General features: G+C 38.6%; 1 protein-coding gene and 1 pseudogene across 3 annotated transcripts; both read right to left on the bottom strand.

Annotated features, from left to right (window-relative positions):
- Window positions 1-57,715: 57,715 nt before the first annotated feature.
- NEDD4 (NEDD4 E3 ubiquitin protein ligase) lies at window positions 57,716-193,372 on the bottom strand. Of its 3 annotated transcripts, none has more exons than XM_042941944.1 (29): window positions 193,240-193,372; window positions 177,342-177,415; window positions 166,756-166,834; window positions 166,614-166,652; window positions 141,712-141,765; window positions 98,657-98,707; window positions 97,076-97,137; window positions 94,543-94,645; window positions 88,823-88,989; window positions 86,605-86,722; window positions 86,346-86,513; window positions 82,522-82,587; window positions 79,791-79,910; window positions 78,089-78,289; window positions 75,428-75,508; window positions 75,152-75,206; window positions 75,000-75,058; window positions 73,887-73,952; window positions 69,846-70,075; window positions 68,781-68,902; window positions 68,616-68,686; window positions 67,049-67,144; window positions 66,644-66,717; window positions 66,252-66,312; window positions 63,433-63,492; window positions 63,243-63,350; window positions 62,529-62,625; window positions 59,326-59,398; window positions 57,716-58,817 (listed from the first exon to the last, which is right to left on the bottom strand). In XM_042941944.1, exons 1-29 carry the CDS (start codon window positions 193,282-193,284, stop codon window positions 58,715-58,717), a joined length of 2,703 nt encoding a protein of 900 aa, XP_042797878.1. In that variant the 5' UTR covers window positions 193,285-193,372; the 3' UTR covers window positions 57,716-58,714. The 3 variants fall into 3 exon arrangements, with proteins under 3 accessions (XP_042797878.1, XP_042797879.1, XP_042797880.1); XM_042941945.1 differs by lacking the exon at window positions 193,240-193,372 and adding an exon at window positions 175,444-175,538 and having other exon boundaries at window positions 177,342-177,416; XM_042941946.1 differs by lacking the exons at window positions 141,712-141,765; window positions 166,614-166,652; window positions 166,756-166,834; window positions 177,342-177,415; window positions 193,240-193,372 and adding an exon at window positions 133,940-135,707.
- On the bottom strand, window positions 171,736-172,398 carry LOC122222005 (annotated as a pseudogene).
- Window positions 193,373-202,281: the final 8,909 nt, after the last annotated feature.

Below are 202,281 nucleotides of genomic sequence, written 5' to 3'. Positions count from 1 at the left end.
TCGAGGTCCGGCCATCCCCCGGGGCCCCTCTCCCGCCCGCTTGTTTAGGATTCGGGGAAAGAGGAGGCGGGTGGGGGGAGGGATGGTGTTGAGAGACGTGGAAAGGCCGGAGACTTTTCCCCTGATGGCCCCCTGCCCATCCCCCTCCTTCCCTCACACGCCGAGGCCCTGTGGAGGGAAAACTGACTATTCCCACTTCGGAGATTTGTTAGCTCGACTGGAGGCATCTCCGGGTGCTAAGCCCCATTTGGGGATGGCTTTTACCCTCCCTGCCCCCATCAGATGCAGCACTGGCTTAAAACATCTCCGAAGAGTACCCTGAAATGAATAATTAACCTTTTAGGGAGACGTTTTACTATCTGTATCTCAAGTTAGTCAAGTCCTTTAATTCATGAGAACGGTGAATACAAAAGGCCTGTCCTAAAAGTTGAGGCGAGATCAAGAGATTTCTAGATTCTCTGGGCTTGCCTTGGGGGACTAGGCTTTCCATAGACTACCTGGTTAGAAGTTAAACTGACCAGGAAAGACACAAATATTATTAATCTGTTCACATCTCTTAGAATTAAGAATAACAAGAGGAGTTAAAAGGTACATTTAAAAATGTAATCAGGTTGCTAAACATATGTGGATCATAGAGAGCATTTCCATGTGGATTAGCACTTGCTAATCCAAAATTAAATCTGTGGCACATGATGAGGGCACAGGCTAAAAGCTAACCTTAATGAAATCTGCAGACAGAAATTTAGCTTTTGTCACTAAGACACCAACACACTGCCTATAGCATGTTCCCCAAATCCTCCTTATGAAAAAAAAGGGGCGGGGGAGGATCAACAGTTTTAGAACATCTGCTGGGAGGGCAGCACTACCTTCCCCGGAAGCTTTCTATAATAAGGATCAGCCTGTTTAACAATTTTTAACCCGTGTAAAACAGTAATACCCTTGACTATACTGCCTCCAAAACCTAACTAATAGTTTAGATGAATTTAGAACTATTTCTAAGCATCAGAATAAAGGTTCATGGAAAGGGGAAAGTGTTTAGAGGTAATAAAATGAAATACTTGCAAGGATGTTTTAAATATCTGAAATTTACACAAATTTGCATGATACCTTAACTGTGTGTGGCTAAACTAAATTGTCTAATTGTGTGACATTCTTCCTCTTGACTCCCCCTTCTCCCAGTTTCCTTTCAATTGACCCCAAGTGCTCATATTTCCTGCATAAGAATTGCTAATAAGATGCTTTTATACTCTCTTTCTTGACTAAATCAGAAGTATAAAGGCTGGGGGTGGGGAGAGATAAGCTAAAAAGCAGGGGGAGAACTTTTTTAAAAAAAACTGCCACTTTGCCTTCCTTTTAACATTTTAATTGATCATAGAGGCCTTTGATTCTTATAGGATGGCTTTGCACCTTGAGTTGCATTGGAGAAGAACATAGCATTGCATCCACTATGAAATAAAATAATATATGTGACATGTGTAACACACACACACACACACACACACACACACAATGTAATGAGATTGAACAACCCTATGGAACTTTTCTGATATATTTACTGTCACGTGTTAGGTGGTAATAAACTTACTCTGATGATGTAATTATAGTATATTATGTAAAATTTGCAGAATACCCAAGGTCACTCATTAGTTAGTTGTAGCTGGGAGTCAGAATTCATGTGCTTTGATTTGTTTGTTGCCCTTTCTACTATATAATCCTTTCTGCCTTTAAACTTTTTTTTTCTTTTTATTTTCCTTTTCCTACTTTTTTTTTTGTTTTTTAACACCTATTTCTGTTGGCTTCAGAATTTATAGCATAATTCTTTAAATAACACAGTACATGTCTTCTCAGACAGGTACATTTTCCTTCCTGTATAACACTTGTCTTATGTCACGTACCAGGCTGCATATACTACTCAAGGGCTTCTTACAGAGTTCTCGAGTGCTCCACAGATTCCAGCACAGTACCTTGCATTGATGAAAAACATGCTTTTTGCTGTCTCGCAGACTAGAGTTCAAATTTCAGCATTACATAGACAAGTCATTTATTGTTTCAGATTTCATCTATTTAAGGGAAATAAGTATAATACCAATGGGCTGCTGTGATATAATCCATGGAAAGTAACTGTGCATAGCTCCAAAAATGATTGTAATTATTATTTAGTAAGTAAATATTCCCACTAGTGATCAATCTTTGTCCTTTCAAAGTGGGCTTAATTTTTGAATATTCAAGTTTTTAAGAGTCAAATCTGATTAATTTGTTTGGTGATTATACTGATGGTGACTCCAATGACTTCCTTCAAAAGTTCCTAAATTTGTCCCGAAAGAGATAGGAAGTGCCTTGGTATTTAATCTCCCAAAGTTTCCTGCTTGAAGGATAAATCTCGTTGAGATAAACAACTACCTTTTGCTCTCACATTCTGAAACAAGAACAATTATTCTCGGGCTGAAAAGAGTAGAGCCAAATATTTGAGAACTGAAACATGAGGGTAAGTCAAAAAAAAAAAAAAAAAAAAAAAAAAAAAAAAAAAAAAAAGGATTGGTGTTTCATTAAGTAAATTCAAGTCAGCTGGCCCAACTTTGGTGGTGGGGGAGAGGGGGGAATCACATAACTTTGCCCATCAAATTATGGAGTTATACCAAATGATCTTTAAACCCTCTGATATCTGCATATTTTCTGATTCCATGAAATCCTAGGACCATTTATGTATGTTTATGAAGCAGAGAGAATGAGAAAAGACAGCAAAAGTCTATAGTTGTTCAACTTTTAACAAATATTTATTGAGCTCCTACTATGTTGATTAGAAGACCAGGCCTGGGAGAAGGATCACATGCTATGATTGTCTCATGATTTCAGAAATCACTCAGTGATGATGAGCTTAATTTTTGCCATTAGAAACATTCTGAAATGGACTATTTTATTATTTTTAATGTTTATTTTTGAGAGAAAAAAAGAGAGTGTGAGTGGGGGAGGAGCTGAGAGAGGGAGACACAGAATCCGAAGCAGGCTCCAGTCTCCAAGCTGTCATCAGTCGGCACAGAACCCGACGCAGGGCCGGAACCCACGAACCGCAAGATCATGACCTTAGCCAAAGTTGGATGCTTAAGTGACTGAGCCACCCAGGTACCCCATGAAATGGACTATGTTAAAAGAGAGTGGTAACTATTTGTGGAATTATAAAATGGTATAGCTGCTATGGAAAATGGTATTGAGTTCCCTTAAAAAATTAAAAATAGAACTTATAATATGATCCAGGAATCCTACTTTCAGGGGTGTATCAAAAGAAGTGAAAATAGGATCTTGAGGAATTATTTGCACACCCACATTCATTGCAGCATTATTCACAATAGCCAAGCTGTGGCAGCAACCAAAATGTGCATCAACAGATAAACGGATAAAGAAAATGTGGTATATACATATATATGTGATGGAATATTTTTCAGCCCTAAAAAAGAAGTCCTGTCATATGCTACAACATGGATGAACCCTGAAGACATTATGCTAGGTGAAATAAGCCAATCATGAAAGGACAAATAATGCATGATTCCACTAATATGAGGTATATAAAATAAACAAACGGGGGTGTCTGGCTGGCTTAGTTAGTGGAGCATGTGAGGCTTGATCTCAGGGTCATGAGTTTGAACCCCACGTTGAGTATAGAGATTCCTAAAAGTAAATTTAAAAAAAAACTGTAAAGTAATCAAACTCATAGAAACAGAAAGAGGAATGATGGTTGCCAGGGGCTAGAGGAGGAGGAAATGGAGTTGTGGTTCAATAGGCATGAAGTTTCAGTTACATAAGATGAAAATGTTCTAGAAATCTGTTATACATATAGTTAACAGTATTTTACTTCTCACTTAAAATTGTTAAGAATAAATTTATATTATGTGGGTTTTTTTTTTTACGACAATAAAAAAATGAGGGTTGTAAATGCATAAGGGAGGCAGTGGTGGTGACAAGGCAGAAGCCCACATTTGCTAAGAATACATATATCAAGGTAGGTCAAGAAAAAAGGAAAAGTAAAACACATCTTGATTTCAACAAGATATCTGAGCACCCATATCTCATGATATTGGAAAAATACTAGTTGGATATTAAAAGGGATTATGCAAAATCACATTTGTTTGAAGATCTACTCATTCCCACTCAAGGGCTCCATGTTGTCAACTTTCTCCCAGAAATCTTTTAAAATCTGTCTCCACTCAGTATCTCCTGTTACTGGCCATGTTTTAGCTCTCAGTACCTCTCACCTGAGCCATTGCAGTAGAATGGGCTCTCAAAAGACTGCTCCTAACTCTTCCAATCTTTCCATGTTCCAATTCATTTGTATGGTGACTACCAGGTTAACTTGCCTGTGGTCAAGTTTTTCTTCTGATCAAAAAACTTTCACTGCCCCCTCATTGCCTGTAAAAACCACAGTGTTCATTAAATAACAAATGCCTTAATCCTAATGGCCCCCTGATCTGGCCTCAGCCTACCATTACAACTTTAGAGTCAATCTTTTCTTAAATGTATTCAACATTCAGGCCAAAGTGAAACTTCTGATGATTGCCTAATAGCACTTGAGTTGCCCTGACTATGAGCCTTTGCAGAACCTCTTCCCTGAACCTAAGTACTTTCTTTACCCTCACCCCCATCCTGTATTGAGAGCCTTCTAAATTTTATCTATATTTTCAGGCACAGCACAGATGTTATTTTGTCTTAAACCTTATGGTATTTTTGTGGCATGTAACTTATACATACTTAATCACTAACATTTTGAGGGGACAAATCATATCTGATTCATCTTTGTGTTCCTTAAAGTGAGAAAGACACTGACTTGCAGTTAAGAGGAACTGAATAGATATTTGTTCACTGAAGAAATAATACATTACTATACTGAAATATTGATTAAATAGATGGAAAGCAATTGAAAGAAAGTTCTTGGAGAGACTAGTGTAAAGTCCAGTATTTGGAAATGAACTTTCCTAGTCTACATTTACTATCATTGGCTTGGATTAAAATACAGAGGACATATTTATGTGAATTTGCATGTAAAACAATGCATAACCAATAAGTTGCTTGATAGAATGAAAAGTTTTCTATACTTCGTAGTTGTCTCACCTGGAAACTAAGAAAAGAGGTCTGGGGGACTCTTTGGTGAAGATTTGTTGCTAGTTATTAGTTACTGGAGCAGAAGAGTGGAAACAGGAGCCAGGAGTAACTCATAAGGCACCAGCACCGAAGTGGTCATTCCAGGGCAGGAAAGGGGAGGTGATCAAGGGTTTGTGACAAAAGAGAGCACAAGACATTTAGAACTGAATCCAAGAGCACCGGACATCCCCTTGGATATATACCAGCAATGAGAAAACTCTTAAAGGGACTGCTGAGGACTGACCATATTCATTCATTTAGCGAAGTACAGAGAATTCGGTGTGTTCTAGGCACTGATAGATGTCGCAGATAAGAAAAGTTACAAGAAAAGTATGTAGATACTGAATATTGTGATAAAGTGCAATATTTGGGATAATTTGAGAACAGAGTTTAAGAAATGTATACCCCTACAGGGAGATGAAATGGGAAGGGAGGGAGCATGCTACCGAGAAGTATGAAGGATCTCAGATTTTACTCTGCTAACAGGTTAGCCTGCTACCATGTTGTGAATACTGGTAAAAGACACAAAATACCTGTCAGAGATGAAGGACAGTTTATTACTCATGGCAATAGCAGTAGCCAAAGTACCAGCAATTTTGCATCAGTTCCCTAAGCCACAAACTCCACAGGGCTGTATAAAGAGGACCAAATGTCACCTGCATATACAGTAGGTTGTATTACAGAGGAATCCTAAACTTAAGAAACCCAAACCTCAGGACATCTGGGTGGCTTAGTCGGTTAAGTGTCTGACTATGGCTCAGATCATGATCTCATGGTCTGTGAGTTCCAGCCCCACAAAGGGCTCTCTGTTGTCAGCCCAGAGCCTGCTTGGGATCCTCTGTGCCCCTCGCTCTCTGCCCCTCCCCCAACTGGTTCTCTGTCTCTCAAAATAAATAAATAAACAAAAAAAAAAAAAGTAAAACTGTCTTCCAAGAAAATTTAAGTATATTAAAAAAAAAAAACAACAACCCCAAATCTTACAATGGGCAGTAAGCATGCCTCTCCTTTATCCCAGAGAGACACTCTGCCTTCCTCATCTATTTACTATACCAACATCCTTGAAGAGACAGGCCAGAACCAAGTGTAGGTGGTGTCTCTCTTGCAAGCTGTCCTCTCTTGTGCAGAAATGTGAGAGAACCATGAAGAATTTTCTCCCAACACATGCTTCACATAGGAGCTGATATCTGTGGTGAATGTTGAGGATGAGCAGAAGTTTTCTAGTTGGACTGGATTGTGGCTAGCCTTCCAGGGAGAAAAGTATGAATATGGCATTGAAGTATGCAAGTTTAAGATATATTCAGGAAACTATAGGTAGGTCTTTCAATTGCCACAGTGGTGAGTGGAGGGAAGAGAGGCAGGGCCATGTCCAAAGAGGCCTCATGCCATGCTAAGGAGCTTGAATTTGCAGGCCATGATTTCCCAAAGGCTGCCCTTTGGACAGTTGCCTGTAGTACACTCTTTGCTATCCACTCTGTGCCAGGCACTTTAACAATTTTATCTCACTCAATCTTCATAACTAGATAGGCTTGGTAATGCTATCCTCATTTTGCAGAAGAGCAGAGGCTCAGGGAGGTTAAGTAGCTTAGTCTGGTTCACACAGCATGTACATGACACAAGCATGATGCTCCCCCAAGTCTACTTGACTCAGATCCTCAGTCATAGAACTCTGAGTGTCCTGTGAAAAGTTGAAGAGAGAGAGAAGTGGTAGCAGAAGGTGGACAGATAGAACTATTAACAGATTCTACCAAGATAATTTTTTTTTTTTTTAAGTAGGCTCCACACCCAGTGCGGGCTTGAATTTATGACCCTGAGATCAAGACCTGAGCTGAGGTCAAGAGTTGGACTCCTAGCCAGCTGAGGCACCCAGATGCCCCACAAGATAATTTTTATTAGCCAGGAGTTGCTTCTATATTTCATATGTTCTGAAATGACACCGCTCACTGGTTCTTGCTGGCACACTTTCCATTCTCCTATCACTGTCTAAGACTACCACCTGTTTTTCTCCTTTGCATGGACCAGCAAACCACAGACAACTGGTAGAGCTGGGCTATGTATGGTGGGTGAGAAACATTTCTCTTGTTTTTTTAAACAGCATGGAACTTAACTGAGATAAACACAAACTCCTATTTTTTGGTTAGTTTAATTGCATTTGATGGACAGGAGTCAGAGTTGGGTATGAGGAACCTGATGTGCCTGCAGTTTGTGAGAAAAGACTTGCAGATATTGACCACGACTGAGCCAACAATGTGTATGGTTGCAATCATGCTAATGCAAACCTGTGATGTGTTCATACATGTATAGTGTCCATGACAAGGAAGGTGTAGTTTTACTATATGCCACTTTGTTCATATTACATGCATCTCTGAATATCACATTTTATTTTATATTATTTTATTTTTATTTTTTTAAATTTTTTTTTAACGTTTATTTATTTTTGAGACAGAGAGAGACAGAGCATGAACAGGGGAGGAGCAGAGAGAGAGAGGGAGACACAGAATCTGAAACAGGCTCCAGGCTCTCAGCACAGAGCCTGACGTGGGGCTCGAACTCACGGACCGTGAGATCATCACCTGATCCGAAGTCGGACGCTTAACCGACCAAGCCACCCAGGTGCCCCTGAATATCACATTTTAAAAGGCAAAGTGTGACACATAGGCAGAGAATAACCAAGAGTATGAAATGTTTGGAAGCCAAAATAATAATATTAGCAAAAAAGGAATAGCTAATCCCATTTTACAGAGGAGGACACAGACCTAGAGAGGTTAAGAAAGTTGCTCAGGGCCATACAACCAGTAAGTGATAAAGCAGAATTCAGATGTAGGTTAATTCAATCCATGCTTTATTGTTTCGTGTGTATTTGTTTCTTTAACCAACACCAAGAGTGATATATCATTGGATTCACACTTGTCTTTGATCCTGTTCAAAAGTCTATGGAGAATGGATTTAACACCAGCTGAATTTTTGTTTCAGGAGTTCTCCTGCAAAGCATCTAAGAAACAGCAAGCAAAATACATGCATGCATGAAAACATGGTGATGGGATGCCTACACATAACATTTGGTGTATAAAACTTAATTATTCCCTCCTCTTTACCAATGTGCTTGTATACAAGTTCTATTCCTACACCACTTGATACAACTGAAGGAGAGGAAAGAAAAAAATTAGGAAACTAGAAATTTGAGGATGCTGAAGAGGACTGCAGTGGAGATCTATAAAGCAAGAGCAATAGGGAGGGGTGGAAAAATGTTTAGACCAAAGAAATAAAAATTGTGGAATAAATTCACAACATGACTATGGGATTTAGAAATTCCCCACCTTTGGGGGGACGTCTGGGTGGCTCAGTCGGTGAAGTGTCCTACTTTGGCTCAGGTCATGATCTCACAGTTTGTGAGTTCGAGCCCCACATCGGGTTCTGTGCTGACAGCCTAGAGCTTGGAGCCTGTCTCTCCCTCTCTGTCACTCCCCTGCTCATGCTTTGTATTTCTCTCTCTCAAAAAAAATAAATAAAGATTAAAAAAAAATATAGCATGTTATCTTAAAAAATAAATAAATAAATAAAAAATAAATAAATAAAGATTAAAAAAAATTTAGAAATTCCCCACCTTCTACACTGCCCTGTTTCTGATCTCCTGACCATTGAAGAGGTGTCTGTTCTTATGCTCTGTTTGGTGGATGAGAAAAAGAAAAGAGGTGATGAGGGAGGGAACACTGTGTTCTAAGATATCGGCCCCAACACCTTCATGCTTCATTAGAGACACTCCAGGAGTCCAAAGGGACTTGAGCTCTCCATTTCTAGACACACCCATGCTAAGCTTTTATTTAGTTCATTCATAAATCTTTTATGACTGTCCTCAAGCAGCACACCATGCCTCAACACCTTTATATAGCACCTAGCAAAGTGCTTTGCACACAGTGGACCAGGGGGTCCCCACATTTTCAAAAGGAGGAATAAATTACTTTTCACTTTGTCTCCTGATGAGTGGAGCAGTGCCGATAATCTGCAGTCCATTGTTGGTATATATGTGATGGGGCTGATGTGGAAATAGGCAGAGTTCACAATTAGAAGCCTCTAAATTGTGTCCACCCAACTCCCAACTCATCTGGCCAGTATTTCAAGCCCCAGGTTTCAAGGAACACCAAGCTCTCTCCACTCCTTGCCATGGGAAATGTTGATAACACACACACAGAGATGTAGTGGCAATTTCTAGCCCATAATTCACTGAGTTATGTTTTATGAACCAATGATTTTTTTTAAGATTTTTTTTTTTTTTAAGTAAGCTCTACACCCAATATGGGGCTCGAACCCACAACCCTGAGATCAAGAGTCACATGCCCCACCGACTGAGCCAGCCAGGCACTCCTGAACCAATAATTTTCTTGATTAACTCCCGAAGGACCTCTGTAAGTTGGTAATTTAATGTTTCATTGAAAGTGCACTTTATATCAGTGGGAAACTTCAAGTCTGTCACTATATATTGGCTTGCTATTTCTCCTGCTCCTATTGTAAATAATAACATTAGTAGTATTTAGTAATTGCTGTTTACTGCCTACTGGGTGGTCATAGTTCACCATCTCTATCTAGGAGCTCATAAACCTATAGATACTTGACTAAGGCACATGTTTTCAGCTAACAGACATATATTTCTATTTCCCTAGTTTGTAAACTGTGTGGCTATCATTGCCAAGGGATACATACTATGAGAAGGTGATTAAAGGAGAATAGTTGTTGTTGTTTTTTTTTAATGTTTATTTATCTTTGAGAGACAGAAAGAGAGCACGAGCAGGGGAGGGGCAGAGCAAGAGGGAGACACAGAATCCGAAGCAAGCTCCAGGCTCCAAGCTGTCAGCACAGAGCCCGATGCGGGGCCGGAACTCACAAACCGTGAGATCATGACCTGAGCTGAAGCCGGACACTGGGCTGACTGAGCCACCCAGGTGCCCCAGGAGAATAGTTTTAATGATTATAATTATAGACATAGAATTATTTAAAAGTTGTATAAGATTTCCAGAGATTTTTGGATAACTGAAAAGTGTTTTTTAGATCTCTTGGCTTTTAGAGTTAGAGAATAAAAGGTAAATACATGGGGGGATATGTATAAACAAACAAGTAGATTATAATTATTTTGCTTTGACTAACATTTCTCAGAAAATTTATATTCTTCAAGCTCACATTTCTCATTAAGATAACTAAGACTGATGACTTAACAAGCTACTAGTTGCCCTCTATTTTTAAAAATACTGTCTATCGGGAGCTTAGTCGGTTAAGCAACCAAATTTGGCTCAGGTTATGATCTCCGGGCTCATGAGTTCAAACCCCTCATCAGGCTCTGATTCTCTGTCTCCCTCTCTCTCTCTGCTCCTCCCCTGCTCACTCTCTCTCTGTCTCAAAAATAAATAAACATTAAAAAATAACAAAATAAATAAAAATACTGTTTATCAATAAATATTCATTTTGTAACATAGAGCAATTTTCTTATGTAGCATTTTTGGTCATAACATAACTGTGAACAAAGACCTAGTAGTGTGATGTGCTTTCAGTTTCCAAAATGAAAATGTATGAGTATATATTTTGGGAGTGGTAGGTATGACTAACCACAGGTGCTGACAAAAGTTGATCTTCCTTAATTATGTATATTTTAAGAATTGGGAGAAACTTTAATTTTAAAGCTTAGTTCTTCAAGTTGCCCTTAGGTTTGATGTCCACTAAGAAATCATATTCCCATTTGTACCAGTCACATCCCTTTGATCACTGAATGGCAGCAGCTAAGGTGGGATGGTACCCTGGATACTTAACTTTCAGTTCAAAGCTCTTGCTCTAGTGAAGGAGTGTTGATTTCTTCTCAGACTTCACAGCAGTCCCTTTACAGCCTTTTTGAGTGCAAGGGATCCTTTTCTGAGTCCCATAGAGGTTATCACCTTAAATGTTGGGAAGGAGGAGGAGCAGCCCTCTCCCTTTCCTCTTCCTCCGCCTCTTCTTAAAGAATCTTACCCGGGTGGCTCAGTTGGTTAAGCCTCCAACTTCTGCTCAGGTCATGGTCTCGAGGTTTGTAAATTCAAGCCCTGCATCAGGCTCTGTGCTGACAGCTCAGAGCCTGGAGACTTCTTTGCATTCTGTGTCTCCCTCTCTCTCTGCCCCTCCCCCAGTCACCCTTTGTCTCTCTGTCTCTGTCTCTCTCTCTCAAAGATAAATAAACATTAAAAAACAAACAAATTTTACTTAGTGCAAGGGCATCCCAACTAAAAACTTGCTATGTGTTTTTCAAGGCTGCCCTATTTCCTAATAAGATGGAGGGAAACAGAAGAACAGGGACAAAGAGCTATGAGGCCTTCCCTGGCCACGCCATCTAAGAGAGGTGTCTGCCCCCCTCCCCCTGTCTTCTCAGTCTCCTTACCCAGTCCAGCATTATGGCATATATTTATTTGTGATTTATTTCCTATTTCTTCCACTGGAAGACTTTATCTGGTTTATAGCAAGTAGATGATTTTCTGGCATATAGTGGGCATTCAGTCTCTATTAAATGAATGAATTATTTTGGAGATAGAAACAATTCACATGTTGATAGTTTAATATTAATGTCAGGAGAATATTTTTGAATGTTAACTGTTTGAAATAAACTTTTTCTCTGAGTTGAAATTCTATTATGGCAATATAAGGGGCGGCTTGGTGGCTCAGTCAGTTAAGCGTCCTACTTCGGCTCAGATCATGATCTCACAGTTCGTGAGTTCAAGGCCCACATCAGGCTCTGTGCTCATAGTTTGGTCCTGGAGCCTGCTTCAAATTCTGTGTCTCCCTCTCTCTCTGCCTCTCCCCTGCTCATGCTCTGTCTCTCAAAAATAAATAAATGTTACAAAAATTTTTTTAAATGCTCTTTTTGGGGACACGTGGATGGCTCAGGCAGTTAAGCCTCTGACTCTTGATTTTGGCTCAGATCATGATCTCACAGTCATGGGATTGAGCCCCATTGAGCTCTGTGCTGAGCGTCGAGCCTGCTTAAGACTCCCTCCCTCCCTCTCCCTAAGGCTTCCCCTGCTTGAGTGTTCTCTCTCTCAAAATAAATAAACATTAAAAAAAAAAAAAAGACTAAACTATTTTTTTTAAATGCTCTTTTTGAGGAATTTCTTTCTAGAGTTATCTTAATCAATTTTGGTCTAACTGGGCAAACACATACTGTCTATTCAGGCACTCTGGTGGATTACTGGATGCTGAGAAATCAAGATGAAATTACACAGCCCCAACCCTCATGAAGCTCATATCATAACTGTGGAGACAGACATATAAACAAATGCTGATAAGGCTCTGTGATCCCTGCCCTAACAGCAGTATGTATTCTGTGCTGGAAGGACTTGGCTGGATAGGAACATGTTTAAGTGAGGGAAAAGACAATTCAAGATGGAATATAACTTAGGATGCCTGGGTGGCTCAGTCAGTTGAGGTGTCTGACTTTTTTTTTTTTAATGTTTATTTTTATTTTTGAGAGACAGAAAGAGCGTGAGCGAGGGAGGGCAGAGAGAGAGGGAGACATAGAATTTGAAGCAAGGTCCAGGCTCTGAGCTGTTGGCACAGACCCCGACACAGGGCTTGAACTCATGAACCTTGAGATCATGACCGGAACTGAAGTCAGACACTTAACAGATTGAACCACCCAGGCAACTGAGTGATTGATTTCAGCTTAGGGCATGATCTTAGGGTCCTGGGATTGAGCCTGGCCTTGGGGATCCATGCTGAGTGTGGAGCTTACTTAAGATTCTTCCTCCCTCTCCCTCTGCCCCCCACCCCACTTGCGCACTCTCCCTGGAAAAAAAAAAAAAGATAGGATATAATTTAAAATATTAATTTAAATGTTATTAAAGTAATACATGTTCATAGAGTAAAAAGTCATGATGCAAATGAGCAGTTCAGTGCATCTTGCCCCTCCTGGCCAGAGCCTCCCCCTCCCTACTCCATTCTAGGCTGGTGACTGTATCAGCCTGCTGCACAGCCGTTGTCCCGGGCCTCTCCTTCCCAGCTCTCCAGAGTTGGAGCCGTGTTTCCTGGATCCCATGTCATCTTCTTTCTTGCATGTTCCTTTATTTTGCTAAAGCATATCCTATAGTAGATTTCCAAGAAAGGGTGCTTGGGAGGTGTTATTTGAATCCTTGAATATCTGAAAATGCATGTTTCACTCTTTGTGCTTGATTGACAGTATGGCAAGATACAGAATTCTTGAATGAAAATCATCATCCTGAGGTGCCTGGCTGGCTCAGTCGGTAGAGCACACGACTGGATCTAGGGGTTCTGAGTTCAAGCCCCATGTTGGGTGTAGAGATTACTTAAAAATAAGATCTTTAAAAAAGTAAAGTCATCGCCCTTTAAAACTTTAAAGGCATCTACTGTCTTCTGGTATCATTTTGCATTGAGGAGGCCTATTAACTATTCTGACTTCTAATTCTTTGAGTGTGGGTTTCTTTTTTCCTTCCCCTGTGGATGTTTTTAGGATCTCTCTTTCTCAAAGGTGTTCTGAAATTTCATCATCATATGCCTTGATAAGGGTTATTTTTCATTCATCATTCTAACAAGCAGTGGGGTCTGAGTTGTAAATTTCTTGAGAGTAACAATTTTACTGACTTTTATTAGTGTGCAATAAAAGGGACAGAGGTAGAGGGAAGGAGAGAATTCCAAGCAGACTCCACACTCAGTGCACAGCCCGACATGGAGCTCAATTCCATGACCCTGAGATCATGACCTAAGCTGAAATCAAGAGTCAGATTCTTAACCAACTCAGCCACCCAGGCTCCCCAAATCTTTGTCAGATCTTAACAAAGGATTCTACAATAAGCTTCATCTATCTATCTATCTATCTATCTATCATTTTATGGATCTACCTATCTATATCATCTATTTTATAGAGGTGTATAAAATATATGTTAATTTATATATATTTTTATTTTATATATTTATTTATATTTTAATTTATACATTATATGGTGTTAATGTATATGATAGATATATATTATGTATAATCTTAGTATATAATGTTTCCTGCAGGTGTCTTGGATTTTATCTTATCTGGAAGTTATTTCTTATTTTAGCAACATGTGTCATCTGGAGAGGCCAGAAGTTTTCAAACCCACTAATTCTGGAGATCTTTTTGTTTAAAAGTCCTTTTTTTTTCTTTTCTTCTCCTCTCATGTTTTGCCTGAGGTAGCAAGAGGAAACTGGGTGGCCCCTTCAACACTCAGCCTAGAAATACTTTTAGCTAGATCACTTAGTTCATTAGATATATTTATTACTTTCCTGCTACTATAGGTACAGTGTTACTGAAATTTCTGCCATTATATAACAAGGATTACCTTTCCTCCAGGTCCCAGTAAAATTTTCCTAGCTTTCATTTAAGACCCCACTGTCTTCCTCCTCAGAGGCCACGAGGCTTCAATGGACAGTCTCTTTAGAGCCCTTTAGGCTTTTACTAATTCTCTCATTAAAGTCTTTCTAGTTTCTTCCCATGTGGTTCCAAATTTCTCTCATATTCTAAGTTTTTATTGTTAACAGTCCACTTTGGGGCATCAACTTCTTTACTGGTTACCTATCAATGCATAACATATTAACCCCAACTCAGTGTCCTAAAATAATAGTAGATGTGTTTTGTCTTTATAGTTTCTGTCAATTATTTTCTATGGCTGCTGTAACAAATTACCACATCGCAATGACCTAAAACAACACAGATTTATTATCTAATAGTTCTGTAGTTCTGAATTCTACAACAGGTCTGCCTGTACTAACACAAGGGTGTCTTGTTGGCAGGATTGTCTTTCTTGGTGGATGCTCTGGGGGAGAATCTGTTTTCTTGCACATTCCAGCTTCTAGAGGCCACCACATTCCTTCTCTCATGCCCCTTTCTCCATTTTTGAATCCAGCCTAGTGGTTGAATTCTCAAACACTGCTTCACTCCGACTTCTTCTGCCTTCCTCTTCCACATTGAAGGAGATGTGTGATTACAGTGGGCCCACATGGATAATACAGGATAATATCCCTTTTTTAAAGTCAGAACTTTAATTCCATCTTCTACCTTGATTCCCCTTTGCTATGTGATATGACATATTCACAGGTTCTGGGAATTGTGACATGGACATCTCGGAGAGGGGGTCATAATTCTATTACAGTGGCTTAGAAATTCTGGTGCATCTTAACTGAGGGTCTCTCATGAGGTTGCCGTCAAGATGTCAGCTGGTCTTGGTAGATGCGCTTCTCAGGTAACTCATCAAGTTGATGTTGGTTCTTGGTGAAAGGCCTCTGTTCCTCCCAACATGGGGCTCTCTTCTACTGCTTACAAATCCTCAAAACATGACTAATGACTTCCCCTAGAGTGAATGATCCAAGAAAGCAAAGCAGAAATGGCAATGTTTTATGAGCTAGCTCCAGAAGTCACACACCAATACTTCCATCATATCCTATACATGACACAGACTAACTCTGATACAATGTCAGAGGGACTATATAGGATGTGAATACCAGAAAGTGAGGCTAATTGGGTCCTGCCCCAGTATCATACTGGGGGCAGGCGACCACCCTGCCACACCCTTCATATGAAATCCTTTCTGACCATTCCACCATACTCCTGTGTGCTTTTTTTGCCCTCTTTGGACTCACACTACCCTTTATTTCACTCATTTGTTTACCGGTTAGTTCCACTTTCCCTCATTCTGCACTCATTGAAGTTCAGGGTTATGCTTTATTTGGTTCTGAATTCTACATCCGGAACAGTATGGTTGAATTAAATTTAGTTGAGGAAAGAAGGTCTGAGAACCAGAACTTGGAAGCAAACTCTGCTCTTATAAGGGAAACTTGCTGAATTTGGATGGTACCTTATTTGAATTTGAAGACTAGCCAGAGAGAATCTTGAGATAGTGAATCCCGTGAGTAATAAGACATCTTTACAGTAAATGTGAGGAACTGGAGGGCTGGAGACTAAGTATAAATTATTTTGATTGCTCTCTTGTCTTGAAAAAAAAAATAGAAACTTGATAACTATGCTGAAAACCTGCAGTCTTTTTTTTTTTAAGTTTATTTTTATTTTGAGAGAGAGCGGGTGGGGGAGAGGCAGAGAGAGAGGGAGAGAGAATCCTAAGCAGGCACCATGCTGTCAGTGTGATGCCCAACTCGGGCCTTGATCCCAGAAACTGTGAGGTCATGACCTGAGCCGAAATCAAGAGTTGGACATTCATCCAACTGAGCTACCCAGTTCCCCTCTGCCCCCACTGCTGCAGTCTTTTTACTTGTCTATTTGGACATGGAGATTTGTCACTTGACCGTGTGATGAGAATAATTAAGGATGGTTGTTTGCCTTATTTATGTCACCTATTCTTTCTCTCCAAGCATCTCTGTACACCAGAGAGACTATTGACAATTCCTACAAAGACAAGACCTATTTGAACCCCTAAAATTTAAGTTTCCAGTCATCCTGTGTTCTCTCATTAAATAGCAGCATGATCGTTTACACGGGCACACGCCGTGTTAGTTCTGTGAGCATCCATATGAAATGTACTCAGTTTTCCAAACTGTGTATTAATCTAGACTCTTTAGAGAATTTTGTGTTAGTGAAAATTATTGTAGCATCCTGTGTTGGTGAAAATGGTTTCAAACTAGACAGCCTAGAAGCCAAAGAGACTTTTGGTTAATATGAATTGAAAGGAAAGAATCTGCCAGTTTCTGGCCAAAAGGTGACCCCTGTAAAGACATATTTGTTAGTTGTGAGTGACAGAGGTTACAGAGCCAGCCAGGATCATTTCTAAAGTGTTAAGCTGACCTTAGGTAACAAGGTCAGGAGGTCAGTAGAGGTCAGGATTGGTTGAGGAGAACTCTTTGCCTTTTGTGGAGAGCTTTTAAAGGCTTCAGCTTTCTGTCCCTCCCTCTCTTCTTTCTGGCCTCTCCCTGCATGGCTGTTTTCTAAAAGCCAGCATGATTTGAAAACTGACCCACTGACTGACCTTTCCAGCCTAGAGGCACATGGACAACCAGATGCTGGGGTTCAAGCCTCTTTCTGTTTGACAGAGTAGCCAAAATGATGAAGACTGGGCATGGGGAATCTCCTACCCATCATGCTGTAAGAATTGTTTAGTGATGGTATGGTTTCCAGGTCTTGGCATTATTTCCCTTCAGCTTCTCTAAGATTTTATTTATTTATTTATTTATTTATTTATTTTTGAAAGAGACAGAGGCAGCATAAGCAGGGGAGGGGCAGAGAGAGAAAGAGACAGACAGACAGACAGAATCCCAAGTAGGCTTCACACTGTCAGCACAGAGCCCTTCACAGGGCTCAAACCCACAAACTGTGAGATCATGATCTGAGCCGAAATCAAGATTCAGATGCTTAACTGAGACACCCAAGCACCCCTATGATTGGAAGTTTAAATCAGTGCATTTGATGATCTTGAGCGAGTTGTTCAATCATTTTGGGACTCATTTTTTTCTCATCAACAAAATGAGAAAGTTGGACTGCAAGATATATTCTTGCTTCTTAATTTGTTAGTCTACATAGTTAAAATACCCATGTTTTTTTGTTTCTGATTAGTAAGGAATTAAAAACAGGCCATGTTCTGTTTTCTATAATATTTCTCCAGGAATGAAGGCACTAGATTGCTCTTGTTCTTGCAGACTATTCTCTATATATAATGGTTTGTATTCTGGAAAGTAGAGTAAAACATTTTGGGCAGCTATCTCAAGTACTAACTCTGCTTTCAGCCCTAAACTACTTAAGAACTTTAATATAAGCTTCTAAGACTTTGCACATGGTGGAACGTCTGGGTGGGTCAGTCAGTTAAGCATCCAACTTCAGCTCAGGTCATGATCTCATGTTTTCTGGGTTCAAGTCCCACTTTGGGCTCTCTGCTGTCACTGTAGAGTCTGGAGCCTGTTTCAGATTCTGTGTCTCCCTCTCTTTCTCTGCCCCTCCCCCACTAGTGCTCTGCCTCTCTCTCTCTTTCAAAAATAAAAATAAACATTAAAAAACTTTGCATATGGTGTATGTTCAGCATATGGTTGTATTGGTTTCTTTAGTTCTAACTTGTATATTACTTATGTAGTACTTGGGACAATGATTTCTTATTAAAGAGACATTGTCTTTTCCACTTCTGAACCTTTTAAAGCACATTTGGGCATACATCTTTTAAAGAGAGCAATCCAGTGATTTGTTCACCTATACCTTAACAGATTCAGGGACATCTCGTCTTCATTAATCTCTCTCCATCAATTTGAAAAGGAAATCAGCAAGGCCTCACCATGAATTCTCTCTACTTCTTCACTTCCTCTTTACCTTTCTTTGGAAAGTCTGCTGGAATATGGGTCTAACTTTTGAATATTTTCTAGGCTTCCAGCTACAGTGACCTCAGCTCCCTGAAACCACAGTTGGCTACAGCATCAGGGTGCCCCCAGATGAGGCTGCTTTTGGAAGTCCAGAGCCTCCCACCCCCCCCCCCCCAAAAAAAAAAAACTGCCACAACTCCCCTCCACCCCGCCAATTCCCATGGTGTTTGCCTGTTGAGGGCTCAGGCAGGGATTCGGGCAGGGCAGTTCTGGCTGCCAGATGCTCAACTAGTTCCTTCCGCCTCCATTTTAGGAGAAAATAACCAGGGGAAGAAGAGGAAATGATTGTGTTAATGATCATGGCCTCACAAAAATCTAGTGTACATGCTGGAGGAACAGAACATGGGAAGGAAAGGCCTTGAGCACCTGATTAAGAAATTTGGATTCACTTCTATCTGATTCAACAAACATTTATGAGTAAAATTCTGTAATGTGAGCAATGTGGATGCCTAAGACACATGAGAAGTATAAGATATGGATCCACCACTCAGTGGAAGAGTATATACATACTATATATATATACAGAACTTATGTACAACCACATAAAGACACAGACGCAACACTCACAGGAATAGAGGGAAGGAAGGGAGTCATTCTCATGGGAGGACTTCCGGAAGGCTTCATGTACGAGGTAGTTATTTAGCCTGGTCTTAAAAGAGTGGGTATAATTTAATGAACAGATTTTGCTGGGGGAGGTGCAGGTAGGGTAGAGGTCAGGGAGGATATTCCAGGGAGAAGGAAGAGAAAACAGCTTGAAATAAATCCCAGAGGAGGCAGCAAATGTCGAGAGGCATACAGGTAGGAATTAGTGAGTAGTTTCTTGAGCAATTAAATAGTAGTGTGAAATCATATTGAGGAAGAAAAATGTGAAATTATTATTACCGGAATGAGAGCAGGATGGAAATTTAAAGACAAGATCACTTAGGAGGTTTAAAACTATTTTTGTCAAGAAAAAATAATATATGTACATGGCAAAAACACTTTGGATCATATAGAATATGTTGGGGAAAAAAAATCTTAGTAGTTATTTAGACACTATTGGGATGAGGATAGAGGTTGGAGAAGAGAAGATAATCTCCTGCATGGGATAACACTTCTGATATTTGGGATTATTTAGGGATAAAGAAGATAATTTCCATAAAAAGCTTCCTACTATGACAAATCCCTAAATGATAGTTGCTATTATTGTTTAAAACTTTTTATGATGTTCATTGCTATTGTTATAGTTATAGGAAAAATGAAACTTGAAAGTGTTTGGCCCTGGGAAGAGAGGGAGGAAAGCATCAAACATGACCTTACAGATTTAGAGAATGCAGGTGTTGGCTCATTAGGAGTGAGGCTCAGATCTGGGACGTATAGTTCCCTATAGACCCTTCCCTTCGGGTTATGCTCTAAGTGTAACCAACTTCTTCAATAGTCAGAAATCACTATTGTTTCACTATCAACTTCCTACCCATCTCTTTCTAAGCCTGCACCCATGCCAACCCCTTCCTTATGACTTTCCCCTCCTGTCAGTCAGAATGCACCTCTGTGTACTTACAACATGTTGCTTGCACTTTGAATATGTACATATTCGCATGTCTGCCTACCCCACTGTCCTCTTGTGGGTACCTTGCGATTAATGGGTGCCAAAGAAGCATCTACTGAAATAAAATGTGGCTTGGGGCACCTGGGTGGCTCAGTGGGTTCAGCATCCAACTTCAACTCAGGTCATAATCTCACGGTGTGTGGGTTCTGGCTCCACATCAGGCTCTCTGCTGTCAGTGCAGAACCCGCTTCAGATCCACTGTCCCCCTTTCTCTGCCCCTCCCCCATGTGAGTGTGCTTTCTTAAAAATTAAACAAAACAAAACGTGTTTTTAAAAATGTGACACATCGTGAGTTTAAAGTTAACTATAGTTGAATTTTTAATATAGATAGTGGGGATAGCCTCAAACCCCAACTGTGTAAAAATAAAAGTAAATTTACATTTCTATAAGTCATTTTTCTTAGGGTCACACAAATTTATGGGGTCTCTCCTGCTTTCCCCTGGGACTAGGTATAATTCTTGGAGGACTCAAAGAACCATTTTGTTTTGAGTCTTCCATCTACACAGCTCATGGCTGAAGTGTCCCTCATGCCTTGATTCTGTCTTCTCTGTGCCCTTCAGGCTCAAAGGAGCTCATTCTACACCCTGGTGCTGTGTGGGGCCAGGCAGCTGCTCAGACCCTCTCTGGGCTGTGCTGCCTCTTGGGTCTACCAGAGGACCAGGACATGAGTGTCCTTTGCTCTCAGCTTCCGGACACCTATCTGCAGTGTCTGTTGTCATTTACCACTGCCACCCCCCAGGCCAATTTAAAAGAGGCAGACAGGTCAAAATCTATGCTTTTTCAGGAAGCTATCTGCTAATGATTTTTATCACTGCCTGCCTCCCCAAACTGGACTCGCCTTCTTCCAAAGCAGAAACTCTTCATCTTGGTTTAAGAGTGGGAAGACTTGCTCTGATGTCAAAAGTTTTCCCTACCCTTATTAAGGCACTGGATATGTTCTGGCCTAGCTGCCCTATTAAGGCAAGAGTGGAGGTTGTAACAGGAAATACTGGGGCAGGAGAATCTTTAATATTTCAACCACACAAGCATCTGGCAATGTGGGGCTCCTGGTAGAGAAAAGAGAACCAGCAACGTAGATCTGGGAATCAAAAACATACAGTGGTGATAATGGAAACTGAGAGTGAATCCGTTTTCTCCATGTGTGTTTTAAGGAGAAAAAGAGAAATCAATCAAGTCATTTTTTGAATTAAGCACTGTGCTAATTATCCCTAAGGGACAGACAGGAAGCTTGCAATTTACTTATAAGAAGCTTTTGCCATGTGGCCCCAGGGCCTCTCTGTAGCCTTTTCCCACCACTGCCTTCCTTGACCACAGGCTTCTCAGCCCCACCCTTTGCCAGTCTGTTCCCTGAGGCTGGAATGCCTGTGAGGCTCTCTCCCTTTTTCCCCCCGGGCCGTCAAACTCATCCTTAAATAAGATCAAATGTCTTCTCCTGAAAGTTTTCCTGATGCCTGCAGTAGGATTCTCCCGTAGCTTTCTCTCCAGACGAGTTATACCAGCAACCACTGATCTGGAGAATAGGTGAGGGCAGGGGACCGAGTCTATCCCCAGCAGCTAGCACAGTGCTTGGCACATGGTAGGTACTTAGTGAATATTTGTTGACTGGAGGAATTATATATACATTCAAAGGAATTACATATATATTCAAATGTATGTTATTTATTCAAAACAAGAAAGACGTTTGAACAGTTAACAATAGTAACAGTAAACATTTGTTGTATGTTCTAAATATGGTTCCAAGCCCTTTACCTTCAGTCTTGTTTAGTCCGAGCCACAGTCCTATGAAATAAGCACAACTTTTATTTCCTGAACCTGAGCCGAAATCAAGACCCTGTGATCAGTGACAAGATCACTTTCAGTTTGGAAAATCTGTGACATAAGTCAGGGGTGTGACTAAAATGCAGTGTGTGCCAGTGGTGGAAGTGACAAGAGCAGGGCTTGGGGTGGAGAAAGGTGTTCTGAAAGCCGATGCGGAGGGAAAGGCCCAACCAGGCTCACCTCCTTTCCCAGAAGTAGTCTGTGTCTTCCCTCCTCATGGAAGAAGTGGCTGAAATGCCCCCCTTTCCTCCACCACACACCTTCCACACAGTTCCTTCAGAAAGACACTTTCTGGAGTTTCTGTAGTCTCTTTGCCTTTTTAAAGACTGTACCACGTGCTACTCACTCGTACTGCCTGTCCCTGGCTACAGGATGGAAGCTGGGGACAATCTGCTAATAATGTGTTCTATTGATGCAGCCCTGGCCAGCCAGTCTTAGGGGCTGAGAGAGTGGTGGGGCCCCTCTGAGGGTGGCCGATGGCCAGAGCTAAGCAGGCTGTGGGGTGAAGAAATGGATCTCCATTTCCTTTTGTCCCCTCAGTGTCCACACATCCAGCCCATGAATCCTGCCCATTCTTCTTCCCACAAACCTTGTGTCTCTCTCCCCTCTTTCCCTCTACCTCTATCTAGTTTTTGTATTAAGTACTTGTTTGGCTTGGTACAGTCTCTCCTCTTTCCAGTTCATCTTATGCCAAGCCATCAGATTTATTATAATCACAAGTCTGGTCCCACACAGCAAGAGCCCCAGCCTTCAGACTGATCCTCTTCTTTGTCCTTCATGACAAGGAATACATTGTCATTTCCTCCTGTGTCCAGGGCCACCACCCCACCCCATCTGTATCTGTTGAAATCCTCTCAGACCTAGTTTGAATGTCAAGGGTTTTATAAAGCTTTCCCAAATATCCACAGTCACACTTAATTCTCCATGGCACATTTTGTTTGGTGCCTCTGCTTGAGCAGAAGATCACAACCAAACTTGAGTTTAGTATTATTTTTGTAAATCTGCTTCCAGCAGGTGATGAGTCCCATGAAAATAGGAATCCTATGTTTCATATTTCTCACAGAGGCTGGTGTACAATCTTCAGTGAGTGAGCACTGGGTAGCTATTGAATGTGTGAAAGAATGGAGACATGCACACAGGTAGAAAGCATGTGGAAACTAGAATATGTTCCATGGGGTTGAGCAACATGAGCCAACAATGGCTGCCTTAAGCTAATGATGGGAACATATAGTGCCAATTTTGCTGAGTCACTTGGGATGTGCCAGATGAAAGTAGTGACTTCTGTAGAGTTTTCTGCTCCTGAGCTTCCACTCTGGAACATTGTGTTTGTCTGTATCCTCCCACTCTTCAACTTTGTGAGGGAGGGGGTTGTCCTATGACCTCAGTTCTCTGGAGGATTTAAGAAGAGTTATCAATTCTCGGTTTGTTGAGCCTTTGTGTATGTGTGGATGGGAGTGATGACCTCCAAGTTCTTTACATATGGGACCAGAAACTGGAAGTCTCTGTGGGGTCTACTTTGGATTAAGAAAGAATCAGATGACTCTAGTGTGAGAAGAAGAGAACCCAGGGAGGCTCTGGGTACTTGTGAAGTGGAAGTTGTTCTCTCAAGAGTCCCTCCACGGTTATGATTTAGTGTCAACAACTTCTAGGCTCATCATCTCTCCCCTCCATACCTAACCTTCTAGGAAGGGACACTATGGGGAATTAGCCACCCCTGGATCAATCAGCTATGGCCAAGGTCACCGGGCCACTCCTCAGAGGAGTCTTTGTGAGCCTTACAGAATCACAAGAAGCATCTACCTCACAGTCAGAGATCCCTGTTTGAAAAGTTTGGCAGAAGAGAGAAGAGGGCAGAGGAAAGAACAAATTAGCCTCTGGAGGAAGCAAATGTTGGGTAAGAAGAGCTATTACTGTCCAATCCCGAAAAGTTGGAAAATTTGTTTTTAAAAAAATGTCACTGTTGTTGGATACCTGGGTGGCTCAGTTGGTTGAGTGTTTGACTCTCGATTTCAGCTCAGGTCATGATCTCATAGTTAGGGAGTTCAAGCCCCACATCAGGCTCTGTGCTGATAGCACAGAACCTGCTTGGGATTCTTTTCCTCCCTCTCTCCTTCTCTCTCTCTCTCTCTCTCAATAAATGAAAAACAAACAAACAAACAAACTTTAAAAAATGTTACTGTTACCCTTAGGACAGTATTCTAGAGACTGGAGAGGTGGAGGCTGGAGTGGCAAAAGCCTACATAACAAAGAAATAGATCTTAAACCTGCTGATTTGGATCATATATTTGAAGAATCAACTTTTTGGAAAGAGACAATAGGGTGACAGTTGGAAGGAGGCTATAAATTCCGAGGACTGTTCTCCTCATGTTGGTGGAAACAGGAGGATGTGATTGAAATTGAGTCCTCAGGATCGGGGGAGAGAGGTGGGGGTCAAGTAAGCAAAGGTGAGGATGGAGACGTGCAGTCTCAGGGGTGGGGCATGGTCATGCATGGCATGGAACATTGTGTTTGTCTGTATCCTCCCACTCTTACTGCAGTAGTGGCAGCTTCTGAAAGCAAATTTGCCCTTGGAAGGATTTTATGTATTTTTTTAGAGAGAGAGAGAGTGCATGCGAGCAGGGTAGAGGGGCAAAGGGAGAGACTGAGAGAGAAAATCTCCAGCATGAAGCCTGATGCGGGGCTCGAACCCATGAACCCTGAGATCATGACCTGAGCCAAAATTGAGAGTTGGCACTCAACTGACTTAGCCACCCAGATGCCCGAATCCTGGTGTGATTTTAAAGAGTAAAGAAGGAATCAGAGCCAGAGCTTAGGTGGCAGTTATGATGTGTGCAAATACAGGAAGGACATCCCTCTCCCTCTGAGACCACAGGGAAGACAGAGTTTAGCTGTAAAGGCAGGCAATATGGGCACAAGCAGGGTGGGGTGGAGCTGTGCACATCGCAGCAGCCTGACACTTTGATCAGTTACCTTATTTCTTTCAAGATGGATATTTTCCTGAATAAGTTTTCTAGGGCTGCTGTAACAACATTTCACAAACTGGCTGTCTGAAACAATAGAAATTTACTGTCCCACAGTCCAGGAGCCTAGAAGTCTGAATCCAGATGTTGGTAGACGGGTTCATTCCGAAGATGAGAAGGAAAACCTGTTCCAGGCCTCTCTCCCAGCTTCTGGTGGTTTGCTGACAGTCTTTGGTATCCCTGGCTTATAGATGCATCTCTCCAGTCTCTGTCTTCATCTTTGCATGGCCCATCTTCTTGTAAGGACACTAATCATATTGGATTAGGGGGCCATCCTAGTCTAGTGTGGCATCACCTTAATTAATTACATTTGCAGCTAGCCTATTTCCATATAAGGTCATATTCTGAGTTATGGGTTGTATTCTGAATCAATGTATTTATTTTTCATGGTGGTGGGGGACACATTCAACCAATAACAGCTCCCATGTTACAAATCAGCAGACTGAGGCTCAGGGAGGCTAAATGCATTGCCCATGGTCACCTAGCTAGTGAGTCAGAGTCAGGATTTGAACCATGTCTCTCTAACTCTAAGACTGAGAGAAAGAGAAGGTTAACAGCAGTCACCGTAGGGCACTGAGCTTGAGAAGTCACAGGAGGGTTATTGACAAAAGGCCAGGCTCAATCAAACTGGAGGACATAAAATTGTCTGGGTGGGTCTTCATAGTTGGATGTCAATTGATACATTGTACTAACTCACAATATTTATGCATGTTAGGATGGGAATGGTAGTATTAGAATTTGAGAAGCCCTGCTCCAGATTTCAAGGAAAAGCGTGTGAGTAAGTACTATTTCTAGAACAGAATGTCAGAAATAAAGTAATGACAATAGCAATAACTAATTCTCCCACAACTCTTTACAATGTATATAGGGTGTTCACCCAGTGCAGTACCTGTGGCCATCCTTAATTTACTGACAAGGGAAGTAAGGCACAGAAAAAGTAAATACATGGCTTACCTGGCACCTCCCAGCTGGTGTGGAGAGGAATGGCCAAGGTTCGATCGTGTTCTCTTTTCACTGAATCCTGTTGGCTATCTTGTCCACAGAGATGAGGGCTAAAGCAGTGAGAGAACTGGGAGACATGGCTAAGAGAGAGCATATCCTAGAGAAAAAAGAGAAGAAGGACAAAGCCATGGTTGACACAATCAAAGGAACAATGGATCACACAGGGCAGAATCACAGAATCAAGGGGAAAAGAGGGGGTGCTGAACAGCATCACATGCTTGGGGGAGATCAAGAGAATGAAGCTGGAGAAAATGTCATTGGATTTGGAAATAAGCAGTTCACTGGTAACCTCTTCAAGCTCTCAGGAAGGCAGTGAGAGGAAGCTGGGGTGCAGGGGTGGGGTAGAGGAAATGGAATGATGAGTGGCTCCATTTTTCATCCAGAAAGGTTGGCAGGGAAAGGGAAGAGAGAACAGGATCGTAGCTGGAGGGCACAGCAGGACCCAGCAAAGGTTTTTCCAAGGGGGAGGCAGGGGGACCTGTGCATGTCTGGAATACATCTGATTTCAAGGCTTGCCTCTGCTTCCAGATGTGCGACAGTCCATACAATAACATCTCCATCCGTCAGCTGAGCTGTAGTCCTGCTCTCACGAAGGCTTCCATGTTTACTAATGTATGCTGTTAATTTTGTCTGCCTCGTAGTGGACAGTATATTGCCTGGCACTTGTCAAAGGATTCCTTGCACTTGATTTATATCTACATTACCAATCGGCAGCATTGATTGCATAGTGACCAAGAGCTCAGTTTCTGAAGTGAGACAGACCTGGTGCTACTAGCTATGCAGCCTTGGGCCGGTTAATATCCCTTAACCTCCATTTCCTCATCTGGAAATCAGGGATCATATCTATCACAGAGTATTTTCAGTAGCATTAAATGAGCTAATCCATGCATTGTGCTTAACACAATGCCTGGAACATAAAAGCTCTATACATGCACGGCAACTATTAGTAGTCTTGGGTGAAGCAGTAAAAGCAATACTGCTACTGTCTTGTCCTTAAAATCAAAGTGGGGCATTTGTTTTTACTTTTTGCACCTCCACAGGGTACAGTGATTGCTCACAATCTCCTCTTACCCAGGATCTCCTTTAGATCAGAGACTGAGGGTGCTGAACTGGCTATACTCCACACCAGAACAGACCCCTCCCCCACTCATTCCTCTGCTATCAGGTCAGTCTGTGTGTGGGAAAAGAGATCTGAGTCCTTTTCAAACAGATCTGGGATGAAGGGGGGAGGGGAAGGAAAGAGGAGAGAAGTAAAGACACCAAATGAAACTCTTTGATCTAAAAAAAAATACCCTCCGACACACACACACACACACACACACACACACGAACACATTTGGTTTTTCTCTATCCATTCTGTGTCCAAAAACCTTCTTTTCTGAGGCCTCAGAGACAAAGAACATTACTGAGAGTATCTATTTTTATAGATATTAAAAACTGTAAAATCTAGATAAACCATCACAGCTCCTTCTTGGCCTATAAAATCATGAATGTATTAGGTGCTTGCGAGAATCACAGAATTATAAGAAACGTTTTTAACTTTTAGGAAACCTATCCATTTGGGGGAATGGATGGGGTGAGGGGTAGTGGGATGAAGAAAGGGCAGGCCTGCTGAATACCCGCAGGCCAGACTGCCCCAGAACCCAGACAAATATAAACAAATATCCATGCCCACTGTGACTTTCTTTCAAGTTTTCCCGGCTCTTCACAAATACCACTTCCCCTTTGATCAGAGTTTCTTCTGAAGACAAGGGGGAAAGATGGAACAAGGCTTCCTGCTGCTCTCACCCCATTTTATCTCATTGAGACCCACTGCTGATTAGGAGAAGGCCACTTGGCCAAGGAGCCCACACATCTCTGCTCCTGGAATGTGCTCGCTACAGTACTCTTGCTGTCATGGGAAGAGTGATTGCCTCTCCGGAGTGTGAAGATAAACAGATTTCTCTGTCTGCAAAGCCTGTTCCCAGCACCACCTACCCACCCCTGCTCTGGAAGGACGCTTGTGGCCATCCCCCTGCTTTAAAAACAACCCCAAACTATGACTGCTCGGCCCCTGGACTCTTTGTACAGTCACATATTATTGTCATCTCAGGGTCCCTGGGGAGCGGGTGTGCTTTGCACGGGCTGCTGCTATTTGTGAGGAGGCAATATCAAGTCAAACTCGTTCAAAAATAGGTGAGCAAACAAAAAAAGGGAGAAAGGAGTATTAACACGGTAGTTCTCTGATGTTACAAGTGCCACCTGAGAATTGCTGGTAGAATTTCTTTCTAGGGTCTTACACGGATGTTGCCAAAATTTCTCTGGGACTTCCTGTTCCTATTATTTTGCAGCTGTTTGGGGACCCAGGTCTTCATGGTGGCCACCTCATCCTCCACCAGAAAAGGAGACTTTCTGAAGCCCCAGTGCATCCTCTTTGTTCATTTGCTGTGATTCAGTAGCAGGTGGGGGTGGGAGTGGAGAGCGATTACTTCTGGAAGCAACTCAAATAGTCATGTACTACATACTTACAATAGTTCAGTGAAGATGTGACATGTGAGTATTCTCACCAGTGAATAATTGTGGGAGGTGGGAGTGAGCAGGGAGCAGTGTGGTTACAAGAAGCCGTGGGCCTGCTCTCAAAATATTTCTTCCTGTTCACTGCAAGAGCAATCGTCTTTGTTGTCAGGACGATGACAGTTACCTACTGGCATGATTTGCAAGCCCGGATTTAGCTTTTCAAAGTGAAGGCTCCCCCATAAATCGAAGGAGGAAACACTGTCTCCTAATGCATTCACACATGCAAATCTCACGTCTGGTGGTGGGACTGAAAGCTCGGAAAACACAGCCCTCGGGCCAGGTAGGAATTTTAAACCGATAACCTTCGCATAATAGCCAATTGGGTCAATAATCCCCCAGCAGCAGGTAACAAAGGCTGCTTGATGAGTTGCAGACAGAGCCCCCTGCCAGAGGCCCCTAATGGTCAGAAGTACATTCCCTGGTGTCTTCGTGCTTTTGTCCTAGAAAAACCTCTCCAGGCTCCATTGGTTCCCTTCTGGCGCCAGCTTTCCAGGCAGGTGAGGGAGGGAGGGAGGGAGCCCCAGAGAAGATGCTTCCCTCGCCTCTGGCTTCCCTCTCTTTCTGGCAGAAAAGCAGTGTGCAGAAGCCCAGGCAGAGGAGGAGGGGAAGGAGGTGAATCTGACTCCATCTTCTGCTTAGAGCTTGGGGGCTGAGTTGCTTGGCAATGGGCAAAAGCATGTCTCCAAAGATGGAAAATATTTAGTTCTCCCAACTTGGCTCCTCAGGGTAGGAAGGATAGTGAGTTTTGGGGGCTTGGGACCCCATTGCCTCGGGCCCCTAAGAAAGGAGCAGTTTTCCATCTGGTCTCATGCAAGAGAAGACAGGGCCCACCCCTAGCCAAAGATTAAGGTGTGAAAACTCAGCTCTGGACCTTTTGTGTGTGTGTGTTTGTGTGTGTGTGTGTGTGTGTGTGTGTGTGTGTGTGTCTCCTCCCTCTCTCATCAGTTCTTCCACACCCAGCACCCCAGCTTGTACTCATGCCCCAGGTCTCCGCTTGAATCCATCTCCTTTCTGAGGTCACTCTCTTCTCTTGCCCCTTCTTTAATCTCTTGATTCCTTCATATGCTCTGTCCGATTTGCAATGTTTGTATACTTGTCTCCCTCTAGACCTTAGGGCCTTTGAGGTCAGGATGATGTCTGTCCTGCTTGCCAGCTTTGCGTGTAGCAGCATCTCATAGTGTAGCAGCATCTCATAGAGTGCTGAATTAATGGAGAAATGAATAAATGCATCACGCCCAGGACATCTCCAAAGTGTTCCTTCCATTGTGCAAACATGTCTTCTTCCTCTTCAATCCACATTCAGAGAGGGTCTTCAAAGTGTTGGGTGCTCTTGTGGAGGACAAAGAAAACAGAGGCTAATGTGTACCACACATACTGTGTGCCTGGCGCTCTGCTGAACACTTTTCGTGTACTCATCTACACATCACAACTCTGTAAAGTAAGCGTAATCCTAACAATTCCCATTTCTCAGAAAAGGTAATTGAGGTTAGGTGGCTTGCCTGAGATCACACAGCTAGAAAGTGGCAGAGGGGGGATTAGGACCCTAGTTGTACTGTCTCATCATTCCCTAACAGCAAATGGGGGCCTCCTCCCTAAAGGTCATGTTCAGAGGTGGAAGGAGGCTCCAGTGTACATTACTAGATGAGCAAGGAAATTTTAGGTAAAACATACATACACATTTGCTTGGAAGAGCTGGTTCCTATCTCTTTTTTGAGTAGGCTGGCATAAGTCAGAATGGCAAATAGTTTGAGTAGCCCCTTTCAGAAATCCCTTTACATTGGACTTTATTTTTAAGAGAAAGGCAACATTCATGATAATTCACAATAAGGTGTAAAAAGCAAATGGCTTAATTTACCTTTCTAACTTGCAGAAAGGAGCTGTTGTACTAACAAATGGATGACTTTAGGAGTGACCATGCACTATCTGTGGTATGCTGATGGATGTGGACATTGCTCGCTGGGAGGGAGTGTGGAAGAAAGTAGAGGTGGGCAGAGGATGAGTGGAGGGTCTTAACAGCCAATGAGGTATAAATGCTCTGTTGAGTCTTAGGAAACCTTTGGAAGTTTTTGAACTAAAAAATGTCCATTCGCTTATTCATTCAATTGAACAAAATTGTAGCCACAGGTACTACCACGAAGAATAAGTCAATTCCTGGCCTGTGTACTCTCTTACACTGGTAGAGGAGACAAGTATATAAACAAATAACCACACACCAGCTGGACAAGTATGCTAACAGCTCTGCTCAAGCACAGAATGGAGGGCTCACTCTGTGGGAGAAGTGAGGGCTGGGCCTTCCAGGAAGGCTTCTTGGAGAAAGAGACATTGGAAGTAGGTCTTAAGAGATGAACAGATGTTCACTAGGTAGAGACTGAATTTTAAGTGTGAGAGTGGAAGAAGGTGGAGGACCACAAAAGGACATTTCAGGCAGAGGGAAAAGCATTATTAGCCAAGGCCCAGATGTAGAAAATAGCAAAGAATGCCAGTCTTTCGAGGTTTCGATACAACGTATTTTGGAGAAATAGAGGTAGAGAAATGGAAATAATGGCAATATAAAAAAGAAAGAAAAAGAAAAGAGGTCAGTAAAGCTGTTGGGAGCTGATGGTAAGGGCCTTGCCTGTCTGCACTGGAGTTTGAAGCTAATCCCAGCATTTCTCCCATTGCTTCCAAAGGAACACCAGTGCCCCTTGGGATGACAGTACACATTCCAGTTTGAAGGGGGCCTGTGGTCTGTCATCTAAAATGCTAATTTAAGGAATCCTTGGGTTTGACAAAGTTCATTTCATTTCACTTCCTGAATTTTCAGACTTTAATGTATTCTGAGAGTTTGTGGGTTTTGTTTGTTTGTTTTGTTTTAGCATGAAACACAATGTTTTGTTGTATAGGACACAAATATTTTTGTAAGATTTGGTAAGTCTTTGTGCTGTATTAGTCAGGGTTCTCCAGAGAAACAGGGCCAATAGGATTTGTGTGTGTACAAACACACAAATCAATCAATCAATCGATCTATTTATCCATCTAGAGATACTAATTGAACTTAAGGAATTGGCTTACACAATTGTGGGGGCTGCCAAGTCTGAAATTTGCAGAGCTAGCCAGCAGGTTGGAAATTCAGGCAGGAGTTAACGTTGAAGTCTTGAGTCTGTAGGCAGAATTCCTTCCTCTTCTGGGTACCTCAGTCTTTTTTCTTAGGGCCTTCAACTGATTGGATGAGGCTCATTCCCTAGGTAATGCTGAGCTAGACCATCCTCCACTATCTTCTTTCACATAGGTTCCTTTTCTCTAGGCTCAACATAGGCCCGATCAAGCTGAGGGGCAATAAAATCATGAGACAGCTTATGATTAGGTACCAGTTGCAAGTATAGAGAAAAGTTCCCTAACCACAGAAGACAGTGTGGTGATTGTGCAATGAGGGCAGGGAAGACTTCAGAAAGTAGGCTGGAAACCAAATTGGGCCTACTTAGTGAGAACTCTGCCCCATCAGATGCTTGGAATAACCATGGTGACTATTTCCAGAGTGACTGCTGGGTGCCAAGCACTGTGCCCAGCAGTTCACACATATCTTCTTCATGGTCCACGAGGGCAATGAACACAGCTCTTTTGTTCACTGCTGTATCCTTGATGTCTAGAATGGTTTCTTGCACATAGTGACTGCTCCATAAATGTCTAATAATACCTGAGAGGCAGACATTTTTATTTCTCTTTCATAGTGGAGGGATTTAGGGTGAGAAACAGAAAGCGACCTGCCAAAGCCACGATGGTAGATTCAGGACTCAGACCCAGGTTCTGCTGACCTGGGACTCTCACTCTTAACTATTCTACTGCATTGTAAAAATCTGGGCATTAAAGAGGGCAGTGCCCAATATCTACAGCTTGTACACTGGAATTAATGCTAGGACATACGTACTCTGTACTGTGGAAAATTAAATCGAATAATCGAAAGAGTTCAGGGTAATTCTTACCTTCTTCTGAAAACTACCCCTCAGCATGACCACATTGGGGATACTCAATCCCCTGGCCCCTTTTAGTGCTGTATCACACAGTGGGCATGTAGTTGCTACTCAATAATTATTTAAATATGTGTTTGTTCTTTCCATACTGCTCATTTTAATTGCATTTTTTGAATTGCTATTTAACTTTGTTGCTTATATCTACTTGTCCCACCTAGATTACAAGCTAGGTCTCTGCTGTCAGGGTTATTCTCTATCTTACCCCTCTACTGTACCCAGGCCAGGGCTGAGTACGTTGCGGGACTTTACTAGGTATAACATGAGTGGAAAATCTTGTTATAAAACTCTCCACAGGCAGTGTTTTCATAGTTACCCAAGGTCTCTTCTTTTCACAATTCTTTCAGTTGGTCCCTTTGTATGACCCTAGACTAGAGGCTGAGCAGGATCGGTGGGTGAGAAAAAGCCTGGTTCCTGCCCTCCAAGGGTACATAGCAGGTGCCACAGATGTGGTTATAAATACCTTAACTCAAAATAGAAAGAAAGAGATAGTTCCATTAGAGAAGCACAGATAAAGCTTAGTACAGAATGTTAGGGCAGGAAGAGATTGTTTCCAGCTGTTGAGATCAGGGAAGATGGCTTCCGGGATGTTCACTGTCTTATGCCACTCACCCCCATCAAAGAGAGGTGACCTCAGAAGACTTCAAAGGATACTGCTGACTGAGTGGATGACTAAGAACTGGAGAGCCAAGCCTGTCTGTGCCCCTTGGAGTACTTTTGCATTTACTATTTACTGCAAAGTGGAAGTCTGTTTTAAAGACTTGAGTTGGCTGGAGACAGCTCAGAGAGAAGAGGATGGAGCCACAACCCCTGGCTTTGGTAATCAAGTCAGAGGCAATTTGGGGAAGAGAAGTTTATCAAGAGGGGCGAGAGCAGAAGCTAGGCAGCAAGGGCATTGATCAGTTGGGAAAGTATAATGAGGAAATGGAGACATCCATGCATTTATTCAGCAAATATTTGAGTGCCAACTATATGCCAGGCACAAGGATAGATGCTGGGGATACAGAAATATGCAAAACACATGTCCCTACATTTCAGAACTAGCAGCCCGAGTCCTCTTCCTTCAAGAAGATTGGAGAAATGTTATATGTCAGTTATAACTCAATCTTTAAAAAAGGAAGACTGCAGGTGCCGTGAGAACTAAGAGGGTAGCACCAGCAAGTAGTTGAGGGAAGGTGTGTTTTGTTTTGTTGTTTGGTATAAAGGTGAGAGAGCCCCGGGTATGGTCTCAGGCAGAGGGGAGACAGAGATGAGGAGTTCAGAAACGCCATGGGGAGAGGGGTAACTAAGAAAGCGAAATCCTAGAGGGGATGTGTGAAATCATGCCAGCATTGTGCTAAGCACATCTTGGGAATGATCTCATTGGAGCCTCACGATAACCCTATTAGGCAGTCATTATTAGAGATGAGGAAGCTGATGTGCAAGGTCACATAGCAAGCAGGCTGAAACAGAGATGGGAAGCCAGGTTCAACTGCAAAAGCCAGGCTCTTGAGAACTTCACTGCTTTGAGGGGTTGTGGCCGAGAAGACATTTAACTGAATCTAAAACTTGCTTCAGGTGGTGGTCATTGCAATGTTTCCCAGTCCTCTGGTCAATGTTTCCCTGAGTCTTTTGCAGTTTTGAGCAGTCTAGCATGGGGAGGGTATCATCTCTCCCCACTTCAGGCTGCTCCAAGTCCATCTGCAATAATGTTCTGGTGTAGTCAGCTTGCTACCGTGGCTGACCACTCCTTCCTTGCCTCAGGCCCCCACTGCATCACTCTTGGGTGCTATTGGTATTTCCTTTAGCCTATCCCGGCACCCATTTTCCCAGCCCCCTCATTCAGTCTCTCTGTTTCCACTCAGCCCAGTGCAGGCTGTCCTAACTTAAAGCAGTGCTTAGCACACAGTAAGTGCTGTAGAAGTGATTGACAAGAAACATCCTTCACTTCTAAAGCAACCAGCTTACCTAGAATATCATAAAAGCACAGGGCTGTTCAGACAAACCTAGATTTCAACTTCCCTTCTAGCACATAGAAGCAGTATGACTCAGAACAGGTTACTCATTCTGTCTGAACCTGTTTCCTCATCTAAGGACTGGGATAGCACAACCTTCTTTATACACTGTGATGAGCATTAAGTGAGATAATTCATATCATGTGTTAAATGTCTCCCTCATAGTGTGTTTCTAATAAATGTTGGTTTATTCCCACTTCACATGCATTTTAATAAAGCACTACCCCACTCAAGAGCCTGTAGGGTTGATACCCTAATCCTTAATTCGACACTGTGGGAAAGGAAGAAAATAAGACATACAGCACCTTCCAGTTTGCCAGAAATCTGTCTGGGTTTGCTTTTCAAAATAGAAAACTCTACCTTTCATAAAGGCATTCATACACTGTAAGCATGACTTTAAAGCAAGCAAGAGAAAATAATTGCCTTTTGCAAGGACTGGGTGTGCTATTGATGACATTTTTAAAAAAACACTGCAGAATCTTCTAATGGAGTTCATTTGTTGATGGCGTCATGAGATGCCTGGTAAATTTTAGAGTAGATCTCATTAATTAGACCAGAAGAAAGCCATAACGTCAACAGGCAGGTTCTCTTTCCATAAGTAACAACAGATGAAACCGTGATAATGCTCTCACCCACATGCCACCTGCTCCCATTCTGCAGATGGTGCGGGGGCAAGAGCAGGAGGGAATGTTCTGGGATATACCACCCCCTGTCTTCCCAACCCAGTGAAACAACAATCCTCAATGACATCTACACAGCACTGTAGAACCATCATTCTGACATCCCACTGCTCATTCTACCTTTAAAACCTTGAGAGACCAAAAAGATGTGGTCACTTCTTTACAACGCACTTGGTTAGTAATGAAGAAAAATGACTTTATCTAACAAGATCTACACTGCCATCAGCGAGACTTGACTACGGTCTGTGATGTGATTTCTCTAGCAATCTAAAATAATCGGTTTAGCTCTAATAAAAGACACTAGTGAGGAAATTGTTCTTCCCGTACCACTTTTGTTTATTTATTTATTTATTTATTTATTTATTTCCATAAACTAGGAATCATAATTGTCTTTTTTGGATGATAAAGAAAATCTTGCATAGGGTCTGAAAGTAATTTTTTCTTCTTCATAGAGGATACATTCTAAATTCTCTGCTGAGGCTGGTACCAGAGAAGAAAGTTTTGACAACCTAACATTCAAAAGGTCAAAACCAATCCACAGGATAATTTGATTTAGCCCACTAATTTTCCAGCCTCCAGCCAAATAAATGTTTAGAGCTTGCACGTGTAAAACAGGGCAAGCTAGAAGCAATGGCCAATTCATCCAGTTATATCTTCACTTCCTAAATTTTAAAGTTATTTGCTTAGGAGGGAAATGGCAAGATAACTATTTGAATGTTAACTATTTCACAAAAAACAATCTACTGTTCTTTTTCTCTCCCCCTCTCTTCTTTTCCGTCTCCTTCTCCCCTTCCTCTGTTTCTTTAACTCTTGAGAAAAGTAAAAGGGTGGAAGAGAGTTAGGGAATTTTCATCTTAAATTCACTTTACATATCCAGCACTGGCCTTGGGTAAAATTAGGAATTTGGCTCTGTTGGCCGTAAGTCCTTTTCCTGTCCTGCTCTTACGGCACAAGACTGATCCTGTTCATAGTAACCCAAGAAGACTAGAAAACCACATTTTCTGGGCCACTCCAGCCTGGCTGCTGCCAGAGATCTGAGGCTGCAGAATTCTATCTGTGATCTCCTATGTGGCATTTAAACAATTGCCAGCATAAGTGGCCATTTGTGCCCTTGGAATAGCATGCAAATGGCCCATGGTAGGTGCAATTCAACAGCACGTGCTTAGTATCTGCAGTTTTGCTGTTGAGCAATGGTGAAGTTGGCTCTATGAGAGTTCTCTATTTATCTCTTTCCTAAATACTGATGACTGTCCAAAGGAAGGCAAATTTGATATGCCAGGAACAAGAACGGAAAATCTAGTCACATTTGGGAAACATCAGCACCATCATTTTAAAAGTCAGTTTAGAGGCATTTGTTAAGCAGGCCAGTTTTCAGGCTCCTTGTCAAAGCTGAGGGGAGATAAACAAATGGTCAGCCCACGTCTCTGCTGGAAAAGTGAATTAGTGGTGCCACCTCCTGGCAGAGACCACCTCCTGTTGAAGGCTGGGAAAACATGGCAGCCATTTTGTTTTGGGCACCAGAAAGTTCAGAGCTGGAAGAAATCACAGGGCTTGTTCTAGTCCAACCCATGAGAAGAAATTGAGACCTGGAAAAGTGACATCAAATCAGTGGCAGAGCAGAGACAGAGGAACTAAATGAACCACATCTGTTGAATCCATACCAAGGGCTGAACACTGCACAAAGCACATTACATGCTCACAACAACTCTATAAGGAAGATACTCTTCTCTTCCATTTTCCAGGTAAGAGCAGTGAGGGCCAGAAAGGCTCAGATGACAACTAATCAATGACTGAGCACCCCCTACCTTTCTGGATCTTCCTAGTCACCTTTCAGACATCTGGACATCACATGGGATAGATATTAAGCCCAGGCTCCAGTGTATCTGGAAAAAATGCTGCCACTGAACTACACAGATTGTCCTGTTCACTGGTTCTGAGAACCTGAATGGAAACAGGCTGTTTCCATTGTGTGGAGCTGGGGGGAGAGGGGAGGATCCTGGGAGTGGTGGGATGGGATCTGCAGAAGGCAAGTGGTTCCTGAGATGTCAATCAGCAAATAACATTCATCAGTTACCATATTCTCTCCATGAGTTTTTCATACATGTCAGACCAGCTTCTTATTTGGACAATATGGTTCCTGTATGGAACACAGTAGAAACTAAGCAGATACTTGTTAAGTGAATTGTTCCAAAAGGAAATTTGGAGATCTCTCTATTCAGTGCTGTAACCCTCCTTCTCTACCTCTTACTCCTTCCTTCTCTTCATCCTCCTCCTCTTTCTCCTCCTCCTCCACCTCCCTCCACACACAAACTCCTCTCCAGTTCCTTATTTAACTTGATATCTCCTGGAAACTCAGTATTTTCAATAAGTGCATATCATTAAAATTATTCCTGTCGAAACTGTCATCCAACAATTGCACTCCCTGATTTTTTTTTAAGTAATCTCTACCCCCAACATGGGGCTTGAACTCATGACCCCAAGATCAAGAGTCACATGCTCTACTGACTGAGCCAGCCAGGCACCCCTCCCTGATCCTCCTTCTAACCCCTTGGGCAGCATAGGACCTATCTAGGTTGTCTTCTATACAATAGCGGTCAAGTTTCCAACCAGGCTCTTCCCCTTTAAGTTAAAATATCCTTGGTTTGTTTTATGGTTTCTAAACAAGGCCCCCTCTTCTCTGGTCACACTGTGTCCCCAGAACCCCATCCAGCCTCTGGGCAGATCAGCTCCTGAGGAGTAGGACTTCCTTCTCTTGTTTAAGCTCAGGAACACCCAGGCCCAACCGTGGCTTCCCTTGGACTTGTTATGTGAGAAAAACAAACCTGTAATACCAGCTCTCTGCTGCTTGCAACTCAATACTTTCCTAACTGATGTGTAAGTACCTGCTTCATACCTGGCTCTGTGCTGGCTACATTACTAACGCCATCTCCAGTCATTGGGAGAATTCACTAACTGTGCCCCTTCCCCAGATTGCCACCTGTAAAACAAGGGATCTGGACCTGGTCACCTCTGTGGTCCTTTTGGTCTCAGATGCCAACTCTATTGGCAGAACCACCAATAGTCCTTAGTGCCTACACTGGAGTCCAAAAGCAGTGCTGGCATTTTTCTTCAATGATTTACAGTCATAACTATTTGTTTTACATAATATTTTCCTTCCTGGAAATACTTTTCATAATTGCTCTTTTGGAAGAGAGAAAGAACAGGGTCTTGCAGAATCTGTTCCTGCTGAGTTGGAGAATCCTTAACATTCCAAATCATCTCTCCCCTCGTCATCCATTCCTCAGGACAGTGCAGAAACAAGCACCCCAGACATCAGCCACCATCACCTCCGTTCTCAGAGGGAGAAGTGGGTGGGGGGGTGGCAAGGGCTGTGATGTGGGCTGTTGCCCACTGGCCACCAGGCCCCAGCAAGACAGACTATGTGGAGCATGCTTATTCCTGACTGGCCCAGTACAGCATTGGCCACTAACTAGTGCCAGAACTAGGCCTCTGTGTGTTCACCTGTATGATGGGGGGGTGGTAATGAGCTCTGCTTAGCCTGCCCTGTGAGGTTGCTTTGAAGGGTTAATGAATATTTTCAAACATTGTGAAGAGGCTCTACATGTCAGGATCAATGTAACATATTGACAGCTGTTCTTTCCGTATGATGATAATGTTTATAACCAGCATTATTATCATTGTTTGTTACAATTCAGAGTTAATTGATGTGGAATGTTGTCTTTACCCCAAATATCTACATGTGGCTAGAACATGCATTTATTTGTGCACTTACTGCATTTATCAGACCAAAGCATATGTGGCGTTTAGATCACTTAATTACTCTGGTACAAGAAGCGTTTTCTCTACTCCTGAAGGGGAAAAGCACCCCCGCAGAGTGAGTGACAGTTGCCTAGCTATGGCTGTTAAAGACACCAGTATTTCTGACTTCTACTTCTAAATCTCTGAAAACCGACAGAAGGGTTAAGGCTGAAATTCTAATTCAAGCTCAGCTTCAGGGCTTGTGGCCACCACTGTGTTCTCCAGTTCCCCTGTGGGTAATGGAGGCAGGAACTGCTCCAGTGGCTGCCACCGCATGGGAATAATCATCAAAAGGGAAAAGAGACAAAAATATTTTAATTGCCTTGTAACCTCTCCTTAGCTGTGAAACAAGGTGGCCTTTACAGCAGCCCCCCAGAGAGACTAAACACTGGGCCTGGACTGTTTTGAATGGAAAGCTATAAAATCCAAGCATTTAAAAAGAGTGTTACTCTGTAATCACCGCTGCTATTTATAGAGCTTGGCCTGCTCCACAGGCTTAGGGCCGCACAGAGAGCACCTCATGGCATTGGTCTTTACCAGCTGACCTGGCTGAGACTGGGGGTGATGTCCTGGTGGGACCTGCAGTTGGAGAAAGTCTGTGATATGACAGCCACTCACACGAGGTTCCCAGGGAAGAGAACCAGAGCTTGAATCCAGGCTGGAGACTTGTGCTGCACCAAGCCATGCCAGGAGGAAGGTGAGCAGACCAGCTGATCCCACCATCTTTCCCCTCTCTCACAGACAAAACTCTTGGAAGCTAGGATTATTCTCTTGGAAAAATACTTAATATTTCAAAATGTTTATTTATTTATTTTGAGACAGAGAGAGACAGAGAGAACAAGAGAGCACTAGTGCAAGCAGGGGAGGGGTAGAGAAAGGGGGGGAGAGAGAGAATCCCAAGCAGGCTCCACACTGTCAGCATATGGGGGACTCTATCTTACGATCCGTGAGATCATGACCTGAGCAAAAATCAAGAGTTGGATGCTCAACGGACTGAGCCACCCAGGAGCCCCTTTAAATTTTTTTTTTTTTTTTAATTAGAAGTTCTCTCCTACCAAAGTAGAACATCTCTAGAGTTGTCTGGATTCTAGCATTTTGGGACCATCCAGTGGACAACTGCCTTCCTGTTCAGTCACCTGCAAGATGACAGGCCTCTCCCATTCATACAATTTCTTAATCCCTCATTCTTAAACATGAACAGAAATCCAAGGGTCACCAGACAGTTGGTTTAAATTACATAAATGAAAAAAGCTAAACAAACAGAAAAATTGACTCCAGAGGAAACAAAGGTGATTCAGGAAACAGACTTAAAAAAAAATCTGTAAATAATATCCTCAGAAAAATGTGAGGTGATACCATGTCCTTAAAACAAGAACAGAATGCTATTCACAAAAGGAAAAAATATAAGAAGTGGGTCTTGGAAATTAAAACATGGATTGCTGAGATAGATATTTAATAGAGATTATAGAAATATAGATTTTAGAATATAGAAATATAGGAAATCTCCCAAATAGTAAAATAAAACCAACACACACAGACACAAAAATAAGACACTAAGACACACACACAAAACCCCACAAAAACACTAAATATCAGAGAGAAAAAGAAAAGACATAGAAGACCAATCAAGGAGGTTTAAACTCCTAACTTCTGAATTTTAGAAAAAGGAACCAAGAATATGGAAGGGAAGAAATTATGACAGAATTTAAGAAAAATGTCTGATGCTGAATGACATTACAATGTCAATGAGTGACAGTGCAATTAAAATGGCCCACTAAGTACCTTGTAAATTTAAAAAAATGATTTACATATTCATACCAAGATAGAACATGAAAGTTCACAATACTGAGACTGAAGAATATTCTAAATGCTTCAGGGGAGACTAAAACAGAATATCCATCAAAAAACAAGAATCAGAGTGGCAATAGCAAAAGTAAATGCTAGAAGACAATGGGACAAAGACCTTACAATTCTAAGGGAAAAAGATCTTTTGTGTACCCAACAAAATTGTCACTTGAATATGAGGGTAAAACCAAAGCATTTTCAGGCAAGTAAGGACTGAAACTATTTAATTCAAAACTTTTTTTTTTTTTTTTTAAGTTTATTCATTTGTTTTGAGAGAGAGAGAATCCCAACCAGGCTCTGCACTCTCTGCACTGAGCTCAAACTCACAAACCTCAAGATCATGACCTGAGTCAGCTGCCTAACTGACTGAGACACCAGGCACCCCATTAAAAAAAACTGTTCTTATGAATTTACCTAAGGATATGTTCTCGAAAATGGAGGGAGCAAGTTGAGGAAGATATAAAACCTAGGAAATAGTGTAGCCAATCTAGGAGGGACTCAAGGTTATCCCAGAGATTCCTTGTGTAAATAGTCCCCACCTGAGCAGGAAGCCAGGCATCCCAGAAAGGAGGTCTCTGGGAAAAAGGGAACTTAATAGAATACTTAAGTCATGAAGAATTTGGAAATAATTGGAAATATGATAAAGACAATTGGCAGAAGAAACAAAAAAGAAAGCTAATGAGAAATTCCAGGAAAACAGAAACCTGCGCAGTAAAAAGAGGAACTTTAATTATAGTGTATACACTATGTAAATTAGTATGAACATTATTTACCTGGTCATAACAAAATGACTGTTGCTTACTGGTTTTCAGCTGCTGGACTTAACCAATAGGTACTACAAGGAAGACTAAATGATGGTTTCAGAACAAAACGTAACTATTATGATTCTTCAAAATGGAAACCTCAACGTCAGATGAACAGGATTAAGAGAAAGGAAGAAGACAACTGGAAGAAAAAGTAGGGGTGCTGATAGGAAGCCAATAATATTGTTTATAGTAGATGAAAGGAGAGAATAAGGTATCTTTTTTTCAAAGCTTTTTTTACATTAATTCCAATATGTTAACATAAGGTGTTATATTAAATGTATCATTTTCACTTAAAGTTATAAAACTGGGTGTCTTAGTCTGTTTGGCTGCTGTAACAAAATGCCACAGACTGGGTGGATTACAAAAAGCAGAAAGTTATTGCTCCTAATTCTGGAGGCGGCAAGTCTGAGATCACGGTGCCAGCAAGGTCAAGTGAGGGCCCTTTCAGGGTTCAGACTTCTATCCCCACATGGTAGTAGAAGCAGGGAGCTCTGTGAGATCTTTTAAAAGAACACTAATCCCATTTATGAAGGCTCCAGCCTCATGACTAATGGCCTCCCAAAGGCCTCGCCTTCTATACCAACACCTTTAGGGGTTAGGATTTGAACATATGACTTTTGGGGGGACAGTAACATCCAGACCATAGTGATGGATCAACAGAGAATTGAATATAAAAATATTGGAAGTTAATGATGGTAGGAGGTAGAATCAATGAACTATAGTGTTTATTATAAAAGGAAATAAATAAAGTGTAAATTTCATAAATCAAGGAATAGATGCAGAAACACTTTATAGATGTGGAGATGGGAAATAACTAAAACTTCTCTGGGGGTAGAACTAAGGATGCAATAGTTGTATTGATAGGAATTCAAACTACATTATTTTATATTTTGAAATAATTTTAAGCTTAAAGTTTAAAGCGCAGAGAATTCCCATGCAGCTTTCATCCAGCTTCCCTCAATGTTAACATTTTTACATAATCATAGTCTGATGACCAAAACCAGGAAATTAGCATTGATACCATACTGTTAACTAAATATAGACCTGATCTGAATTTCACGAGTTTTTCCACTATTGTCCTTTTTCTGTCTCAGGATCCAGTCCAGAACCCCACAATTCATTTAGTAGTCATGTATCCTTAGTCTCCTGACCTTTCATGATTTTGACAGGTTTGAAGAGCACTAGCCAGTTATTTTGTAGACTATCTCAAATTGTGTTTGTCTGAGGTCTTCCCATTATTGTACTGAAGTTAGGCGTTTTTGGCAAGAAGGTCACAAGTGTGCCTTCTCACTGTCTCATGTTGGGGCTGCATGCTATCGACATGACTTCTCAAGGTTAACTTAATCACTTTGTTAAGGTGCTGTCCACAGGGTTTCTCCACTGCGGAGTTACAGTTTTCCTTGGTAGTTAATATCTTAGGGGAGATACTTTGAGAGTATGCAAATATCCCAGTTCTCTTCAACTTTTGCTCATTTTAGCATCCATTAGTGGATGTTGCCTACAACAAGTATTATGGCGGTGTTTGCCTGATTATGAATTACAATATCTCTCATTTATTTTACATTAATTGGAATTCTGTAAGGAAGAAGCTTCCACCCATATATTTATTTATCCAATTATCTGTGTCAGTACAGACTCATGGAAATTAATTTTATTCTACGGGGAGCTCCTTCATATTGGCTTCTGTGACCTTTTGATGTCCCTGTATTAGTTTTTGTGCAACTTATTTCTGTAATTCCAAGCTGTTCAAGGCTCATCTTTAATTTTCCCTGTCCCAACCCTGGGTTCAACTATTTCTCCAAGGCTCCTTTACAGGAGAATGATGGATCTATCTTTACATATATCACAAAACATCGTTTATCATGCTACCTCCAAACTTGTTCCAATACTGTAGAACTCCTTCCAGCCTTCTCCTTTTTCTTTTTGGGAACTTCCTTCTCAGACCTTGAGAAATATGACTGTCAACATCTACAGTGTATTTACTTATATGTTTGTTCCATCCTGGCATATACCTTCAGTAATTTCAGAGTTGCTAATCCATGCCACTGTGAGAAATAAATATAGGAAGTGGAGGACAGTATTTATATACAGTGTCTTGAACCTTACAGTTTCCACTCAAAATACTATTTTTGCAGCTGGGTTATTTTTCTTCTTCACTCCCTTTAGTGTAGTTATGTTATTCATTTTCAGTTCGGTTGGTTCCTATTTTACTGTTTGTGTGCCACATTGGGTTCTCCCACATCCTGGTTGATTTTAAATGTTTAATTTTGGGTGGTATGTGAAACATTACTATGGTTCTGAGTCAGAGCTTCACAAAAAGGATTATTCAGAGAACGTGGCTCCCTTCTCATCCCCACCACCCCATCCTAATTCCCCCCTTCTTTCAGCCCTTTCACACCCACCCCCTGTAGGGAAATGTATTTGTTAAGGTTGCTGCTTTCTAAGTGCCACAAACTGAGGGGTTTAAAATGACAGACCCAATTCTCACAGTTCTGGAGGCTAGACCCCATGTGACGTGTCCTCAGGGCCATGTTCCATCTGAATGCTTCCTTGAGCTTCCTAACTTCCAGTGGTTCGCGGGCAATCTTTTTGTTCCTTGGCTTGCAGATCACCCTTATCACTGCCTTCACCCTCACATGGTGCTCTCCCTTTGCGTCTCTCTCTTTACATGGTCATCCTCCTTGTACAGACACTGTCCTTACATTGGATTAGAGGCCACCCTACTTTAGTATGACCACATCTTAACTAATTCTATTTGCGATGACCCTGTTCCCAAAAAAGGTCCCATTCTGATGTCCTGGACATCAGGACTTCAACATAGCTTTTCAGGGCTGTGGGGAAAGGGGGTGGCCAGACCACAATTCAACCCACAACAGTAACCTATCTCTTTAGTTTCTGGTTTAATCTTCCCATATTTTTTTTTTTGTGCAAAGGCAAAAAAAATTATATAGATGCTCTTCCTCATGTTATTTTTTTTTCACTCAACAGTATATTCTATAAATCATTCCATCTCAATTTTATGGAGGTGTTCCTCATTATTTTAGAGACCTGCTTGGTACTCCATTTCATAGATGAACTACAGCTTACACAATCAGTCTCCTATGACCGAGCATTTCGATTTGCAATTACCACCAGTGCTGCAGTGAATAACCTTGTGTCCCTATATTTTCACTTTGTTGGAATTACATCCGCAGGATAGTTTCCTAGGCGTGGTATTGCCGGGTCAAATTGCATTCGCAGTTCTGTTAGGTATTGCCTAATCCTCTTTGCAGCTTGCATGTCCACCAGCGTCACATGGGAATGCCCGTCTCCCCACAGCCCACAGAGTCTATCTTCATACTGTGTCATTTTTGCCAATATCCTAGGTGAGAAGTACTTTCTCAGTATTGTTGAACATGTATTTCTCTAATTATGAATGAATTTGAACATTTTTTTCATATGTTTAAAAAATGTCATCCCCATTTTTCTATTGGGTTTTTGGTCCTTTGTCCCTTATTTAAGCATTTTCATTGAGATGTGATTCATACACCATAAAACTCACCCCTTTCAGGTGTAAAATTCAATGGTTTTTTTAATGTTTATTTTTGAGAGAGACAGAGTGGGAGTGGGGGAGGGATAGAGAGGGAGGGAGACACAGAATCTGAAGCAGGCTCCAGGCTCTGAGCTATCAGCACAGAGCCCACATGGGGCTCCAACTTGTGAACCCTGAGATCATGACCTGAGCCGAAGTCAGATGCTCAATCAACTGAGCCACCCAGGCACCCCCAATTCAATGGTTTTAATAGATCCACAGAATTCTGCAACCATCAACACAATCTAAGTTTAGGACATTGTCATCACCACAAAAACAAACTTTATGTCTTACTGTCTATTCTTCCCCAGCCCTAGGACCCACTAACCACTCTCTGTCCTTATGGTTTTGCCTAATTTTGACATTTCATTTAAGTGGAATCACACAATGGTGTTTTTTGTGACTGCCTTCTTTCACTTAGCACATTTTCAGGGTTCATTCATGTTGTAGAATGTATCTGAATTTAATTTTTTACTGGATCATATTCCACTTTATAAGTACATCTTTTTGTTTATCCATTAAGTAGATGGACATGGGGTTGTTTCCACTTTCTTTGACTATTGTGAACAGCAACATTTATTAAAATGTCCATCTTCGCCCTAGGATTTGAGATGCCACCTTTAATGTCAACTAAATTCCCATATATACTTGGGTGTATTTTGGGGCTTCCTTTTCTATTTTACTGGTCTATTGGTCTATGTTGCCTGCCACACTTTTTTTTTAAGAGTCTATGTGGCCTGCCACTTTTTTTTTTTTAACATTTTGTTTTTAAGTAATCTCTCCACCTAGTGTGGGGCTTGAATTCACAGCCTTGAGATCAAGAGTCACATGCTCTACTGACTCAGCCAGCCAGGAGCCCCCACACTTTTATTTTATTTTTTATTTTTTTAGAGAGAGAGGGAGCGAGAGAGAGAGAGGAAGCATGAATGGGGGAGAGGTGCAGAGGGAGGGACAGAGAGACAATCTTTAAAATTTTTTTTAATGTGTATTTTTGAAAGAGACAGAAACCATGTATGAGGCAGAGGAGGGGCAGAGAGAAGAGGACAGAAGATCCAAAGCAGGCTCCATGCTGACAGCAGAGAGCCTGATGGGGGGCTCAAATCCACAAACTGTGAGATCATGACCTGAGCTGAAGTGAGATGCTTAACCAACAGAGCCACCCAGGTGACCCAGGAGAGAGAATCTTAAGCAGGCTCCAAGCTCAGTGCGAAGCTCAGCACAGGGCCCGTTCCCACAACTCTGGGATCATGACCTGAGCTGAAATCAAGAGTCAGATGCTCAACTGACTGAACCACCCAGGTGGACCCCTCCAGACACACTTAATTATACAGGATTTATCGTATATTCATCTCTTGTTCTTTTTCAAGTGTTTTCTTGCTATTTTTGCATTTCTGTTTTTCCATGTGAACTCTTTAATATCAACCTGCCTAAGAAAACTTGGTACTGCATTCAATTTTTAAATTAACTTAGGAAAAATGACATCTTTATAGTGTTGAGTCATCCTGTACAAGAACAGGAGGTGTCTTTCCATTTGTTCCGGAATGCTTTTGTGTTTGTCAGGGGTGCCAAGTTTTATTTTAAAATTGCTTTTCAATTACTTGAGGGGCTGTATGGAGTCCTTAGGAATGTGAGGACATGCAAAACTGAGACAGTGTATGCCACATTCTATGTAGAAAAAAAGACCACAATGTCTTAAGTGCTAGTATGACTCATGTAGTAAGTGATGTTTTAAAAACCTGTAGCCTGATTGTCCAATACCTTTGATGAAATTTTATCAATGTCAGCTGTACAGGGATGCTCGGGGCAGCCAGGAAATGCCAGAAATACAAGATTATTTTCTTTCTTGGATCTTCCTCTCAGGGCTCTGTGGGGAGCCAGATTTTTCCCACCTAAACCATAAAATTTCTTGAGAAAGATAAACAGTTTCTCCCTTGAAGAGGGGGAAGGGAAGGCTGATATAACCAATGAAGTCAGTGACCTGGGACACAAAATTTCAGAATAGAGCAGAGGAGAAAAGAGTAAATTTCATAGCCAGGACAGCAAAGCCCTTGTATTAGAATAACCAGGCATTGGATATACTGTGGGAAGTTTACACATATGCACCCCCTCCCTTCTTATTCTCACACACACCCATAGAACACACAGAATGACAGGAAAGAAGTGATCAAGACACAGAGAACAAGGTCTGAGGGACAGAACAAAGACCCTGGCACAACCATCCTCACTAGAGGATCTTTAGCAAGCCCTCTGTGTAAGTGAAGGGTGGTGTTCTAAGCCAAAAGCATCTAGGGATATTCTATTTCTTTTTTTTTAAATTTTTTATTTACATTTATTTATTTTTGAGAAACAGAGTGAGACAAAGTGTGAGTAGGTGAGGGGCAGAGAGAGAAGGAGACACAGAATCCGAAGCAGGCTCCAGGCTCTGAGCAAGAGGTCAGCACAGAGCCTGATGCGGGGCTCGAACCCATGAAATGTGAGATCATGACCTGAGCCGAGGTCGGAATGCTCAACCGACTGAGCCACCCAGGCACCCCGGATATTCTATTTCTAATTAGTTGTAATGTTTAACTATTTGGAAAATTTTATCCATTGCTGATACTTGTTATTTTAGGAATATTGTTTACTACCACTACCAGTTTTAAAGCCTAAGAAGGTTACATGAACAATTGCAAATCTGGTTAGTTCCTATTGCCCATTAGCCCCTGACTCAGCGATGGACAGTGTGCATCTCATGTATCTACACCTGTTCTATCTGGACGGGAGGAAGGGTACCGGCCCTGTGACTGATATTCCTGATGTGGGGGTTGCCTCCAAACCTCACCTTCAGGTCAGGCACAGTGAGATTCAGGTGAGCTCATCAGGCCTAGGTACAAAATTCTGAAATTCTATCAAGCCTGGGTCAGGGGACCACCCAAAGAGGCCGACCTCACTTCTAGATCCAAGTCTGCTCCTAATTTACTCTGTGACCAAAGGCAAACCCTTGCTGTGTCTTGTTTTACCTTTTCGATCTGTCAGAGGAGAATAATGACGCCTGCCCTACTCACTTTTCCTGGCATTGAATAAAGTGAGACAATAAATAAGAATACATTAAAGAGAATCGAAAGCACTATCTAAACGTAAGGGACTCTCTAGAGTGAGTCAGTACACTGTGCGTTCTAGCATTTCCCGGTGTCCTAATTAGGAAGAGAGGGAACAGTTAGATAGCTTTCACACATTTGTCACGGATTAAAAAAAAATATCCTTTCAGTGGCTGAGTCACTATTCTGACCACGGTATGTATGTTAGATCATTTTAAAAGGGCTGAGAAATCTGTGTTCCACCAGTTAAAGAGACTTCCATGGCCCCATAACCTGGCAAACAGACTTCGGAACAAGGCCCTCCCCACAGTGCTGGCAGGGGAGGCCGAGATGAAGAAAGAGGTTGAGTCAGAGGGAAAAAGTTATTGTCACTCTGGAAAAGATTCTGTAGACTCACACAAGTAGTGCCTGTTATATTTAAGTAGAGAACCAGTATAATTAAAGAAAACCTCACATTTATGTCTGTCCCTCTTGGTGTATGCATTGGTCTCTGAGTTCATGCCCATGAATAGTAAGCATCTTTTGAATAACTCAATGTTTGGAAGTATTTTGAGGCAAAGAGATTTGTGAGATACATCTACACAAAAGTCTGAAGTGAAATCTCGGGCAGATGCAATAATTCAGCGGGCCACACTGCAGCTAACACCACCACCACCACCGTTCACACCGGGAACTCTGCCCCGGCCACATCTCTTGGTCTGAGATTGATTTCAGGTAAACAGAGCCCAGGAGAAATTGCAGAGATGGGATATGGGTCTTTACAGGACCAGAGCCTCCCATTTCAGGACGCTTTTCCAAACTAGGGAAGGTATCCCTTTTCCTACTCTATCAGTTTTGGAACAGCTCTTACCTCAGTCACTTACACATTACTATGAATCCATTTGGGGTCAGTGATCTTTTCCTTTGTATTTTAATTCCAACCTTCTAAATATAGAAGTGAAAGGTCTTATTTCCTGTAAAGACAATTTCAGTCATCAGCAAATGGGTGTGGGGGTCATGTCCGATTGCCCTTGAATCTCACCACTCCTGATGGGGAGGCACTCCCCCAGAGGGAACTAAATGTAATCATTTAGGTACTTGAGGGTCATTTCAGGGTATGCAGGTAGAGAGGAGGGGCTTTAATGCCTGCCCGAAGGGCTTGCCACCTTACCTGCTCCCCCTCTTGGAGTTGCCAAGGCTTCATCCACGTAGCTCTTGGGACAACACAGGCTCCAATCCTCTTCCTGCCAGCCAGCCTGTTCACCACCTCCTCTGTGCTGTTCTAGGCTCCTCAACTCATCTCCAGCCTCCACTTCCTTTCCCCCAATTCTCTCCCAAGGTCTCAGAGCCCATTCTCACCTCCCTCCTCAGGGCCCCCTGGCCTGTTTCAGCTTCTCCACCAACCCCCCCGCTTCATCATGGACTTTCTAGAGCTTTCCCCAATCAGCAGTTACTCACAGTTGCTGGGGCTGGAGTGCCACGCGTTAGCCTGCCAGCACCTGGATGCTAAAGTGAAGAAGACTGGGGAGGGGGAATCACAGATAGGGTCTCAGATGGGAGGGAGCAAACTGAAATCTGGCCTGGCACAGGGAAAATTGGGAGCAGGAGTCTGGTCATCAACAGGCATCAGGCTACAGGTGTGTGCACTGGTGTGTGTGTATGTGTGGGGGCGTTGGCACGAGGGGAGAAGCTGTTTGGCAATGATTACGGGTCCTGGAATACCCTAACAAAGAAGGAAGAAACACCTAAAAGCTTGGCTGGGGCTAGAAAAACACTACCAATTACTTTGATTATAATCTTCCCCCAATCATCCAAATGGAATCACTTATTCTATTAATTACAAAGCAGAATACAATTATCGGAAGTGGTACTTGGTAATATGGATCAGCTTTCCTATTTTGCAGCACATGTAATATGGTCTCTTCACAGGCTCTCAATTATTTGCTGATGACCTCCCAATCTCCATCCACTTTCAGATCCACGCTGCCGACCAAAGGCCCCCTTTGATATCACCAGGGGCAGTCCATATCTCCCGTTTCTGTTCCGGTGGCAGCATGAGACCTGTCTCGTTGCCCCAGTCTGGATGTCAGAGTGGGTGCAGCCTAGACGCCTGTCTGCCCTTCTTGCCCCTCTGGAAACAACAGCAGGGGCCAATTCAACCTGCCACCTCTGGCAAAGCCCACGTCTCCACCTTGGGTTCAGATGCTACTGTCTCTCTCCTGTGTCACTGGCATGTTTTCCCAACTAGCACCTGCCCCTAAGTCTTGCTACCCCAAATCGGTGGCGCAAGCTTTTGGTGCAAGTTCTTGCCAAATCACAAGCTGTTGGCTTATAATGTTTGAATAGCTCCCCCATTGTTGACAGCATATACAGTTTGGATTCCTTAGCATTGGATATAAGGCCTTTCATAATTGAGCCCCTGTTTCTCCAGCCCAATATAATTTCTGCTATTTTACTCATTGGGAGTAACTCATAATTATCTCTGGTGAGTCTCTTGTTGTATTTCACTCTTTCTTTTTCATGGGCCACACGCACTGCTGAAAATTAGAGGTTTGGTTCCAGTTCAAAGCCTTTGGCTGGGCTGAGCTCTCAGCCAGAAGTTCTCCATCTGCAGTCTATTAGCCCTCCTGGTCGCATTTTGTTATTCTCCTTGCACCAGAGAAAACAAACAGATGTCTCTCCCACAGTCTCTGCCTTCCCTGCAATGTCAAAGGAGATCTTTCCCAGGTGACCCCCTGAGACCCCGTGGAGTTCCCTCTTCTGCAGTAGCCTTATCTTCCCAGTTGTCCAAACTTATTGCCACCCCCAACTTTCTGGCTATTTCTTCCTGATAAACCACCCCATTCCCTGTCCCCTTCACCCTGTCCTGGTGACAATCTTCCAAGATCTTGGATGTAGCACTTCACCCTGGATGCTGGTTTCCAGCGATTCCCATATATTTGCTTCTGCCCACAGCTTCCATGACCTTCAATACAGGACACCATAAAGGACAATATCAGCACTAGGAAGCAGTCTTGGGTTGTGATGTGGAGATTTAGTCTCCTTCCCCATAACCCGCATCAGATTTCTCCCAAGTCATCCCTGTTAAACATATAATATAAGTGGAAACATTGGGCTTACAGGGTGAACACAGTTCCCCTTTCAACCAGACCACCATTCTTAAGCTCCTAAATATAAAATTTGGAATGGCTACAGAGCAACTGTCTAGGATGTTGCTTTGTTTTCAGCATTTAGCTCTCCTAGAGGAACTTCTTCCAAGTGTCTGGAGTTGCCTGGAGAAAGCAAGCTAATTTAGCACATTACCAGGTGAGCCACTTCTAGCTGCTTCTCAATTCCCGTATGTTGTGTGGAAGCATGACCTAGGCCCATTGAGCCCAGTGGTAGAAGTAGCCACATATGGTTATTGGAAACGTGGCCAGTCTGGACTGAGATGTGCCGTAAAGCATAAAATATATACTGCATTCCAAAGACCTAGCACCCAGAAATGAAAGATATCTCACTAGCAATTTTATATTGCTTGCACACTGGAATGGTAATATTCCTCTCTCTATATTGGGTCAAATAAGATATACTATTACAATTAAAGTCATTTATCTCTTTTTACTTTTTAATACGTGTGCTAGATGGGGTGCGTGTGTGGCTCAGGTCTGAATCTTGACTTGGGCTCAGGTCATGATCTCATGGTTTGTGGATTCGAGCCCTACATTGGGCTTTGCACTGACAGTGCAAACCTGCTTGGGATTCTGTCTCCCTCCCTTTCTGCCCCTCCTTCACTTTCTCTCTCCCTCTCTCTCTCTCTCTCTCAAAAATAGATAATAAACTTCAAAAAATAAATAAAATGTGCTACTAGAAAATTTAAAATTATACAGGTCACCTGTATTGTATTTCTTTTTTAAAAATGTTTATATTTATTTTTGAGAGAGGCAGAATGCAAGTGGGGGAGGGGCAGAGAGCGAGGGAGACAGAGAATCCAAAGTAGGCTTTGGCACTGTCAGCACAGAGCCCAACTCAGGGCTCAGTCTCACAAACCATGAGATCATGACCTGAGCCAAAGTCAGACGTTTAACTAAGTCACATAGGTGCCCCTGTACTATATTTCTATTGGACAGTGCTGGATTAGGTTTTGGCTCCGGGTAAGGTCTTAAATAGTCCAAAAGCTTGCAAGCTGCATGTTCCCTTTTCCCTGCCCAGACAATGGTTAAATTAGTAATTAGAGGTCTTGACAATAAATCCCAAGTTTTGGTTCACATTGTTCCCAGATGGGAAGCGGGGAGATATGTCAACTGAGTCTCTGAAGCAACCCCAGATATTCGGAGTCCTAGTAGTGGCTGAGTTAACAGAGCTTGTTGTCTTTGCTTCTCATACTTTTTTTTTTTTTGAAGAAGAAGTAGGCAAGGATAAAACATTACAGAATTCCTTGTAGCTTAGAATTGCACAACATTAACATGTATTCGCAAGCATTACGCCATCACAATAAACAGCCATGCTATGAAAGCAAACCCAGGTGGCTACTACCCATTCATCACTGAGAAGCTGGTCATCACTTCGGAGGGCCAAACATAAGCTATTTCACTGTCATCAAGTCTGGAAGAATATTTATGCTACACTTGGGTTAAGGCCCAGTGACTGAGTATTAACAAAGTCATTAATCTGGACCGAGTTTTCAAGTCTAGCATCAGTGAAAATCCTGTTTGTTTAAACTGGGATTATCCTTAGCTCACTGTTCTCATCACCTCTCCTTAATTTGAGAGAATATGCCTGAGTTTCTCATTAATAAAATAAGAGTGTTAAAAAAAAAACAACTCTCAGAAAGTCATGGGGTTTCCCTTCATAATAATTGGTTATTTTTCACAGGATAATGTAAATCAGAACCTAAATGATGGACTGAGCATACTCATGGACCTACAGTTATGGTTTTAATTTCTCGTTAGTGTCCCAAGGAGAAAAATACCTCTGCTCCAGAGCTGCGTGACTACACAGGACCTTGTCACCAGGGTGTCTGCAGCACCCCCTCCCCTTCTCTACAGAGACCTAAAGTCCCAATGATCAGCAACTCTGGGCTATGAACAGCTTTCTTCCCTTCTCAGCTCTAAGTTGATTCGCACTTAACCTCATCATCCTGAACACGATTTCACTGGGAAGAATACCAACCGTTCAAACAAATAAAAAGAGCAGCTATGATTTTTTATTTCCCTTTATATAATAAGGAGGCTCCTAAGGATGAGCTGAATCTAATTTCAGGCCAATCTAACCTTGATGTCACTGAAAGAAAAAAAAAAACACAAATGGGTGGCTTACCTGAGAGCAAGGATTTGTGAATTTACAGCTGCTGAAGTCAAATCCTACGGGCTGATATTAGCATTTAGTTTATCTATCTGGCACTTCATTGACAACAAATGGAAAACTGAACTGCGCAGTATAAAATTAGATATATTCAGTAGTTTTCAAGTGGTGTCTCCATAAATCTTTGCTATTCTTCACCTTTACCTTATATGGGAGGCCAAATTTCCAGTAATAGCCCCCCAACAGTTCAAGTGCCCAACCCCTGCAACCTATGAATGTGGTAAGCTCTCACTCCTTCTGTTCTGCCTATGGCACAGTCAGCTTTCAAAAGGGGAGATTATCCAGACGAGCCTAATCTACTCAAGTGAGTCTTGAAAAGCAGAGAACTTTCCCTACCTGGTGGCAGAAGAGGACATCAGGGAGATTCCAAGAATGAAGATTTTCCACACACCATTGCTGCCTTGAAGATAGAGGTGGCATCTGGAATTTAAGAGTGGCCCCCAGCTGACAGCCAGTGAGAAAATGGGGACCTCAGATGTACAGTCACAAGGAATTGGATATTGTCAACAAACTGAAGGATCGTGGAAGCACACAAGAACCCAGCTGGTTGACAGTTTGGTCTTGGCCTTGTGAGGTCCTAAGTAGAGAACCTACTGAGTCTATGTGGACTTCTGACCTACTGGAGTGAGATGATGAATGGGTGTTGGTTTTAGTTGCTAAGTTTGCAGTAATTTGTTAGGCAGCAGTAGGAAACTACTACGCATGCTGATTTGTTTGTGGGATCCCATAGCTTTTCTTACTTTGTTGTGGTTCATAATCCACCAGGTTTACAAGCTGTGTGGCCTCAGGTGAATTGCTTGTCCTTCTTGAGCCTATAAAACCTGCCTCACTGAGTTTTTATGAAGATTAAATGGGATCCACGTAAATGTTTACTGCAGACCCCAGTGCTCAGCAGGATCGCAATCAAGCTCCCTCTCTGGATGTGTATTTGTATAGTTCCCAGTGTCCCCCTCAATACAGAGCTTCCTGCACTTTATCACACAGTGCCAGGGACGGATACTGGAGGGGCTCAATACATGGGGGCTGTAGCATTTATCAGATTGTAATATTCATCAAATATTTGTTTGGGGAAATGCACATATTAAAAAGATGTATACCAGATCATCTCTGTCCTCAAGCTGCCCAAAAGTTTGTAGGAGAGAATTATGTAAAAACAAAGCATTGCAATACAGTGCCATTCATGCTAGCATATATCAAATGCTGAGGCCACAGCACCTTTCCACTGGTCTAAAGGGGGTGATTCTCAAGTGGACACGAGGGGTGAAAGCACGCCAGGAGAGCAAGCAGCGAGGAGGCTGCAGTAATTAGGGGCTGGAGAGAGGCCTGGTTTGGGGGCAACACAGGCCTGAGTGGGTTGTGAGGGAAGGTGGAACTCTCTTACATGAAGCTGAGATCAGCCTGCATTTTGTGCCAACGGGGTGTGCTTCATGCTTCCAGTTTGGGGGAGCCTTCAGAGGTTGTTTGGCAGAGTAACCCGATCAGACGTGTGTACTAGAGATGAAACACTGTGTAGGATGAAGGGCCTGCATAGGATGGCTGCAAAGGCGGACTGGAAGAACCAAACAGGCAGCTAAGTTAGTGTGAATCTTTACCTTTCAAGAAAAATACACACAAATCTCCTGGAGCCCTTTATTCATAGTGAGGCCCTGAGATTCCAACATTCAGTTTAATGTCCTTTATAAGAGGAATGTGTCTGCCCCTGATGGACTGCAAAACAAAGGTTTCCTGTACAGGGAGGCGTGGTGTGGGCTCACTGAGGACGAGCTGGTTAGCCCTGAAGGGGCAGAAGTGGAGAGGGCAGTGGCCTGACTCCCAAGGATTAAAAGCTACAGTCTGAATTTTCACACAAATAGGGGGCTGGAACAGTATGTTCCCAGGGCTGGCTTGAATTAGTTTGGGATTCCCTTCTAACTGGGAAACTTCCAGGTGCCTAGAGGAAGGAGAAAAAGATACTTGGTTCTGAATTAATACTTGAACTCCTGCTTTCATGGAAAGAAGGTTATAAATAATGGTTCGGTTACAACCTGGCTTCTTGAATGGGCAATACACTGTCTGAATCCAGTCCATTTGTAAGTTTGTTATTATATTATCTTCTGGATCATTCACTAACAACCAGACTTTTGGAAAATGACCTGTTTGTAAAGCGGAAATTATCTGCGGTTATGAATTTATAATCATGCCAATCCATCAGATACAAATTCAAGATGCTCTTGAGAATTCCATATGTGCTGCAAAGGACTAGACCAGAAGATATGACCCAGAATACTGGCTTGGAGACATTTCTATTTAAGAATGAATCACAGTTTTTGTTTTTATTAGAATAGAACTTTATTTGTGGCATCAAGATTTTTAAAAATGATTTTATACTTTATGCAATAAATTTGATACATTAATCTTGATATATATTTACCATATGAGAAGAATTTTTAAAACAATGTTAAATGGCTTATAATCAAAACGAATTGTGTTTAACTTGATAATTATGTGGAATAATTTCAGCATTATAAATCAAAAAATGAAAACAAATACCATTTTAAATTTGAGTTAGGATGAAACGCATTTGTATTACAATTTTATGTCTATGTTAAAGTTTGATTACAGAGAAAATATAGGCTAACATTATGTGCTTATAATTTCTAGAAAAATAGAACATCCTTGCTTTATGAAAATGACCCTATTTACTCTCCAGCTGTAGATTGCATTTGAGACACTTTTCTTTCTGGGATGAGAGGCTGTGTCACTTGATACAAGGTCCTTCCAGACCATCAATCCACACCTGGAGACGAAAGGGAAGACGGTCTGTGGCTGGGAGCTGGTGGAGTGTCTGGTCTCATTGACACCTTGGGAGTCATTAACACTTTATGGGAGTTACAGGATCATCCAAGTGAATTATCAGTCAGATGAAAAGCACGCTTTGTATTTTCTCAAGCTCCTATCTGCTATGATAGTTCACAGAAATGATATTTAAACAACCATGTGGTAAAATCCTGTTTTAACAAAAATAGTTTTCACATTAAGGTCTCTATAAGGAGGACATTTCAAAATGCATTGGCCCATATTAATATTATTTTGCTGATGTGGAGAAAATGAATTCTGATGGTAAGATCCATGTACAGATAAACATATATACACACACTATCAGAGATGTTCCTACTTCTTTGTTTATTAGCAGACATTTTATTTTTAAATGAAGAGGTTCTTCTTTGGGAGTGTAGCTAGTGTGCACACCTGATTTGACAAAATCTGATGGTCAGCACAAAGCACAAAGCATCTTCTGATTGTATCAGACTTTACAAAACAGCTCTCTGGAACTGACAACAGTCTTCCATGGCAATGAGGGTGGGTGTGATTGTTCTCCTTTGACGGATGAAAGAACAGGAGCCCAGAGACATTAAGTAAGTTGCTTCAGTTTAAACAGTTGTTAAGTGATAAAACTCGCACTATGTCTGGTAGTCTTGCCTGAATGCTGGTTAACTCAGGTGAAGACAGAACGCAGGGTGCACTGATCTAGAGGCATTTGGCAAGTGGGTTGGCTACTGTCACACTTGTACCTATTGTGTTGTCCAACTGAAACCAATACCAGCAGCACTCTTTTACAACTCTTGGAGTATATATATGTATTTAAGAAGACTCATAACATATATTTACAATTATTCCTAAATGACCAAGACACCATATTGAGAAATGGGTTGAACTTTCTGCAAGAGCACTTTCTGTATAATCTTTCTAATATACGTATGAAACATATAAATACAGTCTTGGCACACTTTATCTTTGCAGGTGCCCTGGGACACTTTCCTTTTGCCTTTTGCTTCTCACCCCTCTTTTGATTGTTTAAAAATTCATTTACACATCTATAAGTTCCTTGAGGTGAGGACTGAGCTAGATATCTTTGAAGGTCTCGGCCCTGACCCCCAGGGCCCGGCACAGTGCCAAGCACACAGCAGGCATGCAGTAACACATTTGTTGAATGCATGCACGTGATGTCTACGTACTTCAATTTGGTTAAAGTAGGATCCTACTTGTAGCATTTTTCCTAAAGAGTTTTGCATTTAGAGTAAAACGTTATCATTTTCATAGTAAACAGTATTTTTAAAAAGCATAAGAAATATGGTAATAAATTTAATACAAATTGTGCATCATGACTATTCTTTGGTTATTTTTAACAAATTATTTGGTTTTTTGACTAAAGTGAAATACTAAAAATATAAAAATGCAACTATAGAAATTAGCTTAGTCTGTAAACATAATAAACCCTGTAAACATAGATTTACTACGTAATTGTGCAAGTGTAAAGAATGACTAGAAAAGTACTATACACTTAACTTAGTTCTTCAAGGCATACTTAGAAATACTGCTCTGTGGAGCTTTCGTTTAATGTTCGAAGAAGGAATTCTTTTCCCCTAAACGCGAAGGAGTGATGACCATGCTGATGAACCATGAGGATATACAGGAAAGGCAACGGAGTTAATACTCTTCACGTTCTGCAAATTTGAACTTGCTTCACATATCTTACAAACCACCTTGTTTAGTAAAGCTACATGTTAACAAAAGCCAAATACTTTTAAAATAAAGAAGCAAACATTTTTTGTTTTTTGCAAGTGAGTCAGTTGACTAAAAGTATAGGTAACACACTTCCCAAGGGTCTTCCAAAAATCTGGGTGCTAAGGTGCGGCAGGAAGGTCTACAAAATAATAAAGAGCTGCAGGCAGCACTAAGTATATTGCAGTTTACTCCATTGTAAAGTGTTCTTTTCCAAATTTCAGTTTTCCTTCTCAAAAAGCATCACACTTTTCACACATGACACTTATCACAAATATTTCACAGTTATCATTTCAGTAGTTTAAGAAACAACTGCCTGGCCAATACTGTAAAAGAGGTAAATGTTAAGGACAGAACTCACTATTTCAGGCACACAGGACTTATATCCTAGAGTGTGAACTCTAAAGACAGAGAAACAGCTGTGTAAATGCAACACATTATTTAAGAGTGAATGAAATAATGGTAAGGCTGTCATACTATTTTTTCGTATGCTTTTATATGATTTTTCCCCACTCTCTGGGAAGAAACAATGGCCCAGGTTTAGTAGTTCCCTGGAAAACCATAAGTCAAGATTTTGCTTATACAAAAGAGGCAGTGAAATACTACAGATTGTTATTTGGAATCTAATCAACACCATCAAAACCCTGAGTGTTCTCAATTGCCATCTGAAGTTTATCCCATAATTCTTCAAATGATTCATAGGGTGGCAAGTCCAAGCGATTAAAGCTGAAAGAACAGAGAGGGACTGGTTACCACGCTGACAGACCAAAAGTAATGGTGCTACTCATGACATGGTCAACAATGCTGGAAGACGTTTTATCATTGGGGAGAAGGAAGATACAGGACTGGACTGTAGCCATGCACTCATCCCATGATTCTTGGTCGTGTCCTGTCAAAACCACCTTGACTTCCAAATGTCTGGGTTCATCTGCTACTTTAATCTCCAAAAGGGAATGTTCCAGCTTCTCTTGGGATGGCCCATCCTTCATGCAAGGGAGGCAATATATGGTCAACAGCTGAGACCGGCCTCTCCAATGTTCACCTACCTGGACTTCAAGCCCAGGCCTACCTGGCAAAGATACACCTGTTCCTGGGTTGGTGTTTCTGCTTCCTCCATTGCTGCTGCTGCTGCTGCTGCAGCACAGAGCGGCTAGACCTTCTGTACCTAGACTATCTGTCACGGGAGCTTTACTCTCAGAAAACTCATTCTCTAAGTGTTTAAGAAACCACTTACCATGTATGGGCTCTTGGCAGCTTTTCAGGGGTACCCCACTGTTCAACTGTAAATGACTGTGGTCCATTTGAGCCTGTAAGGAAGAAGGGTTGCTCTGGTTTCACTCATTCTCTTATTTATTTATTTATTTATTTATTTATTTATTTATTTATTTTTGAGAGAGAGAGAGAGAGAGAGAGAGAGTGTGTGAATGGGGGAGGGGCAGAGAGCGAGGTAACACAGAATCCGAAGCAGGCTCCTGGCTCTGAGCTGTCAGCACATAGCCTGATGCGGGGCTCGAACTCAAGAACCGTGAGATCATGACTTGAGCCGAAGTTGGACGCTTAACCAACTGAGCCACTCAGGCACCCCTAGTTTCATTTATTCTTTATAGGAATCCCTAGAATTTCACAACTCATTTTTCCAATGTAGAACTTAAACATGCAGAGAACTAATCGAGTTTCTTTAAACTCGTAAGAAATTAAGGCTCTCCTATACTTGATGGCTTCATCGTCCAGACAGGAGATAAAGATTCCCCTCCATCAGCTCGTCTATGGCCACGGTGTCTCTCTGCCTCTAGGTAGTATGTCTGGTGGTATTTTTGCTGTTTCCTAGCTCTGTGTTTCCATATACCACCTCCTTCATAGGTACAAAGAGAAAATGAGTTATTTTCTTTCTTTTTTCAGTCCCACTAAAAAAAGCTTTATTTTTTTCTGATTATATAATCTCACGGCAAGAAAATTGAAGCAATAGAGAAAAATATAATGAAGGGTATAAAAATAACCTCAAATTCCACTATTAAATCTGATTTATTAGATCATGAATCATTTTGTGCATGTGCATGCATGTGGAATTTTGTTTGCACGTGATCATGTTATCCATGCTACATTTTTGTTTTATCATGGACACTTTCAGAAATTTTTTTTTCTTTGAAGTTTTCACTTAGCTCTTCCTTTCCCCAATTCTCAGCATCCTCCAACCACCCAGGTAATCAGTGTTAATAACTCATGTAAAACCTTCCATACTTTTCCCCATATCTTATAATCTATCCAATTATGTGTGTGAGTGTAATTGCCAGAAGCAGTACTAAGAATATTGGCTATTCTCAATATTAGTTTTCTCAAAAAGTATTGCTTTATACACACCATACATCACAATTATGTTCACAGTTAAAATGTCAGTACTTTAGTCATTGTTTTCCATAACATGGAATAATATATATTTCCCTGCCTCTTGATTCTCTCACCTTAACAATCCATTGCAAAAATTTCCTCTAAGTCAACCGATATAAACCTTACACACTTTTAATTGGCTAGATGATAGTGCATTATAATATTAACATTTTGAAGCAACTGCTACTTCTTTCTGAAAGTGCATAAGAATTTGTGTTATATTCTAATCAACCACCTCTGGCTCCATGTGTGGGATATTTCCCCCAAATTCCAAACAATTCATGAAATTGGTGGATGGCTGTAGGCCTGGACTGCCTAAAAGAGGGATGTGGAGCTAGACATGGAAGCGGGTGTTTGTCCTGCCTTGATCTTTCCCTATTGTAATTGGCTAAAGTGTAAGAAAAGAGAAAGGAAGGGAAGTCACGGGAAATCACTGCAAAGACAAATGCAAAGATATCTAACTAGGCAAGGAAGGGGCGTCCTGGTTAGGGCAAAGCCCCATTCTTCTCAGGGTGCGCGGTAGCTCTAGGCGGGGAAGTGGCAGGTGCTTAACGGGTTCTGCAAACAAATATACGTGAAGCTTAAGGAGACCAGGTTTGCTGAGGAGGAGACCGACGGGGCTGGGGGTTAGTGATCCCATCAGACAGCGGCAGCTTTGTCTTTGCGTGAAAAATTCAGCTCAGTAACTACTGACGCAGCAGTTCTGACTTGTCATTCCCAGAACAATTCTAAACTTCGTTGTTGCTCTGAGTGGGACTCTATCTGAGCTATACCTTCTCTGAAAGATATTCTTCTTAAAATCTTTAAAAGCAAGTAAATGTCATTCCAATAAATAGATATTCATTGATTTGAGAAAAGGTGATCTACATCAGAAACAGTAGGGTTTTTAAATGTTTATTTATTTTTGAGAGAGGGAGAGGAGAGTGGTGGGGGGAGGGGCAGAGAGAGATGGAGAGAAAGAATCCCAAGCAGGCTCTGCATTGTCAGCACAGACCCTGACATGAGGCTTGAACCCATGAACAGTGAGATCATGACCTGAGCTGAAATTGAGAGTTGGATGCTCAACCGACTCGGCCACCCAGGTGCCCCAGTGGTTATTTTTACAAAACACACCTCTAGTGCTATGAGATATATCAACTGGAAAACAGTTTGATAGGATCTGCAGAATTTCACTTTATAGTAACTATTTTGAATATGAAAGATATGTGCAGTCTTGTCACCAGTCCTGCCATTTCCTACAAAGCTGAGGAATAGTAGTTTCATGAGATTCTCTACCCTCTAATCACTACCACATATACATGCACCACACACACACACACACACACACACAGAGGCAGGCACAACACACAACCACGCACATCACACATGCCAATGCACATACACATGGATTCCATGATCAAATACATTTTGGAAACCCCTTTTTTTCATAGTAAAGATTCTGAACGAGTCCCAAAGAAATCTACTCAACTTTGTTTAGTCTAGTATTTCCCTCAAATGTATTTCCCTCTTTATTTTTTTTTTTTTTTGTACACTTACTAACATTCTGTGGGACGTTACATGTTGCCCTAAATTATCACCCTACAGACAATGCTTTTTATGTGATGGAACATACAGTGGGAATCAAATTTAAAATTCAAGGTTGGAGGGGCACCTGTGTAGCTCAGTCGGTTAAGTGTCCAACTTTTGGTTTTGGCTCAGGTCATGATTTGATGGTTCGTGAGTTCGAGCCGGCTTGGGATTCTCTTTCTCCCTCTCTCTCTTTCTGTCCCTCCCCCCCCCCCTCCAAATAAATAAATAAACTTTAAAAATATAAAATAAAACTCAAAAGTAGAAAGTAACTCGAGTCATTGTATGCTTTTTCCTTTGGTATCTGATTAGAAGGTGTGCGTATCTTCTGGTGTACTTCAGTGTGTCTGATTAAATCATCTAAGGATCTTAATTCTTTTTACTAAGCTAAATGTTTGTATAAATGATAGAAGCTTGAAAACTAATCAGCAATGAAAAGACAAGTGGCATCACTCCATTTTTAAGTGATCTATGGAAAATCCTTACCATATAGTTCCGCAAACCCATTCATAGGCACACGAGATGTGCCAGTGACAAACTGGAGTAATCGGATTCTTTTCTCTGAATCCATCATTAGAACAGCCTGAATAAGATAAAAACAGCATTTAGGAATATCACTGGAACAAAAGTAACACAACTATCCTGAAGAATGCTGTCAGAATTTTTGGTATTCATGATCAGTTATTAAATGTACACCTTTCTGTTAGTTACATTTATGTTTATGGGTGACTATAAAGTTTCTAAAACTTCACTTCCAAGGCTACATGGTACCTCGTTAGAATGAGATCACAGTCTTCTAATGAAGTGACAAAAATATCTTCTTGGATGTGAGTCACGGCTTTTTAAAAATTACATTTACTGATATTATTGAGTTGCATACACATTTCTCTATTAGATGGAAAATCACATTTAAAGGAGCCATGCAGGAGTCCCAGAGAATTCACTGTAGGTTATTACAAGTGCTCTCAAACAGTTTCTAAGTTAATAAGGAACTAAGCACTCATTGCAGCTGTTACTGCCATTTACTACATTCTGAACACTTACTTATCTATAAATACCTATGGAGGTTGGAACTACACCCAGAAGGTAGACGTATACAAAACAACATCATCGATGTTATCTCTGTGTAATCCACTAGTATGGTTAAACATGATTGAATCTATTGAAAAGTAATTTATGGAAACAGAAGCTTTCAATTACCTTCCAAAACCACTGTATCACTTGATGGTTCATACTGTAGCCATTTTTATACTTTGTGTGTTCTCTCCAGTCATTCACATCGACATCTCCCAATCCACACATAAGAAGCTACATAATAAGAAAAGTCAAACTGTAGACAAGAAAAATAATGAGTATAAAAATCCTGTTTTAAAGTAAGAATGTTTCTTACCTCTAGTTCGTTTTCATCGAAAATTTTGATGAGATCCTGTGGTATTAGTTCAAAAAATCCCTAGTAGAAAGAATGTATTTAAAAACCTGGTTAGCAGAGTCGATCCTCATTCTTATACTTCAGCTTCTGGGCTGTTACTGGAGAAATCCCACATCCACAGAGATCCCTACCACTACCCAGCCATGGCTTCTTAAGTTAACCAAGATTTCAATACTGGCAAGAAAATGTATGTGTCCACAGTCTGTTTTCTCTCACTGATTCCTCAAAGCAGCTGTTGTGAAACTTCCCCACATTTCCCAAGCCGCTTCCTTCTCTTCCATCCCTTCTTTACAGCAGATAATTTTATTTGAAAGAGAACATAGGGGTGCTTATGGAATTCCCTCAGCCTTCTGCATTCCCACGTACGAACCAGCACCGAAATCCATTGTGGCCCCCTTCTCACTCAGTGGAGACGGGTACTGCTTTCTCTCTGTGCTTTATTTGCTTCCCCAAGGGGCTCATTTCACTAAACCTCCTTCCCTTTATTATCTCACTCCTTATGCATTTACATTTATTTAAGCCTATCTACCTTAAAAATACAACAAAAAAGCAAACCCGTCTTTCTTCTCCTTACTGCCAAGTTATTACACATTACTGAACCCACCCGCTCACCCTTGTCCCTGCCTCCACCCACTGCTATCTGACCTGCCCGCCACTGCTTCCCTGAAGCTGTGCTGGAAAGAGTCAAAGACAGCTCTGGGGCTAACTCTGATAAACACTTTCTAGTTCTGTATCTTATTTGACTTATCCACACTATGATATTGTCGAACACACCTCTGTTCTTGAAACTTTGCCTGCTGTTGGTGGTTTTTCTCTTGTGCCTCTGTCTGCATTTGCTAATTTCCTTCAAAGTTTCCTTTCCTTTTTCTTTTTCTTAAAGCAATGTCTGGTCCAACTGAATTAGTCTCCAGGTCCAGGGTTATGACCCAGATATTGCTGTGTGTGTTTTTTTAAGTGTATTTATTTTGAGAGAGAGAGAGAGGGTGAGAGAGCGTGTAAACAGGAGAGGGGTATAGAGAAGGGAGAGAGAGAATCCCAAGAAGGCTTTGTGTTGACAGAGCTGGGGCTTGATCGCGACCTGAGCTGAGATCAAGAGTCTGTCGCTTAACTGACTGAGCTACCCAGGTGCTCCGAAGTCTCCTTTTCTACTGCTCATTCCTTCAATGTTGGTGTTCCCACATCTCCACGGTGGCCATCTACTTTCGCTGTTCTTACCATTCTTTCCAATTTCCCGCCTTACCTAGTCCACAGCTCCAGTGCACATAAGCAGATGATTCCCAAATCCATGCTGCCCCCCAGATCTCCATCCTTTAAAGCACACTAAGCTCCAGTTGTCCCTTTGGAATGCCATTCAAATACACACACGGCTATCTTACCACACCACCTTAGCTCCTGACTTCCTTTTTCTCACCTGGATCCCCGTAGCACCTTCCCATCTGGCCCTGCTGCTAGTCTCACCCATCTCTAACTCACTACCCACCACTTCCAGAATGGTCTAAAATGTAAATTGAATCCTCCTGTTTTACTGGAGAACAGCCTTTAATGCCACCTTCCTTCCCCTCATTCGCCTTCCACAAAAACCCCAAATTCCATCTGTTTTCAGTTTAGCAAAGAGACCCTTCATAACCTGCTATTGCTCAGCTTTCCAGCTTAGTTCTACCTCCTGCATCACCTCAACAGTGTTTGAATTGCTGGCATTTTCTCTAACATGTGCACAGTCTGTCTTATTGCCAGACTACATGTGCCATTCGTTGTGTTTAGAACACAATGCCTTCTTCTGTGCGGCTGGCCAGGTCCTCTAGGCCTTCCCTATCCCTTCCTGCACCTCCTCTTTCCCTTTTCCAGCTCTTCCCTGTGCTTACCAAGCACTTCAAGCTTGCCTCTGTCCACTTCACTCCAGATGCGCTGCCCTCTAAAGCAGGACCTATGTCTTTCTGCCTTGTGCAGCACCACATACATAGTGAGTGCTCGATACTGAATAAATTAAAAAGTACTTGATGAATATGTAACAGAAGATTTTAAGTTAGTTTAAGAAATGAGTGCACTGACAATAGCCTAAATGTCCACCAATGGGGGAAATTTAAATAACTTACGAATTTACATTATGAATAAAATGCACCCCAAGCACAAGGAAGGGTAGTTATGCATCTTGACATGTAAGGATCTCCAATAAATATTTGATAAGAGAAGAAAGCAAGTCAGAAACCAACATGTATAGTGTGTTCCCGTGTAGAAAAATAGGTGGCATATTCCACTATCCCTACAGCAGTCTTTTTTTTTTTTTTTAATGTTTGAGAGAGAGAGAGAGTGCGAGCAGGGGAGGAGCAGAGAGAGAGAGAGGGAAGATCCAAAGCAGGTTCCATGCTGTCACCGCAGAGCCTGATGTGGGGTTCGAACTCAAAAACCATGAGATCCTGACCTGAGCTGAAGTCAGAGGCTTAACTGACTGAGTCACCCAGGTGCCCCTCCCTACTCCCCACTCTTGACTCTTATTCACCTAAGATTGCTTAAGATGCAGCAGTCATGACTGGGAAAAGATGAGAAGTGGGGACTGACATGAAGGGGGATTGTCAATGTTAACTGTATGCACTTCTTCAATGACTGAGTTTTAACACTGAACATCTGTCCATTTTAATATTTTTAATATAAAAATATAATGAAAAATTATTTTTAAAAGCCAGTCATCTATTAATTCTTCCCAGACATGGTGGGCCCCAATACTTGAAACTTCTGAATTTTACTTTAAAATTACAGAAGAACAAACGAAAGTAAATGAATACCTCTTTAAAAGCAGCCATTTGCTTCTGGATTCGGTTTACAAATCGCCACTGTATTACAAGACTAAAAAGAAACAAAACATTTCATTTTTTTCACATGAACCAAGGAAAAAATTTAAGATATATTTATTCCAGCTGGAAACAAAATAAATAAATAAATAAATAAATAAATAAATAAATAAATAAATAAAGGCTAGGTAAGCCCAAGGCAAAAAAGTGATTATGAATGGATAATATGGCATTGTAATAGAAAGAGAAAAAAGAACACTGAGACTCTGGTGATGAAGGAAGAAAGAGAAAGAAGATACAAAAGGTCTTCCCACAAAGAACTACAAAGTTATTTCCAGTAAAGTATTTATTAAATATAATAAAATACTTACTAACAAAATACTTACTAAATATATTCCTTTTTGTTCTTGTTGGTGACAACAATTTCGGATCCACCAATTTTCAACTCATGTTGATGTGTCTGAAATTAAGCATGATATCTTGATATGTTATTTTAGTGAAAAAAATAAAATATACATATCATAGTTATACCAGAAACACAGTGTTTTAAATTAAATCCATTCACAAGCTAAGAAAACTTAAAATATTAGTTTTACTAAAATAAACATGGAATGAGTCAAATGTCAAAGAAAGCAGAAATTCTTGCTGAGACAGCTTTTGTTACTGGAAAATAAATTTAAAAACAGAGCACAGAAATGTGTTCAGAATATGAATTATTTAACTTCTAAACTTGAGTTATAACAGTTGTTGCAAAATTTATGTACCATTTTAATTAATCAAAATTTACAAACCTGTCCAAAAAGTTCTTCATCTATGACAAACCTGAGGTCCAGTTCTGTTGGATCATTTTCAAGAATCCATCTTAGTGAATTGTAATACTCACTATCCTAGATGAGGAAATTGCATATTTAAAATTTGTACATAACAAGAAAACCCATGAACCTGGAAACAAAGTATGCTGAGGGTCTGAATACTTGGACAAAAGATGAAAAGTCAGTAGGACATCTTTTCCTATACACACGTGATATAAAAAGAATGCAGTAACTAGAGAGAGAGAGCACGAGCAGAGAGGGGCAGAGAGAGGGAGGGAGAGAGAATCCCAAGCAACCTCTGCACTGTCAGCATAGAGCCCAATGCAGGGCTCAAACTCACAAACCATGAGATCATGACCTGAGCCGAAATCGAGAGTCAGACGCTTAACCAACTGAGCCATCCAGGTGCCTCTGAGTGATGCCCAGTTTGAAAGTTTGAAAATCTATTTCTATGTAGCAGCAGTGGAGGTACAGATTTTATTATCCAGTTGAAGCGTCAAATAAAATGGTTTTCTGATGAGTACTAACTTCCATGGATACCCAGGAGCACTTAGCACCTTTCTCATATGGCCAATTGAGAGTCTGTTTAAGAAGCTATGAGCAAGTTGTTATGCATACCCGGCCCAAGTTAAAGAAAAACCTCAAATTAAATACAGAACCTCAATTAGACAACTCAAATAACCAAAATCTTATGAGTCATAAGGAATTACACCATCCACCTTGATAAGGTATCCTAAGAAAGGAATCAAAAATGTACTTGGTACCCAAGAAGAGATCTTGGAATCCATGTGTACACACAGTATATGAGGCTATTCAGTACAGGTAGCAAGGCTATAGTCAGGGCTTTAATCCTTAGGTTTCCATTTCTTTATAGTGGCCTAACCACAAGGACTGCCATTTTGAAAATATACGCCATTTATCATAAAAGATCACAATTCAAATGTTGATGCAAGAAATACATAAACTTGTTGTATATAGCACATTGAAGTAATTAGGGAGAAGTTACTGATATTGTAACATTATTTGAAATGCATCAAAAAACAAAAAAAGATGGATTGATGGACACATGGGGGAACTGATGGATAGATATGTAATAAAATAAGCCAAGTATGGAATCTTGGCGGTGGAGCACATATGTCCACTATAAAAATTTTTTTAAATATTTATTTTGAGAGAGAGAGAGAAAGAGAGAGAGAGAGCGCTTAAGTGGGGGAGGGGGGGAGAGAGAGGGGACAGAGGATATCAAGCAGGCTCTGAGCTGACAGCAGTGAGCCTGATGTGGGGCTCAAACTCAGGAAACATGAAATCATGACCTGAGCCGAAGTCAGATGCTCAACCAATTGAGCCACCCAGGTGCCCCTGTCCACTGTAAAATTTTTAAACTTTTATTATGTGTTAGAAAATTTTCATAACAGAATGCTGGGGAAAATACGTGTTTATAATTTAGAACACGATAATCTTAATTTCATCATTAAATTCTAACTTTAAAATAACCAGTTGCTTGTTAAATCATACTTTCTCCACATTATAAGTGAAAAAGACATACCACTGATTCCATATCATGAAGTGTTATTGGTTTGTGTAGCATCATCTTGTAAAATGGGCGGATGAAAAAACCTTTCAAAAAAATAAAATATATTGAAAAATGATTACCAAATGAAAGAAATAAGATAATTTTACTTAAAAAAAAAGTTTTATGCTTAATACTAACCATCCAACAGTTTGCCATGATAAACTGCCATTCCCGCTACCCGGCCAATAAACTTGAAGTAAGAGAGGTGATCCTCATTACACAATCCAGAGTTTGGATTTATCTGCAGGGTATAATTATCCCTGTAAAGACAGCCACATTTAAATGCTCCTCTCCACACTTCATATAAAAATTTTAATATGACAAATAATTATAAATTAGCTCTCTCTTTTTGGAGTTGTTTACTTCTATTAGAACCACATTAGACCACTGGATTTAATGGTTTTAAAAATAGTCATTTCTGTCAAAGGGTGGAAACAACCCAAATGTTCATCAATAGAAGAATGGATACACAAAATGTGGTATTCCTCTCATGTAATGGGCCTCGAAAAGAAAGAAAATATGCTATGCTGTGGATGAACCTTAAATACATTATGCTGATGAAATAAGTCAGTTACAAAAGGAAAAATACTGTATGATTCCACTTAAATGAAGTAACTAGAGTAGTCAAATTCACACAGAGGCAGAATGGTGACTTCCAGGGAACAAGGGAATTAGTGTTTAATGGGTACAGTTTCAGTCTGGGATGATGAGAAAATTCAGGAGATGGATGGTGGTGACAATTGCACAACCTTGTGAAGGTGCTTAATGCTGCTAAACTGCACACTTAAAATGGTTAGAATGGTAAATCTCATGTTATGCATATTTTACCACAGTTTTTTACAGAGTTATTTCTGAAACAACATTAGTTATAGTCTCCCCTTTCTGGCACATTGTAACACACATTTCCTTGCATCATAGAACGTCTTTGTTACTTTCATTTTTTTTTTTTAATTATATTTTAAGGAGGGCGTGAGCAGGGGAGAGGAGGAGAGAGAGAAGCGAGCAGGGGAGGGGAGCAGAGAGAGAGGGAGAATCCCAAGCAGGCTCCACCTACAGTGCAGAGCCTGATGCGGGGCTCTTCTATCCCATGACCCCAGGATTATGACCTGAGCTGAAATCAAGAGTTGGATGCTCAACCGACTGAGCCACCCAGGTGATTTTTTTTTCTGTCATTGTGAATACAGTTATTGTGAAGATACTTACGTAGCAGAATATTCAAACAACCCATAATAAGGGTTAAACATTTCCTTTGAGATCAAGAAGAACCATTCTCTGGCCACTCCTCCATAATCTAATCCCTTTTCACCATCGAACTCAATCCACAGTCTAGCCTTGAGAAAATCTGCTCTCTTGACACCCATAATTCTCCGGTAAGAGTCCTCAAGGACAGTTGCACGGCGAAGTTTCATTTCAAATTTGTTTGGAATGTCATTCTGAAAACCCAGAGAAGAGAGACGTATGCTTTAAATCAATTCAACATGATGGCAAATTTATTTCTCATGGAAATAAAATCATTGTGTTCTACCTTGTGCCCAAGACCCTTTATTAGGGAACACATGACTAGGAATATCGCCTCATATTTCCTTTATGGTATAAAAGAATTCACACATTTTTCTCTAATTACATAACAATATAGACTTTTGATTTTTATACTGGAAGAGGCAGTTACTGATAGTGGCAATAATGCTCACAATGAAGGCATTTCATGAGCAGTCGTTTCTATATTAAGTTCCAATACCATCCTGCGACCTACAGTCTAGCCAATGCCTGCTATTTGCTGCCTGCCCGTTGGTTCAGGGTTTTTCCCAACCTCCACCTTTCTTCCTTGGAGCCTCTCCTGCCACACTCATTAATAGGCACTAACATTTACAGACTGTCCCAGGCATGGTTCCCAGCATTTTAATGGGTGAACTCATTTACTCCTCATAACAACACAATGAAGAAGCTATTAATATGATCTCCATTTTATAGATGAAGAAACTGAAGACAGAAGTTAAGAAAGTCTTAGCTCTCAAGTCTCTGCTGTCTCATTGATTTTTTTGTATGTCCTTTTCTTATGTGACAAATGTAGATAACTATGCTTTTAGGCAGATCTTACTGTAAATTTTATAAAAAGATATATGAATATTTCACTCTTGAGTGCTTTGTGAACAATGTGCAAGTGGAAACCCATAAGAGAAAATTTTGTCACTTCAAAAAAAGGCAAGAGAGTTTATTCTAATGGAAAAAAAATCAATTTCACTCTTAAGATGTTTAGGGAAAATGGAAAGCCCTACAGAAACATAGTAATATAGGCAGTTTTTATAAGCAATATGAGCATAATATAGGCAGTTTCCTCTGCTGCTTACGCACTTAAAAATAAAGGCAATATTGGAGGAAAACACTTTTAGACTAGACACTAGGCATCTGTGCAGCCTAGCATTTACTGAGGGACTGCTCTTGGGCAGCCGCATGCTCTGGGCCAGACCGCATGCTATGTAGCTATGGTAATGGGGATGGGAGGTAAAAAGAATAAAAATGTGGTATAAGATATGGTTCCTTCCTCAAGGAGTTTATAATCCAGTTTGCGTGTGAGAAACAAATGTAAATGTTACTAATCCTGAGACTTGGAAGAGTAAGAAAACTGCTAATAATAAAGATATAAGCCATGTTTGGTGGGACCTAAAAGACTGAGCTATATTAATTGCAAGGGAGGTGATCCAGGAGGCTTTAAGAGCAAGTCCTGACTAGAGGGAGAGGGAGAGGGAGGGAAGGCCTGAGGAGCAGCAGGCCAAGGGAAGAGCACACAGGGGAGTCTCATGTATTTAACAGCGAGAGGGAGCAGAAAGGAGGGAAGGGGTTGCAGTGAGAAGAGAAGGTGAAAAGTCACCTGGGGTCAGAGTGTAGGAAGCAGGGGTGCTGACTGGGAAAACTGCTGAGCAGGGGGTTGCAAGATCAGATTGTTCTCAGAGGCTGACGGGGTGGAGTAGAGGGTGGTTTTAAAAGGAGAGACAATGGGTGCCTGGGTAGCTCAGTGGGCTAAGCATTGGACTCTTGATTTCAGCTCAGGTCATGATCTCACAGTTTGTGAGTTCAAGCCCTACAGTGGGCTCTACACTGACAGAGTGGAACCTGCTTGGGATTCTTTCTCTCCACATCCCTCTACCTCTCCCTCACTCCAGCTTGTGTGCTGTCTCTCAAAATAAACTTAAAAAAAAATTTTGGGGGGGTAAAATAAAAGGAGAGAGAAGAGGCACACCAATCAGTTAAGGACCCTGAAACAGACCCTGTGAGAGAGGGAGGGCAATGGAAGAGACAGACGGCAGGAGGAGCAACTTCCCTGTTTGGGCTGAGTAGTGGACCAGAGTGTGGATTCTGGGGTCAGGGTCTGGTGTTCAAATCCCAGCTCCATTTCACATATCTTTTCTAGGATTAATTTCCTCATCTGTAAGTTGGGACAATAATAATAGTCATCCCATGGAGCTGTTTCAGAACTTAATGGGATAATGCATTTCATGTGCTTAGTTGGTATCTGGCGCGTGGTGAGCTCAATAATGATTAGCCACCCTTGTTCCTAACTAAGGAGATGGTAAGAGGAAAAGGTTAAAGACAACTCAGGGCTTTGCAGCGATAGTTTTTAAACATTTTTATTTGTTTTGTGTTCTGCTCTTTTGCTGTAACGTGTCTGATACGAATTTTATTTTTTAAATCCTACTAGGGACTTTTTGATAAACTAAGGATGCAGGTTCTTAGACTCTTCCTCATGCTCTTGAGTCTCTCCTTCTGGAATAACTCCATGTTTCTTAACCTTTCTTTCATGTTTTTATCTCTTTATATGCCTTTGTTGCATTCTGGGTAACTTTCTCTCTTAATCACCAATATATGTAATTTTGATCAAGCACACGAACTGTGGAGCTAGACCACTTGTCTGGCTTTGCCACTAATTACCATGGGACTTGATCACATTACCAAATCTCTCTGTGCCTCAGTTTAGTCACCTACAAAATGTGATAATAACAGTCCCTTCCTTATACAGTTAGTATAGATTTTACATGAATACATGTAAATTGCTAAGAAGAATGTCTGATATGCAGTGAGAGCCTAATAAGTATTACTGCTTTCATTGTGGTTTCTGTGTTCTGTGACCTGTTTATGAAGGCTTTGTTCCATATCTCCTGCTGCCTGGAAGACATCAACAGTTAGATACTGTAATATATTTGAAAGAGTTCAGAGTGGCAAGTGGAGAAGCTAGAGCTTCTATTCTATCAGCACATTTTCATTAAGAGTGAAAATATTTACCAGACCAATAGATCAACAGTCTTAATATCCCAAAGAATTTTAAGAAGCAGAAGACAAATTTCCAGAGGAATTTTTACACAGTCAGTATTGAAGATGAGTTTAAAAAGTTGCTGATGTTTTAGGCTTTAATTAAGACACAAAATATTTTCACTAAACAACTATTATATTTCATTCTTTGTTAAGTTTTGGATGAAAAAATCTGTGGTAGCAGACCCACCATCTTGAATCTTTGGAAAAGCAGGCTTCCGGCTTAGAACACAAGAAAGTGTAACCCAATATAGCCACCTAGTGGCAGTATTCCTAAACTGCAGGGAAAGGGGAAAAGTATGAGCAAATTAGAAAGGCATTACAAAACGGTCATCACCAACAGAAATGAAATAGATGGGCAGATGATGAGTTTAGTTCCAAATATTAAATTTGTAGTGATGGAAAAAAAAAGTATACTAAACACATCTGATAAGCAGAAGGAGACCAGCAACAAGAGCACTGTTTCAATCACAGTTGTATTTTCAAATTTTGAAGAGGTAGGTTGTATTTGAAGTTGTAGGGAATGAATAACTGTCACTGGAAAACAACAGTCCAAGCAGAAAAGGAATCTAGAGAGCCCTCCTACACAATCAGAGACCAGGCTGCGGGATCATCTCCTGAACTGCTCTTGCTCAGATTGAATCCCAAGCTCCACAAACCCCACTAGGAAACCAGGTTAGAGCTCTTTAAGAGCAAACTTTAATACTATTGTTCTATATTACAAGATATCTTGAAAAATAAGGAAACACAATATAATTGTGGTCTCTAATGACATGTAACATTGAGTAGTCAAGAAAAAGCAAGCTTTCCACATAAGAAACTATTCAAAGTTGTTAAAATAGAGAATAAATTCTCTATTTTTACTTTTAAAAGTGCATGTCCCACACTTTCAGTGTACAGAACAATCATTCCCAAGAACTCAATATAAATATAACTAACCTGCTTCTTCAACTTTCTTCGGAAGAACTCATACTTTCTTTTGTAATCCCTGGAGTAGGGCACTGCCTTGAGTTGAAAATTTTGGAAAAATAAAAAAGGTTTAGGTTGTTTTTATTCTGGAACAATTTTAAAAGTTCCCCTCTGGATATTTTATGAACATAAGTTAAAGGCATTAAAAGAGAATATTTGGAAAGAAAAAGTTTAATTTGCAGAAAAACAAATACAAAACTTTAAAAATTTTAATTTCTCTGTTTAAGATTAAATTGTATTCAGCAATTCCCACGGCTGTAATTTTCATCATGCAATATTCTTGAAATGCAAAAAGCCAGAAACAGGAAATTTCTTCCAAGTAGAGAAATATTAGAAATGAAAATTTCCATTTCTAAAGAGACCTTCAAAGTGATTTCTCCATTAAGGGAACAATTTGAAAAATGTACTTTTTCCTTGAACTCTGAGGAGTTGCCTTTTTTACCCATTATTTAAAAAGACTAAACATGGAGACTAAAGAGTAGTCTGAAAGAACAGGATATTCAATTTCACTTGTTTTTGTGAACTAGAAAATAATGAAGATCTCAAAACTAAAAATGGAATAAGTAGCTATATAAAAGAAGAAAATGACTCTCTTATCATTAAACTGACTGAAGAGCAGTATAAACATCATACACAATAATATTTATACTTAAATGTAAGTATTTTATATGCCAGTGTTTACAGTAATTTCTACCAAAAAGTTCAAGACACGCCTTTGGAGTTGGTAGGGTGCTGTCTACTTTCTCCCCTGGCACATTCTTGGCTCCTCTCTGATCTGCTGAGGATTGCCAACATTCTCTTTCAGGCAGTGGCAAGTACCAGCCTGAGGACAGGGGCCGACTGCCTTGGCATTTGACTACCTAGTCTCCTCACTAGTCTCCTAAGTGTATTGAAAGGGTAAGGACAATGAGTTTATACCTCTTTTCAAACCATTGAAACCTGGAGTGGGGGTGGTGGGAGAGGACAGAATTGCAGACGTGTTTTCCTCTCAAAGTCTGTAGGATTATGTCCTTGACCATTCACCCTTGAAAAGACAGGTGAGAGGACAATCCCATCAGAGCATACCCATATAAAGAGACTTACTGGTCCAGTTATTGCTACATTCTGCAACCGGGGATCTTCCCATTGTGTTCTTTTTATATCTGAAGAAGGTGAGAAAAAACATGTTGTTTATTAACTTGTGCAACATTCAATACTACAAAAAATAATGTAATAAAAAATCCTATTGCACATACTGTGATTAATATAGAAGATTCTTCCATCTGTATGAGTTCTTTCTTCCCATCCTGGCTATAATGAAGAATGTATTTCAATTATTTTAGAAAAGGGTTTTAGATGTATGGGCAAAAAAACAGCATTGGTTACACAGTTAATTTCCATATTCCATTCTTCATAGAAGGCATCAACACTTTAAAATAACATTACTTATAGTTGTGAAAGAACTACTGTATTCCAAAATACGAAACGCTGGAGACAGCCAAGTTAGATGGCTAGCAGTTCTACAAACTTACAGGTAAAGGCCCCAGATCGTTGGAAGAATCAAGTGATGTCTTTCCTCTCAGATGAGCTGGAATTTTCAGTCTTGGATCTTCCTTTTTTTGTAGAGTAAATAAAGAAAACAACACACACACACACACAAATTTTAAAATCAAGGAAGTCAATCTGTTAATATATTTTCTAATGCCAATTGATATTTAAGATATTCTCTTTTAAAAGTCTACTTTTACTTCGTTTGCTGCATCTGTGAAATGATAGTTTAGCCTATCATTACAAAGCTGTAATCAAGACAGCATGGTATTGGCACAAAAACAGACACATAGACCAATGGAATAGAATAGAGACTCCAGAATTGGACCCACAAAAGTATGGCCAACTAATCTTTGACAAAGCAGGAAAGAATAGCCAATGGAAAAAGGACAGTCTCTTTAACAAATGGTGCTGGGAGAACTGGACAGCAACATGCAGAAGATTGAAACTAGACCACTTTCTTATACCATTCACAAAAATAAACTCAAAATGGATGAAGGACCTGAATGTGAGACAGGAAACCACAAAAACCCTAGAGGAGAAAGCAGGATAAAACCTCTCTGACCTCAGCCGCAGCAATTTTTTACTTGACACATCTCCAAAGGCAAGGGAATTAAAAGCAAAAATGAGCTTTTGGGACCTCATGAAGATAAAAAGCTTCTGCACTGCAAAGGAAACAATCAACAAAACAAAAGGCAACCAACGGAATAGGAAAAAATATTTGCAAATGACATATCAGACAAAGGGCTAGTATCCAAAATCTATAAAGAACTCACCAAACTCCACACCCAAAAAACAAATAATCCAGTGAAGAAATAGGCAGAAGACATGAATAGACACTTTTTTAAAGAAGACATCCAGATGGCCAACAGGCACGTGAAAAGATGCTCAACGTTGCTCCTTATCAGGGAAATACAAATCAAAACCACACTGAGATATCATCTCACGCCAGTCAGAGTGGCTAAAATTAACAGCTCAGGAAAAACAGATGTTGGCGAGGATGTGGAGAAATGGCAATCCTCTTGTACTGTTGGTGGGAATGCAAACTGGTGCAGCCAATCTGGAAATCAGTGTGGAGGTTCCTCAAAAAAATTAAAAATAGATCTACCCTATGACTCAGCAATAGCACTGCTAGGAATTTACCCAAGGGATACAGGAGCGCTGATGCATAGGGGCACTTGTACCCCAATGTTTATAGTAGCACTTTCAACAATAGCCAAATTATGGAAAGAGCCTAAATGTCCATCAACTGATGAATGGATAAAGAAGATGTGGTTTGTATATACAATGGAATACTACTTAGCAACGAGAAAGAATGAAATATGGCCCTTTGTAGCAACGTGGATGGAACTGGAGAGTATCACGCTAAGTGAAATAAGTCAGGCAGAGAAAGACAGATACTACATGTTTTCACTCATATGTGGATCCTGAGAAACTCAACAGAAGACCAGGGGGGAGGAGAAGGGGTAAAAAAAAGTTACAGAGAGGGAAGGAGGCAAACCATAAGAGACCCTTAAATACTGAGAACAATCTGAGGGTTGATGGGGGGTGGGGGAGAGGGGAAAGTGGGTGATGGGCATTGAGGAGGGCATCTTTTGGGATGAGCACTGGGTGTTGTATGGAAACCAATTTGACAATAAATTATATTTTAAAAAATTAAAAAGTAGAAAGAAAGAAAGAAAGAAAGAAAGAAAGAAAGAAAGAAAGAGAGAAAGAAAAAGAAAGAAAGAAAACCTATCATTCCCAGGATACAATATTCAGTTCTCAGATCTCAGAGTAGGATCAGTGTTAAAGCTTCACCTCCATCACAGAAACCATCCAGAGTACTTTGCCCTACTCTTTAGGGATTGTGTCACTACATAGGGTTCTTCTCTAAATAATAACTGCTGAATTAAAGAGGCATTAAACTAAACCACGTGTTATTTCTGAGGCCCTGAGCATGCTTTTTGGCACCTGTCTGTCAGTGTTAATTTATTAATATTTTTTTCAAGCTAGGAAGGTAAGCTCAAAAAGGTTATTAAAGTCAATTCAAATTGCTGAAAAAAGAACAAAATTCAATTTGTTTGGGTTAATTTATATACATTATTGTTTTAATATGATTTTATTACATAATTTATTAAAATATTTTAGTTTCATTAAGGTACTTGGGTCTTTTAAGTAAATTAACCAAAATCTAGTCATCTGTTCCTGATTTTCCGTAAGTTTTCTATTAGTGGTGAACCAACTGCAATAAAACTTTAAGGCTTATCTTCAAATAAAACTACTATTCTACCTAGCCTCCCCAAGGTTTTCTTGGGGAGAAATTTAATTCCCCAAGGAATTAAATGAGCTATGGGTTCAAAAGTACTTTGGAACTACAAAGCAACATATAAAGGTAAAGGATTATTACTAAATATCTTCCTAAGGTTTAATGTCTAGTGAATTAAAAACAAAACAGGAAGTGTGTTTCCATGACAATCCCTAAAAATATTAAAAATGGGCATAAATATATCTTGAGAAGAAATAATACTGTTAAGAATTCAGCATATCTTAAAATGAACAGTAGGAAATGTAGGTTATATTAATGTACCCTAAAGGTTATGGAGAACTGTACATAAGAGTTAAGACTGTTGTTCTAAATTCAAACTGGAGAGTATTAAAGTTACCCAGGTAGTGGTTTTCGTGTTGTGGTCGATAAAGAAAGGCCTCCCATTTGGTGCATGCCGGACTTCCCAGCCTTTAGGAAGGAATCCTTGCTCCATTTCAGCTGGCTGGGTCACCTGCTGTGCTGAATCACTCGGGAGGACCTGTGGTTGAGGGCGTGTGGCACCCTGGCCGGGCTGCAGCTGACCTGTCTCCACGGCGGCCTAGCACATTAATTAAGTCATGTTGTCATGTTTTCCAGAGAACACACAAATAGCTGCGGTTAAAAGGGAACAACCTGCAAACATAGATCTAAACACTACAGACTCACTTTTCTCCTAAAATGTTTTGTCAAACTTTGTTTTTAAAATAACTTTTATAATTTCTCAGCTAATTCTTGAGCAGTAAGATGGTGGTCACAGTCCAAGTCTGTACTGAGGAAGCTAGGTCAGAGGGATGTGACCCAACTGCAAGGGAAGCCACGGTGCCAGTTAGAGGAGGTTGTCTCCGCTTGCCCAAAAAACGCACAAAGTGGGGGATTCCCCATATGTAGAAGTGGCTTTGAATGCTGGGCACACAAAATGAATGGCAAATATCCACTGTAGAAATGGATAACGGAAAAGTAACATATTCATATGATGAAATATTAGGCAGTTGTTAAACACACTGGATCGATATGTAAAACAGCAGGGATAGGATTTTAAAATAATGTTGCACAAAAAAAAGATTTAGAGTTATGTCATAGGACATCTTGGCAAAATTTGAAACACAGGAACATAAGCACTACTTTGCACTGATTAGTTCTCTATGTAAGTGTGTGGAAGAGACTGGAAGAACTGTGTGAGGACAAGGCAAGAAGATGGAAGTCTGCAGCCCAGAGGTGGGCCCTCACCAGGACCCATCATGCTGCACTCTCAGCTCAGCCTCCAAGCCTCCCAGCCTCCCAGCCTCCAGAACTACGAGAAAGAAATTTCTGTTTGTTTAAGCCTAAATAAATAAATAAATAAATAAATAAATAAATAAATAAGTAAATAAATAAATAAATACTGGAAGAATACCCAACAGACTTAATATGGTGTTCCCTCTGGGTAGTGGGACCAAGTGTTTGGCTAAAATGAATTTAGTTTTTTATCTGTAAGATTTTATTTTAAGAATTAAAATGTCTAGAAACAAATATGGTAATTTGTTAATGCTGGTAAATTCTGGGTGTTAAGAAGATGGGTGTTTGCCCGTTTATTCTCTGTACTTTTCAGTGTTAAAAAATTTCTCAGTAAGAGAAATGGTGATAAGATAAAATAAACTTTAAAAAAAGATAAAATAAACTTTTTTCTAAACACTTACAAGGAAATATCACCAAAGGCATTTACTGTTGGCAGGACAAAGTGTCATCGTCACAAATTTCTTAAACGGGTCCTAATCATCACTAAGATTATCTTTTAGCAAAATAATGGTCTTTAAGCATTCAAATAACAAAATGACCCAATCAACCCAAATAATTTTGATCATCAATCTGCCCTTTTATTCCCAGTTGGACTTGTTTTACATGGTAACCAGTGGTAACCACGTATACTGGAGCTCTGTAGGAAATGGTAGCCAATGCCGGCAAACAATTAGAAGATGCTAGCAGCATCCAGTATATACTACAAAGTGATGTAACAGCTTCTATAGGAATGTGATGGCTTAAATTATGTAAGAAGGCAAGTTAACAGATAGATTGCAGGGTACCTGTGCAGTGGGCTTTGTCCAGGTAGTAGTTCTGGAATTGTGATCTACGTAATATGATCTTCCTCTTTCATCTTGTTTTTCTTCCCAACCTGGTGGTAATCCAGATGAAGTAGGCAAAAGCTAAAGTGAAGAAGAATAGGAAAACTGAATATTAATTAAAAAGCAATTCTTTTAAAAGGACCACATCCTTTTCTCACTGCTATCTCTCTTTAAAATGAAGTGAGTTTTAAATTATATTTTAAGGTGTATGAAATGAAGTATACAACATTTTACTTAAAAAAAAAAAAAAGAACAGACCATGATGATGAGAGTGATGCCAACATTAATAAACCATGACACTAGTGATAACCACACACTAAATGCTTTAACACAGATCCTGTCATTTAACCTCCACACAAATCTCAATGAGATAATTGCCATTAGTAGCCCATTTTTATTTACAAGGAAATTGAGGCTTAGAAAATTGGGGTAATTTCCTAACAGATACATTGTTAATATGGAGCTGAGATCTGAACTAGGTAGTCTAACTACAGAATTTATCACCCATGTGTGCTGAGTCAAAATTACCCTGGCCTTCTTTCTGTAAGGGCTGGGGAGTGGCTACTTGCAAGTTTATTACTAATGAACAAAGAGATCTGATTATTTCCAGATTTACTTAAAATAGTCCAAATTTGGTCTTCCTTTTTGGATTCGTCAAGGTTTGGCCTGGTTTCCCAATGTGTCTTATACATAAAAACTACCATCATTGGTCTGTTCACCAGATACACTCTCCCCAGACACACGGGAGCTAGACATACGTTGCTCATAGTTATGATGAGCTGTTAAGTCTACAAAATAATGGAATTTAAAGTTGCCCAGTTTTACAAAGGTCCAATAGTGGTGGGTAGGTAAATGAAATGTATTAGATACATGTACTCAATAGAATATCATGAACTACTGAGATATTCAACCACAGCATGTTTAAATCTCAGGAACATCATGTTAAGTGAAAGAGGCCAGACATCAAACTACAATACTGTATGATTCCACTTATACGAAATTTCTAGAAAAGGCAAAAGTGTAGCTACAGAAAGCAGATGAGTGGTTACCCGGGCTGGGAGCGGGTGCTGGGACTGAGGGAACTTTTTGGGGTGATGAAGGGTTCTTAAACTTGATAGTGGTGATGTTCATACAACTGTAAAACTTTACTAAAATTCCTTCATTTGCACACTTAAAAGTGAGGGGATTTTATGGTATGCAGATTATACCTCAAGAAAACTGTTAAAAAACCTTATCGATATATTGAGAAGAAAAAGGTATGGAAATTGCTTTTCTAGTACAAATAAAAACAGAACTACATGTAAGTACAGAAGAATATAAATCACCTCTAGATTCTGTCGCTCAGTTGATGCACTAAAATTGTTTCTAGGATGAATGCCTGTCAGTCAATTAGAAATGCAACATTTCCCTTGTATGAGGACATTACAAAGCACAGAGAGAGAAATACCATGGATCTCCGCTTAAGCAGGCTCCAGTCTAATGGAGGAAGCCAGGCAAATGGCAATAGTGAGAGTGAGGCTGGTGAGGTCAGTCTTTCTGTGGCATCCACTCTCTTGTAGAGAGAGTGGCCACTGACTGGGCCAATTGCACAGGTATGCGCCCCCCCACCCCCCACCCCCGCCACCCTTCCTCAGCACAGGATTGTGTCTCTCTATTCGTGCAGGGCCACCTTTTTAGATGGATGAACCACTCTTGGGTCAAGGAAATTTGAGCCTCTGCAACCCTATGCTGGAATTTCCATAAAAGCAAAAACAATCCTCACTTTTCAAAATTAATGTGTAGACTGCCATTCAAAATTACAAATGGTGAAAAAAGATGAGGAGACATTCTAAGTGGGGAAATGGAATGCATAAGACACAGAGGAGGAAGAGGATCAGGAAAGGGGGCCGCCTGTTTTGAAGAAAAAGCAGGGAAGGGGTGAAGGCAGCAGGAGGTTCCTGTCGGTGGATGAGGAGGAGGGTAGGCTGAGGGGGCTGGGAGCCTGGGCATTTTCATTTGGTTTCAAACACAAGCAGGGGCTGTGTAAAGGGGAGATAAACTCAAAAGTATTGAGAGTTGAGTCAGGAAAGGGATGGGGTGGGGAGGCCAAAGGGCAGTCAACGTTCAAGGCATGAGGCTGTTAAGGTCTGAGCCTGGGTCAAGGCCACGGCTGGGAACCCTACTGAGAAGGAGGCAGGGGCCTCAGTAGATGTGGACATGAGTGTGAAGGGAAAGGAGAGCAAAGGGCTGATGAACTCCACCCAACCTGGCCACGGAGCTTGCCGATACCAGTGCAGACCTGTCCACGTGACTGAGCCCCAATGTGATGCTTCATGTATGGGGAAGACACCGCTGCTGGGTGGCAGGGGCCAGTGCACAGAGTAGCGGCAGCTGGACACCACAATCTCGAATTGAATGCTGCCTGCAGACCACCTCCAGCCAGCACAGCGCCACAGCCTGGATATCACCCACGGTCACCAGTGGGGACACTTTGCTTTCTTACTGTGGGAGACAGAGTTCTCCCGTTTTGTCTCTAAAAGGTCTACCTCCCCCAGTTCCCCTCCCCTGAACCTTATCTCCAAGAACCTAGATTCTGTGCTGGATTGGTTCATTACTAGGCAGTCAAATGTTCATATTCAATGTCCAAAAAAAAAAAAAAAAGTTCTTGAGTTTCTTATTTTTATTGACAATGAGGGGAGAGGATAAAACTCACCACAGGAAGTGTAGGCTGCTCCTCAAAAGTATAGGCTTGTAAGCTGCCTCTTCTGCTGGAATGATTCTTATAAAAAAGAAGAAGGAGTGACAATAGCTTTAGGTTTGTGATTTGTCTCTGAATGGCAGATAAAGTGTGGGTGTGGGCATGAGGGGGCAGAAGGAAGAGTGACCGTAGAGACTCTGTGTGAAAGCACTCAGCACTCGATACCACCCATGTGCCAATACCTTCCACCTTCCGGCTCCCTCTTCTGCCCTCGGTCCTAAACTGCCTCCTGGACACATTCTCTTGAATGCCTAACAGATACCCCTCACTGTGCCCCAAACTGGATTCGGTTTTCCCCTGTCCACACCCACTGAAACCTGTTCCTTGGTGGGTATTCCTTGTTTCGGGGGTAGCACTTGAGTCCAGCTCATGGCAGATGTCAGTCAGTCAGCTGACTCCCCTCTGGTCCCTTACAGCCAGGTCAGTCACCAGATCTTAATTCGTTCTGTTTCTTTACTAGCTCCCAAATATATTCTCCTTGCACTTGCAGATCGGGTCACATCCTTCTCTAGCTCAGAGCCCTTCAGTGACTTCTCATGGTCATTAGGGTGAAATCCATAGCACAGAACACAGCTTCCTGAGCTAGCTGTTCCTGAGAGTGTCAGCACTTCCCACCTCAACACCCACCTTCTGGACATTCTAGATTACCTGCTTCCCAGAAATCCCTTACTCTTTTTTTCCCTGTGCTCTTATATGCCTGCTGTTGTCACTATCTGAATTGTTTGATATTATTAAATAATAAAAAAAATTATAATAGACATATAAATTAAGTCAAAATATCCACTGTAGTAGTGTTCACAATAACACAGAATTGTAAATAACCTAAAGCCTATCAATAGGAGACTGGTGAAGTATATTAAAGGTTACTTGCACAATGGGATGATGTTTGATAATTCTATTAGTTTTAAATTTTTAAACATATATAAATTTTTTTTGAGAGAGAGAGAGCAGGGGAGGAGCAGAGAGAGAGGAGGAGACAGAATCCCAAGCAGGCTCCATACTGTGAGTGCAGATCTTGATGCAGGGCTTGAACTCACAAACCATGAGATCATGACCTGAGCTGAAATTCAAGAGTCAGCTGCTTAACCGATTGAGCCACCCAGGTGCCCCACATCTTTGTTAGTTTTAAAAGGAGTACATCTACATGTACTGAAATGGTCCAATGTCTATAATAATCTCAGGTTAAAAAAATGATATACAAATATATGTGTGTGCATATATGTTTATAAATATATAGAAAATGTTTAGCACACTATATGCCAAACCATTAATAGTGATTGAGGGAGCATATGCTAGAGGTGAGATGGAAGGTTGAATTTTAATTTTATATACTTCAATACTGTTTGAATTTTTAACTGTGGCCACAGAATACTTTAAAATAATAAATTATTATTATTTTTTAATTGTTTAAATGTTTATTTATTTTGGGGGGGGGAGGGGCAGAGAGAGAGGGAGACACAGAATCTGAGGCAGGCTCCAGGCTCTGAACTGTCAGCATAGAGTCTGATGCGGGGCTTGAACCCATGAATCAGGAGATTATGACCTGAGCCAAAGTTGGACATTTTACTGAGCCACCCAGGCAGTAAATTATTTAAAATAATAAATTATTTTTTAAATTAATATGCACATGGCATGAAATTAAAAAGGTACACAAAACATATGTCCTGCTCATTCTGTTCCTCTCTTCAGAGATGAGCAATGTTAGCAGTTTCCTGTTTAATCTTCAAGAAATATGATACACCTATTTATTTTGTCAAGTAGAAAATTTACAGAAATGGTAGAGTATCAAACACACTGCTCTGTACCTTCCTGTTTTTCACTGACCAATACATCTTAGGGATTGTTCCGTACAACATGTACATTCAAAGCCACTTCATTCTTTTCATGGCTGCATAGTATTTCATTGCATGAATGCCATGTGTTACTTTTGTAAACAAACAAAATAACAGGAGGAAAGGGAATAGGAGCTTCTGTGATCTATCACCAGCAAATCAATATCCTTTATGTCTTGACTGTTCCCACTCCCCTGATGAAAAAATAAAACGAAATGAGCGGAAGAGAGAATAGTCAGGTAGAAGAGAGGAGGGAAAGGGAGCAGAAAGGTAGATCTGCTCTTGGATATTCACATAGGTATTTATACAAAACTATCTACCCTGAAGCTTCTTGAAGAAGGTGCAAACGTGGAAGTCAGCAAACTTTTTCTGGTATGATCCAGATAGTTAATCTTTTTTTGTGGACCATACAGTCTCGGTTACAACTCCTCAGTTCTGTCAGTGTAATGTGAAAGCAGCCACAGGCAATACTTAAACCAACAGGCCTAGCTGTGTGCCAATACTTTAACCAGCATACAGTGCCTTGCATATAGTAGCCCTCAATAAATATTTACTGATTGAATGAAGCGTGGGGGACTGCCAACTGGAAATGACCATAGATCCTCAGAGAATAATCTCTTTCTTCCACTGAAAGGTCTCCTTTGATGATGCACCTGAGAGAACTGGACACATAGATCTCATCATGGCGGTACCTGTTGGAATACGTGCATCTGAACTCCATTTCAGCAATTTTGATAGTGGTTGCTGGAGAGAGAATGCCATCTATCCCCCTGTTTAGTCAAAGTACCTTGGCTCTTAGTCAAACATGTGTGCCAGTGATAGATGTGGTATAATTGAGAAGAAGAAAAGTAGTCCCTGACATGCAGGACTTGGCCTGTCACTCATCAGTAGGGTCAAGACAAAATCAAGACCACTTTGTCATCATGCCTGGACACAGACAAAATGTGAACACTGTCCAAGCCACAAAATACCAAATCTCTCTCTCTCTCTGACAAATATGAGAGACCGCTGCTTTTTACTAATTATAGCTTTAGCCTCACTATACATAAGATGTGAGATACCCAATCACAGAATCACTCCTGCTTCCTGACAGCATTCAATGCAGAGCAAAGTCTTGCTTCCTTAAGCCCTCCTCAAAATCACCTAACATGAACCCAAATCCTTCAAGTCTTTTCTTTTTTTTTTTTTTTAATTTTTTTTTTCAACGTTTTTAATTTATTTTTGGGACAGAGAGAGACAGAGCATGAATGGGGGAGGGGCAGAGAGAGAGGGAGACACAGAATCGGAAACAGGCTCCAGGCTCCGAGCCATCAGCCCAGAGCCCGACGCGGGGCTCGAACTCACGGACCGCGAGATCGTGACCTGGCTGAAGTCGGACGCTTAACCGACTGCGCCACCCAGGCGCCCCCAAGTCTTTTCTAATGTTCTCTTATGGGGACACTCATAGTGTGTGTTCTCCTTGCTGAAATGAGTAATATACCCAAACTGTTAATTACAAGTGTGTTCCTGGGAGTCTCTGGCAGGAAGGGACTAGTTTATGTAATGGACATTTAGACTCCAATGACTATTTGGATTATCCATGACTCTGCTCCATACTATTAGTGGAGATATTTGAAACATGAGCATACTATAAAGTCCGAAAGTCCCTAACACGTTATTACATGCCATTTAAGACAACATTTTTTTCTTATCACAAGAAAAACAATTTGTAGCTATGTGAGGTGATGGATGCTACCTAGATTTAGTGTGGTAATAATTTAGCTATAATATATATGTATATCAAATCATTATGTTGCATACCTTAAACCAATAAAATGTCGTCTGTCAATTATGTCTCAATAAAACCAGGGATAAAACACAAAATTTCACGTAAATGTTAGATACTGAACTGAATAACACATATTTTATAAAATCCTGAAGCTACAACAAAATCTAAGAGCATCTTACTGAGCTGGATACTGGCTGTCCGGTGGCTGAATTTCTACACATAGTGAGTCTGGCATTCAATTCTTCTGCAAGATGAGTTTGAACATCCAAGTTATTTGATGCCGGAGGTGATGGGAAGGCCCGATTGCTATCCATGGTGGCTTCATCTTCTCTTATAATTTCCCAGTTCTAAAATAAACAGAATCATCTTAATCCACACATACTTTGATCTATTGCTTTAACATGTGTCTATCGATAAGAACAAGAAAATCACTTCTACCTCGGAAGAGTCTCGATTATCAACACTTTCTGTCTCCTCAGATATTTGCCGCCTTGTGGTAAATGCACGTTGTGCTTGCAGTTGAATATTACCATTCTCAGCATCCGTTAGGCTGTCCCTGTATTAGAGATATACAAGCCATTATCCATGTCTGAAGACAGTTAAGATGATAGTCACAGATGCTGTGACCATTAAAAAAAAAATACCTTATATCAGAATTCACTATTTGGGTCAAAGGCTATTTCAACATGCACAGACTAGGTCATGGGCACATTGGTATCTTCAGAGTACCTTATGGAATTAAGGCTTTGTGCAAATGTGTAACATGTCTGACTTTGATATTTTACTTTATCACCATGTCTATACAATACTGTTTGACATGGAAGGGCATTCAAAAATATTTGTTGAATAAATATATCTGAGAGCTTCATAAATAATTTCATTACATTATTATTTTGCCATGTTATTTATATGAGTAAAATCTAAAATAGCTCTAGAGAGATAATAAAAAAGAGGCTTTAAGAGTTACTTATACATCTTCATGAATCAGTTGGTAATATTTTCCAGAATCGATATTAAGCCAAGAGTTGAGTTACCCATACAAGAATGCGGAGGGCAAAATAAAAGATCATGTAAGAAACACTATAATTAAAAACTTAATAGATTACAGATTAAATAGTATCTGGTTTTGATCATTTACAGAAATAGGCATGGTCTGAAAAATTATCATAGAAAAGGCATGTCTGAGTGTAGGAAAGTTATATAAATCAGACTGAACACCATTATCCCATTAATTAGTTTTATTATTCTAGCTATTTGAATTTAGTACAGCCAGACCATCAGATCAAGAATTTTATACAAATATTTAATAACAAAATTATTATTAATTTATTTAGTGCCATATAATCCCAGGATAGTCAAAAGATCAGTTCTTATTGTACTATTGCTGAAGAAAATTCAATTTTGACAGATGACCTTAAGGGAATGCTTCAGATTTTTTTCCCCTAAATATGTGATTTAGGCTAACTGAAAATGACATCAATGGTAGTGAAAGAAATGTATCCTGCTCAAGTCAGGCCTGCTGAGGTATGCAGTAGGACAATTTTGTAGAATTCTATAGTGCCTTCATATTTGCAATCTGTACAGATCTCTACAGAGATAGATGCTTCTGTACCATGAAGAACTATGACCACTGATTTGCTTTAGAAGGATCTGAGAACAGAAACTGTCTATGAAAGTGCTTGGACTGTATCAGACTCAAAATACCAAAGCCGAAAATTAGAAGGTTAATGGACAAATAAAAATTTTAAGTCTCTGTCAAAAAGTAGAAGACTAAAGAAAGCCTCATAAGACTGTAAGGGAGGAGAAGTGGAAGGGTATTTGATAATAAATGTGAGTAATGGGCCATTTGTAAATGTATATGTATAACATATGGTCTGATGGTAATAAAAGAAAAATGTCACTGAGGAGACATCAATTAGAATACCTCAAAGGTCATTCTATCCTTGATCTGTGTGCACTGGAAATTATGTATACACTGACCAGACTGGCAAATGAGTGTTTAACAAAAGACCCTTGTTATTCAGTCCTCTATATTTTATAAAGTAATTTATATTTATTTAAAAAAATTTTTTTTCAACGTTTTTTATTTATTTTTGGGACAGAGAGAGGCAGAGCATGAACGGGGGAGGGGCAGAGAGAGAGGGAGACACAGAATCGGAAACAGGCTCCAGGCTCCGAGCCATCAGCCCAGAGCCTGACGCGGGGCTCGAACTCACGGACCACGAGATCGTGACCTGGCTGAAGTCGGACGCTTAACCGACTGCGCCACCCAGGCGCCCCAGTAATTTATATTTAAAAATAGTGTACTGTAGAAATTAACAGTTTATTATACTTTAGTAACAAGCTACAAAAATTTCCAAGATTTTTCTAAACCAGTCTAAAGAGAAAAATGTATCCTTTGTGGCTACAAAGTAATTTAAAATAAAGAAGCAATTAGAAGAGTGGCATTTGTGACTCAAATAATTTTGAATATTACAAAATCATTTAATAAAAAAACAGGATGGCATTTTAAAAGTCCTGAACCACAAAAATCCTCATATTTTTATAGTTTATGGATCCCTACACTATTATTAATCCATTTGAGATATGACTGCAAAATAAAAATCTGTGGTCAAAATGTATTCAGATTACGAATGTGAAAGTCACCAGCACATACTGAGGGGTTGGTCTTTTCCACTGTGTTCTTCTAGATTCATGGTTTACATAGTAGGTCCTTCCAAGAATATCCTGCCTCTCTTCCCATCCTGGAGGTAGAGGAGAAGGTTCTTGCTGTTGCTGCAAATGGCAAGCAGCATCCGGTTGGTCCAAAACAACCCAGCCAGGCTGAAAACCAGAGTGGTAACAATTAAGTTTGCTCTTGATCTTTTTCACCTTATAAATTATGCTGGAGGAAATTTAAAAAAGAGATTTAGCATATCCAGTTCCAGAAATTATGCAAGGACAAAATTTGCACAGTGTCTACCTTTAAGACCATAATACAAATATTTTATGATAATGAAGACTTTTTTTTCCAGCAAAATAATAACATTTAAGTTCCGCTTGAAACTTTTAACATTTTCCAAAAAAGTTTTAAAACATACCTAAGAGGAGAGAAGAACAGAACTTCTAAAAAAACAGATAATGATGGAAAGCACTGAGAAACATAATTTAAACTAGTGTAATCTTAGGCTATTCTCTAAATTATAAGCAAATGAATGAAGGACACAAATTTTGTCTTTCCTCCAGTGAAAACACCTTGTTTATAATGGAAATCAGCAACTACTGGAGACCTGAAAAAAAAATCATTAAATGAAGCTCAAATATGTATAGGCATAGCAGGGAAAGGCAAGTGATGCAGAAATAATTGCTACAGTCAACTTTCTAGCAACTGAAAAGCCATTACGATTCTCTGGTCTGATTTTTCTCTTTCTCCTATGGACCATAGAAAGGCATTTTGGTCAGGTCATAAAATAGCCAAAGAAATACAAGTTCTGTTTGTTTTCTTTGTTTCATTTAAAAGACAAGAAGACACTGGAAATTTCCTCTGATATAGTGAGGGGCAAATATACATGAAGCCTAAGCTAGGGTGGTTAGGGTAAGGAATTACTTGAAAGGTAGTAAGAGTTAATGGCATGTTTTTACATAAGAAAACTCCTAACAGAAAAGGCAGTAGTGAAAGGTCCTACTAAATACCAATAATGCTAGGAAGGCAGAAATAAATGAATAAAGAAAACTTAAAAATTCTCCTAAAGAGACATAAAGAAAGAAGTGAATGAATGAAAAGACATAATATGATCTTGGTTAGGAAGACTCAGTCTCACTAAGGTATCAATTCTCCCCAAGTTAATATATAAAGTTGCCAAGATTCCGCTAAAACTACATTACAGATTTTTAAAAATAATGGGACAAGGCAATTCTCAAGTTCAAACAGAAACACAAACAAGCAAGAATAACCACCACAGTTCTAAAGAAAAAAGAAGGGGGAGCCTGGGTGTCTCAGTTGGTTAAGCTTCTGACTTTTGGTGATCTCATGGTTTGTGAGAGTGAGCCCCACGTCAGCATAGAGCCTGCTTAGGATTCTCTCTCTCTCTCTGTCCTTACCCCACTCACGTGCATGCATGTGCTCTCTCTCAAAATAAATAAATAAACTAAAAAAACAAAACAAAACCTTACAAACTCTATACAGCTTTTAAAAAAAGGGAGTGAATATTAACCCTACTGAATAAAATATATTACAAACCACAATAATTGGTACACACATGGACAGACAGCTCAATAGAATGGATTAGAAAGCCCAGAAAGAGACTCAAATTTATAGGAATTTAGGATATGATAAAGACATTTCAAACTTGTGAAAAAAGAAAAAAATTATCTGGGTTGCTACCTTCTACCAGGATGTTATAGACTGAGCAATGTTGAAATGTTAGAAAGCAAAAACAACATGTATTACAACAAAGCTGGGGGATTTAAAAAATATAATCTAAGAGTGGGGAAGCTTTTAAGTATGAAAAAGAAGGTTGACAGATTTGATTACAAAACCCCCCAATTTGTACATGACAAAAACTACCAAATCAAAATGGAAAGAAAAATGGGAAACTGAGAAACATAATTGGTACCAGAGTAACAGGCAAAAAAATAATTTCCTTAACATATACTGTCTTTCTTTCGAAGCACTGGGTGGGGATCTAGCCCTGAAGGACAGCTATTTGCTGGCCAGCGGATAGCTTAGAAGGTGGAAGAGAATTCTTTTATGTTGGAAGGCAAAATCTGACAAGAAAGGATCAGGGAGAAGAGCTGGGAAGGAAAGGAATCTTTTCTGGCATCAGGGAGAAAAGGACAGGGGTTTCTCCAGCAAGGCTGATGTCTCTGGCTGGTCTGATGGGAGGGTTCTAGACTGAGCAGGACAGAAAGTGAACAAGGGTGGGGTGGTGGGTACGGAGAAAGGAAGACAAAGAATTTGTCTGGAAAAAAAGAGATCTGGATGGGAAGTAAAATTCACTACTTTTCTTTCTTACTCTTATTTTTTCCTTTTTACCTCTTCTATTGTTTTCCTTTTTTCCTCTTCTTTAATTTTGTTTCTTTATTTTTATTGCTCCATTCTCTTCTTTCTCTTTATCCTCTTTTTCTTTCCATCTATGTTTACCTTCCTTTTCTCTCCCCTTTCCATTCCTTTAAATGATCATAATATAGGATTTACATTCCTAAAAATTAGTCTTGTATATATTAAATCAAATTTTAGTTCTCTGGTCTTGATTTTAAAAGTATGTGAGTTGAATTTTTATATTTTGCTCTCTTGAAAAAAGTTTGTTTTTAAAAATATGGTCATTGATTATTTTTCTGTAGATCAATGAAATTTATTAATAAAAGGGTCCTCACTTCTGCTGTAAAGGATTGTAAACACGTTTAGAGCTCAGAAAATGGTAACAGAGGGTTTTTTTTAATGTTTACTTATTTTGAGAGAGAGAGAGAGGGAGAAAGAGAACGAGCAGGCGAGGGGCAGAGAAAGGGAGAGAGAGAATCCCAAGCATACTCCGTGCTGTCAGCGCAGGAGCCCAATACAGGGCTTGATCCCACAGACTACATGATCATGACCTAAGTGGAAACCAAGAGTCAGTTGCTTAACCAACCAAGCCACCCAGGCACCCCAAGATTATTTCTTTAAAATCTTCTTAAAGATGTCTCTTTTAAAGGTCTACTTAGCGAATTTATGCTAAGTAAATGAGAAGGGGAAAAGCTAATTTAAAATTTTTTTTAACGTTTTATTTATTTTTGAGACAGAGAGAGACAGAGCATGAACGGGGGAGGGCCAGAGAGAGGGAGACACAGAATCTGAAGCAGGCTCCAGGCTCTGAGCTGTCAGCACAGAGTCCGACGCGGGGCTCGAACTCACGGACTGCGAGATCATGACCTGAGCCGAAGTCGGCCGCTTAACCTACTGAGCCACCCAGGCGCCCCAGGAAAAGCTAATTTAATTGAAGGCCCAGTTTTTAAAAACTTGTTTCAAGTTTGAGAAAGTGCAGTTGTACATTTGAATACTGTTTAGAAAGACTGAGTTTTCATTTTTTTTGTATAGAATGCCTCCCTATTAAACATATATCAGCTAATACTCTTCATGAAATATTTTCTAAGTATCAATGTTATTTAATTACTGATAAGCTAGTATGTGATTGCCAACAATTTAATGGAGTCAAAGAAGGTCAGAAAGAAAGCATTTAGAGCTACAACACACATTATATGTTAATCTTGTAAAATACATACAACTAAGTCTAAAGTTGCAAAGGTACAAAAATCGAATGTTAAACAATAATCTATTACAGCCAGACTTTAACATACTAAGAAATACAAATTGCCTGAGTGAGCCACTCTTTTGAAAATGCCATTGTTTTTCTTTAAATGGTAGAATTTATATATTCACAAGCTAGATGTCAAAGACAAGACTTCTCTGGTCATTAGCTACACAGAAGATAAATAAGCATAGACTCATGTGTTTGAATTCCTAAGGCCTTTCATAAATAAACTCCTACATGCTTACATCTACTGAAATTATAAGGTGCATTCTGAGGGAACTCAAACATTGAGACCTGAGGCCACAAAATGAAGTGAAGGAACTCTACCCACAGACACTAAACTGTGAATAAGGTACCTATGATACGTGTGTGTGGGCAAAACTTGGAGCAGGTTACTAAATAATGAAATGTTGTTAAGTTTTTTTAAGTTACTAAATTAAGAATTTTCTTTCTTTATAGCAGGCATCCTTCATTTCAAACAGTATTCATTATGCAGATACCCTGCGCACCAAAACGTCAGGTAGAGAAACTTCGACCCAATAAATACGTAGAATTTTTAAAAAGTGATTTTTATATAATAAGCTAGAGAAAAACTAAAAAAGAAAAGGTAATCAAATAAACAAATATAGGCTTAAGAGAGGATACCAAGTTTTTTGATTGCCCAACTAAGGGTTAACTATATTCTGTGATTTAAATAATTTTTTTTCTTCTATTATTACAGCTTTCCCCCACAAAGTAAAATCTTATTAGTGCATATAAAAAATTCCCAGAAAGCTCTCTTGCAAAAGCATGGCTTGTTCTCAAGCTTTCTGACCCAAGGTATGTGGGTATCTGAGGTAGAGTCCAGTGCTTGGGAGGTCCTTTACCTTCATGGTTCTTCTGGAGACCTAACCAGACCCTCAGCCAAAGAGGCATGACTGTTGAGGAAGGCACATGCAAGAAAACTCTCCAAATTAAGGGTGCTTGGGTGGCTCAGTCGGTTAAGCATCTGACTCTTGATTTCAGCTTGGGTCATGATCTCAGGGTCATGATCTCATAATTGTAAGACTGAGCCCCACATCAGGTTCCATGCTGAGTGTGCAGCCTACTTAAGATTCTCCCTCTCTCTCTCCCCTTCCCCTGCTTGTATTTTTGTTCTCTAAAACAAACAAACAAACAAACAAACAAACAAACAAACAAACAAACTCTCCAAAGCATATTGGTGCCAATATACTATGTGCTTTCAGTAAATGTTGTTGCTTCAGTGGGAAATTCAAGACAGGGTTCTTTTGTTCCTTTTTCAAATCATGAGTTTTTCTGCTGGAAGAAACCCTAGAGGTCATCTGGTACAACAGTCATTGTACAAATGAAGACACTGTGGTTCAGAGATATTGAATGACACACAGTCACTTGGCTCACTAGTACCAGAGCTCGGGACTAGGATTCCAGTCACTAACTCCGTATCCAATTCTATTCCAAATACATGCTCTCTGCCTCTTCCTCACTCACCCTTGATGCATGTAGCTCCACCCAAATAGTTGACTTGGACTTCTTCATATCCTGTCATCCACGAAAATTATTAAATTCTATTTGCCTCAAATAAATATGGCCTTTTATTAGATCACTTGAATTCTTCCCCCCTCCATTCCCCTCCTTTCCTATGAGTCCTCCCATCCTCACTGCAACTATGAGAGGAAAAGTAACAAGAATTATATTTCATAAAAGAGTTCCTACTCAGTAGTCTCCTTAAAATTTCTATATATTTAGCTTACAAATAGTAAATTATATTCTTACTTTAATGGAGGAGAATATGACATGGTTTTAGAAAACCCTGAAAAAACAGAAAGAGTTGATAACTTAATTACAATAAATACTTTCATTTATAAACATCATATTCCCTTTTCACTAACCTTTAAGAATGCCCTCAGTAATGGCCATTCATTATACAGAAATGTCCTCAAAGGAAAGAAATGTTTAATGAATGATTAGGTAAAATAAACAAATACCCAGGTATATAATTTTTATTGCACACATTAACTTCATTGAATAAAGTTATTTTTTCTTCAAGGTATAGTAAAATAAGAAATGAGATATTTTCTTTTCATTGAACCAAGTATTTATAAAATCTCACCTCTAATTCTTCAGTCTGTTCTGTATTATCTTCTTCTGAGCCACTGGTTTTAGGTAAATAAGTCATTTTTAATCTCAGATAACCTTTAACTCTTGATTTGTGACTGTAGAAAAGAAAATAATTATTCGCAAAACTTTAACACTTAAGAAGAAAAGCACTCATTTAACTAAAGTTTAACGAATACCTACTAGCTACTAGAGGAGACCCAAAGACAAACTCTACTACAAAAGACAGCTAGGAAAAGGAGTGGGTGGTGGAGAAAAAGTAATAGACATAAATAAATATTGTTATGAAATAAATAAGATGCTAAGGAAGTTTGAGTAAAAGATCAGGGAGAACGTGAAGGAGTTGCATCTGAATTGGTGCTAACAGATTGAGGAGGATTTTGATCCGTGGCAGTGAATGGAAAGGCATAATAAGAGTGGAGAAAAGACTAAAAAATGAGGAAACGATGGGAAACCTGGGGTACACCGAAGGAAAGGGTAGTTGTTGGGTTTGGCTGGCTTACAGGATACACAGAGGAGGAAGGGATGATCCAGATGATGAGGTCCACGTGAAACAAGAGAACTTTAGATTTTGTATACTCTGTGAAGCCAGAGAATTTGGCGGACAGGGAAAGGCAGCCTCAGGGATATACTTTGGGGATACTTATCTAGTCATACTCTACAGGATGATAGAAAAGTGGAGAGCAAGGCCTGATAACTGTCTGAAACCTACTGTCTTTCTTTGACAGCTGTTTGAGTCTGTCACACATTAATTTATCTATTTTATTTTATAATGTATATGAATAACGTCTTTTCATAATGAGTTGTCCAAGCTAAAGGTTGCTGTCCATTGTATTAATATTTTAAAAGTTTTAAATCTGTCTATTTGTCCCCACCAATTTCAACATCCTATATACTTAAAAAGTTCTTCCTTGTCCTAGTTTTCTGCAAAGATATTTTGGTGATTTTTATAGACATCAGTTATGTAACCAATTACTCTTTGTCTTTCTTAACAAGAAAGTCTTATCTTTATTCTATCTTTTATTGAAAGGTACTCCCTTCCCCACCCCACTTAATGCCTCCTCCCTTAATCTTTTGTACAGCTCTCATGAGTTTGGAAACTAGCTTTCCTGAGTGGTCAACAGAATCCCTGATGTTTATTTCCAAGGCCACTAATGTGGCTTGTGTCTCCATTTTTTAGGGGAATGTGAACATTGACTTGCTGCTATAATGGATGGATACAGAAAATTTGCTCAAATAATGTTTTATACAAGAGTTTCTCTATAGTGACATTTTCATGTCTTTCAAACTAGACATTAAGCCTGTGGGTTTGGACTTAATGGGGCTCAAAAAGTGTAAGAATGTAGTACATTTCCTATTTGATTTCAAGTTCTTTCTGCACTTGCAGTGATAGTCCATACAGACAGAAGATATAAATTATTTTATATATATATATATATATATATATATATATATATATTTTTTTTTTTTTTTTTTTTTTTTTTTTTTTTTTTTTTTTAAAGAGAAAGACACTAGAAAGCATTTGAAAAAGTAACAAGCAGGCTACTAGGGCAATTAAGAGAAGAAACATTTATTTATTATTGGTATGCAGATGCCACAATCAGTTTAAAAAGAAAAGAGATTTATATTCCAAGACTTCTACAGAAGTGAAATATGTGACTTCTCTTATAGAATATAAATATTAACAGAGAGTACTGTCCCTTTTATTTTGCTTTAATAATTTATATTACAAAGAGTAAATTTTTTTAATGAAAAATTTTACTCAGTTCCCATAGTATATTTTTCTAATGTATTTTCTAGTTTAAAAAACAAGACAAATACTGTTGTTTTTGCAGATGTACTTCTTTATTTTGACTTTGACCTTTTTGACAGTAAATCAATACATCCTCACTAGATTTTACTTAACTAGGTGGCACAGAATATTAAAAGGAGTTTTTTTTTTTTTTTGTAAAGGAGTTTTATTTACAGCTTAAACAAAAATTTTAACAAAATTCAAGTAACTCAGTTTACAAAAATGGAATTATGAACATGCTATTCAGGTTTTAAATTCTAGTCTTTGCTCAAATTATTTTCTCTAAATATCTGAGTTTTCTTAAATACCTGTTTTTATTAAAGTATCAAAACGTGGTTAGGTTTTTCTGAAATTGTTTTTGTGCATATCAAGTTAGATATTGCTTTTGGCTTAATTAATGCTTGTGCTTTTGAAAAGGATAGTATGACAAAATTATATATATTTTAAGATATAAAATAAATAATAAAACAGTAATGACAAATTTCCACTTTCTAGTCTGATAAATATTAGGGGGACAAGTCTTTCCTAAAGGGATATGATCACTTCTCTGTATTTTCAGAATTTTTTATACTGTGCATATATTACTTTTTAATCAGCAATAAAAAGTAAAGCTTTTAAAAATAATATTTAGAAGTAGCTTATTTACAAAGGTTTAAGCTTTGAATCTGCAAAGAGGCTACTACAAGGTATAATAATATTTTAAAAAACATTATGTTATTATTTTATATTTACTGACCTTCTTGGGTGAAGAACAAAATCCTTAAACGTATATGGTCTCTCCATTCTTGGATTTTCTGTCTAGAATAAAACAGTAAGTTTTCAAGATACATCTATAACACCAAAAACATGTACTTTTAAGGAAATATTCATGAACTATGACCTAAGCCTTGGCTGAAGTTAGAAGTGAGAAAAATATAGGTTTAGCTCATTCAATGGTTATATCTGGCACCTTGCTAGTGCTTTCACTTTCCTGAACCCTAGGAATTGCAGTGGGATCACGCCTTAATACCAAATAAGCTGAGCAGGTGCACATAGAGGGAAGAAGTGGTTACAACATAGAGGCCATCCTAGGAGAACAAAAAAGAAAACAGCCTGGAGAGCAAGACTGGATTAAATATATTATTAAAAGCTTGTGATCTCTAAAGACTATAGAGAACCAATAAATATCTCAAAAGACTGATACAGTAAAGAAGCCTTACTTGTCTTTATCAAGTTCAACAGCCCTTTGCTTTTGTTCATTTCTTTGTTACATTTTGCATTAACTACCCATTCAGTCTTGTAACTCTTAAATTCTCATGACATTATTTTCCTTTATCCCCCACCTGTTTCTCCTTGTCTGTCTTCTCTGATAGGCCCACCCTGACTAAGGGTCAATGTTTGGCTTTCAATGCTCTCACCTCTCTTACTTGGACAGCCCATCGTTCTCAGAGATTCTGCTGTCACCTGAATGTGAGAACTCTCACTCCTTCCAGCCTTTCTCTACACAATTGACTTTTGTATTTCTGTCAGCTGCCCACTTTAGGCCTTCCACTTCCCCTGTTATCTGTTGAAATTCATTATGGCCAAAAATAAATCTATCATTTTTCAAAACAAAATGGCTTTTCCTCCTACCTATTCTACTTGAGACACCCCCTTGATGTCCCAAATTCAACCTGTACTATCTTTACTTTCTGTTTATTTTTTTTTCTCAACCTCCAATGTCAGAAAACTGGCTTAATAATTTTTTATTATGAAATGTGTTCTGAATCTGTTTTCCTCTGTTGTTATATGCTTGGTCCACATTCAGTTTCATGCCCAGACTGTCGTAAATGATCTTAGTTTCTTTCTGCGAGACTAAGCTCTCTCCATTCAGCCGAATGTTTCCAAACTTATTTCCCTGAGACATGCTTTCCTGATGTCAACCAACCTCAGCAGCTGTCTATTTCTTATTGGGGTTCATGTAAGGGAGTCTTGAAAATAAAATTAAAATGGAAAACTTAGGGGCTCCTCGGTGGCTCAGTCGGTTAAATGTACGACTCGTGACTTTGGCTCAGATCATCATCACCTCTCTCTGCCTGTCATGGGGTTCTCCTCTCTCTCTCTCTCTCTCTCTCCCTCTCTCTGCCCCTTCCTCGCCTCTCAAAATAAATAAACATTAAAAAAATCCTTAAAAGGGAAAATTGAGATGAGTTTTCAGAAAATAATATGGTCAAGAAATTATAGAAGTATACATTTTACAAATCAAATATTTACATTTATTATATTGTAATATCGTGTATCTGTAAGTATTTATTAGAAAAAAAGAATAAATATAAAAATTAAAATCATCTATACCAACCGGTAATGGATAAAGAGGAACATCCACTTGACCTAGGAAATCATCTCTTGTCTACAAGAAAAAGAATAAAAAATAAGATTAGTAATATGCTCAACATTTTTAGAAATTTTGATGAGCTATTGCCATCATTCATGAAAAAATGTAGAAGCCTTTTTTTGTTGTTTAATCCTATGCCATATAATGTAAAATAAAAGGTAATATGATACAACTTATGGTATATTATAGAATAGAGTATACTAGACTGATCATTTTACAGATAATTATATACTCTGAAAAATTATGAAAACAGCTATTTGAAAGCACTATAGAGTTACTACAAGCAAGCAGAAATTGAAGGGGAGTCAATCTTTGAAAGAAGGAACTGTATTGGGTAGGATTCATATTTACATCGCTTTTCCCCTCGTTGTACTTCACGGTTCATATGGTGGTATGGTTAGAACTCAGACAGACATCTGACATCTTACTCATTTGAGGAAGCTGAAAACCTAGTTTGAGGCTAACAGCATAGCTAGAAAGTGAGAGGGACAATCTCTGAAAGAACGATGCCACAGAAGTCCCTCTAAATCTATACATGAACTCTACCCAAATTCTTAGCTGATCCCTGAACTGCACGTATGAAAGGCAGTGGCTGGAAGGCTCAGCTAAGTTAACAACTTGCTAGAACAAAAATCAACACTCTCAGGGAAAGATAATAAAATTTACTATCTCAATTATGTACCACATACATTGACCAGTACACAAGTTACTAAACATGCAAAGAAACAGAAAAATGTGATCCAGTATCAAGAGAAAAAGTCAATAAAAGCTGACCCCAAGACCAACCAGATCTTGGAATCAGCAGACAGAGAAATTAAAGCAGCTATTATAAAGATGTTCAAGGACTGAAAAGGAAAATAAGATCATAATGAATAACTGGAGGGGAAAATCTCAGTAGTGAAATGGGAACTATAAAACTGAATCAAATGTATATTTTAAAACATATATAGAACTGAAAAATATAATATCCAAATTAAAGATTACGGGATGGACTTAACATGTGATTGAAGATGACTGGAGAAAAGCTCCATGAATTTTAAGATATGCCAGTAGAATTTATATAAGATGAAAAATAAGGAGGACTTATGGAAAAACTTCAAGCAGTCTCATATATGTGCAACTGGAGTGCCAGAAAAAGAGGAGAGGGAAGGAGGGAGGGAGGGGGAGAGAGAGAGAGACAGAGAGAGACAGAGAGAGAGACAGAGAGAGACAGAGAGGATAGGACAATTGGAGGAAAAGTAGCCAGCTTCCCCAAACATTAAGATGTTAATCTTAGATAACTATAGCACAATGATTAGAACCAGGAATACTATTTTTTTTAGAGGAAATAGTAACACTTTTATGTATTTAATCTTCTATTCTTAGGTTTTTTAATTGTAAACAAAAACCTATATGCTTAACAATATCTGTCACCTGTAATATTTATTGAAGTATTTAAAGTAACGTGTGAAAAACCCTGACCCTCCAATCCCAGTTCCAGAGTGAACCAGGGTTAACTGTTCAGTAAACTTCTTTCAGACATTTACCTACACACATCCATTCATACACCTTTTTTTTATTAAGGTACAATAAACATACAGCATTATATTAGTTTCAGGTATACAATATAATGAATCAATGTGTGTATATATTGAAAAACAATCACTACAATAAATCTAACATTTATCACCATACATAGTTTTTTTTTCTTGTGATGGGAACCTGTAAGATTTGCTCTCTTAGAAGATTTATAATATGCAATACAGTATTATTTATAGTTACCATGCTATACATTATACTCCCATGACTAATTTGCTTTATAAATGAAAGTTTATACCTTTTGACTCCCTTTACCTACTTCACCCACCCCAACTCCCTTCCTATGGAAACTGGAAACTACCAACTTGTTCTCTGTAAATTAATTAATTAATTTATTTATTTATTTATTTTAAGATTCCACAAATACGTGAGAGTATATGGTATTTGTCTTTCTCTGTATGACTTATTTCACTTAGCTTAACACCCTCAAGGTCCATCTATGTTGTTGCAAATGGCAAAATTTCATTCTTTTTTATGCTGAATAATATTCCATTGTGTATGTGTATATATATATATATATATATATATATATATATATATATATGTATACATGTGTGTATATATATATATACATCTCACATCTTCTTTATCCATTCATCCACCGATGGACCCTTACGTTGTTTCTGTGGCTTGGCTATTGTAAATACTGCTATAATGAAATGGAGGTGCAGATATCTTTTTGAGTCAGTACTTTCATTTTCTTTGGGAAAATACCCAGCAGTGAAATTCCTAGATCATATGGCAATTTTATTCTTAATTTTTGAGGAACCTCCACACTGTTTTCCATATTGGCTGTCCCAATTTACATCATCAACAATGCACAAGCGTTTCTTTTCCTACACATCTTCATCAACACTTGTTATTTCCTGTCTTTGTGATAATAACCATTCCGACAGGTGTGTGGTGATATCTGATTGTGGTTTTGATTTGCATTTCCCTCATTATTAGTGATGTTGGGCATCTTTTCATGTGTCTGTCGGCCATTTGTATGTCTTTTTTTTGAAAAATGTCTATTCAGATCTTCTGTTCATTTTTAAAATCAGATTTGTTTTTGTTTTTGTTTGTTTTGCTATTGAATTATAAGAAAACCGGGAAGACTATTAGCTAATCTACAGATCTTACTCAAACTTCACCAACTGTCCCACTAATTTTGGTCCAGGATCTAATTCTGGATCACATACTGCATTTAGTTGTCATGTCTCCTTAATGTTTTTTAATCAGTAAAGTACCTCAGTCTCTTTGTCTTTCATAATCTTGACTCTTATGAAGAGGAATGGCTAGTTACAGAATGTTCATCAGTTTGGGTTTGTGTAATGTTTCTTCATGGTTGAATTTAGATTATGCATTTGGGGAGCAAGAATACCATAAAAGTGATATTGGCATTTTTCTCAGTGCATCCTGTAAGTAATCAATAAACACTGGAATCTTATACATTATGGACAGTTAAGGACCACTAAATATTGGAATAAAATCTGTAACTTGAAAAACAGAGACCTCCCCCCTCCCCCCAAAAAACAGAAATAAAGGAGTCAGATGAATCAGTATCAAGTCATACTGCAAGAGAAATACTTCAGAAAAACCAAAATTAATATTTCAGACATAAGAGATGAAATATCTGACAAACAATAGGAGGTTATAAAAGAAGCACTGAAAGAACAAAAAAAGAGCTGTTGGAAATTAAAAATATAACTGAAATAAAAAATTTCATATAGAGTTGGAAAATGGAGTTAAAGAAATTTCTCATAAAGTAGAATTAAAAGACTACAGGATTCCCAAAATAAGGAAATTACAGGATGAACTTAAGTCCACATCTAATTAACAAACATTCCAGAGAGAAAAAAGAGAAGGGAAGAAATTATCAAAGAAGCATTTTAAGAAACTTCCCTTGAACTTAAGGAAATGAATTTTGGAGTGAAAGTCTCCACTAAGTATTAGGCAAATGCATGAAGAAAAGATGCACAGCAAGGTACATCAATGTGACATTTCAGAGCACCAGAGATAAAGCAATTCTAAAAGTCTAGAGAGACACAAAACAGATCATACACAAAACTGAAAGACAAGAGAATAATGCCTTCAAAATTGTGGGAGAAAAATATTTCCTACATAGAATTCTATACCCAGCCAAAAGATCTTTAAAAATGAAGACAGAATAAAGACGTTTTCAGACACTTGATGTTCTTAGTAAGGTAATAGAGGATATACTCCACCAAAATAAGGGAGTATATCATGGTAAGTGAAGATGCAGGAGACTCAAGATGAGAAACAAGAAAAGAGGATCCCCCAAGTCACGAGGAAGGGAACTTTTGAATAACAGTAGTGTAAGATCTACAGAGAAACCAGTACATACTGGTGCAGGAAAGATGGATGGCTATAAAAACAATGCTTCCAGAGGCGCCTGTTGGTTAGGCGCCTGACTTCAGCTCAGGTCATGATCTTGTGGTTCACAAGTTTGAGCCCCACATTGGGAGCTGTCAGCGTGGAGCCTGCTTTGGATCCTCTGCCTCCATCTCTCTCTGTCCCTCCCCTGCTTGATCTCTCTCTCTCTGTCAAAAATAAATAAACATTTTTTAAAAAGGATGCTTCCATGGGGCGCCCGGGTGGCTCAGTCAGTTAAGCATCTGACTTCAGTTCAGGTCATGATCTCATTTGTGAGTTTGTGCCCCACATTGGGCTCTGTGTATACAGCTGGTAGCCTGGAGCCTGCTTCAGCTTCTGTGTCTCCTTCTTGCTCTCTGCCCCTCCCCGCCTCTCAAAAATAAATTAACATCAAAAAACCTTTTAAAATAAAATAAAATAAAATAAAATAAAATAAAATAAAATAAAATAAAAGGATGCTTCCAGAAGAACGGGAATAACATATCTACCTTATAGGGTTTTGTTAGAATTAAATAAGATAATATAGGGGCGCCTGGGTGGCGCAGTCGGTTAAGCGTCCGACTTCAGCCAGGTCATGATCTCGCGGTCCGTGAGTTCGAGCCCCGCGTCAGGCTCTGGGCTGATGGCTCGGAGCCTGGAGCCTGTTTCCCATTCTGTGTCTCCCTCTCTCTCTGCCCCTCCCCCGTTCATGCTCTGTCTCTCTCTGTCCCAAAAATAAATAAAAAACGTTGAAAAAAAATTTTTTTTAAAAAATAAGATAATATACCTTCAGTGCTTTGCATAATAGCCAGCATGCAATACCATCCAATGAATGTTAGCTGTTGTATTTGAAATGCTGGATTCGTTAATGAAGCCCCTGCTCCTTGTCCAGTAAAACAGTCTGTAGACATGTCAGACAGGTATGTAGAATAAAAAAAGCATGGCTGGAGATGGAAGTCTAGCAAATTAGCTTAGTTTAGGGTTCATATTCCTATTAAAACATTTTTTTTAATGTTTTATTTACTTTTGAGAGACAGAGAGAAACACAGCATGTGCAGGGGAGGGGCAGAGAGAGAGGAACACAGAATCCAAAGCAAGCTCCAGGCTCTGAGCTGTCAGCACAGAGCCCAACACGGGGCTTGAACTCACAAACCATGAGATCTGAGCCGAAGTTGGACACTTAATCGACCGAGCCACCGAGGTGCCCCTCATATCCCTATTTTAGAACCTGAGTTGATAACTTTTGAAATGAACAAATTACCTTTTAGTTATACCTTCAAGGCCAACTAGGGTTTGTTCCTGTTTTTATTGCAATTAGATGTTATACTCTGTAAATCTGATGTTTAAGAAGCTATAAATAGTAAGAAAGTAAAATACAACAAAATGTAGTAAAATCCTAACCAGGATGACTGATGAATAAACCATTGTGATTAACTGAATTATCTAATTAACTTAGTTTAGGCTTCACCAGATAAGGAAATAAAGCATTTTTTGGGTTTTTTGTTTTTGTTTTGGTTTTGGTTTTTTTTGGTTCTGTCTTATTGAATAGCCTTGCCCTTATTAAACTGAATAGAGTAAACATCTACCTGTTTGATAATTCATGATCTTGCAGTGCTTCATAAACATGGCTGTGGTCAATTACCACTAGAGTTAACACAGTTATTGAACAGGATTTCTCAACGTGGGCACTATTGACAATATGAGCCAGATAATTTTTTGTTGTGGGGGCTTGTCCTGAGCATTGAAGGATATTTAGCAACATTCTTGGATTCTACCCACTAGATGTCAGTAGCACCCCTCCACTGGTTGTGACAATCAAAAATGTCTCCTGATATTGCCAAATGTCCCCTGGGTGGCAAAATTCTCCCTGGTTGAGAACCACTACTAAAGAGGGTGTAAAACAGAATGTTTCCAACAGTGAGTAAAAGACCCTCCATTTTCAAACAACACCCTCATTGAGATACAATTCACCCACTTAAAGTATATAATCAGTTTTAGAACATTTTTATCACTCCAAAAAGAAAATCCATACCTATGAGCAGTCACTTCCTGTTTCCTCTCTCTTTTCTTAGCCTTGGCAACCATCAATCTACTTTCTGTCTCCATGGATTTGCCTACACATTTCATATAAAGGGAGTCATATAATATGTGGTCCTTTATGACTGGCTTCTTTCACTTACAATAATGTTTTCAAGGTTCATTCACATTATAGCAAGTATCCATACTTTATTCCTTTTTAATTTCTGAATATTATATTGTATGGATATATTGTATTATTTATCTATCAGTTGATTGACATCTGAATTGTTCCCATTTTTTGGCTATTATTAATAAAGCTGCTATGAACATTCAAGTACAAGTTTTTGTGCTGACATGTTTTCACTGTTCTTGGGTGTACACTTAGGAGTAAAATTGCTGGGTCATATGGTAACTCTGTTCAACATTTTGAGGAACTGCCATACTTTCCAAAGTAACTGCACCATTTTATAATACCACCACCACTGTATGAGGGCTCCAATTTCTCCATATCCTTAATAACACTTATAATTTACCTATCTTTTTGATATAGCCCTCCTAGTCAGTGTTAAGTAGTATTTAACTGTAGTTCTGTTTGCATTTCCCTGATGGCCAAGGATGTTGAACATGTTTTCATGTACTTATGGTGCTCTTTATTTCTCAAAATCTCTTAACTTAGAAATCTTCCCTATAGATTCAATTTCCATTGCAGAGGCAGTGCCTGGTTACGGTGGAACAGATGAAAGAAAACATCTCATTCCATATACTGCTCCATGCTTCTTGTCCATTGACTGTACTTTGTGAACAAAAGCACAGAACAAAAATCCCACATAATGAAAATTTCTCTGTCTCAAGTAATTCTGGTATGTAAAAACACACTTCAAAAATTTCTTGCAACACATCTTCCTTATTTAAAACAAGTGATCTGAAATGAGTTTCTTAACTTCTACTTAACATGAAATGGTCCCAAAGAACTGTATTTCTAATATTAGAAGAGTGAACAAATTTTCCAAACTAAAAATCAATATTCATGGTCTGAGGAGATGGAGAATATGAAAGTGGGAATTATCCTGGAAAGTCAGGGACATATGGTTGCTATAAATATAGGACAATTAGAGGTTCTTTTTCCATTTACAAAGAAAAAGTAATAGTTTTACATTCATTCCTGTGAAGGCGAGTCAGTCTGTGATGTTCATTAATGTTTCTCTAGCCAACCAATTGTTCCAAATTCTGAATATCAAGCATTTCTTTGTGAGAGTTATTTCCTATACTTGAACTGCATGCAGCTTACTCCATAGAGCAAATTTGCATTTGGTAAAATATAAATAATTTAAAAATGCCTGAAATCTGAGTAAGAATTTAGAACAGCAGGTGATTTTAAACAGGACCATCTGTAGTGGGCACAGTTCTGTCAGTAAATACTACCTTTTCTAATATTTTAAAGATATGAATTTCAGTTTCTGAAAACAATTTTTAGAATATGAAAAGAGAAAAATCAAATTGCTGTTTTTGCAAAATTTCAGTAATAACTCTAGATGGCTCTAAGTTTAGGAGGACAAACCGCTATTAACTTTAATAAGGCTGTAGAGTGGTTGAATTTCTGCTTTAAGAGAACCCAATGTTACCAAAAAAATCAGAAATTTAAAAAGAAGTTAGTGTCATAGCTTTGAAGAATACTTGCCTTTAAAAAGTTTCCATTAAATTGGAGTTACAAACCATTTCCCAGGGCAATTCTACTGTATAAAGCAAAATAATAAAGAAAGAATCATCTCCTCACAATCAAAGCCAAACATAGCCAAAGGTTTTTGCTATAATATCCAACTTTTAATTTCAATCATGTTGTTTAATCAGTGAAAGTGAATTTTAGCATAAGAGACTCTTAAAAACCGAGAACAAACTGAGGGTTGATGGGGGGTGGGAGGGAGGGGAGGGTGGGTGATGGGTATTGAGGAGGGCACCTTTTGGGATGAGCACTGGGTATTGTATGGAAACCAATTTGACAATAAATTTCATATATTGAAAAAAAAGACATCAGGTTTGAAAAAAAAGAAAATGAATTTTAAACACGAATAAAAATAATTTTATGTATGAAGGACTTTATAAGTTAAATATAGCATAGTTTTAGTTTTCAGACTTAGCTATCAGCACTTTTTTTTAATCAAGATGATTTTTTAAAGTAATTTTAGCAATGCCTATCAACATATCACCAGCATTCTTCATGGAGCTAGAATAAACAACCCTAAAATTTGTACAGAACCAGAAAAGACCCCAAATGGCCAAAGCAATCTTGGAAAAGAAAACCAAAGCTGGAGGCTTCACAATTCCGGACTTCAAGCTGTATTACAAAGCTGTGGTCATCAAGACACTATAGTACTGGCACAAAAACAGACACTTAGATCAATGGGACAGAATAGAGAAGCCAGAAATGGACCCACAAACATATGGCCAACGAATCTTTGACAAAGCAGGAAGGAATATCCAATGGAATAAAGACAGTCTCCTCAGCAAATGGTGCTGGGAAAACTGGACAGCAACATGCAGAAAAATGAACCTGGACCACTTTCTTACACCAAACACAAAAATAAACTCAAAATGGATGAAAGACCTAAACTTAAAGCAGGAAGCCATCAAAATCCTAGAGAAAGCAGGCAAAAACTCTTTGACCTCAGCTACAGCACTTCTTGCTCAACAGGTCTCTGGAGGCAAGGGAAACAATAGCAAAAATGAACTGTTGGGACCTCATCAAAATAAAAAGCTTCTGCACAGCAAAGGAAACAATCAGCAAAACTAAAAGTCAACGACAGAACGTTAGAAGATATTTGCAAATGACATTTCAGATAAAGGGTTAGTATCCAAAATCTATAAAGAACTTATCAAACTCAACACCCAAAATGCAAATAATCCAGTGAACAAATGGGAAAAAGACATGAATAGACACTTCCTCCAAAGAAGACATCCAGATGGCCAACCAACACATGAAAAAATGCTCAACATCACTCATCATCAGGGAAATACAAATCAAAACCACAATGAGATACCACCTCACACCTGTCAGAATAGTTAACATTAACAACTCAGGCAAACAGATGTTGGCGAGGATGTGGAGAAAGGATCTCTTTTGCATTGCTGGTGGGAATGCAAACTGGTGCAGCCACTCTGGAAAACAGTATGGAGTTTTCTCAAAAAATTAAAAATAGAACTACCCTACAACCCAGCAATTGCACTACTAGGTATTTATCCAAGGGATACAGGTGTGCTGTTTCAAAGGGGCACATGCACCTCAATGTTTATAGCAGTGTTATTGACAATAGCCAAAGTATGGAAAGAGCCCAAGCGTCCATCAACGGAGGAATGGATAAAGAAGATGTGGTATATATATGCAATGGAGTATTACTGGGCAATCAAAAAGAATAAAAGCTTGCCATTTGCAACTACGTGGATGGAACTAGAGGGTATTAGGCTAAGTGAAATTAGTCAGAGAAAGACAAATATCATATGACTTCACTCATATGAGGAATTTAAGATACAAAACAGATGAACATAAGGGAAGGGAAGCAAAAATAATATAAAAACAGGTAGGGGGACAAAACATATGAGACTCTTAAATATGGAGAACAAACAGAGGGTTAGTATGTAACCCTGTAAGTATGATTTTCATTTTGTGTAATTAATAAAGACTACAGTAGATTATTCTGAACTAATCTGAAGTGGACACAGACCTCAGTGACTGATTGGATGTTACAGAAGGGAACTGTGTCCTGAGTAAGCCAAAACCACATATACATTTTCTAAGACAAGATCAAAGATTCAAGATCAAAAGTGTGCATTTGAGTCAATATTTTATTTGGTGCCCATAACTACTTTCTTCACACAGCTATAGTCAAACTGTCGCTATGCAAATGTCATTCCTCTGTATAGATCACTGCAACTCTAAAAAAAATGAATTGGGGTGCAAAAGAGAAACAAAAATTCATAACTACAAAAATGTTCAAAGTGTTGTTAACCATATTATTTAAATTAAGCGAAATGATCAAGAGATATTCCAGGGATCATAAAAGATGAAAGTAAAAAGAGGTGAAGCTGAGACAATAAAAGTGAAATTACCTAAAACCTCTTTCTCTGAAGTAGAATTTAAACTTTCTTTCTATTATTTATGTTAAGATGATAAACATTTTCTTGACTTGAACTCATGAAAAGTTGACATCTTGACAGCGTATTAGCACATGTGAACATCTGAGAAAAAAAAGTAAAATTTTTATGAATGGGCTCATTTATAGCATATAAAAAATAAGGGACCATATATCTTCTGCTTCCAAAATTTTATAAAAACTCTCATTTTTAATGAACATCCTTTCTCTAAAAATCCATACTACGTGGACCCAGACATCCTAGATGTTATATATTTTTTAAAAATCATAAAAATGACTCTGGCTTAACTATTTTCTAACATATGCAAATCTTATTAACTAAAACTGCATTTACATAGCTTCTACTTTTCCTACTTTCATACCGACTCACTCTGTACTATGACCTGCTTATTTTAAAAGTTTTTCTGGAAGTTCAAGATTTATTGATTCAATCTTTTCAGTATGTTGAGGGGGAAATGGTGTTAGCTAAACAAACAGTATAATCTGATCTATGCTATAAAACCATAGTGCTATGGAAACTGGATGTCTTTGCTTAAAGCAAACATTCAGCGTCCCACGCTTGTGATCTAGTCGGCCAGCCAGCCAAGCCTGTCTGGTAGATTTAACTATGAGACACAAACTGTACTTGTTCTTTGACAATAGCTTCATACTGCTTGAAATTTTGAATACATGTGTTCTACAGCCTTTAGCAACTCTCCCATTTTTAAAAGGATTTTTACCTAATAGACGGCAGTAGGGAGTCAGGAGAAGCCACTGTCTAAATCAGTTTCGGTTTGAACTATCCGCCTCTGAATTCCAGTTTCTTTGGAGGTCTCAACTTGATAATCATCACAGATTGTGAAAACTGACGATTTACCTCGACACGGTCCTCTACTTTTACATGCTTTAAAATTTAGCTTATTATTTACTGTGAGAGTTTTCAAATGAAAACCATTTTTTGAAAATATGCTACAGAAAACAAGGGCTCTAAAGCAGACAAGGAGGAACAGGAATCAGACTGTTTTATTAAACATGAATAGGATTTTATAATAATTTTCAAAATTAAGACTCAATGTAGCCAACATACTTTTATAAGCAATTTATATTGTATGCCCCTAAACCAAAGGACTATAGAAGATGAGAAGAAAGTTTTGTATTTATTACAACTCCCTCCCCCGACGACTTCACAAAGGTGAAGGGCTCATCAAATTTCTCCATTGTTTCAAATTTATATTTCCAACCAAAGGAAAATTACAAGAGGACTAAATGTATAAAGTTATAATTTAACCAAGAAATACCTACCACTAGGTAACTGATAAAAGGGACAAGGCTCTTCTTTCCAGAGAGAAAAATATTCATTTCTTGATTGAAAATAAACAGACACAGAGATTCATTCTTCTGAGCTCCAATATAATATGTTACTAGTGTTTTTTTTTTTTTTTTTCTTTCTTTCTAGGAATGTCTGCCAAGCTATTAGGGAAAGAAAAAAAATAAACTTTTGAAGAGATCAAAGCTATCTCTGGGGAATTCTATCTGTAGTCTAAATGAGAAATCAGTAGATAGCTTCCACTGTTGAGAAAGATCTAGTGACTTTAATCCAAAGAAACCAAAGAGCTGTGTAAAATCTCAGATATTTAATTTAAAAACAAGTAAGTGTGAGAAGATGAACTAAAATCATCACTTTAAAATGGATAAAGGGAAGCTGTGGAAGCTGGGGAAATCGTCCAGAGGCTTCTGCTTCCACCCTTAATCTAGAGTTTCAAAGATTCAAGTTGAGTTAGTCCACTCAAGTGGTTGTCAAACTTCCGGGTAGGGACTGAGAATTTGCAGTTCTTACAAGCCCTCAAGTGATAACTCTTGCTGCTGATCCAGTAGTCCCACATCTCTATTCAATTCAATTTCTAAAGAAAACCAGGAAGAGTAAACAATGATAACAGCTAAAGAAGCATGAGCAGGGCATCTAAATGTATCTATTTATTCTCCTATTTGCAAATGGTTTGCTAGTTTCAAGATAACACAATGTAAATTAAGACACTTCAAGATAACAACAGAATCCCTCTAAAAGAAACAAAAGGAGGGGTGCCTAAGTGGCTCAGTCAGTTAAGTGTCTGACTTCAGCTCAGGTCACGATCTCATGGTTCGTGGGTTCAAGCCCAGAGTTGGGCCCCAGAAACTGCTTTGGATTCTGTGTCTCCCGCTCTCTGTCTGCTTCTCCCCACTCACATTCTGTCCCTCTCTCTCAAAAATAAATAAGCATTAAAAACATTTTTTTTTTAAGTTTTAAAAGAAGAAAAAGGAGTTAGGTACTTGCATTTCTTTTTAGCTTAAATTGCAAAAAATAAAAACATATTTTCTAATTATAACAATCCTCTTTTCAAAACTTTTGAATAAACATCATTTCCCCAGTGTGTTCTGAAGAAATCATAGATCTGTTGGATACCAAAAGAGTTCAAGTTGGTCTCACAATTGGGAAACATTTAGTTAAACAAAATTCAGAAGTTTATCTCCTGTAGGACCTTAGGAACTTAACTTTCCTAGTGTGCACTGTGACATTCTAAGAGTATAGCATGTGGCATTTTATAAACTTATTTCTCAACGGGATGAGGTATCTTACAAACTGGTGAGGAACACATTTCAGAAATATTGGCCCAGAGGAAAAACTATAAATTCCTTAGTATGTGATGCTAGGCCTTCTACATTTGCTTTTCTATTGACCTTGCAGCTTCATCTATTAATATAAGCCTACCCAGTAGAGTACTATGCTTTTGCTGAACAAACCCTAGATTTTGCCCTCTCAAACTCACTTATGCTTCCTGGAAAGTTTTTCTCTCTCTGCCTGTGTAACTTCTACTTATGAGGCATAGCTCAATGCCATTTTATTTATTTTTATTATTTTTTTAAAATTTTGTTATTTTTCTTTATTTTTGAGAGGCAGAGAGAGAAAGAGCACATGTGGGGGAGGGGCAGAGAGAGAGGGAGACACAGAATCCGAAGCAGGCTCCAGGCTCTGAGCTGTCCGCACAGAGCCTGATGTGGGGCCCCAACTCACAAACTGCGAGATCATGACCTGAGCCGAAGTCGGACGCTCAACCGACTGAGCCACCCAGGCGCCCCTCAATGCCATTTTAATGGAACTTTTCTTGGTGAGACTAAATTGTTAATTTCCTCCTCTGTAATTCTTCTTCACCTTGTATCTTTTAACATATGTATAATAGTTCTCTTCTACTCCAAAAAAAGTATTAAATCATTTTTTAAAAAATTTGAAATGGCCTGACTTACTGGAATAAATCATCTTTGTATCAATCCCTCTTTTATAAAAACTAGCTATTTAGACACAGGAAGTACTCTATGACGTTGAGAGAACTTAGCAGGAAGAAAAGAGTAATAGTTCTAGCATTAGGAAACCAAAGCAGCAATGTTACAGGAAATGCTACAACACCAAAAGAAGATGGTGTCAGATTTCCCTTTTTAGGCAATGGACTAAGTCCTGCTTGCCCATTTCAAGAGGGTATGTTGGACATTGTTGGAACAAAAATCAAAAGGGTTTAAATGATCTGCTCAACTCCCTGCAATCTGACTGCCTTCTTCAACCTGGACTTGAATTTAGTTTTCTGCCACCAGTGTGATAACCTGGTAATGTTTGGGCTCCAGATTAGTTTATTGATTCCTTGCCCATGTTTCTCACTGCTTTGATGATGGTTATCTTCCTGGATCATTTAATGGCTTTCCAGACTCAGAAAAAAGCTTTTCAGCCAGTTTTCTTTGAGTTGTAAGAGGCGTCTTCCTTATGAAGGAGTAGTATGAACTCTTCCCTGCATTGTCTCTAGTCTTCCCCATCCATTCCTGACCTTTTCTGCCTTCTAGTGACCAGGAACCACTCCTATCCTTGGCATATGGAATCCACCACTTGCAATGTGCACACCGTTGGTAAAGTTTGACAAACAGAATATTTTGCATGAATCTATTATTCAAGTGCCATGATATTACAATACTGACTTCCTCTCAATACTACCCCCAAAGTAAAAAAACACATCCATGAGGTGAAATCCACACCTCATGTAGATTTTGATTCAGATAAAACTACCCCATTTAATAGTTTAAATATAATCTAAGAATGTTTTAAAAATGTTTAAAAGGAAGATTAAAAACAATTCCCAAGTTTTGTCATATTGTGCAGGGCCTACCAATGCCTTGCTCATAGTAGGAAGTCATTATTTAGCTCATTGTTTGGTCAGTTGATCCAGATTTTAGTTTAGTCATCTTTAAAGGTAACTGAATCTGAAATCTAAAAACCACTGAACTTCATACTAAATATGTTTCTTCAGTGTATTAAACAGCAGCTAGCGTTAGTGGGTCTGGAGAACACCAATGACAATTCAGGATTTACCAAAGATTTCTGACTACTTGAATGAGGTGACCCTCCTGCAAACTCTCTTGACTCAAGGCATTTCAATCATTTCAACTCTCTGATCCTTAATTAATTTAAAACCATTTTACATATGCTCTTTGCCTTCCTTGCTTAGGCTGGCCCATCAAAAGTTGGGATGGTATGTTCTATTTTTTTGTATTTCACAACAAAAAAATATTTTAAAAACAAAATTTGCTTGCTGGAGTTTCGATAGTATTTTCCCTAGTCAACAAATAGTATTAAGCAGAAACAAGGCACAGAGACTGGCAAATACTTTCAAAGATTTATTGTCAATAAAATGAATACATTAAGAGAAGACCTGAAGGCACTGGCTAAAGAATATCTCTAAACAACAAAGAAAATAACTTATTATCAAAAGATTCCCAAAGCGTTTTTCTTCTTCTCCTCCTCCTTTTCCTTCCCTCTCCCCCTCCTCCTCTTTGTTCTTCTTCATTGTTTGTAAACCTTGGTCCAAGACACTTTCGTAGTAGTAGAAATAAATGTTCTCTCTAACAACTTTTACCTTTTGAAATAATCTCTTTGAAGGTTTTAGAAAAACTTTCAGAAGTAGAAAGTGATTATTCTTAGGATTTGCTTACCTGATTATTTGATCAAGGGTAAATTGAGCTGATCTATAAACAGTTTTTAAAGTTTCCTCTGGGGTTTAAAATTCATATAATTTTTATTGAAGAATATAATGTATCAATGAAAACGAGGTAGGGGGAAGGATGTGGGTTACCGTTGTTTAAGAAAATAAGAACTTAATGGATTCCTTTAAAACCAAAATTTTCTTGCTTAAATAGCAGGTACCAGTGGAAAAAAATAAGGTCACTGAGATGTGGCTCCACTCCTTCAGCCATCACAGATACCAAGCACTGTTGCTTTAGGCACTTTCCTCAATAGACTGGAACACTGTCAAAATTATAGGGGTATCAATGGCTTGAGGCTCATAATGTAACATTCTAGAGAAACCTTGTCCAATAGAACTTTCTGCCACAATGAAAATATTATATACCTGAGCTGACCAATGCAATAGCCATGGTCACTTGCGGCCAATCACCATTTGAAACGTGTCTAGTACAGATGAGGTTCTGAATTTTAAAATTTTATTTAATTTAAATTAATTTAAAACTCCATAGTCACATGTGGTTACTCACCACTGTACTGGATTGTGGAGTTCTTGAAAATTTTTTTTTAGTAAAACAGTAGTTCTTAGTTTTAAGCTTTTAATTTTAGTTCTTGTCCTGTAATTCAGACATGTCTCCAGAGCTAACAAACTACCCCACCATACTGTATTTGGATTCATAACTATATATATTTTTTAATTAGGTTGGTTTATCATACCTAAGGAAAGGTTGAGTTAAACTTTGTAAGTATGCTACTGGAAAATAAGTCTCCTTAAGAAAAGAAGGAGAAACTGTAGCCCAGTGGGGCACAGTAGTACCCCAAAGTGACAGTGAGTGTAACTAGAAAGGTAGCAATAGCAATCAATGCTCAACTGGACTCGGTTTGTTCAAGAGTGCATGGTAGCCATCTGTTGGGAATCCCAGAAATACTGAAGAGTACTTTACAGCTGCCTGGGATCTTTTCTGGGCAGAAGAGAAGGGCTAAATCAATGAAATTTGGGTACCTGTAGTCTGGTGAATTTTTTTTTTTATGTTTATTTTTGAGAGAGAGAGAAGGAGCACGTACATGTGCACACATGAGCAGGGGAGGGGCAGAGAAAGAGGAGGACAGAAGATCCCAAGAGGGCTCCACACAGAAATCAGCAGGCCCAATGTGGGGCTCAAACTCACAAACCGTGAGATCATGACCTGAGCCGAAGTTGGATGCTTAACAGACTGAGCCACCTAGGTGCCCCAAGACTGGTGAATCTTGAGAAAACTTAGGTTGTGTGTATTGAGTACACAGATTTGATAGGTGTCTATCAGTATATTTCAGCAGTTTTACCACCTGTCTGATAAAATTTACAAATGAAAATCCAGGAAAATATCCAAATTAATTTTAGAGGTTAAAAAAATCCTGAGTCAAATACACATTTTCTTTCAGTAAATGGAAGGATAACTATAAGAAAGATATTTTTAAAAACCCACCAGGTGCACAAATTGTTTATATGAATGATAGAAAATTGAGTTTTTATGTATATTACAAAGACAGTAACTATATATAGTAAAACCTTGGTTTGCAAGCATAATTTGTTCCGGAAACATGCTTGTAATCCAAAGCACTTGTATATCAAAGAAAATTTTGGATTGTTGTATTTTCATTTTCATTTGTTTCCATATATTTTTTAATTTCTTCTCTAATTGCCTGGTTGACCCATTCATTCTTTAGTAGGGTGTTCTTTAACCTCCATGCTTTGGGAGGTTTTCCAGACTTTTTCCTGTGGTTGATTTCAAGTTCCATAGCATTGTGGTCTGAAAGTGTGCACGGTATGATTTCAATTCTTTTATACTTATGAAGGGCTGTTTTGTGACCCACTATATGATCTATCTTGGAGAACGTTCCATGTGCACTCAAGAAGAAGGTATATTCTGTTGCTTTGGGATGCAGAATTCTAAATATATCTGTCAAGTCCATCTGACCCAATGTACCATTCAGGGCCCTTGTTTCTTTATTGATCCTGTGTCTAGATAATCTATCCATTACTGAAAGTGGAGTATTAAAGTCTCCTGCAATTACCACATTCTTACCAATAAGGTTGCTTATGTTTGTGATTAATTGTTTTATATATTTGGGTGTCTCTGGATTCAGGGCATAGACATTTATAATTGTTAGCTCTTCCTGATGGATAGACCCTGTAATTATTATATAATGCCCTTCTTCATCTCTTGTTACAACCTTTAATTTAAAGTCAAGTTTGTCTGATATAAGTATGGCTACTCCAGCTTTCTTTTGACTTCCAGTAGCATGATAGATAGTTCTCCATCCCCTCACTTTCAATCTGAAGGTGTCTTCAGGTCTAAAATGAGTCTCTTGTAAACAGCAAATAGATGGGTCTTGTTTTTTTATCCATTCTGATACCCTATGTCTTTTGGTTGGAGCATTTAGTCCATTTACCTTCAGTGTTATTATTGAAAGATGTGGGTTTAGAGTCATTGTGTGTCTGTAGGTTTCATGCTTGTAGTGATGTCTCTGGTACTTTGTGGTCCCTGCAACATTTCACTCACAGAATCCCCCTTAGGATCTCTTGTAGGGCTGGTTTAGTGTTGCTGAATTCCTTCAGTTTTTGTTTGTTTGGGAAGACTTTTATCTCTCCTTCTATTCTGAATGACAGACTTGCTGGATAAAGGATTCTCAGCTGCAGATTTTTCCTGTTCATCACATTGAAGATTTCCTGCCATTCCTTTCTGGCCTGCCAAGTTTCAGTAGATAGATCTGCCACTAGTCTTATGGGTCTCCCTTTATAAAGAGTTAGAGACTGTTTATTCCTAGCTGCTTTCAGAATTCTCTCTTTATCCTTGTATTTTGCCAGTTTCACTATGATATGTTGTGCAGAAGATCGATTCAAGTTACATCTGAAGGGAGTTTTCTGTGCCTCTTGGATTTCAATGCCTTTTTCCTTCCCCAGATCAAGGAAGTTCTCAGCTATGATTTGTTCAAGTACACCTTCAGCCCCTTTCTCTCTCTCTTCCTCTTCTGGAATTCCTATAGTACGGATATTGTTCCGTTTGATCGCATCACTTAGTTCTCTAATTCTCCCCTCATACTCCTGGATTTTTTTAATCTCTCTTTTTCTCAGCTTCCTCTTTTTCCATAATTTTATCTTCTAATTCACCTATTCTCTCCTCTGCCTCTTTAATCCAAGCTGTGGTCGCCTCCATTTTATTTTACATCTCATTCGTAGCATTTTTAAGTTCACCATGACTGTTTTTTAGTCCCTTGATCTCTGTAGCAATAGATTCTCTGCCGTCCTCTATACTTTTTTCAAGTCCAGCGATTAATTTTATGACTATTATTCTAAATTCTTGTTCCGTTATATTGCTTAAATCATTTTTGATCAATTTGTTAGCTGTCGCTACTTCCTGGAGGAGAGTTCTTCCATTTTGTCACTTTGGGTAGTCCCTGTGGTGGCGCCCAACTGCAGGGCACTTCCCCTGTGCTGTCTGGAGTAACTTGTGTTGGTGGGCGGGGCTGCAGTCAGACCCAATGTCTGCCCCCAGCCCACCGCTGGGGCCACAATCAGACTGGTATGTACCTTATCTTCCCATCTCCCAGGGGCAGGACTCACTGTGGAGTGGTATGGCCCCTGTCTGGGCTACTTGCACACTGCCAGGCTTGTGGTGCTTCTTCTATGGGATTTGGCATATTAGGCGGGGTGGATCCGCAAGATGCACAGGGGTGGGAGGGGGAGGCTTAGCTGCTTTGCTGTGGGTGGTCCCCTGTGGGAGGGGCCTTGCAGCACTGGGAGGGAGGCAGACCGTGAGAGGGATGGATCCACAGAAGCACAGTGTTGGGTGTTTGCACGGTGCAAGCAAGTTCGGTGACAGGAACTGGTTCCCTTTGGGATTTTGGCTGGGGGGTGGGAGAGGGAGATGGTGCTTGCCAGCACCTTTGTTCCCCGCCAAGCTGAGCTCTGTCTTCCGGGACTCAACAACTCTCCCTCCTGGTGCCCTCTCGCCTTCCCGCTCTCCGAGCAGAGCTGTTGACTTATAACACTCCAGATGTTAAGTCCCGCTGGCTGTCAGAACTCATGCCAGCCCCTCCGCTTTTCCAAGCCAGACTCGGGGGTTCCAAAGCAAATTTCAAGAACCATTGGCTCAGTTGTGATCATGTGATGTTCAGCACCAGGTAGTACTTGTATTGCAAGACATCACTTGCCTATCAAGCTAAAATTTATTATAAATGTTTGCTCATCTTGCAGAATACTTGCAGAACAAGTTACTTGCAATCCAAGATTTTACTGTAAACATGAAATCATAATAGCTGAGTTACTTTGCTTTCACCCTAAACTGTCATCCAAACATTTTAATATAAAGATAAGTGGGGATACCAGGATATGTTTTTTCCTTTTGTAAATGTAATATTTTGTTAAAAACATTAAAAAATAGAGATAATAGAAGATCATATGATTCCTAAAGATCAAGAATAAAATAAAAACCACATTATAACAATTTTTACAAAGTAAGGTATTTAATGTTTTCAAATATCATAAACTCATTTAAAGGAAAATATTGCTATTAGATAAAACTGTGATATCTTAAACAACTATCAATAGACCCTTTGAATAGGCCTATACCTATAAAATAAATTGAATCAATAATCAATAATGCTCCAAAACAAAGCACCAGGCCCAGATGGGTTCACTGGTGAATTCTACCAAATACTGAAGGAAGAAATTATACCAATTCTCTATAATCTCTTTTAGAAAACAAAAGCAGAGGGAGTACTTCCTAACTCATTCTATGAAGCTAGAAGTACCATAAAACCAAAATTAGGCAAAGACATTACGAGAAAGGAAACCAACAGAGTGTTATCTCTCATGAACACTGATGTAAATAGCTTCAACAAAATATTAGCAAACTGACTCCAACAGTGTATAAAAAGAGTCATACATCATAGCCAAGTAGGATTTATACCAGGTATGCAAAATTATTTCAACATTTGAAACTCAATTATTGTGATCCATCATATCCACAGGCTAAAAAAGAAAAAAATTACAAGATCATATTAATAGGTGCAGAAAAAAAATTTTACAAAACCCAACAGCAATCCATAATAAAAGTGTTCACTGAACTAAGAATAGAGGGGAACTTCCTCAATTTGACAAGTTATATCTACAAATAACCTACATCTAACATCATACTAACAGGTGAAAAACTAGAAGCTTTCCCACTAAGATCAAGGATGCCCCCTCTTACTACTCTTTCACCATTGTAGTGAAAGGCCTAGTTGATATAATAAGAAAAGGAAATAAAAAATATACAGATTGAGAAAGAAGAAACAAAACTGTCTTTGATGATATGACTGTCTTTGTAGAAAATCCATAAGACTGGACAAAAAAATTCCTTGAACTAATGAGCAATTATAGCAAGGTCACAAGATAGAAGAAAAGTCAATTGTTTTCCCATATACTAGCAATTAACAGGTAGAATTTGAAATTAAAACCACAGTATCATTTATATTAGCATCCCCCAAACAGAAATACTTCAATATAAACCTAACAAAATACAAGTATAAGATCTATATGAAAAACTATAAGCCTGATGCATGAAGAATAACTAAATAGATGAAGAGATATTCCATGTTCACAGACAGCAAGACTCAACACTGTCAAAATATTGGTTCTTTCCAACTTGATCTATGGATTCAAGGCAATCCCAGCCAAAATCTCAGCAAGTTGTTTTGTGAATTTTCAAAAACTGATTCTAAAGTTTATGTAGAGGCAAAAGACCCAGAACAGTCAACAAAACAGTGAAGAACAAGAACAAAATTGAAGGAATGACACCACCTCACTATTAAACTACAACAATCCGGACAGTGTGGTAATGGTAAAAGAATAGGTAACTAGCTCTGGGGCACCTGGGTGGTTGGTTAAGTGTCCAACTCTTGATTTCAGCTCAGGTCATGATCTCATGGTCCATGAGTTCAAGCCCCATTTTGGGCATGGAACCTTCTTGGTATTCTCTCTCTCTACCCCTCCCCCACTGAAGCGCCCCCCCCCCCCCCCCCCCGCTTTCTCTGTCTCAAAGAAATAAACTTAAAAAAAATAGGCTAGGCAAATAGCTCAATGGAACAAGATAGAAAGCCCAGAAATAGACTCACATAAACAGTCAAATGATCTTAAACAAAAAAGCAAAGACAATACAATGGAGAAAAGACAGTCTCTTCAACAAATGATGTTGGTATGGCTAGATATTCACATGCCAAAAAAATGAATCTAGACGCAGATATTACATCCTCCATTAAAATTAACTCAAAATGGGTCACAAACCTAAATAGAACATGTAAAACTATAAAACTCCTACAAGATAATACTGGAGAAAACCTAGATGATCTTGGGTTTGGCAATGATTAAAATATAATAACAAAGACATTATCTATGACAGAAATAATTGATAAGCTGATTTCATTAAAATTAAAATCTTCTGCTCTGCAAAAGACACTGCCAGGAGAATGAAAAGACAAGTCACAGACTGGGAGAAAATGTTTGTAAAAGACATATCTGCTGAAGGACTATTATCCAAAATATACAAAGAACACTTATAACTCAACAGTAAGAAAACAAATAACTCAACTAAAAAATGGGCTAAAGATGTTGACACCTCACCGAAGAAGATAGACAGATGGCATATAAACATATGAAAAGATGTGCCACATCATATGTTGTCAGGGAAATGCAAATTAAAAAAATAATGAGATACCATTACACACATATTAGAAAGGCCAAAATGTAGAACACTGATGACACTGAATGCTGGTAAGGATGTGGAGCAACAGGAACTCTTATTCACTGACAGTAGGATGGCTAAATAGTACAGTACAGTTACTTTGGAACATAGTTGGGCAGTTTCTTAAAAAAACTAAACTTACTCTTACCATATGATTCAGCAATCATACTACTTGGTACCTACCCAAAAGAGTTGAGAACTTAAGTCTGAATAAAAACATGCACACAAATATTTATAGCAGCTTTGTTCACAATTGCTAAAATGTGGAAGCAACCAAGATGTCCTTCAGTAGGTGAATGGATAAATAAACTAAGGTACATTCAGACAATGGAACATTATTCAGTACTAAAAGAAAAAGAAAAAAAAAAATCAAGCCATGAAAAGAAATGGAGGGAACTTAAATGAGTATTACTAAGTGGAAGAAGCCAATTTGAAAAGACAAGATACTATATGATTTCAATTATATGAAATTTTGGAAAGGCAAAACTATAAAGATGGTAGAAAGATCACTGGTTGCTAGGGGTTAGGGGATGGAGAGATGAAGAGGCAAAGTTTTTTAGTGCAATAAAGCTACTGTGTATGATACTATAATGGTGGGTAGATACATTCCATTATAAATTTGTCCAAACCCATAGAATGTATACCACCACGAGTGAAAGCTAAATTAAACTACAGACTCCGGATGATAATGATATGTCGATACGGGTTCATTAATTGTAAAAATGTATTACTCTGATGGAGGATATTGATAATGGGGAGGCTGCATGTTTCAGGGTAGGGAGTATATAGGACATCTCTGCGCCTTCTGCCTATTATTGCTATGAACCTAAAACTTCTCTAAAAACTAAAGTCTATTAAATGAAAACAACATGTATTGAGAGATTTGGAATTCTTTAGTTCACAAACTGAAGAGAAAGAACCTATCATCTTATGGCTAGAAATTGACTCTAACAATGACATAAAGTCAATAAAATAGTGTCCGAGTCACTATTTTCAATGAGGGATAAAAAGTAATAGGGCCGCCTTCTTTAGAACTACCATTTGTTGCATAAGGAGTGGCTTGTGGCCATCATATAGGACTTCCTAACTGCTAATTATCTCCTTCTGCTAATTTGCTGTATAGGTCTTATTTATTTCTTTTGTACATCTAATATTGATGTGTTTTTTTCTCCAAGAATATGCATAATCAAAATTCAGTAAAAAAAAAAAAGAATTGTGCTTTAATTTGTGATAGGGCTTTGAAAAATACTGTATTCCTTTGAAAATATACCTTGATTTTGATTTAGAGTCTTATGAAGAAGTCCTTCCCCAGATTTCTAGTCTGTATTTTCCATGGTTGACCCTTGAATAGCATGGGTTTGAGCTGTACATGTCCACTTAAGTGTGGAATTTTTTGGATAAATACAGTACAGTACTGTATTTTCACTTCCTTATGATTTTCTCAATAACATTTTCTTTTCTATAGCTTACTTTACTGTAAGAACACAGTATACAACATATATAACATATAAGATATGTGTTAATATACTATTTATTGAGAATTGACTATTTACTGTATACTGTAAGTAGTTAAGTTTTGCGGGAATCAAAAGTTATACGCAGATTTTCAACTGTATGGTGGCTGGGGAGGATCAGTGCCCCTAACTCCTACGTTGTTTAAGAGTCAACTGTGCTTTCTATTGTGTTCTTTTCATGTATTTCCTATTACTTAACTGTTAACTTGGATTCTTAAATTTATATATGATTCAGTTTGTACATATATAAAACAACAAAATATGTTACACACTGTGGTACTTTATAGTTTACAGTGCACCGTCATGTACTCTCACAATATTGTAAGGTAGATAATAATAGCTCCCTTTTACTGAGAACCAACTATCTGCCAAACAGATATGAAATTTTCCATCCTCAAGACAACTCTGCCAAGTTTCATAAATTTCATATTTCATAAACATGAAATTAAGACTCAGAAAAGCATAAGAAGAATAAGAGGAATTAATATAACTAATTCGTTATAGTGTACATTTTCACTCTACTCAGGGATGAGGAAGGTGGGTATCCTAGATGTTTAAACCCTAAATGCAGATTTGTGGTGATTAAGATGGAGGTAAGGTGTAGTTTAGGTGATAAACTCCAGCTCCTAACAATAACCTTTTAGTTCTAGGTTCCAAAGGGAAAACCTCAGTTTTATTGGTAACAAATATATTATCAAAAATTATCTGATTAAAGAAACAGAAAATCCCACGACAAATAATTGACATGCTCAGCCCCAAAGCGAAATGAACATCATAAAATAGATGAAGAATTAGACAGACACAAGTTAAAGGAGATGTACCCATCTTGAGCTATGTCATTACTAAAATGACCTCGATGCCTTCGGTAGAGATCCAGTCAAAACAGTTTTAGAACTAGTGTTAATTTTGTTAAGTGTGAAATTGCACAGTAGCTTTATATATTTAAAAGGTCCTTAATCCATTACAGTTGCACTCTGAAATGTTTATGGTAAAATTATATGTTTCATGGGATTTACTTTTTAAAAACCCAGGAAAAAAAAGGAGGGGAGAATATGGATGACATGATTGACAACATGTTGCTAATGAAAGTAGGAGCTTAATGGGGGCGCCCAAGGGGCTCATTGTATTATTCTTTATATTTTTGTATGTGTTTGAAATTTTCCTTAATAAAAAGTTTAAAAATAATTGAAAAAAAATAGGTAGTTTACAATCTTTTAGGTAGTTTATAATGGTTATTGAAGAAAAAGAATACAAGGAAACTCATAAACAGTGTTAAAGGAGATAGAAACACACAGTATGTGTTATTTGATCAATAAAATTAATCAGAAAGAGCAAAGTCATTAACAGTGTCAGGTCACAAGTCAGAAGAATAGAAAAAGAAATATTTGAAAGATACACTGGTTGTCTAATAACGTGTTTAAATAATAATCCCCAAACTTAGCTTTCACTCAACAATGGCAATAAGAAAGGACTTGACCCGGACTCTGTCAGAGTGTAAAAGTTACTCATCGGACTGCATTCAGCTCAAGTGGAAACTTTCCTTTAGACAACTCTTCTTTTTTTTTTCTTTATGATGCTATTTTTACTAGAATAACCTGCCCCAAGCAGCTTTATCCTGTAGATTCCCCCGATGCACGGTGGGATGAAAGTCCTTGGCTAGTGATGTAGTAGAAAAGTGCTTTAGAATATATAACAGAGCTGAGTTTGGGTCTAAATATGACATTTACTAAATTTACGATCTTGAGTAAATCATTTTAACTTTCCTGAACTTGTTCCCTTATTTCTAATACGGAGATACTCATTGTCTCAGAGAGTTTTTTGAAATGTGATATACAATATGATGTTAACTGATTTAAGCTTTCACAGATATAGGGTTAAGAGTTTTAAAAACGATATAACAGGATTTTCTCCAAGTTAAAAAAAATCATAGTTAACATTTCAAGTTCAAGTGACAGTGAGCATCCAATATTACATTCCATTAGGAGGCCATGACCATCACCTCTTCCTTTTGTCCTCTATCCAAACACATTTTTAATAGGTCTATTGTCTTCCTCAGGGTGATAATCATGTGTATTACATTTAAATAGATTGCCAAGAATGCAAAAGGTTAGGAAATATGTTAAGGAAACCACCTATTCCATTACAAAGAAGATTTAATTTAGTCTTTCTGGAAGAATCTTCACTTCTATAATATACACAATGTATATTCAGACAAAGGTATGAAAATCAGGTACCTCACTTACTGTAATTTAACGAAATTAATTACAGTACCTTAAGGATTTAGTAAGTAAATATCACTTTTAAGGCATGGTTTTACCCTGAACTAACTCAGTTTCAGAAACTAAAACAATCACCTTCATTCATAGTTTATCAAAACCATAGTTTATCACTATAGAACATAACTGGGCAATCATGTGAAGTTTTCTCTGTGGGGAAACACACTAGCCTCTGAGAAAAGACCTCTAGATACTGACAGTCAGACGTCTCCCAATGATGAAGCCTCCCAGTTTAAAGGCCCCACACAATTACAGAGCCTCCTGATCACTTGGTCGTGACTCACTCTGAAATATGAACAAACAGCCAAGGTTCACCAGACACCTGAAGGAAAATGTTCAATAACAAAGAGAAATGAAAAACAATAACAGCAAAGTGACCCAAAGGAACAAGAGACACTGTAGCACTCGCAACAAAACTTAGAAAAAGAACTTGAAGTAAAATATTCTCAAAGAAATAAGAGATTGTATTTATAAAACAAGAATAAGAATAGGGAATAATCAGAAACAAAGACAGAACTTTAGAAATTAAAATAACCAAAATTTTAAAATTAAGAAGAGAGGGAAACTTGGGGGAAATCTTCCAGAAAGTAAAAAAGGAGTCAAAGAAACAGAAAACAGGAGAGAAAAGTAAATTATAAGAGCAATCCAAGAGATGCAAACTTTGGCTCATAGGAATTCTAGGAAAAGAAAACACAGAGAAAAAGGCAGAAAGGAAATCTTCAAGGAAATTAACCTGATTTTTAACACAGGCACATGTGTTATCTTGATAAAAATTATATAGGCAATCACGTATATCAGGATTTAGGTGCTCACCTGCCTAACGTAGGTCTATGGACGTTATTATATATTATACTGTTGCACTCTACTTTTTTTTTTAATAGATTATGCTGTCTTTCTCATCTAAATTGTAAATTCTTCAAAGCCAGGAATAATATTTGCCACTTAGGGCAGGCACATATTCTATTTCCGATAAATACTTGTCAAACTCATTTGCTTTGAAGATGACTTTAGTTTCCAGTAAGCTCTGTGATTGTTTAAGAGGGTTCAGTCTTTCAGCCTCGGTACAAAAGGTAAAGGTCATTCTTAGCTAAAACAGTTACTTGAAACCCCAGGAACAACTCTGAGAATCTAGATCTCACATCGTTTGGGATGAAATCATTTTACTAAACAATGATAAATTTAAAGTTGGTCAAACAGCCTTTGTTAAAATACCCTGACAAGTTTTGGCCCATTCAATCTTCTTTTCAGAAAACTTGATCTGAGCCTCCATCCAGACACATAGTTCTACGATACCAGTTCATGGAATATGTAGGCTATGAATCAGACTCTACTGTGGAAACTAATCCTTGAGTCACGATCATAATATTCCATTGGCATCCACCCCAGGGACAAGGTATTCATTTAAGAGTGCCACTCTTTCATGCAAAGGATGAAGCATCAAGTAGTTCCCACTCATCATTACAGTCATCTCTTAAATATCCTAGTTTGGTTATCTATTTGGACAAGGCTGTCTGGTCACCCTCATCTATCAGGATTCTACAGTCATCTCTACTCTCCCAAAGGGTCTCTTAGTTTTGGTCATTAATTTAATAAATATTTATTGAGCATGTGTTTTGAGTAATGCATTGTTCTAGGTACTGGGGATATAGTAATGGATAAGCCAAAAAGTCTCTGACTTAGGGAATTACAATTGAGTAAAGTAGAACCAAGAAAAGATTACCCATTTGTTTAATCCTTTCTCTAGAATTCTTCTCTGATCAATTCTGGAAAATTTACATTTTTCTATCTGCTTGCTTGCCCATCTATTTCTATCTCCCTTTCTTTAACTATTTTCTTGCTATGCATCCTTTTCCCCAATTCTTACCTGAAATGTTTAATATCTTATTTGGCTCCCTAAAAGCAGGCTAAGCCAAGAACAGCTACAAAGTCTATAAAAACCCAGCTACCGATAAGATTTCTTAAACTGTCCCAAAGGAAGGACAGTTTCTAAGATTTTCATGTACTGCTTCATAATTAAGAAGTAATATATACTTTTAAGCATTACAAAGTTATATATAAATGATTTCTACATTTTCTCCTTATAGAGTTATCAAAAGAACAGTTCATAAGTAAGCACTGATTATATATAGTGTTTCAATTCATTACATTAGGCCAGTGTAATATTTAAAAAATTCTTAGTGGGGCACCTGGGTGGCTCAGTCGGTTAAGCGTCTGCCTCTTGATTTCGGCTCAGGTCAGGATCTCACAGTTTGTGAGATCAAGCCCAGTACCTAGCTCTGCATTGACAGCACGATGCCTGCTTGGGATTCTCTCTCTCTCTCTCTCTCTCTCTCTCTGTCTCTCTCTCAAAATAAACATTTAAAAAAAATTCTTAGTAGTACCCTGACACTGTACAGAAAAGTATATTGAAAACATTAAAAATGTTTACAAAGAGAAAGATAGAATATACTGCTTGAAAAAGCCAAAACATTTAAGAAACATATAACATTTAAATTGAGTATTTTTCAAATCTCATGCCAAGAGGGAAAAAATTAATGTATGTGACAATTTTAAGAACAACATAACCAGAATTACAGCCATTATAAATTTAAGAGACTTCCTTAAGTAGAATTCCAAACATTATAGACTAATAGTTTTAAAGTCTTAAATGAAACTAAAATGTAATCCTGGAAAAATTTAATAGTTAGAATTCTGTCAGAGTCATATCAAAGGTCTTTTATAAGACAGGTAGGCAACCTTGCTCTTCAATGTTTCTTGGTCCAAACAATCTCTTCTATATTACATGGTCTCAGTCAATAATGAGTCTAAAGCCTAAGTAGATTTAAAATTCTTTGCAAATTATTTTCGCCCTGGCCACACCACAGTATACTTCTAGCTCTGCCTTATGTAAAAGTGGGAGAAGGACTCATTGGATACGTCAACTATAAACTGTATTACTGTTGGTGTGCCTGGATGGCTCTGTTGGTTAAGCATCCGACTTCGGCTCAGGTCATGATCTCGCGGTTTGTGAGTTTGAGCCCCGCGTCAGCTCTGTGCTGACAGCTCAGAGCCTGGAGCCTGCTTTGGACTCTGTGTCTCCCCATCTCTTGGCCCCTCCCCTGCTCATGCTGTCTCTCTCTGTCTCTCAATAATAAATAAATGTTAAAATTTTTTTTAATTGTATTACTGTTCTCATAAGAGAATGGTCTTCTCAAATTATGTTTGAGAAATTAGCAGTATTGATAGGCCTTAGAAGCGTGTTAGAAATATAGTACTATCAGGCATCCCAGACCTACAGAACCAGAATCTGCATTTTAATAAGATCTTCAGGAGATGTACATGCACATGAAAATTTGAGAAGTACTGGTCCAACTGACAACTTAAGGCATTTTCCAATTGCAATCTTCAAAGCATTAGAAGGCAGCTTGCCAACAAAAGTGTGAGAGAGAAAGGGAAAAAAGGAAACTAGTCTTGAATAATATTATTTTAGCTATAACATAAAATGTTACACACTCAGCTTTTGTAAGGGGGACAAAAGCTTAAAAAAATATGTTAAGAATGTTTCTGTACTTAACAAACAACTGAATTTAAAAGACATTGTCCATTGTACCACAAATACACTTGATGTAAATTGGTTTTTGCCTGGTAATATTTTTCTATTATGGAAAATCACAAAATGTTTCACAGTGTTATGGTTTTGTAATACACCTGCATCAAGAGAAAGCCTGATGTTCCCCCTGCCTGTCACCTCCATAGATATCCTAGAGCCTAACTAGAAACATCATGGATTTACTTGGTCAAGAAGTTCTTTGTTGTTACTAGCCCATGAACTGAACTACAACGTGCATAAGCCAGTTACCTGCTTACCCTTTCACATGCTCAGATCTGCTCTAGTTATATCTAAGTTTTATTAAATCTCAGCGTAGCTAAAATTGCTTTTCAACAATTGTTCCCATGTTGAAAGTCTTCCCTAAAATATCTCACTGAGCTGGGACACATTTTCTCACCTCTTGTTTTGAAATGCTTTCTTATACTGCTAAGTGTCTGTCTTCATCTGATTATAGTCTTCTGGTCTCACACATGGCAAACAAAGAATTCTGAACCACACACTTGAGCAATACTTCAGGTATTTCCTGGATATGCCGACAAGATCACTGGTTCCCATTCTTAGCATTCATTCACTCCTGCTAACCACCCTGCTGACCTCAACACACAGGCTGGCCACATGCAGGGACTCTGCCTAGCCCCTTCTGCCTGGTCCTGGTTCTGGTCCTGACTTCTCCCGGTCTCGCCAGTTCACTGTGACCAAATGCAAAGGGAGAGGGAACCTAGAAGAGTGAGTCCTCACAACTCCTAGGACATGGTGGGCTCCATATCCTGGAAGAAGCCGGTGACAGAAAGACAGAAATGCGTATTTTCCAAGTAGTGTGCAGCAACAGACCTTCAACCCTGACTTGCTTTCTATGTGGAATCTCTGTGTTTGTTTTGTCTCCTTTTTGGTGGTACAGAGAGTGATGAGAAAGTTAAGAATAAAACTGTTCAAAATGAGCTGTGACTATTCATAGGCAGCATTAAGTTTTCTCTTCTAATGTGTTCTTTCATCTCAGATTACTGAATCTCCACTTCTGGTTTCACTGCTCATGTTCACTTATTCTGTGGTTCAAAGGTAAAAGAACAGAGATATAAGCCCTCCCCCCCCCCCCCCCCCCAGAGAACAGGCTGTAATATCCTCATGGACAGAGAATTTGTCTTGTGCATTTACATCCACCCAATACCATGTCTTCTTTATACCAGCCATTAAATACATATTGTGCCTACACTAACTCATGCCTCTTTTATGACATTGAACAAGTCTTTCTGCTTCCTTACCTGTTGCATTCTTTCTTCAACCAGGCTTTCACACTATCCTCCTGAACCCACTCTTGCTAAAGTCACCAAGGAACTCCTAACTGCCACATCAGTGGATGCATAGGCTCTGTGGTGCTATATGCTGCCCTCCTTGAATTTTCCCTTGACTTCTGGGCTTCCCTGCTCTCCTGGCCTTTCTGTCCCTCCAGTGGCTCTTTTCTTAGTCTCCTGATTATTCCTTCTTCCACTGTCTTCCCAAAGCTGGTGGTCCCCAGAATTCTGATTTACCACCCACTCCCAACTCACTTTTGTGCTTTTTAGTTCATCCTTACCTAAGGCCTTAACTAACTGGTAACCCCAAGCTACATTTCCAGCTCTCTCTTCTCTTCTGAATCCTGATTCTGTAACTCCAACAGCCCTACTTGACAGCAGCACTTAACATATGCACTTAACACACTTAATACCACCCTCTTAATACATGAACCTAGTAATGCATGATTTCTTCTTGGCCCTCCCAACCTGTCTTTCTTCTGGATTCTCTATCTTAGTTCATGACATCACCATTCACCTAGTCATCCAAATTAAGAAACTTTGGTTCATTTATAATCCACGGTGTCGTAAGAATTTATCACCTAAAAACATAAAAATGAGCACATCATACACTCTCAGATAGATTTCCTTTGCCTAACTATTGTCAGTTAGCAAGAGACACCCTGTTTTCTCTTCAGCATGAGGTACTACACCCAATGAAAGCCCAACCCACTTCTAGTGTATCACCTCCTCCTACATCCCTGGACTCCCTGTGCTTGACTCACACTGAACTATTTACGGTGTGACCCTTTCATGCCTCTAGCCTTGTAAGTGCAGCTGCTTCTGCTTAGAGCGATGATTCTCAACAGAGGTCAGTTTTGCCCCTAGTGGACACTTGGCAATATCCGGAGACATTTTTGATTATTACAACTAGAGGCGAGGGGTGCTACTGGCATCTAGCGGGTGGAGGCCAGAGATGCTGCTGAACACCTAAGGCACAAGGCAGTGCCCCCACAACAAAAAGTAAACAGCCCAAAATGTCAACAGTTCTGAGACTGGTGATCCTTGCTCTAGAATATCCTTGCTTTCTCTGCCTGGTGAACTCCAACTCACCTACCAAGACTCAGCTCAAATGTCACCACCTCTGTGAAGCCTTCTCTACCAACCAGGTCATCTCCTCCAGACAAGAACTCTTGCACCTTTTTTACTTTCTCATACACACCTCTATTTTAGCACATCACATATTAGACTGAATTTCTGCTTGTTTGTTTGTTTACCAGTGTGTCTCTATTACTAGCATGGGAGTTCCCTCAAGTAGAGACTATATTTTATTATCTTTTATTCCCAGGGCTTGGGTGAGTGCCTGGCAAATAGTAGGCACTCAGATGTGTGCTAGGTGAATGGATTAAAGAAATCATATCTATGGAGAAGTAGAAAGTGTTTCAGAAGCAAACAATTCAGCTCCCTAAACAACTCTGAAGTTAACATTACAGTTTCTCAGTTCTAAGACCTATACATTCACAAGCATACATTTCTTACCAAATTTCTAAGACTGGTCACTCACAATGTTGCATCATGGTTTTAGCCAATGTTTATAAACCATATTGGATTTTATAGGAAAGTTTCAGTGTTGTTCAAAATAAATTTAACCAAATGTTTCTAAATATTCTGCTGGAGTTAATAAGGGCAGAGAAAAAAATGGAACTCTAAAACAAATATATATTTAAAACACTTATTTTAGTAAGAACAACTAACTAAATTGTTTAAATGTCTAATCTTGAGATTAGTGTTAAAGGCTTTTGAAATAATTAAGACATAGTTTTTTAAAGTTCTATTACACTAGGCTTGAACAATTTACCTCCCTGGGATGAAGCAACAGAAAATGAAGAAAAAATTTTATAACAAAGAGAATAAAACATAAAGCCAAAGTATGGGATAAAAAACATGCATGTATGTGAAGAATGAGGACATGTACAAACTTGGGCAAAATGCTAAGGTATTTTAAATAATAGGGTAACAAAATCTCTGAGCATCCTTACAACATAACATGGGAGGTTTAGAAAACAATAGGTAGGAAAAAATATAATAATGAGTAAACCATTATATAGAGCTTAGAAATATGAAGAGTAATTTTGGTAACTAGATAAAAACTACTTCTTGACTGGGCTGACAAAATATTACACACCATGTTAAAATATCAAATATCTACTTTCAGATCAAAAGTCATTATTTCAGAAAGTATATATAAACACATGCTGGTTATTGTTATGTTCTTTGATAGCAAATGAATAAAATAAACATTATCATGCAGACTACAAAGTCCCATTTTCATTCTATTGTAAACACAGAACAGAGCCCTGTTGCAGATACAGGTAAAAGTTCTCAGTAGATTTTAAAAATTAGCCATTAATGAGCTGTTATTGTAGAGAACTAGAAACTGGATACTATGCTGCTAGAGACTGGTAGCTAAACACATAAGAAAAGAATCCGTAGACTGTCAGTGCTTTAGAAACCAGGGTCCCTGACCAAAGCAGTGATTTAATTTCATGGCTGCTCAGTACAGATAGCTGACATTACTAAATGCTACTCTAATATCAACTTGTTAAATGTGAATCCAGACTCAGCATATCAGAATACTAACCCAGACTAACTGGAGTCATGGGAAATATTTTGGGAGCTGTTTATTTATAAATGAGTTACAATATACCACTATAATTAGATTAATATATAATTATTGATAAACACAGGATTATTTCTAAAACCCCATTATTGTTGCCACTGCTAAGTTTAGAAAAAACAACACTAGCATTTTCCTCGTAAAACAACCCTTACCAATCAATTAGATCAATTTAGATCTAGTATATGTTGAATTTAATGGTCACTAGGTTGCTTACCAATACTTTTATAAAGAGTTGTTTCATAAATATTAAATGGAGGAACACTTTAAAGCTCTCCACCAAACTGCACACTTACGAACTATTTATAATCCAATAATCCCAACAAAAAATAGAATCTGCACAAAGCTAGACATTTGGCTGTCACAAAAAAAATATTTAAGTTAGCTTACCTAAATTAAATAAAACTAATAGAAGTGTATATTTTTAGCTATGCAAAAGGCATTTAGTCACACTTTATTAAAAAACATTAAAAATACCTCTTTTTCAAAAGCATCATTAATAACAAACTATAACATTACCGCAAAAATAAACTATTTTAAGGCTATTTCTATAAATATATTTATTCACAAATATTTTGAGGTTAATTATTCCTTTCAGATTAATTATTTCATTAAATGTATAATAAGTTTACAAGGTACATGTAATTCAATTAGCAAGTTATTAATATGTTTCTTTATAGTGTCACTTCATTGCTTTCTTTTGAGGGCAAAACAGTTTGATGGATTATAATCTCCTAAAAGTTGTTTTTTTTTAAAGTTTCATAAATGAAATAATCCTAAAACATAGGTCAGAATTGGAAATCTAATCTTTATTCATCTTCAATAAAGTAGTTGTTTATATTAACATCTGGGCATTTTATTTTATTTATGAGATTTCAAAAGAGATAAAACTATCAACTACTTGATATTTTATTTACCTAAACCTCTTTGTCCAGATGTTTAAAAAATTTTTTTAATGTAGATATTGAGTGTTATATAAACACAGATAAACAGATAAGGGTTTTTTCCCCCCTAAACTATTATGTAGTGTCATCTAGAATTGGTTTAGCCAGAAAAAAATTTTAATTTCCTGGAATCTGGCAAGACTTTACAAATACAGAAAATTTTAAAAATCTACTTAAGTTCAAATACTTTGGAAAATCTATTTAAGTTCAAATACTTTGGAAAGACTCAATTATACAAAGAACTGTTTTGGTTAAGATTCATTAGAGTTAAATTGCTAATATAATAAATAAAATTATCAAAATAACAAATTAATAAAGTAACTAGAAAAGTATGGGAAATGCCTAGCAATTGAAACCAAATTCAAAAAATATAAAATTTAAAATTCAATATTGTTGAAAGACTGAGTTAAATTTTAGAAGGCAGTCTTAACTGGTAGCTAAAGGAAAATCTGGGTGGAAACAAAATTCCTGTGGTTAAGGCTATATACAAATGCAAATGCCATTTATCTTTCCTCTGCTTTAAACGTGCAGCATAAGAGTTTTTATCAATGTTCTAATAAATACATATATTTTAGAGAAACATTTTCTCTGTGTTCATTTGCAACAATATTTTCACATTTTTATGTAGGCTTTTTATTGTTTAATATTTTAAATAAGCATTCTATATTTTACTTAGTTTCACAATGATTAAGGAGGGAAGAATACTAAATGAACATTTTTGAAAGTGGGAATAAAATATGGAATTAGATATTAAAATGCCATGTTACTGGAGGAAAGAAATACACCAAGGTAAAAATGTTAACAAAATAAATTATTATTTAAAGCTTGTTTTTATGCAACAGAAATGTGTCATGGCCTAAATCACTTTGGAAAGTTTTTTTTTTTTTTAATGCACATTTTCAACACTGGTAAAATAACAAATAGAGTTATAAACTATTGGGGGTTCTTCAGATTTACAAATACAAAGATTGGGACTATAAAACACTTGCTAGCTAAGGACCAGGGAAGTACATAAAACTGCTAAGTTATAATAAATTTTAACCAAATAGTCCATAAAGCTTTTCCAGAATAAATTAACATTTACCAAGACCACAGGAAACTTACCTTACAAGAATGCTTTAAAGAATTAGATAGTTTATTTGTGAAATCTCTGTTACTGTCTCTTGATAAATTATCAACTTTATCTTCATTTCCAGCTGCAAACTTTATGAGTAATTGCGATGGTCCCCCCGTAGAACAATTGTGCTTAAGGCGGGATAAACAGGAAACATTTGGATAAGTTCCTCCCAATGAAATACTTCTTTGTAAAACAGCATGATTTTTGTTGATCTGTAAATTTGGTCTTTCCAACTGTCCATTGATATTTATTTGGTAATCTACATTTTGGGAGGATGGTAAACGTGCAGATGTCCTATGCATAAGCTTACTGCACTCTGAATCAGAATTAAGCTTAATTTCTGACATCTCTGGTTTACAATCACCATTTGTTGCTTCACAATCTAACGTAGGTGCTTTTTGTTGGGTGAAATGCACCGAAACGCAAGTATATCCTTCAGATGACTTTTCACAGATAGTCTGATTCGGACTGTTATTTGCAGTAACAATTTTCTTTTGTAATGAGCCCTTCCTGTGAAGTGGTCGTATGTCTCTTACTTCTCCAGGAGTACAGATTGTTTTAGATAACCGAAGTCCATTGACAGCTGTTGAAAGAAATCCCTTAGCACCAGGACCATCTTCACTGTGGGCAAATTCACTAGGAGAAATTATAAACTGGTGTGAGGTTTGATAGGATCCTTTGCTCGGAAGAATATCTGTACTTGTTGGAGAAGTTGGTGGGGTATTTGAAGGACTCCTAGGAAAAATGACTAAGGATGAACAACGTTTTAGTGGAATTTTCGAGTTCCTGCTCACTGGCAATTTCATAATTTCTAGTCCGTGCTCCAAGTCATCCTGGACAAAGGGAACGGTACTTGGACTTCTTGAAAAAATTTCACAGGGAGTAGTATTCCTGTATGGCACACTTCTGTTGGAGGTGCTGTCGGAAGATAAATTTCCACCAAGAAAAGTATCATCAGTTGGTGGAAAAGTATAACCACTGCTGTCACTGATGATACTGTTTGTGTAGGAACCACCACTTGTGATACTTGTGCATGATCCATAATCACTACCATTGCTGCTGTAAGACCCATTCTCGCTGGTGGAACAGTTACTAAGGCTACTGCTGCGAAGGGCAGAACTGCCTACATGGTTACCATCATTCACAGCATTCAGTTCATTATCAGCCACAGCATTGTTGTAAATACCGTCCTTCAAGACACACATAAATGAAGCATCATCACCATCAGCTAAGACATTGCTAGACTGAAGACATCCACTGTACCTTGTTGGCTGTAGTGAAATCTGCAGACAGCTGCTCTTTTTATTAACGTTTTCAGGTGAAGGAACAGATGATCTTTCCTGAGACTTAACGTTTTCCTGTATTAACGGAGCTAGTGCAGTCTGTCTAGGAGTCAGCTTCATTTGAACAACGTTAGACGTTGAAATCCGTGTTGGTCTTTTGAAGCACATGTGAACATTGTTATCCAGATCATCTCCGGAGGTTTCTGACAAAGGATAAGTATTGCTTCTTCTGGCTGCAAAGTGCAATCGTAAGCTTTGTGCCATTTGTTCTCATTTCCAAACATGTTAAGGGCTGAAAGTCATAACAAAGATCTCTGTCGGGAGACAGGCTAGAAGCAGCTGCACTGCATCGAAGGAAAAAATCATTTGTGGTGCCTAAAAGAGCTCTTAAGTAGTAGTCTTTATCCTAAGTAAAACCTTAGATACCAGATATCATAGAAAGAAAAAGACGACCCATTCCCGAGACTGACGTTTCCAAATATTTTTGAATCGCGTGTAGTCAAAATGCCTTCACTTACAAAGCACTTGATTTCCAGCGACCTTTAAGCTGAGCTCAGCTGCAGCACACTGCCTCAAACACTGCCAACCTTGTTTCAATTATACCTTCTCCAATTTGCATGAATGAGTAACACAAGAACAACAATCTTCTAGCATTTCAAGTTGAAACAGTATTTTTTCACTCCAGCTCTACTAAATGAACATTTAACTATGTGAATCACAGTGCCTATACTTTCTCCAGCAGAGTTTGACCACTAATATTTTTACCCATAAGGATAGAATTACAGGAAGTTGGTAGGAATGAAACCCCATGTAATTGAGTATCAAATCAAGGATTGAATTTCCAAATAGTAGCCAGAGTAGGGAATCTCATCAAGTCAGTTGATGTAGAAAGGCATATATTCTGTTAGTTTTTTTTAATGAGTAAATTCAAACAGTTGTATAAATTTGGAAATACTAAAACTTTGAGGTTCTGAATTAAAACTCTAGCATTAAATCAAATAGATAAGTATTTTAGCTTCCAAAACCCTACTTATAAAAAGTGAAAGCTTAAGGAGAGCAATACAAAATTAGCCTAGTAATACTATTGAAAAATTGAGCATAGGTCTGAGAAAGAAAGGTTTAAGAGAAGCTGTCACCAAGCATTTTCTCCTGTAATTTTAAGGCCTTTTCCAGCCAAGTAGTACAGTCTTTAAATGATGCCATTTATATTTTGACTATTACAACTCTGCCAAGAAATAGCCTAAGCAAACATTCCTTTAAAAATATATGCAGATTAGACAGAAAAACTATACCCCAATATAGTTTGAGCACACAAGATATTTTATTCCACTGTCTCTGCAATTCATTCACTTAAGAGAGTGTTGTGGTAAGTAAAGAAGTCTAAAAAGGATTTAACACATCAAATAAACATATCTCAATGCCAATTCTGTTCTGAAAACTCTAAGAGCTCTTTGCTGGCCTCTACTGGTGTGTTGAAACAATCCATGTAGCTGTTTGATATCTAGAGAGAAATACAAACCAAGCTGCATATTTCTTTGTATAAACAAAGTCCATACTTGTTTACATTTTTGAGTACTAGCATTGCCCTCGAGGTGGAATTAGTTACTACTGCTGATAGAGCTCCCACAGTACAGAACAGTAGACTGTTTGTTCTCCAAGAGCTTGCGATTTTGTATATATATTTTTTCTGCTTTGTATTTATTTAACCTTTACTTTATTTTCAGTTTACTAGGTAATAAAAGTTTAATATTTTAATTTCTCCCCCAAATGTCATAGACCAAGTTTGGTATTCTATTTGAAAGAAACAAAGTTATTTTTAAATAATACTCTAGGGTATATTTAAACCCCTTACCTGAATTTTATAGCTGGAACTCCAGTAATAAATATATACTGGCTCATTCATAGGAGTAAAAAGTAAAATAGTTCAGTTGTTTACACCACATGGTACTACACCCAAGTTGTATTTTTCTAAGTAAGATTTTTTCCAAAGTAAAAGCAAATATGTAAAACATATACTTGCACTTTGTTTAAAAAAGAAAATGCCTTAAGATAGATCTGTTCTCAATCACAGTCTTCTAAACAGTATTTTTAATCAATTAAGATATGATAAAATAGAAATATGGAATTTGTGAAATTATATTTCTGTCTAGAATGATACAGCACTATGTTTTGGAATGTGTACAATAATTGCAAACTTAGCAATGAAATTATTATATTATTTTGGTTTTATATAATCTACCTCCTTTACGAGTTTACAGACTTCAGGAAATATTCCCTATAATCCTCTTTCCTTATAGAAGGAACAGTCCTAATCTTTTCACTTTGCCTTCAAATGACTTCAGCTTTTCTTCTTGAATTAAGTTAGGGGTCTCATAGCTTAAAGAACAAACACTTCTAATAGGCTAATTAATAGGATCTAACTGCTCATACCTGTGGCCTAAAACTTCTAGTTAAACTCCTCCGGTTGTTGATATAAAATAATGAACCTCAGGTATTTGGCTAGATAAATGTTTTCTCTTTGGTAAGCTTCTCCAGAAGCATCAGTTTCATGTCCCCTAACTAGGTATCAAGCTTCCAGACCATGAGGACGGTAGCCACACATTTCTTGGGACATTTCTGGGCTCATGCTCAGCGCCAAGTAAACACTAAGTAACACCAGAGAGGAGATTAAATGGATGGATGGTCACACTTACTCTGAGTGCCTAATGCTTTCTTTCAGGAATTTTTTTTAAAAGTTGACCCAGGGGTGTCTGGATGCCTCAGTCGGTTAAGCGTCCGATTCTTGATTTAGGCTCAGGTCATGATCTCACTGTCGTGAGTTCTAGCCCTGCAACAGGCTCTGCGCTCACAGTGCGGAGTCTGCTTTGGATCCTCTGTCTCCTTCTCTCTGCCCCTCCCTCCCCACTCCCTCAAAAATAAGTATACGTTAAAAAATAAATAAAAGTTGATTCAGCTATTACTGGAAATACTGAATATTGAAGAAAATTAAATTAAATATTGAATATTAAAGAAATATTGAAAAGCACCACAGCTGGATCGGAAGGAATGATGATTGAAAATTTTCAAAGAGGGGGCTTAAGACAAGGAAAAGTAAGGCAAGAGAATGATATGCACTTTCCAGCCTGCCAGTCTGAGTTTAAACTGTAGACAGGCTAAAGAATTTGCATTGCTGGTTCTGGGCTGGGATTGCACAGGATCTGTACCACCATTACAGCAGTTCAGTGGAGAGCCTGGGGTAGAATGTAGCCCCTTAGCCAAACAGATTCCAAAAGAGGAGCATCAATTCCAAAAGAAGAGGTGGAGAGCGGTCACACCCTCATCGGGGAGGAATCTAAGCAAGTCCTGTAGAATTTCATACTCTGGAATGAAATGGATAATATCTGAGGATTAGATTGAAGCTCAGGACCCCACATTCTGAGATGTTTGGTTATTGATTATCTACACAGAAAATAATGTGATTAAATGTCAGGGATAGACTCTGGATGACACTAATCATTGATTAGAAATTTGAAAGCCAGAGTCCACTGTGATGAACAATTGTATGTGTCAATGTGGCTGGGCTCTTTTGCCCAACTGTTTGGTCAAACAGTAGGCTAGATGTTGCTATGAAGGTATGTTTCAGATGTGATTAACATTTAATTCATGGGGCGCCTGGGTGGCTCAGTCAGTTAAGCAACCGACTTCGGCTCAGGTCATGATCTTGCAGTTTGTGAGTTGGAGCCCAGCTTCCGGCTCTGTGCTGACAGCTCGGAGCCCGGAGTCTGCTTCAGGTTCTGTGCCTCCCTCTCTTTTTGCCTCTCCCCTGCTTGCACTCTCTCTCTGTCTCTGTCTCTCTCAAAATAAATGAATGTTAAAAAATTAAAAAGAAAAACATTTGATTCAGTAAATTTTGACTAAAGCCGATTACCTTCCATAATGTGATGGGCCTCATGCTATCAGCTAACGGCCTTAAAAAGCAAAGCCAGGTTTCCTGAAGAAGCAATTGGACTTCAAGATTACAACATAGACACTCTGCCTAAGTTTCCAGCTTGCTTGCCTGCCCTACAGGTTTCAGAATCAAGACTGTGACATCAACTCTTACCTGAATATTCAACCTGTTAGCCCTGTCCTACAGATTCCAGACTTGCCAGAATCCACATGACCCAATCACAACCACATGACCCAATTCCTAAAATCAAATCTGAAGCAGGCTCCAGGCTCCAAGCTGTCAGCACAGAGCCTGACACAAGGCTCGGTCAAACTCACAAGCCATGAGATCGTGACCTGAGCCAAAGTCAGACACTCAACTGACTGAGCCACCTAGGCACCCAAGCGTACTCTTTTTCAAAACAAGTGTCACTTATATGACAAACATTTTCCACAGGACTAGAAATTATCTGCCTAAGATTTTATCCGTTGCTCTTTGTTGTACATTTCCAAAGAGTATTTGTTAGGAAAAGGATATGTTCTTAATTTTGTTGTGAATGCTATACGAGAATAAACACAAATGACATTTACAGAGGCACAGGACATTTACTGCCATACAATCAAGCCTCTTACTCTACCAATGGCTATAGTTTCTATGACATCTCAGGTGATAAGTAATACTTCAATTACCTGCTAGGACTAACAACAAATCAGAGGATTAGAATGACACACACCACCCTGTTCTAATGATTTCTTGCTCCCTTTTCCTAGTAAAGCGAGCTTCTTGAGAAAAGCTGTATTTCTAATTGAGAGCAGAGTATCCAACAGAGTTGATACCCTAAATGGCATACCTTAGTTAACATACCACAGAGGGATGTATTCACAGTGATACTACTTTAATAAATTCAAAAACATGCAAAAGGAAACTATACTCAGGGGATACATATGTATATGACGAACAATTTTTTAAGGCAAAGAAATGATAAGCACAATATTCAGGACAGTGTCTACTAAGTGCGAGGGAAGAAAAGGAGATGTGATTGGGGAGGGGAAGTGAGGGTTGTAGAGTTTGGTAATGTTCTAGTTCTTAAGTTGAGTCGTAAGTGCATAGGTATTTGTCATATTATTAAAAAAAAGATTTATATTACATACACTTTTCTATATGTTTATTTTATGATTTAAAAAACACAAATAGTAAATTCTACCTGGTCCCATCTAGAAGGAAAACAAATCTGTAGAGACAGAAGGAAAAAAATCTCTATTCTACAGAAAATGCAAAAATACAAGCAGAAAACAAACATTTCTGCATATGACCATATCTGATAAGCAAATCTTCAACATCTGTCATATCACTCAGCCTTAAAGAGTTAGATTGCAGTTAGTGATCAGTCTCCTTTGGCAATAAAAACACCCTTTTGCTTATTATGAGGCTAATTAATATATTTTAATTTCAGTATCTTCCATTAGTAGTATAGTTATCATTTCTTGAGGGAAAAAAACATGTCATGTAGTCCAACACTAAAAACAAATTTTTAAAATCCAGTTTCTTAGTTAGCTAAGAAGTGAATGTTTCTTTTTTGGTGCCTCTGTTTAATAACTGATATGCCTTACATAACACTGTTCTTTTTTTATGTTCAAATTTTACAGGTTTAAAATATATATGTAAGATGCTAAGAAGAAGATTTGAGGATGCCTGGGTGGCTCAGTGAGTTAAGCATCCATCCAACTTTGGCTCAAAACATGATCTCATAGTTTGTAAGTTCGAGCCTCACACTGGGTTCTCTGCTGTCAGGGTGGAGCCTGCTTCAGATCCTCTGTCTCCCTCTCTCTGTCCCTCCCTTGCATGCTCTCTCTCTCTTAAAAATAAATGTACATTAAAAAAATTTTTTTTAATTTAAAAAAATTTTGAAAAGATGCAAAGGAGAAGATGTAAAATAGTATTCCTAAGAGACAAAATTAGGAAAAGGATAGGACTTCAAGATAGTCTTTAGGAGATGAGGAATCAGAACTATCATTTCACAAACATAAAATCAGCTTTAACTTTGCCCTTTTTTTCTTTGCCTCTGTAAGAGCTCGCAGTCCTTTAGAGGCTTTATCAGTGTAAAGAGGACAGTCTTCCTTTGCAGAAGAGTGGGAAGAGGAGAAGGCATGAGACACGTAAGTACATACAAGTAACAGAAGAAATCCACTGTAAGGAGGAAGCACAGGTGCAGCCGCTCAGGGAGAAGTTTCCCTGAGCCTGTGCATACCCATCAGGCCATGCTGGATGAGGGTGAGGGAAGGCAAGACAATGTGGCCAGCTTTCCTGCTATCCCATCACCTGCCACAACAGGTCTTGAGTAAGACTGTAATCTGGTGAGAACTGTCAATCAAGAGATGTGCCTGGGAGGAGAATGAAGGGTAGAAAGTAGCACCAAGAAGGAAAAAAAAAAAGTATCCACCTCTCCTTTTTGCCCAGAGCCTCCATAACCACCCCAAGTCATCTCTCACATCACAGATTCCCAGCGTATTACCTCTGCTCTACTGAGATATACCCTGGCTTCGCATCACACTAGTGCAACATAACTTACCAATCGATTTTCATCAAATACTTCAAATAGAAGCCGGTGCTGCTGAGGATGGACCTAAGTTAAGAAAAACACAACCTTTCTTTAAAAACAAGTGAACATCAATCAACTTACCGACTCTGAGATAAATTCTTGAAAATGTTGCCATTTCCTAATTCCATTTAGGTGTATTTTAAATTATACGAGACACTTAATACAAAAGCAAACCAATCCTATGTCACCCATTTTCTAACAGCTTTACCGTAACAATGAAGTGGATTTGAGTGCTTATTTTTACATTTTTTAAAAATAGAATGAAAGAAAGGAAAATAAAATGTCAAAAAAATTATTTAGATATTTGCAAGTACTTAAAAAAATAGGTTATAGGGGTGCCTGGGTAGCTCAGTTGGTTGAGCGACCGACTCTTGGTTTAGGCTCAGGGCATGATCTCATTGCTCTTGAACTCACTGCCAGCGCAGAGCCTGTTTGGGATTCTCTCTCTCTCCCCCTCTCTCTCTGCCCCTCCCCTGTGTGCACACTCTCTCTCTTTCTCTCAAAATGAATAAACTTAAATATATATACATATATATATTTATATATGGGTTATGTTTTAACTTATTATAAATTTTATTTACTGACTTCTCATTTATCAAGGTAGAACTACCCAAAGTGGATACTGACTTTATGGAAACTAGTTTTCTGAATCCTTTTTAGTAATGACTTTATAGAACCATTTGTTGCTTCTACTACATAGACACAAGCAGTCAAAAAGTAAACACTTAGTTTTCACTTATAAATAAAAATTAATGTGCAGTATTTTATTTTTCAAAGCTGATGCTTTCATGTTTGCTGAGATATTTCGACATCGAGTTAATATCTACTAAATATCAAATATGAAGAAAATCTTTAATAATTTTTATACCAGAGATTAAGATGACATACAAAAAATTCTCACATTTAAGTTGATTTTTTCCCTGTGAGAATAAATACATTACATTAAACACTGTGATATTTTAAAACTTTGGTTTACATGTTAAAAATATTGACAGTCTTCAGCAAAAGGTCCAATAAGTGTGAAAAATATATTTAGATACCTAAGCCAATGTCCAGTCTCCCTTATGTCCTTCTGAGAACATAATCTTAATTTTACCTGCAGCAGCATACTCAGGGTCACCACATTGTACCACTCTTGGGGGAGAGAGGCATTAATTTTTTAAAACTGAAGTATAGGATACATTCAGTAAAGTATAAAATTTACTAACCTTAAATACACAGTCTTATGACTTCTTTTTCTAAGAATTATCAAGAGGTAGAATTCTTTTTTTTTTTAATTTTTTTTTTAACGTTTATTTATTTTTGAGACAGAGAGAGACAGAGCATGAACGGGGGAGGGGCAGAGAGAGAGGGAGACACAGAATTGGAAGCAGGCTCCAGGCTCTGGGCCATCAGCCCAGAGCCCGACGCGGGGCTCAAACTCCGGGACCGTGAGATCGTGACCTGAGCTGAAGTCGGACGCTTAACCAACTGAGCCACCCAGGCACCCCAAGAGGTAGAATTCTTATTTTAATCTAGGCAGACTAATTTCAAACTATATGCTCTTAATTACTAAGTTATACAGCCTCTCAAAGTTAAAAAAAAAAAAGAAAATTTTGAGGTAAATGATCCAAAAAGTAAAAACAAGTAATTGTATTAACATTAAAAATATATATATTTCATAGGAGAAAGCATTAGGTAGGACTACAGGTTCAATCCATATCATTTAGTGTTTACAATGAAGATACAACTGCAATAAGCATATATAAAAAATGCCATTAAGGGGTGCCTGGGTAGCTGTGTCAGTTGAGTGTCCAACTCTTGATTTTGGCTCAGGACATGCTCTCAGGGTCATGGGGTCAAGCCCTGAGTCGGGCTCTAAGCTGAGCATGGAGCCTGCCTGGGATTCTCTCTCTGCCCCTCCCCTATTCTCTGTCACTGTCTCTCTCAAAATAAATACATAAATAATTTTTAAATACCATTAAAATATACAAAATACATACTAGTGAAAAGAAGGAATTATTAAAAGTAAATGTGGTCTTTATTTTTGAAATTTTCATAGTGGCCTCATTTAGAGCAAGATACGTAAAGTACTCCAATGGCAAGTTAACAAAAGTTGCATTTTTTGATATTAGACAGCAAAGTTTGATACACATTTATTCAGTTAATTTACTTGGATTCTCTTCATTCTTACCAATTTTTTTTCAATTATGTTTCTATTTTTCTTAGTACTTTTCTTGATATTTGGCCCATTGAAAAAAATTGTTTAATTTTAATTTCAGTATAGTTAACATACAGTGTTATATTAGTTTCAGATGTAAAATATAGTGATTTGACAATTCTATACATTACTCACTGCTCATCCATAAGGGTACTTTAAATCCCTTTCACCCCTTTCACCCATCCTCTCACCCACCCTCCCTCTGGTAACCATAAGTTTGTTCTCTATATTTCAGAGTTTGTTTTTATTTTTTCAACTAATATCTTATTTTTTAATTTTTTAAAATTTTAATTTAAATTTTAGTTAGTTAACATGCAGTGCAATATTAGTTTCAGGAGTAGAATTCAGTGATTAATCACTTACATACAATACCCAGTGCTCATCACAAGTGCGTTCCTAGGACCAATCACCCATCTAGCCCATCAACCACCCACCTCCCTCTATCAACCCTCAGTTTGTTCTCTATTCTTTAACAGTCTTAAAAGTCTGTTTTTCTGTTTTCTTTTTTTTTCTTTGTTCATTTGTTTTGTTTCTTAAATTCCACCTATGAGTGAAATCATATGGTATTTGTCTTTCTCTGACCCATTTATTTCACTTTGCATTATACTGTCTGGCTCCCTCCATGTTGTTGCAAATGGCAAGGTTTCATTCTTTTTTATGGCTGAGTAATATTCCATTACACACACACACACACACACACACACACACCCCACATCTTCTTTATCCATTCCTCTATTGATGGACACTTGGGTTGCTTCCATATTTTGGCTACTGTATATATGCTGCAGTAATCACAAGGGTTCATATATCTTTTAGAACTAATGTCTTTCATATTCTTTGGGTAAATACCCAGTAGTGAAATTACTGGGTCATATGGTAATTCTATTTTTACTTTGAGGAAACTCCATACTGTTTTCTCCAGAGGCTGCACCAGTGTGCACTCCCACCAACAGTGTACGAGGGTTCCTTTTTCTCCACATCCTCATCAACACTTGTTTCTTGTGTTGTTGATTTTAGTCATTCTGATAGGTGTGAGATGATATCTCATTGTGGTTTTGATTGGTATTTTCCTGATGATTAGTGATGTTGAGCATCTTTTCCTGTGTCTGTTGGCCACAGCTTGATGACTTTTGATCTACAGATACTGTGTCATCATCACCTAGATCAAAATATCAAATGCTCCATTGTACTTTATGTATTGTTTTCTCTATAAACACCCAGGGACAAAGAGGCCAACCTACTGGCAGTCATTTGATGGGGCTTCTGGGAGAGTTCTTTAAATAGGGCTGACTCAGCTAGGAGAGATGTCCCTTTTGCCCTTTGCATTTCTCTTCCTGTCTTGGTTAGGACAGCTGACTCTCTTATAATCACACTGTGACCATGGAGCAACTACGGGGATGGGAACCCCAATCAAGGGTGAGACACCATGGGAATAGGAAAGTAGTGTAAGACAATAATCTTTTCTAAGAAGATGTAGAGGAATTTGGGGAGAAGATGAAACTTGAGCTGAAATTTCAATGTTGGGAAGAATTTGCATAAGAAAATATAGAGAACATTCACAGCAAGGAGATCACATTAAGAAAGACATGGAGGCAGAATGAGCATGCTCTAAGGAAATCAAACTGATAAGAACATTTTTGTATTATAAAATGGCAGTGGTGCCTGCCATGACAGGCACCTGTTAAGCGTACAACTCTTGGTTTCAGCTCAGATCATGATCTCATGGTTCATGTGGTTGAGCCCTATGTTGGGCTCTGCGTTGGCAGTGCAGAGCCTGCTTGAGATTCTCTCTCTCTCCCTCTCTCTCTGACCCTCCCCTATTCATGTTCTCTCTCTCTCTCTCTCTCTCTTAAAAAATAAATAAACTTAAAAGAAAGTGTTAAAAAATTTTGATAATTTAGGTTAGAGCCAGGCTGAGGGCACCGAAATACACAAAAAGGAGTTAGGACATAATTGGTAGGAAAGAAAATGAAGCTTTTAAAAGAAAAATGACATGATGTAGGTCATACATAAATATTATTTTGTCAGTGATACACAAAATAAATTGGGCTGAAGAGAAACCCTGTGGGGACTGTTGCTCCTATGACTCAAGCATGAAGTGTATATGAAAGCTTTGCCTGAGACAGTCCCAGTGAGAGTAGGAAGGGAGAAAGGCCATGAAAAACATTTTGAGGAAGAAAAATCAAAAGTCTCAGTGTCTATCAAAGTAAAGGTGGATAATGTAGATGTTTGAGGAATATTGCTAAAAAAATAGGTATCAGGTCTGATCTAATCAGACCTCTGCTGTCCTGGTTTGGCATTTAATTAATTGCTACCTAACAGAATTCTCTAATCTTACTATCTTATCTTTTTAATTTCTCTTTCCTATATAACTGGAATGACCTACCTAAAAGACTGGTTAAGCTATTTTTACTGCCCTACTCAAAAGGTGTTCCCAATAGTCTAAAGGATGAAATCCAAATGACTGAGCATGGAATGATCCCTCATGATCTGAACCCAATGAGCCTCTCCAGACACTTCTACACCCTGTTGATAGATCTAGATATAGCAGTAAACAGAGCAGAAGAAGCTGAAAACTCAAAAACAATGCAGAAGGTTGAAGCAAGAGGGCAACTGCCCCAGTGAGACCATGTTTGAATAGTACTTTACCCTCTGGATGGTATACACACAGACACACACACACTTATCACACATTTTCTCTTTGTGCCTGATTTCAGTTATAGGTTTTGCAAAAATGCAACCACCAGTTTTAATATACAAAACTTACATGGGAACTAAAAATGTAACATAATTGTTGAGTGTTTATGCCTTTTATGTACAGAAGCAGTAGGTGATTTTTTCTATTCTATCACTGTTAAGTATGATTAGGTTATCAGAGATCACAGATGTATACACAGAAAAACTGTCCCTGAAGGAAAAAGAAACGATTTAGGAAATAAAAAGAAAACACTTAAAAAAATGTAAGTAGAAATGTCTGGGAAAGTTTTGCATCCATAAAGCAAAAATAGGATACTAGAAAAAGGGAACAACTAGAAAACAAAGAGGTGTTGGAAGTAAAAATGACTGTTGAGGGGCACCTGGGTGGTTCAGTCGGTTGGGTGTCCAATTCTTGATTTTGGCTCAGGTCATGATCTCTCAAGTTGTGGGATCCAGCCCCAATGACAGTGCAGAGCCTGCTTAGGATTCTCTCTCCCCTCCCTTATCCCTGTCCCTCCCCTGCTCTCCCCCCCCCCCCCCGCCAAAATAAAAAAACAATATGCTCTAAAAATGACTGTTGAATTCAAATATAAACAACCTAAGGTACATTTGAAAAAATCTCTCAAAATGTAGAACAAAAAGCTAAGTTAAGGAAAGTATGAGAGAAAATAAAAAAGTGGATTATTTGAATCCTCTTTCAATGAAATAATTACATTCTAACACCCTAAAGTAGAAACTGAGAAAACTATGTGTGGGTCAAGTCCAGCCAGCCACCTGCTTCTTTTTGTTTTTTAAATAGCCTATGAGATAAGAATTTTTAAAATATTTAAAATGGTTATATTTTAAATGGATATATAAGTAGCTTCATAATACTCTCAATTTTTGCCTCTAGGCCCATAAACCTAAAATATTTATTTACTATATGTCTCTTAAAAAAAAAGTTTGCAGACCTGTTTCCTAAGACATTCACTGTATGTTATCTATTAATTTCTCTCCTATATAACTAGCAAGGTACTGGATAAGACCATCCTTGAAAGGTATGAGAAAACACTCAAACCATTTCCTGTGTTCTTTGGTTCACATGAGGAATTCTGGTTGAGAAAGAATTAGTCCAGGTGACTCTACAACAAACCAGTTGGAATACCCAAAATAATAATACAGAGAGAAGAAAACTATTAAAGAAATTCTTTACATAAACATTTTCAGAGCTGAAGGGAAACAGGAGTCTTTAAATTGAAATGCTTATCAAAGGCCCAGCACAATAATGGATTTTTAAAGCTGTACATACAAGGCATATCACTGTGAAATTTTAAAACACTGGATAAAGATAATTGTCAAATGTTTCACAGAAAAAGAACCACCACCAAAGGAACTAGAATCAGACTTTTCAACAGCAACACGCTGCTCAACGATGTTATCACGAAGCCATGCCCTCAAGTTTCTAAGGAAAAATTATTTTCAACCTAGAATCCCAAGAGGGGCCAAACTATCAGCCAAACATAAGTTGGCTGTTTATTCATCTGTCATAGCTTGAGGTCAGATTGGGACATGGATGTGCAGGCAATTCAGCAATATGGGAATAATGGCCAGAATAACAAACAACAGTTAAAAAGTGGTTCCTCCTGGGAAGTAGGGATAGGGTGAAGGAAGATGGGGCTCTAGAGTCTACCACTTTCCATTATAGCCCCTTTATACGATCTCATTTTATTTTATTTTATTTATTTATTTATTTATTTATTTTTTAAATTTTTTTAACGTTTATTTATTTTTGAGACAGAGAGAGACAGAGCATGAACAGGGGAGGGTCAGAGAGAGGGAGACACAGAATCTGAAACAGGCTCTAGGCTGTGAGCTGTCAGCACAGAGCCTGACGCGGGGCTCGAACTCACCGACTGTGAGATCATGACCTGAGCCGAAGTCGGACGCTTAACCGACAAAGCCACCCAGGCGCCCCAATATACGATCTCATTTTAAAGCTATGTGTGAATTCTTTGATGAGATCGTGTTTTTAATTTATTAAAAAAAGGAGTAAAGCTATGGTCACAAAAAATAGTTTATAGCGTCATATTTTGGGAAGGGTAAAAGCAGGAGAGACAAAAATTAAAATGCTGATGATAGATTTTTTGAAAATCAAGAATAAGCATGTAGGTCTATAAATACATAAAACAGGAGAGAGAAAAATTTGGCAGAAGAGTAGCCAAATTTTTTCAAAGAACAACAAAGGTATTGATAAGTGTCAATTTACTCTACAGGGTTCATAAAGAATCTGAAGTAATGTTCCTGGAAATTCTACAAGTAGATGCAGGAAAAAAGCAATGCACATACATTTTTAAAACGTAGCTTTATTAAGATATATTTCACATACCATACAATTGACCCATTGAAAATGTACAATTTAATGGTTTTTAGTATTTTCATAGTGTACAACTACTGTCACAATTTTAGAACATTTTCATCACCTCAAAAAGTAAACCTCATGCCCTTTAGCAGTCACCCCTAACTTTCCCTCCACCACCCCAGTCTCAGGCAACCTCCAATCTACTTTCTGTCTCTATAAATTTGCCTATTCTAGACAGTTCATATAAATGGAATCATATAATATGTGATATTTTTTAATTGGTTTCTTGCTGCTTTTTCGAGGTCCACCCGTTTCGTAGCATGTTATCAGTACCTCATTTCTTTTTACAGCTGCAAAATATCCTATTGCATGCATATACCCCATTTTGTGTATCCATTCATCTGTTGATGGACATTTGAGCTGTTTCGACTTTTTGACTATAATGATTAATGATGCGATGAACATTCATGTGCAAGTTTTTGTGTGGACATATGATATTAGTACATCTTAAAATAAAACTGTGTAGGGGTGCCTGGCTGGCTCAGTCGGTTAAGCATCCGTCTCTTGATTTCAGCTCAGGTCATGATCTCAAGGTTTGTGGGTTTGAGCCCCACATCAGGCTCTGTGGTGGCAGTGTGGAGCCTGCTTGGGACTCCCTCTCTGCCCCTCCCCCACTGACTCTGGCTCTCTCTCTCTCTCAAAACAAATAAATAAACTAAAAAAATGTTTTAAAAGAACACTGTTAAATGAATTAGATATTTTTTATAAGCATACAGCATTATATAAATAGAAAGTATCTTGGTATTTTTATTTATGTGTTTTATGTCTCTCTACTTTCTCTATATAGCAATTTTCATCAACAAATATAAAAATAAACTATAGATACATAGCTATGGGAGGGCATCTAAACACTAAAAAAGATACATAGTGAACAATAAATCACTCTCTTATCCTTGTCCTACTCTCAGAGAAAACACAGCACTTTCTTAGGTCTTTCCAGAAGTATTTTATGCAAATACCAACATATGAGAAAGCAATTTTTTGTCTCTGTTTTAACACAAATAGGTGTATCATGCACACAGTGTTCTGTGCCTTAGCTCCTTCATTTAGCATATTTTGAAACAATGCCTTATTAATACATATACATCTGTTTCTTTTTAAATATCTGATGAGGGTTTTATTATGTGGCTATACCATAATTTACTTAGTACTTTAGGGTGTCCTCCATTTCTTCCTAGCTAACAGGATTCTGATTTTATTCAAATAGTGGATGACAATGTGTGTCAGGGATAGATGGTCACTCCCCATCCCCAGGGCCTGCATCCTAATTCTTCTAAGCGTCATGGTAATTCCATTCTCCTTATCAAAGACTGGGTTAGAAATACATATATGAGACAATTGTAGCCCATGAGATGAGAATCAAAGTTCCGGGGGGAGCTTTTTTGAAAAGGGTACTTCACTTTTTTAAGAGACACATGTTGGAAAACTCTCTCCATTTTCTATCTACAGACATGATCGTGTGAGGCTATGATGTCTGGAGCTGCTGCAAGCATCTTGTAGCCTGGACAGAAAGCTAAGAGAATCTCAGAGAGGCTGGGTCACACATGACTGTCCAGATGCTGCAGTAACCCCATTCCTCTATGTATGATCCTTATTGTTAGAGATAATAAGTGTGCATATTGTTTAAGCCAATATTAGTTGTTACTTCAAGTATGTTACTTAACCCCCTAAAGCATCCTAAATGGTACACTTCTGCAGAGAGGAGACTTCCCTAATATCTCCCTGACATTCCTGACATCATTCCCTAAATTCCCTAATATCTCCCTGGTGTTCACTCCTTAGCTTCTGGTGTTTTCCCTTTCATAATGCTCAGTACACTGGCAATTATTTTGAGAAGGATGTTCATAGGAGTCCACAGTAGACAGTGAGCTTTGTTGAGGGTAGGGACTGTGGTCATCTCATTAGCAAGCATCAGCAAAGTGCCTGGAAACAAATATAGAAAACTATCACACCAATTTTTTGTGTGTATGTAGAGGTGAGGAGTATAAATATATGCATAAAGATACATAGGAAACAATACAGGAAGATCGCACAGTGGTGGTTTTATGGTGATTAAATTACAGCTGATTGTTATTTCTCTCAATATATATATATAATACAGGGGCGCCTGGGTGGCTCAGTTGGTTAAGCATCTGACTTCAGCTCAGGGTTCATGGGTTTGAGCCCCGCATCAGGCTTTGCACTGACAATGTGGAGCCTGCTTTAGATTCTCTCTCCCTCTCTCCCTGGCCCTAGCCCATTCGCTTACACACTGTCTCTCAAAATATGTAAACTTTAAAAAATATATAATACATATTATATATAAATATAAATAATGATACAGAAAATATTTATAATTGCTTCATTTGTCAGAATTTCCAGAACCAGAGTCTCTACTAGGCAGATAGATAAAAGGAAAATTTTGCTACTTTGAAAGGCAACTTTGACAAACAAGTAACATGCTCATAAAAGGGCTCCTCAGACTCAAACAAACACAGAGTTCACCCAGGGGTGGCGGAGTATGCACAACAGAAAGAACCTGTGTTCCCACATTTTGAGATCTATGTTTTCCTACAGAACACATGCATGAACATATACACATTACGTAAATACAGTTGGCCCTTGAACAACATGGGAGTTAGGGGTGCATTTGAAAATCTGCATATAACTTTTGACTCCCTCAAAACTCAATTACTAAGAGCTTACTGTTGACCAGAAGGCTTATGGGTAACACAAACATAAATCAAGATAATAAATGTGCTTATTGTTTTTTGTGTACCTTGTATGTATTATATACTGTATTCTTATAATAAAGCAAGCTGTAGGAAAGAAAATGTTATTAAGAAAATTGCAAGGTAGGGAAATACATTTATAGTACTGTACCACATTTTAAAAAAAATCCATACATAAGTGGACCCACAGTTCAAACTCATGCTGTTCAAGGGTCAACTGTATAATATGATGAGTATGACTACTAAGGATACAAACGAAGCACCATGGGAATATGAGGAATGGAGTGAGCTGTCTTTTCAGATGCTCATGCACTATGCTCATACAATGTGTACATTGTTACCTTACTTGCCTGATGTTTTTCCCTCCTGTAACCTGCCTCCCTTAGTCTCATCTGAGCAACTGTAAGTGCAGGTTTCACTATAATTTGCTATTAAGCACTAACTTCAATTTGGAGTCTTTCCTGTTTGTTGACCTACTAATAACAATTCTCCACAAAAACTTTTTTTGAACCTCATGTTTTCTCAAAGATGTAAAGGCTCCCTTCAACGTCTGACCAAAATTTCCATTGGTTAAATGCCAAATAACCAAGTTTTGACTGTATTTATATTATCTCAATAAATATTTTATGTGAATACATTCAATTGAAAATATTTTGTGCTATGTATAATGATATAAATGACAAAGAGAAAAACAGAGGACCACACATAATAACGTCCTTTCGACAGAAAATACTAAATCACCATGTGTTGTCAGTTCTATTCTAGCTGTGATGAATCAGCATTCATCTATACAGATTTTTCTGGTCGTTCTTGCAATATATTTGCAAAGGTCTGTTGGAAATAAATGTGCAGCCTATGGTCCCAGAGTAAAGTAATGCTGGCTGAGACATTTGGTAATAGTGAAATTCTAGTAAAAGAAACAGTGAGTAAAAGACAGGAAGTTCCTAAGCCTGCTCTATCATTTAGAAATAGTCTTCTTTTTTATTTTTGTGGTAACATCTCTAATTCAAAAGTAGTACTGACTTTCAAGCATTCTTTCTAATGCTGGCTCTGATATATTTTTGGCTTTTAAAGAAGTTTTCCATTTGCGCTAAGTTAAAATTATTGCCACAAAGTTGTTCATATTACATCATCATCATCATCATCATTATTATTATTATTATATCTATAGGATACTCCTTTCATTCTTGATAATGGTCATTTGAACTTCTCTTATTTGAGCTAGCTGTAGTATATCAATTTTATTAATCTTTTCAAAGAAGCATGTTTGGTTTCATTTATTTTCTTGACTTTTTATCCATTTTCTAGTTCATTGATTCCCATTCTTATTTCCTTCCCTATATTTTGTTTTCTAAGATAGAAACTTAGATCACTGGTTTTAAGTCTTTCTTCTTTTGTATATAAGCACTTAAAGGTGTAAATTTGTCTCTAAGCACTGAATGTGCTCATCTCATATTTTGATAATGTTTGGATTTAATAATCAAGTTAAAATGTTTTGTAATTTTCCTTATGATTTCCTTGTTGATCCATGGCTTATTTAAAATTATGTTGCTTAATTTCCAAATATTTGTGGATTCCTCAGGTATATTTGTATCACTGAATTCTATTTTCAGAGACATGTTGAATCTTAAGTCTGTTAAATGTATTCAGACTTGTTTTATGGCCCAATATATAGTCTACCTTAGTGAATGTTCCATAGGCATATAAAAAGAATATGTATTCTTCAGGTATTAGATGTAGTCTTCCATACATGCTAAATTGGTTGACTGATAGGTTGTTCAAATTGTTTATGTATTTACTGACATTTTTGTCTAGTTTATCACTATTGAGAGAAGAGTGATGAAATCTTCAACTATTCTGAATTTATTTCCCTATGTCTTTCAATTTTTGCTTTATAATTTTGAAGCTCCTTTATCAGACATCTTTTCTTGATGAATAAGCCCTTTTATGATTATGAAATGTCCAATGTCCCTGCTTATCTCTAGGAATACTTTTCATCCTGAAGTCTACTTACCTAATGTTAATACAGCCATATGAGGATTTTTTTTTTTTTTTGGCATGGTGTTTGAATGGTGTATCTTTTTCTGTACTTTTACTTTTAATGTGTCTTTATACTCAAAGAGTGACTCCTATTAAGAGTCTATGGTTGAACCTTGCTTTTTTTTTTTTTTTTTTTTTGGCACTTATTGATATGGTTGGCTTTACGACCATCGTCTTTCTATTTCTATTTTTCCTTCATTCCTCTTTTCTTTCCTTTTCTCTTTTTAAAAAATTATTAATCAGGTATTTCTTGGTATTTCATTTTATTTCCTTTATTGGAGTTTTACCTATAAGTTTCCATTTTAATTTTTTAGTGGCTGCTCTGAGGATGACAATATGAATCCTTAAACATCATAACTCTAATGGCCAGAGATGAGCTACTTGGATCTCTTTCAAGAGAACGTGCATTGCTGATTGACAGCTCCCAAGTGACCATGCACCTTTGAATCTACCCATTGTGTTCTCCCTGCCTACTCCCAAAGACTGGGCACAGCAGGGATTTAGAGCCTGGCCATTCATGCCCAACACAGGATTTCTCTAACAATCTTTCCTGGGAAACTCTCTGGCAGCTTGGATGAGACTTTCTCAGAACTGTGCTGCAATGTGGGGCTCTTCTTACCAATCCTTTTTCCCCTCCTTGCACAAGTGTTAGGGCTGCATGATGATCAGAAGGCTCTTCCCGTATGTGTGTCCTCCCTCTTTAAGCTTCACATGTGCTTCCCCCCAAAACCTCTTGCGTATCTATTCTCATCTGAGTGTCTGTTTCTTAGAGGACCTAAACCAACACAAATGGTATGGGTGGTAGGGTTTTAGGACCAGCTCACACTTACCTAATGGCAAGGAGCTCCCCATCCTGAGAAGAATGTGGGACACATAAAGTCACTGGCATAAGGCAGTGGCTCAATACCTAAAGACTTCTTCAGTGGTGTGCTGGGGAAATGCCCTGGCTAAAATTCAGCTTAAACTGAGTCCACTGGTTCTGTGATCCACCCAATAGTCATTTTTCTTGTTTTCAAATGTAAAATTGGGACTGACATACTGGAACTTGGATCCCCTCACCACCACTACCACCACAGTGAATCCATGGGCTTGTGGGATAAGAGCTAGCAAAGTGAGAAGGCCAAGTGGAAGCCTCTGAAACTGTCCTCCCTCTGGTCAAAGTAATAAATCTAAAACAACATTGAATAGATACGACAACAAAAACACAAACAGCAAAAGAAAAAATAAACTGAACATCCTCAAAATTAAAAGCTTTTGTGCTTTAAATAATACCATCAATAAAATCAAAACACACAACCCACAGGAGAAAAATGTTGCAAATCGTGTATTTGACAAGGGACTTGTATCTGAAAATACAAAGAACCTGACAACTCAGTAACAAAAAGACAAATAATCCAATTATAAAATGGGCAAAGAATATAAACAAACATTTCTCCAAAGAAGATATGTAATGGCCAAAAAGCCATTGACCAACATCATTGGTCATCACAGAAATGCAAATGAAAACCATGAGATACCATTTTACACCCACTAGGGGGGCTAACATAAAAAGATAATAACAAGTGTTGTTGAGCACCTGAGGGGATCAGTCTGTTAAGAGTCCGACTTTTGATTTTGGTTCAAGATTTCACAGTCATGAGATAGAGCCCTGCATCAGGCTCTATGCTGGGCATGGAGCCTGCTTGAGATTTCCCCCCGCCCTCTTTCTCCTCTCTCTCTCCCTGTGCCCCTCCCCGATGAACATACAGACATGCACTCTTTTTCTCTCTCTCTAAAAAAAAAAAAAAAAAAAGAGATAATAGCAAGTGTTATCAAGGATGCGGAGAAATCAAAATTCATACTCAAAACTCATACACTGTTGGTGGGCATGTAAAGAGGTACAGCCACTTGGAAAACAGTCTGGCAATTCCTCATGTGATCCAGCAATCCTACCCCTAGGTATATACTTTCAAATGAAAATATATGTCCACACGTTACTCTTAACAGTTAAAAAGTAGAAACAACCTAGATGTCCATCAACTGATGCATGGATAAATAAAGTGTGGTTATCCATACAGTGGAATGTTATTTGGCAATTTAAAAAATGAAGTACTGATGCACACTATAACATGGTTAAAACTTGGAAACCACGTATTGTATGAAACCATTTACATGAAATGGCTCAAAGAGGCAAATCTAAGAGACAGAAAGTAGGTTGGTGGTTGCCTGGGAAGAAGGGCAAGTGTTGGGAAAAAATGGGGAGTGACAGCTAGTGGGCATGGGATTTCTTTTTGGGCTAATGAAGATGTTCTAAAAATTGATTTTGTTGATGGCTGCACAGCTTTTTGAATATACTAAAAACCACTGAATGGTATACTTTGAGGGGGTGAATTGTATGTTATGCGAATTATATCTTAATAAAAGCTGTTTTTATAAAACAAAAATCGTGCAACCTGCTGTGAATATCAAAGATTAGTATCACTACTAAGGACCTAAATGATACATGGGTGGTTCCTATAATAGGTTCATTTAATTCTCCAGTCTGGTCCCTGCAGAATCCAGACAAACTTTGGAGAATGACTGTAGATGCAAACTCAACCAAGTTAATAGCCCCAGTCACCCGCTGGTTTCTGAGCACAAGAAGTCCAGAGTGCCCTGGCTACAGCAGTAAACTGTGGTTTGATGGGACTCACTATGTCCCGTGGATTGAGTGTGCTTTCTTTTGGGAACTTGGACCTCTAACTTAGTAAAGTCCAGAGTTCTCTAGAACTCTCTAGAGCACATAATCCTTTAGTGGGTCTTTGGAAATGATGAGAAGTGGGGCCACTCCTACTTCTACCCCTTTGTTCCTGGACCCATGCATACTTTCTATTGCAGACAGAGCATCATGTTGAAGTCTCTGCTTTAGTGAATAAACTGGCACCCCATCTTTGCAGACTATTGCCTGTGCCATCAGTAGGACATTCTAGTGTGCTATAAGGTTGCTTGCTTATGGATGACGTCGCAGGTGATGTAACCAATGGATCCCATGGTCATGAGTTCATTCCTACATCTCTTTCTCTAGAAATTGAGTCCCCTGGAAGGATGAAATGTTATGTAGATTTCTATCCCTATAAAACATGCATTTTATAAGCCCCCAGACACTTGTGCTGGCTCAGGTTCTGCAGACTGGAAAGGCAAACCCACACACAGAAGTAATTGGACAACAAATTACTGGCCTTTTCAAAATGGAAGGGGCCCAATTTAGTAAGCTTACCACAAAATGGCTATAGTCATGAAGGTTAATGGTTAGCAGTTTTATTTTCTTATAAAATATTCATTTGGTTTTGGGATCAGGGTAATTCTGGCCTCATAAATGAATTGGGACATGTTCTCTCCTCTATTTTTGATAAGACATTGTGTAGAATTAGAATCATTCATTCCTTAAATATGTGATAGAATTCAGCAGTGAAAACACTTGGGCCTTAAGTTTTCTTTCTTGGAAGGTTTTTAACTTCAAAAGCAATTTCTTTAAGAGTTGCAGAATTTTTCAGATAATTTATTTCTTCTTAAAGTTTTGGTACTATGTATCTTTAAAGGAATTGGTCCATTCATCTAAGTTACTGAATTTATGGGCACAGAATTCATAGTATCCCTTACTATCCATTTAATGTCTGTAGGTTCTGTGGCATCTTGATGAATTTACTGTTTTTTATTTGTTATTGTTTTTTGGGCTATATCTATTACTTTCTAGTGGTTGCGCTAGGGATTACAATATACATACTTAACTTTTCATGGCCCACTTAAAGTTAGTATTAAGCCTCTTGACATAATATGTAGAAACCCTATAACAAAAAGGTTACTTTATCTTCACTCATTTATATTTTGGTTGTAATATGTATTATATCTACCTAAATTATAAATCCCACTAGTGTTTTAATTTTTCCTTTCAATAGTCATAAATATTTTAAAGAACTCAAGAGGGAAAGATAGTATAATAACCAATACTTATTCTATTGCTTCTTCATTTCTGAAGTAAAATTTACATCTGATATAATTTACCTTCAACCTAAGTAATTTCCTTTAGCATTTTCTTTAGAGTATGTCTATTGGCAGTAAATTCTCTTATTTTTCCTCAGCTTAGAATACCTTTATTACACTATCATTCCTGAGGGATATTTTCGTTAGATATAGAGTTCTGAGTTGACTGTTGTTTCTTCCTTTGCTACCTTAATTATGCCGTTTCATCATAGTTTCTGAAGAGAAATATTTAGCTTTTTAAGTCATTATACCTCTATACATAATGTACCATTTTCCCTGTTTTCAAATTTTCTTCATTATCTTTGGTTCCAGCAACTTGATTATGATGTGTCTGTGCATGGTTTTCTTTGCATAAACTCTCTTTGGGTTTTGCTGAACTTCTTTAGACTATAAATGCATTTCTTTCACTAAATTTGTAAATTTTGGTAGTTATTTCTTCAAATATTTTTTTCTACCAATGCCTTTTTCTTCTTCTTCGAAGACTTCAATGACCCAAATATTAGGCTCTTTTAATATTGTTTATAGGTCCCTAAGACTCTATTAATTTTTTTAATCTTTATTTTCTGTTCTTCAGATTAGATCATTTCTACTGCTTATCTTCAAGTTCACTAGTTCTTTTCACTGTTATCTTCATTCTGATACTGAACTCATTCAATGATTTTTTAAATTTCAGATTTTATATTCTTAAGTTCTAATATTTCTATTTCATTCGTTTTTAGTTTTTAATATGTGAGAATATCTATTTTCCCATTCATTTCAAGACTGTTTACCTTCATATAATGGAGCATAATTATAATGATTATAATAGCTGCTTTAATATAATACAGCTGTTTTACTGGTAATTCCAATATCTGCATCATCTTGGTAGTGGCACTTGTTGATTGTCTCTCCTTTTGAGAACTGGTCATATTGTTGAGGTTCGTTGTACGTAAAATAATTTTAGATGTTTTCAGCATTTATTCAATGTTTATTGATTTGAATTATGTTGTTTGTGTTCAAACTTAAATATCCATTTGGTAGTGCAAAATAGGCTCATTTTTTTTATGGTACCTTCATATTTTTTAATACTATATTTACTTTTTAATTTACATCCAAGTTAGTTAGCATGTAGCGCAAGAAGGATTTCCAGAGTGGATTCTTTAATGCTCCTTATCCATTTAGCCCATCCCCTCCTCCCACAACCCCTCCAGCAACCCTTTTCTCTATATTTAAGAGTCTCTTATGTTTTGTCCCCCTCCCTGTTTTTATATTATGTTTGCTTCCCTTCCCTTATGTTCATCTGTTTTGTATCTTAAATTCCTCTTATGAGTGAAGACATATATTTGTCTGACTAATTTCACTTAGCATAATACCCTCTAGTTCCATCCATGTAATTGCAAATGTCAAGATTTCATTCTTTTTGATTGCTGAGTAACACTCCATTGTGTGTGTGTGTGTGTGTGTGTGTGTGTGTGTGTGTGTGTGTGTTACATCTTCTTTATCCATTCATCCATCGATGGATATTTGGGCTCTTTCCATACTTTGGCTATTGTCAATAGTGCTGCTATAAACATTGGGGTGCATGTGCCCCTTCAAAACAGCACACCTGTATCCCTTGGATAAATACCTAGTAGTGCAATTGCTGTATTGTAGGGCAGTTCTATTTTTAACTTTTTGAGGAACCTCCATACTGTTTTCCAGAGTGGCTGCACCAGTTTGCATTCCCATCAGCAGTGAAAAAGAGATCCTCTTTCTCCATGTCCTTGCCAACATCTGTTGTTGCCTGAGTTGTCCATGTTAGCCATTCTGAGAGGTGTGAGGTGGTATCTCATTGTGGTTTTGATTTGTATTTCCATGATGATGAGTGATGTTGAGCATGTTTTCATGTGTCAGTCTTGTTCCTGACTTTAGGGGTAAGCTCTCAGTTTTTCCCCATTGAGGATTATATTAGTGGTGGGTCTTTCATATATGGCTTTTATGATCTCGAGGTATGATCCTTCTATCCCTACTTTCTTGAGGGTTTTTATCAAGAAAGGATGCTGTATTTTGCCAAACGCTTTCTGTTCATCTATTGAGAGGATCATGTGATGTATCACATTGATGTGACATACCACAGTGATTGTTTTGCAGATATTGAACCAGCCCTGTATATCACGTATAAATCCAATTGGTCATGATGAATAATTTTTTTAATGTATTGTTGGATCATGTTTGCTAGTTATCTTGTTGAGGAATTTTGCATCCATGTTCATCAGGGAAATTGGTCTGTAGTTCTCCTTTTAGTGGGGTCTTTGTCTGGCTTTGGAATCAAGATAAAGCTGGCTTCATAGAAAGAGTGTGGAAGTTTTCCTTCCATTTCTATTTTTTGTTACAGCTTCAAGAGAATAGGTGTTAACTCTTATTTAAATGTTTGGTAGAATTCCCCTGGAAAGCCATCAGGCCCTGGCCTCTTGTTTCTTGGCAGATTTTTGATTACTAATTCGATTTCTTTACTGGTTATGGATCTGTTCAAATTTTCTATTTCTTCCGTTTCAGTTTTTATAGTTTATATGTTTCTAGGAATTTGTCTATTTCTTCCAAATTGCCCATTTTATTGGCATATAATTGCTCGTAATATTCTCTTATTACTGTTTATATTTCTGCAGTGTTGGCTGTGATTTCTCCTCTTTCATTCTTGATTTTATTTATTTGGGTCTTTTCCTTTTTCTTTTTGACCAAACTGGCTAGAGGTTTATCAATTTTGTTAATTCTTTCAAAAAACCAGCTGCTGGTTTCATTGATCTGTTCTACTGTTTTTTGGTTTCAACAACATTGATTTCTGCTCTAATGTTTATTATTTCCTGTCTTCTTCTGTTTTTGGGTTTTATTGACTGTTGTTTTTCCAGCTCTTTAAGGTGTAAGATTAGGCTGTGTATCTGAGATCTTTCTTCCTTCTTCAGGAAGGCCTGGATTGCTATATACTTTCCTCTTATGACCACCTTTGATGCATCCCAGAAGTTTGGGGCTGTGGTGTTATCATTTTCATTGGCTTCCATGGACTTTTTAATTTCCTCTTTAACTTCTTGGTTAGTCCATTCATTCTTCAGTACGATGGTATTTAGTCTCCAAGTATTTATTATCTTTGTACATTTTTTCTTGTGGTTGATTTCAAGTTTCATAGTATCATGATCTGAAAATATGCACAGTATGATCTCGATCTTTTTGTACTTATTGAGGACTGATTTGTGTCCCAGTATGTGATCTATTCTGGAGAACGTTCCATATGCACTGGAGAAGAATATATATTCCGCTGCTTTAAGATGAAATGTTCTGAATATATCTGTTACGTCCATCTGATCCAGTATGTCATTCAAAGCCATTGTTTCCTTGTTGATTTTCTGTTTAGATAATCTCTCCATTGCTGTAAGTGGGGTGTTGAAGTCCCCTACTAGTATGGTATTATTATCAATGAGTATATGTTTGTGATTAATTGATTTATATATTTGGGTGCTTCTATTTGGAGCATAAATGTTTACAATTGTTAGATCTTCTTGGTGGATAGACCCCTTAATTATGATATAATGCCCTCTTCTTCTCTTATTACAGTCTTTATTTTAAAGTCTAGATTGTCTGAGATAAGTGTGGCTACTCCGGCTTTCTTTTGGTGACCATTAGCATAACAGATGGCTCTCCATCTCCTTAATTTCAATCTGAAGGTGTCTTTAGGTCTAAAGTGGGTCTCTTGTAAACAGCATATAGATGGATCTTGTTTTCTTATCCATTCTGTTACCCTATGTCTTTTGATTGGAGCATTGAGTCCATTGACGTTTAGAATGAGTACTGAAAAATAGGAATTCATTGCCATTATGTTGTCTGTAGAGTTGGAATTTCTGGTGGTGCCCTCTGGTCCTTTCTAGTCTTTGTTGCTTTTGGTCCTTTTGGTTTTGTTTTTGTTGTTGTTTGTTTGCTTGTTTGTTTTTGCCTTTTCTCCCCTCAGAGAGTCCCCCTTAAAATTTCTTGCAGGGCTGGTTTAGTGGTCACAAACTCCTTTAATTTTTGTTTGTCTGGGAAACTTTTTATCTCTCCTTCTATTTTGAATGACAGCCTTGATGGATAAAGAATTCTTGGCTGCATATTTTTCCAATTCAGCACATTGACTATGTCCTGCCACTCCCTTCTGGCCTGCCAAGTTTCTGTGGATAAGTCTGCTGTGAACCTGATCTGAGGTTAAGGACTCTTTTTCCTTGCTGCTTTCATGATTCTTTCCTTGCGTGAGTATTTTGTGAATTTAACTATGATATGCCTTGTTGATGGTCAGCTTTTGTTCAATCTAGTAGGAGTTCTCTGTGCTTCCTAGATTTTGATGTCTGTGCCTTTCCCCAGGTTAGGATAGTTTTCCGCTATGATTTGCTCACATAACCCTTCTACCCCTTCCTCTCTTCCTCTTCTGGGACCCCTATGATTCTTATGCTGTTCCTTTTTAATGAGTCACTGAGTCCTCTAATTCTTAAATCATGCTCTTTTGCCTTAGTTTCCCTCTTTTTTTTCTGCTTCATTGTTCTCCATAAGTTTGTCCTCTATATCACTGATTGGCTGCTCTGTTTCATCCATCCTTGCCACCGGGGCATTCATTCGAGATTGCAGCTCAGTTATATCATTTTTTATTTCATCCTGACTAGCTTTTACTTCTTTTATCTTCGCAGAAAGGGATTCTAATCTATTTTCAACTCCAGCTAGTATTCTTATTATCATGATTCTAAATTCTGGTTTAGATATCTTGCTTGCATCTGTGTTCATTGAACCCCTGGCTGTCATTTATTCCTGTTCTTTCTTTTGGGGTGAATTCCTTCATTTTGTCATTTTGAAGGAAGAAAGGGAATTAATAAGACAAAAAAATTAAAATAACAAAATTAAAAACAACACAAAAAAATCAAATAAAGGATGCTAGATCCTAGGTGTGTTTTGGTCTGGTTATTGAAAGGAGCTTGGGAGATTAGAGAAGAAAGGGAAAGATAAGAAAAGAAAAAAAAAGGAAAATAGGAAAAAAGAAAAAAAGGAAAACGTTTGAAAATTTGAAAAAATGAATACAATGAAATAGAATAAAATGAAATGATGGAAGTAAAATAGAATTTGAAAAATTTACAAAAAAGTTAAAAATACAGGAAAAAATTTAAAAATATTTTTAATAAAAATGGAAAATAAAAACAAATTTTTTACTCTTTATGTATTCAAGAATAAGAAAATAAAAAGAAAAAAAAATTGAATAGATGGACCAGCGAACAGACTGAAATACAATTGAAATTACATCGATTTCTCCTAGAAGACAAACTATGAGGCAATTTATAGTCCATAAACTAAGCAAGCGGAGAGACTTGTGGTGTTCCTGAAGCGTAAGGTTGGCCCAGTTGGGCAGGGCTTAGTGTAGCAGTTCCATTCTCCACTAGATGGCGCTGCTTAGCTCACAGGCGTGGATTGTTGTGTTGCATGTAGGGGTGTATGTGCATGCAGGGGATGGGAAAATGCTGTCACTAAGCTACCCAGTCTCTAGTGTCAGAGCTCTGTGCTCTCCCAACTGGCAATTGAGCACACCTCCTCTGTCTCTGGCTTCTGTCCACTCCCCGCTTTTACAATGTCCATAACCAAACAGTCAGGCTGCCAAGTGGCACCTCCCTCCTGAGTTTTATCCCAGATGTGGCTGTGTTTCCCAACCCCTCACTTCTGAGGGACTGCAGCCTTGACCCGTTCTGACCCTCTGGGGTAGGGTCTCCCTGAGCAATGGCCGGGTGCCCCCCTACTCCCAGGAATGTTCGCGAGACTGTGCTGCTGCCGATGCCCAGAGACTGTGGCTGGGTGCTAGCCTGTCCTAGAAAAAGTTCACGTGATCGTGTAGCAGCAGTGTTTCAGGGATTATGGTAAATCACAACACACATCTAGGGCCAGGCTTCACTCTTAACATCCTTGTTCCAACACCAGTGAATGTGGATGTTCTCCAGGGTCCACTGGGACCTTTGCCTGTGGGGTGGCCACACAGACTCTACCAAATGTCCTCCCAGCAGGGGAACCACCTCTCCCCTTGTGGCCCAAGGACCCCTCGGACCTCACTCTCTGCTCCTGGGGATCTGCCCTTCCCACCAGAGTACCACTAGGTATTGAGCTATGTGGAGTTTCAGACTCTGCGCTCCCCGTTTATAGAGTTTTAATGAAATTTAAACCCTCTCCTTTCTCCTTTCTCCCTTTTTTATTCAGTCCCTTGCGTACTCTTTCTTTTCTCTCCCACTGCTTTGGTGGGGGGGATGCTTTCTTGTACTCTCTTCCTGTCTCTGTCCTCTCTTTGCAAACAAAAATAGCTCCCTGACCTCTGCAGCTCCCCTCTACCCCAGTTTACCTCTCTGTGCCACATACCTGCCAAGATCTGTGGTTCAGGTTGTGAAGATTGTTGTGTTAATCCTCAAATCAGTTTCCTAGGTGTGCAAGATGGTTTAGTGTTGATCTGGCTGCATTTCAGGGATGACAGACACAAAAAAAACCTTCCATGCTGTTCCCCATCTTGGCCTCTCCCCAGGTGCATTTTTAATATTATGTTGTGACACTCTGGATTCTGCTAAGATCCTTAATAGCTTTACAGTTGTTTATAGCATCAATGCCCTATTACTGCATCATGGCTAAAATTAGATGTGTTAATTTTTTTTTAATTCTTGAAAAAAATAATGAGATAAATATATCTCTAATGTGATAAATAATAAAAAGCTATTTTTAATGGAGAAAAGCTAGATAAACTCTCATTAAAATTGGAAACAAGACAAATAAACATTCGTCCCTATTAGGGCCAAACATTATGACAAGTACAGGCCAATCATATTAGAAGGAAAAAAGAGTAAGAGGTCCAAAAATCTTCAATACATTGAAAACACATACATTTCTAAGAAAAACACACAAAAAAAATAAGTAAAATAATAGTGAAAGTGTAAATAAATAAAACGCTTAACCACTTGAGAATGTTAAAATTCTCTCCTAAGCAATATTTGTGCCAAACAAGCAATCAAAACCAGAGGTTACCAAATCTGGAATTTATTCTGGTAAAGGTAAGCCAGAAATTTAGCTTCATTTTTCCCCATATGACTATCCAGCTGACTCAATACAATTTCCTCAAGAATCTAAAATTTCCAAACTGATTTAAAATGCTATTTTCATGCCATACTAAATAGGGTAAGGGAGATCTCCTTCTCTAAACAAGAAAAACCAGAAGCACTCTAGTTGGTGCTGTTGGCTGGATTTTCAGTAACAGCTTCTCAGACATTTGCTTCAGCAATTTCTTTCCTTCCAATTCACTTTATTAAAACAAGACTAAACAAAAAAAAATCTTCAAATGTGGAATACAGAAGAGTGACTTCTGTTTTCCTGACCAAAGTCTGGTGTGGCACCATAACAGCCTGCAGACAGGCTAGTGTTTAAGGAATGGTCAGCTACGGTTGACCATTGTTGAGAGCATTAAGTAGGATGAGACTAGATGAATGTGGCAACATGGGGGTCAGTGGTGACCTTAGTAAGAGCAGTTTTATTCCAACGATGCAGGTGTGAGTTAGGTTAGAGTAGGTTAAAGAATGCATTAGAGAAGTAGACGTAGGGGCACCTGGGTGGCTCAGTCGGTTAAGCGTCCGACTTCGGCTCAGGTCATGATCTCACGGTCCGTGAGTTCGAGCCCTGCGTCGGGCTCTGTGCTGACAGCTCAGAGCCTGGAGCCCATTTCAGATTCTGTGTCTCCCTCTCTCTCTGCCCCTCCCCTGTTCATACTCTGTCTCTCTCTGTCTCAAAAATAAATAAACGTTAAAAAAAATTAAGAAAAAAAAAAGAAGTAGATGTGATGGGGACAGCTCTTACAATGCAACTCTTATAAGAACATTGGTTATTTAAGTGAACAAAGAAATTTAAGTCTGCAACTAAAGGGGAATATGAGGCAAGGCAGGACATTTTAAGGATGGAATGTACAAATGGGAATGATCCAGCAGAGAAGGGGAGATTACTGATATGCATCTCTACCATTACTTGGAGGGTACTGATTCTGGAATCAGCAATCTGACAAATAGGTACAAAGAAGCATTGTCAATTTGAGGACCCTCCTGAGGAGTCTGAAATAACTGCTGATTTGGAGTTTGCTCTTGTAGTATAGGAAGGAAGGGTGAGGGGGACGACAGGAATGTGAATGAAGGGTATATGAAAAGAAATGCATCTATTTATTGATAGGCCCTCACCATCTCTAGTCCAGATCAGTCTATTTAATAAGTGACTGTAGAGACACAAATGTTGAATGATCTTTAGGGGAAAACACCAAAATCTGCTACATCTGAATAAGACTATCATATAGACTTTAACCCAGAATTAAAGTGGAATAAGATAGAGACACCTGGGTTGCTCTATCAGTTAAATGTCCAACTCTTGATTTCAGCTCAGGTCATGATCTCATGGTCTGTAAGACTGAACCCCATGTTGGGCTCCATGCTGACAGCACGGAGCCTGCTTGGGATTTTCTTCCTCTCTCTCTGCCCCTCTCCCACTCATGTGTGCTCTCTCTCATGCTCTCAAAATAAACAAACAAACAAACAAACAAACCTTTTAAAAAAGTAGAATAAGATAATTCCAGGTTTATAATCATCTTTTACCTCTTTGTTACCTTACATACATGTTTTTTTTATAAGATAAATGGTTCCAGGACCATGTCATCATGGGATACCGAGCTTTAACACTTTTCAAATTTTTAAAAATCTAGACAATTTATTATAAGATACATTTCAGAATATGATAAATAATAGTATCATTCTAATCTATTGAAAATAATTTTTTGCTGTTTTACTGAAATAAAATTCATACTTACTCTGAATAGTATTTCTTCATTCCATTTTGGATTCAAAGTCTAAAAGACAATAAACAGAGTATAACTATTTTTTAAATATTTTTGTCATATAAAAATAAAGCAAAGTATATTAAAATTTTTTTTGAATATTGCTACGTCTAACCTTTTTAATGGTTTTCGTTTGCACACTGGTAAAAATTCCATTCATTGGGTCATATAATGTCACTCTCACATATGGATCACTGTTAAAATAAAAAAACATATATATAATTGTTGCTTATTCCCAAACTCAGATTGCTCAACCTATAAAAATCACAGATTTTTCCTTGTTAGCAATTTCTACAATTATTTCCTACTGTTAAAGGGAGGGTTCCTTGGCAGGAGTAGGTAATAATAGTAATTTCTGCATCTTGTTGAAAAGCTAAAGTACTGTGTTAGTGAAATAGACAAAGAATTGGAAAGAAACCTTTTAATCCAATTTAGTGATTTCCAACCTATTTCGATTTTTCAAATTTTGTTCAGTTTTTATTACATTCTTTCTTCTTTGGGGTTAAGATGGTTAATTTGATTCTTAAGCCTAGCTTTGCAAGACCTCAGGTTGTTCCAAGTTATCTCAAGGGTGTAAACTGTTTTTACAAAATAAGACAAAGTGCTTTCAGTTCAAAATAATTATGTGTCATGTAACCCCTTCTACAAAGTGACATGGAAAAGAAAAATCTTGTGATACATAAGTTTGCAAAACAAAAGACTGTACACTTTACCTGTCCCTGATCAAATTCCTCCCATTTCCTTTGGGGATCCCAAGTACTCACGATTCTCCACCACCAACTCCCCCTCCAATTTCCTCATACAACCTTACTTCTTACTTTGACAAAAATCAAAGCCATCAGACCACTCCCAAGACCCCGGTATTTATCAGAACTCATCCTTACCCCTCACCTCAGTGATTCAGGTGTTGTGCCCCTATTTGAGGCCAATTCCTCTTTGTACATGTTCTAACCACCTGCTCTGGAAACTTTTATCATCTATTTTCATTTCTCCCTTTTGTATCTTCAGCTTTTCTTTTCACCTATGTTTTTCTAGTCACATAATTATGTTTTTAAACCACCTCCCCCCCTTAACTCTTCTTCCTTCCTCCAGCAAAGTGATCTAGATTGTCTTTCCTCCCACCTCAAACTTTCTAGGAAAATAATCTGTAATAATAATAATGACTAATATTTATATAGCAATTACTCTATGCCAGGTACCATTCTAAGCAGTTTACATATATTAACTCTTAGAATCCTTATAACTGCCTGTGAGGTAGGTATGATTATTGTTTTTATTTTGTACAGAGAGATAGTTCAAATCATAGCAGATCCTACAGCTACTAAGTGCAAGAGTGAGAACTGACACTCAAGCACCTGGCTTCAGAGGCCATGTTCTTAGCTACTCTAGCCCACCACCTCCCTTTCTTCATTTCCTCAACCCCCACTGCTCTTCAAAGTCTTAGAATCTGGTTGCCACCTCTTTCTTTCTAACCCATCCCTCTGAAAATGCTAAAATCACCAATTTTGCTAAAACAATCAACACTCTCCAGGCACTGATTTTGCTGGTCCTCTCTTTATTTAATACTACTGATTAGTTTCTCTTTGAAACTAATCTCATTTGCTTTCATGACACAACTCCCTTCTGGTTGTCCTTATACTATCCTGATTGTTCTCTCTCGGTTGCTTTCTTAGGATCCTCTCCTACTACCTGCCAGTTAAATACTGAAACTCCCTTAAGTATTGCCCTTGGTACTTTATTCTCTCTACCTTTTCCCTTCACAATCTCATCCATGGTTTTAACAACTAACTGTGTATTCTCAAATATAAATGTTAAACGTAAATGTAAATATAAGTATATATCCTCAATCTCACCACCCAGCTAGACACTGCCACCTGGCTGTTTCAGAGTTGATTTTCCCTCCCCCCACCCCCCCTTTTTTTTTTTTGCCTTTTTCCACATTATTTATTCACAGTCACATAGCGACATGAAGGGAATACACCAATTAGGAGTTTTTTGGAGAGAATGGGGTATGGGTGGAAGGGTGGGACTTAAACAGAAAATAATCTTATACACAGCTAGATAGAAGATTTACAGATATCTTTTTAAAAAAATGGTATTCTCTGAGGGTAATGGAGTAAGATAAAGTCATCATGAACAAAATAAATTAGCAACTTCTTATTACTGCATAACCAAAAACAAAAGTCTTAGGAAACGGTTTGCAGTTTCTGTCATGATTTACAGATACTTATGTGATATATATTTCCAACATGGAAAAATAAAGACTAACACTGAGTAGTAGATTACCACAATGCAGAGGGAACTTGAACACATGAAAAGAGCTACCATCTGGTAGCAAAAATATATTTACGCTGATATTAGTATCAAGATTAAAGACACTCAAATAAGTTATGCCAATACAGCAGAACTATTATTCCTAATATCATAAGAACAATTTCTTATTACTCCTACTCATAACTAAAAAGTCTAAGAGCTCTGCCCAATTTTCAATTGGCTGTTCTATCATATTATTTTTAAATTGTAAAAGATCTTTATATATATTGTGAGTTAAAGGCTTCTATCAGATACAGGTTTTGAAAATATTTCCTCCCCATCTGTGGCTTGCCTTTTCCTTTTCTTAATTGTGTCTTTCAAACAACAAGAGTTTTTAATTCTGATCAAGTCCATTTCAACACTTTCCTTCGTGTTTCATACTTTTTGAGTCCCGTTCAAGAAATCTTTGTGTACCCCAGTAGAGCACAGAGTTTCTCGTATTGTCCTCGCAGAAGTTTTATAATTTTAGCTCTTATTTTCTATATAATGTGTGATAAAGAACAAGGTTCATTTTGTGCCATACAGATAACCCACTGTTCCAGTACCATGTACTGAAAAGACTAACCTCCCTTTGAATTACCTTAATACTTTTTGTCGAAAAGCAATCAGCCATGTGTGTGTGTGTGTGTGTGTGTGTGTGTGTGTGTGCGCATATGTGTGTGTGCATTTCTATATTCTTTCTTCTATTCCGTTGAACAATTTATTTATTCTTATGCCAATGCCACTCTGTTCTGATTACTGTAGCTAGATAGTCAGGCTTGAAATTAGGTAGCATAACTTCTCCAATTTTGCTCTTTTATGAAATTGTTTTGGTTTACTCTATGTCCTTTGACTTTCCATAAAAATAATAGAATCAATTTACCAATTTCTTTAAAAGATCTTTCTGTGAGGGAACCTGTGTGGCTTAGTTGGTTAAGCATCTGACTCTTGATTTCAGCTCAGGTCATGATCTCACAGGGTCATGAGTTCAAGCCTCACATCAGGCTCCACACTGTTAGTGCAGAGCCTGCGTGGGATTCTCTCTCTCCCCCTCTCTCTGCCCCTCCCCAACTCCATCTCTCCCTTTCTCCCTCTCTCTCAAAATAAATAAATAAACTTAAAGAAAAAATCTGGCTATGTTTAAAAAAAGAAAGAAAAAGAAAAGATCATGCTGGGATTTTGACTGGGATTATGCCAAATCTACTCAATTTGAAGAGAGCTAAAACTCTAACAAAAGCGAATCTTCCAATCCATGAACACAGCACATTTATCCACTGATTTAGATCTTTGATTTCCCTCAACAATGTTTTACTGGTTTTTAAAAAAAAAATTTGTTAAGGTTTATTTATTTTTGAAAGAGAGACAGAGAGAGCACAGGAGCAAGTGTGGGAGGGGCAGAGAGAGAGAGGGAGACAGTATCCAAACACACTCCAGGCTCTGAGCTGTCAGCACAGACCCTGACGGGAGCTCGAACTTGTGAACTGTGAGATCATGATCTGAGCTGAGTCATACGCTTAACTGACTGAGCCACCCAGGCATCCCAATGTTTTATAGTTTTCGGTGTAAAGTTTGTACAGATCTTTTGTTAAAATTATTTCTAAGTTTTTATTTTTTATGCTATTGTAAATTGATATTTTTAAAATTTATTTTCCAATTGTTCATTGATAGGGTATAAAAATATAATCAATTTTGGTTCACTGAGTTTGTATCTTGTGGCCTTGTACCTTATTAGGTCTGGCAGCTTTTTTTTTTTAGATTCTTTATGGCTTTCCATGTACATGATCATGTTGTCTGCAAACAGACAATTTTCTTCCTTTTTAGTCTACATTACTTTTATTTCTTCTCTTTGCCATATCACACAGCTAGGACATCCAGTACAGTGTTGAACTGACTGTAAAAGGACAAAACCTTGCCTTATTCCTGAATTTAAGTAGAAAGCATTCAGACTGTCACCACTGAGTATGAAGTTAGCTATTGTTTGTTTTTTTGTTTTTTTTTTTTCCACAATAACCTTAAGCACGTTTAGAACATTCCCATCTGTCCCTAGATTATTAAGAGTTTCTACCACGAAGAGGTGCTAATGATTTTTTCCTTTCATTGAAATGATCATGTATTTTTCTTTTTTTCTATTAATATAATGAACTACCTTGATTTTTTTAATGTTAACTTATTTTTGAGAGAGACAGACAGACAGAGTGTGAGGAGGGGAGGGGCAGAGAGAGAGGGAGACATAGAATTTGAAGCAGGCTCCAGGCTCTGTCAGCACAGAACCCAACATGGAGCTCAAACTCATGAACCATGAGATCATGACCTGAGCCAAAGTTGGACACTTAACCAACTGAGCCACCCAGACACCCCTTGATTAATTTTTGGATGTTAAATGAATCCTCCATTTTATTCTTAGCTTGCTGTGATTTTTTTTTTTTTTTTTTTACCGTGAACAGGTATTGGATTTGTCAAATGTACTTTCCATACCTACTGAAGTGAAAATGTGTTATTTCTGTACCATATAAATATGATGAATTACATTGATAGATTTTTTTTTCTTAATGTTTACTTATTTGAGAGAAAGGCAGAGAGAGAGAGAGAGAGAGAGAGAGAGAGAGAGAGAGAGAGAGAGAGAATCCAGAGCAGACTCTGTCCTGACAGCAGAGAGCCTGATGCGGGACTCAAACTCACAACTGTGAGATCATGGCCTGAGCTGAAGTTGGACGCTTAACTGACTGAGCCATGCAGGCACCCTTGATAGATTTTTAAAAAAAAATCAGATCATTTATTATTGTGTGACTTATCGTTGAAATCCTTAAGATGAACTGGATCCTGCAACAGCTGCCTTCTTGGGTTTAGGTGTTGTTCCTTCATGAAATCCATGCTTTCATCTTCTGGGATCAATTTTTAGGTGTCTCATCCAACTAGTCCCAGTGGTATTTCATCTTTTAGCCTTGGCGCTCCAGTTATACTTTCTCTTCCACTTGGCAGGACAGCCACATCTGCCACAGGTCAACTTCTGAAGGCAGTAGGCCTTAGAGCCACAATGGCAGCACACTATGTGCATTTTACTGTGATGCTTTCCAAATGACGACATCCCCTTTGTCATCTTGCTTCTGCGGCCAAGACCAAAAAGACTGGAAGTGAAGGCACTTCCACTATATCCTACATTGATAGATTTTTTTTTTTAATGTTGAACAAACCTTACATTTCTAGGAAAATGCCTACCTGGTCATATATTGTTATATATCAGTCAATATAGGGCTACTCAGGCTTTCTATTTCTTCTGCGATTGATTTTGGTAATTTGTGTCTTTCAAGAATTTTGTCTATTTCATCTAAGTTGTGTCCAATTCTTTATTAGCATGAAGTTGTACACAGTATTCCCTTTTTGTCTTTTTCAATTCCATAGGCTTTACAGCAATCCCTCTGCTTTCATTCCCATTATGGTAATTTGTGAATTTGTGCCTTCTCTTTTGTTCTTGATCAATATAGCTATAAGTTTAAAATTTTTATTGGTCCCTTCAAAAAATAAGCTTTTGACCTCAATGACTTAAAAAAAAATTTTTTTTAATGTTCATTCAGTTTTGAGAGATAGAGACAGAGTGCAGGTGGGGGAGGAGCAGAGAGAGAGGGAGACACAGAATCAGAAGTAGGCTCCAGGCTCTGAGCTACCAGCCTAGAGCCCAATGTGGGGCTTGAACTCATGAACTATGAGATTATGACCTGAGCCAAAGTCGGCTGCTTTACTGACTGAGCCACCCAGATGCCCCAACCTCAATGATTTTTTTCTATCATTATGCATGTTCTACTTCATTAATTTCTGTCGTTACCTTTATTATTTTCTTCCTTCTGCTTACTTTGGAATTAATTTGCTCTTCTTTTTCTAATTTCTTAAGATCAGAACTCAAATCATTCATTTAGATTTTGCTTCTTTTCTAAGTTAGGCATTTCCAAACTATACATTTTCCTCTAAATATTACTTTAGCTGCATCTCACAAATTTTAATATTGTGTATTTTCATTTTCATTCTGTTCAAATTTTTTCCTAACTTCTCTTGTGATCCCTTCTCTGACTCATATTATTTAGAAGAGTATTGCTTTATTTCCAAATATTTGGGTTTTTTCAAAACATCATGTTACTCATTAACAACTTTATTTGTTATCAGAGAACTTCCTACATATAATTTCAGTGTTTTCAAAATTCCTGAGACTTGTCCTAACATGGTCTATGTTGGTGAATGTACCATGCACACTTCAAAAGAATGTGAATTTTGCAGTTGTTTATTGTTTTATGGCCCAACATATTATGACTGACATACTGTAGGGTAGCTCCTATTATCTCCACCTCCTACTTTTCATGCCCTTTGTGGTATCCTCCTCTTAAATGTGGGAAGAACCTATGCATCCTAACCAATCCTAAAATACATTATGGAAAAACTGACAAAATGTATATGATTGCATTACAAAAGACTATGTATGCTTGGGGACCCCCTCCTTTGCTAGCTTTGAAAAAGCAAGATGTTAGCTTGTGAGCTGCCATATGAAGAAGGTCATATGGCAAGGAACTTAGGGTGTCCTGTGTCTGACAGCCAGCAAAACTGAAACCGTCAGTCTGGCGGCCTACAAGGAACTATATGCTATTAATAATCACATGAGTTTGAAAGTGGACCCTTCCCCAAGTAAGTCTCAGATGAGGTCATACCCCTGGCCAATACCTTGATTGCAGCTCTATGAGAACCTAATGTAGACAACACAGCTAACGCATGAAAGGATTCTGACCCACAGAAACTATGAGATAATATGTGTGCATTCTTTTAAGCTGCTAAGTTTATGGTAATCAGAGTCATGCAGAAATAGATAATACGTTTATGGGCTATGCTAGTTTATGTACTATGTCCACTTGAAAAGAATGTACACATGCAGTTGTTAGAAATAGTGTTCCTTATGTTGAAGTTGTTCACAATATTGTTCAAATTTATGTTTTTGTTAATTTTCTAATCTAGTTGTTTCATCAACTGGTGAGAGAGGTGTTAATGTCTCCAACTATGATTATGGAATTTTTTATTTGTCCTTTTAATTCTGTCCAGCTTGGCTGCAAAATATTATGTTGCATATTATCATGCATAACATTATGCATATTATTTTCAAGTTCTGTTATCAGGCACATATTTATGATTGTTTTATAATTTATTTATGATTTATGAAGGTTACAGCCTCCTGTAACCTCCTGGTTACAGCCTCTTTTATTGTTATGACATGTCTGCAAATACTTTCTGGTGTTGAAATCTATTTTATCAGATATTAATAAATCTACATCAGTCTTTTTACACTTACTGTTTGTATGGCATATTTCTTTGGATGCATTTTATTTCATCTTAGCTGTGCCTTTATATTTTAGATGCATCTTTTATAAACAACATGTAATAGGGTCTTGTTTTTCAATCTATTCTAACAACCTCTGACTCTGCCTCATATTTGCCTTAGTCCATTAATGTTTAATGTTATTATTGATAAGATTGAATTTAGGTCTACCAATTTATTATTCGTTTTTTATTCTTTTCTTTCCCTCTTTTTTTTCTTTTCTTGATCATTTATTCATTTCTTGGCCTTTTAATTATTTATTTTCTCAGGAATTTCATTTAAAAATATCTTTTGGTTTTTTTATCTATAATTCTTTACATTATATTCAGTGGCTTATCTAAGTCTTACAAAACACACCCTTAATTTTTTATTCCACTTACATTTAATATTGTACCACTCTACTAAACAGGTCCATAACTGTGTTGAGGAGCAGGAACTGGTGTATTATATTAAGAATGTGCAAATTATGATGTGCTGAGTGAGGAGGAATAAACCACCCACATGGAGTTGACAGGTAGCTCCTCAGCATGTGAGCTCCTGCTTTGGGGAAGTGAAAACCTCAGGGTCATTTTGATTGAAGGCAGTTTTAATATACCCACATAAAGGAAGTAAGTCACAAGATTTGTTACTTAGAGATCCCAGAAACAGGAGGAAATGGGGGGGAGGGGTGGTGGAAGGGAAAGCAATGAGCCAGAAGAAGGGCAGTCTTCCATTACCAGGTCATGAGTGAGTAAGAGATAAAGAACAAGGTAGCAACCACCGATTACTTATAAGGTGATTGGGGTGGACGTCACTAACTTTTTGTGGTCTTAACTCTAAGTGGTTATTTTAAAAAGGTGCCCTGGAGAACACATAGGGGGAACTTGTGATAGAAATCTTAAGCTCAGGTCCTTATCTAAATGTCCAGACCCTGGGTGTGAGCAGGGTTGTCATAATGTAAAATGCCCAGGAGGCAACTAAATTCAGTTGTTTTTCTTTCATCACAATAACCCACACCTATTCCTGTCCTTTAAGCTATAGTTGTTATATATATTCCATCTACATATAACATAAATCCTGTAAGAAATGTTGTAATTTGTGATTTAAACAGGCATACGTTTTATTTTTTTTAAGTTATGATAAAAACAACATAAGGCATTTTTCATATTCCCAGATATTTACCGTTTCCTTATTCCTTTCTGAGGATCTGTGTTTCCATCTATTATCATTCTTTTTTAGCTGGAAGAACTTCCTTTGGCTCTTCTTATACTGCAGGTCTGCCAATGATAAAACCTTATAGTTTTCTTTTATCTGAAAGTGCTGTTATTTTGTCATCATCCTAAAGGACATTTTCACTGAATACAGAATTCTGGATTGACAACTGTTATTCTATTGTTGCATTTTCTTCTGGCCTCCATAGTTTCTTGGGAGAAGTCAGCCCTTAACCAAAATGGTAGTTCCCATGCACGTAATAACGTCATTTTCTTCTCTTTCTTCTGTCAGGATTTTTCCTTATACTCGTCTTTCAACAGTTTGGTTATGATGTGCCTCACTTGTTCCTCTTAGTGTTATCCTGCTTGGGATTTCTGGATACTATCTATTTGTATCTTTCATCAGATTTTTAAAAATTGGCCATTCTTTTTTTTTTTTTTTTTAATTTTAGAGAGAGTGTGAGCAGGGGAGAAGGGCAGAGGGCGAGAGGAAGAGAATCCCATGCTCAACCATTATTTCTTAAAAAATGTTTTGCCTCAGGTGGCTCAGTCGGTTAACTGTCCAACTCTTGATTTTAGCTCAGTTGGTTCAGTGTCCAACTCTTGATTTTGGCTCAGGTCATGAAATCACGATTCATGAGTTTGAGCCCCATGTGTTGGACTCTACACAGATAGTACAGAGCCTGCTCGGGATTCTCTCTCTCCCTGTGTCTACCTCACCCCCACTCACATTCTCTCACTCTCTCTGTCAAAATAAATAAATAAACTTAAAAAAAAATTTTGCCTCTTCTATTTCTAGGACTCTAACTACATGTATGTTAGACTGTCTGATATTCTCTAACAAATCCCTGAGTCACTGTTCATTTAAAAAGTTATTTCAATCTTTGTCTCTGTCATTTTCTAATTGGAAAATAATCTCTATTGATCTAATTTTAAGGCAATTAAGTTTTCCTCTTCATCGGCATTCTGCTGTCAATTCCACCAAGACTTTTAATTTCAAATATTATATTTTTCAGTTCTAGAATTATTTTTATGGTTTCTATCTCATTCCTGAGATTTTCAATCTTTGCTGGTATAATATCAAGTATAAGCATGCTATTAAAACGTGTTCCATTTTCCTGGTTCTTTATAGATCATATAATTTTCAATTATATCCTAAACATTATAAATATTAAGTTGTGGAGACTCTGGATTCTGCAATTTTCTCTGATGATTATTTGTTTTCTTTTATCATATAATTAATTATCTTATTTGGACAAGAACTACAAACCATGTTTCTTGGGCAACAACTCTTATCTCTATTCAGATCTTTTTCTTTATTTTTAAAAAATTGTTTAAAGAATGTTTTATTTATTATTTTTGAGAGAGAGAGAGAAAAAGAGAGAGAGAGAGAGCATAAGTGGGGGAGGAGCAGACAAAGAGGGAGGCAGAATCTAAAGCAGGCTCCAGGCTCTGGGCTGTCAGCACAGAGCCTGAAGCGGTGCTCGAATTCACTAGTTGTGAAATCATGACCTAAGGTGAAGTTGAATGCTTAACCAATTGAGCCACCCAGGGGCCCCAGATTTTTTGACTTTAGTTGAGATGCTTTGAATCTGCTATAACATGTGTGATTCAGGGTCAGCAGATGTCCATCGGCACAGTTTGGGAATCTACTCTCTGCGTCTTTCCCTTCCAGAATCCCCAACCTTGCTATGTGATAGTTCAGATAGCAACGAATTTAGTAAAACACCAATTGGAAACATAATCATTCTGCCTTACACAATAATTTACCTATTAATAATATTATTCAATTATGCAGGAAACCAAAGTTTAGAAAAAATTAAATAACCAGTGCAGTTTTAAAATTACAAACCGACTTAATGTACTTACCTAGCTCCCAAGATATCCTTTTTGGCAAGGCCTATTCCAGCTATCACTTTGACCCTCACAATTCGGGAATTTTCCTAAAATACAAAAATTTATATACTATTTTCATGTACTTTATAACCTATCTAAGACACATATGTTTAAATATATATATATCTCAAATAAAGTATTCAGGATATTAAAATTACTTGGAGGAATCTTTTTTAAGAATTAATCTGATTAAAAAGATATGAGAGAAAATAAAAAACTATGTTGTTATTTGTGGATAACTTGATATATACAAAGAAAACACAAATAAACTAGTGTTAAACTATTACATTAAGACCTTACCATTGCTTCCAAGAAAATCTACATCCAAATTCCTAGTAGTAATATTTATCATTGTTGCTATGTACACAATAAAAATCAAGAGCTTATAATCATTTGTAATAACTATTCAAAAAGGTAATTTTTTTAAAGTTTTTATTTAAATACTAGTTAGTTAACATTCAGTGTAATATTACTTTCAGGTATACAATTCATTGATTCAACGCTTAAATAAAAAAAAAAAAAAAACAAACACCTGGTGCTCACCACCACCAGGGCACTCCTCAATCCCATCCTATTTACCCCATCCCTACCCCCACCTCCCCAGTTGGTTATTTATAGTTAAGCGTCTGTTTCTTGGTCGTGTCTCTCTTTTTTTCCCTAGGCTCATTATTTTAAAAATCTCACTCAATAGATTGTACAGTATATAAAACTATAGTATATTGATACTGTAATATATCAAGTACTAAATATCCTAGGTATTATATACTGTTATGAGGTTTAATATAAGAATGTCTTTTGAGATACATATTGAAATACTTAGGGATAAAATGTGATAGAGTACAATTTACGTTTAAATGGCTAAGCAAATAAAATGTTGAATGTGAATGTGTGTGTGTGTGTGTGTGTGTGTGTGTGTATAAATAAAGGAATGAGTAAAATGTTACCAATTTGTGGATCTAGCTGAGGGTTATACAGGTGTTCATTGCACTATTTTAACTGTCCTGTAGATTTTAGGTTGTTTGAAATTAAAAGGTGAGTAAGAAAATATTACAAAACAGAATGCTTATTTTTAAAAAATTCCCAAGTAAGCAAAACTATTAGACACTGAGAAATAAAATTAATAAGAAATGTAAAACACTTTTATGGATAAAATTATAAAAACTTATTGAAGAACACAAAAAAGACTTAAATAAATGAAGAAATTTACTGTGTTCATGGATGGAATTATTCCAATTATTGTCTGTTTTCTCCAAAGTAACCTATAAATTCAATACAATTCTTTAAAAATTTTTTTTTTCAACGTTTTTTATTTATTTTTGGGACAGAGAGAGACAGAGCATGAATGGGGGAGGGGCAGAGAGAGAGGGAGACACAGAATCGGAAACAGGCTCCAGGCTCCGAGCCATCAGCCCAGAGCCCGATGCGGGGCTCGAACTCACGGACCGCGCGAGATCGTGACCTGGCTGAAGTCGGACGCCTAACCGACTGCGCCACCCAGGCGCCCCAACAATTCTAACTCCCTCACCCCCAAATTTTTTCATAGGTTTTAACAATAATTGTAAAATTCATAGGTAAGAGTAAAAATGAGTAAAGAAGTAAACAATAACATTCAACCACTATCTTATCTTATATACAGAAACAAACTGCAACTACGTTAAAGTCTAAAAGCAAAAAAAGAATACTTTAAAATTTTCATAAGAAATTTTAGAATATTTCTATGACAGTGGGGTAGGAAAGGATTTTAAAAAATACAAACTCTAATGGGAAAAGTGGTTAGATTTGATATTAAAATTATGTACCTTTTGCAAGAGAAGAGATGCCATGAACAAAATGAGAAGTCAAGGGGACAGACAAGGTGTTAGTATCTAAAATGTGTGCCACTGACAAATTACAATTATCTAGAATCCATAAAGAACTCCAAAAAACCTGGGGGTGAAATATAAACAGTCTAATACAAGAAATCATAGAGAATGTACAGTTAATACATGAAAAGATATTCAATCTCACCAGTAATCAGGGAGAAATCTAATACACTGTTGTTAGGAAGTATACATTGAAGATTCATTTTGAAGAGACATTTGGAAAACCTACTAATGTTCTAAATTAATAACTCAGAAATTCTACTTTTAGGTCTAGTCCCTAGATAAACTTTCACTCACGTACTCAAGGACATAAGCACAACAGCATTCACAGGAGTATTTCTAAGATCAAGAAATATGAAATAAGTGTTGCCCAGCAGAGAGCAACCTCATGGATTCTATTATACAATCATTCCATCAGCAAGTAGTCAGTCATATTCCCTTCTGAGCAGAGGTCTGGAAAGGAGATAATACACATATCACAGAATGTTTATTTCAATCTTCTTCTATTTCTAAATGCTTACGACCACCCTCATTCCTGGAAGTTCACTGAATAAATATGATAATGGGAATATTCTATTAGCTCTAAAACAGATGATAAATTCAGATAATACAAAAATCTTTACAAAAGATGCTAGATAAAATATGTTTCCTCTATGCCTAAATAGAACTAAATACAGAGCTGATGGTGCAAGAAAGAAGGGAAATCCTCAGGTATCAGAAGAAAGATGGAATTAAAAACCAGAGAGAAAAATATGTGAACTGAAATTTCAGTTTTCTTCAGGGACTGATTCCCAAAAAACTGAAAAGATCTGCAGTCACTCTTCCTGGAAAGTCCCACTGACTAAATAGGCCCATTAAAGGATTCTACTGGCCCCAATAGCCACATTTTCACTATACCACTTGACTGGGAAATGGCTGTGCTTTATTAGGTACTGATCTCCCACACTGAATTCTGAAAATCAGAACACTTTTCTGAGATGACTTAATAAATAAATACAAACATTTTCAAGTGGTCAAGTGTAATGAAAAGTGCCATCAGCAAATAACGTTATTTGAAAATCCCAACTTTTGTAAACACAGACAAGTGTTTATAATTTAGATATAAATTTAATCGAGGAAACAATCTGAAATAGTTAATCCATATTGGTGGAGCCTCTACTGAAAAAATCCCCCAGAAGTCTCCTGGAGAAAAATGTAACAAGCATTAATTTTAAAAATTCCAGGGGATGATAAATTATTCACAGTGACAAATACATTTGACTTTTAAACCTTCTTGCATTTCCTTCCACAAAAATCAGAACTAATTATTTTCGATGCTGCTGGTGTTAATGGATGTGAAGCTATATTGACTTGAGATTTTGTCATAAAATTAAATAAGAAATGCCCTTTATTTTCACATTTCCATTCACATCTGTGCATTTTACAAATTAATGTTAGAAAATTGTCAAAATGGGTCTTTGCAATCACATCCATAAGCAGAAATCATACCTCACATCATCTTTGAAAATGAAGAGCATAAATGCTGCAACTAGAAACTAAACTCTTCAATAATTTTGGAAACATGATATTCAAAGTACTGTTAATAGAAACTTGGACAGTGCTCAAATGAGGAAAAAAGAAACAAAAATTAAACAACTCTTCCTTATTCAAAACGGAAACAGACCACAGCTGTTTGCTAAAGTTTGAGTATCCCCTCCACTCCTAAGAGAGCTTTCCTGATTTTTGAAAGTGAAATATAAAAGTCACAAATGGCAAGCAAAGGTATGTGGCTTTTCTTAATGACAGTACACAATAAAATGGTAATGTGTTATCTATGCAGGAGGCTACAGTAATTAAAAGCAGCTTTTCAGACCTGAGATTTTCTCCACAATTCATGAAAATAGCTACCAACTGCTCCTTAATCTTTTGTCAATGCCCCCATTTCCAGGAAAAGGAAATGTAGAGCTGTCCTGTATCACCTGAGCAGTCATTTAAAATGTATTATTTTTTAATGACAGGGGCACCTGGGTGCCTCAGTGGGTTAAGCATCCGACTCTTGATCTTGGATCAGGTCAAGCCCCACCCGTGTCAGGCTCTGTGCTGACAGCAAGGAACCTCCTTGGGATTCTCTCTCTCCCTCTTCCGCCCCTCCTTGCTCCTGTGCGCATATACTCTATCTCTGTCTCTCAAAAGTGGATGGACATTAAAAAAAATACATATATATATATATATATATAGAGAGAGAGAGAGAGAGAGAGTATCATTTAATGAGAGAAAATAATTATAATGTTAATTGGAAAAATCAGGATGCAGAGTGATATTTATTCTGTGATAACTGAAAAAAGATATGCAGATGGATGAAGATTAGAAGGAAATATTTAACAGCGATAATAACTATTAAAATAATGAGATGATGAAGGTTTTTGTTTTACTTCTTAAACTTTTTGTAAATTTTATAACTTTTATAAATTATAAATTTTTAAGTTATAATTTATAACTTTTTTAAGTTATAACTTTTTTATAAATTTACATAGAAGTTTTTTCTTTAAGAAAGGCCTGCCTTTTCTTCAAAGTCCAAATGCCATCTTTTCAAAAAGATTTCATAGTTGAAATGAATTTTCCCCTCTCGATGTTAAAGCCCACTTTTACAGCACTTATCACATATGGTCTTGTATCTGCGGAGATAAACGATGTGTCTTTCTGCACTATTAAAATTGTGGTATTTTGAAGCTCAGGAAACTTATCTTTTCATTATCTTTGTATCCTCTGTGAAACTCAGTAGAATACTTGGCACAGAGCAGAGGGTAACAAATTCTTGATTAACCACAAAGCTTTCTGAAGTAGCTGAAAGAAGGATTAAGGCATTTTATCAAGAAAGGAAAAGTTTGTACAGTGAGCCCAGAACACTGGCTGCCAGATCTATACCCACAAAACAGATGACTGGAAGACTTCTCTTTGAGGAAACTGAATGATGCCAGGGAGGGGAGGAACCAAATGTTGTAAGTACTTATATGTGAGAACCCCACAGTGAAATGACAAGTTCAGATAACCCTATCATGCTATACTCCAGTCAAAAGTAACTGCCTACTGTACAGAGGATGTATATTAGCAAATGATGGAATAAATTAGGGAGGAGGAAGACAAGAGATTACAGAAACAGGAGCTCCAACACAGAAAAAAAGATAAAGGGGATTCTCACAATAAGGGCAAATGGAAGCCTGCAGGTGATGGCTACACATCAGGTGTAGAGTGCAAGCAGTTCAGATAGAATGCGATGTGGCAAGAGGCTGTCTCTGACAAGAATGAAGAAAAAGGAATGGATAGCTCTATATACACATACATACACACTCAATGTCGTATATATATGACATTTACATTGAGTAGTTTCAAAACTCTGTCAGACAGTTTGCAAATTTGTGACAAGTATACAGAAAACTAAAGCAAGGGGCACCTGGGTGGTTCAGTGGGTTCACCCTCTGACTCTTGATCTCGGCTCAGGTTGTGATCTCACAGTTCGTGAGTTCAAGCCTTACATTGGGCTCTGCTCTGATGGCAAGGAGCCTGCTTGGGATTCTGTCTCTCTTTCTCTCTGCCCCTCCCCCACTTGTGCTCACTTGTTCTCTCTCTCTCTCAAAATAAATAAATGAACTTAAAAAAAAAACTAAAGCAAACAAAAAATGTGCCATAATTATAAACATGGCACAATGGTTCCAACATGAATAATACTATATTCACATAATGTAATAATATTGCATATTTATTTAACAAAAAATGACTAGAGTTGGAAGGAGGGATGTACTTTCTTTTCTTTTCTTTTTTCTTTTCTTTTTTTTTTTTTGGCAACATGTTATATAATTTATGGTGACCATATTTTCAAAACTAAAAATCTGAACCTATGACTGCCAGAAGTTTTCTTCCTCTGGTGTGTAAATTTACTTGAAACCTGTTACAAAATTGTAAATGCTAGATCACTCTTACTGGAAAATACATAAAGTGAGGATTATCCCAGTAAGGGTGGAGTACATGACTCCTATATATTTGCTATGCATGGTCAAAGATCCTAAGAAGCGTCTGGCATTAATAACCATAATAAACTAGAATACTCAAAATCCTTAGATTTAAGAGAGAGCTGTGGTTCTCAAAGTGTATTCCCTGCACCAGTAATATGAGCACCACATGGCAATTTATTAGAAACACAAAAGTTCAGGCCCCATACCTACTCAATCAGGCAGTGGTGGAGCCAGTAGCCTGTGTTTTAACAAAAGTTGATATGCACAGGTAAAGAGCAAGAAGGTAAGAAAGGGAAGTGCTGTAGTTAATGCAGTTGTGGGACTATTTCCCTTCTCAAAAACTACCACTTTACTTATTCAATCAGTACTGTATAATTTCCAAAAAAAAAAACAGCTCATCATCACTTCACATTTTAACACTACTCTTATATGTGATGGCACCATATACGTTTATACACAAAATGCCTCTGGAAAGATACACATCAAGCTAATAACCTATACTTGTGGAAAAGATACTTTCATAAGATGTGTAGATGAATGTTCACAGTAGGTTTATTCATAAGAGCCAAAAGCTGGAAACAATGGAAGTATCTGTCAGAGGGAAAATGGATAAACATCTGGTTTATTCATACAATGGAATACTACTCAGCAATAAAAAGAATGAGTTGCTTATACAAACAACCACATGGGCAACTGAAAAGCATTACATTAGACAAAAGGAGCCACATACAAAAGTGTACACACTGTATGATTTCATTTATATGAAATTCCAGGACAGGCAAAACTAATCCATGGTGATAAAAGGTTGTCTCTGGAGAGTGAAGTGGGGAGTTGACTGGAAGAGAGCCCAAAGGGACATTCTGGAGTAATAGAAATATTCTAGATCTTTTTTTTTTTTTTTTTTTAATTTTTTTTTTCAACTTTTTTTTTTAATTTATTTTTGGGACAGAGAGAGACAGAGCATGAACGGGGGAGGGGCAGAGAGAGAGGGAGACACAGAATCAGAAACAGGCTCCAGGCTCCGAGCCATCAGCCCAGAGCCTGACGCGGGGCTCGAACTCACGGACTGCGAGATCGTGACCTGGCTGAAGTCGGACGCTTAACCGACTGCGCCACCCAGGCGCCCCAGAAATATTCTAGATCTTAACTGAGTTGTGGGTTAGACATGTTGAAAAGCACTGTACCTTGGGGCATCTGGGTGGCTCAGTTGGCTAAGCGTCTGACTCTTGATCTTGGTTCAAGTCATGATCTCACAGTTCATGGGATTGAGCCCCACGTCGGGTTCCGTGCTGACAGTGTGGAGCCTTCACAGGATTCTCTCTCTCCTTCTCTCTGTCCCTACCCTGCTCGTGCTTTCTCTCTCTTAAAATAAATAAACTTAAAAAAAAAAGCACTGTACATCTAAGTGTACTTTAAAATCATGCATTTCACTATTTGTAAATTTTACTCCTCTCCCCGCTCCCCCCAAAAAGAAAAAAAATCAAAATAAAGATGTTTTCAGACAAAAACAAAACCAAGGAAATTTATTACCAGCAAACACTCACTAAAAAAACTTCTACAGGATACACCTCAGGCAGAAAAAAGTGATCCTACATGGAAAGCCAGGAGATGTGACAAGAAATGAAGAAATAATAAGTAGGGAAAAAGTTAAGTATGTGAGGAACAAATATTAACATTGAAATGTCAATGATGATGATGGTGTGTGTGTGTGTGTGTGCGCGCGCGCGCGTGTGTGCATGTACGCACACGTTTAGTGAGTTTCCATTCCACTGGGGATCCAATTCAAAATCCTTAATGTGACTTTCAGGCACTGCCTGCCTGGGCTCTGCTCTTCTCTCCTCTCCAGATTTATGTCCTGGCCCTGTCCTTTCTCCTCCACCATTCTAGTCTTCTTTATGTTCCTCTCCATCTCATCTTCTCCACATGTGGTTCTGTTTACCTGCAAGGCTTTTTGCCTCACTCTTCACCTGGCTAACTCCTATTCATCCTTAGGTTCAGTTTAAAGATGACTTCCTCAGGAGTGCCTGGGTGGCTCAGTCAGTTAAGCGGCCGTCTTCGGCTCAGGTCATGATCTCACGGTCCGTGAGTTCGAGCCCCACGTAGGGCTCCGTGCTAACAGCTCAGAGCCTGGAGCCTGTTTCAGATTCTGTGTCTCCCTCTCTCTGACCCTCCCCCGTTCATGCTCTGTCTCTCTCTGTCTCAAAAAATGAATAAATGTTAAAAAAAATTTTTTTTAAATAAATAAAGATGACTTCCTCAGTCTTTCCTTAGACTTTCTCCCCTCCTTCATACCATGAAAGATTAATTCATCTTTCCTATTATATGTTTTTATCTCACATTCTTTCTCCTTCATAACATTTATAAAATGTTTGTGTGATTACATAATTACTGTCCTTCTCTTCCTGTAGGCTATAAATTCAGTGAAGTCTGCCTTTCATCATTATCACCTCATGGCCTGATCCAAATGCCTTACACATAGTCACTGCTGAACAAATATTTTTTAAGCAAACACAGAATTCAAGGTCTACCTAAAACCTATTAACAACAACAACAAAAAGACAGAAGATATGGAAGAACATAAAAACAGTTACAAGTTAATTTTGCATGTTACATTTATAACCTTCCTATGAAAGAGACTCTTTCTGTTAAATTCTTTTATTTAGGCAATTATTTGCAGCAGGACACTGGAAAGACCAAGTCTTTAGTATTAACAAAATCTGAGATTCAAGTCCAGATCTGCTACCTAATAGGACTGAGTCCTTGAGCAAATCACAATCTCAGACTCCTCATCTGTAAAATGGGGATAACACTATCTACATTTGCAAAACTGATTCAATGGTTATAACTGAAGTGTGAGGGGTGTCTGGGTGGCTCAGTTAGTTAAGCGTCCGACTCTTGGTTTCAGCTCAGGTCATGATCTCACAATTTGTGAGTTCAAGACACTCATCAGGCTCCATGCTGACAGTGCAGAGCCTGCTTGGGATTCTCTCTCCCGCTCTCTGCCCCTCCCCTACTCACTTTCTCTGTCTCTATCTCAAAATAAATATACTTAAAAAATTTTTTTAAATAACTGATGTATAAGAACATGTGGCCTGGTACTTGAAATACAGCAGACACTCAATTAAAGGCAGCTCTGATTATATTTAGGCTGACTCTTTTACTTTGAGGGAGGATATTTTCATTAAAACATCTTTATGCACTGGCATGATTGTTTGCATTCGTTGCCACAGCATATCTCAGATGGGGGAAGCCAAACATTTGGGTCAGGTCATGCAGTTATGATGCTGCACCACAGACATATTTATTCCTCAAGACTTCAGGAAAGTCTTATCAAAACCTTTTTTCATTTTGCTGTGTCTTTTTCCCTGCATTTATCTACAGACTTCTCCTACCTTCTGCATTTGTTTATCCTCTTAAAACTTTGATAGGATTAGCAAGGGAGCCACACAGAGAAGGGAGAGGCCAGTAACACTGATGGCCACAGAATTCAGTAGAACAGTGGGTTTAGCAACTCAAATCAGCAATCTCACATTCTCTAGGTACTGTAAAATATGAATACCAGACACAGCTAGGGGATGGTCACCCTATCAGTTGATGTAAATATCCCGCTCTGACAGATGTCAAATACCTATGCCAGATCACAGAGAATGACAGAGCCAGAATTCCATCCTAGTCAAATTCAATTTTCTATACCCCTATGCACCATAAATGACTTATTTACAGGTGCCTTCCAGCTCCAAGATTCTATTCCTATATGATATATGAATTGCTAATATATATTATATAAATGTATATACATATATATATACATTTAATCCCTTCTAACCTTCTCTTCTTGGTGCAGAGGAGTCACCGTCAGGCCCACCTTAGGCAGGGGTCAGGGGAGGAGGGAGTTTCATGGAAGTGCATGGTCAACATGCTCAGCAGCATGGGGGACTAGAGGAAAAGGGAGGTGCCATACAGAGATGCATCAGTGGGTACCCAATGGCTTGGGACACAGAGGAGGTTGCACAAAGTTGCAACAGCAGTACTATGAAAGCTGAAAGTGGGGGTGCACAAGTGGCAGACAGAGAAGATGCTTGCATGATTAGGAAATTAGGTACACAAAAAACATAAGTAAATGAATTGGGAAAATACGTAAATATAGTGAGACTAAGAAAAGTAAGAATTTTCATTGGTAGAGAAGGTACTTATGACTGGAAAGAACCCTGAGGCATGATATTTTAAATTGAGAAAGTGCTATGAATTAATGCTTTTTATTTATTTACTTTTTAATGTTTATTTATTTTGAGAAAGAGAAAGCATGTGCGTGAGCAGGGAGGGGCAGAGAGCATGAGAGAGAGAAAGAATTCCAAGCAGGCACCACACTGTCAGCACAGAGCCTGATGTGGGGCTTGATCTCAGGAATGGTGAGGTCATGACCTGAGCCAAAATCAAGACTCTGGCACTTCACCTACTGAGCCACCCAGGTGCCCCTGAATTAATAATTTTTAAATACAGATTGATATAGAAATAGGTATACATTTATGTATGTACATATATAAACACACAGTACACACACACACACACACACACACGCACACTTAACTGTTTGCTGAGATTGCTGAAAAGCAATGACATCCAGCAGGTGTGAGCACACTGAGCACCCAGATCTTAGTGCCTGGCTTCTAAAAAGCATTTTCTACGAGAGCACCTGAGTGGCTCAGTGGGTTAAGCGTCCAACTCTTGATTTCGGCTCATGTCGTGATCTCACGGTTTGTGAGTTTGAACCCCGCATTAGGCTCTGCACTGACAGTGCGGAGCCTGCTTGGAATCCTCTCTCTCCCCTTCTCTCTGCCCCTCCCCTGCTCGCTTGCTCTCCCTCTCTCTTGCTCTCTCTCAAAAAATAAATAAAATAAACATTAAAAAAAATAAAAAATGAAAACCATTTTCTACTAAATGAAACCAATGTTCCTAGAAGAAATGGCTGGTTCTAGACAATGGTGGGCTAGGCAAAATACAAGAGGAGTCTGGAACATCTTCAGCCAGAATGTAATGAAGTGTTCAAAGAATGATGGAGACTTGTCACAATGACCTAGGAACCCCCTTAAAAAGTCTTCCTATGACCAAACTCTGACAATTTGAGCAACAAAATATTTAATGATAGTAATTAATTACAACCCATTGAATAAGGTGGAATTCTACACATCCATGCTGATGAAAATAAATGAATACATAAATGGAGGAGAAAGGGAAAGCTCTTCTTACATAGAATGCCTATTAATAAAGATAGAAGTAAAAAAAAATAGTGGTGTTTGATTCAGGTGGAAGTCATCAATGAATGGTGAAAGTGGTGGATGGAGATCTGATGAGGAAGGACAGGCTACTGGCATAATCTCTGAAGACATCCCCACAAAAAATACAAATCATTAGGAAGGGGAAAATGGTGACATGACAAAACAGAAACCTGACAGACACCCAAATGATCAAGTGAGCAAGGTTACCATTGACAGTGATGGGACAAGTCAATATCATGTACCCCATGTACCCCCTGATGTGATGCACTGATAAGAACACAGCATCATCTCTGTGATTCCTGCCCAAAAAAGCATGACTTCGACATGGTCCTGAGGAACCAGTAACCAAACCCCAGCTAAGGAACATCCTACAGGTTGTACAGCTTGTAATCTGTCAAAAAAAGACCAAGGAACTGATAGAGATTAGAATAGACTGCAAAGACAAGTACATGCAGCATATGCTCCTACATGGGCTCCTGGACCAGAAAGGAAAAAGGGAAATATTAAAACACCTGTCAAGGAGGGATTTGACGGAAGATGGCGGCGTAGGAGGACGCGGGGCTCACAGCGCGTCCTGCCGATCACTTAGATTCCACCTACACCTGCCTAAAACACCTGTCAAGGATTGACGGGATCTGAAGATTGGATGGTAGTGTCATATCCATGCTTATTTTCTGGCTTAGAGGTTGGATGGCTGTTATGTAGAAGTGTTCTTGTTTTAGGAAAATACACACTAGCGCATTTAGAGGTGAGAGGGCATTGTTTCTGCAGCTTGGCCTCCAATGGTTTAGAAAAAGACTAATAAAAAGGGCAAAAAAGGATGATGGGGCAATGGTAGTGACTTGTCAATAGCAGGAGAACCATGTGAGGAGGATCTGGAGTTATTTGCACTGTGCTTCCAACTTTTCTCTTGGTTTAGAATAACTCAAAAGCAAATTGCTAGAAAATGAATTGTATGTATCCACTTCTCCGGTACCATGAAAAATAGAATGAGGCTAGAATTAAGGAGCTGCCAAAAAGGAGCAATGGCAAAAACAACACATGAAAGTTTGTGGCCCAACTGACACAGGTGCAGCTTCAAATGTGCTTCTCCTTTTTTGTGCGGTGAATAAAAGCTTGGGCACTGTGCTCCCCGGTTCAGTATGATGCCAGGGCAGACGGGGTCTGGTTCCGCTTGGCATCGGTGGTTGTGGAAGTGTCAGTAATATGCACTTCTTAACTACCCTGCTGCTGATGTGCTGCCGGAGCTGTCACCCACCCAGGGCACCCATTCCTCTACAGGTGCATCCTGTACTTCCAAACTGGCCCTGGACACTCTCAACTCTTTCCCTTTCCTTCCTTCTTCACCTTGCTTCAGTCAGCTTTCAGTTGCAGGAAACAGAAATCACTCCAGGTGTTTTGAAAAGAAAGAAGTTAATACAGGGAATTAGGCGCCTACAAAATCGTTGAAGAGCTGGAGGGGCAGGCTGTAGGCGAGGCCCCTGCAGGATCCTGAAACATCTGAGAACTGGCCCACCCAAGAAACTGCCAACTTCTGCCCCAGTCAGGAAGGTAGGTAATCAGGAGCCACCACCAGATCTGCTGGCTTTACAAACATACTGTATCTAGTCATCAGGAAGTTGCCACGACCACTGGTTCTGCAACTTCCTACCAAAGCCCCAAGATACCAGATACTGAAAATGCTTTGGCAGAAAAAGTCAATGTCTACATGACTATGCTTGGCAGCAGAAAGAGCCAAAGAAACACGAACTTATACTCCACTTCATTTCTACTTTCCACATCTCAAGTAAGTACACCAAACTGGGAAACCTATTTCAAAACCCATTTCTAGAAATGCTAAGTGCAAGAGAGTATGGGAAACATAGAGTCCAGCTTTCTAATCTCTGCATAACAGGGAAGTCCATGAAAAGAGAGTGGAAGGGTTGTTGAATTCCAGTGTCCATAGCTACCACACTCCTCCTCACCAAAGTGGGAATTGGCCTCTACTGTTAATCCCAAGAGACTGTCAGAGCAAATCTGGTATAACTTATATTACACTACTTCCTTAGTTTGTCATGCTTTATGACAAAATCTGCACGCAAAGCCAGGGCCACCTCTCACTAAAAGACATTTACATGTAGAATAATAGCTAAAATTCACTGAAAAGTGATAGAGAGAAATTATGATCTAAACTTTGGCCTACTTCAACATTAATATGCTCTTATGGTGTGACTCAGCATTTAAAAATATCAGTTAAATTCTAATTCTCCAAGCATCTTGTATCCCACGCCTGTTCGTTTTTCTTCTTGTTTCAGTTTCAAATTTAAAATAATCATCACTTTTTGCGGTAACAGAAAAGCTACCTTACTTTTAATCAACAGTAGAGGGCTGCCTATTACCAGGCTGTCTGTGAGTTCTAGAAAATAACACATCTGCAAAGTTTTTCTTCTAAAAAACAAAAACAAAACAAAACAAAACAAAACAAAACAAAACAACCAAACAGTGAGGGGGAAGCTCTTCTAAGCCCTCTTTTACTTCGTGATGAACCAGAAAATAAATGACAAATAATAGTGATGAGATGTCAACCTCTACCAGAAAACAGAAAACAAGTGATTTTTATCTTTCCCACTAGACTGTGAGCTCCTCACAAACAGGCAGGGGCCATTTTTTTTCTCTCTGTGTCCCTGGTGGCCAGCATACTGCGTTGATACAGAACAGACAGTTAATAAATGTCTGTTGGATGAATAATCTAAATTACAGTGGAGAAGCAGAAGACAGCACTCCATCATGTCTCTTATTTGCCCATCTCACTCTCTTCCTCAATGTGGACAAAGTGGACAGAGGGAGCTGCAAGGAACTTTGAGTCCTGGGACTCACAAATGGACTCCCATCAGGCAAACAGAGTGGGCCTCAGGCCATGAAACTTCCCAGAAGTACAAATCCTTCAGGAAGCAAGTTCAGGAAAACCTCATTTCAATGGGTGGAGTTTCTGGCCTTCAGTCCCAATTGCTTACTGACCACCCACTAACAGCCATAATTCATCTTATTTCAGCTGGGTGGAAGGGTGATGTGAAAAGCAGGTAACTGAAAACACAGAATCTGCACCAAAGAGAAAACAGTGCACAATACCTTTGGCAATATTCCCTGGAAGGGAAAGAGATGAGAAATCTGGAATCAGGACCTACCTCTGAATATTAACAAGGAAAGAAAGTCCAAGGTCAGCCTGAATGGGTTGGATATCAGCTTGACGTTATCTGCATTAAACAGCTTATTGTAGCAAAGCAGGAAGACCTGACTGATAAGAAGAAAGCTATCACAGGTTCAACACTCCATTATTTTCCTCTGATCTCTTCTGCAGAACGGTAAAGGACCTCACCCGGAATATCATCTTTAGCCATAACATATTGACTACTGTTTCTGAGGGTCTACTAAGCTGCCACCATTTTTCCACCACTGCTTTGATTCTCTTCTGGTGGCAATAACTGAGAAATTAAATTCTAATCTATCACATGATCATTCTCAAAACACTCTGAGATAACCTGCCAGCATAAACAAGTTGCCCACTGTTCATGTACAAAGAGCTGTCAAGATAAATGTAAAAGACATTTTGTAAAAGACGTTTGAAGATACCAAGTGACTAAGAGAAGGCACTATGCCAACACTCTCAAAAGATAAAATTAAGGTGATGTACTTAGATAATTGGGTCCAATCTTGATAACAGGTACATGTGACAGCTTAGCCAGTCAACAAAAATGCTTAAATCTGATTTCCCCCCCAAACTGAACTAGTCGCTGTTAGACTATATAGCCTTTCATTTCCCACCCATTCCCATTTTGAATCAAGAATTCAGGGAAGCCACATCTCATTTAAAACGGAACAAGTCTTTCCAAATGCCCTTATTTTTAGTAAGTGTTAAGGTATAACCAGCATTAAGTTATTTCGCAAGGGACAGCTTTACCTTCTCAAATCATGGAACTTAATTTTCAAACTGGATAGCTGTGGGAAGTTCTTTAAAGTATACATTACAGCTTTATTTTTTATATATTACTGAAGACTGGTGAAATATAGCATGAACTTTCCACACTTGGCACTTGTTGCTAAACATGAAGAGAACAATCTATCTGCCTGCTTTCCCACTGCCGTCTCCAGTTAGAAGGTTAAGAACGATTTCAGATTAAAATAATAATAATAATAAATAATAATAAAATAAAAGCCAAAATAGCTAATGACCATTCCCTTGGAAGTCTTCATGTCAAAGTCCATGAAGTTAAGTCCAGCGGGCCTCTGCGAGCGGAGGCTAAACAACAGCCGGGATGCTGAACTCCAGGGAAATCCGCCCCACCCCACCCCACCCCACCCCCGCCCCCCAGAGCTCACACACCCTCGGCTGGGGGTGGCAGGAAGGGGCCGGCGGGGCGATGCGCGTCCCCCGCGCACTCATGCGGCTCGCTGCCTAGCACCCCTCCTCTACACTTCCTGAAGGAAACTGACAAGGAAGGCGGCGGCTCCGGGCGGAGAGGGGTGTGGAGTCTCCAGGCTGGCGAAGAAAACGCTGCTAGCTAGAGGAAGCACTCCCCACCGCCCCCGTGCGCGCGCCGGGCCGCCCCAGGTCCCCACGGCGCCCAGCGCGCTCCCGGGGCTCGCGCATGGGGAGGCGGGGGCTGACAGACGACCCTCCGGCCGCCGCCGCCGCCGCCGCCGCCTCCGGTCCGGCTGGTGAGCAGCGCGAAGGGAAGCCCGCCCCGCAGCCCCTCGGCCTCCGCACCTCATCCTCCGGGAGCCCGAACACCTCCACCGCGCAAGTTGCCATTTCCGAACAGCTCCAGCAAACTGGACGCGCTTGCCCCCGCCCTGGAGTGGGAACTGTAGTGAGAAGGAGGTGGAGGAGGAGAACTGGGAGGAGGCGGGAGGAGGTGGAGGAAGAGGAGGCGGTGCTCCCCCGGCGGCGGCAGCGCCTCCCCCGGCCAGTGGGCGCTAGTGGCACTAGGAAGCGCGGCGGGAAAGAGCCCGCAGCGCCTCGGCGGCGGCGCGCCTGCTGGGGCGTGGGGGTGGGGGCGCGCGCCGTGAGGACAGCGTGCGTCAGGGGCTCGGGTAGGAGGCACGCGCGTGGCGGGGCTCAGGGCGTGGAGAGTGCGCGTGGCGGGGGCACGCGTGGCGGGGGCGCGCCGGCCGCTCCCGTCCCGGGAGGTTGGCCAACGCGCCCGCCTGTGAGAGCGGTGCAGCGCCAGGCGTCGCGTGGAGCAAGCCGTGGAGGCCGGGGGACGTCAGCCCTTCCCCTGGGAAACAAAGCTGCGGTTTTCCCCAACAACAAGTCTCACTCAGATCCGCTCCACAGCTCTGCCTCTTTCTAGACGCCTGGGATCAGGAGCGCTTAATCCTAGCTTCACCACAAGCCAAAAATCAGAGCGCGTTCTTAGTAAAGGCTGCCAATTCCAATAGAAGCTGGACCTTGGGACCTCGTGGGGGAAAGCCCAGCGTGAGCGTGGCAGCATATGGGGAGGCCTGAAGGGATCTCATCATTCCTGGACTCAGGATCTGAAATTCTCTCCTTGTGATTTTTAAACACTGTGCCAATTCATAAGCGATTTCCTGTCGTATGGTCTGTCTTTTAAGCCTACCAATGACGTCCAGCCTCCAGGCTTAACCCTCTAGACCTGCTTAACTAAGCCTTGACCTGTAGCAGCAATGGAAGGTAGCGAAAAAAGGGAGAAAAATACAATGAACTAGGACCTCCTGTGCTATGGAATAATCATGCTTATTATAGTCATGTCTGACGGATTTTATAGTTCCCTAATCACAGGAAGACTGGTGTTGAATAACAGATCTAACAAGGGAAACCTTATGAAAGATACTTTAATGTTGGTTATTCTCTAAAGCATCCAAAAGCCTTGTTTGAAAGTTCTTTAATTCTTTCTTACTCTTAATATCTGCTGGCTGCCACTCCTCTCTCTAACGCTGGATTTTTGAGATCTTTAAGGTTCACTGTTTTTCTCCTTCCATTCTAAACTCCCTCCCTGAACCTCATACATTGCCATTGGCATGGTGAGGTACAATCCTTGTAGAGATCTCAGACTCAGAGCTCAATAGTGCAAGAAATGGTGCTATATAATTTTCTGTAACCGAACTTAGTTCCTATAGTTAAGCTTCCTGTCTGCCCAGTGGTAGAAAACTTAGTCCTGATTAGTTCACTGGTCTTCCTCAACCCTCTTTTTGTGAAGATTAATTCTACATTCTAGCCGGCAGCTGTGGTGCTACATCATCTCAGGGATGGAGGGCATAGCAGAGCCCTCATCACTCCCCGCTGGCATTAATGGAAACATTTTTCTTCCCACTGGTCTCTAATCATAGACCTCTGTATCCATTAGAGTGAAACTTGGCTGTTAGTAATCCTAACCCAAAGTAACAGAATTTAAGGGTAGATGTTACATTGTTCTCCCATTTAAGTCCAGAGGTAGGTAGGCCAGGGTAAATAAGGCTGCATTGCTCCACAAAGGCATCAGAAATTCAGGCACTGTAAAGCTGGCTGCTTCGCCATTTATAGGTGTGGCCCTTATGCTCTAGTCCAGAGAGTGCCTCAGGCTCCAACCCTTACATCCTGTTCCAGGCAACAAGACAGATGAGGGGATAAAGATGGGAGTTCAGGTCTCATGCTTGTCTTTTTAAGAAAGGCTTATGGAGTCTTTTACTTAAACTCATAGAACAGAACTGAGTCACATAGCTGTATCTAAATACAGGGTAGGCTGGCAAATATAGACTGTTCTGGGGAACCTTGGGTTCTATCACTAGGGAGGAAAGGGAGACCAGTGATGGGGGGGTGGGGAGGCAGGGAACCTAGCAGTCTCTGCTACCATTTTTGCCCTCTGGCATTCACGGAGAAGTCAGCACTCCCAATCCATTTCTGGTCTTCAGGCCAGGGAATTTTAGGCTCAAAGAAGAAAACCCCTTCAGGGCATCTGACCTCTCTCATTTGCTGCTGGCCCTCTGCATCATTTTTGTGGCTTCTGAGACTTGGTACCTGTCTCCAGCCTGCTTTGGGTATTCAAGCTTTGGATCACTTCTGTAGTATTGCTGACATTACACTCTGGCATGCGGTGGGGATGAGGGACACTTCTTTAAAGCTTTTGATGTAAGACTATACTTAGGATATAGGTCATCTCTGCTCTTGGATTCTCCAAGTCTGGGGATTTGTCATTCTCCAATCCTGAGAGAAAAACCCATGTGCTAGAAGGGTGTTCTTCTTGGAGATAGGCACTGTGTCCAGTATTGTCTAATAAAACTTTGTGTTATGAAGGAAATCTATATCTACACTACCAACATGGTAGCTACTAGTTCACTTGGTTGTCGAGCACTTAAAATGTGGCTAAGACAAATAAGGAATAATTTTACAATTAAATTTAAAATGTTTACTTGTGGTTGGTGACTGCCATATTAGACAACATAGGAAACGTGTTCAATGTGTCTCAAATTGTAGAAAAATTTCTAAATTACATTTTGAGTACATACAAAAAGTTATAAAAATGTATAAGGTACGAAGAATAAAAATGAACACTAATGCACTCATCACCCACTGTAAGTAAAAGAATATTACCAACAATTTTTTTGCATTATCTGTGCCTTCCTATTCCATCCCCTTTCCTCCCCCTACCAAGAGATAACTACTATTCTGAATTCTGTTTACTGTTTTCTTGTTTTTTTTAATTTTCTTATTTTTTTCCTAAAGTTTTTTAAAATTTTTTTATTTTATTTTATAAAGTGTATTTATTTATTTTGAGAAAGAGAGAGAGAGAGAGCCTGTGAACAGGGGAGATACAGGGGGTGGGTGTGGGGGAGAAAATTCCAAGCAGGTTCCACACTGTTAGCACAGAGCCCAATACAGGGCTCGAACCCACAAATGGTGAGATCATGACCGGAGCAGAAATCAAGAGTTGGAAGCTTAGCCAACTGAGCCACCCAGATGCCCCTGTTTTCTTGTGTTTTTTAAATTGTTTTACCAGATGGGTATGTATTCCTAAGTAACATATTGTTCATTTTCATCTCTTTGATCTTTATATAAATGGAATCATAAGAGGACTTCCATTTTTCTTGCCATTCTATTTGTGAGATAAATTCATGCCAAATGGTTGTAGTATTACACAATTAATCAGTCATTCTTCTGTTGTTCGACATTGGGGTAACATGTTTTTTTGTGTTTTGTTTTTAATTTGTAAACACCTCTTCTTACATGATTTAGCTGTTTCAAATGTTTGCAGCACATTGTTTATTTTTTATAATTTAAAAATTTTTAAGTGTATGTATTTATTTTTTGAGAGAGAGAGAAAATGAGCAGCGAAGGGCAAAGAGAGGGGGAAGAGAGGATCCGAAGCAGGCTCTGTGCTGACAGCAGACTGCCTGATGCGCGGTTAGAACTCACAAACCATAGTATCATGACCTGAGCTGAAGTCGGATGCTCAACTGACTGAGCCACCCAGGCACCCCTGCAGTACTTTGATTAGATAAATGACAATGGTGTCTCTGAAACTTAATGATAGTTCAAAATTTGTATCAGTTGAGGAGCACCTGGCTGTCTCAGGTGGTACAGCTTGCGATTCTTGATCTTGGGGCCATGAGTTCAAGGCCCCCATTGGCCTAGAGATTACTTAAAAATTTTTGTGTCAGTTGAGATAAATGAAACATCAGATTACTAAGCTTTTCCCAAGGGTTTATTATATTCAAGGACAGAATTATCTTTTATGTTTATACTTTTTTTTTTTAATGAAGTAAATTCTAAAAGTTTTCTCTTATTGAAACCCAGAAAGTTTTAATTTTCTCTTTCATGCCATTTTAAGAAGTTTCAACTTTAGGGGTGCCTGGGGGCTCAGTTGGTTAAGCATCCTACGCTTCATTTCAGCTCAGGTCATGATCTCACGGTTCATGAGTTCAAGCCCCACCTGGGGCATGGGGCTCCATGCTGACAATGCAGAGTCTGCTTGGAATTCTCTCTCCCCTCTTGTCCCTCCCCCAACTCTCTCTCTCTCTCTCTCTTTTTTAAACTTAAAAAAAAAAGGGGAGTTTGAACTTTCCACTTCAGCAATTAAAGGCAATGCTTCCTTTTTTTTGACATTTGTTTGCTGTTGTTTCATTTTGTTTTGCTATTACACATGATGCTGCTACAGAGTCTTGTTTATGAAACATCTTATTATGCCAGAAAATAATGAAGTAATGATGGAGACATGTCAAAAGGACACAGAAGCCAGCAAAAAGAGGCTCCCACTGCCAAAAAACAGACTAACTTGAGCACCAAAATAAATTATGATAGCACCAGATTATAATCCAATAATAAATCTGATACCGTAAATCCATACTGATGTAAATTATACTAAATGAGTAAATTCAGAATTTGACAAGTGGGATTTTTACAGAGTTTGATTTATCTTTTCACAAAATACTTATTAATTACATAGGGAGAAGGGATGAACAACAGCACCACAATAAGTATTCAAACTGAAGATCAGTAATGGGGCAGAACAAAATCTTGAATCTGCTAAAATGCATTGCAGAGAACAGAGCATACCTCAGTGCTATTCCTGCCTAACTAGAATCTAATCATGATAAAGGCATCAGACATACCCAAATTAAGGGACATTTACTATAAAACAACCAGTCTGTAATTTTCAAAAGTGCAAGGACATAGAAGTCAAAGAAATCTGAGGAACTATTGCAGACAGAGATTAAAGAGACTGTGTTAGGGTTCTCCAGAGAAAGAACCAATGGGTGTATGTGTGTGTATATTGATGGGATATACATATATGAAAGAAATTTACCAGAGGGAATTGCTCACGCAGTTATGGAGGTTGGCAAGTCCAAAATGTGCAGTGTGGCCCAGCAGCAGGAGAGCTGATAATGCAGATATAGTTCAAAGGTTGTCTTCTGGAGAATCCCTGCTTGCTTAGGGGAGAACAGTCTTTTATTCTATTCAGGCCTTTAATTGACTGAATGAGGCCCACCCCACTATTAAGGGCAATCTGCTTTACCCAAAGTTCACCAATTTAAATGTAAATCTCTTCCAAAAACACCCTCCAAGTTGATACATAAAAGCAGCCATCACAGAGACATGGCACCCCACAATACCGAACCCTATTGCTATAAAAGACATTATTGAAGCATTTGCTGAAACATGAATGTTTCTGAGGATGAGGTGATTGTAACGCATGTTAACTGCCGGATTCTGATGACTGTATTGTGTTTATGTAGATGAAAACGACCTTGTTTATAAGATGTACGAGGTACGAATGTATTAGAAAGTTCATGGGCAGCAAGTCAATAAAATCTTCTTCAAAGGATCAAGAAAAAATTTTCTTTATACTTTCAACTTTTCTGTAAGTTTGAGATTGTTTCAGATTTTAAAAAATGAAATTATGCTGGTTAAAAATAAAGAAAGGTCTTTAATAAAAGGAACTAGCTAGTGCCCTTGGAGAAATAGCTGATTCTAGTACTGGGGCAAGAAAGGTACAAGATGAGCCTGAAGCATATTTTAGTGCTAGAAAGTAAAGAAATGCTGAAAAAAAAAAAATCAAGCCCACAATGATGGGGGTATATCAAAGATCTCCCAATGGCCAAAGCTGGAACAATTTGAGCAACAAAATAAAGTAGTATTGAATTATACCCAAAACAAAATAAATATACACAAGTCTATACTAATATAAGTAAATGATCAAATAAGTAGGGGAGAAGACACAAGTTTTATGTAGAATTCCAAATAATTTATGTAGATACTCAAGGAGAGGGAACATAACTCCCTACTGCTACATTGTGGGCTATGCTTAGACTTAGCGACTTTCTCCCAAATAGGACAATAGGGAAAATGGGGTGGGGGTGGGGTGGAGAAACCTGACAAACACAGCCTCAGTCAGGCGATCAAGGTCAACATCAATAGTGATAAGTCATGTTGATACTATGTACCCTTGATATGATGTGATGAACATGGCACTTTTCCTCTGTGAGACCAAAGATCTGTAACCCCAGTCTAATCAGGAGAAAAACATAAGATAGTCTGACTATAGAGACGGTCTGCAAACACCTGATCAGTATTCCTCAAAATTGTCAAGGTCCATCGAAAACAACGAAAGTCACAGCCACAAGGAGTCTCAAGAGACGGGATAACAAAATGTAGTAATATAATGTGATATCCTGAGTGAGATCCTGGAACAGAAAAAAAAAGGGGGGGGGGCACTAGTAAGAACTATGAAAATCTGAACAAAGTGCAAAGTTTAGTTAATAACAATGGATTAATATTTATTAATTGTAACAAATGTACCATACTCACATAAGATGTTGATAACAGGTGGAAGTAAATGTAGGGTATATAGGCACTCTCTATACTGTCTTCACAAATTTTGTTATAAACCTAAACTGTTCTAAAAAATGAAGTTTATTTAAAAATAAACAAATGAATAAATAAATAAGTAGATCTTAAAGTCTCAAAAAGTTTTACAATTTTCACCACTATGGTCTTGCACATATTTTACTATATTTATTCCAACATAGTTTATATTTTGTCTTTTTATTGTACAGATGGTATCTTTTAAAAATACTACATATCCTAACAGTTTATTGCTGATGTACAGAAATCCAACTGAATTTTCTATACTTATTTTAGGATTCAACAAACTTCCTGAAGTTCATTTCATCTAAAATACTTCTTCTCTTTTTTGTAGACATTCATTAACATCTTTGAATTGTTTCTTCCGTTCTAATCCTCTTGTATTTCTTTTTCTTAGTGTCCTGTCTAATACTTGGATAGACATGGTGATAACATGGGTATAATTGACATATTTCTGGTTTTAAAGGGAATACTACTTGCTGTAAGGTTTTGGGTTTTTTTGTTTTCTTTTTTTGTTTTGTTTTGTTTGCTCTCCTTTCTTTGGTGAAGAAGTTCACTTCTATTTCTAGTTCAATAGTAAGATTATTGGTCATAAATGGACATTGGATTTTATTTAACCATGTCTTCTGTACCTCTTGAGATGGTTTTTTTTTCTTTAAATTTTTTAGAGTGGTAGATTTTGGTAAGTTATGGTAATGAGTTATGGTAAATTTGAGGTATGATAATGTAGTCTTTTCAGATTTCTACTTAATCAAATGATGATATTTCTTTTCTCCCCGTTGTCTTATGAGTAGAGTCTGAGTACCAGGAGCTTCTGTATGGGCATGGCATTGGAGGAGGGGGTCTGGTTTTCTCCTGTTCTCCTTCTGTATTGGAAATACATAGCAGTTGTCAGTTTACCTGCCATTCTCTGATTGTTGTCCCATCTCTAAGGGCTCTTCTTGTTCAGTGGCCCTCTGTTTTCCACCTTTTAGCATTGTGGAAACTTCCACATGCTGCACCCCTACTGCTGTGGAGACAGAAATCTTGGCATCTGGACTCCACTCCACTGTCAAATCACACTATACTGTCATTTCTTCTGCAGCTACTGCCTCTAGGCTATGTCTGCAGGAGACCTATCTGGAGTTTCCCAACTCACAGGCCTCCTGACAGTAGTGAGGCACACCACGTTTTCTGTTAGAGCTCCTCCATTGTTAGGTATTCTACAATTGCCTTCTCCTGATAGCTCAGCAGCAAGGATGTAGGCAGGGAGTTCTTTCTCAGAGACACACATCTATACATTCTTGTCACCTCTAACTCTCTCTTCAGGGTAGGAAAACTGGCTGCTTCACATCATCTTTCCTTCTACCTAAATCAGTCCTAATGACATCAACTTTAGCTCTTGGCAGTCAAAATGTAGGCTTTTGAGGCTCAAAAAACTTTTTCTCAACTTGCTTTTCTCTACTGCGAGATTCACAGCTCTATTTTGAAACTTAGAAACTGAGCATTGACTCATCTCTCTTTTCATTTCTCTAGTAACAGCCCTCCCTGAGGGTAATAAATACAGAAGGCACTCACTGCTGCCTGGGTGTGGGGAGAGGAAGGGAGCCAGGATATTCCAGGGATAATACGTAGTTATCAACAATAGAATTTCACAATAATACTGTGCCTGTGGCACACCCTTAGCTCTTTTGTAAGTTTCACACATGTATTTCTCACTAGCTAAGTCTGCCTGAATGTCATGAAGAAACCTCAAACTTAATAGATCCCAAACTGAACTCATCATTGTCCTATATTCTGTGTCTCTGGAAATGGCATTACTATCTATCCAGGCCAAAGGCTAGAAATTTCTGAGTATCCCCAAATTCTTATCCCTCACAGCTCCCCACCCCATACCCCATCAATGTGTTAAACAGTAGAAATTCTCCCCCCAACCTCAGAGGGCTTTCTTTTGTTTTTGTTTTTGTTTTTCCATCTTATTTGTATCTATGTCTAATGTCAGCACAGTGTACCCACCATTCTGATTCTTGGCCCAGACAAGTAGGTAACTCTTTGTCTTTCTTGAGCCGCGCTCTGTCTTCTAAGGCAAAGGTTTGCGTGCAGGTCATTTATTTTTGAACATGCTGTCAAGCGGTGGTGTCCTGGACTCAGCCTCTGCTAGCTCCCCAGAACCAATTGTGCACATGTCTATACCGCTGTAGATTCATGATATCATATTGGTGGCTTAAAATTAACCACAGGATGAGTACTTACACCCCAGAAACTAGCAAACACTACACACGAGGGTAATTATTTTCTCCTGGAGAGCCAATTATTAAACATTACCAACATACTACTGATCATAGGGAACATGAATGAGGGCCTGAGAAGATAAAACAAGGAAAAGGGTAAAACCAATGCGATGGCTTTGAGTTTCTGAGTTGGATCAATACTGCTGAGTTGATTTGGGGCTCTCTGTCACTAAGGACC

This window comes from Panthera leo, chromosome B3, assembly GCF_018350215.1.
Source record: "Panthera leo isolate Ple1 chromosome B3, P.leo_Ple1_pat1.1, whole genome shotgun sequence".
Lineage (NCBI taxonomy): Eukaryota > Metazoa > Chordata > Mammalia > Carnivora > Felidae > Panthera > Panthera leo.
Note: the sequence above shows the minus strand (reverse complement) of the source record. Positions and strands in the feature narration are given on the sequence as shown.

Coding starts and splice junctions, on each gene's coding strand:
- NEDD4 (XM_042941946.1), bottom strand. CDS start 135,499: ATGGCACAAAGCTTACGATTGCACTTTGCAGCCAGAAGAAGCAATACT. Junction 94,646..97,075: donor TTTGTTCTTCACCCAAGAAG/GTCAGTAAATAT, acceptor TCTTTTCTACAG/TCACAAATCAAGAGTTAAAG. Junction 70,076..73,886: donor GAAGAAAGTTGAAGAAGCAG/GTTAGTTATATT, acceptor CTGGGTTTTCAG/AATGACATTCCAAACAAATT.